The sequence below is a fragment of the Saccoglossus kowalevskii genome, chromosome 4 (genome assembly GCF_978046115.1).
Source record: "Saccoglossus kowalevskii chromosome 4, keSacKowa6.1, whole genome shotgun sequence".
NCBI classification, from domain to species: Eukaryota; Metazoa; Hemichordata; class Enteropneusta; family Harrimaniidae; genus Saccoglossus; species Saccoglossus kowalevskii.
In genome coordinates this window covers 26,362,151-26,572,011 of record NC_140644.1, presented here as the reverse complement: position 1 = coordinate 26,572,011, position 209,861 = coordinate 26,362,151, and the positions used below count along the sequence as shown (strand labels likewise).

Sequence of the window (209,861 nt, the reverse complement as noted above, 5' to 3'; positions counted from 1 at the left end):
GAGTGACCATTTAGATATTTTATTCAGATGGTAATGTCACTGCCATGCATCCCTGGGGTATACTTATTTAAATAGTATTTCATACCGTTAGAAAAAAAGAAGCAAACACTACGCTATGTCTAAAACGATGGGTTAATTAAACATATCATTTAAAGTGTATTGCAATAAGCATTTTTAGTGAAATTTTTGTCAGTAATTAATATTATGTTGTATTTGTGACAAGTTTATTTCAGCTTGCTTTACTACATAAAAACTTTGTAATTGCATATTATGGCCGCAAACCTGAGAGGGACGTGTCTTACCGATAGAGAATATGGGAAGATCTGTGCGCCCAGAAGCAAGTATATTGACCGGTAGATATTTATGTGTCTATAAGTGCTATTGCAGATGTCATTAAAAGTCTTATCATATGATTTTAAAGATATTTTGAAAATGTTGAGAATTCCAACAAGTATATATATATATTATACAAGATGTAATTATGGAAATATGATAAATATATATGCAATTACGAAAAAAATTATTGGCATTTGTGTTTATGAATTTACTTTACCACAATTTAACAGTTGTGCCCGTAACTTATTAAGCAGGTACAATTAGTAATTAGTGCCAACCGCTCGATACAATGTTATACAATCGGCAACCAGGCTCAGTTCGATCTGGTGTCAGTAACGGCTAATTAGCCAATACATTTTTTATACGAAATACTGTTTAAATGAAGAATTTTGTATTAATTACAATTGAAAATTGTCAGACTAGTCCGACATAAAAAATGAATGGCACAGAGAACAGAACAAAAAAAAATAACTCTGTAATTTAACATTAATTTTATCACGTGACCAGGGTAATATATATCAATATATTTGACAAGCAAAATATTATATGATTGAAAACTTGTAAACCAGTAGGGGGAAATTGAGTCTGACGTGCTTTAAATGGAAAGCCGGAAGTCTGCCAATTAAAGCAAATTGGGGTTACGTGATTTTTTGCAACGTGATTCACTCTAGTGCGAGGAGGGTGTTCTAATTCCAATCGAAATCTCAAATATTATTGATAGTGAAACTGAAATGTTCCTGGAAATGTGTACAATATAGAGAAAATGCTACTTCTTGGTTTGTTTTACTCGATCAGAAAGTAGTGATAACGAAATGAGTCAGTGAAAACAAATGTTCACATGACTGGATGTCTGGGTGTAAGCCGACATCAGTCACTCAATATCTGCTATGCTAATAATGTATAGAATTAAAAGAATGTTCTACGTGACCTATAAAAGTCGTAAAGCGATCACATTCTACAGAATAAGCAATGCCCATTTCGTTAACCAATCGATAATACCTGCAATTCAATGCCATACCAAACGGCAGGGAAAAACATCGAAAAAGAAGAAGCATACGAACTGTCGTATACGTACATACGTATATATCACACTACATACATCAGTTACTTTACTAATGGAAAATGATTATTATTAAGATCATGTTGTTTTATGTATCCATGGTAACGTGACTACATACATCAAGTCCGCCTAATGCTAAGTCAACATTCTCTGAATGAGCTTGGGATAAAACACGTACATTTCATTACAGAACGGTCAATGAACAATCTTGAAAAGTTTGCATTTTATTTTCTCATTTATCTCTGATTTCCGCGTATTATGTAGTTGCGACTGTTTGAGGTGTTTTGCTAATAACCATGGAACTCTCATTAGACGGGTAATATTTTCACCATCAAAAAGATATGTACACTCATATAAATTATCTTCACATTGTTGTATCAATTTAATCACATATAACAATAGCAGCATTCCTGAATATTCACAGGTGCTACTAAAAGCCAGGATATATGATCTTGGCCATGTATACCGCCGTGTGTCGTATGACAACGTCTTTATACCAACGTATCTTCACAGGAGATATCATGGTTATATGAGAAGGAAAACACAAAGCAAAATTATACATCTGAATAAAAAAACGAGTCATGATTGCAGCCTGTTAACGAAGCAGGATATTACTTTTATTCAAAACAAGCTGGTACTTATTTTCAAATTACGTTTTCAGGTGTCTTTCAATGAATCAAAATGTGTCATTATCTTTTAAAAAGTAGCAGCTTTCAACTTTCAAGCAAAATTGGTAAGCCGATGACGGATTTAATAAACGTGTGATGCCGCTTGCCACGTACGCAACGTGCACCGAGTGACACATTCATATCAACAGCTGCCAACGTCATTGACGAGACCACATTCGAGGTTTCGTTGAATGTGATGTATTGCCATGTGAGATTGATACATTTCTTATTATGTGATATGGTAAATATGTATGTAAACATTAATAGAGTGGACGGTGAGCACACTTTAGGGCTCGTACAATTATACATGTGTCAGTGGCTAAAGCATTTAATCACGTGATGGCAAGGTGCAGCTGTTCTTTGTATAAATTAAGGTAACATATATCTGATTTTAGTCAATACTTCACCAGGTGCAAAGGCGTGAACCCGTGAGTACCTTACACTGATATTGCTACCGATTGTCCGATGGCATTGGGTGGGGGAATGAAAATGTCACTTTAAAATGCATGCAAAAAATGGCTTAATGCCTTCTGGTATCAATTTGAGTACCGTGGTACATTTCTTGTAACACCTGCCGATATGAGAGGACTGCATGTACACATTGCTACAACGAATAAGAGAGAGCTTGTGGAGAACGATTGTAGTTCAAGAAATATTATCAAACTGGAAATTCATTAAATTGAATATAATTTCCCTCACAAAGCATTGAAACACAAAACATCAATCGTGAAATGCATTCTATTGTAGTTATTTATTCTTGGATGCATCTCTACTTTAACTTTCGACATAGACGAGTTGCGCCAGTTTGAGTGTGTATATTAAAGTATATATTAACATACATTCTGAATTGTTATGATGCTCACGCACTTCGAATTGAAAGCACGTAAAACAATTTTAAATATGCATTTATTTGCGCAGTTTCCTATTTCATTTAAACAACGCATTTAGTTCAGATAATCACAGGCCAGTATAAAACTAAAATAGTAAATTATTTAGAGAACTTCACACACTGTTTGCAATTACCCATCAAGGTTTACACAATAGGAATAATATTTACAACCACATGTATCTAAATAATAGCATGCTTTGATTGTGGGACGCAAACAATAAGAGAACGCGTGAGTCTTCAAGAAAAAAAACTATATGCAATTTACAAGTAGGCGAGAGTGATTTCCATCAAATCAACGAAATGGCAACGAAGAGACATTATGTACATTATCTAGTCCACTAGCCTAATGATGCAATGCTCTATCTTGACGTATCTTAGAGACGTATCTGTAAAGTGATGTCATTTAAAGAGGCATTTTCACCCACAGGAACGCACTCGTGCACTCTATAGAGAAGACAGCGTGCTACAATTGAAAAGGTAGAATAGTGTCCATTCCAATCATATGGGCAGTACGATGAAACGTACATTTGCTGTCTTCAAACATTTCCATAATGTACGACATAGTGCCGAGTGTCACGTGTCGAACACAACACAGATCGGAACACATGAAGACGCTGTAAAATCAATTCAAATTATATGTGACTTAAATAAATGAGGATAAATGTGAATACGATATTTTTTAATTTGCAAACACGACAACCAATAGTGCCAGATTTCTACAGTGCATTATCATAGTCATAGTAAATATCACACATTTTCAGAGTTACCTAACACCATATGTCATCACACAAATCACAACGTTACATTAGTGAATGAAATTCTCTAATATGAGAACCAAAGTCGGTGTTTGTGATATAAATCGTAAATTGCATAAAACACTCAAAATACTTTCTGACCATGGTAAGATACGTGGGACATTGTCTTTTATATAAGAAACCATGGTATATTCATTTATTGTTTAAATGCGACAGGTAGTACGATACGTCATAGGGTCATTTGTAACTAAACTGGTTACAAACTATTTGCACGGCCGTAGATATTGCGAAAATACACTTTTGGTTGGGACGTAGTTTGTGCTAGGATGCACAGCCAAAATCACCATATTCTGATGCAAAGTCTCATATTACAGACAGGTAAAATAATATCAATATTTCACTATTTCCTGTCACCATTTCAAATGAAAAACACATATGAGCAGGAAGTGCGAACCCCGCAATATCATGTTTGTGCACTAAAATCAAACCCTTAGTAAGCACAATAGTATTGAATTACTAGACTCGCATATTTAAAAAAACATTGCGGCTGAAGAACTCGGCATATATAATTCTAGAATATGCAATAATTGTCTGAAAGAAATCATATCAGTGAAATAAATAAATGAATAAATAAATAAATACATTTACACATACTAAAATAAAATGTTTGAATGCGAAAGTATATAGAAAGATTTCCTCCAATCTTCCATTCGGGATTCGATCAAACTATTGCTTTCAATTAGGGTGCATATTATATATAAGGACGATTTGTTGTTTTGATTTGCCTGAAATATAGCCTGTTTCATATCTGCCCTGTTAGTCTATTCGCCTAATCACGGAGTCTGGATTAAAAAAAAACATGTCTTCCACAGTAATAGACAGCGTTATTTCTTAGTTGTTCATCTATACTAACATTTCTCAACGTCACTTCCTGTTACATAAGAGATAAGATAAGTTATCGTAACATGAGCATTACTGTTTATGTGTACTTTGTAATATTAGTAATACTCATGCCAACACGTAACTCACGCTACACGGATATGTTGTTTTACATGGGCATTGTAAACCCTGCTGTACTAAAACTTGAATGAATTGTTGTCAAAATGGCGTAGTTGATTCAGGATGCATTGACGATCTACTTCCAATCTACCTTGCTTTATATCCTACATTTAACTGTCAAAACCAATTCACTAAAAATTGTAAGCGAAAAAAGTCCCTAGTGGCTTCTATATTCATGGTAGTCTCCAGAGGTACAGCCGACAGTAATCAACCTCCTAGTAGCTTCCATTACGTCACATTGTTTTCGTTCTCATGACAACTATACATACTAGGGATGGCCATTCCCATATGGGCATCGAGATTCGTAACACAATAAAAAGGCTTAGGAGAATTTAGCAATCATAGTAAAGGAAATGAATAAAAAGAGAATGGTGAATATGAATTAGTGATTGGAAGGAAAAGGGCTATATACGGATAATCGAATCAGGTGCTTCAGCAACAACATGCATCGCCATCGAACCCTGTGCGCGTCTTTATTTTTAGTGAAACGACACCGCAAACCAAGGTTAACACCATTGCGTCACTGTCGTAATTGTACATGGTACACGTCACGAGCTCCTACCACGTAGCCATTGGCTGATATCAAAAGGTCAATGGTCACTGATCCAATTTATAACTCAACATTATACTCAACAGTCTACTCCTTCGTGGTTGGTGAACCAAGGCACGTGTTAATATCATCATCACCGCACCCACCGACTATAGCCGTGTGCGCATCCGTCAAAGCAAAACTATTAAAAATTTTACGATAAATAGTTCTGAAACAATATTATCGTTCAACGTAAGGAGCCAATCAGTGACAGCATTAAATTTGAACGACAATTTTGGTTTCAAATACCCGGGGAAAGTGTTCTTTAGTTTCAAGTCATATTCAAGATGGCGGCCCCATATGTCATATATCAGTGAATTAATCACATTTATTTTCTCATCCCTTGACTGTGGTTATGACCGACGATAATTCAAGTCATCATTATTTTACCAATGCATTTTGCTCCACGTAAACTAGGCAAGGTAAATTCACCCAATGTAAACGGGCATATGCTTATTGATGATGTACACATTCGTTTGAAGTGCGCATGCGTCTGGGGTAGGATAAAACATTTGTCAAGATAAGGTGACAGGTTTTTGAACCGCATTTTGCACGTCTCTTATCCAGTCACAGAAGTATAAGTCTTTGAATTAATTAAAATTAAAACATACAATAAAAACACAGAAACACAAGAATGCAACTTGATTTCTGCGCATCACTGTAGCTTAAATCGCAATATCCCGCTTTTCAATGTTAATCTAATACTAAAGATAAATAGTTATTGAACTATGCATTCCTTTCCCTAATTTGTTTCATTGTTCAGTGTTGTATAGATTTACGAAATTCAATAAAATGTTTAAATGATGTATGCTAAGTTTGGATTCATTGGTTAGTCAGTGTTTGTTATTGTCCATGTGTGCAGGTTGTAAGTCAATACATCGGCAGTACATGTTTATATCTCTTAGTAATGGGTGTACCGTCATTGTCATTATTATGATGTGTACATGATGTGATTGTTACCGCATCACAAGTGTTAACAGACACGACCATTTTATTCAATGATATCGAAAATAAGATTACATTAACATCCGTACATACTCGTGTATATTAAGATGTTTTAATATGTTTTTTTGAAAACCAGGACAAACAGGAAGAATAGGGGATGACCATTAGAAGGTCTGGGGGAGGCGGGTATAACTACTGCGTTATTTTTTGATGATGATGATGTAATCTTGTTTTCCTTTTTTCTTCAAAATGTGAGTTTTAAAACAAACTATTTTTTCTGCTGCTTCCTCAGCATTTCTTTTTCGATGTTGATTATTGATATTACAATAGTGGATTTTGTTATCAAACATCGATTGATAGACTGTTCTATGTGGACCAAGTACCCAGATGGTTATGCTTTTCACGTATTAACATCAATGTAGGGTTGCTTACAATCTTTTCTGTATTGGGGGGGGGGGATTTTGTTTCAATAAAGTGTGCAATTCGTGAATTTGCGGTAACCTGGCTTTTGCCATTTGTACACTCTTATATTTTATTTTATTGAGATAAACACCAATATAAACACCAAACAAAAATAAACAAGAGACTGTATGCAGATCTAACGTGAATGAACAACGTCTGGTTTATGATGGTGTGTATATATAAATCTATAATGTACGATATCAAGATGAAACCATCCTCAGTGTGGTCAATCACTGTGAATTTCGCAATTAGTGCTATTTGCATTGTACTGAAAAATATGTATACTCGTAATTAGAGTTATTTAATGTATGTATTAATTGAAGTGAACAAAGATAACATTCATCTGGAAGTACATTGAATTACTATAATTCATGTATACGACGCTGCTATCAGGTAGGTTTATCTTTCATTACTACGTTGCAATATGTAATAAATATTTGAATTCTTCCACAATGGTGTAAACTTTACTCAAGTCCAAGTTTACTGTAGCACTTGTTTGTTTTTAATATATAGAAAGTTGATTTAACGACTCTATACAAGGAATTCTTGCAGTTAACATAATAAATGCCACTAAGTCTTCCCACGTTGATTTTATCGAGACAAACGGGTTGACACCACTTTGAAATGTCAGAAATCCGCCATGCAGCAGGTGGACGTGAGACGCCAAAATATTTATAACGGGAATTTTATTTTATTTGAAATATTCTAACAGGCAAATAGCCCAATTAAAGAAACATCGTAGACAATCGAAGGATACATGACAAACAGAATTACTAATTACTAAGTCATAAAATAATCTAGACACAAAATATACTAGTAAAATAAGTTAAACAATTTGTTTTCAAAAGGATATTGGTAAAACCGATGGAATTACAGAAATAATTAATAATGCTAATAAACACACATACACATACAGAAATATGAAAAACAACTTGACTCGTTTATTTTATTTAATAATACATTTACATACAAATATTAAATCTAGAAAATGACTGCGAGATTTGAATGCAAGAATGCTAAAACGTTTAGATATTAGAGTGCAACTTTGAACTTTATAGTATAAGTATGTAATAAAATGAATTTGCACAAGTTCAAGTTTCGCGGTGGTAAGAGCAGTACTCCAGGGCGCCGCGCACAACATGAAGGGTACAGTGACTTACAAATCAAAAAGACCACTTTTAGGGAAATCCATCATTTGTAAAAAATTTGCATACTGAAATTGGGTACTCGGGTCTTTGACAGAGTTGACTCTATCAACGGAAATGCCATTAACAAAGTATTTTATTACAATTAACGATTTCCTATTAGTGGAGTAATTACATTACATTTGTTCATATTAAGTGTCAGTTTCTATTTCTGACACCAATGGCACAATGAATTAAGGTCGGCTTGCATGTGGTTGCAGATAGTCGATATGATTGAATAATTTAAAATTGTCCGCGTGAGATATTTGCGTTCTTAAAACATCTGGTCATGTTATTAATGCTCATAACAAACAGAATAGGGCCTATGAGAGAACTCTATGGCACCCCAGATGTTACATTTACTTATGCCAGACTCGTGGCTACGAGTGACGGTCCATTGCCGGCAGTCAGAGAGTTGTGAACAAAATCAGCTGTTAAGAGAGTCAAATATAGCATAAGTTTCAAATATATTTTCAAACTGTTTATAAAATAAAAGTCAATGACCATCTGAATCAAAAGCTTTACTGAAGTCTGAATATACTGCGTCAAACTAGTGTTCGCATTGATTTTACTTTTGTGTGTGTCTTTTCCAAGGTCACCTGGACAATGACATCACATCCCATCAAAGTAAGTGCATTACCCTTTCATTTGATTGACGTCCTGTGAGATTAAAATTGAACTTGTAAATGTTGGATGCGATGTGTGTATAAACCTGTTCGTGGGTGTATGTGCGAATGTGTGTATCAGCCAGGGGGTTGTTACTCATGCCCGGTTATATGTGTAATACGCACGCGATTTTTACTCGAGAATTCAATTCGAGTTAGTGTTAACGATACATGAACTTCACTGACTCCCAAGTTAATGGTCACTATTAAATACACTGAATGTCTTTATATATAACTTTAAATTGATCAGTTTATTTCAATATTGACGCGCGATCTTGCCTTACTCAAACTGTTAACTTCATGAAGAAGATTTGAGATCTCAGTGAAAAAAAAACACGTTCCTTTACTAAATAGAAATCAATTTCTAATATATTTATTAAAATGTATTTCTATACATTATATACACATCAATAAATAAAGTGCAATAAAGTAAAAAGTATTTAGATGTATCAAGTTTTCGACAATTTAGTTTTGAATTAAACGCCATGTGATGATTGGCGGACAGTACGTTTCCCGGCGGTACTTGTTTGCCAGATCTGACCAGCATCAGCAGAGACAATATGAGAAGTGGGTATGATTTTTTTTTTAATTTTAATTCCGAGAAACATACATCACTGTGTCCACATGCATTCGTAAGAACAATATATATTGATAGCACATTCAGCTTTTACTCATCAGAGTTGGTCACCTGGTCCAGATACTCATTAAAGCAAGACAGGAGAAAATGAGAAACAATACACCGAACCGTAGATTCTTGCACAAAATCGTATATGGGAAATTTACAATTTCAAGAATACAAAAAAACATTACTGACAAAACAAACTACGAGAACTAAGCTTAGTACACTACAATGAAGAAAGCTGTGTATGCCCGATGTACTTGATAGCGCATAAATTGTGAATTTATTGGTAGAAGCATATCCAAAGCAAAAAAATGAATGTTCATTGTTACTCAATTCATCAACAATATCTTTCACTTAGCACATCGCAGATACGATTGGAAACGGTATATCATGCCCGAGCTGCAATCATACAAGTTCATCTTAGAGCAAATCAAGTTTTACACAAACTGCGTCAAGATCATTGGGCTCCGTTTCCAAGCATATACAGATTCTTCAGAAATGGTAGAATCTACCAAGCTACTAGCATATTTCAAACGTGCGCGACGCTTAGCGCTGGATAAAAAAAAGTGGTGAAAAAAATAGTAAAAAATGTACATAATAATAAATTTACATAACAATGACAAAACAATAATGGTGAAAAATGTACATAACAAAGATGAAACAATAATGGTGAAAGACTCACAAAACAATGATAAAACAATAATGGTGAAAAATTTACACGATAATGCTAAAACAACAATGTTGAAAAATTTGCTTAACAATGATAGAACAATAATAGTGAACAAATCACACAACAACGATAAAAAACAATAATGGTGAAAGAATCACATAACAATGATAAAAGAATAATAGTGAAAAATGTACACAATAATGATAAAACAATAATGGTGAAGGAATCACACAATAATGATACAACAATAATAGTGAAAGAATCACACAATGATAAAACAATAATGGTGTAAATGTACACAATAATGATAAAACAATAATGGTTAAAGAATCACACAACAATGATATTACAATAATAGTGAAAAATGCACACAATAATAATAAAACAATAATACTTAAAGAATCACACAACAATGATAAAACAATAATGGTGAAATAATTACTCAATAATGATAAAACAATAATGATGAAAAATGTCCACAATAATGATAAAACAATAACGATGAAAGAATCACACAAAAATGATAAAAAAATAATAGTGAACAATGTACAAAACAACGATAAACATACAGAAAATACATTTTATTTTTCATCCAAGGTTTTTAGTCTAATTAATTAATTCGTCTGTGAATTTAATTTAAATCTGATTTTGTAAGATATCAGGGATAGGCTAATTATAGATAAACAATATCAATATGCAATATCAACATTAAACTAATCACGTCTGTGGACTACCTTAATGAACCAAATGAATCATTATACAAATTCAGCAATTATTATGCATATATTTAGGTCTGTATATTGTTTCAGGGTGCACGTGTACAAAGTTTCATTATAATTTGATGATCAATCGTAACTAAATGAGTGGAAAGCTGAAAAGTAAATTAGTATGTAAATTAAGTAATTATTATAGATGTATATAAACCTAAAACCAATTAGATCATCACATTATGTTAGAGTATATATGTAGTTAAAAATTGGCTAATTATGCAAATTAGGTAATTAATATGCACTGCTTTTAACCCAGAACTAATCAGGTCTGTGCATTGTCCTAGAACATCTATGTATCAAGATTCATTGAAATGGTAATTAGTAATTGCGATATCAGTCCAAAAGCTAAATTATGCAAATTAGTTAGTCTCTTCATTGTTCTAGAAAATATATGTGATAGTATTTGAAATATCAAATGCTGAAAATTTATTAATTATGCAAATTAGGGAATTAATATTTCACATATCTGTCTGTGGATCATTGTTCTATGTATCTATGTAAGTTTCATTGAAATGTGATGATTAATACTTGAGATATCAGTGGAAAAGCCGAAAATTGATTAATCAATAGGTTAATTATATGAATGGATTTTCAAGCAAAACAAAATAAATTTGTGCAGATGCAGGGCATCTATGTAAAAGGTTTCGTCACAATCCAATGAATGGCTCTTTGATATCAGTGGCACAGTCATGAAACAGCTAAAAATTAGCTACTTATCATGCCAATTAGCTTAATTATATGCATGGATGTTTACCCAAAACTAATCAAATTTGTACATTAGTCCAGAGCATCTAAGTATCAAGTTTCATCACAATCCAATGAATGGCTCTTTAGATATCAGTGGCACATTCATGGAACAGTTAAAAATTAGCTAATTATCATGCCAATTAGGTAATTAATATGCATGGATTTCAACCAAAATCTAATCAAATCTGCGAATTAGCCATCTATGCACCAAGTTTCATTAGCAACCAACATACGGTTCTTGAGATATCAGAGGAGATATCCGGACACACACACACAAACATACACACAGGGTAACTGCAAATGCTCCTATTGTGTGCTTCGCACACGGGAGTAAAAAAATAATAGTGAAAATAATGGTGAAAAATGTACACAACAATGATAAAACAATACTAACACATTAATGGTGGAAAGTTGCACAATATTGATAAAAGAAATAGTGAAAAATGTACACAACCATGATAGAAAATAATAGTGAAAAATGTACACAACAATGATAAAACAATACTAAAACAATAATGGTGGAAAGTTACACAATATTGATAAATAAATAGTGAAAAATGTACACAACCATGATAGAAAATTATAGTGAAAAATGTACACAATAATGATAAAACAAACAATAATAGTGAAAAATGTACACAACAATGATAAAACAACAATAAATCAATAATGGTGGAAAACGTACACAACAATGATAAAACAAATAATGGTGACAAGAGTGTCCGTCATTAAATGTAGATGCATATGTACAGTTGTGATCCGGAGACAAGTAAAGAAAAATAATTCATATATTATGATAGATAATATCGTCATGAGATCAATTTTTTTTATAAGAAAGTGAATTGGAGAGACAAGCGTGGTTCCGTCCAATATTGGTAATCTCATCGCATAAAATTCCAGATATGCTGGTGAATAATTAAATAAAACAAAGTCATGATAATACATAGACATTGTTTCAAATTATAAATAGGGATCTGTTATGTATTTTTAAATTAAAGTATAGATGTATAGTATACGTTCAAAGAATTGTAATGTCAAATTATCCATTCTCTTTCTTGCTGTCACAGTAAGCATTACAATGTGTAGTTTTCAAATTAATAGTTGAAGGTAATTCCGAGTTACATTAGCCTATTGTGCGCATGACAGTATCGACCTTGCAAGCAAACGAGGGTCAATATACTCCCGATGATGTTAATGTTCCACCTTCAGTCAAGGATTTTTTTGAAAGTTTTGGAAATATAATGAACGTATTTTTCATTCATGCACACAAGAAGCAGTACAAAATATTAATTTCTGACATCTTGGTTGTCGCATACGACTTATTTACCACTTCCGTGTCACTGAGAATGTTCTAGAACCGTACTGTGTCTGGGTGGAATATTCTATATTTTTAGAAAATGGTTGAATAGGTAATAGAACTCTGTAGGAGGCAATAGAAGGTAATGGAACATTCTAGAAATTTGTAGTAAGTTCCAGACTCATTATGTATGCTGATGTAATGGTCCATTTATAGACAGTGGGGGTATATATAGGGGAGTTGTTCAGCACTGAGTTCAGATCGGCGTTTAAGTATCTAGTTATTGGAGTAGTGGAGTTTTGCCGCGTTATTGTACTTGATGTTTGCAAAGTATAATAATACCAGTACCAGTTGAAACCTCATCTGTTGGCTCCGTGTTCGTATGTTATCATCGTCGCCAGGGAAGTCTTTATGTTACTGTTGCCATTTTGGTATTTGAACCATCACACCTGTACTATACCAATTACGGTAATATTACGTTGCGTGTAACATTGGTATCCAGTCAACGACGTGAAAATAGTACAAGACACCTCTGGTTAGGAGAGAAATAGTCAAGAAAAAATTCAACCTGGCTAACGGCCTCACGAACGACGGGTCATAAAATAGACTCTCCTTTCTATCTATAAATAAATACCACAAACTCTGTAATGTAGGAACTAAAGAACTCGAAGCTTGTCTATTACCATGGCGATACTACCATGGTAATAACACCAATACCCCTTGACTAATTCTAAAAATAATCATTATTACGCAATATATACAGACTGTATTTCTTGATTTTCCATTAGTCCTGTGTCACACAAGTCGTTTTCCTACTAAAATAGCAATTTTATTAAAACTTCAAAAAAAACTTGTTGATGAGTTTTTCATCCAAAATTGTGCTTCGGGTGATAAATACAATCACCTGTTCTACTGAAGGCTGACTAGGTTGAACAGAACGAGACGAATCTCTCACGTAACAGAAAATCTAGTGGTTTTCGTGGGATAACATATTCAGGACGACATAAGTCACCAGAAAATATTTGCAAAGATTGATAAACTAATAATCATAAAACAAGGATGAAAACAATGATAATGGTGAAAACACTAATGGTGAAAAAGTTAAACAACAAGAATTTATATAGCTATATCAATGGCAAATTGGGAACTCATACTGCAATACTTCGTTCCATTTTTTACTGGTGTACCATGAAGCATTACAAAGTGTAGTTGCCATATTATTATTTCAAACGGATTCATAGGTGTCAATATGGCAAGCAAACGAGGGTCAATATAATTCCGATCACCTCGAAAATATTATTAAACGCAGTGATGTTAATGTTCCACCTTCAGTCAAGGAACTCTTTGAAAGTTTTGAAAAAGTTTGTAAAATATTTTAAATAAAATTTGTCAATCATAAACATATGGAGCAGTAGAAAATATTAATTTTCTGATATCTTGATATTCAATGTGAAAGGAGTATATGACCCTCTGGTGAAGGGGAGGGGGTAATCAAGAGATGATGCAATCTGACTAATGGCCTCACGAATGAAGTCATGAAATATACCTCCTTTTCTATCAAAAAATAGATACTGCACACTCTATCACGTAGCAACCAAGGAACTCGAAACTTGTCTATTACCCCCACGATACTACCATGGTAAAGCCATATTAACTTGGCGCCATTACCCCCGGACTAATTCTAACAATAAATAGTATTGCCAAATATATATACCATTATACAGATTGTATTTCTTGATGTTTTATTGGTTCTGTGTCACACGAGCCATTTTCAGCGATTTTAAGAAAGCTTGTTTAGGATTTTTATTTTTGTTAGCTTTTATTGATTTTCATGAATTAGTTTGAGCTCTAGGTGCTGAATATAGACGACTGTTCTACTGAAGGTTGACCAAGTTGAAGTTTCGAGAATATACATATTCGGCGATTCGGTTTACTTTTCCAATATATTATTAAGTGCTTTTCTCAGTGATTGCAATACCTCCCCGATAACTATAAATGGTATCGATGTGAATTGCACACTTCCCTAGTTTCAAACATTAATACATGTCTAAATCGTCAAAGTCATCATGTCGAATCACGTTCAATATTGGTCCTATGCGAAGTACTGGACACGTGTAGAATACATTGTTTGTTTACACGAAATTAGAACACGCCCTCGGCGACTGTGACCATTAAACTTAAAGCCATCATTAACCGGATTAAGCGTTTCAATGTTAATATTAGTCGATTATGTAAATGAGTTAAGCATGCGGCAGCATTATCCATATCAACGGGCCATGCGTACGTTGAAGAGGCATGATCCGAAGGCTTTCAAGGGAGCGGAACATCCTGCAATGCTGTAAGACTGCAATGCACACTTCTAGCAAATAGTATCGCAATAGATGATGTAACATGAGCATAGAAACGCGGAAATATGTAAACTATCCATATTCCCACTTATCAGTGAGGCATTGGTTACCAAATATTATACCACTCATGAACACTAACGGAAAGACTCTAGGTGTGCTCTATAAGACTCGACCCAAAATATGTATACGATCATAACGGTCTGCATTAATGTCTCTATGGTTACTATTTTAAGAATAAAAGTATTGAGTATACCCGACACTTTTAACAGTACGTCTGCGCTACTCTGTCCATTTATCAGTCGATTAACTTCAGACAGAATAGACAGGCGAAGAAAACAAATTGCTGACAGGTGGATGATGGGCTGTAGAGAAGAGAGCTTTACTTCATTAAAATAATATCAATTACACGTCAAAAATGGATTCTGACTTTCAAATGACTGTTTCGTGCGATTGATTTATATATCTCTCTCTTTCGCTGTTTTTCATCCTACTCCTGTTTTGTTAATGAACATATTATTAACATGTAAGATATATATATAATAATACTAGATGATTTTAACGAGATTATGGCGTTATGGAGTTATTATCTCGCGTGGTTCTCCTTAAGGTTCCACTACATCATTGCAAGCAATACGTAATGCACCTACATCTGCCAGGAGAATTGACATGGCTGTCATGTTGTTAGCCTAGTTTTGAAACACGGTCGGGCATCGTTGATGCGCTCACATCGAATTTAGATATCCATGTATATATACTGTTAGTGTGTATATTTAATTGTGTCAAACATGAAAGTATATCGCAGACAAACATGGTTTAATTGCTTCCTCGTTTACTGTGTTATAGTTTTTCAAGACTATTCTTTAGAAGTTTTTAAACAGTTTCCAGAATCAATGCATCTATTCTTGTTTCAATGTCAAAATAATTTCTTTATTGATTTAAATTCAAAAAATAAATAACATAAAACGTTTTCGATCGTTGTTTGCGTGTATTCAACCTATTAAATATAGTCAAAAAAATATCACGTTTATTTGTTTCCAATTTGATATAGACACCAGTCGCCGAAATTTAGGAATGTTCACCCTTGTACAAAATACGGATCGAAGAAAAGTAATCCGATAACATGCAGTAATGAGCCGTTTTAAGCGTTAAACAGTATTCGTCGGAATTTCTTACTAATTTGAGAAAACCTCATAACTACCTTATTATGTTTTCACAATATGTACTCGAATGAAGTTAAGATATGACGTAACTTACCATAGAAACCAATGAGAAATGCAACATTTTGAGCAACGGCATAAAATAAACCATATGTTCGTATGTACGACAAAATAATTCATAGTAATATCAGACCGCCGAACTTGAAATTTCGATAGTTTGTCCAAAAAAATTATTTATTTTTCATTCAGGTATTTCTTTCTACAAAATCTAACCTTGCAAACGCAAACAAGACAGCGTTCGAATTCGACATACAATATTTGTGCTCTATGGAAACTCATTTTCGAATAAATGTTAATAAAACAACTTTCTCGTATCAATTTTGATGTTAGCTATATTAAATCTGCTGATTTTGATAATTGACTGCGTGGAGTCTGAAAGTAGTTCGGTACCACATCACAAACTACACATGTGATAAATTTATGAAATGCATATCACCATGGCGTGACGTTACACATAGATAATAATACGTCTAAGTATATAAAAAACAGGTAATGACCTGTGTATGAAATGGATGGGTACAAAAAGGTACTCTTTCAACAAAACTGTGACCTACACAAAATCAAGGGCACATCATTTGTACGCACACTGTAAATCTTTGGAGCACTTTTTTTCTTTAAAACACACCGCTTTAATCGAAAGCACGCTGTTGTAATTAAAAACATGTGTATTATAATATAAAACATCTGTATTTGATATCAACACAGTAGTGTTTTATGATTTTTGGGGAGTTATTAAAACAATTTTTGATAAAAATTAAACACACATTGTAAACACACACAAATACACTTTTTCAAAATTTTACGGGGGACATAAATGTGTCATTAAAGTGTTAATTGATAGGACATTTATGGATCAATGCATCCAACTTTATGCAAGCAGTATTAACAAAATTGAGTGAAAAGTCTGGGAACTCGTAAGTAAACATTAAGGGATATATGCCAACTAGACAATCACCGAAGGTGACATAATTCAACGCATAATGAGATGGTCATGAAATTACCTTCAGAAAATTGTTTTATGTCAAGCACCACGTTGTGTAAGAATTAATTGTATGTACGTTTATATGGTCCTAACAACCTATTAGTATAACTGGATATCGAGACACGTGGTGAATTACGTACGTTGTGCAAAATGGATTTAAATACTCCGAATTTGGTGAACGGCGGTTGTAGTTCAAATCAGGCTATACATCTTTTGCAAAGTGTTAATCTAAAAGGCACATTTGTGTTCATGGGAGTAACTAAAACTCTTTGCAATGTTACAAGGCAAAACACCTGACTCTGCATGTTTCATAAGTGTTTCTGTATACCACATGTACACGAGTTCATAAGAGTAACTAAATTATTTTTTTCCAAACTGTTTTATTTTCAATCATCTTCTAAATCAAGCACACATGCATTATTTCAACCTAAAACACCCGATTATATAAGTGTTCATATACTGCACACATTTGTATGCCGTCTACGTTATGCATCTATAATATACACAGTAATTATTATCAACTGTATGCAGCATATTTATTGTAAAAAAAAATGCTCACACACGTCACATTTGTCAACAGACACACTGTGCACGAAGCGATACATTTTAGTATTTCCAATAATAAACAGTGTGCATCCCATGTACCTGTTACAAGTTTAATAACCGGTGGAATTAAACATGCACTGTGTTATTATCAATGTTCGAGTTAGTAAGCTGGATGACGCAGCGCTAGGGCTAATCTGCACTGGCTCGGAAGGTTGTAAATGATTAGCTAGTTTGAATTTGCATAACAATACTGACAACGAACGTGCATTCAACGCCACAAGTTTTTTTGTTTTTTTAGCCAATCAGAATTCATCTTCCGAGCCAGTGCAGATCAGCCGCAGCGCTAGACATGCGTTAGTTCCCTCTGTCCCTCTGCTCTAATAATTAGATTCATTTTCTTCATAGCTATTATTCTATTGGCGGAGTCTCAGTGTTGAATTCCATCTAATATGGTGATTACTACACACCTGTGCAAATTTGAGTCTAATTTAAACGAACTATTCTAAGTGTCTTATAATACATAACCATTTAATTGTTATTTAGAAATAAATACAATATGAAAACAAATATTGAACAATAATTTAGTTTGCTACTTCTTTGCAAACATTTTGAGATACCTTTCGTAAACGACGATGTTCACGATGAACACTTAGTCTATTATATGTTTTGTGTTCAAGTAATTAGTAACTTGTGTCGTGTGCACGCTCATTCAATCAGTGAATTATACTATCGAGAGTGTGTGAACTGATGACATATTTGTTAAAGAAGCTACAACAACTTGAACCGAATGATGCCTTTTAGATGCGGAAAGAGGAAAGAAAGGAACCAGAATTATACTAAATAAAGCTGAATGTATGATGACATTGTTATTCCGTCACAAAATGTGTGGAAAGTGTAATTGATAGAGCCAACGTCAGGAAAATGCAGTTCAATTCGAGTTAATTGTGTGGTCACATTTTCGTCTTCACATTACATGTGCGTTACTTTATAACGACATTAATATTATACATCGCATATTTCTGATTTAAAAATAACATTGCTTGTAACAATAATGATAATTAATTAAACATTAAACATGACTTTGATAATATTTTACTTGATTATATTGCTATTATTGGGAATTAATTGTGTCCTTTTATTCAAATACAGAATATTGTTGGAATATTGTTGGCTATTGTGTCCTCGTCTTCTTTTCCGTTTTAGGAAGTGATTTTAAAAGGGATGAAAATAAGCAATCAAACCATTTGCGAAAGATGAATGGAATCAAATAGACCATAGTGCATATACATGTATGCAGATTCGAGGAATGAGTGAGAATAGTATTTATTGCAATAAAGTAAATTTATTTCTAGGAAGCATGTTTCTCTGAAATTAATGATTTTGGATTTGTATTTGAATTTGTTCCAAAGACACTGCATTTGAGACAACAATACTACATGGGCAGAGATTGGGAACTTTCATTTATGTCAATGAAGAATGGACTTAAGGATGTTATTGTTTGTTTAGTTCACTACTCATCTGCTTATTGGGTATTGCATCTACAGTATCACGAAAGGTTTGAATTTCAGTAAACACACTTATTTAGCTGCACATAAGTCGGGGACACTTGTTCATGCGATTGATATTATTAAAATATATATATATATCTGTTTTTTTTAAATATTATACTCAAATTTACCTTAAAATGTTTATATTTGAGAATAAATACTTGATTATGTGATTAGTTTATTATATGTTATGATTACTGTAAAATAGTGCAAAGTGCAAGAAACACATCATGATATATTTTGCTCATTGACACTTTTCAAAATGATAATGTTTTTGTTTACCATGTTATCAATGGCAATACATTTTATAGTGTCACAATCACTTGTCAATATTCAGTTTGTGTTTCTGGTGAAAACACTTTTCAAACTGTGTGTCTAGTGAAATCACTTTTCAAAGAGTTGTGATAGTAAACACTTCATTAAAACATGTCTTCGGTTGAGATTTTTTTCTACGTGTCGTGATCATAATCACTTTACAAAATGTGTATATTAAAAACATTTTTAAAACTGTTGTTATAATAAGCACATTTCAATACGTGTTCCTGGTGGACCCACTTTACAAAATGTGTGTCTAGTAAAAGCACTTTTAAAAAATGTTGTGTTGATAAGCACTTGGTGGAATCATTTTTCACATAATAGGTTATGTGAAAAAACATTCTCGAAAATGTTGCCATAATCACACTGACTGCAAATGTTTTCATCATATGCAATTTTCGTAATCTTGTGGATTATAAATACTTTAAGTGTTTTAAAAGTGGGAGCTTACAAGCTTGTAAACACAAAACAGTGAAACAAATTTATTTTAAAACAGCGGTGTTGTAAAATAACTCATTTGCGATTTTAAGAAAAAAAAACACTGTGTTTAATTATAAAACACTTAAAGTAACTTTAAAGTGTGGGGACATAATGTGTCATACTTTAAAACACTCAGATTTACAGTGTACAAGTATATATACTCACTGACGTATTTCTTGGGTGAAATAAAGCCATGTGATATGTTTTATCTAGTTCTAGCGTATAACTTAATATTTTGACGCCATCGATTGTTTTTTCTCATTGTGCAAAATTTATTTATGTTTTTAATTACTATTTAGAAATATGATTATTTTATATACAAGTATTTGAAAATTTCGCCGTTTCTAATTTTCCCAAAGTTAACTTGTCAACGCTGTGTGACATTTTGTACGAATTGTTTTCTCTGATACACCACTAGTGCTTCCCAATTCTTAGTTTAGTAATACATTGGCAATATTTTGACTTGTTGGCTAGTCCTATTAGTGGTCTTCAAGCATCTCACCAATTGTCGTTACATACATATATGATTGCATAAATAAATGATATATTTAATCTTAGGCGATAAACTGCGCCCACATAAATATAAATTTTGATATTGGAAATTTAACATGTGATAAATAGACTATATTATTCGTTTGATTATATATAGATGATCTAATTCGTGTTATTGATTTTGTCGTACAATTTCTTTTGTTTCTTATCTTATGAAAATGACTACCCTCTTTTAATATGGTATCATGGGTCACTCATTAGATTGCCTCTATATATATAATCGCACGAATAATATATGTGAGATCAATCATTTAATACACACACGTATATATATATATATATATATATATATAAATTTAATGATTTACAAGATAAAGTGAATGAAAGAAGAGTTACATGAGGATTTGTGAGATGTCCACACAATCTCAAGGCAAACTTACATTACCAGAAATACTGAAAATTGCAATTGAGTGGGTATGTGAAAGAACTTGACGGTGTTTTCCCGGGGATGATTTGATAGTGTCCTGGCGTGTATTAGGCTGGCTGTGGATCCATAGAATTTGTGTCTTTAGTCTTTGTGCTAATATGTTAGTCATTTCTCTTTGGAGATTAAGAAATATGGATTGTTCCATATACTTTCGTAACTGTCATGTGTAATGCTATTAGTTGAAGATGATTATCGGATATCACTCTACATAGTTATCGAAGTTGCATACTTTTGTTTTATTTTTTTTATTGATAATCAGTCAAAGACAAAGTTGTCAACATAACACCATAGTCAGTCTTACACTATGACGATACAGTGAAAATTGTTTGTTACCAATAAAGTGAACATTAACGAGTTTTCAAAGTTTTCTTGGATATTTCAAAATTACTTTACTGCTTATAGTAACAATTTTAATTAGTGGGCATTTGTATGCGCACATCTCTGCGTGGCTATATCCGCACTCATGAATCATATGAAATGGTGTTCGTCTAAACTCTAGGCAATCAAAAATTAAATGTTATCCCGCATATATATTTCAGATACATCCAACGCCATACACAATTACTACCGAATTGGCTATAAAGTAACAATTATGAACAATATTACATTATTAATTCCAACTGCATTAAAAAAAACATTCTTTTCGAACTCCCTAGTTATGTATGAATTGGTGAATTGACGGGACGCGTGCTTCCCTAGAATAGCGGCCATTTACTGACATTACAGCAAACAATACAAAGCTATTCCCACCTGTCGCTCGTGACAAGATAGTAGCCAATATTACATTGAATAAATAATTCTGGAAAGTTGTCAACGAAAATGAAAAGGTAGCTAATTACTTCAGATATTAGAAAAACACAAAGGCGTCTATAAATCGGTATTAACTGAAGGTAATATTAGCTTTTTTGTTTTGCTACAGGTTGTCTTTAGAATGTACTTTACTGGAAATGATCTTAATCACATTCGTCTCACTGTCTCAATTACCAAGATATGTACTAGAGTGTAAAGGTTACATCTTTGTTCCAAATGGACGCATCGCCTTTTTCAATCTGAAATCTGAAATGTTATCATTCCTTTTTTCTAGAAACCGTACAGAATCATTATATTTGTGATACGTACGATGTTTACAACCCCTTCCCAGTCCAATTAACGTTATCGCTCAATAATGGGGAAGATATAATACCAGGAAAACGTCGAAAAAACAAACATCACGACGATCAGCATGAGAAAACACGCACATAGGTGTTTTATCCACAACTAGAAGAACAGTCCCAATTTTTACTTGAATCAGTCGTTAGTGAAATAGTTATTTCATATATTCTAATGTCGATCAATGCCTGATCTTAATCGTCAGTAAAGACATCCACGCGGGCGTAGAACACTTAGAATGCCATATGTTGTTAATATTCTGATGACGCAAAGAATTTGACGAAGGTGATAAAGTTTTTTATTATAACACGTGTATACTAATAAATACACGCAATGTACGCACACAAGCACGCATTTGTGCTTATGTATGACGTATTGGTTTTGTCGTCCAATCCCTTTGTCGCTATTAGGGCGCCCTACACTAACGTATGTGTTGCCAATAAGCTACGTTAACATTCTCTTCATAAACTAGTCATTAGAATAACCGGTAGAAGATATTACGAGCTATATTTAACGCTCATAAATTCTCAATAAAATTGGTTTACTTTAATCATAAAGGGCTTGCCATGGGCGAGCAGTTCGGCACACACAGCATAAAGGTAATAGTGCTCGTGTTTAAGATTGCAAATAATAGGTTCTTATGGAAACCAATTAGGATGCTGACATGCCTATTGCTCTCCGCATAGAACACAACGCCAGCGAATGAATGAAATGTTATTGAAAAGTACAGTGTAAATTTAGACGTTCCCCTGGTGATTATACTAAACTGAATAGATCGATAATGAAAAAATATCATAAACTGTGGTAAGTTTTCAAAATTATCAGGCGCGCGTGTGACGTTCTAAGTCAGGTGTATTTGAATAAAAAAATTGTTTTGGGTCCCGGGAAAAGAGTGACTTATAGAGCATCTGTGAGATGGCAGGTCTAACACATGAATCAGGTGTCAGAAATGTTCAACCGTACAACCCTGAATATCTGAATATATATTATTTAGAATTCGTCTAGGTGTGTGCAAGATGCCAAGATGTTAATATATATATGTAATTGGATTCCGTTGTGTTCACCGTGTCATACAATGAATGACGTAGAAGCTGAAAGTAAATGATGCCGTTTTGTATTGGCCAGGTTCGGCAAACTGTGAACTTTGTCGTTCCGGAAGTCAACAATCTCTAAGAAGATTTGTAAAATCCATCAATTCCGCGATTTTTAATCGAATTGTTGAAAGTACACTTGACTTACAGAAACTTGAAGGCAATTTAATAAGCGAAGTGACAAGTACCACGTTTTAATAACCCTCAATTTGATACATTTCGGCCTTGCTTTAGAGTTGATGATATACCGGGTACATTCTATATGTAAAAGGAGCTAATATGATGAATACGTAAGCAATGAAACATAAGTGGGCGCAGTATTGTTAAACCTTTAATATGGTACAAATTTAGGGCGAGTATTAAAACTCAGTGAAATTTATGTTCGCTGGTTCGTTGTAGTAGCGTGTGAACACACAAATGAGAAGCACAACAAGGTTGATAGAAGCGTAGTTTTCACATACATCATTCCCAATGTCGAACACTACTGTACAATTTTGCTTTTCAAAAAAATGTCCAAATTATTTTCTAATGTTTTGTCTCTATGACTGATATATTGAAAGCGCGAAAAAACAGTATTGGTTATTTAGCATTTTGCAGTAGTCAGTGACATTTATGAGGCAAAAGCAAGCTCGGCTAACCATCTGTTTAGGTATGGTTGAGTGGATACGGTACCCTATATCTAGCCTAGCCATACTGTGCCATTGATGGTCATGTATATTTCTGTGCAAATTACCTAATAAAATACAGAAAGGTTTTCAATTTCATACTTGGTAACTTCTTGGACATTTTAGTAATACAGTTCCCCATCACCTGTAAGTCGATTTATTCAGTGTCAAAATACAGTGATACAGTGGAAGAAACTAATATTGATTTACCAGTGCTAAGTGAGTTGACTTATCCTATTCTGTCAATGTGGTCATTGAATTTTTTGGCGGCACATGAAAAAACTTGTATTGTACACTTGTGACGTCTATAATTACTGGCTTGGTCCAGTAGTCGGCCGGCTCGATTCCTTTGTTATAGCGAAAAGTTGGGGAACAATGAAAACCACATTGACATTACTTCCGTAAAATAATACGTCATTTAATTTTTAATTTTTTTAGAGGTAGTTAAAATTATATTTGCCCTTGAATAATATAGACGAGTATTCACATGAAGGTGGAATTAAAGTCATTGACGTAGGTAGTGTCTCGAGGGTGTGGCATGGGATTCCTATAATAGCTTTGGCGTCAAGGACCATTCTAAAACCATCTTGTTGGTTTTACAAATCCTATATTAAATTACAAATTAAATGTTTACTTCACAATCAATACATTTATTTTGTATAGTGTTCGCTTAAGTAAGAAAGTCGTTTAGATACTGTGTTATTAGGATATGGCAAGCGGAAAGAACAACGAAATTTCAATTGACGTCAGATCTTTAGATTGAATTCTTTCTTGATAATGGGTCAAATTTTCTCTTTGTTTGTTGTTGCATTAATGTTGAAATCCGGATCAATTAGTTGGTGTACATTTGCAAGTATGTACGGGTGCATAACGCAACATTTTAGCGACACAAAAACAATTATATAGTTGCTATATACAAACCCATAATTGTTATATTCCCAATAACCGTTTTTTTTTTGTTTTTTTTTCTAATTGGAAAAAAAATATCTCTGCGAGATTTAGTCATGACATTTGAGAACATTCGATATTCCAATAACCCGCGCCCGCGCTATTCGTGACATATACATACACGGTCTTTGAGGAGGGTATATGTGTAGTGAATTGTGAAATACCGTGGGCTATATCCGACTTAGACGAGGCGGTATAATTATATTATATCTGCATTTCCCCGTAGTATATATAGATGAAAACAACGAATCCGTTCAAAATCAAACTGCAACGGCGCGTACGCGTCTGTACTAAAATACAATGGGAGATGGAATTGGTATGTTACTTTTTTAGATACATCTAGTGGCAACGTGGATTCTAACATGCCGTAGCTGAAATTACGTTCGTTTTAAATTGAATTTCTTTTCAGTATCAGTTGCAGAACAGAAACGTACGCACCACTACATCGCACATACACGGCAAATTTGTTGATGGCTGTGTTGTTTCCTCGAGTGAACTAGTGCAAACGGTAGCCTATTGTACTGATCCTGCTTACTCGTTTTCGGTCAATTCGTTTTTCTAGCTTAACACTGCATTAAACCAATTTTCGAAAGAGTTGATCGGTATTTGCTAGTCATATTCTAGGGGTTGAATCGAAACCATATCCAATGAATAACATTGCATTATGCTCGGCTTAACCATGGCTTGCATAAATTAATATTTAGTATCGTCCAATCATATTAATGCACTGATAGCACTGACACACTTGTAAAATATAATGATGTGACATTTTTCTAATAATTCGAGCTTGTCACGCAAACAAATACCTGCATAATGATAGGGATGAATGGAACCGAAGAGCGCTGGCAAACTCAGCAGAACTTGTAATCGAATCGGTACAATAACAGTGACGGCGGCACCGGTGTCGCCCCCCCCCCCAAATCAAGCTGAACCCCTTTGTGTCAGCAAAATTTGCCCCTCAAAACGCAGGAAATGGCGTTCCAGAGGGTCTAGAGTTAAAATAAATTTCCGTGGAGCATGCCCCTGGACCCCCTAGAAAGGTCGCGGCTTAGGCGAGAGGGATAGTAAGCAGATCTCGTCCCCATGAGTGCAAAATTTCGTAGTGTGTCTGGTGTATTACTAATAAAGCTGTTTTATAAAACAAGAATTTACGCAAGTTAATTGCGGTAATTATGACGCGAACACTTCTGCTCAGTATGCAGAGGCGTTGGCACGAAATTGTGTATAGGAGGGGGGCGAAATCTGCTCACCGACCTTACGCTGAAAGCGCGACCATACCCCCTTCAAAAATTGAAATATAGACCCTCTGAAACGCTATTTCCTGCATTTTGAGGGAGGAAATTTTGCTGACACGAAGGTTTTCAGCTTGATTTTAGAGAGGGGACGCCCGAAATTTTTTTTTCGAGGGGCGACGGTTCTATCTGACCCCCCGTTGCGCCGCCACTGGTATGTGGCATTAGTTTGCACTAGTTTAGGCGACACAGCGCCATCAGTGTTGGGAACACGCAATAACAATATACGTGATCAAAGTAGAATCGAAGTAAGATATTAGTCACAGGAATCTACCTATCGCTACACTTACTGGCTTGGTTTTTTGCGGTATATTTGGATCGTAACGTGTTTATATCATGTAGTAGTTTATATATTGTTACAACATTAATTAGAATATTTTAAAGATTATGTATGTTAAATGTTAAGTATAGATATTTGCATGAACAAGAGCGTGAATATTTCGAAGCGGAACAACCCGCGGAAATGAATGCAGTTTTCAATTGGTTATGTAAGGCCAGACAATTTTTTTGACTTACAAGTCGGCGGGCTTGAGAAATTACGCTGAAGTAAAATTTTATTTTTATTTCAGTTTTCGGCTCCTGTTCATTCGGCGGGTTCGCGAAACAAGGGATAATAAAAGTCTGGCCTAAGAGTCTATCATAGCTTTTTTTGACTATATTAGTGTTTGGGGAAAAATATTTGAACCACCAGGAATGCGACTCTCAGTTGACCAATTTATGAATATATTTATGCAATTACAGAAGAATCAAATACACCTATAAGTTATACAATGTTTATCTGAAGTTACATATCTATTGTATATAAAAATGATTTCCGAAAGTACCGTTTCCGTGGCAACTGGATACATTTCAACTATAATATAATTGATTGATCCGTGTGTGAAATTCTTTCTAATAATTTTAAGAGGATCCATTCATACCTTTTTGAGTCAGGGAACTCATCTCCAAAATTGCTGCTTCTATGGCAACAGAATCCACTTGCCAACCATAAATATTTGTGAGAATAATAACTTTTCATAAAAATTAATTTTGGGGGTTATACATAAAAAATCATTCCTAAAATTGATGTCTACACTGATGTAAACTGATGTCTGTACAAGAAATCATGTAGTTTATCGAATTTGGTATTTGCAGAAACAATTCCTAACGTAAAAAGAAATGCACATGCCAACCTTGACGGTAAACATTTGCGGACGGAAAAATGTCTTTTCGTGTGTATGATACATCATATAATACCACGGTTACTAGACAAAATGATTAGGAAACTTTCTCGGTTCTTTTGTTAGAATGCGTGTCTCAGTAAACATTTAAAACAAATAGAATAAGCATACTGCCGACGTTGCGGCGATCACAATTTGCATAAAATTACATATTCGTTCGGAGACGATCAAGCGATTGGGTTTTTCTGTAATGTTTTCCCAATTTATACAGCATTGTCAGGACTTGGTATGAATATAAACACTGAAAGCAAAAAATATATTCAGATTTAAACTGTACTATGAAACAATACAACTTCCTGTGTCACTTACACTGCCAATGGCAGCGATCGGGGAAAAAACAAGATGACCAACATTGCTATTCGAAAGAAATATATCTACAAAATTCAAGAAAATAAAACATTTTTTTAAACTATCATAGTTCTCACATAAATGAATCGCAGATTCTAATTCAATGCACAAAATAAACTTTTAAAACGTTCCGAGATACATTTGAAACGATGAAAATTTGTCTACAACAACTTAGTATTTAATTTACTGAAATTATAACAATGTAAACTATATTTACTGATTTAGCAATGCGTTGTACTAAAATATATTTTCCCGAACTATTATGAAAAACGCAGACAAAATGGCTGAGTTCGCTAACCTTAACACAATAAGCGTTAGTTATGATAATCGCAGTTCCACATTAAAATACCCAAACCTTGACGTAGTAACGAATACTTTAGAACATTAACAGTTTTTGTAGTAAAAAATGCCGTGGTCAATTTCGGTTGACAAACGGCAAATCTATCAACAACAAAAACTATCGGTATTATTCATTTCAACAACAAAACCTCGAATAAGTTCTCGGCCTCACCATGAAACAAGAGGAGGAACTCCTATTCTGGGGTATAACTTTATACAATAATGTCTTAAGAACTACCTATAGAAATGCAAATTTGGGTATGCATTAATTAGCATGTGGTGCCCATTTAAAAACAGCAGGTGAGACGAAAATGGACCAGACAGAAGCTCGTGCTGTGATCAAGTATCTCAATAAAAAGGGGATGATTTCCAAAGATATCCGCAAAGACATGGTCACGACACTTGGTCAGGACTCCCCTTCTTATTCCACTGTGAAGAAGTGGGTTGTTAACTTTAAGTGAGGCAAGGAGACCACGAAAGATGACCCAAGGTCTGGACGCCCAAAATCTGCCACCACGGACAATCAGGTTGAGGCTATCCATTGCATAGTAATGAATGACAGACGTGTCACTATCTGACATATCAGGCATCAGTTATGGCGCAGTTCAAAATGTTTTGTTGAACATCTTGGGGATGAGCAAGCTGTCTGCAAGGTGGGTGCCCCGAATGTTGACTCAACATCAGAAGTTGAACAGGTTGGAAGTTTTAAGGACGCTTTTGGCCAGTTTCCAGTCAAATCCTGGCAACTGCCTCAAGAGATTTGTGACCCAAGATGAGACATGGGTTTACCACTTTGATCCAGAATTAAAAGAGAAAAATAAACAATGGACACACAAGGGTTCACGGCCGCCCAAGAAGTTCAAGCGAGTGGCATCAGTCGGCAAGGTGATGGCCTCTGTGTTCTGGGAGTCATCATGATTGACTAATTGCTTCAGAACAGTTAAGAGCAGCAATCAAAGAGAAAAGAAGAGGAAAGCTTCGAGCTGGAGTGCTGTTTCTCCAGGACAATGCACCTGTCCACACAGCACAGGTGGCTTTGAACCCTTACCTCACCCTTCCTACTCACCTGACCTGGCACCATTGGACTTCTACCTGTTTCCTAAACTGAAGTTCCACTTGCGTGGTCATCGTTTTGAGACTGATGATGACGTCATCCAAGCTGTTGAGGCCTATCTAAGGGATCAAGATGAAACCTTCTTCCAGCGGGGAATAGAAAAACTGGAACATTGATGGACAAAGTGCATTGAACTAAGAGGGGACTATGTTGGACACGCATCAAAGTGAAGTCAATTGATAATTATTAGCATATCTAAAAATAGAGTTTCCTAACAGTTCTTCTAGTAACCATGACAATACAAGTACAGAGTAATTTTACGTATTAATATTACTACAATCAGCGAACACAATTTTGGTTTCAAATACCCCGGGAAAGTGTTCTATGTTCTTCATGTAATTAGCTGTTCGTATGCAAGGAATTTTCCACATGAAAACGACGAATTCAGACGAGTTTTGTTAGCTATTGGCCTTAAGTTGCCCAGACGAATCAATTGGCTCTGAAAGTGTAATACCCCCCCCCCCCGATTTGAATAATTCTGAAAAAACTGTCTCCTAACTTGTCTCTTTATTTAGTTTCAAGCCGTATTCAAGATTGCTGTCCCCATAGTAAATATCGGTAAATATTGATCGCATTTATTTTATTATCACGTGTACTCCAGCTGAGTATGACATAAATGTTTGTCTATAAATTGCATGTGGTACGAGTTTGCTCTGTTTGAGCTGATGATGAACAAACAGCTTTCTGTATAACATGTAAAAAAATGTGTATTTCCAGGAGGTGGCGATCTCTGATTAATTTAGACAAGTTGTGTACAGGAACAATTGTTACTAACTTTTTTAGGGTTTGCCATTAGATACGATGGGCGTTTAATAAGTAATGACTCTGACCCACTTCCAGTTGTCTGATCTAGATGAAATTTTGCCTGTGTAATGATTTACATCTCTATTGGTTATGTTGCGAAAAACAGCTCTGAACTAATTGTGGTTTCTGATTTACATGTGTTTGAACTGAGTCAGGTGTGAAATTGAGCCAGTTGAGTGTCACGCAGTGAACCGTTTTTTGTATGTGAAAGGACGCACACCAAAGGAGACTTTTGATGAAATGAAAGAAACTTATGGTGATGATGCCCCATCATGCTGGCATCGTGAATTCAAGCATGGCCGGAAGTCTGTGGAAACAGCTCCCAGACCTGGTCATCCCTCTTCTGCCATTGATGAGGCATCTGTCCGTCAATTTGAGGCAGCCATTTTGGAAGATCGACGCATTACGGTTCGCCAAATAGCCCAAGTGGTAAAGATTAGTACATGGTCTGTGGAAACTATCATTCGTGACCATTTGCATATGCATAAGGTGTCTGCCAGATGGATTCCCAGGTTGCTCACACCTTTCCAGAAGCAAGAACGTGTTGAGTGCTCGAGGATGAATTTGGAGATGTGCCAAGAAGATGAGTTTTTCAAAAGACTGATTACGCAGGATAAAACTTGGGTCCATCACTATGACCCAGAGACCAAATCCCAATCAATGCAGTGGAAGCACTTGGACTCAACACCACCAAAGAGGCAAGGGTCCAGCCCTCTGCTGGCAAGGCCATGCTCACAGTCTTCTTAGACCAGGACGGAGTAATGATGACAGATTTCCTGGCAAAGGGTAGTCACAATTACAGGAGCCTATTACTCTTCACTTTTGATGAAATTAACAGAAGCTATCAAAATTAAGAGGCGGGGCAAGATAAGCAAAGGTATCCTCCTCCTGCAGAACAACGCTCTGGTCCACAACTCGCATGTTGCCAGATAAGAAACACGGGCGTGTGGCTATGAAATCCTCCCTCATCCCCCTTACTCTCTTGACCTTGCACCCTTTCACACTTTCATTTCTTCCCAGCCATGAAGTTGTTTTAGAAAAGAAAGCGTTTCCCAGATGATGCAGCCTGTTCCAGTTAGGAACCAGATTGCTGTTGCTTTCTTAATGATGTTGCTGTACTTGTTTTGTTGCTTTATGTTAAATGTGTGTAGAATTACTTTTTGTTATTGTTTTTTCGTTTTCAAAAAAATGCCTGCATAAATAACCCGTACCAAAACGTTTCTAATGAGCAACCCCCTTAAATTCAATTAGGAATGAATTTATATATGCATGGTACAAGTATGATTTCAATGACTAAATAAGTAAATGCATTTCGCGAAGTGATTGAGTTCAAAACTAGTAGCGCCACTGTTCAGTCTTTTGATTTCCAACCAAAATTTACAGAGGCGCCTTCAAAAACAAAGCATCTTTGAAATAGATATCTGGAAATGCGTATATTCAATAGTTTATTCAAAATCAATTTTTATCAAACACATACATTACCATACTTCGTGTATTAACACCGGGTCACCTAAATTTTGTCAATAAGTCGCATGGCTACTCAGACTAGTGAAATAAACATATTCAGTCACTCTGCACACTGGATATATTCATTCAATACAGTCAATGTATGCACTAGGGTCGAGTTAGCAAGTAACAGATCCCAAATCACAGTGAAAATCACATTCAATGGTTGTAGCGGCATTCACTGCCGCAAGAGTAAGGATTACATGCGTTCAAGTCCGCTGTAGCTCGATATCAAGATGCCTATGGCATCCATAAATATCTCGGTAAGTGTTCCTTTTGCTTAAACTTAACAAATAGTTGTTTGTGGCTCACCACAGTCACAACCAGTCATCAAGTATATCAAGTATACTGTGATACCAATGAGACTATCGGTATTCCTAATACATGAACTATCAATACAACAAACTTACATTTAATAGTAATCAATAGTACACCATTTCCATGTTCTGTCTCATTATTGGTCAACAAGTGGTCACGTGAGATGTTAAAGAACTCAGCATATGATGAATAAACAACCAAACGTCCTTGTTGTTATTAATCACTAATTTCGTGTAGTCAGAATGTGTGTTTGTTTGTTTCAAATAAAGAACTCATAAGTACGTGATAACGGTGTTCAGATGGGGACGATCGCCTTAATAAAAAGGCCGCGAAGACGTATCGCTCGTTAATGCGCACATCCCCCCGTCTGAACCCTGTTACCAATAGCAGCACGAAGTTCTTTATTTCATTATAATGCCCTGAAATGCAGAAAATTTTAACAGAGTTTCAAAACACTACCCAGTAATGTTATTGCATTCCAGCTTTACTCTTGTTGGTTTTTTGTCGCAAATAATGAATTTAATTTTTAATTAGAAGTGACGTCTAATTTGTCGAACGTTATTTATAAAAACATGAGGTACATCATAATATTGTTTCATCCTGTGTAGTGTATCTGCATTCCCTCAATTGCCAATGACTCTCAAACAAATGATGAAAACAATAAATTGTAACACAATACATAGCACAATGTATTGTCCGTGTTCTAAAATATCATAATTGAAATGTCTATAAACACAATATCCGATTCAATTTGACCTTTTAAAGAACTTGTGTTGTTAGTGAATGCAATTATTAATGTAATACTACCACCAAATGTGGGTGTCATTTCACAGATTTCATGATATATTCCCCCAAAACAAGATGATGATCAGATGAAACCCATCACAGTGGTTAATTGTTCGTATTGTATTACGGATGTACAAAGGAACTTGCACGTAAATCTTCAATGGCCTATCAGAGGTTTACAAAATGTGGATGTGGAAAAGCACTTTTTCCCATTCTAGAAAATCATGGAGTTTATATTTATTTCATTTTATTGTTCACTGTTTGCGTACAGCATATTTATTTGAATGCGAAGGCAAACTATGATTAGAGTCCGACCTCACGACTGTCAATTGCAAGAACGTTTAATTCTCTGCGTTTGAATTAATTCACGATAATTTATTTACAACCTTAAAATTGGTTGCTTCATCAATACAAGGCATGTATCAAAGGCATGTTCTTGGGAATCTACCCATACTACCTTTCTACGCTGCCTTTTTCTGGTCAAATCACTGAGAGAAGCTGCTATTGTAGAAACATTTGATACAAATTTGCGATAGTAACCAGTCATGGCTAAAAATTACCTTACTTGCTTTATTGTTGCACGCTGCGTGACCTCTATTTTATCTAGTAATACTTTCAATGTATCGTCACTTACCTGGTGACCAATAAACTCTAAATTTGTAAAACCAAAGATACACTTTGAAGAGGCTGGTCTTCAGGTGATGGCATTGGTTCTGCATCGAACACTGTAATGCGATTGGGGTTGCGAAAATCAATGCAAACATCCCCTCCTTTCTAGCATAAATACACCACGATTGTCGCTTCATATCAGCTTCATCCTTGCCATCTGATGACACCATGTAGCCTAGGTACTTTTTCACTGAGACGAAAACCAGAGGTTTACCATACAAGTACACGCTTGGGACCCTTGTCTGTCCCCACGTTTTTGAAAAAAATTACATGCATTCTGTCTTAGTAGTGTGGAAAAGAATGTCAAACTCCTCACCATAACACTCGCAGATCTCAACAAGCTTTTTCAATGATTTGACAGAAGGTGAAACTAACAAAATATCATCAGCATAAAAAATATGATTCATTATTTTACCAGCTAAATGACATCCAACACCCGCTTGTTGCAGCCTAGTACTGATATCATTAATATAAATTGAAAATAACGTCGGCGAAAGAATGCTTCCTTGTCAAACTCCATTGGTCACTCTAAAGGACGCAGAAATTTCTGAAGCCCATCGGATACAAAAAGTTTGACATCGACACCAATGCAATAGACAACGCACAATGAATACAGGCATTCCACTATCAAGTATTTTTTTGAATAACTTCCAATGGTTTACCCTGTCAAACGCTTTTGTTGCGTCCATGAAACAAGCAAAACGGGCGAGTTGTGACTTTTTATGCAACACAACAACGAAGAGACACATGCGTATTGCTTGCAGAGGAATGCTGTTATTCTGGAGGGCATCGCTGATAGCAGGAGATCGCAGAGCAGTTCATACAAGTCTCACAGTATTGCAGCAGCAACACACAGGGTACTCAGTTGAAATGATGGACCACAACTGTCCTCAGTCTAGCCAATTTATAGACATTAATGGCCTAGATTTAGGCACACCAGCAGCTGTCTCACGTAGGCAACTCAGTAGATAATAAACATCCTTTGTTATATAAATCATAAGCACTTCTGGTATGTTCCAATTGACCTTCCAGAGTTGTGAACATCCTTTGTTATGTAAATCACAAGCACACCTGGTAGGTTCCAATTGTCCGTTCAGATTTGTAAACATCTTTTGTTATGTAAATCACAAGCACGCCTGGTGATTTCATTACTATAATTAACCATTTGTAGTTAAGCTTTTTCAAATTTATGATGAATGTGTGTAATAACCCCGAATGACCTTGTGTTTTTGTTTAATTTGTTTTTCTTTTTCCCTTTAGTTAGTAATTTCTTGTTTATCTCTGTTTTGTCGTAAATGTCATCCATTATTTATGTGATAAAAAAATAGTAAATGCCATATGAAAATAAAAAAATAAAGGAAGGTTAGATGTAACCATCTTATGGTGAACACTAATAAGACCAATTCCAATAGTAAGAGCACACTGCCGAAATTGAACTGTCTTGAACAGATTATAGATGGTAATGTCAGCAATTATACTACTTTCCTATTGTATAACACATTGTCAAGCTCAGAAATTTAATCCGGATATTGAAAGCGTCACCTGCGCACGCACGGTAATTGAGTCTTAAGCGACATAACAACACATGCTAAAAACGCAAAGGCTCATGAGTAGGCGCTTGTTTGTAAACAGTGACACGCTATGGCCATCTGGCGCATGCACGGGTGACGACTCCCCTGCTTGAATGTATACATGTCTACGACGAGGCCGCCCACTCAAATACCTAATAATATTGTAAATTATTAACCCCGAAACCTTCAACATCAAATAAGACACTATAACCCTAGGAATCACAACAAGCAAACTCAGTTATTTGTTATTTGCGTAACATCCCTGGCAGAGTTGAATATCTCATCATGAGTGATTCACAAACATCTAACATCAGTAAAAACAGACAGACAAAAAATCAAATGGTGCTAACTTATTGAAAAGCATATATTAACACAATAAAGCAAGCTGTCGTTGAAAATGAATTCCAATCATCTTTAAAGAGTATAACCATTAATGTTGGCGGAAATGATGTAGATAATGGGAGAACAGATAAAGAAAGTATGGATAACTACAGAGATATGGTGTTCATCTTACAACTGTCACAGAGGATACCAAACATCAAATTATATCTGTGGGACATCACAATACGGAAAATCTGGGATGACAGTGAACAAGAATCTCACAGAGCAGTTAACAAAACTATCCAAGCTCTCTGTAATAAAACCAGCAACATTGCAGTTGACATGTCAAACATCAATGAGTCTCATCTCAAGATGGTATACATGTTAGTAAAACAGAAAGCACAACCCTCTTCATCAATAATATCAAATCAACAATGATGAAGCACTTCCACCTAGAAGCCCGTACATTAAGGACACCATACCAGCTATCGTATACCACTAGTTCTACCAACAGCACTAACACCAGCTATTCAGATGCAGTCAAGACACCTATGAAAATATACAGCCAACAATTCTCAACTGGAGATTGCAACCCACATAAATTCCAGAAAAGATATGACAGTGGTCATGTCACAACATCTAAAGAAGATATTATTTCCAGAGTCAAACAAATTGAAACAAAACTACAATTACTGCAGCCAAACTTGAATTATGAAAGTTACAACTAATAAAAGTATTCCATATCAGCTATTGAGAATAGGTTACCTGAATGCACAAGGACTTCGTTACAACTATGTACATCATTCTACTCAAGACTTAATATACAAACAACTACCAAGGACTACCACATTGAAACCTGGCTAGATGCTGAATCTGATAATTTAAAACCAACCCATGAGGGCTACTTTGTTTTCCAAAAGTTTAGGAAAAAGCAAATTCGAGCATGGTGTAATTCAGGTGGTGTCAGCATCTAAATAAAACAATCTATTAAGCCTGGTATTACTGTACAACAGTCTAGTGACTTCACATTGTGGTGCAGATTAAATAAGGAATATTTCAATCTTACATTCCACCTTCTAACTCATCATACTATGAAAATATCAATGTTGATCCATACAGTTTACTACAGGACGAAATCAACTTCTACAAACAACAAGGTCATATAATGCTACAAGGTGATTTTAATGCTCGGACTGCTGATCTACAAGACATTATTGAAGATGATGATGACAATCATGTACCAACATCAGATTATTATCTGTGTGATATTGTATCCACCAATGTAAAGAAAAAAAAGCTTATATTTATACTGATAGCCAGTGTAAAGAAAGAGTTACAAGCAATAGCTAAAATCATTCAGCAAAATCCACAAGACGCAGCAATGAGACATATCTACCTTTCAAAGAAAAAAACTTTTAAAAAATATGTCAAGAACTTGCAGAAACAACAAAGGAAAATCTTTCATGAGAATATTGACAAGTTGAATTCCAGGACGAATACCTGGAAAGTGATTAAAAATTACACGAAAATGAATGTTAACCAACTACCAGATATTGCATATGTGGAATGGATAAAACACTATTACTCCAATTCACAAGAAAGATGACCCACTAAATTCAGGAAACTATAGGGGAATTTCAACCAGCAGTGTACTTGGTAAGGTCTTCGCTATGATACTTAATGGAAGAAATAACAAACATCTTGAAGACAACAACATTATCCACAAGAATCAAGCAGGTTTTAGGAAAAAAACACAGGACCATGGGTCATATTCTAACTTTACATACTATGGTGAAAAAGGTGATCCATTTTTTACTTATGGTGACATGACACTAAACCATACCATAGCATTCACATACTTAGGTGTGACATTAAGCAGCAATGGCTCCCTAAACAAAACTATGGAGAGACTCTCAGATAAGGCTAGAAAAGCAGAACGACTGATGGCTATTATTTATGATAACAATTCCAACAATTTTAAACTTAAGACCAAACTTTTTGAAATTACAACTACCTATTTTACTATATGCATCTGAGTTATGGGATATATATATAGAAAAGTGGGACACCACTGTTACTGAAAAATTTCACAGGCACATTTTGAATATTAATAACAAAAGTAGTACAATAGGCTTGAAACTGGCAGGCTACCTTTAATTTCAAAGATTCAAATTCAAGCTGTCATGTACTACCAAAACATTAAAAACAATGGTTCAATTAATTTTAACTTCCATGCAGTTAAAGAACTTGAAAACAACTGCTATAAAAGATCATGGTTGGAAGACATTAACAAAATTGACCTGCATAATATTGATCTCCTGACTGTTTCTAGTAATGTACTCTACCAGAAAACTAAAAACCATTATACTAACATGTGGATTAATAATATCAAGAGACCAGATTCCAAACTCAAATCTTACAATCTACTTAAAGTGATATTAGTCCAGCTAAATACCTACAACTGTTAAATAATGGACAAGATATTAAATTAGGCAGACATACAAGACCTACAATTCCATAAAAAACAGGATTTGTGATAAGTGTAGGAGTGACAGTATTGAAGACGAAGTTCATTTTATTAAAGACTGTAGCTATTATACTGATGAGATGGATATTATGTACGCTGAATTTACTAAGGAAATCCTTTTTTCCAGTCTAAAAACAATATCAACAAGTTTACTATCCTTATCAATACTAACCATCCTAAACTAATTAGACATGTGATACGGCATCTGAAAATGTGTTTTGAAAAACACAAACTACATTAATTTGTTTTACTACCTAAAAATCTCAGATTACAACATACTGTTATAAGCATCTGAACAATAAGGGAAAAGTGGAAAGAAATACTGGCTAGAAAACAATACGTCATTGAACACGCATCGTGATTAATAATACCAAGTCAAACGCGACAATAATGGAAATATGACTGAAAGAAAATACGTTCATGAATACGCAGTTCAGTACATTAATATATCAAGTATACGCAATCAAACACGGACAAACGAATTGATGACGGCAATCCGATACGTAATTAAACACACAGTTCAATACATTAATAAGGAAGTACGCACACTTAGCACCTTGATATCCCCAATTTAACACATTCTCTAATTAATAATACTAAGTCGAGCACGACAACAGCAGGAAAGTGAGATAAAAACAATACGTCATTGAACACGCATAGAGATAGGTTGTCAATAAAGAAGTCACTCACTTGACACCTGACATCTGTCATTGGTCTATTCCCTTATTGGTAATCACAAATTGAACACAAAGAAAAAGGAAAAATGGCTGAAAGAAGTCAATACGTTAATTATTTATCTGTTCATGCAGAACTTACACAGATTTGCTATACCTTCTGAACTTGATAAGATTTCTTATTTCTTCTTCACTTTGTTGACAATGTATCTGACAATAAGACTTACCAAAATTGCACACTCGTGTGCAATTAATTGTGACTGTATTCCATGTTTTTTTTGTATTTAATAACTAGCTACATTTATCTAGGATTTTACTCAAAACTCATTCAAGTCACCATTGTGCATGTGAAATATTCGAAATGTGTCAGAACAGTAATAAGAAAGACAAACATTGCTGAACATTCAGATATCAATGCCATTTCATTAAGAATATAACGCTAAAGTATTTATCGCTGCCATATGTTTATAGAGAGGGGGCAAGGGTTATTTTTGTTCAACGTAATTGCAATATTTTTTTGTTCGTACTACGTAAATTGAAAAAATAAATTCCGTAATTCTGTAATCACAGGCTAGACGTACAACGTAATCGATCAAATATTTTTTTCGTACACTGTAAAAATGTGTCATTTTTCTCGGTACATACAAGAATTTACATCCAAATAAAAAATCGTAAAGAATAATCCAAGAAAATTACATTTTAGAAACTGTAAAACGACTAGATTACAAAATTCACTATAAAATTGAATGTCAAGACGTAAAAGGCCCTCTAACCGAATGAAGAGCAATACGAGGGTAATATGCGCGTGCATCTCTACACACGGCGCAGCAATGGCGGAGAATTTGAGCCGGGGAGCTCTTCGGACCATTCAATGTTCCCTTTTTTAACACAGTAAACTGTAAAAACGTCTTTTTCCTTGTAAATTGTAAAACGCCCTTTTTATTTCCCGTAAAACCGTACCAGCTACCCCCCTTGCCTCCCCTCTTTATATATAATGACACAACTGTCCATTTCTCCATTGGTGTCAGTTTATTTTGAATGTTGTTTCAATTATACAAACAGAACAGAAACTGAATTCAAATACACCAACAACCTGTTATCAATACCAAACACTATTTTCCGATATCTAAACGGTTTTGAAAAAATGGCTAACTACATAAAAAAGAGATAGATTAATGAATCCTAGGGAAGGTGGATTAGTTCATTAGGTTCTTTGTTTTCAATGCTATGGTGGCCCTTAGTGTCAGGACAACTTACCTGATTTCTTGCGACCGAACATTAAATTCACAGGACATAACTCAAAACTCGAAGGACAAAACTTTTAATTCGCAGTACAAAACTTCCAATTCGAAGAAACAACGCTTTAAATTTGCTGGACAAAACTTTAATGGTTTATATTTAGCATTTCATAACCTATTTACACTGAATGAAGTCGGCCATTTGGAGTACTTAAAAAAGTTGGGCAATGTTTTAATTGTTTGATTTTGGTGTCAGATAGTAGTGGTTTTGTTTCGTTAACACTGGTGAGTGTGCCGACAAACAAAGACGTGAAACACCCATCTTGTGTGAAGAATAATTATGTCTAATTCAAATAGAAATACAAGTTGTCGGGACGATTTTATGTCATATTGTGAGATTATCTGACAATTCAGGGTGAACATGGACATTTATTACGTGCTGGCAATTTTAAAAGTGTGAAAGATTAATTTGAGTGTTTATTAAACCTTCGCGTCAGAGGTACCAAGTTCGGGGAATTCTCCACCTTTCTATCGAACAAAGACACACAGAGAATCGAATCGTTTCAACCTCTCATCTCAGCGCCACGTCGGAACTCTCTCAAGACCGCGTCAACACTGCGTCAAGGCTGCCCCAGGACTGCTTGCCTCGGGGTGAGCTTGTCACACTCTCCTAATCAGTGGCCTCCATACCATACAGAATTGCCAAGTTTCAATGAAATTTCGTAAACTGTTCTAAGGATGGAACAGACATACATACACGCACGTTTCTTCGGGGGAGTATAACGTTATCATATTTGGAGGCTACATTGCTTGCAACACAGCTGCATTGTCAGTCTATTAGCTGATAATTCAATCAGGCCCCGCACGTAATAAGCATGTGGCCCTCCATTGGTGACACCTTTGGCTTGACGAGAATACAGTTTTCGTAAATCCCTCTTGTTACTACCCTGTTCAGGTCCTTCTAGCGTCAATTAAGTACAATATGTACGACAATGAATACAATATACGTTTTGTATGTCTGTCCACCTAGAAATTCCCAGATTCAAGGTATAGTTTTGATTAACGCAATGACTCGCCATAATAAAGTAATGTAACAATGAATAAACCATTGTTTTACTAAAAAACAACCAACTTTCTAGACAATATTAGGCCTTCTATTCCCCGGAATTACCCTTTCAAATTCTCAGACCATGTTTTGTATTCACTCATTGCCACTCACAATCACTATCACTGAAGCAACCTATTTCCAGAGATATGCAGACACAGTAAAATCAAAAATACCAATGCATTACAAATATAACTTTTAATTATTCCAGCATTTCAATTGGCCAAATACGTCGTTCTTTTTGTTTGGGAGCGTGTTTTTAATTATGCAAACCGTGATAAAAATACACTGTATACCATGGTTGTTCTTGTTTAGAAATAGGCCTCACACACAAGGGGTAAAACTTGCCCAACTGAAATCTGTTTTCTTTTACATTATGGTACACAGAACATAATGAACTCTTTGGGTAATCGGGGTTCAAAAAAAACAAGCATGAACACATTTTTAGAATTATTACCCAGTTGTGTCTATTGAGCATATACACTATTTGGAGTATGTAATTAAAATTCAGTCAATTGTGACGATTATATAATCAATGTTGCCACCAACAAGAATCAACTTGAATAAACTTTGCAAAACACAGGTAAAAATTTGCTCCACTAATCTGTAATCGTTGTTTGCAAGTAGAAAGTTTCAGGTGAGGTATCACATTTGTAGATGGTTTTTGATGCTTTGAAGTTATTGGGCTCTGTACAATGTATGACAGTCATCTGCATGCTAAGTGTTGAAAGTCGCTTTAAAATAATCGAGCATTGTTTCAATGTTTTGAATTGTTTTATTGGTTATAGTACATTCATTGTATACTAGTATAATAAAAGAAAAATCTGTTATTCAAAAAAAGGGGAGAAACACTAAACACTTGGAGTATGGACCAAGGTCAAGATCCGAGCTAAACTATAACCACAGGATAAGTTGGTGGAAACACAATAGACTATAATATTGGGAGGAGCGGTGATATTTAACTCTCGTAATTTATTCGCTGGTTTCCTGGCATTCTGAAGAGCTATAGAGCGTTTACTTGGCAAAATCACCACCCCCCCCCTCCCCATGCCACATACACAAACAGACAAAATTGGAATATTAGCACACCACCAGAGTGTGTAACGAAGGGAGCTCAAAACATTAATTAAAACTAACGTAATTAGTAATGCAATTCATATAGCATCAATAACGAGGCAGAAATTTACTGGTGCAGTGAAGGAAATAAAAAAAGACTATTATATACGTAGCAGGCTAACGAACATTTATTAAAAACCATTTTCTTATAGCAAATAGACTTATGATCTTAAAATTTACCCAACCTAAAGGGGCATATTGTGCCCTCACGGAGACAAATGTAATTTCACTTGTTTAAACAAAAGAATTTGGCAAGGGGAAAAAAAGTTCCAGATGTACAGGCCGGTTGGCAGAAATGAGTAGAAATAAAATACCAACAATTTCAATATTTAAAAATGATTTTTTTTCAGTATACACAAGTTGAATTCTTGATATCTCTGATATTTAACTGAATTTCACAGAAAAAAAAATGTATTTAACAAGTATCAGAGTGTCATGTGTTTATCTGAACATGAACTTGTGATTGGACATCATTGATTGGTACTCCTATGAACATTTATTACACATAAACTATTATATGCATTTCACAAATGTTCCAAAAAATCAAATATGCCAACACATTTGTCAAATTTGGTATACTCTGTTATCATATTTGGCCTACAAAACCAGACACCTGGACATCTATTCAGCTTTAATTTATACTGCTGTCCAATCTCTGATCAAATCGGCTTTTGTTGTTCTTCACCATGTAAATAAAATAAGTCAGAGTCTCTTTCTCCTGCACAGGTAACGTCTTGAAGTGTCTTGAAATAGTCTGGAAACAAAAAGATTGGAATAAATTCTTAATTAGTTTATTTATTAATATATATATATATGGGGTTTTTTTTCCAGCATAACCATTAATATGCACAATGGGTGACCAGTTTATCGAACAAAAGGCAGCTTGAAAAATTAATGTTTTGTAACTGAAAAAATCTAATGACAATTTACAAATGTTTGACAAAGTACCGGTAGCATAGTTTTGTAATCAGTAATGCAATAATGAAAGATAGCCGTCTCACACCTCAGATTACAGTATCTCACAGTGTATATCTCACACCTCAGATTACAGTATCACACAGTGTATATCTCACACCTCAGATTACAGTATCACACAGTGTATATCTCACACCTCAGATTACAGTATCACACAGTGTATATCTCACACCTCAGATTACAGTATCTCACAGTGTATATCTCACTGATAATTACTGAATCACACAGTGTATATCTCACACCTCAGATTACAGTATCTCACAGTGTATATCTCACACCTCAGATTAAAGTATCTCACAGTGTATATCTCACACCTCAGATTACAGTATCACACAGTGTATATCTCACTGATAATTACTGAATCACACAGCCATGGCAGGCTAAATACTGTGTCACTATTTCAAGTGTTCACACAAAGTAATGAAGTGTGGATGTCTAAATATCTATGTTTATATTGAAACTCACCTCAGCAAGAGACACTTTATTTAGTCCAGGTTTTGTCTGTAGTTTATAATGTCTTTTGTACCTTCTTAAAGTGTTCATCTGTAGTTGAAACAAGTCAACCTGGAAAGTATGAAAATGAAAAGAACTCATTAGCATAAACTAAGACAATATAGTTTTATTTGCTCTATTACAGCTATTCTACATCTACATTAGGACAGGGTGTTCAAGATAGAATTGTTGAATTAAACAGTATTGATATGAAGTGCTAGTGACAAACTGATGTAAGGGAAACATGACACTAATACCAGGGCATGTCACTATAGCAGATCTATTAGTCTGTCATATATCACTTTCAGAAATCATGCAAAAGCTAATATCATTTATACCACTCTTGGTCATGTGACCCACGATTTGAAGTACAATGTACAAGATACAACCATAACCATGGTATCACCCCCCCCCCCCCCTCTAGAGGTTAGTATCTAACACAATGAGATATTACCTCTGGCAGATCATACTCGTACTCCGGGGATGCACCACCACCACCAACACCAACTACAGCATTGTCCTCTTCGCTGCCTTCCTTTCTTTTTTTACGACTCCTTACACTCTGTATAACACCTTTATGGAAGTCACAGATGTAGATATGCCGGACCTAAACAGATTAGAATATTAATAATTAATCAAGCAGGGCTCAAGACAACTTGTGTCAAAGTTCTTTGGTATATTTTTAACAATATCATACTGATATTCACAAAGTTGGAACTCTTTTCATGACATTGAGTTACCGGAACTAGGACCCTTCTTTCTACCTTCACAGTTTAAAAAAGTAGTTAACTGTTCAAAAAACATTTTTTTTTTCTCACCAAAAATCCCAGTACATAATTTTGCAGTATGTATTTACGATCAAATGAGAACCACACAGTGTTCTATTTTCTCTTGTCGATACTTATACTATAAATACCATGGATTAGATGACAAAGAACGTGAACACAATGACAGAAGAGAATGAAACAGAATCTGAAGATCAAAAACAGGTTTTTTCGCTTCTAATGAAATCTTGGCAGCCAAAGTATATTGATAGCTATGATCATTTCAAGTCATGAAGTTGAAGATGTTTCAATAGAAATTACCGGTAGTTCGTTAGGTATTCCAATCTATTAGGCTTGTGGAACAAAATTCACAAAAATGCAAGACATTATAAAACCTTACACTGTGATCTATGTTAAGTTTTAATTTTCTTTGCTGTACTGTCTTTGCAATTCTTTTGCTATAGCTTGCATTACCAGCTGGTCGTGAACATCTCTCTCCATCATCAACTAAACAGCAGATTTGATCATGTCCTCCACGACTATCATCTTCCGTACTGAAACCATTCATCTTGATTCTTCTTTTTACTGTACAATAAAGTATAATAAACAAATCAAGTACGCTTATTACTACAAAGTTGAACCAAATTAAATAATAGCATTTTTGGGGTAGCGGGTATTAGTGTTGTCATAGAACATAGTTGCGTTCACGCACAGCTCCTTAGCACGGGCTAAGAGGTCAAATTCCTTAGCCCGTGCTAAGAAAACGTGCGTGAACGCTTAGCACGGGCTAAGGAATGCTAAGTACGGGTTAAATCTGATCCGAATTTAAGACGCGGTCTAGACCTTAGCACGGGCTAACGAAGTATGCGCGAACGCTTAGCCCAGGGCTAAGCACCCTCTGCGGCGACCTTTGGGTGTGAAAATTGTCCCATGTTCGCATAACGACACTATTCCACCAGTCATTACTCACTGTAGTAGAGCGTACAGCAGCTCCAATCGTAGACAAAATAAATTTGGTTCGCTGTCTACGACATGCATTAATAAAACGCTGTATTCTGTTACACCCGTTGTATACTGTTTATGTGCATCCAAATAAGTGGTCCGTCTTCTCTCGCGTTCCTGTGCACGTCGCTTCAAAATTAGAACGAAACATGCCAGCAGCAGAAATAGAACCTCGCGCGTGTCATCCATTTTTCGTTCGTAAATAGCGGCTTACCAAAGTTCACCAACGAATGGCAGCCCTTAGCCCGTGCTAACGACTGGTCCTCTCTGTGCGTGGACGCAATTGGGTCTAGCCGAAATGCAAATATGCTAGATAAGCCTAAATCAGCTTAAATCTTAGCCCGTACTTCGTGTAACGTGAACACAACTCATGTTGTTCTTATTTTCACAATACAGTTCTGACGATAAAATACACATTGACAAAGGGTTTGCATAGTGTAAATATGGTATGGCATTTCAATATTTAATTAGAAAATCTCCAAAATGGTAGCACAATATCAAGTTATGTAATCCCACTCTACACCAACACGTCACCACAATTTCTATTCTGTATATTAATAAATTGGTTCAATCTGCATTTTCATTATTTAGAATTAAATTAATTAATGCAAGCTTTTCATCACATTATATATTGTACATATATATCTTAAGTTGCATACCCTTATCTTATGGCAGTGGCTAAATAATGAGCAAATTTTTGTTCAGCAAATCAGATAAGAAATCCTTGTTGCAAATGGTGAGCAAACTTTCCTTTTGAAACAGATAATGAGCCAACTTTATGAACTAAATGGAACGAGTTACGAGTATAACAGTCAATTACTATTAGTATATGTATTTAGAATTCAGTGAATTCTTTAAAATGTATCTGTCATGTGCAAATAAATATACCGCTATATTGAAAAAAATGGTCAACCATTTAAAAAGATTCAATACCCGATTTAGAGAGGATGTTTTTTTGACTAATCCAACCACTTATAAATCTGCGATAGTATACATTTATCTATATGCAGTACTGGGACTGTATTTTTAGTATTAGTGAGAAGACCGGTGCAGTCATTCCACAAGCGTATGTCAAATGAGCTTATGCCGGGCACATTGCACAGGTGTTGAGGGACTTTGTACTGAATAGCAAGCGACCACTTCCGGGTACAAATAGACACTCAGCAGTTGTTGTTTTTTAATTTTACTGGTCCTCTACGGTTAGATTTGCATTGTGAATTACAATTTTATTGAATTTCATGTATTGAATTTCATGTATCACAACTCAAAATTATAATTCAACTGAATCGGTAAGTTACAAAATGAATCCTGTGTAAAAACTCTGTGTAGCCGCGTCCCGTCAAACAGTTTGAAAATAAATGAACAATCCCAGTCAATGTCGATACTTACGGGGTCTTTGTTGATCGCTTGTCGCACGTCATACAAACACGAGCCAGCTAGTAGGGATACAGTGACCGACACGTTTTAATACATTTCTTCAGAAACAACCGATTACCAAGAACAATTATTATTAGCAATTTTTCGATCACTTCGTTCAATTGACTTGGGTAATCCTCGTCCACAACAACTCTGCCTTCCCTCCGACCCAGTTTTACATGTCACGTGACTGTTAATGCATTTTTTTGATTGGTTCTGCACGAGCTTGCCTCGCTTCCGGAAGTAGAATTTTTTCCTAAGAGGAATGCTGGGAGGAGTACAATGACATGAAGTTAGAGGAACCTAGCATACAAAAACAGCCCACCTAAACAGCAATATTTTCTCCGAGCATGCGCATGAAACAAGTTCCGATACCGGGTTTTTTGATTTCTGTGAACTATGAAATTTATTTTCCGACAACTACGTGGATTTTAATGTGTTTTTTCGGAGAAGAAGTTCATTACTCAGATATATTCTGATTATGGAAGACATTCGGAAAGGACTTTCCAAGCTTAGTGTGAAAGAACTTCAAGATCAACTTCGACAAAATAGTCTCCCATCTGGCCCGATTACTAACACAACAAGATCCTTATTCGAACGTAAATTAGCCAACTGTTTGCTTCAGTCAAGAGGAGCGATCGAAGACTCGCAGTGTCCGTCATTCGGTGGAGACAGTACTGATAGCGGTTTATTGAACATACAAGTCCAGAGTGAGCATTCTGTGACGGGTAGTTCTGGTGATCAAGAACCCGGAACAAGTTCTGACACCGTTTCGACAACTCAGATCAATTGCGTCAGTGGTGATGATGGGCATCTTTCGGCGACTGACGACTCTACCAATGAGAAACCACCAACTTCGTTTTATGCTGTTTGTTTCCCAAGAGGCTGTGTTGACGAGGTGGATGGTTCTAACGATATAGGTTGGTATTATATCGGAAGTTGTGAAATATAAATGTACAGGAAAGTTCAGATGGAACTATCAAAACAAGGTTTACTACCTATGAGTAGTTTTTCTTTTTATTGGCTTACACGGACATGTAGTATAAAAATTTAGAACACGCATGCCTATTCCTCGACCGACCCTGGAGACTGACCTAATGACCCCCCAAATGAATATTTTGGATGAATAATAATAATAGCATTGAGAGAAGGATCAAGGACCTTGCCTTTATTTAGATTAGATCCTAATGAAAACTTCATTACCAATAATCAAGTATTATGTAGATTTACTGAAATTAAAAAAGTCAAGGAAAAGCAATTCATTTTTCCATGATTTCCTTTGCCCCCTCCCCCCCCCCATAGCTTTAATTCTAACCCTGCCCCTCCAGTGCCTTCCCCATTTTAGGGAGGTGATCACAATCAAGCAAAAGGTTTCTGGTCCGGTATTTGTGGTGCTCTATCGAGCTACTATCTCCTTCAAGGAGCTCTGTGGATTTTACTAATTAGCTTGTAATGAGGTCACCCGGAAACAGCGTTTTTCTGTCCGAATACGAACAGTTTTTCAACTAGTTGATTAGAAAAATTAGCTGCCTAATTATATTCACACAGTTTGATCTTGATTGTTTAATGTAATGGTATTTTACTTAGGAAACTGTGTACTGCCGATCCAGCATTTTATTAATGTTGCGTAGTCACGAAGTTATGAATTACAGCATACGAGTTTTTATTTCAGTGCGATACACTGAAGTTCGTTTTTATTGGGAAATATTTTTTTCACTCAAATCAGAGCAAGATATTATAATTAAAGTCATTTGATGTTTTACGCCAACAATCCTACGTGACACAGCAAATATTTACGGCCCATAATTTGGTGAAATTTACGCATGGAGACGGTATTATTACATGACTTGGAGAAAGTCGCTGACACGTATTTGAACTTCAGACCCAGAATTTGCAAGGAAGCATAGTTTTTATTCAGAAACCTTGCTACAATGTCCTAAAAATGTACAAACATTTAAATGTATTTACGTTTAAGTTGTCCTATTTTTATACAACAGTTGATGTTCTTTTGGAGTTAAACAATGGGTTTTCAATTTGTTCCAGTTTTATCATGGCATAAATATTCTTGCATACATTGTAAATTTGCACGGAGCTCCTCAAAGGACAAAGCAGCTCCTGAGAGCTCAGTGGATACCTGACCAACTCTTTTCTACAATAAATGTAATTGTTCACTTATACATGCTTCTGTTGGAAATGTGCTTCTAATAGAGTGAATACTGTATTAGTAATTCAGATGTTATGTTGATCTCGCACATCATGGGCAATCTTCAAAGGTTATTTCAAGAAGGGATATCAGATTTGGAGAGCACTACTTGATTTAATTATTTAAGAGAATTATTCAAGCAATAATGAATCCCCAAAGCATTGGATGAGGAGAATGGTATATGGCAATAAAATGTGTTGTGTGAAGCTGAACAAATTATCGTAATAATGATATATTAGGATGCTCTTTCGCATAGTGATTCAATAATTCAAGTGATATATTTCTCGCATTTGTGCCATGAACTTCTGAGTCATTTCAGTGCCAGCTACTGTACTAACTAACTATATTTTTATTCCTAGCTGTGGACCATGTTTACACAGACAGAAATGAAGCCTTACAAATTGTCAAGAGAAATAAAGGCTCAAGATTTAAAGTCTTTAAACAGAAAGTAGATGCAGTAGCATTCTGCAAATGTGAAGCAGGAATTCAATCAACGCCAACAAAAGTAATACCTGCAGTAACAAAAGCTTCTGAGAAAGCTAATGAGTTCAAGGTAAGACAACACAGTTGAAATATCACATACTATATTAGAAGCATTGATTTATAATGTCTATTACTATTATTATAATGTCATAGACATTTCACATTTTGTGTATTTGTGAATTCTTATTTCATATAAGAACCTTTTCATACAGGGTGGTGTAGTAATCCATGTTCTTTCACAGATGAATTTCTATTTTGAAAGTAAGCTCCAGTCAACTGGCTGTGATTTGCCACTGTTTACAACAAAGTGCTATGAGGACTGCAACTGCATTATCAAGTTGTTGTCTGTATCTTGGTCTAAACAGTGTTTTAATTTACCCGTGAAAAGTAATTCATGCTGCATTTATTCTTTCTTTGCCAGGGTCCTAAAATGCCAGAGTTGGTGAGTTTGAGAAAGGCAATTGAGCATAACGATAAAGATAAAGTAACCGACTTGATTTGGAAAAATCCTAGGTATCTGATTAGTGCTGGAGACACACCGGTTTTACTACAGGTTTGTTTAGAAATTGTCTACTGTTGCTTGCTTTGTACATGCCTGTATTGAAATAGGTATATTCCTGATATTGCCAGCCACCTCGTGTCACCAGACTGCCCTGCCATTTCAAGTTACCCAACTGCCAACCACCTCACCTTGCCCATGTTTTTTTTTTATCAAAAACTGCAAAATTGAGATTTTGAACTTGATCAGAGGAGGGGAAGGAGTGGATTTATTTTTTGTATTTTTTTTTCTATGGTATGTGGCTGTTAATTAATTAAGCCAAAGTATCATTATACTGCTGGATTCCTTCCATTCTGTAGTAGGTCATCATAAACTGTTTTTCTTTCCAAGTTTTTCAAAAAAGCTTTTCACAAAAAATATATATTTCTTTCACAGCAAGGTTCAGCAGGAACATTGTTTGGACTTGCCCTTTTAATTGAGTGAACACAAGTGAACACACTTCACTGTTAAATGAAATAAAAAAAAAAATCAACTATTCAAACTGCAATACATTGTATACATCAGTGTACCCTCTAAGCCGATATGACTTGTTGACACAATGTTTTATTTTGGGTGTACATGTACTTTGATGTCTATTTGTTTCCACCATTCCCACACATTCATGCATGTGGCTATTTTAATGATAAAAACTATCAATACCACATTTTACCAACTTGTGTGACCGATATGCCATATTTTACCGAATTGACAACAAATTTGCATTCTATAAGTTTCACTTTGCCAGTATGCCTGCCATGTGTCAACTTATACTAGATGGGATTACTCACAGTGTTATTGTATGTCTTTATAGGAGGGATGTCGGTACAATGCATTGCATATAGTAGCCAAGCGTAGCAAGCCTGCCATGTGTCAACTCATACTAGATGGGATTACTCACAGTGTTAATGTATGTCTTTATAGGAGGGATGTCGGTACAATGCATTGCATATAGTAGCCAAGCGTAGCAAGCCTGCCATGTGTCAACTCATACTAGATGGGATTACTCACAGTGTTATTGTATGTCTTTATAGGAGGGATGTCGGTACAATGCATTGCATATAGTAGCCAAGCGTAGCAAGCCTGCCATGTGTCAACTCATACTAGATGGGATTACTCACAGTGTTAATGTATGTCTTTATAGGAGGGATGTCGGTACAATGCATTGCATATAGTAGCCAAGCGTAGCAAGCCTGCCATGTGTCAACTCATACTAGATGGGATTACTCACAGTGTTATTGTATGTCTTTATAGGAGGGATGTCGGTACAATGCATTGCATATAGTAGCCAAGCGTAGCAAGCCTGCCATGTGTCAACTCATACTAGATGGGATTACTCACAGTGTTAATGTATGTCTTTATAGGAGGGATGTCGGTACAATGCATTGCATATAGTAGCCAAGCGTAGCAAGCCTGCCATGTGTCAACTCATACTAGATGGGATTACTCACAGTGTTAATGTATGTCTTTATAGGAGGGATGTCGGTACAATGCATTGCATATAGTAGCCAAGCGTAGCAAGCCTGCCATGTGTCAACTCATACTAGATGGGATTACTCACAGTGTTAATGTATGTCTTTATAGGAGGGATGTCGGTACAATGCATTGCATATAGTAGCCAAGCGTAGCAAGCCTGCCATGTGTCAACTCATACTAGATGGGATTACTCACAGTGTTAATGTATGTCTTTATAGGAGGGATGTCGGTACAATGCATTGCATATAGTAGCCAAGCGTAGCAAGCCTGCCATGTGTCAACTCATACTAGATGGGATTACTCACAGTGTTAATGTATGTCTTTATAGGAGGGATGTCGGTACAATGCATTGCATATAGTAGCCAAGCGTAGCAAGCCTGCCATGTGTCAACTCATACTAGATGGGATTACTCACAGTGTTAATGTATGTCTTTATAGGAGGGATGTCGGTACAATGCATTGCATATAGTAGCCAAGCGTAGCAAGCCTGCCATGTGTCAACTCATACTAGATGGGATTACTCACAGTGTTAATGTATGTCTTTATAGGAGGGATGTCGGTACAATGCATTGCATATAGTAGCCAAGCGTAGCAAGCCTGCCATGTGTCAACTCATACTAGATGGGATTACTCACAGTGTTAATGTATGTCTTTATAGGAGGGATGTCGGTACAATGCATTGCATATAGTAGCCAAGCGTAGCAAGCCTGCCATGTGTCAACTCATACTAGATGGGATTACTCACAGTGTTAATGTATGTCTTTATAGGAGGGATGTCGGTACAATGCATTGCATATAGTAGCCAAGCGTAGCAAGCCTGCCATGTGTCAACTCATACTAGATGGGATTACTCACAGTGTTATTGTATGTCTTTATAGGAGGGATGTCGGTACAATGCATTGCATATAGTAGCCAAGCGTAGCAAGCCTGCCATGTGTCAACTCATACTAGATGGGATTACTCACAGTGTTAATGTATGTCTTTATAGGAGGGATGTCGGTACAATGCATTGCATATAGTAGCCAAGCGTAGCAAGCCTGCCATGTGTCAACTCATACTAGATGGGATTACTCACAGTGTTATTGTATGTCTTTATAGGAGGGATGTCGGTACAATGCATTGCATATAGTAGCCAAGCGTAGCAAGCCTGCCATGTGTCAACTCATACTAGATGGGATTACTCACAGTGTTAATGTATGTCTTTATAGGAGGGATGTCGGTACAATGCATTGCATATAGTAGCCAAGCGTAGCAAGCCTGCCATGTGTCAACTCATACTGGATACACTTATGGATTCCAAGTTTCTATATTTAATGTACCCCGATGATGATGACCTGACACACTGTAAACGAATGGCGTACATCATTGATCTGTATTTGAATATGCCAGAAAAGGGGGTGAGTGTTCTGTGAAATTCTTTATTTTAGCTGGAATTAATTTCGCTAAAAAGATATTTTGGGTGTTTTGTATGGAGTTTAATTTCACTGATTTTCGATGAGTTGAACGTAAAACATAAGAAAAAAAGTTTATTTGCTGGATTTTATTTTCACTGAATCATTCCTTCAGCGAAAATAGTGAAAATAAATTCCAAGTGAAAATTAAGTATTTTATAGTACCGGTACTCAATATTTGATGTGCACATCTCTAATAAAAGTGTACATGATTCAAAAATCATTTTTTGTCATCGTTCATCTGAAGCACCACATTTTATAGACCATTTGGATTGTTTTTCTCATGTTATACAGAACTGTGAAACTCCATTACACTTTGCCAGTAAGTTTGGAAGTGTGGAAGTAGTTGAGATTCTTGTGAGCCATCCTGGTGTAGACAAGACAGTGAAGAATAGAAATGGAGAGACAGCAAGTCAGGTAATAATGTGTGTGCTCAATAAACATTCTACATTTTATTCTACATTTCTGTACAAGTCACACCCCCCCCCCCCCAATGTTGTGAGGCTGAGGCTGAAGTTTCTCACTGACATCTACAACCATGCAAACTGCCATACATTGTACACATCAGTGTGCGGATTAATCAACAGGACTCGCCACTGACACACATTTTTGTGACACAAAGGTGTTCATATCTTGGGTGTCCTTTGATGTGTAATCATTTCCACCATTTCTATTGATTCATGCACGCATGTGTGTTCATTTGATGATGCAATTCAATATGGCCGAATAGTGGCCATTTTAACGATAACTATTCACCAAAATGAAGCATTTCTCTGATGCTGGATTTGGATTTAGGTTGTGCATAGACAGATTTCTTGGTTTGAAAATTATAGATCATGATGCACATTTTGTTTTTTATATCAGATTTCAAATGACTGACTGGTGGCCATTTTGTTTTAATGAATGCAGTTTCTGACTATTCATATTAAAACTTTAAATGAAAGCTGATGATCAGTATTTACAATTTGTTATAATTGTATTCATAAAATAAGGTACAGCTTTCTGCCCTTCACTGTACCATGGATTTATAAGATAAAGGTGTGTGATGTAATGATCAAAAGACAAACCAACATTTCTAGAAATTCAGGCGCCGTCTGTCAAAGAACTGATTAGTGTTCAGCTCAGATTATTTTAGGTAGTGATACATGTAGTGATCATTTTCACACACTTGCAAATCATGAGAGTTCAACGTAACAGTGCTTCAATGTATGGTGCTTGCAGATGCTGTAGGACCATTCAAATTTAAAGGCAGAGCATTTGTTCGAATTGTAAATATAATTGTTGTGATTTCCTGTTCCTATTTTTCATATTACTTTTATCTCTGGCATGATTGAAGCAGTTCTCAGGATATGAACTGTACCATGATTAGACACTGTAACATTGACAGTGTTGTAGCTCAGTTGTGTTTTGGTTTATTTATAGTTTCAACACTGTACTCTCTTTGTAATTATTTCAGATTGCAGGGTCCCGATGTGATGTTGATGGCGTCAAGGAAAAAATTAGAGCTTTACTCAATGGTTTGTTTTTTATTATTACAGTAGTTAGCACCCAATACTTGTATTGTGAACTTCTTCGAAGAAGTTGATTGTGTTCTTCTTAATTAGAAAGTCAAATTGAATTGTATCATTTTATTCCCAGTTCCTTGTCTGATTTGTGTAAAGTAAAAGGACATTTAACTTTTTAGATAATATTTGAATTAAAATTATCGATAATGATTGATTAGAAAATTTAAATTTCACAATTTGTTTTTGTTAAAGAACAATGTTTTGTACCACTGTGGAGATCAGAAGACAATGCAACAGATGCTGTGATTGGTGAGCCCTGGTCACCTGATCCATCTGGACTTGACCAATCAAGCCCTTTGTTGCCTAGAACAACTAGTAGTCCAATTGACCCAGTTGTTACGATGCGAGCATATGCTGGACCCATGCCTTCTAGTCAGGTGAGTGGATGATTTCGACCTGATACTTGCACTTCAGATGCTATGCCAAGTATCGTACAATAGAGAAATGATTTAACTTTTCACTGCCATTCAAAAGCTTCAAATATTTCTATGATTTAAATTCAAAACTGCATGCACATAGTGTAAACAGTATTATTCTGTTCTATTATATAATTCTTCTGCAGCGCCACCATGAGATGCCCTTGTTTTATCAAGTCGTTTCACCTCAAGAGGGCATAACCAACATTGTCAGTAGTATACATTGATACATACATCTTGGCAGCAGTGACTGAATTGTACAAGTCCATGACTACAATACTGCAATATACATAGTTTTACCATTTAATGTGTCTTTTTCAATCGTGACATTTGGAGTTTGGTCTTCCTACATTATTGTCTATTCATTGATAGTACTGATGAAACGAAGGTCTTCTATCAATTAGAATTGATGCAAGAGTGTGTGCCAATGCTAACCTGTAAGAATAAAGTCTATATCACTCAGCCTGTCAATGTTTAATTTCAGGCTAATAATTTTTACAAAAGTTGGATCACTCCCCCCAGAAGTGAAAGACGGAAAGCCATTAACATCAAAAGGAGTGATAGCGATAAAGGGCTTGAAAGATTAGGAAGGTATGTCTTTGTTTTTTCTCCTTTTATCTTTTGACTTTAATCCCAAAAAATATTTTATCAATCAAAATTTATGTTTTTGGTCACATGAATATCACTGCTTAAAGTAAGGATATGTTTGAACTAAGAATGACAAAAGAAATTTAATAACCAGCGGAATATTTCTAAAATGCAACCTATTCAGCAGATTTTCATAATTTATTGACTTCTAAATTTTTTTTTTATCTCCAAAATTTGCCCCAAATTTTTCTTCTTGGTTGTAATTTCAAATTTAGGCGTGTGTGTGACTCAGAAACTGGCTGCCAAAAAATTAAAGCATGATAGTGCAAAAACAGTCATTCTGTTGAAAACGTAACTGGCACAGGGCTATAGGGAGAACAATAGTTCTCAAATAGAGCGAACATCTCACAGAAACAAATCTTACATTAACAGTGTACCTTCGATAAACAGATCAGATGTAACAATCAGTACCATGGTGATACGGGCATATAAACTTTACAAAAGAATTAATATTATGACAGCCAAAAATTGTGAAATTGAGCAGTGGAGATCTCTTTAATCACAGCACAAAATTATGATTGATATAGGATATATATCACAGAATGATTACTTAATTACTGAATGAAATATTCTGCATGGATGCATCAAATAATTCACACTTCATTAAATGGAGCGAGTGTCCTGACTTCACAACTAAAATATATCAACACTGTCTCTCTCTCTATAAAGCCATATAGTCATCAAATATAGCCAGGCACACATTTACACAATGTAGTTATGTTCTGATCAGTCTAGCACGTCATTGTGCATGACTACATCACATAGTGTCCATGGAAACACTGTTTAGCAGGCACCTATCATACATGTACTTATTGAATACAGAACTAAAAAGTCGATCTAACGAAATGATAAAATGTTTGCTGTTTTCAGAGACCTTGCTTCTAGTATGGATGTTCCGTGGGTGGAATTCTGGCCATTTCTGGATTGCTATATCAATCTGTCCTCTCTCGAGGGACTCGGTACTCTAGAGCGTTATCTAGAAAATCGTTCAAGAGAAATGACTCAAGGTATTTATCTATTAAAATGGAAAAGATAGCCTCATTTTATGATACTGTAAACTTGGACTAAAAAAATGATATATAAATTAATATCAATATGTTTATAAAAGTTCATAAAATTATTTATTTTTAACAAACCCATTAAGTTTTTAAATGGATCTAATTATTACATTATTACAAAACCTATACCCAAGGTCCTCAACTCAGAAAATCATGATTTTTAGGGGTGGGCGCTTACCTGAGCACCCCCCTCGGAAAAGAGTGCAAATGACAATTTTAATTCACCATGTGACAGATTGAGGGGGATATTACGTCTTTGAGGGGAAATACAATAACAAAATTAGTTGCATCGTCATTGACTTTTACAATGAAGAAACAAAAATGGTCACAAAAAATATGCACATTTTCAAGGGGTGGGCACTTTGGCGAATTCACAAAAGTGGAGACTTGGGCATTAACGTGGTCGAGTATGGTAAATGCTGTTTTAACTCAGTATCAACTATTTTTCGTTTATGAAAAAATGAATATTATTCATCAGAATTATAATAAATCATGACAAATACTTCAATTTTGTGAACAACAACATAATATACAACCACATGTGTTCCGGGTTATTCACTTCTGGTCAATATGCATGTCCATTCAAAATGGCATGCTCACTATTTTTGTTCTCGTTCCACTGAAAAGTAAGACAACCAGAACAAAATATAAACAAGGCACTCTCTACACCGTTTTTTTACGTCTCAGTTTTTTTTTAGCCCAAGCACAGCTACCCTACAAATTCTTTAATGTTTAAATCTGATTCAGATGCAATGATAACATGAGTGAAAGAATCATACATGTATCCTAGAAATTTTGAAAGGAAAAACCTAATAAATATACATTAAATTTACATGTTTTTTAAACACTATTTCATTTATATTACATTAGAGTTGTCCTTTCAATTAATGAAAAATAATATAACTTATTTTAATTTTAGATGATGATTCATGCATGGTTTCTAATAACAAAGATCTAACACCCAGTCCAGAAATTCTGCATGCTGAAAGCGTGATGAAGTCATTATCAGAAAGTTTGGAACTTATGCAAGTCAGTGAGTCTGACATAGAAAGTAAGCACCTTGAGTACAAACAAACTGCAGAGGTTTCAGACTGTGGTAGTGACAAGGACGCAACTGACAGCAAGTATCATCAGTCAGATTCGAAAACAGATGAACTGAAAGAACCATGTATTGAGTATCCATTTGGTAATGTTATCAATATTGAAAAGTCCTCTACACCTCAATACACTGACGATTTTTTAAAAGCTGACAAATTATGGACCGAGTGGAGAGAAGCTGACGCGTCTATTAATGATAGCACAAGTACAGGGAGTTCTGATACTTTTTTTGATGCTCTGAGCGAATGGACAGGTTTCGATGAGTCCACTGATGACAGTGGTTCAGAAATATATCACGATGCTGTCAGTGACATGGTGTCTCCACAAATGACTGAACGTTATGATGTCTCCGAGCAGTCTCTTGTAGAAGCATTTTCAAAACTCAAACTAGGATCACCCTTTGGTAATAAACTGACTGATTTAGCGCATGTACCCTCGAACAAAGCTGATGCTGTCGATAGGAATACCAGGAATGTGAATGTACCTGGTGATACAGGTAGCGAGATAACCATTGACATTTCCTCCCCCGCAAAGAGATTGATGAAACCTACTAATGGCAATCCCAGTGAAGTTGGGAAAGACACCATGCATGAGAACTCTGATATTCGCTCTGAACGCAAGGAAGTTGCGGAATGTAGTCCACCCCATACTGCTCCAACATTGAATATTGAGGACTTCACTACCCCTCAGTCATCCAGAAGGAATATAACCAGTCACCATGGCAAAACAAAAGTTTTCTTGCAGGGGTAGGTACAAAAGAAGTTGATTATGCTATAAAGATACCACACAGTATGTAACTAGTGGGATATTACATAAGCACAAAATTGCAAGAATAAAGTTCCAGAAATACTTTTGCAAATCTGGCAAAATACAACTGTTAAATAGAGACCCAAACAAACCTACACATCCACACAACAAGTTCATCATAAATGCCTCTACTGTTTTATACAGATTGATCAAGTATCAACCATTACTGTTATTGCCTAGAACACATTGGCCCCTTGGGATATCATGATGTATATTTCCTAGGTTGACTGACTTCAGACTGTGTGCTACTTAATTTGACTATGCAAACCACTGGATAAACTAATGAAATGACTACTGAAACCTTGATTTGTTTGAACATTTTCTTTCTCATTGAAGGAGTAGTCCCAGTAAGTTAGACTTAGATGTATTGAGAGCTATTGAAAAATTGGAAATCACAGATAATTATCCTCTAGTGAAACAGTGGAAACACATGGTGACGTCATTTCCTACAGAAACTCAAAATAGGTGAGTAAATAATATACCAAATACACTGAAGTAAAGATCAAAGCAGTTGAAACATCCACGGATTTCTTTTTAAAATTTCGATTTAATGCTGGTGATGTCCTCAAATGAGGATTTCTTGTTTGATTTGATTGTAACGTTATATGGTTTGTGTAATTTTAAAGATGGTTTCCTAACTTCTCCACCGTTCTTATGCATTGTCACCATTTAACCAGCTGACTGGTGAATCAAGGACAGTTTTGGTGTTGAAAATATTGATCATATATCGGTACCAACTCACACTTCAAAGTATAAATTTAAAATTTTGTTTCTACTTTATCATAGCTGGTCAAGTCCTGCACCCACGAGAGCAGTAAGGTCGTCACGTTCTGTGTCTCAGTCAAAATTTGCTGTTTCTCCAAGGTCATTGCTTAGTCCGATGCGTTACTGGAACAACAGTCCTCTGTCACAGTTCAGGCTGCGTCATTTATCTGATCCAGTGCAAAAAATGGGTTTACAAAGACAACAGAAGTCGGTCCAGACAAATTTAGTTAAGTCATTTGGCGAGTAAACTGTGCTAGCACTCATAGTACATCAGTGTACTAATTACATGTAAACAAGGGTCACATGAATAATTGCTCCTTACGCCATTGTCATCATTATTCCCCAAAACCTGAATTCGATGGAGAATTATGTTCATTGGTAAGAAATTATGAAAAATACATAAAAATGTACAAAATGTGGCTCATAAATATTAATGAGCAATATGAATATTAATGAATATTTATTATTATTTTTTTATTGGAGTCAAAATATTATGTTTCACAATTTAGAAGAGTTCAAATTTAAACCGTTTGAAACATTCTCTAAATGCAAATGCTGCAGACTAAAAACAGCAACAAATTAATGTTGCGATGTCTATTGTAAAAGGTTAAATTACACGCATTACCTTATTAAAACCATACAAACACAACTAGGTAAGGATAGTTGATCTTATGACTACAGGTGATATCAACATGTACTGTATTTATAAATACACCATGATCAGCACATGTTCATACGAGATTACTGTAATATTGTCACATTTAAATTGAGAGACACTGTTTTCATCCATATGCATGTCATGTACGGTATATACCTGTACATTGTACTGCACTTACTGAATAAACAGCAGAAGCTTAATTTTGTAAGTTTTGTTATTTAATGAAGTGCTCATCACGTAGAGTGTAATTCCAGTGAGCATGTTTGGTCTGCATAAGTCTGTTGGTTTTGCTTTTTCAAAATAATAAAGATTCCAGTAGAGTGTCCTGCAATGATTAAAATTTTATGTTGATAAAGGCTCTGTATGTTTTTAATCTGCAATCACTGGTTCATGGCTGCTCTGGTGTATATATACACTTCTAACATCTACAACTACTTATAAAGTGTGTATATTAAAATAATGTTCAAGATCTTTCTTCTAATCGTATTCATCAATAAATGAGAACCCGCCTTACTAAAACAGTCTATGTTTGACTAAAGCGGTCTGTGACAACCTCTGATTGGCTGCAAAACTTAAACACAATTTGCATACATTTGGTCAGATGTAGTTCAAGAGACATGTATACCAACAATCATACAGGTGATCACAACAATAAAAGTAGAACTTCTACTTGAAAGTTATGGTGTTCATGAGCTATATTTACCAAAACTTAGCACATAATGCATTGCTGTTCTATTACTGCTACAGGGACGTGACTAAACATAACTAACCTAGTAAGTGATAACACGAGTTTTATAAATTTAACAAGCAGCCTTTCGGCTGAGATGGCTCCGCTGTTAGCAATGCACATTTCAATTAAAGAACAGAAGATATCATTAGAAAATGAACAATATTCAAAATATCATTTTCACCATAAATGATTGTGGTTTTTAACAAGAAGAAAATATCACTTTTTACCAAAAATGACAAAAATATTCACCAAAATTAGAGAATTGAAGATGTCATTACAAAATGAACAAATCTGAGAGGTCCACATGTAGTACCTATATATGTAATATCAAAGCAATTGGACTTGCGGTTTTCAACAAGAAGTTGAAAATATCACTTTTTTATCAAAAATGACAAAAATATTCACCAAAATTAGAGAATTGAAGATATGATCATGAAATTAACAATTCTGAGAGAGGTCTACCCAAGGTACATATACACCAAGTATCAAACCATTCAGGCTTGTAGTTTTCAAGAAGAAGTCGAAAAAGTAAAACGTTGACACGGACGACGACGGAAAATCACTCATACCGGTATGATAAGCTCCGCTCGACAAAGTCGACAGCGGAGCTAAAAAAGGAGGGGATATCTTGTACTACCAGGGTAGTCTTAATGGAAAATACTTCACATGTTGATTTTGGAATCTAGCTAAATTTTTGTTTGTTGAACAAAGAATCTAGTGTATGATTCAGTAACTTGATGACACCTTAAGATGCTAAAAACTCAATCACTCCAGAACTGCTTGGTGATGTTTGGTGATTGGCAAAGCAGATATCTTGCAAATACTAGTACTGTTTATTATCACTTAACATGGCTTTGAACTCAATTTTACAGTCAATATGACTTTATGTGATACATTTGTTTATGATGTAAACCCACAGATGTTTTCTAGCTTGCATATTATGGTACACTTGCGGTATCCATGGCAATGCATTTATTTTTGAAAAAATCTGCAGAAACAAGTATAGTTGCAAGTGTTTACATGTTTAAGTAGGTCATAACAATTTATTTACTCTGATAAAGAAAGTAACATTTCAAAAGCAATTATGCCAAGAAACATGATTTTATATGTAAATGTCACAAATACAAATAATTGCCTTTTAATATTTACATTGACACATGAACTATTTGAGCTTTTTCCATGAATAACAGTTACTAGCAATCTAGGAAGTATAAGTGTGCATGTCAGTACTTTTACTGTATTGACTCAACTCTGCGATTAATTGTTCATAATTTTTGGAATTCTATACTAATTGCAATCAAATTTATATACAAGAATAATTTGGGTGATAATCTGACGTTCGTGATTTGCACATCATTCTCAAATTTAAGGTTTGGTAAGCGTGGATACACATGTTACTCTAGTGTGCAGGAAGTCAAAATAATAATCTAAAACCATGTGTTTGCAGGTGGGTATTGCATGTTATAACATATATATTAAGAATGCATACAATTATCATATTCTTAGTTTATTTCATGATTCTAAAGATGAAGTTTGGGCTGGAGGCAAAGCAACAGGGTCATCAATGTTTTTTTTAAATTTTCTCCACTGCTCAATCTTTTGCATTTTTTCATTCATTATACGTCTGAACTTGCATAATACTTGCCATTACACGAATCGATCAGATTAGAGTATCATGAGGTGGTTGATATATCAACTTATCTAATCCCAAAGAATCCCTATTTTCAAAATTTGCCACTAAAAAATACAACTTTACACCCATTGCAAATGGTGACAAATAAAAAAGCATCCCACCTCCAAATTTAATAAAAATAAGTTTTTCTTCTGTGAAATAATGATTTTCATAATTGGAAGTTTCAACAACCCAAGGCTTGAAAAGTGATATGATTGCTAACAGATATATAAAAATAAATTGCAAGACTTTAGTGTAAAGAGGGACTTCATTTTCAACAGAAATGTTTGCACTTTTTAAAAAATTATCATTTATAATATCATTCCTGATATTAAAAAAAAAAACACTATACATCTATTCAAAAAAATTTCAACAAATATATTTAGAAATTACATCTATCTTAGAACAATAAAAGTTTGTTTTTTATTTCTTTAAAAATATCTCATTAACGGCTGGAATCAGTCGACCCTTCTGAGGAGTAGTCTTGTCGGTGCTGATAGAAAGATACGGCACTATCGTAATAGTCTTGTGAAAGCCAGAAACATTGCTTCGGGTCCACGTGACTGGAACTGTGAAATGAAAAAAATTGTCAGATAAATGTTGCATCACTGAAAAGATGGTAAATAAATTCATGTCAACTCTTACTTCCAGCAATATAATGCAAACTTAGTTGTAATAATCATTGGATAGAGAGCTCATTGGTCCTTATTTAAATATTGTGTAGAAATTAAGTCTCAGAATGGAAAATAGTTTCCTCCTGTTGGTGGTTGGATTGTAACCTTTTGACGAGGTGTTCCAACCAAGCCAGTAATAATGTATTGAATGTTATACTGACACAATATTTCTCTATATGCTATAACTAGAATGCTCCCAGGACAAAACAAGTCTTTAGGCTTGTATTCACTAGTAAATTATTTATGCACTCAATGTGTTTTGCATACCTTCTTCCATCACAGAATTTCACCACCAGCTCATTGCCGTTGACACTAGTGATAACACCTGGCAGATAGACCAGACTCTGACTGTTGATAATTGCTAGTACTTTGTCTCCCAGTGCCAGACGATGACGTTTGGTGAATGCACCAAATATACACGATGAGTTCTGAATCTGCAGGGAACCATCTGCCCATTCCACGATGTACTGTCTACCATTACCAACTCTCTCTTTTACCTGACCTGTGGATATTCAGAAAAATAATAAGGAAATTATAAAAATTGAAGATACAATGAGTTGTGTCACTGCACGCCTCTCTGACATTTTTAGTATTGTTAAATCTGTGTGTGCTTTACATTATAATAAAGTTGTTGTAAACAATAAATCCTCAATAAGTAGAAATGTCTTGTTTTACATATGTGAACAATGCTTCGAATAAACACCCCTTCTGACTAAAGTCTGTGCATTCAAACATTTGACAAATAGGTGTGGTACATTGAATGATAACAAGATTCACATAACATGAATCATAACTCAACAATATCACAACTTTGAAATTGTTTGGACCAACAGTCATCTGCTTTGTATCACTTACCTAGGTAGTACTTCCCATCAGTATCATTTCTAGCAACCACTGCTTGGCCCACCCAGCTGTCTTCACATTGTAAGATGAATCTGACATCATCCTCAAACTTGTCTGCAGTTGTCTTGTACACTTCCTCCCTGGGTACCTTTGCTTCCTCACCATCATAGTAACGAATGTGTGTCCATAGATCTGGGTAAATGTTTAAGACTACACCAGGGGAGTAACTGAAGGAATAGCTTGGATGCAGGGCTATGACAGGATCATTTGGCTGGTAAAAAGACACACAAAAGAATATTTTTAGTTTTATTGCTATAAATAATCACATAAACGAATGATGGCTTAAGTTTATCTATATTACTTTACTGAGAATAATTCATTATTAGATCAGTTATGAAACTTTGTCTGATCCAAAATGAACTGATATGCTCCAGAAAAAAATGATACAACCCAAAATGAATTGATATGCCCCAGAATAAACTGATATGCTTTTAAATTAGAATAAACTGGTACAATCCAGAATGAACTGATACAGTATGCACAGAATGAACTGATACAAGCCATGCTTGGCACAGTCCCTGTTAGTTATCAAATTTAAAGCGCGGTAGTCGTCGCGCTGCGCATGTGCGAGATATATGGGTCTCATATAAACAAAGATGGCGACTTTGACTTTTGCGCAGATCAATGAGTATGAACTGAGACGTTTCAAAGCTTTAATTAGGCATTCAGTTATCTTGTATCTGATTGCCAAACAAGTACTTGTCTATATTGAAAGATATTCTCTGAAACAGAATTAATTAAAACAAATCGGCACAGAAGTCAATTCATTTTCGAACTGCATCTGAACAGGGACTAAAAACCATAATGAATCTATATTTTCCACAATAAACTGATACATGCCCCTAAATGAAGTGACACAACCCAGAACTGGTATGAATTAGAATTAACAGGCATGGCCCATGTATGAAACAGGTAATGAATGCAAAATACATTTTTTTCAGCTGAAATTAATTTTTGCTGAAATGACATTTTGAGTTTTTTGTAAGGAGTTTATTTTCACTGATATTTGATGAGTTGAATATGAAATATAGAAAAAAGGTATATTCACTGAATCACCCCTTGTGCAAAAATAAAATATGACCCAGAATGAACTGATCATGTCAGAGTGAATCACATCATAGATCATTATAGATTGCATGATAAAAATATGTCATAGACTACACTGGAAGAACAACCTGCACAGAAAGAGTTATTTGTTGTGAACTCACCTGGACCTCAAATTACTTAGATTTTAAAAACATCGACAATTTAATTATACACTGTAATGTATCAGTGTATTTGTTTACATTAATTTACTAAAAAATATTGTTTACCTTTATTATATTATCTGAATCGTCGCCATCTGTGAATATATCATTTCTCTGTATCTGTTCTAGATCACCAACACTATCAGAAATGAGATATGTATTCTCATCCACAATAGAAGCAACAGTGCCTGTAGTGATAATAAAGAAACATAGTCATTGGACAAACTGAGTCACATGATGCGAAGCTAATTTATTAAACTCTTCATGATTGGCTAGCTTGCATATTTATAAACCACATAATAGTTTGCAAGATTTTCAGTCACATGTGCAATGTTGTAAACAAGAGTGGATTTTTTGAATGTGTAAAAACCTCAGTTTAAAAAATGATTTTTTTTTGGGGGGGGGGGGGGGGGGGGGGCTTCTGACTAATGCTAAGCCCTTAACCCAATACTGTAGCTAATTTGCATAATATGCAAATCAGCAATTTAGACATGATGATATGGGGTCATACCTCTATAGTACCATCCGTCATCAGACCATCTGGCTAAAACTTCTTCCCCTTCTTTTAATTTTCTTGATGCTGTGAGAAAAAAAAGAAGAAAATAAATAAATATCCAGATTTATCTTTGATATGTTCATCCCAAGATAATCTTATTATTTTGATCCATGTCTGTCAATCAAATCAAATCACAAACACATGAAAAAAATCCTATGTTTACTTCAAATGAAGCGAATTACGTATTTTTATATTAGTACATACCCCTTGGTGTTGATTTTGGTGATACTTCTCTTCGCTCACCGTCTGTCTCATCTCGTCTAACAAACTGTGAAAAAGTATTAAACAATTTGATAATGACTTAATGGATGTGTTATATTACACATAGTATAGGGATGGTTGTATCGAGGAAATACGTTTTTTTGATAATTGATCAGTTGCTGATTGATTGAATAGACAATAGGGTAGGCATATGATTTCTAGTGTAAACGCACATCGATATATATCTTGTATTTCACTTTCAAATGTCACTTCTGTTCACAGTGTAGTTCATCTCTGTTGCTCTGAGCACATATAATCTCAGACCATATATAGGAATCAAACACGGTTTATACATCTGTGTCTTAATTTATCAACAGCTTTTGGTTGTTAACTTACCGTTGATTCTCTCATCTGCTGTTCTTGTTTCTCAATCAACTCTCTTTGCTGCCGTTGTAATTTCTCCTGTTCATTCAGCAGAGCTGCTTGTGTATTCTGTAACTCTCCAATCTTAGCATCATACAGTTGCCTGGCAGCATCAACCAAGTTTTCTTGTTGAATCCGTAAATCCTTTCAAGTAAAAAAAACACACATTTATGTCCATATTCATGAATAAATTAACTAAGCTTTGAGACTTTGATTGATACCATAGTGTGTTTCTTATACTTTGCCAAATATATGATTATTTTTATTTATTTATATTCTGTATTTATTGTTTGTATCCATGACTTGAGGTCAACAAACAATAGTAGGATAAATATTCCTCTTTTTTGTGCCAGATGATAGTTCGGGAGTCTGGACATTGAATGTCACTGTTGTCTCTTCTGAATTTTTAGGTGCAAATTTGGGGGAGTACTGACATATAGTGCATAGAAATTCTATTTCAGTTTGGGACAATGTGACAGGGCTGTGTGACCCACTATGTCTGTGGCACACTCACCCAGGGGTACAGATCAACCCTTTTTGGTGTTCAACCAATGGTATTTTTAAAATTGGAGGACAGATTTCACCAATGTTCTAATCGGACAGAATTGCAGTACGTGCTCGTCTGTGTCTCCCACTTGCAGCACTAACCAACTCATATTTTTTTTTGGGGGGGGGGGGTTAAACAAAAATGTCATGTTCAAATTTACTCAGAAAAACACACATGTACTATCTTCTTGTCAGTTCATTTTCTCTGCAAAATCTGGTAATCAATTAAGTTTGTCAGCTGTATAGTTCTAGCTGACCCTTTTCATAACAATCTACAATGTCTTCTCAACAATCTTTTAAAAGCTGTTTTAAATGTGTTCCTGTCTTTTTTGGGGGTTGCCTGTCCATTGTTGTTTTGACCCTCAACAATTTCCTGGTGAGTTACACACGCACAAAGATCACGTCTGTGGGTAATGTGGGAATCAGGAATTATTCAAACTCCTGGAATGACGCTAAACTTGCTTCATTCTCAGTGGAAATTTTAATTTTACAGTGTTAATTTGAAAAATAATACAGTGTCCATAATGACTATTGTGTTCACTATATTCAATTATAAAGACCCTCTAGGTTAATGCTCTTGAATTCTAATGTACCATGAATTCAGAAACACTTACTTTCCATATTCAGGCAACATCCAATAAAAAAATTACCTTCAACATATTTCATGTTAAATGTGCATAATAATGCAACTACACCATGCACTAAATATACTATAAACCACACAATATGTATATTAAAAATAGATATAAGTACCTCTTGTGCCTTCAATTGTGATTCTTGCTGTTCTTCCAACTTTCTCTGCAATTCCTCTAACTTTTTGTGATGTTCAGACAAGAATACTTCATCTCTATGAGGACTTTTAGACCTGTCTCTCTTTGGAGGTGATCGGGATCGGGAGGGTGATTGGGATCGGGATCGAGAGGGGGATTTGGATCGGGATCGAGAGGGAGACTTAGATCTTGATCTCGATCTTGAACTTGATTTCCTAAAACTACGTGGTGTTGGTGTCGGTGCTTGAGCTCCTCCCCTTGAGTCTGGAGATCTAGACCTACTTCCTACAAGTACATATTTACAAGACATAAGAAATGATGAAAAAGGAGGGGATACATTATCAACACCGCTTTAAGGTCAAATAAAACACATTTGTAAAGATCAAATAAACACATTTGAAACGTTGCAACCAGGAATATGTATTTTAAGCAGTATAGAATGGTTTGTTACTCTACTCAACAAACACAGGTTCCAATAGAATATTTCCAGATTAACATATTTTAGAAACTGCCTGAGCATGAATAGATTTGCATATAATTAACTTACGGCTAGTGGAACGGCTTCGACTTCGACTCCGACTTCGACTATGACTTCCACCACTTTTGCTCCTACTCCGACTTCTTTCTGAGCTTGAATACCGACCTGTTACCTTCGCGATTTCATCTTCATCTTTGTCACTATCTTCATCTCTTCTTCGTCTTCTGTGTTTATGACGATGTTTTCTGTGTCTACGGTGATGTTTTCTTCCACGTCTGTTCTCATCATAAGAAGCTGTGATAATTTCTCTGTCAATAAAAAAAGTTTACTTTCAACATGAATTCCTTATATGCTCATTCAGTATTGCTCTACAATAGAACGACACAATTGTTTTACGCACATGTGCATTGACTGGTTAGCAAGATGCAGTTGTTCATACTGAAGATAAAATAATGGTACTGTTCGCTGCTATTTTTATGAAATATACATGTGTGACCCAGTTAATAAATCAACTCCCAGCTAGCCGGCAGAACGTATGCAAATGAGGTTTTAATTAGTTTTTATCTTGAATTTAACGGTCGTTACGCAAAAGCCGACTCAACGAAAAAGTGAATTTCAGATCACAATAACTGTATTAATACTTTTCAATCCAATGCAATCCTTATTCCGGTATTGAATATTGAGATCACATGAAACTTTATTCTGACATTTAGGGGGTCTTTGAAAGAGAATGTTTTTTTCTAGTCAAATTGTCGGTACCCTATTCTGCAGATTCTTTCTTTGTTAAAATTGGAACAATAGAGATAAGTTTTCATCACTTTCAATCTTAATCAAAACTTCCGAAAAAATATTAAAAAAAATGGAAAACTGTTATTTAGGTGACAAAAGTGTACTTGTTGTTCAAGGACTTATAAGATAAAACCCATGTTTTGATAAACTGGTAATGTTCTCAGAATCATTAGTCAGTATTTCCCCTGGTCTAACAATCAAGGTGACTGAAACACTACTTACTGAGTGGAGGTACGGAAGATATATACAGTCTTACCTTTGATATTGTTCTTTCTTTAATTCTAAAATGAAACGAAGTGCAAAACTGAACCTTGACTTTGTAATCTTCAAGAGTTCACTGCGAAGAGCCGTGCACTATGTATAAATAACAAACATGATATTAATATGACTGACACCTTTGTTCAATAAAATCAATTTGGCATATTTGTGTCACAAAATCCATCATTTATTTCAAATTTGTTCATCACAAGTTGTGTGAAAAGCAGAATAATTTATTTGATCTATAGAAGTAAATGCATTTGGATAAATTGAGACTGTGGAAATGTTAACATATTATTTTCTACATAGTATACTTTTAATAGTCTGAGGTGACTGCACGAGTTTCAGTCCTGCAACTCAATTCTTTGAGTAAGTTCTACAAAATAAAATTGTTTCCATTTAAATAATATTACCAATTACACATTCCTGTTTTTTAGAATAGAAATGTTGACACATTTAAATGCTCTACATAGTACAATAGCTTTACTAGAAACCCACACTGAAGGCCACTCATGTGACCACGTCTGAGTTCACTGTAACAAAGGTATGTATTCTGTACATTCTCCAATTCATTTATGATAATAGACTTCCTCACAGTCTAGTGAACCACTTCAGCACTATACAGATACAATCAATTGTTGAAACTAACAAAATTCTATACCATGGGAATGAAAACAGAAAATGAATCTAGACTGCAAATTCTTTTTAATTTAAATTTAATCAAGTAATGGTCTAGATAAATAAGATGAGGTATCTAGTGCATGTTTCTATGGCTGTTGAATAGTCAAAAATATATATGGTACCCAAAGTACTGTCTTCACAAATTGTACAAAACGTCTCTATCCAGAACACAGTTTGCTAAGTTTCCATGGTGTCAACATTGTATTAAAGTTACCATAAATACAAGGGTCAATCCAAAATCGTAAATTGTACCTTTCTATTATTGTATTTTAAGACTGTGAAATATTTAGCCTGTCTGTTTCTATCCTCCGGTGTGTGTTGTACAATAGCAGGCACCCAGCATTCTATGTCATCATCAGTAGTCTTTACTAAAACATAATCACCAACCTGTAGAGAAAGAGTCAATATTAACATTGATGGGATATTGTATATAATCATGGTGTTTCCATTTGAACAACTGAAAATACAATACTTATATTTTCTTCTATAGTGTCGTAAAATGGATTTAGTATATCATATTGAAATCAAAATCATTTTGGGTGTACTTTTTAAAATTTCAATTTACAGGTATCATTACTATTAAAATACATATATTGCAAAACTGAAATATTCATAGCCTGATTTGTTAAAAAGATTTATGTAAATGTCAAACCAAAGACACTAAAAAATATCAAAAGGAATAAAGAATTTTCTATATGACGATTCTTGGTACATCACGTTCTATTACATTGTCAGGGTCTGGGTGCATGCACTAAGTTTACTTCTGCCATGTTACACTTTTTCCAGTAGATTATGTAACCAAATTTTTAAAATGCACTGTATCTACCGGTAATGTGTTTATGATAGAATAGTTTAGGTATGGCTGTTTACTGTGGTGTAGATATGTTTTTGTTTGAAAATCCACCAATAATGATATCGTATTATTGTTTAATACATGTATCAGGTCACAATGTAATTGTCCTGCTGACTGTTGATTCTAAGCTGTTTTTGTAACTTGTTTTGGAAAACATGATGTATCAAATTCAGTTCAATTCTACTAGTTTATTTTCTACTAAGTTTGTTTTGGTTTTGAGGTTCTTTGGTTGAACATTGAAGTGACTTACCCGAAGTCCTGGACATGGTTGAGCGCCACCAATTGGTATAACAAACCTTGAGGGGATTATCTCCACGGCTAAATCTCGGAAACTCACTTCAACATGTCTAGCATCGGGACATTGTGTCACAATTCCTGTGTTTTAGAAGTCAGTGCGTATCATAAGAAAATAATCAACTACAATTTATATACCATATTTATTCTATTAGTAGCACATACACTTATGCAAATGACAGCCGTGTGTCTATGCCAAAAGAAGTATTATTTGAATGATTGAGTACTGTAAAAAGGTTAATTATTTACTCAGTTTTAATTTTGCTTATTTCACTGACTGGAAAATGCGCTAAATTAAAACCAAGTGAATATGTAAAATTTAGCATAAAACACATTATCTAAATGATAAAACCGTGAATTTAAGACCTACTGAATTATGCCTGAAATGGTTAATCAGCGAAATTTAAACCCAGTGAAAATCTATCATTTTACAGTATACAATTAATGCAATGTGCTTTTATTGGAACAAAAACGGTATAATATTAATATTAGAGCAAATAACAAAATATTTGATAAATGCAGCAAGGATCTCAAACAATATGACATGGCATAACATACTGTCCTTGATAGGAGGCACACTCACCATTAGACCAAATGCAATGACACCCAGACATGTGTTCACAAAGACTACCTTATTTGCTTTAGTGTCTCTCCAATAAATTGTAAGTACCAAATAAGTACCAAATAAGTACCAAATAAATTGTAAGGTACACCAAATTTACATTGATTTAACGAAATCATTTTCTGATACAGCAAATATGATGAAATATGGAATACACTTGTTACGGTAATACCAGTGACTACTGTAAAAGGGTTAATTATTCACTGAGTTTTAATTTTGTTTATTTCACTGGAATATCCTCAGTCATGCCTGTAACCATACCATACATGTTTGGAGTACAGGGATTACTTTATATGTAATCGACTAATAAAACCGATGATTTCCCACATCAAAGAAATTTTCTCATCATTGGAATTTGTCTTAAAACAAATGATTTTCACTTGTGAAGTTGAGGAGATACATGCAAATGGTAGAACCTGTTTTTTTTTTCAGTCAGATGCTTAATGATTTGTTCGTTCAAAACACCATAGGTCAAAGTGTTGCAGAGATAAGGGCCTTTGTGCTTCTTGATTGACAGGACATAACTGTCACAGCTCCTGTCACTGAATAACAATTATATGGCCTTGGATATTGTAAAAAACTAGAAGGTTATACTACAAAATACAGACTTATGTCTAGTCTGTGTAACAACTATGAACAAAATGTGTCAAAGCATGTCTGAGAAATGGCTTGGAGACATAACAATAAAACCAACAAGACTGTCAGTTGGTTATTTTGAATCGAATCACAAAACAGAAATCCCTGATTCTCAGACTACATTCAATGGTATCTACCGGTAATAACGGTTGAAAACACTTTGGGGAATGGATGTGAGTGGGAATGGAAATCGGGGTTAAAAATGACACGTCATTAGAAGGGAAAAAAATGAATTTATTGCATTTGTGACTTGACATCAGTTAAAATGTATTTCATGAATTAGTTGAAAAATGTAATAATTAATAATATTATTAATTACAATTAGTCATGGTGTATCAAATACTGAATTGATTACTTATCAGATAAGATATGATGATACAGTGCCAACTTGTTAACCTGTTGAATGTCACAAGTTTTGATTCAACATGCATGTTTATATGCATCTATAATTTTGAAACAAATGGACATACTTCCAACAAGCTATGATTCTTTATCAAAATTTTGAAAAAAATATGGAAAACAAATATACAGGTTTATTTTGTGAAAAGTGATATTGACATTCTATAGGTTATTTCAATATTGACACACTCTTACATACGTGTATATGCAGTCAATGAATAGAATGAGGAAGAATTTATCTGTACAACGATATTAATAAAAATCACAATGCATGCTAATATTGAATTAATAACTAGGTATAGGAAAAATATACATGAAATATAATGTTACAAAAACTAGGATTGTTTTGTGTTTTAATTGTAAGTGAGGCATATTTAATGATGCGCAGTTGGAACATTACTACAAAAATGACATTTTATGTGTGTACAACCATATAAGGAGATCATAGCACCTTATATGGGCGAAAATGTTAATAATCTTCACATTTGCATATACATACGGTAGGAAATATTTTGTAAATTTATATTCTCCATACATGTAGTACTTTCAGAATGAAATCAATGACATCAAGACAAACTAACATCATGGTTTGCATAGTGTTGCAACTGATTGCATATATTGTTAGTACTGTAAAATACTTTATTTTCACTTGGAATGAATTTTTGCTATTTTCGCTGAAAGAGTGATTCGGTGAAAATAAAATCTAGGAAATATACATTTTTTCCTATATTTTACATCAGTGAAAATGAATTCCATACAAAATACCCAAAAGGTCTTTTCACCGAAAATTAATTCTAGTGAAAATAAATTATTTCACAGTAAGGAGGGAATAATATTTCACATGTATTTCACACATGTGTTAGTATGTGATTGAATGTACATTCTTTACCTGGATAATAGAGACCATCGGATTCACTTCGACCGACAACACTCATGCCTTTCCTCTTATCTAATATTTTCTGTATTCTTTTCCTGGATGTGGGAGGCTTCTTACTAGAGCTGGTCTCTGATATCGAGCTGCCCAAGCCCTACAGTAAAAGATATAGAAATTTTGCTGTTTTTAGATTTATTGTCAGTTGAAAATTTTGTTTGGGACATACAATAGGTGCGATATCACGAGACCAGTCTAGGAAACCCTAACGCATGCATGGACGAATTGAAATTTTTACTGGGAATGAAAAAGCAACCCAACCAGCAGTATTGCAATATAGCTCACTGTTTTGCTAACAAAGTAGCAATATATATCAGCTTACCATTAAAAACAGTTACACTTCAACTATCATTATTGCTATTTGGTTTGCAAAGCTATATTACAGTACTGATGGTTTGGTTGCTTTTTTCATTCACAGTAACTATCTCAATCATACAATACAAGACAAATGATAGACTTAAACATTTGAACTTTCATCCACTTAACCAATCACCTGCTAAAAGTATCCGCGGATAATAAAAAAAATGAATAGGAGATAAAAATGGCGTCAGTAGGTGATTTCTTAGTGGAAGTATGGATAAGCATGCTTAAAGCGGGGGTGTCGTCACCTGCGCATGCGTCAAATGGCCATAGCATGTCATTGTTTACAAACAAGCGTCTACCCATGAGCCTTTGCATGTTTAGCGTGTGTTGTTACCATCGCTTGGGACTCAATTCCCGTGCGTGCGCAGGTGACGACCCTCCTACTTTGAATAATAAAATAAATTGCTGTTTTGACTGCTAACATCGTAGTATTCATTTGATGCACAAATTAAGATGCTAATATGCAATCCTCAAGATATACTTATTAGTGTTTTCATCCCAGACACTGCTATGTTTGCAGCCAAAACAACACTTTTACGATTATCAGTTGTTTGTGTGATGTTAGATGCATGAATGCATACAAGCAGAAGTATAAGGATTGAAATTCAGCAATAAAGTAAAAATAAATTTCTCACTTCTTCAATTTCTTCAAACCATAGACACCATTAAAAACAAAATGCACAATTACGGCACACATCAAATGAGAGACATTCTGTTGAATCATTAGGCCAAATAAAAACAATGTTTTGGTTTCTGTAATATGCTTTTCAAAAGGTAGGGAAATTTTTTTTTTTTTGATTTTTCTATAAATTTTGTATAAATGATTACCATAAATCATGTTTAAAGTTGTTTAAACTACACAGTTTTACAAGTTTTGAATTTTTTGTAAAATCTCATTCAAAAGCCTGGCACAATTTTGTTACGTTTGCTCAAATATAACTAAAAAAACATTTAGGGTTGGGCAGTAAAAACAGGGTAGGTTGGGTTAGCCCAGTTTCTTTAATGTTCACAGTCATCAAAAATCTAAATTCTTGTTCAAAACTGAAAATATTATCGAGTTGAAATTATTTTCATGAAATTACTGGATTCAACAATATATCATGAATCGTTCTGTTCGCACATCAAGTTTGTTTGTCAAATTAAACTGAATAAACAAAAGAAATTCCCACAGTTGTGCATCCCTGTTTATTTCAGGGTTACGGTCAAACCAGGCCCAATACTTCTGCTTGTGTGTTATTTGAAATAAGTACATATGGTTGTATTCTGGTAAAAAAAAAAACTACAATTGTTACAAACAGAAACAAAATACACTTATTGCCAAAATTCTTCAAAATCTGATTATACAGTTTCATACCTTCATCTTACTACGTTTTTTCTTATTTCAAAAAAAAGAGAAAAATTTGAAATTCAGGTTAGTGTTATATTAAAAAGCAAACTAACTATTACTTTTTGTTCTGCTTCTCCTCGCTAATACAAGGCTTGTAAAAACTGTTTTATTATTTTTTTTTCTAAGATACGTGATTCAGTTAGTATCTTTATGTTTTGATTAATAAGCAGGTTGTATGACCAGCAAACTAGGGCCTCTGAATAAGTACCATTTTGATTGGATAAAACTGACAATGTGATTAGCACCCTTAAGAGAATGGAAACTATTCAGCATTTTGATTGGATGACATTTGGCACATTAAAGGTCATTTGCATAGAGGAGTCAAGCAGAACACTAAGCATCATGAATCAGTAAACCAGTAAACAGCAAAGACTATTTTTTAAAAAATTCTTTCTAAAATGTACATGCAAAGCCACAGAGTAATTACTATTCTCTTTAAAAAAAATCCAAGCAAAAAAAAAAATATCTAGTATAATAAAAGCAACTATTTGCATGCACAGTTGCACCCTGTATAAAATGATTGCACTTGTAGCATTACTTTGCAGAGAAACTCAAAACAAACCAGACTTTCATCTACCGGGGAAAGCATACCCTCAATACTTACCCTAAAAATTAAATCTTAGTTATCAAATGGAATACTGATACACAATTGAAAATATTGCATGAAATACCTATGTATTCCCCCTTCCCTAATTTGACTGAAGCCATTTTGTAATTGACTAATTAGAACTCATTAAGCAGCAACTTTCATGAAAACAATATTATTTAATACTCTGCATAACATAGGTGGGCTTTAAAAATATTATCAACTGGCAAATTTTGCAAAGCGCTTATTTTAGCAAATCTGAATTCTTAGAATTGATTTTATTCATACATCTTCACACTTCCTAAATTTTAATTACTTCCTTCATTCATATCCTAAACAGTTATCATTGAAAAATGATTCCACTCCGTACTTGCCTGTATCTTCAGAAACATTAGAGCTATATACAAATCATGCATACATGATTTACCTGCTTTATTATCATTGAGTCACTTTTTAAAACTTAACTCAATATGATTTTCTTAAATCCTAAATTCCTATTATGATATATACATGTAAATTTTGTGAAAACTACAATCTATCACCATTTCGTTAATAGGCTACCTCATATTCTCTCGCTGTTGACTTTTCATCAAAGACGTCATCCCCATCGTCTCCGTCATCAATTATATCATCTTCAATGTCATCGTAATAATCATCATTCTGAGTATAACGTTTCTTGATCTTCTTTCGTCTTATTTTCTTACCACTCTTCGGTCGATTGTTGTCAGTACCGATGCTTGACAGACTACTTTTACGTTCAGCAGCCCTCCTTAGGTCCTTGCTCTGTTGCAAGTACTTATATGCTTGTTCTATTTCTTCTTGTAGCAATAAGATGTCATCTTCACGTAGTGGCCATCCTAGTCTGTCCAGGGCCTGCATCAGTTCTAGTTTATTGTCCATGAAAGAGACCGGACCACTGTTTTCACTGCCAAATCTAGAACAATAAATAATCACATCAACCTCAGAAACGGCTTCCAAATGCTAAAAGCATTGGTGGCAATGTTCAAAGATTTTTTTATATGATTAAATATGCAAATTATCTCATCGATTTAAACAAATTAGATCTTGCAGTTGTACCACATTATCTGATTGCATTTCACTTGAACTTGATGACTTGTTATTGGTAACTTTAAAATATTGAAATAGGAAATGACTGAATTAATATATCACAAACCAGGCATTTTACGAAATGGCTTCAAGAACTCATGGAGTACTGCCATTAAGTATGGAATAAAATTGGTGTGGTCTCAAAACATGGTAATGTAAATAAAGCCAATTGTTTGGATTTGAATCTACAAAAGGGCAGAAAAAACTAGAAACTGCTGATTTGCTAAAAATACCTTCACTAAAAGTACAGAAATGATGGCAGATATAAAACACCTACTTGTCTCTTTCTTCATCTGTCAAGGCCTTCCATACAATCATATCTAATCTCTTGTTGTAATCATTGATGGCGTCCTGTAATCTTTCTTCATAACCAACTAGATTGACGCCGTGAGGGTTGATTAATTTCACTTCCTTTCTATTAGATCCAGTAGTATGGGCTAGAGGTAATACCTACAAACATTAAATAGTAGTTTAGTTATCACACACATGGTTACAATTCTGTATTTGTTATTTTAGAAATGCATCAGTAATGCATATAGAAGCACGGATGTTCCACAAATTGTATATATTGTACGCTGGATCATTGAAAATATGAATTATTCTGACAATAGATACAACTTGATCTTTCAGGTAACCCACATGCGCTACTACCGGTATATTCAGCTAAAACAGGATCATTTTTGTTCTCGCAGTGATGCAACTTGAATGCCTTTCTGTATTGAGTGCTCGAAAATAACAGCAGCACCTCACTTCTAAGGTTAGTGGTTGCACTGAACTTACCTCGTCAAACACTTTTGACAGCACGTACTTATCAAGTATTGGTACATATTTGGCACGATGTGGAATAGCGGTAGGTGACAAAGCATCCATGATTGTCAGTTTACGAGCTCTTAAACCGTAAATCTTCAACCACCTCCTTGAGGTCATCTCATACGGACTGAAATCAAACATACAATATAATACAATACAAACATGTGAAATGCCTTCAAAATACAGTATAGGTGAATTGTGTGGGTGTGATAAGGTTGCACAGAATATCATCCTACAAAGCAAGGAACTTACTCTTTATCTTTGATTCTTAGAGTTCTCTTTTTCTGTTTTTTTATCTTCTCCAGTCGGTCTATTTTTTCAGTTTCTGTTGAGATTAAAAGAATAGGTAAAGGTATAGAGAATAATACTGAAAACTAGCAAACATGAGATATTCAAAATTTTAGAATGATACAGTAAATGTTGGTGCCATGAAATCTTACCTTCCAATGCTTGTTTAAATTTAGACCACTGTTTTTCAAACAATTCCCTGGTTTCCGGCAACATCCATTGCTTGCTGGGATCAAATGAAGTACTACTCATGGTTCTCATCAGACTGGTTTTAGTATGGCCTGAAAGTAAATACAAAAATCACAATCATATAATCTAACTTTGAATGCTACATGCTGGTTACTTGCCATATTTCTTTGACTGTCTGCCAAATATTAAGTCAACAGGCTGTTTTCAGTAAAGTACGGGATCTAGAGATCACATGTGACAAAACTCTGTCAACACGAACTTCCAAACATCAATACTCATAATGACATATACATTGTATCTGTCTGTGCAAAGTCACTCTTCTAGTAGAGTGACTGTGGTCTGTGTTACATGGCAAGGTTTTGTCATGGTACTCGGATCACACAAAAAAGCCAGTTTAAACACATAGGTATTATTTTCAGTTTATGGTTGTTTCAAGTCTTGCATTGTTCAATTTTGAAATATATTATCATTTCTTAATGTAAGTATACCTAGCGACCATTATTATTTGCACTACATTAAAAATGTACTAGTCATATATTATAATTGAATGAAATCTAAATGAATGTTATAATTTTACATGACACACACATGTTCACTGAATATGAAATGGTCAAGCAATAGCATCATGATAATGCCATAGGAGTTTAACATGATCAATTTAATCACTATGGTAACAGTAGTAATAAATCTAAGGTTGCCAAAGTATTTGAACAACAGTACCAGTGCAGGAGAGAAAATGTTTTACTGCAACAGGCAGCACTATTGAATTCCATTTTTTTTTCTCCAATAATTGGTTTATTTGTTTAATTATTCCATAATTATTACAGCATTACGCACTTGTTCACCATACTGGAACGAGCACATTATTTATCACTACATGACATGAATATATTTACATGAATTTATGCAACATTTGAATATATGCCTTTTCACAGAACACCTGTGCAGGAAAGGGTTGGGACCAGACTACACTGGTAGGAAACTGGAATAAACACTCACCCACCACCTTTTTACCAGAAGCTTTTACAAAACAAATCAAACAAGGGGTAATCACCAAGCAGAATATATAACATAATACATATTTTTAGAAGCAGATTCATAATGGTGAAGCCAAACTTATGCATATTCATGAAATCTGATGAATATTCATGACTAACATATGCATATTCATTAGATCTGATGAATATTGATGACAGCTTATGCATATTCATCAGCTGGTCATGCAATCATCCAATCACTTACGTATGTCATGAACCTCAGTTTTCCGGGCTTCACAAAGAAAAACAGGCCAAAAAAAAGAGCACAAATGATATGTTACATAAATCAAGAAAAAAGTGAAATAAACAGAACAAATAAAATATTTGCAAAGGTTAATAATATTTACAAAATAAAAAGGAATGGCTAATACACAGTATCTCCTACTAACAGTGGTAGCTATTTCCACCTATCAGTTATCAGTGAACACTGACAGATTCACCTACCTGCAACTAGCTTTGGCTTCCCTTTAGTTACAGAGTTTTTTCTAGGGAAAGTCCCAGCTCTGTAGCTGTGGCATTTAATATGTGTGGTCAGTTCAGCTGTACCAAATGCAGACATGGGTCGGGTAGTTCTTGGAGTAATTGGTGGTTTGGGAGAATCCATTCGCATACCTGGTGCCGAAGCTGGACGTGGCCTACAAAGATAGGTGGAAGTATGCTTGTTAGCCAATTTGACAATCAAGGAAATTACTGATTGGAATTCAAATGTTTTCTTCAGAGTGTAGATGACTTACGGTAATCCATGGTCTCTGCTGCAACCAAACTCTACATGTCTATTATTGGTCCAATCTAAGGCTGCACATTCAGCCCTTAATCTTGCTATCTTTGAAAGATCTTCTCGACCTCTGTCCAGTTCTTCTTTCAAAAATCTGATGTCCTCACTCTGAACATTGGAAGACAGGTTGCCATATTAAAAATTTGCATGATTTTCTAATGAACCAATGATGCATCGCCATAGTGGTCACATGATGAAATATGCCACCATTTCCAGAAACAAAGTATTTATAGTGGTGAGCATTTCATAGTTGTTTCAACAAAAAACATTCACTCAATAATTAACTTATATAATGTAGAAAAATGGCAAAATACAAAATGTTTCACCTCAAACGGCATGGGACCACCAGGATCTCTTGTGCCCTGCTCTGAAAAGTAGTGATAGCGCCCTCCTGTGTCAGCAGCTAGTTGTGCTAGGAACTGATTAGCTTCTGTGTCTGCACAATTGAATGAAATTGTATGGATGGGTACTTTCTGTTGTAGTTGAACTTGAGCTAATACAGTCTTCTGTGGCTGTTGACAAAGAATAATATTTTCAGTATTGTTATTTGATAGTACCGTACTGTAAAATACTTTATTTTTGCTTGGAATTAATTTTTGTTATTTTCGCTGAAGGAATGATTCAGTGCAAATAAAATCCAACGAATATACCTTTTTCCCTATATTTTTCATTCAACTTGTCAATAATCAGTGAAAATAAATTCCATACAAAACACCCAAAAAATCTTTTCAGCAAAAATTCATTCCAGCTCAAATATTTTACAGTAATCCAAACTTCTTGTCACCTTATTATAAGTGTGAATCAAAATTTGAAGGTTTTTAGTTGACCTTCATTTATAAACAATACCATATTCTGTTATTTTTATTATTTGGTGGGAGGGTTGCTAGTATTAGTGAATATACCCAAAAATCCAAATGTAATCGATAAGTCTGAGAATTGCCGAAAAAAACAGCGTCAATGAGACGATAATGGTGACATACATGTACCAGTAAGTCTTGTATCTCCTCAATATTTTGTTAGTTTTCACCGACCTTGAAGAACACATATGTATGTATGTAAAGGTTTATCAATATCAAATGAACGGTCTATAATTGATGTTCAATGGCACAGTTGCAAATGGATTTACAATTAAACCCTAGGCAAGGTAATTCTATCCTTATATATCAAAAACTTTGAGCAAATACAGAATATCATTCATAACATGTAAGATTCCATGAATCATAAGGAAAGATTACCAAATCAGTACAGATGAGCTTACCATATCAGGCCTCCCATCAGTAAGGAGATAGACTGCCTGTGTGTTGGGATCTGATAATGCCAGCTTCAATGCAGATAATGTATTAGTTGATCCGGTTACTGTCAATCCGCGAACCCAGCTCCAAGCACTATGCAAATTAGCTTCATTGACGTCGACCATTCTGTCCCGCCATGTCATTGCACGTGTCCCAAACTTAATGAGGTTGAATTTCATTTTGTGGCGTAGTTGTTCCTGTGAAAAAATAGATTTGTGTGTTCAAAAACTAAGTAGCGTCACTTAGTAACAGAATGCTGTAGTATCATTAAGATTGAAAAGATTGCAGTTCACACCATTGATATTATAATTTCTAAATGACAAGTGACTGCAAACAAAACACAGTTGTCTAATATACTTTACTGGAAATGATTGTAACAAACTAGAATACAGATTAAAATGAATATTGGTTGCCACCTCTTACCTCCATTAACCGGATGAGTTTCTCTTTGACCAGATCCAAATGAGGTTCCATGGAATTTGAGACATCAATCAGAATGTAGACCTGATCTTCAATAATTGTACCGAACAACTCTCGACTTCCCTGCTGTAACCAGTCAATTCTGTGTACATTACAAGCATGTATGTATTATATATACCGATAATACATTTATTACCTCTATTTATCATCTCTTCCTTTACTGTCATCGCTGTATTGTTCCGAACACCAAAGCAGCAATGCCAGTTGATTTTACATGTCTCAAGATTGTTACATGACTAGAACCGGTTAGTTCAAACCAATGCACAAATTTACGAACATTATGACACAGCCCAGACACACCAGCGACTGTGTCATGACATTTCATATTGTGTCAGTATGTACTTTTTGTACAAACCAGTCAGCAACTTACAATGTAGTTGGCAATGTTGCTGTTTTGGTGTTTGGAAAAAAATTGCACTGGTAGTAACCATAGATGGGATAACATATATGCTCTATACCTCATCAATACAAAGCAAAATGATTAATGTGTGTGTGAAAAATATTAAATTTGTTTTCACTAACACATATCCTGTAACTCGTAAAAAGAAAATGCAAGTCATCAGTTGTGGTCACATGATGAAAAGGAACAGCACTGATTGGTTGTACTCACCTTTTCTGTAGAGCATCCAATGCCACTGCCATTCGTCTTTCATAGTTTCTATGTACATCAGCTGTTACATGCACATGTTTCACTGTTCCGTCTTTCCACAGTACATGGCAGAATTTATCACAGTATTGTGCATTTATTAGCTTGTTACGTGAAGACTGAAAAAATAAAACAAAACAAAAACAATTGTTAATGTACTGTATTGTATCAAACGGCTAAAATAGAAATGTTCATGATTTAATCCTCTGAAGATTTCTACAGGAAATAATATTCCTGAAAATCACTAACATTTTTCCTGCACCTGAATTTTATAGATTTTCCTTAAGGTAGCGAGAAGGGTTTTGTGACGTTTTCGAATAAATCATTCTCTGTCTGTTGTCTTGTTCAGAAGAGCAATTTAGCTTATATATTTCAAAAGACAAAGTATAGAGGTACAAGTTCGCACAAACTGGACAGTCATTGTTTACATAATTATCACGTGACATCAAAAATGGCGAATCTTGTAAAAATGACTAAGTCCTCGATTGCGAGAGCACACTGCGGAATTTCCTGGTGAAATTTACGTCATGCATTGTCTGTAATCAAGTCCATTGAAATGCGTCTCCGATAATCAAAAGACCTATTATTCCGATTTCTATGAAGGTTTGGTTTTTTGTCCTCAAATTATTTCATACTTGGCACCTTTAACAGACTATTATTCTGTGACAAAGCATTTTCTTTAAAAACCCAGACATATTTCGCACCATTATTATCTTTTGAACGATAACTGCGAGTTTGAATGTCCTAGTCCGAACGCACTTGATTTGGCGGCGGTCCCAATGAGTCGTACTCAATCGAAACTTCAATTCGAGAAAAACGCGAAAAACAGTCTTGGTTAATAAAACACTGTAGATTTGCTGCATTATTATAAATAGACACTAAAAATGGCCAAACAAATTAACCACTGATATCATAGAGCTCATAAAGAGTGTCAGATAATGAATAATTTCAAGCTCGAGCGTGAAAAATGAAGAAAACTGCTGGCATTTGAGTCCCCACTCCAGGAACGTTCGGGTTTCCATTGTTATGCAAACGAACAACGATGGATAATCCTCTGACAAACATTACTGTCCCACTGTACACGCTGACAGTTTACAAACAAGCTAATCCTTCAAGTGTCTCTGATAAGTGATCTAATAAAATGGTTTTCATGGTGAAACAAAATGGCCGATGTTTGAAAAAAAAAATTGCTGTGTCAGTGTGCGACACTGAGTGGCAGATTTGTCTTTGCCTCATCTGTCAACGCTTTCTTTCTTTTCTTTGCCAATGCGTTAGAAAACATGGTATTAGTAAAATAGAATATTGACTTGGAAAATAACACGATTTAAAAGAAAGTTGCGCAAATTTACAGTACTCATTTCGCACTACCTCCCGCCCGCTCCCGCTTTCCAATCACCTTTTTTCTCGCTTGTTGAATTTGACAATTTCCGCTTTATTTTCGACCGCGCAAACCCCGAAATATCACCGCTCGCTCGCACGCATTTAAAATTCGGACTAACAGAAAAATTTCCGAGGTTCACATTGTCTTATAATTGTCTTTCTGGTTTTTATAGATGTTGAACAGCTGACAAAAGTTCAAATACTTTTTGTTTTAACTATCTATAATTATATGCACGCAACCTGACCCTTTGGCCTCGATTTGGCTTGGACTGAATATTTTATTTTAAACAATATTCTGACGTGAAATACAAAATGTATTTCAACACAAGTACGACATGGTTGTCTGGGTTTTCTTTCCTGATTATTGAGTCTTCGCGATGTGTTCCGAGGCGAAGACAAGCTGAAGGACCATGAAGCTAAATGGCAGTTCCATTTATGGGCTGACGGAAAGAAAATATTTCTAGGCCTAAAATAAAACCTCGTCTTTCGTTGATAATTTCGATTGTTTGGAATGTCTGTACACCGTGTCCCAATAATTTGTTTGGAATGTCGATCCCCGTTGGTTTCTCCCACAGTCAGCTGGCATCGGTGTCGCTGGGTGTAAATGATAGAGCACAGTCCCTCCACTGTGAATAGAGGGAAGTTGTGCAACCAAATTTGCCGAGTTCGCAGTTTTTCGCCGATAAAAAATAACTAAGGCAAAAACTCACGGCATTTTTGTAATAAAGACATTATTTTCTATCAATAATCCGCCCAAAATAGGAACATTTCTACTAATTCTTGTGTTTTTTCGACGTTTTTCGAAAAACCTGCGATTAGACTGCGAAAGTAGAACATTCCGGAGGGAGTGAAGAGCATCGCCAGGCGATGGACGCGGGGTTCTTTGGCAACGACCGCAAACGTTTTCGTATCCAGCCATTGGTTGGCCACACAGAGGTCAAAATACGCGTTCTATTTTTATGCGTTAAGTTTGGCTCTTCAGTTTCACCGCCTCCGGAATGTTCTACTTTCGCAGCCGTGTGAATCTTGAGTTTCGAAATTGTTCATCGACAGGCCACCAAATATTTATGGCTATAACAAAACTTTTAAGCCCAATAAATTATTCATACATGTCAAGCTCTGTTCGAATTTTTCAGGGCATGTGGCCGTTTTTAGTCGAAAATATTTTTGTGGGAACAATTTTACGTATACGTATACGGTTTGGACCGAAGTCATTCAATGATCGTGACTTAATTTTAAAAATTGAATGTCAAATTTTACCAGACATGGACCGACGTGGATTCGGTATCGTTATTTTTGGAATTAATCATTAACATTTCCTCGTTTCTCTGCTCTGTCAAAATGAGTTACCTATGTTTTTTTCACGTAACTGTCTCATTTACGATACAAGTGTCATACAACTATTAGATTTGAAGTGCCGTTCAGAATATAATAATAGTTAATACTAGTTACTAGTTGTATGTTCACACTTTACTATCAAAACCACCATTTCGACCACTCCTGCGCCAGTGATCAGTGTTTGGACGAGCGGTCAGTGTTTTCAATGAGCGAGCGAGCCCCCCCCCCAAAAAAAAACGCGATTAAAATGCGGTCGGTTTCCGGTCGGACAAGACCGCATGCTCGGAAATTAAACGGTCGATGTAAAAGCGGAAGGTTGGGCGAAATGGGTACTGTATGACCATGTTTCTCCGACGAAGTCTCGACTGACAATAATGCTGATAATGAACGTTAGATAAACACGCATTGTTTGCGACTGGAAGCTTATCACCCGTTATATCAGAATCGTCAACAACAGAGTTAGTATACAGATAAGATGTTATCATTTAAACCCTTCCAAAGATAAACAATATGCAAATATCCACGAAACAGCAGTTGTAGTCTTTTCTGCTAGTGTTTTAAAACACTGATTTGAGCGACGTTATTTCGCAATTTCGATCTTTTGTAAACCTGGGATGATGTATCAAGGTCTAAAGTGAACGTTTTATCAATTTTTGAAAAATCAAGAAACCTTAAATTTGCAAAAAATTATCTTTCGTGAAAAATAATATGAATCATTGAAACCATGCAAACTAAACCCAAAAAACGTATGCAACCAAAGCTTTCAATTTTTAGATTGACAGATTTTTCTCTCTGAATTTGTTGAGACAGTTTTCAATCATTTTCATGAAATATGTAGAATTATTGTAATTTGACATCATATAAGCCGATGACGTAATGTACACTGATTAACAATAACAGTTAAATGTTACATCACATCAAGAAAACATTAAACTTACGGCATCTGTGACTTCCTCATCTGGTGGTCTCTTGACGTCTACTACGCCATCGCAGTGTTTGAATGCAACACCCGCTAGGACATCAAAAAATCCCAGTTTCTTTGCATCCAGGCCATGCTTAGACAACCACTCCTTGGATGTCAAGTATTGGTCACCTCTAAACACATCTCTGGTTTCTGAATCATTCATTCCTGAAAAGAGTAGGCATAATAATAATAAACTATTTTTTCTAAGGATAACACCACAAAGTTTTATCATACATCACATGAAAACATCAATATATGCAGTATGACTTTTTAAGAGGGCCAAGAGACAGTATAATAACTTCAATGACAAACTGAAAACAAAAATGACAAGCCATGCATGGCACAGTTCCTGTTAGTTATCAAATTTAAGATATATAGTTTTGTTTATAGTAATATAGCTGGAATATAACCATGTCAGAAATATGATTTTTTTAACATTAAAATGATTGACATTTGTATCTGATCGTCAAACAAGTACTTGTCCATATTGAGAGATATTGCTCTGGAACAGCATTCAAAATCAACCATTTTGAATACATGTATATATATAACATGATTTATAATGAATATATAAAATTTGAACATAATCAGTCAAAGCATTTAAGAGACATAGCTCTAGAAGCCCAATCATTAAAACAAAATGGCCGCCAGTCAGCCATTTTGAATCCAATCTGACAAATAAAAAGATGTGCATCAGGAACCAGTAATGTCTAATATATGTACCAAGTTTGACTGAAATCCATCCATAAATGCCAGAAATGCTTGATATTTGATGATTTTTTTAGCACAAAAATGACCACCATTCGGCCATTTTGAATATGATCGTCGAACCAATATATCTGTTTATCTATGACATGATGTATAATGAATATTTAAAATTTGAACTTAATCAGTCAAAACAAGTCAGAGATATGGCACGAGAACCACATTCATTAAAACAAAATGGCCGCCAGCCGGCCATTTTGAATCTTATCTGAAAAACAAAATTATATGCATGAAGGGCCCATAATGTCTATTTAAAATGTATATACAAAGTTTGAACAAAATCCATCTGTAAACAGCCAAGAAATGCTGGATTTTTAGAATTTTTCAGCACAAAAATGGACGCCATTCGGCCATCTTAAATCAGATCGTAAAACAACATGTTGTGCATCAAGGTCCTATAATGTCCAACGTATATACAAGGTTTGAACAAAATCCATCTATAAACAGCTGGGAAATGCTTGATTTTGATGATTTTTAGCACAAAATGGCCACCATTCGGCCATCTTAAATCAGATCGTGAAACAAATTGACGTGCATATGTATAATATCATGTGTGATGTATGTGTGAAGTTTGATTGTGATTGGTCCAGGCATTTCTAAGATACAGGTCCGGACGCACGCACAGATGTACAGACGCACGCACACACGCACGGACACACGGAGGTCAAAACATAAGTCCCCATTTTCGGACTGCGTCCGAACGAGGACTAAAAACTACAAAGAAAGATTATTTCAAGGTGAAAAAAGAAATGATTTCCACTGGCAGCACTGTGCATGGCTGATGGGCTGATGGCATTGTGAAAACTGTATGGAGGGGGGGGGGGCAAGGGTTATTTTCGTTCGAAGTACTGTGGAATACTTTATTTTCGCTGGAATTAATTTTCGCTGAAAAGGCTTTTTGGGCGTTTGGCTTGGAATTTATTTTCACTGATTTCTGATGAGTTTAATGTGAAATATAGGAAAAAAAGTACATTCGCTGGATTTTATTTTCACGGAATCACCCCTTCAGCGAAAATAGCGAAAATAAAGTATTCTACAGTAATTGCAATATTTTTGGGTTCATACAACGTAAATTGAAAAAATAAATTCCATAATTCTGTAATCACAGGCTAGACGTACAACGAAATCAATCAAATATTTTTTTCGTACACTGTAAAAATGTGTCATTTTTCTCGGTACGTACAAGGATTTACATCCAAATACAAAAAGTCGTAAAGAATAATCCAGGGTAATTACATTTTCGAAACTGTAAAACGACTAGATGACACAATTCACTGCTAACTGTAAAAACGTCTTTTTTTCCTTGTGAATTGTAAAAAGCCCTTTTTATTTCCTGTAAAACTGTACAGCTACCCCCCTTGCCCCCCCCCCTCCCTGTATGTAAAGGTGCAACTATAACATACCTGCACTTTCACCTTTGCCCTCTACAGCATCCTCACTCAGGAGCTGTATCTCTGATAATGTATTTCTAGCTTCTTCAAGTTCTTCCCACAGTTTGACCACATCGTCTCTCATTCCAGCACCCGGTGGCACTCCCCCATGTAGAAGTTTTTGATCTGAGTTGTAGGCACTGGTGCCATACACGTCAGAGTCTAGCTTGGTGAAGGCGAAGGCATGAAATCTGTTGAAACAAGATATCATTTACAGTATAGGCAATAAGTGATATGATATGTATATTATAAGCATGACTTCAGTCAGTAGAGACATACATGCACTAGTGTCTTCTCAAAAGCATAATCATTGCAAATATTAAAGCTTGTATGACATAAGGAAGGGAGATAACCTTTTCACCACCAGACATTCCTGTCAAAATTTGTCTGCACCTTTTTCTTATATACCTCAATTTCCTGAGAATGAACCCTAATTTTAGAGCCAAGAGACAAAATTTCAGTCAATTTTCATTTTTTACTCAAAAAAATTAGCTATTTTTGTCCCAATCTTCTGAAGGCAAGTGCAGACTATAAACATGACTACCGGGTATTTGTGAATTTGGGATGAAAAGAGGGAACTGGTGGTGAAAAGGTTAATGGCTTAGGTTCTACTAATTGTATGTGCACAATGTACAAGCATGGACCCCAGGTCTCTGAATACAGTTACCTATATATGATAACACCCACCTTAGGCTAAGCTGAACTATGACACAGTATGGTATACAAATGAAATCTATCGGTTTATGCATTATATACTGATAGAGCTTAAAGTCCATGGTTGACATCAGCAAATATTTGCTAACTTTTCAAAGCCTTCTAAAACATCATGCACAGTGCTAAGTATCAATTACCATGGCAATTAGAGTGTTTTAGGCTATCTGGTTAACTGATCAATATATATATATGCCATAAAAGAAGGCAAGTGTTTATATAAGAAAAACAGGTAGTCGCTGGAACCTTTAGTTATTATAGATATTATGTATTAATCCACTGATAGGGGTTGATTTACAGGGGTTGATTTACAGGCATGAGTGACATTGACAAGTAACAGGTGTTGACATGACAACTGTCAATAACAGTAGAGTGTCTCAATTTTTCCAGCATTCACTATTAAATTTTGGTCATTACCATGGCGACTTATGTATACAAAGCAACTTCTCACATGAAAACAAATAAAACATGATTCTTTACATAGTATTTTCTGTTTACGTTCCTGAAAATCCTTGTCCAGAGTGGTAAATTAATGATAATAATTTTGTTGACGTCTTTTATTCAATTATCAGCAAAAGAAATATGAGCTTCACGTATCGGTTTGTTTGCACTCACCTTCCTCCAGTAATTCTGGAAACATCTTTCAAAAACTGAATAGTGACGGAATCAGTACTGTTGAAAGCCACTGTATTGACAGGCATTGAACCATTTTTTACTTTTTCTTTGAGTAACTCCCTTGCACTCTCTGTTGAACCACCTTCAGAAAATAAGTACACGGCTTCAATCTAAACCACCACAAAAAAATAAATAGAAAGATTACAGTTACAATTTGGAATCAGATTGTGAGGTTTTAATATTGGTTGATGAAAGGCGAGCAACTATATACTGTAGAATATTTTATTTTCGCTTGGAATTTATTTTCCCCATTTTTGCTGAAGGGATGATTCCGTGAAAATAAAATCCAGCGAATATACTTTTTTCCCCTATATTTCACATTAAACTCATAAAAAATCAGTGAAAATAAATTCCATACAAAACGCCCAAAAAACCTTTTCAGCGAAAATTAATTCCAGCAAAAATAAAGTATTCCACAGTAGTTGTACTTGCTAGGTTTTATGTTCATGGTTTCCTCACTGAACCAACAAGACATATGCTTAATTTAATCTATTTTTCAACCAGCAAAATAATGTTATTAAAATCTAGTGAATAGTCATGCGCTTCACAGTAATTGTGCTTTGTTGCAGCTGAACATCTCTATTAATCATCAGTGCTGGGGGAAATCACCCAAACACACACACACACACGCACACACAGACACTCTCCAATACACACAGACACACACACAAACACTCTCCAATACACACAGACATGTGCTATAAACAACATTTACTGCCATATTCCGCAAAAAATAAAAAAGAACAAAAATTGAATTCTTACATTTTTGTCCGACATTGCTTTGAAAACAGCTTCTGTGGCACAAGTTTTGGTGGAGGCAGCGGCATGGTCCAGTGAGAATATCCAGTTAATTGCCTTATCCAGACTCTCTCGACAGACTGGTACTGCAGCATCCTGGAACATAACCATGTCTTGTCCAGCTCTAAAATAAAAAAATATTCAAAAACATAAATTGTCTAATTTGAAATTCATAAAATAGTAAAGAGTTATCTCCAAATAAACAAAAAATAGATAATAAGAAAATAAAAAAATTAGTCAAAAATATATTGTTTTTCAGAAATCACACCTTCATTATTAGGCAAGATGCATTCATATTATGTGTAAAAAGCAATGTATTTGACAAACACTATAAATGTCCAATATCAAACATAACATGGCACTTTAATTTATATGAAAGTAATATAGTCTTTATCCAGATGTATTACTGTACCTAGATTCACACCGAACTTGCATTATATCCCATGAATATTTATTATAAAAAACTGACTCAAAAATAGAAAGTAGGGTACCAGTCTACATTAGCATCACATAATAGTATTTGACGGCAATAATATCATGTAATTCTAGACACCAATATATGGTCTACGATCTTAAAACTACACTAGAATATGCTACACATTGTTTTCATTTTAGTACGAGCACATCTCCAATAGAAAGCGCTTGTAAACCAACAATAGCATTTATTGTACGGTAGATTATTAAAATTCATAGACACACGTAAGTCATTTACTTAAGCGTATGTGTTACGACTAGAACAAACATGGTACTAAGCAGAGCATACTGTCAGTGGACTGTTCCATTCACTCTACAGAGAGACACTTCAACATACCTAATAAGATTGAATTTTGCAATCTGTCCAATCTGTTCATCCAGAAGTCTGACCATAGCATTCCTACAATGATCAAACATGCTTGGGTTGTTTGTTTTGATGTCCAGCACTATGGTGATGCAATGCTCTTCAATAACGCCAAACAAACGCCGACTCTCAGTCGTCAGCCATTCCAGTCGTCGCTTGTATAATACAATTGCCTGCAAAAGGCTATTTTCAATCTGTTTCAGTCGTTCTTTACTCACTGTTATCTGTAAATCAAGAAAAAAAAGAAATTAAATTTCATAAATGTTTGAATCCTCCTGAGTGAGTTATAAATGCATTAAACTACACTATGTTTTAATTTAATTATGTGTAATTGTATAACCAAATTACCAGTACATCATGTCTCTATTCTGTACCTGCCGTTGCTATGCATACTCATTAAAGAAATTAATTTCATGATGATTAAAATTCTGACTAATTTAAATGTCTGTTCATGACTGGTGATCTTTTAATTCACTTGCCAGCCTGTTCAAAAGACATGTGGCTCACTTGAGGTGATGAATGATAAACAAACACACAGAACCATTATAAACCTTTTAGCGTGAGAATTGTGTTTGCACTCAAGAATAATGATTCCTGTTTCTATATTTTTTGCTATTATCCAATGAAATACTAAAATGGTTTGATATAACATTTTCTTAAAAATAAATTAGTTGAATATTCTAGCTAGCAATAAAAAAAGAATGGCCGCACAACCACTAATGTAACAACAACACATAGTCACCTAATTGACAGGAAGCCAACCATTTACAAAAAGTGGATGACTGATAAACATTTTGACATGGACAATTTTAGTGAAGCCTGAATTAGTAGACCATTGAATTTAGCTGAAATGGCAACAAAGACAAGGTTTTCCATGGCCCAAAATATCAGCACATTTTATAGTAAAAATCCACTTGTTGAATCTGCTGCATCTTTACCGGTAATATAAAATATTGAGAATTTTATAGAATGTCTGTCTTTTAGCAATTCATTCTAGAGTTAAATTTTCTCATAATGTTGGAATTTTTTTAAAATTCTGTTTAAATTTCAATACAAATTCCTGTGATTTTTGTTTTTTTACTCTTCGAATACCATACTTGCCCTACCAAAATTTGGGGGGGGGGGGCAACCTTTTTTTTTTTTTCAGTTTTGATATTTATTTTGACACAATTTTATTTACTTACATTGTAAACTTTGCCGTCTTTCTTGGGATAACGAGAAAACATGCCTTCACCATAGCGAGAACAAATCGGTTTCTTTAGTGATCTGTCAAAATCTATGTAGGGGAGGAAAAAACGTAAGTATTAAAATAAATGTGTTGCCATAGTAATGAAAAAAGAAATTATGTATGTTTCTAAGCACCTATTGAAATGATGTGACCCAAACATGAGAAAAATTAACATATGTAGGTTGCCACGGTGATAGAGAAGCCAGAGTATGCATTGGCAGAATACTATACTGGGTGTTGCTATAGAGATATAATTTGACCCATGACCTCCATGGAGTACCTACTGAAAATTCTTTGATGAATGAATACATTTTAGTAACAGACACACATTGATACTTGGCACATGTAACAATTGAACTCCAATGGATGGACATGTAATGCATAATAAATTAAATAAATGCCACAGAAATTGATAAAAGCTATTTGGAATCATGCTGGCTAAAATTGATACAATGCTGGCTATATGTGCTATAATACATAATAATATATAACTATAAAATATATTATATTGATAAAAAGACATTTTTCAGATTACTTGGATTTATTATATTTTAGCTACTGATACTTTTTATTATTATGCGTTGTTTGTTCTATTTTTAAACCTTATCACATTCCCCCAATACACCACACCAAATACTCCCTCTATATCAATGTATTCAGCCCCTCCTCAAAAGTTGACCCGACCCACCCACCCATAATTACATTAAAAAAACTTTTTTATAATGCTTGTAAAACAAAACATGTTTAACAACAAATAATTTGTCATTCTTTGATGTTGGATGTTATAAAAAAAAACAGTATACGAGGTATACAAGTGTTAACTACACACTGTTATCTACAAAATAGTTGTTAAAATGATTTTTACAATCACAAACCCCCACCACAAATAATAAACTGTATGTCTGATCACATGCTATGATAAAATTGTGGACTTCATACATTTCATTGCCCGACTATGACCTCTCATGTGACTGTTGCTAAGTAACAATGCACAACACAACGTTATTTGCCTGACAGATAATCGATGCAGTTTATGCATACAAGAACCTTAAACTACCGCTATATCTAAATTTGGCATCCTAACAATTCTTACAAATATTTATACAAATAATATATTTTATCAAATCTTTAAAAGTGTTTTTTTCATACACATGCACATCAGTTTATTTAAAATGGTTTTTGGAGAACAACTATTTTTATCTTTAAATGATTTAATATTAAAGCAAATCACAATCAATTGAGAAAACTAAACACAAACAAACATACCTTCTTCAAACACACCTCCAACTGAATTTTACTACTAAAATAATTTCTTATCAATCCACATTTATGTTTTAGGTGCAGAAAAAGAATTTTATTCTCTTAAAAAGAACATTTTTTGTTCTAAATTGATGTGGGTGTGTGGTCTTTTTCTCAGAATTGTGCTTTTATATTTTTATTTTTAAAACAACAATACAACAATCATTGTTACTACAGACTATAAAACACTGTGGCCATTCAACCACTCAACAAATATAATTTGAAATTTACTTCAACAATTCAGCCAGATCTAAAAATGACTTTAATTTGTTCATGATCCATTTATTGAAAGGATTATAGTAATTATCTTAAAATATGGTATTTTAATAAATATAAAGTGGCTACTACTTTAATAGAAGTAATACATACAAAGCGCACTAGATCATATTGCAATAGAATAAGCACAGCCTAATGAATAATCTATGCAACAGGTGTCAATGGAAATACTGAGTAAAATGTAAAAATGTGTACTAGCATGTAATATGATCATTTATGATTATTTTGAAAGGCATCAAAGCAATCAGGACTGGGGTATCCTTTGCAAATTTATCGTCCTGCGAAAGCCAAAAATGACCAAAAATACAACATAATATATGTAGCAACAACCCAGTGTTTTTTTCTGTTGTAATTATCTTAAAATATGGTATTTTAATAAATATAAAGTGGCTACTACTTTAATAGAAGTAATACATACAAAGCGCACTAGATCATATTGCAATAGAATAAGCACAGCCTAATGAATAATCTATGCAACAGGTGTCAATGGAAATACTGAGTAAAATGTAAAAATGTGTACTAGCATGTAATATGATCATTTATGATTATTTTGAAAGGCATCAAAGCAATCAGGACTGGGGTATCCTTTGCAAATTTATCGTCCTGCGAAAGCCAAAAATGACCAAAAATACAACATAATATATGTAGCAACAACCCAGTGTTTTTTTCTGTTGTAGCTATGTACTCAATCACTGTAAACTAAATGTAATATACTGTTCTTCTTCTTTAAACTCAACTACATGCAAGTCAGTGACAGAAAAAGTGTTTACAAACAAGAGAGCTAAGAAAATGCAAACTCTGAATTCTACTAAATAAGCATTATTATTATAATTCCATATTCCTGTTGAAACAGATGAAACAGATTTTGCACAAAATACGCAGTATTTTAATACCTAAATAGAGTTGCTAAGATGGCAATTAAATGACAGCGCCATAAATAATCCTTTCAGTGACCTCTTTTAGTGTGGTATGTGTGTAACAATAAAAACTAAACTAAATGACAGACAGACGTAACATGTGTACCATACAACAACAAATTTTGAAAATTGTTCTGTTTTAAAAAGTAGCGTTAACCATGCAGCTAAATTATGGCATGAACTTAAAAGTATTGTTTGCGGCATCTTTCACTTTGAACACACAAACCAGATTGAACAATTACTCTTAGTAACCAAATATAGAGAGAACAATAGAACTTATTGGTTGGGTGTGGGGGATATCTAACAATGAAGGGTGAATTCATTGTTCTGAGAGTCAGATGTAGAGAGGTCGTGGGGTCAGTAGGGGTTAGTATGTGAGTGTAAACACAAAGGTGACATGACGTGAATAGTGATGGTAACTAGGGCAAACAATCACAGAAAAATATAATCATTTAATTGCTGCATGTCAAATTTGCAAAGAACCAAGTCACAAAATGCAATATTATTATTTTCTACAAGGATGAGGCTTTGAAGGCACTTCAATAAAACAAAGTAGCCCCTAATTACGTCTCTCGTGGGTAATTTAATATCAACAACGAAATCTCCCATTTTGGAAATATACAAATAGTCAACGTACACATGAATAGTATAGCACAGTGTCATAGTCATCTGTACAAAGACTTCTTCAAATAGAACTTGAAAACAATGATTGTCCTGAATTGTTTTCCTCACTAGAATGGGCATGCAGCGCTGTTTTCATTTTAAATAAAGGCATTGTCACCGTTGGGTATTTTGAAAACTGGGTCCAATCTCGAATAATCCCTATTGTTCAGTAGAACCACTTTATATAAAACCTTGGGTAGAGCGAATTGAACTGCGTACATGCATCCCTCTATAAGGGATGGTGACTATTCCATCGAGATTTCATAATTGAATATTATTATTAATGTTGTTCACAGTATTATTCAATCTCTCTCTATTCAGTATAAAAATATAGCAACCTGTTGAATTAATTATAGGTCTGGTTAACACAAATTTGACAAAAATATATCATAAAATTATTTCCTGCATCTGTCAGGAAATAAGACTAGTAGGCATTTCAAAATGGCTACCAAAGTACATATATGGCTATAGGGAAATCATGAAGTTAGTTCGCAAAAAACAACAACATGTTTTCAATTGCATGCCTTGTACATGTACATGTGTGTGTTTGGTTTATTTAATGTAACATTTTACGCAGTAAAATACTAAGACCTGGTAACTGGTAATGCATTTAAATTTTTTATAATATGCTAAAGTAATAGTGGTACTACAGGTTAAAACCTTACAGAGATTTTATAGAAGTTATATTATTTTACTGCTCAACGAGATAAGTACAGTCATGCAACATTGTAATGTAGTAAAGAAATGAAAAACATCTTCTATTTCTTGATCAAAGGTGCAACTTAAATAACTAGAGTGTTCCTCTTCAATGTTAGAAGTTCATGAAGTAGGATTTTTAGTTAAAAGCATTCACTTAGTACTAATTCTTAGCTTTTATTCTATTAAAGTAACAACTGTCAATAAATTTTGCCAAGTATCCATTCTTAATATTCTGGGTGTGTGCTTTATTGGCTCCCAACACAAACAATGTGAATAAAGAAAAAAAACAAGGAATAACTATATTTTTTTAAATAACATAAATTATAAACTGCAAAATACTAAATTAATCCCTAAACATTTGAATAGATGAGAAATGAATGACCAATTTGTCGGGGTATAACTTCCATATATTAAAAAAATACTGTGTAGTGTATTGTTGCATTCTATTGCATACAATGTCTGTTGCAGAGAATACAATACCATAACAATTAACTTATACACATTTATGATATACATTAATATAATTTATTTAATATTTTTTTTTTTATATACATTTATTGCAACATACTTCCTCTATTCTACTATTTTACAATGCTCAATAACAAAAACTGCTACTTGCTTGGTGTGTACATGTAAGACTTAGTAAGTAAAATATGAAGGAGTGGACCATCTACATATATGTGTTGTACAGATGCATTACAGTAAATACTAAAAATAGTTGAATACCTAATTACCCCTATACACGAAGAAATCAATCTGTTTTACCTCGCAATAATGTTTCAGTTAAATACTTTAAAACCAACCAACCGTCAGATGTTCTGGTGATTATTTTCTTTTTCATTTGCTTTTTTGACAATAATGACTTGAAATACAGTATTATAATGTATTTTACACTGTATGTAATTCAAATATTAGGCATTTGTTTGATTGATTCTTTTGTCTGGAGGGAGGGGGTACAATTTCTGTAACTGGCAAAAACCTCAGCTAGCAGCATGCATGAAAGCATAACCGCATAGTAATACATGTATAAAGAAAGAAATCTAGAATCACATTTCTAACTGAAAGAACTTTTATAAAAACAAAAATTGCATTTTTGATTTAATCATTGAAATATACTTTATTATGTCCATAGAATCACCTCTGTTAATTACCTAAAAAGGCAAATAGTAAATGTACAGCCTAACACATTATAGATACATGTAGTATATATACCGTATATGAGTATAGTTGGTCAAACATTTATATTAAATAGGGTGATGTATCAAGCGTAAGAATTAAAGTGCCTTAGTCGAAAGATGACAGCCTTGTGTTTGACATGATCGCCGTCTGTACATACATGTATACATCATTGCACGACTACTGTACCACTTTGAAGCACTCATACTTCACATTCATAGTTACTCATATTATAATTGCTAGGCGTAAATCACAGTTGCAAAGAAAGAAGATGGAGCAAACATAATATGAAAAATCCAATAATCAGTATGTACATTACAAGCTAATGTTTAACTGAAGCTCATAGTTACAGTGGCAACACGCTGGAAATAATGTGAAACTAATTTGGATCTCTGCAGTGGAAAAAATTGAACTTTTGTTCACACAGAGATTAGATTTTTTACTGCCAACGCCATGTGTTATTATTTTATATTATATTTATCATGGAATTAAAATCTGAAATGTATCATATTAGACCTCAGTACAACAGATGTATAGTACCCAATGACTTTTGTTGAAAACATTCATGACAATTGAAGCCATATAGTGCATGCATATAACCTATGTATGGGGTAAAATGTGTGAAGAACAGTCACACAACAGCATATTAAATGTATGTGAAAGACATAATTTGTTATCATATGGCTGTTGTATTTTTGAATTATGTCATTTTTATCAAATCTTTACCGTAATTATGTCATTGACATTGGTATAATATTATTTTAGTTTCATGGTGAAATCATTATTACTTTGGAATTTTACATGCTGTGCTGTGATGTCAAAAGTTCATTCATTAATTACATATACAGGAATCTATGAATACAATAAATGTACTAGTCAGATCTTAGCAATCTCTCAATTGGACATTTGTTTATTAAACTTTTCTCAAATAATTGATTTTAAGAAATTTAATGTCTGTTTTTCATATTTTAGGAATGTTTTATTATTATAATAAATTCTGTTATTCACATAACTTCACAAAACCCGCTCTGGATTAAGACCAATTATGAATATATGACCCAGATACCATATAACATTGGAATTTTACCATTTCTCAAATATCCAGGCTCTATACATATACTGAACTAGATTTCAGACATCACATAAAATACAGGACTACTATATAATAATAGGGATTAGACACTTATACACATATGCACTTACCATCAGAGTGTTTAAAGCCAATCGCTGGCAGTATCTGATTTAGTGATAGTCTATTGCGTTTCAATCCATGTGTACCCAACCATTTCTTGGTGGAGATCATTGCCTTGACATCCGGTTCCCAGGTTTTCTTTGGCGGTGGCTTTAATTTGATTACGGACTGTAAATCCTCTAAGTCTACTTGTTCTACTCGTCTGCCGTTGTATGTGCCATTCTTGGTGTGCTTTAAATCCCATTTTGGATCTGGGAAAGACAGAAACATTGTATAACTGTGAGACTTGTAGCAAGTGAGCCGTCTTTGTATTATACACAGTGTACCCGGTATGCTATGGCAAATAATTGGTTGGTAGATTAGATTAGATATGAACTACTGTAAAATACTTTATTTTCGCTTGAAATTAATTTTCGCTGAAAGAGTGATTCAGTGAAAATAAAATTCAGTGAATATACTTTTTTCCCTATATTTTGCATTCAACTCGCCAAAAATCAGTGAAAATAAATTCCATACAAAACACCCAAAAAGTCTTTTCAGCAAAATTTAATTCCAGCTAAAATAAAATATTTTACAGTAGTCTGCTGTTCAGGTGTATAGTTAACTCAATGATATGTTAAAAACATATTGAATAAAATTATAAACCAATTATTAACTACATGTACATGTATTGGGATTCCTAACAGTCTGTGATTGCTTCATCACCAAATATGGTCTTTACAAATCATGATGTGGCAAAGAAACTGTGCTGAACTATTAGGTCAGACACAATGAGTCAACATTCATGGATTATTGGTTAAATAAGCTAAATTTTATAAATAACTTCATGTATTCCTATTTATTCCTTATTATTTTTTTTGTACGAAACATCTCTGTGTTTTCACATAGACCGTCTAACTTTTAGTGGGTCTATGGTTTTCATGTACATTACAATCATACTGAGTTTTTATTTAATTAGTAATAATAAATCGTGATATCATAAAGAAGCATACAAATACAATGGGGAAATCCTTGCATGATCTTCAAATTCTGTACAGCATCAGAAAGCCACATTTTTCTCCACTGAAATTTTCATGCACCATTTTACACATATTTAAATAATTTTCTGTAATTGCTTTTTTACTTTTGGACCAAATGGACATAGCTTTCCATTGCCAAAAGTTTTGAAAAAAAATATGAAATAAATTAGACAGGTTTATTATGTGAAAAATTTTAAATTCGGTGTTGAAAAAAAAAATGGACGATTTTACAAATGTAAAGGTAGAGCAGAAATACAGCATATAAGCTAAGCCACTACTATTACAGAAATGGGTACAATTATCCAAGCTCTTTGCTACCACCTCAGAAGACCTTTATACTGCCACCCTTGTTACTGTGTTTTTATCACAATGGTTGGTATTGTACAATGTTTCCACTTATTCAACATTACAAAGGTACCCCCCATTCATGTTTAACAATGCCCACATTGCAATTAAACTGGCCTCCCCACATTGTTAGGTTAATTGTTTAATCGTAATGATATATAACTGTCAAAACAAAACATAACTGACATTTCAGGTAATTTCTCGTGTTTCAATAAAAAGTTCAACAACACAAGTTACAAACTTGTAAGGGGGGAAATATTCAGATTTGATGGCTGAGTTTTATGCACTACTGTAAGACAATGAATGGTTGACACTAGGGCTAGTCCTATAGCCTATGACAAGTAAAATTGCCATTTGAACAACTACATTGAAATTCACTTGCTTGTTACTGTGGCCCTGAATATAGTAGAGTATACCGGTAGTATAGTATATTTTATTTGACTCAAATTAATGAATTGGAAATACATTAACCATGGTCAATAATCATACACACACAAAAAAACAAAAAAACAACAACAACACAATAACAAGAAATACAGATATTAAAAATACAATAAAATGTTAAAACAGATAACACTAACAACTATTAGGTATTACATTGTAAAATTGTGTTAATAAACTTTCCTAGACTATTGGCAATGAAACTGTCTTTTATTCCCATAATATGCACAAACATATCTTCTTTTGGTAATTTTAAAATATTATCATTGTATAATGATAGAGTATTCCAAAAGTAGCTACGTGCCTTTACAATTTCATCCAGTTTGCAGTCAAAAAGAGCATGCATTTCATCACCAACAGACTGATCAGAACACAGTGTGCAAAATCTTTGCTCTGAGGGTATTTTTTGGTATCTTAATTTTTCAATTGGTAATTTATATTCTGAAATTCTAAATTTGGTTACACTTACTCTGTGATTTAAATTACTAATTTTATTCAGATATGGTTCAAATTCATAATCTGATTTGTATTTAATGTAAATACGTAGTTTATTATGTTCCTTTTTGGATAGAGTTGGCAACCAAATTTGTTCATAGTAAATTCTTTTGAGATTATTTCTAAAAATGTTAGCATTATGATCTGTTTCATTTAATGTTGTACGTCTAGTAAGCACTATCATCAGCTAATTTGCTAACAAAACAGCAGTGTTGCAAGCAAAGTTGATTTCAGAAAGCCAATAGATTGGTATCACTGTAGTTTCAGCCAATTAATAGATGATATTATTGGCTATGTGTACGAAACATATTTGCAGCCACAGTAAACAGACCATAGTAATATAATAGGCAACGTACATTTCAGACACATGAGTTTAAAAAGTCAAGCCCTGAAATAAATTCACAATAATTTTTGTAGTTAACTCAATAGATTCACTACTCGTAGATTTTATTTGAAAACATTTAGCATCCAGCAAAATGTGCAAATATAAATCCCAGCTAATAAATGTAGATTAATATTACTAAAAAAAAGTTACATTATGTTTGTTTTATAATATATATATATATAATATAGTGTATGTACTAAGTTTATTAAAATAGGACGACAGCTGGTCACAGTCAATTGAGCGAATTAAATGTTACGAAACATGCTAACATGTATCACATCAACATCTTGCAAATGCCAGGGAGCACTAAAACACAAATTGACAGGTACAGTATAAGAGTGAGAAAACCTCCACATATCACCATCTACATATCCCCGTATACATACCGTATTGACTTTTAGAGACTGTACATCTCTCATAGAAAACGAAATATAGAATCTATACAGACAATTTAGAAAGACAGATAAACTTACTTTCTAATGGTGATCGAACTCTAGACGTATCTATCTCGTACATTTTGCTAAGTTTAGTGTCAACAGTTGCTTGGAACTAGCCACATACGTCGAGCACGCCCGTCTCAGTCTGCGACCAAGGATAGCGTAACCAGGTAGAAGTCTATCTATTTACAGCAACTTTGTCGCTCCCAAAGAGCAGATCGCGGACTTCACAAACGTTGTAATATAAGGCGACCTTTTCCGCGATGGTGGTTTATGCCAATCGTGTGGATGAAAGCGAAGGTAAGCGGCAAAACTCAGCCTGTTTCAGCCATGTCTGATGGACACTCATTTGTTTTGATGTAGATAGGTTGCTGGGTTCTCCAATTACAAAAGCAGCCAATCAGAACACTGCACTTATTTAACCTCGAACCAGAGTAAATATTTTTTGAACGAAAGCGCAAAATAAATTGTCCATATTCTATTTTAGTAATAGAATATTTAAATCTGACATTATTGTTAGCTATTTAATAATAATTTTAAACAGGATTTTTGTCAAATTTTGTGTTTTGTAAAATTGCCTCAGAAAGCATATCATCGGAAAAAATAATTATCTAGTTATCGTTCGAGCCATTAAAACAGCACACTTTGTGACGTCATGAAATTTGTGTAGTTTGCTTAATGTCAAAATATTTCTTTTACTTCGTACTTTTTTAATGAGAACATGCCTGACCTTACTACATTGTGACTTTCTTTGACAAAAAATACCGCCGACATAATCGCATAGTAACTACTCCCTTATATTATTCGCCTTCTAGCCAAGTCGAGCTTTAGAGGGCGCTTGTAACACGTATGTTTCGATGACGTAGAAGGAACTGATTTTGGGTTTGGTGAAAAAGAAAATATTATCACCGGACAAGAAATCATGGGGATTTTGAGGGCTTGTGCGAGGGTTTTTAAATGGCTTCCGGTAGTATTTATCACAGCAATAATTGCTTGGTCATATTATGCGTATGTCATCCAGCTGTGTATATGTAAGTATACATTTGCTCTTCCGTAAATGACGTTCGGAAATCGTTTAATTGTGTTGTGTTAGTCGCCATTGCATTTACTCACTCGACCCGGTAAACACTGACACAATATATAGGCTAGCGACGGTCACCTTGTCCCGTGATTATTGAATTTTACAAATAGCGATTTATTTTTGCTGTCATTTTTTACACAACACGAAACAATGTCGTTAAGTTTTCATATATTTTTTTTATTTAAAACTTGGGTGAAATAGTCGCGACAACTTTTGTTGTCCCTGTCATTTTCGGCGAATCGTCTCTTGTTACAACACTTGATGGACACCTCGATATTCGTTCCATTTATTGCTTTGAAAACACGAGGAAAGCACGAACGGATGAGTCAGCTCTGTGTTTTTGTGTGTAAAGTAATACAGTATTCATATCGCCCAGTTTTTGTTTCTAGACGGATGTGAACATTAATTAAATACAAAGAAAACAAAGCAAAAATTAAAAAAATAAATGTTTTCCAATTACTGTATTTTATCAAGGATTCTGATATACGGGGTCACAACTCGCGTGATAAATAATGAAGGAACCAATTTAAAGGCGTGAGAATTATGGGATTAATTATCAAAATAGCACTTGAAGCCTACATTTCTAAAAATACTAATGCAAATATGCCAAGTCTATGCATGAAATTGACCTGGCATGAATTTGTTTAGAAAAATAATGTTGTATCTAATAGGACATTTCTCTTTCTCTCCTTACAGTTACTGTTGATAATATTTTAGAGAAAGGTGAGTTGTTACTGTGTAGTCTTGATAATACAATGTGTATACATAAGCTATGGTCACTCTCTAGTACGTCCATGCTCTAGTTGACCCATTACTATTTTGTACATGTATGGCTACAAGTGTCTTCATGGCAGTCATTGTTTACACCAACAGAAATGCAAGGTCAGATGTAGTATACAACTACAAACTGACTCTAGGCATTGCTGACACAATACATTTGAGTGAAAACTTGACCAGGTCATAACAGTCGAACTCGGCTAAATCATAGAGGGACTGTGGCCAGATGTGAAATGGTTGGCTGATGGGAAATGGGTCAATAATTATCACCCTCTTTCATTTTCAGACACCACTTTACTGATATGCTGTTGATTTCAATAATTCAATAACTGCTGTTGATTGTTGATGTTGTTGATTGTTTAAAAAAACACAGACGTCGCATTGGAGACATCTGGCTCTGCTATGGAAAAACAAATTGAACAATGTTTCAATTTGTTAGAAATTGTCACAGCGTCACTGTGTTACAGAAATCAATAATACTCATCTTTTGTGTGTCCGTGTATAGTCCTATAGTACAGTAGTTTATTTTACCGTGATATGACTCTGGCTGTCTGTACAAAAACAAATGACTACAGATAAAATGATCTGTTAGAAATTGTTACATTAGCACCTAACCCACTGGCCGGCTTCAACCACTGGCCAAGTTCTACCACTGTCCGAGTTCAAATCTGCCTGAGTTCGGTTGTCACCATTAGAGTTAGATATGGTCTTGTATGGAATAACAGGTGATCTCATACAATGCATAAAAGGCATGGATCGAATGTCTGCTGCAAAAATCAAATGATTTTATTTTATTTAAACTTTAATCTCTCATGTTTATAGTTCAATGTCGAAATGCCTATTATTTAGGGATACCCTTACCTCATCTAAATTGACCATCATCAAATGTGTAAAGTACATTATTAAACGTGAAAATGTCCCAAAAATAGTTTTGTGATTGTCAATTCTCTCTGTTTGTCTTGTTATTATGTTCAATTTTACACACTCACTGCTACACGGAAAATGGTCTACGGTATTCCCCCTTTTACTGACTGGGGACAATACATTAACTTGTACATGTACCATTCTGTCTAGTTGATCATAGCATTTCTTCACACATTTGTGTTCAAGAATTTGTTTTTGCATGCTGTGTATTAAATATTCACATCTTCTTGGAATGTCCAAAAAGAAGTTTCATTTTAATGTTTTATTTCCAAAAAAAGAAACCAACGCTAAACTTGAGTGAGACATTCATTTATTCAATGAAAAGTAATGACAAAATACAATTAAGCTATTGGGTAATTTTATTCACAGAAATGAAGATTCTCTTGATTTGTAATATTAAAATTCTGTTTTTTTTTTCTAACCTTTTCATTTATTATCACTTGTATTCCTAAGGATGCAATAAAGATTAAATCATTATTATGTTGTCTATCAGTTCTTTATCCTATGGGCTGCAAACATACAAATGCCAGTCCTCAGGATACATATCAATTACCATGCATGCGGCTTTTCACTTTCTGTTGCAAATAACCTTTTGTTGGTTTAAAGGGTTTTTACAGTGATTAAACTTGTAATCCAAATGTATTATTAAATTCTCATCAATTTTGTGTTAGATCGCTTTAGCTAATCAATAAACTGGTACATGTGATATGTTGAATGTTTCCTATGTACATGCATCTTCAATAACCCAGTTAGCTTTCAAAACTGCTTTGTAAATATCAAAAATGTTGTTCAAGATGATTATTCCAGAAGATGTTTGGCTCTATCTTATTAAAAGGGGTGCATTGTCCTCCACAGAAGGATTCATTGCCAGAGTGTTTTAAATTATTCCTCTCCCCCAAGTCAGTAATTTTGGATGACATATAAAAAATTAATTAATTTACTGATAACATGCTGTGGAGATTTATTGTTACTGAGGTAAAATTTTAAAACAAGCCAATGTCTAACACTAACCAAGAAATCAAGTCAAATTTGGAACCATTGCAGAATTGTAAAAGTTGATCTTCTAGTTTCATCTCATCTTCTATTGTGAAATTACTGGAATGGAAAACATTCATTGAGTAGTGTTTCAATCTCACAGGGTGTAACGAGATATGGCTCTGACAACATCAAGTTCATCTCTACAAAATATTAGCAGTAACCAGCCTTGATTTCAAACTGGCTTCCCAATTTAGAAGTTTTTCTGATGGGTGTGGGTTATCTTTGTTTTCATGAAAACGAGAGCCAATGGAGATTATGTTATTTATTTCTAATGTCACAAAATGCATTTTTATGCAAGTTAACCTCAATGCTTGGGTACCTAGGAAGAACAATAAAACAAGCTTTGTGTTTGTTTTCACATCTGGAATTGAATTGCGGTATTACTAATTATTTGTCTTATTTTTCCTTTCAGTTGTATACATGGTCTTTTATCACCTTTTCCTCTTCCTTTTTTTATGGGCGTATTACAAGACGATATGGGTATCAATTGCAACAATACCAAAAGAGGTAAGATGTTTTATTTTGCTTGTTCGTGATGATGTGCAATGGAAATTACTTTTCCTTTGAATGACATGTTCTGCTTCACTTGTGATAAGTAGACAGGCAATTTGTTTTGTTTCCTTGAACTGCAATAAAATTTAAGTGTTTAAGTAATGTGCCAGTGGGCTTAGCAATACACTGCATTTCCCAGTAATGTGCCAGTGGGCTTAGCAATACACTGCATGCCCCAGTAATGTGCCAGTGGGCTTAGCAATACACTGCATGCCCCAGTAATGTGCCAGTGGGCTTAGCAATACACTGCATGTCCCAGTAATGTGCCAGTGGACTTAGCAATACACTGCATGTCCCAGTAATGTGCCAGTGTGCTTAGCAATACACTGCATGTCCCAGTAATGTGCCAGTGGGTTTAGCAATACACTGCATGTCCCAGTAATGTGCCAGTGGGCTTAGCAATACACTGCATGTCCCAGTAATGTGCCAGTGGGCTTAGCAATACACTGCATGCCCCAGTAATGTGCCAGTGGGCTTAGCAATACACTGCATGCCCCAGTAATGTGCCAGTGGGCTTAGCAATACACTGCATGTCCCAGTAATGTGCCAGTGGGCTTAGCAATACACTGCATATCCCAGTAATGTGCCAGTAGGCTTAGCAATACGCTGCATGTCCCAGTAATGTGCCAGTGGGCTTAGCAATACACTGCATGTCCCAGTAATGTGCCAGTGGGCTTAGCAATACACTACATTTCCCAGTAATGTGCCAGTGGGCTTAGCAATACACTACATTTCCCAGTAATGTGCCAGTGGGCTTAGCAATACACCGCATGTCCCAGTAATGTGCCAGTAGGCTTAGCAATACACTGCATGTCCCAGTAATGTGCCAGTAGGCTTAGCAATACACTGCATGTCCCAGTAATGTGCCAGTGGGCTTAGCAATACACTGCATGTCCCAAGCTATCAGAACTTTGAAATCATGTCTGGAATTTAGTAGTGGTTATTCAAATGGTCATATGGAGCACTTAGCCCCATCTTTTATAACATGTTGTCACTTTTGCTCTAGTAGTACCAGTAATGCATGTGCTCAAGTGAGTATTCAAGGTCTCATCTTTGTAGTTGGCATTTTAATTTATTCAGCTTATATATTCAGATTTACATAGCAAAATTAGCAAAAAATGTTCTTGAGGGATTCTTGTATATTTTAGTTAAATTAAGTTGCCACTAATTTGTGTGTTTGCCCATATATGATATTATACATGTAGTTAACTAAATATATGACTATTTGCTTTTGAATTCCTATAGTATCAGTATGTAATTACAAAAAGTAAAGGGTTTTGCTTCTTGTCCAAGGAAAAATGAAAGAATGATACAGTGACATGGTTTTTAATTTTATACCACAACAAGATATATGTTCAATGTTTATCATTTATTAAATAATATTTTCAAATGTGTGCAATAAAGGTATATTTTTAATGACAATTCTCTGAAACAAACATTTCCACATTCTACCATATGCGCTTCATCGGTGTGCAAAATTTCACACTGATGTGTGCGGTGACAAAAAGCAAAACCTTTTCGTTTTGTTTCGTCTTAAGGCAACACAAACAAGAATAATGGTGAAGATTAATTTTACACAGATGTTTCTGCAATACATTTTATTACTGATTGATTTGTCACTTCAAAAAATAACTCTTATTTTTGTTTCTTTATACAGTTTTATTTAACAGATGCAGACATTGATAGGTTAGAAAATGAAGAACGAGGTGACAGACAGGATGCCATTCTCAAACAGATTGCAAAGAATTTACCAGTTAGTACAAGAACATTAGCAGGCGGTATGTTCATTAACACTGATTTATATTATATTCTGTTATACTTGATGTAATATACCTTGATGTCACATGTTGGAATGTATTGTCGTGATTGGTCACAACCATGGACACACAAGGCATATTTGTAATGTACCACTTTAGAGTTATCAGAATTTCAAAGTAGCATATACACATTGGAAAAGATGTTTTTCTCTCAATATATAGCGTTTAAAAAATCTCAGAAAAATAGTGAGTATAATATTACATAGAAATATATTGTTGTTAATTTGAGTATACTGCAGGATATAACCTTATAAATATAGATATGTTTAGGTGCAATATCTTGTGACATATTTGACCATACATTTATTATTCAAAAAATTCAAATTATACCTCGGTACACACTGGTACTTGAGGTCTGCTTAAATGTTATGTGCACATTGCACTGAAATGTTGAGAATGTTTGTTATAGTTTCTTCGCCATAGCTTGGCAATGTTTTTCTTTTTTATACAAATTGACCCAAGTAATCCAGATGTGACACGTGGTACCACAAGTAATTTGCATTTATCACACAGTGAGCACTGCTTGTGATAAGCTGTGCAATTCATGCAAGCTTGTATACTACTACAACTACCGGATTCTGCCGTAAATTCGCCCATCCGAAAAATCGCCCTGGGCAGTTTCACGGCTGGTGGGGCCTTATTTGGGGTTCAAATTTTCAAAAAATTATCATCAAATATTTTTAGGGGGGCTTATATTTTTATTGAAAAATTCACCTACGCCGATTTTCAATGCCGGAAGTTGGACCACCCAAAACGAAAGAAACTATTGAAGAAGCTAATCTTAAATTTTATACATTTTTTTTCTTGCTGGATTAAGAAGTAGGCAGCGCAATTTTCTCCAAAAAAATAACATTAACTAACCTCGTGCGCCAAATACAATTATTTTGTTCCATTTTATTAGTAACGAAAGTATATTCTAAAAGAAGTTTCAAATAAAAACGAACCCAACTGCATTGCTTAGTAGCAAATGACCGCGATATCGCAATCCGGCCATGCTGCGTTGTTGATTATTACCTACTAATAATTATAATAACGTGCAAAAAATAAATTCGTTGAATTGTTATGAGATGGAAATAAATTTCAAATTATTTCATCGTAAGCGAATGATTCTGATCGCACTTTCAGCGCTCGATGCTGTGGAAATGAATATCTGCCTTGTTTGACCTGAGACAGTGTTCTTTGACCTGACAGTTTAAATCGATAATTAATTAACCAATGAAAACGATGGAGGATGCCAACGTGTTCAAAATACCATAGCTCATTTAAATATGTTAATGTTATTGAACGCAGTACGGAAAAAATTTGCCAATGTTGTACGATCTTTTGGCTTAGATTTTGACAGGAAAGCGGCACGATTTGTTCTTAAATAAAAAAAATTGTTGTTTTCAAAAGATAAACTGAGCATTTGAAGAATAATTTAACATTATTTACAGCGATAACAGCTCATTGTCGAAACGAAGCTTACCCATTCACGCTAGTCATAATAAACATCAATACTCTTGAATAGGTGTCAATGACTACGGCGAAACTTGTAGGCATCAGAAAAGATTAAAATAACACCTTAAACGATTATTTGGTCCCATTCATTTTTTTGAAAACCCGAACTGCCGTTTAACGGCCCTGGGTGAATTTACGGCAGAATCCGGTATATACTTTATGAATTATGAATCCTCCCGATATGTTGTATATTTGCCCTCTCATGCTCACTTGAACTACCCTTAATTTAGGTGATCTGTCTTTAAATTATTATAAATATATAATTTATGAATACAAAATGTTGCAATATTCTGAATACTTGTGTGGTGTACTTCTTTTGAGTGTCTGTATAAAAAACACACACTTTATGATATATCTTTGCTTTCATTATTAGGTATACGGTACTGTGATATTTGCAGAGCAATCAAACCAGATAGGTGTCATCATTGTTCAGTCTGTGAAACGTAAGTTCATACAGAATGAATAATCTTAGTATAATATTTTAGTTAAGCATCCCTCAAAAAATTTGTGCAAGTTTATAGTGAATATTGTGTACCTGCGATTAAACATTGTCTCAACACTGGTATCCACGTAGACCTAACACTTTTGCAATGAATAAATACAATGTTCAAATTTAGGAAATTTTGAAAGGGGTTGGCTCTGAGTTGAACTTGACTCCTAAAAATAAAAATCCCTCAAAAGTGTGGAGGGGTGTTAGCATGAACATCAGTGAAGTATAATCAATCTTGTGACCCTGTTTTATTTCTCAAAATTTCACACGACTGTCTTTATTTTTTGCTCACTGGTCCAGGTGAATGGATTCTTGTAAAAAAAGAATTTTATTGCTTCATCCCTTAAGTCGTCAAGTCAGTGTAAAAGTACTTGGGGCTGACAGGATTAGGGTTAATCAACAGGTTGTCAGTGCGAATGTGCACTCGGGCATCACAATCTCAATTGAGCATGTCCCATCTCCTGCATTTTAGTGCCTACAATTCACTTCATTATACCTTTAGGTAATATTACACATTTTACAATATAATTTACCTGCTATGCTCCAGTTGATCTGTATTTGTCTCAACATGTCATGCTCATTAAAGCGACCACTTAGGTAAATATTGTTATAAACATATAAATAAATGCCTCTTTTACTTTGGTTATGTACTTAACATGAACATAAATGGTTATAACATTAATTAATCATATGTGTTAAATGTGCAGTCTACTCAATGCAGGTCGGATGTGTGTAAAGAGATTGGATAAAAAGGTTGTATCCATGAAGTAGGTCATTAGCAGTAGGCATTTGTTTGAAAATCTTTGCCAGACATTTTCAGCTTTTGTCTTGTATAGAATAAAATTGTCAAATAAAAAATTCAAATCGTCATGATTCATCTTGTCAAGTCCAAAATAATTCATTGTACGTCTAGCTTATCAGTGTAGTATCCTGAAAAAAAAAAATCAGTGAAAACAAAAGCCATTGTACACATCAACATGAATAACTAAATAGCTACTAAAAATGTCATTAAAATTAAAATTGCAAACATGATAATAGAATGTATTGTTTTTTTCACAAACTGGTGAATTTAAAACTCCCTGCAACATCAGTTCCACTGTATTAGCGATGGTAAACCCGGTGAATATTTCCCTCTCTGCAGTAGCAAAACTTGTTATACACTCACATTAGAATGCGTGTGATGAACACATCGTTGATTCACCATACTGTATTAAATTAGAAGTGCATGCCATAACCAACAGTTGCATGTATTTGTATACTGGGTCATTAAAATATCACTTATTTTGACCATAGACAGCTTGCATTACTATTGTAGTATAATAAATATGTGTGATCCATAATGAAAAGAGATTTACCTCCATAGTATGACCAATTTTCCTGTTATTTCTCCAGTAATCCCTAATTTATCAAATTAATATCATTAATTTTAGTTCAGTCCCTGTTATTAACACTTGATCTGAAGAAAGCCTCTATAGATAGCTGAAATGAATGGGAAAAAACAGGAAATGTTGAATCAAATGATATTAATAAATCCCATTTACATATACACTTGGTCATTTTTTGACACAGATCTATAATCTCAATTTGTTCTTTTTTAGATGTGTTCTGAAAATGGATCACCATTGTCCATGGGTGAATAACTGCGTTGGATTTTCAAATTACAAATTCTTCATCTTGTTCTTGATGTATGGTCTACTCTACTGTCTTTATGTGGCTGCCACAGTCCTTCAGTACTTCATAGAATTCTGGAGTGTAAGTATACAAAGACTACATTTACATATCATTGCTTTAACACTTTAAAAGCCAAGTCAATTTTATCACCTTTCACAATATAATCCTGCATTTTTTTCTCCGTTTTTTGACAATTATCAAATAATACAACAATGCTGCACCAAAATGTGTGCATGAAATATAATAACCTTGAAAACTTTAACAGTACTATACAAGTCATTAATATCATGGTTCACAGCTGACCATTCCTTGCCTCAGAACGTGTTTGTGGTCGTTACATTTTACAAAGTTTTGGAGTAGGCTCAGGGTATGAAATAATGAGAATTGGGACACTTCTGGATACTTTTGTATTTTACTAGATTCTACGTTGGTAATATGCTATTATTATTTTTTTGTATATTGAATTTGTCTGTTGCTGGCACTCGAATGAGTACATTTTAACAGTTGTACATGTGATTGCATTTTGAAAGAAAAAAAAAGTTTTAAGAATAAATCAATACAGTGATTACAGATATGGTTATATGCATGATGGTCCTCCCATGGTGCATCTTTTTCTAAGAAATAAAATCAAGACAAATTGAACAAGGACGTATATATTTCAATCAGTACACTTGAATATTCGTGATAAAAAAAGTGATAAGCCAACAAACATGTCTTGCTAGACGCTTACAATGTCATGAGTATTCAACCATTTCCTAACCATAAATACATGTACCTAATTTTTAAAGGCACTTGAAATTGTCTAATCTGTTCATGTTTTCTCTCATTTGCAGAACACATTGGGCAGTACCCCTGGAAAATTCCATATACTCTTCTTGTTCTTTGCTGCCGCTATGTTTGCGCTCAGTTTGATATCCTTATTTGGATATCATTGTTATCTTGTCTCTGTCAATAAAACAACATTAGGTAAGTACATTCCATACAATGTGATATGAGTGTACATGTATGTACATGTGGCTATAAATTCTCAACACACGGGGATTTAGAGCTAGCGATATTCATATATGCCTTGGATTTAACATGACCACCTTTAAGTACAAGCCAGTTTTTAGCATTTTACTGAGCAGATGCATCATGAGATATAAATTCCATAAATATACTTACTGTAAATAGCTGCATACAAATTTAAAAGCAAAAGTTAAAAAATCTAGTTTTGTTTCACCACTGACAATTTAATTAATAATTAAATTTTGATGGATTCATAATTATTCTAAAATTGAAGCTCATAAACCTTTAACAATTTTTTGAATTCTTGATTAATTGTGTTGATATTAGAGCAAATAATAATGTGTTAAATGTGCATCTTTCTGAATGAACAGAGTCTTTCAGGACACCAGTATTCAGCAGCGGTCCTGACAAAGATGGTTTTAGCATGAATACCAAACTGGAAAATATAAAACAAGTGTTTGGTGAAGACATAAAACAATGGTGGATGCCTGTGTTTGCAAGGTGAGCTCTATTAATATGTTCTCCTCGCCAATAAGTGCTTTTTTGTCTTCGTTAACTCATTAGTCATATTGATCAGAAAACTTAACACATCACCTGCTAAAAGCCTCCATGAATGAATGGGAAAAACGATGTCATCTGGCAATACATTAACGAAAGTTTTGATGTAATTTTACTAATGACTTAAATAGTCTGAATGCAGTTTGGAATAACAAAATTACATGTTTATATTGGAAACATATGGAAACGCAAAAAATAACTACAGTCAGAACTAGGAATCTCACTCAAAACATGTACATGTACAGAAAGTGTTGAAATTTGGAATTGGGTGGGAATCAAAAAGGTGATTACAAATTACAACTTGTGTCCCTTACATGTGCCCTAACCGACACTGCCATTATTGTCTATCAGTGACATAATTGGTACTATTTTTAGAAACAACTGTACTGTATTTGCTCTATTAGTAACACTTGCACAGATGTAAATAACAGAGGTATGGTTAAAACAAATATTATTTTTTACTTATTCATTATACAGTAAACAAGTTTTTTAGTTTATGAGCGTGTCTATCAAAGGTTGTCTTCTAATAGAGCAAATACTGTATTTGCATGATGTGCATATGACATTTGACAGAAAAAAAAAACTATCATCTGCTTTGTTATTGTATTTCAATTGCATTCCCAATGGCTTTAGATGATTGTATTGAAATAGCATGGATTTGACTGTTTCATTGCTCAGTTTGTTATGGATGCCTACTACAGTACAAGTGTATTTGTGTGTGCACAACATTCCATTTACTACTACTACGCACATTTTCAATTCATTAATATTAATAGCGACTCAAACTTTGCAGGGGACACAAGTTGTTAGTTTTTTCATGCTTAAAACGAGAGGGTTGTCACCTGTGCACATGTGGGAATTGAGTCCCGAGCGATAACAACACGCGTTAAAACGCAAAGGCTCATGGGTAGACGCATGTTTGTAAACAATGACGTGCTATGGCCATCTGACGGATGCGCAGGTGACTACTCCCCGCTTTAACTCTTCCATTTCCCAAACACTGCAATGTTTTGTATTTTAACCATTTTTATCACATTTTTTTATTTTTGATCTGTATTCATGTCAACTGTATGGAACAAGCTATTAGCCTCACTGATTAAGTATGCTTCCTTACTACATAGTGATCAGAATCCTAATGAGGGTCACTGCTTGGCTTTGTTTATAGTATATCTTTTCAAATGTTTTCGCAAAAATTGCATGAGCTTGTTTTTGAACCATTTTTCAAGAAAACTCTAGTTTTTACAGTGTTTTTTCACCTGGTGAAAAATACAGCTCTTGAAGACTGTATGAACACAGCCTTACACCCAATCTATAGTAAGATATTGGTTGAATCTCTTGGACATCATCCAATCATGTCTCAAATTTAGAAAATGTAAGCATTCCCTAATTCATTGCTTTGATTGGCTATTTCACTATGCCCTATTGTTCTGTCTACTATTTTCCTGCTAATGAAAGGTTGTTCCCAAAACTTTTCACTATTTTCACTATCCCTGGTGGTTTTTATATCCCTGCTGGTTGTTTTTGACTCCCATGTGCGAAGCACATAATGGGAGTCTTTGCAGTTAGTGTGTCTGTGTGTGTGTGTGTGTGTGTGTGTGTGTGTATGTGTGTCCGTGTGTCCGACTGTTCCACTGCTATCTCAAGAACCATACATCGGTTTTTGATTAGATTTGATTAGGTTTTGGTGAAAATCCATGCTCGTTAATTACCTAATTTGCATGATAATTAGCTAATTTTTAGCTGTTCTATGACTGTTCCACTGATATCTAAAGAACCACTCATTGGATTTTGATGAAACTTGGTACATAGATGCTCTGAACTAATGCTAGGTTTTGATTAGTTTTTGGTAATAATTCGTGGATACTAATTACCTAATTTGCATAATGATTAGTCAATTTTCGGTTTTTCCACTGATATCTCAAGTACTAATCATCACATTTCAATGAAACTTGGTACATAGATGTCATATGACACTGCACAGACCTGATAGTCTTTATAGTAATATCAGTACATATTAATTACCTAATTTGCATAATTAATTAATTTTCAGCATTTGATATAAGTAGTGAGCATTACATTTCAATGAAACTTGGTACTTACATACTCAAGGAGTATGCAGAGATAGATTGTTTCCGATAAATATTTGTGCTTACTAATCACCTAATTTGCATAATTAGTTAATTTTCAGCTTTTCCACGGGTATCTCAAGTACTAATCATCGCATTTCAATGAAACTTGGTACATAGATCCTTTAGGACTATGCAGAGACCTGATTAGTTTTAGGGTAAATAATTGTGCATATTAATTACCTAATTTGCATAATTAATTTTCCGCTTTTCTACTGATATCTAAAGTACTAATCATCACATTTCAATGAATCTAGAATTATGCAGAGACCCAATTAGTTTTTGGTAAATATTTGTGCATATTAATCACCTAATTTGCATAATTAACCAATTTCCAACTTTCACACTGATATCTCAAGTACTAAACATCACATATCAATGAATGTTTGTACATGGATGCTGTAGGACAATAAACAGACCTGGATAATTGTGGGTTAAAATCTGTACATATCAATTACCTAATTTGCATAATTAACCAATTTTAAGCTTTCACACTGATATCTAAAGTACTAATTATTCCATTTCAATGAAACTTAGTACAAAGATGCTCTAGGACAATGTACAAACCTAATTAGTTTGGGGTAAAAATCTGTTCATATTAATTCCCCAATAAGCATAATAATTCATAATTTTTTGGTTCTAATCACATTTCAATTAAACTTGGAAACATAGATTTTCTGTTACATTGCGCAGACCTCATTAGTTTTACACCCAAATCTGTTCATATTAATTTTCTGATTTGCATAATTAGTTTTCAGCTAAGTAATTTCAAATTATATTTAATGTGTCTCCAATACTCTCAGCACATGGGAGTTCTTTCTAAGCTTTCTTTGATTTTATCCTTAGTACATAGTGCTGGTGAGGGAATAGTGATCAGTTCATTCATACATTCATATCAGGAGCAACGTTGCAGTTATTCACACATTGTTATATTGAAGACATTTCACACAAGATCTGATCAACATACTTAATGACCATATATGGTCATGTGGGCTCATTAAAAATGCATAACTATCATATCTGGAGCATTGTTGAAGATGTAGATGTTCAACCAACACTTGTTTTATCTGCTATCCATGATGGCTTCATTGTTCTTCCATATATTTTATCAGACATTATAAATTGAATTTGTTACTTATGGTTGATTATATATTTGCTGGATATAATGGGTTCAAACACTGTTTATCATTAGTTCAGTAGACATGCTTGTATGTTTTTTTACTATTCTGTTGTCCGGAAGTGGATTGCATATTTTTAGCCATAATAATGCATGAAAATCAAGCATTAGTACCATTATCAAGTGATGCATGTTCAGACTAATTACTTTTAATTTTTATGCGTATACATTTACTGATATGCATCATGTGCCTTATTAACATTTCATTTCAAGGTGGCTGACTGGCAGCTATTTTAATTATAATAACATACGAAAGTCATGCATTTCTACCATTCAGATGTCAAGCATGCTTAGATGGATTTTGTTTATCTTTACATAGCCTCATCTGCAACATGCCTGGAGAGATTTGCATAAATTTATACCTTCTACTTTTATAGTGCGTCATGAACAGATGTGAACATGCATCCCTTTTGTAGCATTCTAGACTATTTACTGTTGTAAAAATACGCAAGAATCAAATAGTTCTACCATTCCTAAAATGAATGTTGGATTGGATTTTGTTCCATTTTGGATGTGCATAGTAGATTTTCCAACATGTGACTGGACCAATTGCATTCATATATGGTCCTTCATGGTACAGATCTGCACACATACATTTCTGTTGGGATAATCTTGCACGATTATGTCATCATTGGTGATAATTGGTGATTATCTACCATAACATTTTATTTATCAGTTGTGAATACTGATTCTATGACACTAGTCTCTATTGCTTTATTTAAAACACTAAATAGAATGTAGTCATAAGACGACAGACCGAGAAAACCAATTAGTCAAAAATAACATTGTTAAAAAGGGGCGCCAATCATCAATGAAATAATGGAGGTAGATTTGTTATTGTCTGGCATCTAATGAATTCCTACCGTTCTCATCTCTCTAATAAGAACTTGGTCATCCTTTGTATTTTAACTTTTTTCTTGGATTTTCAGTGTTGGCAACGGTGCCATGTTCCCAACTAGACAACCCAGAGACACTGACTATTTACTTGCCAATGCCTCTGATAAGAAACTTGAATCATGTGAGGAGACAACTGATCAACACAGGTAGACGACAGTCCTACTTGTCATGCTCTCTCCTTCCTTTATGTAGATTATCTTTTGATAATCTTCACAACTCATAATTATCTCATTGTTTTCTGGGTCTTCTCATCTTGGTTCTTATCAGTTATGTTATATTTCATGTGACTGGTGTTTCATTGCTGGATCAGACCAGCTAGCATGTTGTTTTTCAGTTAGTAATTTACATCTGTATATAGCTTCTGGATTTATCATCATTTATATCTTCTTCCATGGCCATAATATTGCAGGCCAATCAGAGAATGTGTTACTTCCTAGACAAGTCAGAAATGTCATGCTAGAATCCCACTGATTGGTCACCCATTTTAATTCATACATTGTAACTAGCACATAATTATCAGTTTAATGACCTATTGATTTCTGACTAAAACCATGCTACTTCTGATACTTTGTATGGTACCCAAAATGCCCTCAATTTAGTGACACTTTTCACACTTTTATTGTAGGGCAATGCTTATTTGAGGTAACATTTTGACAACTTTGTGGTCAGTTGCTCATAGATATTAAACATAGTGCATTTGTCAAAAACACACAAAAACCCAAACTAGTGAGAACAAAATCGAATAATATTGACTCATTGTAACTGCATTATATATGGCTGAATAGTTGTACTGAATAATAGTATAAAGATTGTATCATGTACACAGAAATGCATAATATATTATATGCATCAGAGGAAATAAGTAAGGAAAAATACTTTCTTAAATACTGCAATGTGAACTAGAATATTCTTATTTTTATTTCGGAAACAAATGCCAATATTTAATCATCTCATGATATCATTGTGACATTTGGAGCAAGATTTAGTAAGTGTTTGGAATTATATAATTCTACATCCCAGCTTTCAGAGTATGTATACATTGTCATAGAACATGTGTTGATTTCTGTGCCCGCTATCTTAACACTCTGCCATCCATTCAGTAATGTTTTAGCATACTTCTATGCTGAGCTGCTTATATCTAGTCAACACATAATCATACTAATAAGGAAAGTATGAATGCACAAATGCATGTATGTACCAGTGTTGTGTTTACACCAGGGTAGAGTCTAAGGTTTGGATGTATGACACTTCATATAGAGCGCATGTTGTCTTAAAATTTGTCTTCTTGTATGTACTACGGTAATACGGTACTACTTTCATTCCTTCTAGAATACTGTGGTGGTATAAAAGAATGAACACTTTCCACTAAAAATATATTTTTTTTTTTATTTTCTATGCAGTTATGGGGATGGTCGATGCTTCCCGACAAGAACAGAAAGTGAAGATTCGGATCACTTACTTGCCGAGCGGCAGCGCTGGGCAGAGGAAGGTATGGAGAGTGATACTACAAACACTGAGGACAATATCAAAATTGATATTTGTAACTCAGGTAGGGAAGATCAGATGCAGTCAGTCATTGCTCTGTTAATATAAATCAGTTGTATTTTGGTGTTCATAGTTACCATAAAAACTCAGGGGCTCAAAATTTGCATGATTTGTTTTAATTACTTAAGAGTGCCCATTATGTAAATAATGCATCTTGTGGTGACTAATCCTCCTTAGTGTTTGAAAAGAATTGTTTTTCATACGACTAATTTTAATTATTTTTGCAACTCAAGGTAAATCTAAAAAGTTTTTGGCAGTGAGTTACATGAAATTTGTTTTAACCAAAATGGTTCAAGTTGTATTGTAATTGGTAATTGCTTTTGGTGTGAGGATTTGCTACAATGTTGTCTAAAATTTACAAGTATGTGTTTTTATGGGTCTGAAGTCTGGTAAATGCGAAATGTGGTTGAAAATACTAATCAACTATGTCAAATCATCTGGAGATTACATCGATTGGGGAATTCTTCTATGTTATGCAATGTTTGAATAATGCAATGTTTGCATGGCTAATAAGTTACCGTAAATAGACCATCCATCCAAGGCATTGTATGAAAGGTCTTTTAGATCTGAAAGTGCGTGCATGTGGAGTTATATTGCATAGAAATTGATTTGTGTATATTTCTTACTCGTAGGGAGATCAGCCCATTATGCGACTTCTGAGCAACAATGTCCACAACCGAGTTTAGAACCGAATGGTCTGACGGCCGTTACTATTGATCCAGAAGCTGGCTATGACAACAAGTCAAACAGCATTGATCATCATCATATGTGATTCCAGCTTTCTCTTTTTGTGGGTATTTCTTTTTATGACTTGTAATGTATGAAACTAATCTATCCTTGCCCCATGAACCTTCCCATACTGGTCATTAATGCATGTTTCATTTTCCATCTGTGTTTCATTTAACTCTTTATGTGGAAATGCATGAAAATCATCGATAATATTAATTGTCTGATTTGTCTGAATGACCATTGGGGTGCTATAGTGCTGCCAGGGGGCTGTCTTGTTGGTGTGCAGGTTCATCCTAGATTTAATATGCCATCGTTAAGCCCAACTTGGTGCTGATTTTCATGTTTCAGATAGATTGGTTTCGCTCTGTTACATATTTGTAATTTAGTTCTTCCTCTATCATTTATAGCACTCATGACTTGTTGTCTGCCAGCTTCTTGGCCTTACTTCATTTTTCACAATTTGGTCAGCGTCTGTCCATTTTGACTGATGTCGTTGACAGCATCAGTGACATGTATCTTACTTTCTGAATTTATCTTGCATAATCTTCAGACATTCATGTCCACAGAAAATAAACACAATAATATTTTGACTGTTGGCTCTGTGTTTATTAGTCCCCGTTCGGACGCAGTCCGAAAACGGGGACTTGTGTTTTGCCCTGTGTGCGTCCGTCCGTCCGTGCGTCCGTGATCACTTGTATCTCGAACATGCATGGACCGATTAAGTTCAAACTTCACTCATACATCACACATTATATGGGACATATGCACATGCATTTTTTTCATGATCCGATTAACGATAGCCGACTAGCGGCCATTTTAAGGCCGAAAATGCATCAAAATCGCACATTTTCACCATTCCGGACCCGGATCTCAGTTATGCATGGACGGATTTTGTTCAAATTTGGTACATACATTAAACATAATAGGACCTTGATGCACGTCTTTTTTTTTTTCGGATCAAGTTCGAAATGGCCGACTGGCGGCCATTTTGTTGAGAATTCAGTTCTGGATCCGTATCCAAGACATGTCTGGATTGATCAAGTTCAAACTTCACACACACATGGTACATCATGTCACAAATAGATATGTGCATTTGTTTCATGATCTGCTTAACAATAGTGGAATGATGGCCATTTTAAGGCCGAAAATGCATCAAAATCACGTATTTTCCCAATTCCAGAACCGGATCTCAGTCATGCATGGATGGATTTTGTTCAGATTTAGCACAATGTGTTGTACATATGCAGGTGCATTTCGGTCATGATCTGCTTTGAATGTATATGTCACTCAAATATGAACGGAACGGGGACGTGTCATTGACAATGACTTGTTAATCATAAATCTATTGTGCAAATTCCTTCTCAACTTAAATTTTCAAAAATGTGATTAAATTCTCTCACAGGAACAGTGGACACGTATGGATCAGTGAATAGTGAAACAGAAGATGAGTACCCTACATTGCAAACTAATGGAGTAGCTTAGTTCATCACCCATCCAGTCTCCATGCCGAATAAAAGAACAGCTCATTAATGGAATGCTCCTTTCCTTCCTCTGTGTGTGTGTGCCTGACTTAAGTGCATTACTATGCATTTGACATTTAATCAAGGTTTTGTTTGCATTAGAGGAATGCCAGTTATTAAAAGAATTTTAAAAATTGCTGTATAATAATGTATACTATAATTGATTTTGTGTATTGTAAGGCTAAAAAGTGTTTTTGTTTTTGATTAGCCAGCAACTTTTTTTTTCAGTGTTTTGGCAGAACAATGAAATAAGTAGTTTTGAACAACCCCTTCCAAATTGCTGTGCACATTGACCAGAAACAATCATTTTTTTTGCTAATATTTAAAGTAGTTTTTGTCATATATTTTATAGAGCACACAATCAATAGTTTGGAACCAGTGATTTATTTTTGTCAAAAACAGAGGGGGACCAATTTTTGAAATTGTATGTATTGTGCTCAATATACTAGTTGAAGGATGTCATTATCTATTGATTTCTTTGGTGCAAAACAGTCGTAAGACATTTTACAGTCTGAGACATCTAGGGGTTGCCCACTATAGTAGACTGATAATGTTCGTTTTGATGAATGACAATGCCTGCTATGAGTTCAATATTACATGGCTGATGTGCATCAGGTGATTAAACACAAGTCGTTCCAAATCTGTAATTCTTAAATGTTAACAATTTGGCATTAAATCCACGTTTTCCTAAAAAATTCTCAAGAATTCTCACCAATCACTTTGCCTATCCCTGAAAGTGTGATTCAATTTACACTATTACAAAGCCATGTGACAGATGTTTACTGTGACCACAAGAATAAATTGGAACAGCAATATTGCAGCATTGCATGAGACACTATTATGCTAATGATATAGCTACCATATATTGCTCACAATGTAGCCATTGCTTCCTGTGTGATGTAACTTTGTCAGCAAAACAGTGTGTTTCATACTGCAATATTGCCATTCCATTCTTTCTTGCCATCACAGTAATACATTAAACAGTCTGCCACGAATGGTGGACTGTTTCAGTGGCTGTTGTAAAAGGTTCTTTATGATTTATACTGAAGTCCATTCATGCACTCTTCTTCTGACAGAAGCACTGCTGTTTTACTGCTCAAACATTTTTACTGTTGAAATGAAGACTTGACTACCCTCCACTGCCGTATTACTTTGTTTGATGTACTTGTTTTTTATTTTCTTGATGTGTATAAATGTACCTATAATTACTGAATAATTTGTAGGATGAGAACACTTTCTATAGTAATAGCCAATAATAATATAAAGTTCTATGTACCAGCTAGTACCAGCTTTGTTGATTTGTTATTGTAGTGAATCAACTTTTATTTGTGTTACAGAAAATGTTTGTAAAATATGAAAACTACTTCTTTCAATAATCAAAACAAAATATTAATTGTGGCTAATTCTTAAGAGGAAAACTGCAATGAAAATGTATTTAAAGTTCTGAAAAGTGGCCAATTGGGTAATCATAAAATCAACCCCAATCGACAAGTATGCCCTGCAGTGTAGAAAAAACGGAGAACTTGAAAATCTTTTCAGTGTTTGATTCTATCAGATTCTCTTAAATATATCCTGCTTTATATCCCAACATGGTAGTTAAATTGCATATGAATGATAGCTTATCAGCACATGAAAATATTCTCATTGAAACATATCCTCATTAGCATATCACTTGTATTGTAAGGCTTAAATCCAAGCATAGAAGTAAAAGACAGTTGCCTCCGTGATCCAAGCATGTTGGTACTCTCATGCTTAAAATGCCATTTGGTAGTTCACTGACAGTACTGTCCACCCACCCCTACATCTGTGATTAAGAGCGACTTTTATCTCTTGTGCTACATGCCAGAAATCATGGGCTCTTTTACTTAGTGTACCAGCAGTAGTTCCTTTGATCTATATAATCATATCATGTCAATATCTGAAGAGAACTTTTTTACATCAAAATTGTACAGAATTTACTGATAACAGAAAACTTACTCTGCACTAACTTGGCTACTTTGACTAAAAGAAAAGATGTCTTGTTATTTGTATACACTTTCTCTCAAGCTGATACTATAATTATTATAGAATGATATATTATTTCACCCAAATATTATTCCTCTTCAGTAATTCGTTAGATACATGGTACATATAGTTTCTTGCACTTGATTAATATAATTTAACTTAAGATGCCATATAAAACCATATTTATAGTGATAATGTTCTGTGAATTTACCTGCATGTACCATCATCATCCTGTGATGTAATCAAAAATGGCTCTCTGTTTTAATGTCTGCTCGAATCTTCTTTTGGTTGATCATATATTTGCATATACCGGTATTTCAGTAATGTTGGATTGGAACATGAATGTGAGCACAACTAAAATTAGTTTATTCAGATTTTTGCATTCTTAGTTTTCAATGAAAGATGTAATATATTTTACAGATGAAAAAAAAAAGTGAACTCACAGCTGTAAAACAATGTTTCATGTATTATATTTACTGGATTTTTTTTTTAAAAAAAAAAAGCAGCTCCTTTCTTCAACAATGGGAGTCCAAGTTCTGTTGTCAGAATTTACATTTCAGTATAGAACCAACCGTAAATTCAAATTTATGCATTGCCAAGGTAACATGGAAGTTGGTAGGGTATGCTGTGTTCGATCCAGGTTTGAAACCAGATGCCTATTTGGGGCACTCCAAAACTGATGAAGGAGATATAGAGACATACTCTTTGACTGTTGTATTTCAGTTTGTTTACATGTCTTAAATTAAACAATAATTGAGTCTTCTCTCTACTGACTGAATCTTTCAATGATATCTGACAACTGTAGCTAAAAAGAACTTTTTGATGTGCTATCACAATCTGGCCCTTTATCAGTCAGTAAGATGAACTGCACATTACTGATAAATAATATATTTATGTGTAAAACTATCAGTTTTTCTTTTCTAGCCTATCTTTTTTTTATATTGAACTTTTATGTTAATCTAAATAAGAAAATTGTAATTGATAATGTAAAATATTTACTGAAAGACAATATAAATACATGCTTCATTTAGAATATCTATTGCATTTCTGAGTTTTTTTGTTTTGTTTTTAAGCGGGGTGTGATTTTATATGCAAGTGTGTAGACTATTGTATCGAGGGGGGCAACAAATTAACCCTTTACCTATTGCTAATATTATGATTGAGTAAACAAGTTAACTCTATATCATCACTGTGATTGAATATGAAGGCGCTCATGGATTGACCTCTGTCAGATTTGTTCATTTCGTGAAAATATCTTTGTTTTTAGCAAATATTTTTGTATTCCAGTTATATACCGGTAATATCACAAAATGAATGTACAGTGAGCAATGTAAAGTTGGTGAACACTTTTTGATGGCATGAGTACAAGTTCATTATCCGTCCAGCTTTCAGTATTGAAGACGACTACAATAATGCATTCATGTTGTTTGCCAGAATGCCATGGGTGTGACAATGTCAAGGACAAAACTTATAGGGTTTCAATACGAAATATCCAAATAAATTTCAATTTGCCTTCAGTGACGTAAATGGATGAAAGGAAATTGGTTCATATTGTAAAAATGTGTTTGATCTGCATTCGTCAGTCGATACATTCACTATAAATGGAAATGGAAAACGACAATGCAACCAAAGAATTTATACTTTGAACGACAATGCTGTTGGGCATCTATAATGTCACTGAAGCACTTTGTCACTAGAGGGCTACTTATAGACGCTACTTGCAGTGTATTTGTCTTAGATTTCCAAAATAAAGTTACTAGTATCATACATTCAAAGTGCGCCCTCTTTGGTTGACTTTCGTGCGAAAGCAAAACATAAGTTTTGAATCATAATGTGGAGTAACACAATTATATTGATATGTGTTCAAGTTGTTGAATTGGTAATGAATTAGCCTGTGTAACACAAACAAAAATTACAGTTTGTATTCTGGTAGTATTTGCAGAGAAGGGGGCTGTAATCCTTCACCTCGCATCCGAGTCTGGCATCATACAAAGGAACTAATCATTGAAACGTATTTCATGTACAATTATACCAGACTTTAGAAAAAAAATCATGTATCTTGTCATAATAATTGTCGTTTTAGAATTTCGGAAAGTGACACTAAACATTAATGGATGGGACAACGAAAATGTTTATTTTATATAACTTCTAAAAAGAGTTATTTTCTCGTATTTAATATTTGAATGAAATATAAACTTAATAGGAAATCTTTTTCATGTGATTCGCAATAAGCCATTAAATGATTTCCCTTGTTGCCAAGATACTGAGCGCATTCGTGACAGAAAGTGTACAACTCGCCACTGGGTGCAGTGTGAATACAAGCTTTATACCGCTTTTGGTCATGTTACCTTATAATCTGGTCGCTGGTGTATTAATGGAAACACCACGAGAAAGTGTGGGTTGTCAGTTATAACACACTGGCAAGGCAACAGGTTGCTGAATCTTTCAATTTAGTTGGTAAGGGATTCCATGTTTTACAAGCATGCAATCTATTATTTGTTTTAGCCACAATTCAACTTCATCATGCAGACTTACATTTATTTTGTTGTACGCTTTTAAACAATTTATATGCCTTTGTTAGGAATTACACGTCTTAGCTTTTCTGCACAACCACCTGGCTTAACATTTATGTTAATATCATGTACACATGTTCGGCATGAAGCAAACAACCACAAGCTTGTTGATTTCAAGCACAGTGTTAATGTTATTAGTCCCCGTTCGGACGTAGTCCGAAAACGGGGACTTATGTTTTGCCCTGTGTGCGTCCGTGCGTGCGTGCGTGCGTCCGTGATCACCTGTATCTCAAACATGCATGGACCGATTAAGTTCAAACTTCACTCATACATCACACAGTATATGGGTTATATGCACATGCATTTTTTTCATGATCCGATTAACGATAGCCGAATAGCGGCCGCTTTAAGGCCGAAAATGCATTGAAATCGCACATTTTCACCATTCCGGACCCGGATCTCAGTCATGCATGGACGGATTTTGTTCAAATGTGGTACATACATTAAACATAATAGGACCTTGATGCACGTCATTTTTTTTTCGATCAAGTTCGAAATGGCCGACTGGCGGCCATTTTGTTTTAAACAATTCAGTTCTTGATCCGTATCTGAGACATGCCTGGATTGATCGAGTTCAAACTTCACACACACACAAGGTACATCATGTCACAAATATGTATGTGCATTTGTTTCATGATCCGCTTAACAATAGCTGAATGATGGCCATTTTAAGGCCGAAAATGCATTAAAATCACGTATTTTCACAATTCCGGAACCGGATCTCAGTCATGCATGGATGGATTTTGTACACATTTAGTACAATGTGTTGTACATATGCAGGTGCATAACAAAACCGTGCATTTCGAATCAGACCACTGAGATTTCGGTCATGATCTGTTTTGAATGTATATGTCACTCAAATATGAACGGAACAGGGACGTGTCATTGACAATGACTTGTTTCATTATAATTTAAACATTGTATAATCTATATATATTTTTATATATGTATTTATATTTTTGAAATGTTCGGTTCTTTTAAACACATATTTTAAATATTAATATTAAGCGCTTTTCGTTATCGTGACATGTTAGCTATTTTAATTGTTGTATTTTTATTTTACCATTTGTCTTTTCGCTATTTTTACACAACCACCCACAATCGAGATTAACATGAGTCCTTCAGTTGTTTTATTATAAGGACTTTATTAATATCAATTTGTTGATATTCAATGTATTCTGATATTGGACTTCATGTCTATTATAATACATTATGGTATGGTATAGCATGGTAAGTATATCATGATGTTAGTTTGAACTATTAAATACTGCAATCAGCAGAGACCTATTATAGTTTTAACACTTCATCCAAATAGAATCACTGCCAAAGTGACATTTGCTCCGGTTTCAATCAATGCAAGGATGAGATCCATCTATGTGTCCGATGTGTTTAACGCGTTTGCATGACGACTATAGTGATAAAAAAACACATTCCCATCTAATGGTCACCCCTGTTATTTCAAATGGTACGACCCAGTGCATTGTATAAGCAGGTCTGAAACCAGTTTAAGATAGAGATGCAGGTTTGTGGGCACCTGGGAGCGAATGTTTTTTTTTTTTTTTGCTTTTTCTTTTTCAAACAGTCTTGGCTGTGAATAGTGGAACATACTCAAAAAACGATTTTAAAATATAGATAACATTCTCTCGTTTGAATGCTTAGCAAGATTTAGCAAGGCTGTACATAAATAATAAAAAAGACATATTATGCACTATATTTAACTTTTAACAAATCGATAATACATTTAAATTTTTAACTTCTTACTGAGTGAATTGTTATGCAAATTAGCAATTATCTCAGCTTCTTTTTAGTGCACATCCCGGAAAAAATAGCTCCTTGACGCTTTGACCTTTTGTTTTGAAATGTTACCAAATGATTAACAATGCCGTCGGGCGTCATTTTTGGTTGAACAGTGTTACAACAATCGTACAGACAACTAGCCTGGGTGTTAATTTATGCATAAACTTGAAGTAGTGAAATTTGAGCTACTGGTAGACAGTTTTCAAGACGGCACTTTCTTCAGAGTAAACAGATGTACCCATAAACCAATTTTTACAGGAAACAGAATCATGGTTTAGAAACTAATTTTTTTTTAAATCACTTTTGACCAAAAAAGCACATTTTTGTGTATATTTCAAACTACACTGCCCATAAAAAAATACTGACAAAATTTTAAAAATCCATACAATAGGCTTTCTGAAAATATATAGTTTTGTAGAAAAGGGAGGCCATCTTGGTTTCCTAATTAACTAATTAAAATATCTGTCAGGTAAACTGCATCTCTACCTTAACCAGCGATTCCAATGTAGATTTGTTTCATACGACAAAGGTAAGAGTTAACTAATTATCTTCCAGCTTTAGGGCGTTTAATATAATAACAATATACTAGCATAACACGAACACATTCATCAACCAGTGTAAATAAAATACATTTTACGCACCTTCCTAGATTAAGATATTAAGCTACATGATACCACATGCGAATAGGATGTCAACTGACCATTATACCGTTTGTTCTCAATGAACACACATAAGTTCAGGTATAGATGTGATGTGTTTTTCTTCGCCATCACTAAACTGGTGATTTGATGGAAACAATATATTTTCAAAGAAAGTTAGTAAGCTGAAAAGATGAAATTTGGGAATTGCATTCCTCAATACTTAAATTTCGGATTGGTCAGTTGTTTACTGCAGGTACACCATTAGTACTCTCAAATGTATACAATTAAAGCGGGGGTTGTCATCAGTGTGTGTGGAAGACGGCCACATCATCGACCCATGAGACTTTAGACACACTTTCCGCGCTGTGCAGGTGCAGAATTGTATACTGGTGTGTTTGCCACTGAATTGTATACATGTGTGTTTGCCACTGAATTGTATACTGGTGTGTTTGCAACTGAATTGTATACTGGTGTGTTTGCCACTGAATTGTATACATGTGTGTTTGCAACTGAATTGTATACTGGTGTGTTTGCCACTGAATTGTATACTGGTGTGTTTGCCACTGAATTGTATACTTGTGTGTTTGCCACTGAATTGTATACTGGTGTGTTTGCCACTGAATTGTATACTGGTGTGTTTGCAACTGAATTGTATACTGGTGTGTTTGCCACTGAATTGTATACTGGCATGTTTGCCACTGAATTGTATACATGTGTGTTTGCCACTGAATTGTATACTGGCGTGTTTGCCACTGAATTGTATACTGGTGTGTTTGCCACCGAATTGTATACTGGTGTGTTTGCCACTGAATTGTATACTGGTGTGTTTTCCATTGAATTGTATACTGGCGTGTTTACCACTGAATTGTATACTGGAGTGTTTACCACTGAATTGTATACTGGCGTGTTTACCACTGAATTGTATACTGGCGTGTTTACTACTGAATTGTATACTGGTGTGTTTACCACTGAATTGTATACTGGCGTGTTTACCACTGAATTGTATACTGGCGTGTTTACCACTGAATTGTATACTGGCGTGTTTACCACTGAATTGTATACTGGCGTGTTTACCACTGAATTGTATACTGGCGTGTTTACCACTGAATTGTATACTGGTGTGTTTACCACTGAATTGTATACTGGCGTGTTTACCACTGAATTGTATACTGGCGTGTTTTACACTGAATTGTATACTAGCATATTTACCACTGAATTGTATACTGGCGTGTTTTACACTGAATTGTATACTAGCATGTTTACCACTGAATTGTATACTGGTGTGTTTACCACTGAATTGTATACTGGCGTGTTTTACACTGAATTGTATACTAGCATGTTTACCACTGAATTGTATACTGGTGTGTTTGCCACTGAATTGTATACTGGCATGTTTGCCACTGAATTGTATACATGTGTGTTTGCCACTGAATTGTATACTGGCGTGTTTGCCACTGAATTGTATACTGGTGTGTTTGCCACCGAATTGTATACTGGTGTGTTTGCCACTGAATTGTATACTGGTGTGTTTTCCATTGAATTGTATACTGGCGTGTTTACCACTGAATTGTATACTGGAGTGTTTACCACTGAATTGTATACTGGCGTGTTTACCACTGAATTGTATACTGGCGTGTTTACTACTGAATTGTATACTGGTGTGTTTACCACTGAATTGTATACTGGCGTGTTTACCACTGAATTGTATACTGGCGTGTTTACCACTGAATTGTATACTGGCGTGTTTACCACTGAATTGTATACTGGCGTGTTTACCACTGAATTGTATACTGGTGTGTTTACCACTGAATTGTATACTGGCGTGTTTACCACTGAATTGTATACTGGCGTGTTTTACACTGAATTGTATACTAGCATATTTACCACTGAATTGTATACTGGCGTGTGTTACACTGAATTGTATACTAGCATGTTTACCACTGAATTGTATACTGGTGTGTTTACCACTGAATTGTATACTGGCGTGTTTTACACTGAATTGTATACTAGCATGTTTACCACTGAATTGTATACTGGTGTGTTTACCACTGAATTGTATACTGGTGTGTTTTACACTGAATTGTCTACTAGCATGTTTACCACTGAATTGTATACTGGTGTGTTTACCATTGAATTGTATATACTGGCGTGTTTTACACTGAATTGTATACTAGCATGTTTACCACTGAATTGTATACTGGTGTGTTTACCACTGAATTGTATACTGGCGTGTTTACCACTGAATTGTATACTGGTGTGTTTACCACTGAATTGTATACTGGCGTGTTTTACACTGAATTGTATACTGGCGTGTTTACCACTGAATTGTATACTGGTGTGTTTTCCATTGAATTGTATACTAGCATGTTTACCACTGAATTGTATACTGGTGTGTTTCCATTGAATTGTATACTGGCGTGTTTACCACTGAATTGTATACTGGCGTGTTTATCACTGAATTGTATACTGGTGTGTTTGCCATTGAATTGTATACTAGCATGTTTACCAGTGAATTGTATCCTGGCGTGTTTACCACTGAATTGTATACTGGTGTGTTTGCCACTGAATTGTATACTAGCATGTTTACCACTGAAGTGTATACTGGTGTGTTTACCACTGAATTGTATACTGCCGTGTTTTACACTGAATTGTATACTGGTGTGTTTACCACTGAATTGTATACTGGTGTGTTTGCCACTGAATTGTATACTGGTGTGTTTACCACTGAATTGTATACTGGTGTGTTTGCCACTGAATTGTATACTGGTGTGTTTACCACTGAATTGTATACTGGTGTGTTTACCACTGAATTGTATACTGGCGTGTTTACCACTGAATTGTATACTGCCGTGTTTTACACTGAATTGTATACTGGTGTGTTTACCACCGAATTGTATACTGGTGTGTTTGCCACTGAATTGTATACTGGTGTGTTTTCCATTGAATTGTATACTGGCGTGTTTACCACTGAATTGTATACTGGAGTGTTTACCACTGAATTGTATACTGGCGTGTTTACCACTGAATTGTATACTGGCGTGTTTACTACTGAATTGTATACTGGTGTGTTTACCACTGAATTGTATACTGGCGTGTTTACCACTGAATTGTATACTGGCGTGTTTACCACTGAATTGTATACTGGCGTGTTTACCACTGAATTGTATACTGGCGTGTTTACCACTGAATTGTATACTGGCGTGTTTACCACTGAATTGTATACTGGTGTGTTTACCACTGAATTGTATACTGGCGTGTTTACCACTGAATTGTATACTGGCGTGTTTTACACTGAATTGTATACTAGCATATTTACCACTGAATTGTATACTGGCGTGTTTTACACTGAATTGTATACTAGCATGTTTACCACTGAATTGTATACTGGTGTGTTTACCACTGAATTGTATACTGGTGTGTTTGCCACTGAATTGTATACTGGCATGTTTGCCACTGAATTGTATACATGTGTGTTTGCCACTGAATTGTATACTGGCGTGTTTGCCACTGAATTGTATACTGGTGTGTTTGCCACCGAATTGTATACTGGTGTGTTTGCCACTGAATTGTATACTGGTGTGTTTTCCATTGAATTGTATACTGGCGTGTTTACCACTGAATTGTATACTGGAGTGTTTACCACTGAATTGTATACTGGCGTGTTTACCACTGAATTGTATACTGGCGTGTTTACTACTGAATTGTATACTGGTGTGTTTACCACTGAATTGTATACTGGCGTGTTTACCACTGAATTGTATACTGGCGTGTTTACCACTGAATTGTATACTGGCGTGTTTACCACTGAATTGTATACTGGCGTGTTTACCACTGAATTGTATACTGGTGTGTTTACCACTGAATTGTATACTGGCGTGTTTACCACTGAATTGTATACTGGCGTGTTTTACACTGAATTGTATACTAGCATATTTACCACTGAATTGTATACTGGCGTGTGTTACACTGAATTGTATACTAGCATGTTTACCACTGAATTGTATACTGGTGTGTTTACCACTGAATTGTATACTGGCGTGTTTTACACTGAATTGTATACTAGCATGTTTACCACTGAATTGTATACTGGTGTGTTTACCACTGAATTGTATACTGGTGTGTTTTACACTGAATTGTCTACTAGCATGTTTACCACTGAATTGTATACTGGTGTGTTTACCACTGAATTGTATATACTGGCGTGTTTTACACTGAATTGTATACTAGCATGTTTACCACTGAATTGTATACTGGTGTGTTTACCACTGAATTGTATACTGGCGTGTTTACCACTGAATTGTATACTGGTGTGTTTACCACTGAATTGTATACTGGCGTGTTTTACACTGAATTGTATACTGGCGTGTTTACCACTGAATTGTATACTGGTGTGTTTTCCATTGAATTGTATACTAGCATGTTTACCACTGAATTGTATACTGGTGTGTTTCCATTGAATTGTATACTGGCGTGTTTACCACTGAATTGTATACTGGCGTGTTTATCACTGAATTGTATACTGGTGTGTTTGCCATTGAATTGTATACTAGCATGTTTACCAGTGAATTGTATCCTGGCGTGTTTACCACTGAATTGTATACTGGTGTGTTTGCCACTGAATTGTATACTAGCATGTTTACCACTGAAGTGTATACTGGTGTGTTTACCACTGAATTGTATACTGCCGTGTTTTACACTGAATTGTATACTGGTGTGTTTACCACTGAATTGTATACTGGTGTGTTTGCCACTGAATTGTATACTGGTGTGTTTACCACTGAATTGTATACTGGTGTGTTTGCCACTGAATTGTATACTGGTGTGTTTACCACTGAATTGTATACTGGTGTGTTTACCACTGAATTGTATACTGGCGTGTTTACCACTGAATTGTATACTGCCGTGTTTTACACTGAATTGTATACTGGTGTGTTTACCACTGAATTGTATACTGGCGTGTTTACCACTGAATTGTATACTGGTGTGTTTGCCACTGAATTGTATACTGGTGTGTTTGCCACTGAATTGTATACTGGCGTGTTTACCACTGAATTGTATACTGGTGTGTTTGCCACTGAATTGTATACTGGCGTGTTTGCCACTGAAATGTATACTGGCGTGTTTTACACTGAATTGTATACTGGTGTGTTTGCCACTGAATTGTATACTGGCGTGTTTACCACTGAATTGTATACTGGAGTGTTTACCACTGAATTGTATACTGGCGTGTTTACCACTGAATTGTATACTGGCGTGTTTACTACTGAATTGTATACTGGTGTGTTTACCACTGAATTGTATACTGGCGTGTTTACCACTGAATTGTATACTGGCGTGTTTACCACTGAATTGTATACTGGCGTGTTTACCACTGAATTGTATACTGGCGTGTTTACCACTGAATTGTATACTGGCGTGTTTACTACTGAATTGTATACTGGTGTGTTTACCACTGAATTGTATACTGGCGTGTTTACCACTGAATTGTATACTGGCGTGTTTACCACTGAATTGTATACTGGCGTGTTTTACACTGAATTGTATACTAGCATGTTTACCACTGAATTGTATACTGGTGTGTTTACCACTGAATTGTATACTGGCGTGTTTACCACTGAATTGTATACTGGTGTGTTTACCACTGAATTGTATACTGGCGTGTTTTACACTGAATTGTATACTGGCGTGTTTACCACTGAATTGTATACTGGTGTGTTTTCCATTGAATTGTATACTAGCATGTTTACCACTGAATTGTATACTGGTGTGTTTCCATTGAATTGTATACTGGCGTGTTTACCACTGAATTGTATACTGGCGTGTTTATCACTGAATTGTATACTGGTGTGTTTGCCATTGAATTGTATACTAGCATGTTTACCAGTGAATTGTATCCTGGCGTGTTTACCACTGAATTGTATACTGGTGTGTTTGCCACTGAATTGTATACTAGCATGTTTACCACTGAAGTGTATACTGGTGTGTTTACCACTGAATTGTATACTGCCGTGTTTTACACTGAATTGTATACTGGTGTGTTTACCACTGAATTGTATACTGGTGTGTTTGCCACTGAATTGTATACTGGTGTGTTTACCACTGAATTGTATACTGGTGTGTTTGCCACTGAATTGTATACTGGTGTGTTTACCACTGAATTGTATACTGGTGTGTTTACCACTGAATTGTATACTGGCGTGTTTACCACTGAATTGTATACTGCCGTGTTTTACACTGAATTGTATACTGGTGTGTTTACCACTGAATTGTATACTGGCGTGTTTACCACTGAATTGTATACTGGTGTGTTTGCCACTGAATTGTATACTGGTGTGTTTGCCACTGAATTGTATACTGGCGTGTTTACCACTGAATTGTATACTGGTGTGTTTGCCACTGAATTGTATACTGGCGTGTTTGCCACTGAAATGTATACTGGCGTGTTTTACACTGAATTGTATACTGGTGTGTTTGCCACTGAATTGTATACTGGCGTGTTTACCACTGAATTGTATACTGGAGTGTTTACCACTGAATTGTATACTGGCGTGTTTACCACTGAATTGTATACTGGCGTGTTTACTACTGAATTGTATACTGGTGTGTTTACCACTGAATTGTATACTGGCGTGTTTACCACTGAATTGTATACTGGCGTGTTTACCACTGAATTGTATACTGGCGTGTTTACCACTGAATTGTATACTGGCGTGTTTACCACTGAATTGTATACTGGCGTGTTTACCACTGAATTGTATACTGGTGTGTTTACCACTGAATTGTATACTGGCGTGTTTACCACTGAATTGTATACTGGCGTGTTTTACACTGAATTGTATACTAGCATATTTACCACTGAATTGTATACTGGCGTGTTTTACACTGAATTGTATACTAGCATGTTTACCACTGAATTGTATACTGGTGTGTTTACCACTGAATTGTATACTGGCGTGTTTTACACTGAATTGTATACTAGCATGTTTACCACTGAATTGTATACTGGTGTGTTTGCCACTGAATTGTATACTGGCATGTTTGCCACTGAATTGTATACATGTGTGTTTGCCACTGAATTGTATACTGGCGTGTTTGCCACTGAATTGTATACTGGTGTGTTTGCCACCGAATTGTATACTGGTGTGTTTGCCACTGAATTGTATACTGGTGTGTTTTCCATTGAATTGTATACTGGCGTGTTTACTACTGAATTGTATACTGGTGTGTTTGCCACTGAATTGTATACTGGCGTGTTTACCACTGAATTGTATACTGGCGTGTTTACCTCTGAATTGTATACTGGCGTGTTTACCACTAAATTGTATACTGGCGTGTTTACCACTGAATTGTATACTGGTGTGTTTACCACTGAATTGTATACTGGCGTGTTTACCACTGAATTGTATACTGGCGTGTTTTACACTGAATTGTATACTAGCATATTTACCACTGAATTGTATACTGGCGTGTGTTACACTGAATTGTATACTAGCATGTTTACCACTGAATTGTATACTGGTGTGTTTACCACTGAATTGTATACTGGCGTGTTTTACACTGAATTGTATACTAGCATGTTTACCACTGAATTGTATACTGGTGTGTTTACCACTGAATTGTATACTGGTGTGTTTTACACTGAATTGTCTACTAGCATGTTTACCACTGAATTGTATACTGGTGTGTTTACCACTGAATTGTATATACTGCTGTGTTTTACACTGAATTGTATACTAGCATGTTTACCACTGAATTGTATACTGGTGTGTTTACCACTGAATTGTATACTGGCGTGTTTACCACTGAATTGTATACTGGTGTGTTTACCACTGAATTGTATACTGGCGTGTTTTACACTGAATTGTATACTGGCGTGTTTACCACTGAATTGTATACTGGTGTGTTTTCCATTGAATTGTATACTAGCATGTTTACCACTGAATTGTATACTGGTGTGTTTCCATTGAATTGTATACTGGCGTGTTTACCACTGAATTGTATACTGGCGTGTTTATCACTGAATTGTATACTGGTGTGTTTGCCATTGAATTGTATACTAGCATGTTTACCAGTGAATTGTGTCCTGGCGTGTTTACCACTGAATTGTATACTGGTGTGTTTGCCACTGAATTGTATACTAGCATGTTTACCACTGAAGTGTATACTGGTGTGTTTACCACTGAATTGTATACTGCCGTGTTTTACACTGAATTGTATACTGGTGTGTTTACCACTGAATTGTATACTGGTGTGTTTGCCACTGAATTGTATACTGGTGTGTTTACCACTGAATTGTATACTGGTGTGTTTGCCACTGAATTGTATACTGGTGTGTTTACCACTGAATTGTATACTGGTGTGTTTACCACTGAATTGTATACTGGCGTGTTTACCACTGAATTGTATACTGCCGTGTTTTACACTGAATTGTATACTGGTGTGTTTTACACTGAATTGTATACTGGTGTGTTTACCACTGAATTGTATACTGGCGTGTTTACCACTGAATTGTATACTGGTGTGTTTGCCACTGAATTGTATACTGGTGTGTTTGCCACTGAATTGTATACTGGCGTGTTTACCACTGAATTGTATACTGGTGTGTTTGCCACTGAATTGTATACTGGCGTGTTTGCCACTGAAATGTATACTGGCGTGTTTTACACTGAATTGTATACTGGTGTGTTTGCCACTGAATTGTATACTGGCGTGATTACCACTGAATTGTATACTGGCGTGTTTACCACTGAATTGTATACTGTGTGTTTGCCACTGAATTGTATACTGGCGTCTTTACCACTGAATTGTATACTGGTGTGTTTGTCACTGAATTGTATACTGGTGTGTTTACCACTGAATTGTATACTGCCGTGTTTTACACTGAATTGTATACTGGTGTGTTTACCACTGAATTGTATACTGGTGTGTTTGCCACTGAATTGTATACTGGTGTGTTTGCCGCTGAATTGTATACTGGTGTGTTTGCCACTGAATTGTATATACTGCCGTGTTTTACACTGAATTGTATACTGGCGTGTTTACCACTGAAATGTATACTGGTGTGTTTACCACTGAATTGTATACTGGCGTGTTTACCACTGAATTGTATACTGGTGTGTTTACCACTGAATTGTATACTGGCGTGTTTACCACTGAAATGTATACTGGCGTGTTTTACACTGAATTGTATACTGGCGTGTTTACCTCTGAATTGTATACTGGCGTGTTTACCACTGAATTGGATACTGGTGTGTTTGCCACTGAATTGTATACTGGTGTGTTTGCCACTGAATTGTATACTGGCGTGTTTACCACTGAATTGTATACTGGCGTGTTTACCACTGAATTGTATACTGGCGTGTTTACCACTGAATTGTATACTGGTGTGTTTACCACAGAATTGTATACTGGCGTGTTTACCACTGAATTGTATACTGGTGTGTTTACCACTGAATTGTATACTGGTGTGTTTACCACTGAATTGTATACTAGCGTGTTTACTACTGAATTGTATACTGGTGTGTTTGCCACTGAATTGTATACTGGTGTGTTTGCCACTGAATTGTATACTGGTGTTTGCCACTGAATTGTATACTTGTGTGTTTTCCATTGAATTGTATACTGGCGTGTTTACCACTGAATTGTATTCTGGCGTGTTTATTGGTTCACATCAGTACATGGCTGTTGTAATTTTTTACTCCGATAAGAGTTACTCTGCACTAACTTGGCTACTTTGACTTTATTTGTATACACTTTGTCTCAAGCTGTGATACTATAATTATTATAGAATGATATATCATTTCACCCAAATATTATTCCTCTTCAGTAATTCGTTAGATACTTGGTACATATAGATTCTTGCACTTGATTAATATAATTTAACTTAAGATGCCATATAAAACCATATTTATAGTGATAATGTTCTGTGAATTTACATGCATGTACCGTCATCATCCTGTGATGTAATCAAAAATGGCTCTCTGTTTTAATGTCTGCTCGAATCTTCTTTTGGGTGATCATATATTTGCATACACCGGTATTTCAGTAATGTTGGATTGGAACATGAATGTGAGCACAACTAAAATTAGTTTATTCAGATTTTTGCATTCTTAGTTTTCAATGAAAGATATAATATATTTTACAGATGAAAAAAAAAAGTGAACTCACAGCTGTAAAACAATGTTTCATGTATTATATTTACTGGATTTTTTTTTTTTAAAAAGCAGCTCCTTTCTTCAACAATGGGAGTCCAAGTTCTGTTGTCAGAATTTACATTTCAGTATACCGTAGAACCAACCGTAAATTCAAATTTATGCATTGCCAAGGTAACATGGAAGTTGGTAGGGTATGCTGTGTTCGATCCAGGTTTGAAACCAGATGCCTATTTGGGGCACTCCAAAACTGATGAAGGAGATATAGAGACATACTCTTTGACTGTTGTATTTCAGTTTGTTTACATGTCTTAAATTAAACAATAATTGAATCTTTCAATAATATCTGACAACTGTAGCTAAAAAGAACTTTTTGATGTGCTATCACAATTTGGCCCTTTATCAGTCAGTAAGATGAACTGCACATTACTGATAAATAATATATTTGTGTAAAACTATCAGTTTTTCTTTTCTAGGCTATCATTTTTTTATATTGAACTTTTATGTTAATCTAAATAAGAAAATTGCAATTGATAATGTAAAATATTTACTGAAAGACAATATAAATACATGCTTCATTTAGAATATCTATTGCATTTCTGAGTTGTTGTTTTTTTAGGTGGTGTGTGATTTTATATGCAAGTGTGTTTTGAGACTCCTTTTAAACCCAAAGTAATTCTATTGACTATTGTATCGCGCGGCGGGGGGGGGCAACAAATTAACCCATTACCTATTGCTGATTTAATGATTGAGTAAACAAGTTAACTCTATATCATCATTGTGATTGAATATGAAGGCGCTCATGGATTGACCTCTGTCAGATTTGTTCATTTCGTGAAAATATTTTTCTTTTTAGCAAATATTTTTGTATTCCAGTTGTATACCGGTAATATCACAAAATGAATGTACAGTGAGCAACGTAAAGTTGGTGAACACTTTTTGATGGCATGGGTACAAGTTTATTACCCGTCCAGCTTTCAGTATTGAAGACCTACATGAAGACGACTACAATAATGCATTCATGTTGTTTGCCAGAATGCCATGGGTGTGACAATGTCAAGGACAAAACTTATAGGGTTTCAATACGAAATATACAAATAAATTTCAATTTGCCTTCAGTGACGTAAATGGATGAAAGGAAATCAGTTCATATTGTAAAAATGTGTTTGATCTGCATTCGTCAGTCGATACATTTACTATAAATGGAAATGGAAAACGACAATGCAACCAAAGAATTTATACTTTGAACGACAATGCTGTCGGGCATCTATAATGTCACTGAAGCACTTTGTCACTAGAGGGCTACTTATAGACACTACTTGCAGTGTATTTGTCTTAGATTTCCAAAATAAAGTTACTAGTATCATACATTCAAAGTGCGCCCTCTTTGGTTGACTTTCGTGCGAAAGCAAAAAATAAGTTTTGAATCATAATGTGGAGTAACACAATTATATTGATATGTGTTCAAGTTGTTGAATTGGTAATGAATTAGCCTGTGTAACACAAACAAAAATTACAGTTTGTATTCTGGTAGTATTTGCAGAGAAGGGGGCTGTAATCCTTCACCTCGCATCCGAGTCTGGCATCATACAAAGGAACTAATCATTGAAACGTATTTCATGTACAATTATACCAGACTTTAGAAAAAAAAATCATGTATCTTGTCATAATAATTGTCGTTTTAGAATTTCGGAAAGTGACACTAAACATTAATGGATGGGACAACGAAAATGTTTATTTTATATAACTTCTAAAAAGAGTTATTTTCTCGTATTTAATATTTGAATGAAATATAAACTTAATAGGAAATCTTTTTCATGTGATTCGCAATAAGCCATTAAATGATTTCCCTTGTTGCCAAGATACTGAGCGCATTCGTGACAGAAAGTGTACAACTCGCCACTGGGTGCAGTGTGAATACAAGCTTTATACCTCTTTTGGTCATGTTACCTTTTAATCTGGTCGCTGGTGTATTAATGGAAACACCACGAGAAAGTGTGGGTTATCAGTTATAACACACTGGCAAGGCAACAGGTTGCTGAATCTTTCAATTTGGTTGGTAAGGGATTCCATGTTTTACAAGCATGCAATCTATTATTTGTTTTAGCCACAATTCAACTTCATCATGCAGACTTACATTTATTTTGTTGTACGCTTTTAAACAATTTATATACGTTTGTTAGGAATTACACGTCTTAGCTCTTCTGCACAACCACCTGGCTTAACATTTATGTTAATATCATGTACACATGTTCGGTATGAAGCAAACAACCACAAGCTTGTCGAACATGCATGGACCAATTAAGTTCAAACTTAACTCATACATCACACAGTATATGGGTTATATGCACATGCATTTTTTTCATGATCCGAATAACGATAGCCGAATAGCGGCCGCTTTAAGGCCGAAAATGCATTGAAATCGCACATTTTCACCATTCCGGACCCGGATCTCAGTTATGCATGGACTTATTTTGTTCAAATTTGGTACATACATTAAACATAATAGGACCTTGATGCACGTCAATTTTTTTTGGATCAAGTTCGAAATGGCCGACTGGCGGCCATTTTGTTTTAAACAATTCAGTTCTTGATCCGTATCTGAGACATGCCTGGATTGATCGAGTTCAAACTTCACACACACAAGGTACATCATGTCACAAATATGTATGTGCATTTGTTTTATGATCCGCTTAACAATAGCTGAATGATGGCCATTTTAAGGCCGAAAATGCATTAAAATCACGTATTTTCACAATTCCGGAACCGGATCTCAGTCATGCATGGATGGATTTTGTTCACATTTAGTACAATGTGTTGTACATATGCAGGTGCATAACAAAACCGTGCATTTCGAATCAGACCACTGAGATTTCGGTCATGATCTGTTTTGAATGTATATGTCACTCAAATATGAACGGAACAGGGACGTGTCATTGACAATGACTTGTTTCATTATAATTTAAACATTGTATAATCTATATATATTTTTATATTTGTATTTATATTTTTGAAATGTTCGGTTCTTTTAAACACATATTTTAAATATTAATATTAAGCGCTTTTCGTTATCGTGACATGTTAGCTATTTTAATTGTTGTATTTTTATTTTACCATTTGTCTTTTCGCTATTTTACACAACCACCCACAATCGAGATTAACATGAGCTCTTCAGTTGTTTTATTATAAGGACTTTTTAATATCAATGTGTTGGTATTCAATGTATTCTGATATTGGACCTCATGTCTATTATAATACATTATGGTATGGTATAGCATGGTAAGTATATCATGATGTTAGTTTGAACTATTAAATACTGCAATCAGCAGAGACCTATTATAGTTTTAACACTTCATGCAAATAGAATCACTGCCAAAGTGACATTTGCTCCGGTTTCATTCAATGCAAGGATGAGATCCATCTATGTGTCCGATGTGTTTAACGCGTTTGCGTGACGACTATAGTGATAATAAAACACATTCCCATCTAATGGTCACCCCTGTTATTTCAAATGGTACGACCCAGTGCATTGTATAAGCAGGTCTGAAACCAGTTTAAGATAGAGATGCAGGATTGTGGGCACCTGGGAGTGAATTTTTTTTTTTTTTTTTTGCTTTTTATTTTTCAAACAGTCTTGGCTGTGAATAGTGGAACATACTCAAAAAACGATTTTAAAATATAGATAACATTCTCTCATTTGAATGCTTAGCAAGATTTGGCAAGGCGGTACATAAATAATAAAAAAGAAACATGGCGAAAAAAAGAAATGACGGGATCTCCATATTATCCACTACCTTTAACTTTTAACAAATCGATAATACTTTTAAATTTTTAACTTCTTACTGAGTGAATTGTTATGCAAATTAGCAATTATCTCAGCTTCTTTTTAGTGCACATCCCGGAAAAAAATAGCTCCTAGACGCTTTGACCTTTTGTTTTGAAATGTTACCAAATGATTAACAATGCCGTCGGGCGTCATTTTTGGTTGAACAGTGTTACAACAATCGTACAGACAACTAGCCTGGGTGTTAATTTATGCATAAACTTGAAGTAGTGAAATTTGAGCTACTGGTAGACAGTTTTCAAGACGGCACTTTCTTCAGAGTAAACAGATGTACCCATAAACCAATTTTGACAGGAAACAGAATCATGGTTTAGAAACTAATTTTTTTTAAATCACTTTTGACCAAAAAAGCACATTTTTGTGTATATTTCAAACTACAGTGCCCATAAAAAAATACTGACAAAATTTTAAAATCCATACAATAGGCTTTCTGAAAACATATAGTTTTGTAGAAAAGGGAGGCCATCTTGGTTTCCTAATTAACTAATTAAAATATCTGTCAGGTAAACTGCATCTCTACCTTAACCAGCGATTCCAATGTAGATTTGTTTCATACGACAAAGGTAAGAGTTAACTAATTATCTTCCAGCTTTAGGGCGTTTAATATAATAACAATATACTAGCATAACACGAACACATTCATCAACCAGTGTAAATAAAATACATTTTACGCACCTTCCTAGATTAAGATATTAAGCTACATGATACCACATGCGAATAGGATGTCAACTGACCATTATACCCTTTGTTCTCAATGAACACACATAAGTTCAGGTATAGATGTGATATTAAGCTACATGATACCACATGCGAATAGGATGTCAACTTACCATTATACCCTTTGTTCTCAATGAACACACATAAGTTCAGGTATAGATGTGATATTAAGCTACATGATACCACATGCGAATAGGATGTCAACTGACCATTATACCCTTTGTTCTCAATGAACACACATAAGTTCAGGTATAGATGTGATATTAAGCTACATGATACCACATGCGAATAGGATGTCAACTGACCATTATACCCTTTGTTCTCAATGAACACACATAAGTTCAGGTATAGATGTGATATTAAGCTACATGATACCACATGCGAATAGGATGTCAACTTACCATTATACCCTTTGTTCTCAATGAACACACATAAGTTCAGGTATAGATGTGATGCGTTTTTCTTCGCCATCACTAAACTGGTGATTTGATGGAAATAATATATTTTCAAAGAAAGTTAGTAAGTGAAAAGATGAAATTTGGGAATTGCATTCCTCAATACTTAAATTTCGGATTGGTCAGTTGTTTACTGTAGGTACACCCTTAGTACTCTCAAATGTAAACAATTAAAGCGGGGTTGTCATCAGCGTGTGTGAAAGACGACCACATCATCGACCCATGAGACTTTGGACACACCACAGTCCCTCTATCCCGAGACTGTGGACACACTTTCCGCGCTGTGCAGGTGACAACCCTTCCGCATTAATATCAACTGATGCTGTACAACTTATACTTTTATCTTGGAGTGAAATAAGATATATATTACATATGTATATTTTGTTTTTTTGTCATTTCTAAACCACAATTTTTTTAACAGTACGCCAATCACATTATTTTACAGATTTGAACATCAAATTTAATAACAATATGACGTCAAATATGCGCAGTATATACGAAGATGTAAACTACTATTTTAAAAGTCTTGGTTTGTTTTTATCGAGAGCAAAGACATGTATCAATGACTTGGGCAACAGGCAATGGTTAGAGCTTTTAACAGACCTTTCTTTCGATGCTGATAAAGAAATTCGACTGCTAACAATTGGAACTGGTAAAGGTAAACTTGTCCAATAAAATAGACAATGAGTAAACTTTATTTTACTTTCGATCCCATAGTTCAACCAACAGTGATTGTTTCCATTCTCTAGGTGACAGAGACTGCCTGTTAATCCAACATCTCTCAAAAAGATATAATAAGTTGCATGTCACTGTAGTTGAGCCAGCAAAGAGACAGCTCGATGAGTTTAAGAACAAGGCGGCAAAGATCACAGAAGATTTCCCTGGCGTAAGTTTTGAGTGGCATGTTAAAATGTTTGAAGATTATCAGAATGATCATAAGAAACCAGATGGAACCTTCCATATCGTCTTTGCTGGACATAGTTTGATATACATGAAGAACTGGGAAAGCGCTTTAGATGGAATGTACAATCACGTACAGCCTGGAGGGATGCTTGCAGTTACTGTTGTTCATGGACAGGGTAAGTGATTTATTTCGTACAAAAAATGTATCTTCAGCCTTCAGCATTTTACAACACAAACACGGACAAGTGTTATTGACCAAAGTGAGGATATCTAGTTTAATTACAAAATATGACTTGTCTGTCAAGCAAGCATTTCTAATTGTCAAGATTATATCCTTATTACTTGAAGTGTAGTACAATATGAGATCAATTATACTCATTGCGGACACCAGTTACCATCGCTGAGACGTCAGTAATTTATGTAAACCGGCTCTTTATCTTGTTTAACAGTGATCTATGATTCATTGACCTAGCAACTTTACATTTCCTTGTAAGACATCGAACACTTCTCCTATTGCGACATTCCTATTAACCAATAGGTGATTTTCCGTACAATTGCCAGATCTCGCGAGATGCATGAAAGACGCGCGTCGAACGTCTGCCGCAAAAATCCAACGATTTGATTTTGAACTAGAATTTCTTTATTTCGTAGCTTACATTGACCGGCCGATCTTCGACAAAGGAATATTGCTTCCGAATACCCTTACTTAATCGAAATTGCCTATCATCAAATGTGGACAGCACATTATTAAGCATGGAAATGTCCCCAAAATACTTTCGCGTTTGTCGAATCCCACGCGATGTTTGACGCGACTACGACGCTATGACCTTTGTTTGTCCTGTTTTTACGTTCGATTTCAGGCATAACGCGTGATTCTCGCAGTGTACGGAAAATGGTCTATTACCTTCTTCATAATAACTAATAATAGTTTATGTCATGCAAATAGGTTTCCAGGGAAGATTACGAAAGATGTATCGAGACTTAGAAGGTTGTAGTTTGCATCTTCAGACTTCTGATGATGTGAAACGTCATCTAAAGACGAAGAATATTGAGCATTTGAATGAAAAAGAATTGAGCCGAGAAGTTGATTTCGACATATCAGATGTATTTGACGAATCATCTGATGATGGTAATGTATTGCTCGATTTCCTTGTACTCAGAAGTCAGTTTCGGAAAACTGCTCCACCAGACCACCAAGCGAAAGTGTTAAAGTTCCTGAGAGACAACTCAGTTAAAGAAAATGGAAGACACTGGTTGCATTCTGGTGAAGAACATGTCGCGGCCAGAAGATTGTAGTTAGTAATAAGTGGTCTGATCTGCCAAACGCAAAACGTGCACGTTTATTACGAAGTGCATTTCGGACTTAAAAAATAAAAATTAAAAATACATAAATACTTTTAATCGTTTATTCTGAATTACTTGAGTCATGGTATGTCGTCCCATGTGTTTGGTAAGTTTATATAGCCAGGAAAAACAAAAATAATAACAATAATAACAAGTGAAGATATTAGCAGTAACCAAATTCAGATGAATTTTGTCAGATTCATTTTTATTGATATTAAACATAGTTTAATGTAATTGACATAGTATTTGATATTTGTATATGTACACTACATACATACTACACTGAAACAATAAATGAACTTATTTCATGTTTTCTTCAAGTTCATAGATCATTTCGAAATGTAGATTAAGTGTGTGACAATAAATTGAATTTGATTGGTAAGGGATCTCTTGTAATATCTAAATTATTTAAGTTAAGTACTGTACACCGAATAATTAAAACTATTAAGAACAATTACATGTATTTAACAATTTTGGAAAATAATTTTAATTTGGTTAGTAAGAAGTCTTGTGTTATCTAAATTATTTAAGTTAACCATAGTATAGACGAGGCGCGGGATATAAATTTATTATTTTGTGTATACTAGAATAATTAAAAATTACGTACGTATTGAAGGCCGTAGCGTGTGTGTTTTAAAATGATGTGTGCATTTTGAAAGTTTGTAATTTGTAATTTATTCATTTAGAACAGTGCATCCATAAATAGTTGTTCATGCACAGCATATAGATGTAAAAATTAAAGTGTAACTGAATTGGGACAATTGACTTTTTTTGTGTGCAAAATTTATTTATAAACAACATTATGAAAAAAAATCAAGTGAAAAGGGTATATAAATTGGGTAAACAGTCAATGATATTCCGAAATCGCGCCACTCCCCCCTCTCCCATCACCTTCGAGTTTTTTTCGGCATTACGAGTGTAACCGAAATGGCGCCACCAACGGGAGCATAAAGCATGAGCTAGCTAGCAGACAGGATTGTTTATCATTTTCCATACGCACGCGTTTCGTAAACATATACAACGAGTTACCAAGATCGAGAATTCTTACGAGTTACCATCATATACAACGAGTTACCACGATCGTTTTCATGGGGAAACGCTGTGTTGTTGGCGGGTGTAGTAACACACACGGCGATCGCGTAAGTCTTTATGGGTTCCCAAAAGATTCGAATTTATGACATCAGTGGACCAAAGCCGTCAAGAACACCAGGAAACATTGGGATGGACCTTCTCCATATACCGTTATTTGCAGTGTCCATTTTACGCCCGAATCATTTGTTGATCCACCATCTGGATTCGTTATGAATTATTTGGGTTTCGGGAATAACTGTGTAAATAACCAGAAGAATAATATTTTCCATGTAGAATTCGAATATTAATTTGCTTGAAAAGTTTAGAATGTATTCATGTTATTATGCCAGAGTCGAAATAACTAGATCGATCGTGGAACAACAACAACAAAACACAAAATGGCGATTGCAAAATGTAAGCACTGGACGCATTCACCGTTCACGTACTTTGTGTCTTTACATGATTTCTTCAGAAGATCAAGAAACTGAAAATTGCACACTGATATGTGTTTAGAATTTGGATGAACAAAAGACAGAAACTGGAAACCAAGCCGGTCACGATGTTCAAACTCTGTGTCACGGTCATTTTGGGAATGTACACGATCACCCACATCGCGTACCTTTCTTGCAGGTTCAAACCTGTATGGGCCAATTTGTCCCTGGCACTCTAAAACAAAATCGTGACATCTCTCATTGTCATCATACTCTTCGATTTCATAACTCTCGTCAGACGATAACATAGATTCCGTGTCGCTTTCCGAGCACTGCATACGTATAGCGGCCATTGTGAGACGATGACAAGTTCCCCCCGTGACGTCACAAAGTACCCTTGTATGCTAATTAGGTACTCTAGTTGGAGCCTCGCTCTGAGTCGACCAAGAAACTGAACGTGGGCGTGTCCTCATCCAGAACATTATTATTGATCGTTTACTTAATTTATGTACATTTTTCACTTGATTTTTTTTCATAATGTTTTTATAAATAAATTTTGCACACAAAAAAAGTCAATTGTCCCAATTCAGTTACACTTTAACATAGAATTAAACAAACCACTGCACAATAAAGAAAAGCATGACTACGAAATAATATGATAAAATTACAATAAAAAAATGACAATAACTTAGTAAATGAATAAAATGTTCCTGCTGGACAAGTTCCTTTTTACGTATCTTATTGACGTTATAGAAATCCACAAACGAAAATGGCTACCACTTGAGACGACGCCTCCACAGGCGTGAATAGGTTATCTTTGAATGATTTTTGTTTCGTGTGTGTTAAAAAATCGTGTGCATTAACCTATTCATGTAACCGTTTATTCTGAATTACTTGTCGTCCCATGTGTTTTGTAAGTTTATATAGCCAGGAAAAACAATAATAATAATAATAACAATAATAACAAGTGAAGATGTTAGCAGTAAGCAAATTCAAATGAGTGTTGTCAGATTCATTTTTATTTATATTAAACATAGTTTATTGTAATTGAAATAGTATTTGATATTTGTATATGTACACTACCAACACTGAAACCATAAATGAACTTATTTCATTTTTTCTTCATAGATCATTTCGAAATGTAGATTAAGTGTGTGACAATAAATTTAATTTGATTGGCCGGGTAACGGATCTGCTTGTAATATCTGATATTATAATAAGTATAATGTACACCGAATAATTAAAACTAATAAGAATAAATGTATTTAACTATTTTGCAAAATAATTTTAATTTGGTTGGTAAGAGATGTCTTGTGTTATCTAAATTATTCTATTAAGAATACATGTATTTAACTTGTTTGAAAAATCATTTTTACGGAAAGCAATCATTGTAGTGGCGGGATGGTGGCATGGCAGACCGGGCGAACCAGGTTGAGATTTTTGGCCGGCGTAGCAACAACCATGTTATGCTGATAGAAGTGTCCACTGAGAACACATTAAGAGTGGACGTGGTCATTAAAAGTAACAGCAACGGGTCACAGGAATAGTAAAATTGTTATTCACGTCAAAACTCCTTTTATGAAAGTCACAATTTTGCCAAAAACTGCATTCTAACAGACGAAAGTAGAATTCGGTCTTGAATCCGGTAAACACAAGTCTTGTCATATGCTGATTTTGAATATAATGTTGGTTGCCAAGACCAACGCGGCTGTTGCCACCATGGCAACGTAAAACATTTATGAGGAGATGCTTTAATGAGAGCAGGTAGAAAGAAAATGATTCATAAAACATACTGTCCAATTAAGCGAAGAATCTTGAATGGGCATTCGATTCAGGTTATTGGTATAAGTATTATTAATCGGCAGCATATACACCTTCCCAAAATAATATTGGCAGATGCAATTGTGGTCTTTTCATTGAGATTTCTCCACTCCAATTATACCTTTACGTTTTATATACAATCAATCACCGTGTTTTGGGATATCTCTATTGAAGTCATGCTGGATGATTATGTTGGCTATGATAAATTTCAAGTTCACCGCTGTTATTTGTTTAATTGCACCATGAAATTTGTTTAGTTCCATGGCTGCCCGAACAAGTATCGTCTTTGATAACATAGAGAATCAAACAATTAGACTGAATGTAGTTTATACAATGGGTATAAACTTGATATGTGACTGATTTACTAGGCCGCTTATTGGAGCATCGACCTCATCCGGCTGATCTGCACTGGCTCGGAAGATGAATTCTGATTGGCTAAAAAAACAAAAAAACTTGTGGTGTTGAATGCACGTTCATTGTCAGTATTGTTATGCAAATTCAAACTAGCTAATCATTTACAACCTTCCGAGCCAGTGCAGATTAGCCCACCCATGGAGCTCCATGGCCCACCTCAGCTTACAACAGCGGTCAGAGACATTGATGGCGGTCGAGTGCATGTCATTAATGGTCTCATGCCACTAATCAACCAATGGCTGCTCGTATTTAAATGCCTAGCAAGAACCAATGAAATTTTTTAAATATTTTTTTTCTCAGGTGCTCCCTGTTTGAGGGCGTAATCACCTGGGTCAGAGGTGAGACCAACTTGTGGTCTTTTGTTTACTACTTAGCGGCTGTGTACCTGTGGGTTTATTCTGTGTGTATTCGCATGTTCTAATCTTGGTGTTTTTCCAGTGATTTCTCTTGGTGCAATCCAAATACAGTAGATGTGTCTTGTTTACCTGAGATTTGCAAGAGTTTGAGCTGGCCAACATGTTAGTTTTTTTCATATGGTTGATTACTGGCATGTTGATTTCCCATTTTTGAGCCATATTTTCAACTTTCTTCGTCATTTTCATATAGCAATCTCGTCATATGTTAACATTGTCGTCTATGGAAATTCAATTAGTGGTATGAGCCCTGGACTTATGGGACATCGCCCACTCTACGCCCTCAGTGCTCTATTGGTTGATTTAATGACCACGCCTCCTCATTTTGATAAAATCTATTCCCAGGTTCGTTTTTACATGGTTTATATATTGATAAATTGCCGTTTTAAAAGTGTAATCACATGAATACGAGTATTGCCATTTAAACATGCTTGATAAGTAATAACATAATAAATGTATGTAGTGTTGTTTCTACCATTATTATTATGCCAGTGTCGACGTGCATTTTGACACGCGTCTGCATTACAATAGTCCTGGCGAACTTGTTTATCCGGGTACTTAGTGTCGCAAAATGATGATTTAGATATGCATAAAACCAGCATACTTGGTAAAAAGGGAATATTTTTTCGTTGGATAATAATTATTGAAATAGTTAATGATTACTATCTGACGTTATTCTGAATGGCTGATATATAGATATTATGTTAGGTCGTGACCTGCCGCAAATAGGTATGTCATAAAGCACAGCCAAAACACTTGTTCAAAGATGGCGGCACTTCTAAAACATCCTTGCAGATCCGGTAAATATTGTTGTTTTCAATGAATGTTTGTAAATATTTTGTTCTGTTGAGGGGGGGGGGGAGGTTATATATATGAACATTTGTACGTGCGCGTGCAATCGCGCGACATGCAATCCCGATGCATTATCGGTCCTGGAAAGTGCCGGTTCGTTTACTCGCTCATTTACACTGTCAGACCGATTCAGTTTATTTTGCCTTTACAATGTACATCACCGCCGGCCTTGACGTCGGTGCTGCACGTAGGCATTTGGCATAGTCGAGTTCATTGTAATACAATCTCGGCCTTGAAAGCAATTAATTCACAATCCAGTTATCAGACTGCTTGTTGGATGGGGAATTTATAGGACACATCGTTTTGTTTTAGTTACACTATACCGTGCACGTACAAGGTTTTTTTATTGGAGGTAATTATTTACCCAATGAGTTATCTAATTACTTTATCACTGCACTTTTGTTTCCAAATATTTTACCTCAACTTTATAATGACCCTGTTGTTGAATAATTAGAGAACATTACAACGGTCTGGTCACAGTTATGTTGTTGAATCGTGTTTTAAATATTGAAATGAGACTCATTATTCATTAATTTCATTACTTCTTAGTTAAAAATTGACTAGTGATTCAATATTACTATGCATGTTGCCCATCTAACAAACATTGGTATGACACAGGCACTACCATATTCCCTATATCTAAGCTTTCAGATGATGTTCAGGTTGCGATTGTAGCATGCTTGGTAACATTTAGTAAATGTGTGAATTACAGATCAATTTTTAACTAGTTTTTCTCCTGTTGCTACCTTAATTGAAGTATCAAAATAAATATATTCATTATTTTAATTTTTTTTTTCGTTATTTGAATAATCAATTACTTCACTGTGATCAACAGCATTCCAGACTCTTCGGACGTCGAGTAGGTGGATATCGAGTGATGGTGCTACACCAAGAATAACAACCCACTACACCGTAGTACCAAGGGAGAATGATGCAAGGTGGAAAGGTCAGGGGTAATTTTATGTACATGTATAATATATCTTTGTATTCACTACAACAATAAACCAAAGTAGATAATAAAATTGAACTTCATTGAAGTTCATTTTACATGAATAATTTAATTGTCTTTTGCAGCTGTGCAAAATCCCTCTCTGTAAATATAGTTGACCTTGGTCAATTCAGTGAATAAACTAAACATACTGCAGTGAAATAAAACCAATTATATTACCATATTGCTATTGCTATTTTGATGAATAGACAGTGATTATGACTCACTGCTTGTTGACATTTCTCTCAAAATAAAAAAAAAATGTTTCCAGATTTTGCAGTGACACAATGTTTGGATTATGAATCAAGAAAAAAATATAGTAAATATGTATTGCTGGCTACACTTTGGTACATTGTACCAGGATGCTTGTTATGAGGTGAAACAACACTTGTAATTTCTCAACATTATAATGGTACTTGCTCTATCGTATTTCTTAAATGAAAGATGGGTATCTGGGCAAGGTCAAACTACATTATATTTTAATGATCCAGTCTTAGTTAGAATGAATGCAATTTTTTTTGTTTTTATGCACTTCTAATGGAGATGCACTTCTAATAGAGCAACTACAGTGTTGTCAGTTTGATTACTGTAGCATTGAATGAATGCTTTTGCTGTAAAGGTGTTTTGGACTTTGGTGGTATGACCCCTGGTTGACCTCAAGTGTCAATCTTGTTGTAGACTTTGATATAGTGTGTATGTAAGACGTAGTGATAAATTCTGATCAGATACTATTAAGATTTCTGTCTCAAAACATCGTGTTATCTTCTCTAACCAAATAGTAATATGTGGTTGTAGGGACTGTATGCATATTGCACAACATAGACATGGTAGTGGGACTCTCAAATGGTTCTGGAGAACCCTTCAAGTTCTATTTTATTGTCTATTGCCTTTAAAATAATTTAAATTAAACTTGTATTTTTTTTTTATTCTCTTAATTCTTGTTGCTCCCACCGGAACATAAGGTTAATACAAGATCCCTCCACTTAACACGGTTTTTAGCCTTGGTTTCTGCCTCTCCCCATGTTAAACTCATTTCCCTGAGTTCTTGCTCAATGGTTCTCTGCCAGGTGTTCTTCGGCCTGCCCTTCGGTCGTTTTCCTTGTGGTGTCCAGCGGAGAGCTATCTTGGTGTTGTATGAATCAGGCATTCTGAGAACATGGCCAAGCCATCTGAGTCTTCTAAGCCTTATTTGTGCAATGATTCAGATGGCTCCAGTTCTGTTGAGTAGGTCCAAGGTGGATATTCGGCAGGGTCAGAAAACTTTGCAGATGCGCCTGAAGCAGTTATGGTGGAAACTTGATAGCTTTTTCATGTCAACCTTGGTGCCCCTCCAGCTTTCACTCCCATACAGTAAAATGGATTTTATATTGCTGTTATGAATTTTGATTTTAGTGCTGATGTTATACTAGTACTAGCTAGATTTCCATATGGGCCACAACCTTTGAAATGCAGATCTTGCTTTGGCTAGTCTGCTTTTAATGTCCTTTTGTGTGGGGTCCTCATTGCTCACGACTGCACCTAAGTAAGTAAATTGGTCCACCTGCTCAATTTCTGCTCCATCAATGACCAGTCTACTGTTGCATATGGTGTTGAGCCTCATTTCCTGGGTCTTCTTTGTGTTAATTTGGAGCCCAATTTGTTTGGCATAGTAGCTGAGTCGTTTTTTTATTACACAGCATTATATTAGTACAGTTAACAACTTGATTTATTTATGGGACTTTGGACCCATTTCTTGTATATTAATTTTGTGACCTGTCATCGTGGCATATAAATCAAAATTCAAATCATCTATGGCAAGGGAAATAGAAGAAGAAAAACTTTTAAAAAATGTTTGATTCATGTTGATTCAGTACAAATTGTCTGGTGGTAATACAGGTACTAATACATGTATGCATTTAATAGACTCATAAAGATTCCACCAAAATCTATCATTTGGTAATTTTTTGCTACCCAGGAAGTATATTTATATTATCACAGGATATGTAAACCTATATCGGCAACTAATTTCATGTTATCTAAAAGCCTCAAAACTTAATTAAATTTTAATTTTGATATTTTGATGGTGGTGATTTATAATAACAATAATTAATTCCCCACAGCTTCATATTGGGTTTAGAGAAGGGTTTAGATGCGCTAATGTGTGTGACGAAACCATAGACTCTTTTTCTCATCCAATATAGCACTGTGGTTCAATTGGGATATTTGCTTAATTAATGGCTTGACTTCATCCCACCCATTATTTTATTATCACACAGTAGTAGGTAGTGTGTCTTTTATTATTCTCTAAATATTTGCATTACATTAAATCATGGCATTGCTGTGTTCTAGTATTGAATTGTGACAGCAAAACAAAAATAGATTATAAACAGTACTGATACATCCAGGTTGTAATAGATTAGGCAGCAGCTGTCCATACTTTGAGATAGGATATCACAGTATAATTAATCTCCTCTAACAAAAGATGGTATCCACAAATAATAAATACAGTGGTCAAACAATGTTCATTATCAATAAATGAAATTCATTTAAATCTGTGTGTGGTATGGTCAGTACATGTACTGTAAAGGGTTAATTATTCACTGGGTTTTAATTTGGCTTATTTCGCAAACTGGAAAATGCGCTAAATTTATCTAAATGATAAAACTGTGAATTTAAAACCCACTGAATATGCCTGAATTGCTAAATCAGTGAAATTTAAACACAGTGAAAATTAGTCATTTTACAGTATGCCTATTTGCTACAGGTTTATATAGATCAAAATTTTGGAAATAATATAAACAAAATTAGGTGGGTTGAAAATTTGTTGACCTTGGCGCTTAAAGAGTATAAAGAATGACAGTTTTATCGCATATTTTAAAATTTTCTTTCAATAAACAATGATTCTCTTCAGATTTTTTTTTACGGGATCCTTGTAAAATATGCATCATTTGACAACTGCTCATTCATGATAGTTGAAAACTGGTATAAAAACAGAATTCATTAGGATTCAATTTGGTGAAAAAACATCTGCCCTGAAAATGATGTACATGTAGATCGCAGGAGGAAATAACATCACTACATAACAAATTTAATCTAATTTAACAACAGAAGTATTTTGTATTTCTTGTTAATGAATAATATTTGTTTTGGTTTAAATTCATGGCTTTGTTAATGTGCTTGTGTTAACCCGTGATGGTACAACAAAAATATGTCAACTGTCTGCCCTGCACTCTCCAACAACATTGTTGTTGGGTTTTTTCAAGTATGTGTTCCCTTGGTGGACAAACCGTTCACAAACTATTTATTTGTGTAGTCTTTGTAAGTATTTATATGCACACCTGTTTATTTCATAGATGTTGAAATGGAAAGATATGGAGATGAAGCGGATGTTGTCATCGTTGGTGGTGGTCCATCTGGTCTGTCAACAGCAATACGACTTAAACAACTGAGTCAGGAAAAAGGTCATGAACTCCGTGTGTGTGTTGTTGAGAAAGCATCTGAGATAGGTAAGGATTTTCACAATCTTGGATAATCGTACAGTGAATTGATCTTCAATTAAATAAGTCTTGATCTGTGACCTATAGTAATGAAACGATGGAAATTTTGTAACTGTTCTTGAACCGATTATGTGACTAAGAATTATTGAAAGTTTAATATTTCACTTTCACTTATTTCTTTTTCATGGAACTTGACGCACTGTCTGTTCTAAGTGAATAATGTTAATGCATCGTTTTCTTTTGTGATGTGTGCAATGAGGGTTGATAATAAGGTTATCACTATTACCATATCACAACATACAGCCATATATGTATATACACTGTATATATAGCTGTAGAGGTATGTAAATGTATGATAAAACAGCCATTGCGAGCGTCGCTGCGAGTTCGCAATGGCGAAAAAACAGGCGATTGCGAGTTCGCAATGGCAAAAAAACTGACGATTGAGAGTTCGCAATGCCACAAAAACAGTCGACTGAGAGTTCACAGTAACACATAAAACAAAAGGCTGATTTATATTGTTGAGCGTTGCTGCAGTGAAAAATAGAAAACAGTTATGAAATGTCATGTGAACCATCAAAGGTATGCCGACAGTCAACCAATGGTAGATGTGGATTCATGCAACCCTGCTGTTACATTGTACCAAACATGAAGCGGAGAGATTTGACACAGCGTAATAAAATTCTCTTGCGAGGACGTTTCATTTGGTGAATTATTTGAGGGAAAAAACGTTGCGACAGGATGTAATTCACAGCGTTTCGCAGAGCAAAAACCTGGGCGTCATTTTATTTTTGTTAGAAATAAATAATTTGTACATATTTCCCAGATAACGAAATGTTTGTTTCATCAGGAAGGGACGGTATTATATTCCTGAGATCACACGTAATTTTAATGAGCGGCCCTACTAAGTACTCCAATATACGACATTCATCTCCGTCTTTTTTACGAAATTGATAATTTCAAGCAGTCTCGAGCTTGATGCAGAAATGGGATTTCCCAAGCAGTTCAATTCATTTGCGAACACAAGCGGAAACATGATGTCGCCATTTGTCTCCGCAAATTTACCCTCTGGTCAGTTTTGATACAATGTACATGTACTACAAAAGAATTGAACCATAATAATAGTATCTAATAAAAAATGCACAACAAAAATAAAGGCACGACAAATCGTAATTTTTGCATGAAATATGTAAACGGTTTGGATGTTTACAAGACATGTAAGTCAGTAACTTGTTTTTTTTTTTTCTTCAGTTGATAACTTTACCGGCATTCGATGATTAGCACCAGCCAAGTACAACACCCGTAATGGGCTGTAATTAGTGGTACACGTTAACTAGTCCACATGAGCTCATTTCAGCTACATGAACTAGCTACAGCCCCTTTCACTTGAGCCTGCAGTTTGTATTGTAATAGAAGTCAAAATAAATGGGTCAGGCAACAATGTTCCAGTTCACAATAATACAAATAAACCAATAAACCACAAACATACTCACACGATTTTAACATTGCCGAAAATGCATTTGAGCATTTGTAAAAATATGTTCAAGCAGCCATTTTATAGCTCAGTAGAGATGATAAAACTCTATTTTGAAATGCAGAGGGAGAATTTTCACCTGCTTACTCAGAGAGTATCTAATCCGTATAAAATTTTAACCTTTATCTTAAAAAGTTACTGCCATGACCGTAGACTACATCGTTTTGTAATTTGGAAGACCATGTTTCAATGTGTGTCAATTCTGTGGTAATTATTCTTTTGAAAATGCCTGTTGTCACAAATAGAAACTTTGTTGCCTGGCCCATTTATTTTTATGTTACCCATGATACAAACTGCAAGCTCGAACGAACTGTAATGAACTACTGTAAATATTAAGGCAACTATTAGGAGAGTACAGAGAATACAGCAGCGTAGACCACGTCACTCTAGATGGAACTGTGAATATACCCGACTTGAATTCGGATTCTCACAAGTTGCCTTGTTGCCAGAAATGACTTGTTTATTTTACTTTACACAGTTTACACACATAAACAATAAGCGCGCATACTGACATTAATTGCGTTCACGCACAGCTCTTTAGCACGGGCTAAGAGGTTAAATTCCTTAGCCCGTGCTAAGAAAACATGCGTGAACGCTTAGCACGGGCTAAGGAATGCTAAAGTACGGGTTAAATCTGATCCTAATTTAAGACGCGGTAGACCCTTAGCACGGGCTAACGAAGTGTGCGCGAATGCTTAGCCCAGGGCTAAGCGCCCTCTGCGGCGACCTTTTGGTTCGCTGTCTACGACATGCATTAATAAATTTCTGTATTCTGTTACGCTGTTGTATACTGTTTCTGTGCATCCAAATAAGTTGGGTCCGTTCTCTCTCTCGTTCCTGTGCACGTCGCTTCAAAATTAGAACGAAACATGTCAGCAGCAGAAATAGAACCTCGCACTTGTCGTTCATTTTTCGTTCGTAAATCGCGGCTTGCCAAAGATCACCGACTGATGGCGCCCCTTAGCCCGTGCTAACGACTGGCCCTCCCTGTGCGTGGTCTAGCCGAAATGCAAATATGCTAGATAAGCCTAAATCAGCTCAAATCTTAGCCCGTACTTCGTGTAACATGAAAACAACTCATCTGTGCACATAGAACGTTTGCTGTACTTGAATAATCTGTCGAATTATAAAAACTAAACTCCTCCCATACCACCGGAGGTAAATGTAGCCAAAGGTAGCTTCGATGTTTCCTGTTCAGTTTTTGTGTCACGACGAATGCACATAGTCCTATCTGATCTGTTTCTGAAACTTGAAGTATGTAGTTACCGTAGTAAACACCCACAACTATCTCATCGTAAAAAGATCGATTGCGGGCCATATGCAGAAAACAATCGTTGGAAAAAAACTATATGCTAAAAACAAAACTTATCAACTGGGCATGGGATCTCACCAACGCGTCAAGTGATTATCCAATCACAGACGTGAATTCACGTAGCAGGCGATGAACTCAACTTGATCGTTAGCTTTCTAACCGTATTTCTCACGAAACATCGTCTCAAATATATTTTCTTTACTATTTCTACGCATCAGTAGTAGCATTTATGTCGCCAGTCAGTAATGTTACAATTTCGCTGCGACCAAGAGTGAAGAGTTTGCTTATTGTTTACCGTAGCCTCAGACTAGTCTGAGTCGTAGCGAACACACCAGCGCCATATAGAGCATGCATGCACATATTATCGGTCATCGCCGTGGCATCGTAGTTCAACGATACGAGGATGGCAAATATATATGATACGTAACAGGATACGTATCAGCTCCGTTATAAGTTCTGTCGTTACGGAGTGTTCGCATAGCTCTGATCAATATTCTATTGAAGCATCCCTGACTGGACCACTATACAAGTTGACGCTTGTAGCTTGTGTTAGCCTGTAAATAAATAAACTACGAGGGTTTCTGCAACATATGCAAGTGATTAGTAATACCTCAAATAAACAACTACCCCGGGAACTGAATTGACTCCATTTTTCGCGACAATCGTAGGTTAGAGCAACGGACAACAAAAATAAAATCCTGCCCATTTGTAATGATTCAGATTGCAGTGCAGTTTGCCGGTGAAATGTACCGCTGTCTGCAGACTGCACGCCATGTTCGGGGTCATTTTGTAATTCGAACTATGAATACAATGGCTCTGCGGAACGCTGTGAATTACATCTTGTCACAACGTTTTTTCCTCAAATAATTCACCAAATGAAATGTCCTCACAAGAGAGTTTGACTTTTATTATGCTGTGTCAAATCTCTCCGCTTCATGTTTGGTACAATGTAACAACAGGGTTGCGTGAATCCACATCTACCATTGGTTGACTGTCGGCATACCTTTGATGGTTAACGCGACGTTTCAAAACTGTTTTCTATTTTCCACCACAGCAATGCTCAACAATATAAATCAGTCTTTTGTTTTATGCGTTACTCGAACTCTCAGTCGACTGTTTTTTTGCCATTGCTAACTCTCAATCGTCAGTTTTTTTGCCATTGCGAACTCGCAGCGACGCTCGTAATGGCTGTTTTTCCATACATTTACATACCTCTGTATGAGAAATATGTTGTTTTTTTTCATACTCATTCCTTGACCACTCACATGGTGTTTGAACTTTTTCAAGGTGGTGAAAATGTTTTTGCTGTGAACTTCATTTTGAAACATGGCTAATATTTTGGAAATATCACATCTTTGTTCAATATTTGGAATTTGCATATGCAGATAAGGTAGGCTGCTGATAACCTGTGCATTACTGCACCAGATATATGTAGAAATATTCCTTTTAATCTGTGCCCAACCTTAGGTGGCCATACATTATCCGGTGCTTGTCTGGAACCTGTAGCTTTGAATGAACTCATACCGGACTGGAAAGAGAAAGGTGCACCTTTACATACACAAGTCAAAGATGACAGATTTGGTTTATTAACAGAGAAGAGACGGATACCAATACCGATATTACCAGGTATTAACTCTATTTTACTTCATATCGGTACAAACATTTATTCTTAAATGGTAAAAATAAATAAACTTGCTAAATCCTGCTATGAAATAGTTTTGTATCCTTTTCATTCTTTTTAATTTCCTCTGCTCACCCCTCCCTTTTACTGGTATGTAAAGGATATGTGAAGGGGTTACATCAGTCGCTGCATTGTTGACTTTTCTGTATACATATCTTAACAGACTTTCATCAAATGTTATATTCTATATTTCAAATCAGGAATTTTGGGTCATGTTAATACCGTGTGTTTCAGTCTGTTCAAAATAATAGTCTTATTGCTACATAGATGCAGTCAAATCTCATTAAAACGCAAACTTGTAATAAAGAAACAAATAGTCTTTTTTGCTTTGTGGTAAAATTCTTTTTAGTATGGACACCTAGATGAATTATTCAAATTTAACATTGTGATTGAACTTGTTTTGATAATTTAATCTTCTCAAGATTAGCAACATTTTAAAACAACAAATTCATGGTCATTTTAATGTTAAAATCCATCAAAATCAAGCCTTTCTGCCTTTCATGGGCAGCTATTGTCCATATTGAAACATACATTATATATGTATATATTGCCTGATTGCAATTAAACTTTATTATTATCGGTATATTATTATACATTATGTAATATGTTTCATGTTGTGATTCAAAATGACTCATTTCAGTTTACAGTGACTTTGTTATGACTTGTTACATGTAGATATATATTGGTTTGACTAAATGTAAATTATGCTCCTGCTTTATATGCAATCATATTTGTATCATGGTTATGTTATTCATGATTATATATTACTTAATTACATTTGAAATTGCAAGATATGTATATTAAAGTTAAAAGACACCATTTATAACTTTTTGCACTCCATGCAAGAAGTGTCATTAGCGAGTAAATTCTATATCCTAAAGTTGAAAGTTAAAATGTCGGAACATGTACCAATATATGATATATTACATGAATGCAACCTTGCAATGCTTTGCACAGTAAAAGTGTGTTCACTTTGGCACATATTGATATGACTGTGCATTGTTCACTGAACATGTATGTGTTTTCTGTTAATACGTGCAATAACACTGCCAGCATTGAAACTATTTTTTGTATTCTAACGCACTGATGTTCTCATTTATGTTGTATCGTGTACTGTGTAGTGTGAAGCTTTTTTTGCAGAAAAAAATAGGCAAGCACGTCTGCATGAGAGATGGAAGTCATGCAGCCCTGAAGCAGAATGTTTTTTTAAAGGTTTGGGAATTGTTTGCCCCCCCAATGGTAGTGCTTAATGTAAGTAGTAAGTGTGGGTGACACCTCCCGGAATGAGCTTACCCATAGTATGCTAAGTTTGAAAAGTAGTTATAACTGGTGTACTGGTTGGGATGGTTGGAGTACAGGGTGCTTAATATTATTGGTGATTGGGAAAAAAGGTTTTGAAATCAATATATTTGTGGTATTCATAGTGAATAGAATTTGATGTGATATAGTTCAATTAGTTAAGCATGTGATGTTTTATACCTGGAATTATTGTCTGTTACTTTGCACCGACTAACACAGTACCCTTCTCCAGTCTTCCATCCAGGGCACTAGTTATGAAACCCATCATTAACACTGTAGTAGGTCTTCCATCCTTTCTGCCAATAGGTCTGCCCATGAATAATCATGGCAACTACATTGTTAGGCTCGGTAATGTTGTCAAGTGGCTTGGAGAACAAGCTGAAGAATTGGGTGTAGAGATCTACCCTGGCTATCCAGCTAGTGAGGTGAGTTTTTAGCTCCACTGTCGACTTTGTCGAGCGGAGCTTATCATATGAGTGATTGTCCGTTGTCGTCGTCCGTGTCAATGTTTTACTTTTTCGACTTCTTCTTGAAAACTACAAGCCTGAATGCTTTGATACTTGGTGTATATGTACCTTGGGTAGACCTCTCTTAGGTTTGTTCATTTCATGTTGATATCTTCAATTCTCTGATTTTGGTAATTTTTGGTGAAAAGTGATATTTTCGACTTCTTGTTAAAAACCGCAAGTGCAATTGCTTTGATATTACATATATAGGTACTACATGTGGACCTCTCTCAGATTTGTTCATTTTGTAATGATACCTTTAATTCTCTAATTTTGGTGAATATTTTTGTAATTTTTGGTAAAAAGTGATATTTTCGACTTCTTGTTAAAAACCGCAAGTCCAATTGCTTTGATACTACATATATAGGTACTACATGTGGACCTCTCTCAGATTTGTTCATTTCGTGATGATATCTTCAATTCTCTAATTTTGGTGAATATTTTTGTAATTTTTGGTAAAAAGTGATATTTTCGACTTCTTGTTAAAAACCGCAAGTCCAATTGCTTTGATACTACATATATAGGTACTACATGTGGACCTCTCTCAGATTTGTTCATTTTGTGATGATATCTTCAATTCTCTAATTTTTAGTGAATATTTTTGTCATTTTTGGTAAAAAGTGATATTTTCGACTTCTTGTTAAAAACTGCAAGTCCAATTGCTTTGATACTACATATATAGGTACTACATGTGGACCTCTCTCAGATTTATTCATTTCGTGATGATATCTTCAATTCTCTAATTTTTGGTTAATATTTTTGTCATTTTTGGTAAAAAGTGATATTTTCGACTTCTTGTTAAAAACCGCAAGTCCGATTGCTTTGATATTACATATATAGGTACTACATGTGGACCTCTCTCAGATTTGTTCATTTTGTGATGATGTCTTCAATTCTCTAATTTTGGTGAATATTTTTGTAATTTTTGGTAAAAAGTGATATTTTCACCTTCTTGTTAAAAACCAATAGTTCAATATAGATACTACATGTAGACCTTTCTCAGATTTGTTCATTTCGTGGTGATATCTTCGATTCTTTAATTTTGGTGAATATTTTTGTCATTTTTGGTAGAAAGTGATATTTTCGACTTCTTGTTAAAAACTGTAAGTCCGATTGCTTTGATACTATACATATTGTTCATTTTCTAATGATGTCTTCAGTTCTTTAATTGAAATGTGCATTGCTAACAGCGGAGCTACAAAAAAATGTATCTCAGCCGCTAGGCTGCTTGTTTTAAGAATCAGTCATTTTTAGCATGAAATTATTTATAAGTGCTAAAAACTAGAATTGCTTGTGCATTTTGTAATAAAAAAAACTCTTCGCTCTTTGGTGCCCGCATTTAAACAAAAATGTTACTTGATTTTCTCTAAAAAATCAACTGAGCAATTTATATTTTTTGTTCTGGCTTTATATATAAAGTTACCATAAGAATGTCACAAAGGTATGCACTAAGGCAGTACAGGAATGCATCAACTTCCACTATTGTGATATTTTCATAATAACTTATTATATAGCCTGGCTATGTTCACACAGTCTCAGACCTTGTAGCTCAGTTTAAATGCTTGACAGTAGTATTGATATGAAATGTTCTCATGTGACTTCCAAAATAACATGCTCTAGTAGATAACAGTCAGTTGCGCATGTTTGTATTCTAGGTACTCTTTCATGAAGATGGCAGTGTGAAAGGAGTAGCCACCACTGATGTTGGCATTGCTAAGGATGGGTCTCCTAAGGTAGGAAGAGAAACGACTATTTGCCATGTGTACATGTACCATGTCTTTTTATTACGGCTGGAAATAGCAATAAACAATGCTTGATTAGAGGTGCTTCTACGGTGTAGTCTTCACAAAAGATTTTGCACAGACATGAACAATCCTAATCATCCAGTGGCGATGTGTTAGTGCTAAAAGGGAATGTAAATTTGTTACATTGTGCTTGTACTCTACACACAGGCGACCTTCGAACGTGGTATGGAGCTTCATGCCAAGGTAACAGTATTTGGTGAAGGTTGTCATGGTCATCTTGCAAAACAGCTTTTTAAGAAGTTTGATTTACGGAAATACTGCCAACCACAGACTTATGCGATTGGACTTAAGGAGGTGAGTTATTGATTGTGAAGGATGAAAAATTATCTTTTTTTATTTTATGTATGAAACACTGGACTAACTGTTTCCAAATCTGTATTATAGTTATGCCATCTGACTGGTTCAATTAATGACATTAATAATCCATATATAAAATGACTGCCATTACTACTGATTAAACTTAAACTTATTGTACATATACATTCTGTTTACATATTTATGATACTGTCACTAAAAACCAAATCGCTATGTTGGTGATGTCTTGTCATGCATTCCTGACGGTGTATTGTCACCAGTCCTCTTATGAAAATGAGACTAATAACAGCAAATGTTCTATTAAAAACAAAAATCAGAGAATATAGATTGATAGTTACAGCTATTGTCACTTTAACTGATTTTGTTATTTTTGGGACGCAACATGAAATGTGATGACTCCACTGATTGACCCATTGTTACAGCAATAACTGTGTTATAATATGACCTATACTTTCATATTTCAGATATGGGAAGTTGATCCAGCTAGACATAAACCAGGTTGTATAGAGCACACAGTAGGATGGCCTTTAGTAAGTACACATTCACATACATGTTCTTGTATTACTCATACTGGCACACTATCTTTGTTTGACATTTGTCTGCAGTTAAGGAACTATATACACAGTATATGCCTTATGTCACCAATTTATGCTGCTATCACTAACTGTCATACCTTCATATGAGTTATGATTGCTAAAGAAATTAGATTTGTTTCACTGGGGGCATTCTAGTCTCAGAGGACAGTCCAGTATCCTACACTGCCTTAGGTCAGTTTTGTATTGCTCTTTTCTGGTAATCCAAGCTTGTTTTCAGCTGATTAATATACCAAAAGCATTGCAGCTTTTCAAATATTGTATGTCATCATGTGACCTTATTAATATGCATAAAAGTAATTTGAAGCAAGCTATCACAAATACAGTAATTGTTATACATGTACGACTGTCAATAACATTGATTTGGGTTGTTGTGGGTGTGTCCCATGCAAACCATGACAACACACATTGCAACCAGTCAAAAGCATTATATTGCATTTCATTTTTAGCTCCATGAAAGATGACAGTAAAACTATTTGTATAGGTGATTGTTCACCATTCATCCCAGATTTGCTTTTACAACAACATAAAAATGGCTTCTGTCTCTTGTGAAGTTAGATTAATGTTCATGAACTGAAAATGTTAATTTCATGTGGCTTGGTAGATTTGAAGGCACAACCAAACATGCCCAATGAACCGGGAAATGAACCCGTCTCTGATAGCCGTGGAGTCCTGTATCGCCTCAATTTTCAATGCTAACCCAATAACATAGTCATGCTAGAACATCCTAAAATTTTGAAGAAAATAAGTATGAACAAAAAATAATAGCAAAGCCAACAATAATTTTCTTTCTGTCAGATATCATCTGCATTTTACCCAAATATATTAGTTTCTGATTAGTGTAATCTGGTTGTTCCAGAAATAAATCTAACTACATCGCCAAGTAGAAATTGCACCTGTGTCTGTGACAGCACATTCAGGGAATAGAAGTTTTTTTGGGTTTTTTTCATGATTTTTTAAGGCAAAATTATGTGCCTCAAATATAAACCAAGGATATATCCATTCCTTAAATAATTGCATTTTAAACTTGAATTTGAAATAAAACGCTAGACAAATTGCTTTGATACCTATTATGTAGTATCTATGGGTACACATCTGTCTGATTTGGTCATTTCATAATAATATCTTGAATTTTCTTTTAATATACTATTAAACTCTAGTCAGCTACTAGTAATCTATTTACATTCCATTTACCCTTCTAATAGATGTACAATTGTTGCGTATCTTGTTCGTTGTTCATCTCTGAATATAGATGTATTTCTAGCAGTTCACTCTAAGTACAAGAACCTTCCCAAGAGAGACCCTCACCTTCAGCACATTTAGGTAGTGTGCTGTGTTACCTGTAGTAGAAATGATGGATGTTAAAATTCTGATAGGCAATGCTAATGATGTTTATAACTTCCACATTAATTGAACCATTCCATGAAGCCATTTCATTTCAGATTTCACCACTAAAGGTGTATGTTTATGAAATGTTTCATGCAGAGACCTAAACTTGATAACTCACAGAGACAGTGTAATACAATTATTTGTTTCTTTTTATCTACAGGATTATAAATCTTATGGTGGTTCTTTTATATATCATCTAGATGAATCTGCACCACTTGTGTCTGTTGGATTTGCCCTTGGATTAGATTATCAAAATCCTTATGTTAATCCTTTCAAAACTTTCCAAAAGTTTAAACACCATCCATCTGTCAGCGGGTTATTTGAAGGCGGTAAGCGGATATCGTACGGTGCTAGAGCTCTCAATGAAGGCGGTTTCCAGGTAAGATTGGCCGTACTTCAAATTAACATCACTAGCAGCAGTAGTCTAACTTACAGAAAATTTGTTACATCATTTTGCATATTTTTTTTGTATTTTTCTAAAATGCTTTACTTAAATTTTAGACCAAATGTACGTAAGACTTTTTATTCCAGTGTGTTAATTGAGTCATTGTATATTTCAGTGTATTCCACAATTAGCCTTCCCAGGTGGACTCTTGGTAGGGTGTAGTCCTGGTTTTATGAATGTCCCCAAAATTAAAGGTACACACACTGCTATGAAGAGTGGTATTGTTGCTGCGGAAGCCATCTTTGATAAACTGACCAATGAGAATCTTTCATCTCATACAGAAGGCAAGTTTGTCAATATCCTTGTTATTTTTTTTCTATTTATTTAAGTATAATACACACCCAAAAATCTGTTATTCAAAATCCTTGTCTTAAGGTAGAACCCTACTCGTAATTTTTGAGAAAGTCATAAATCGTATGACAATGTTCATTGGTTTATTACTGGGTATGTAAAATCGTGGAGCTATATTCCCATGACACCATGAAATAGCATTACTGTGTGTTTCAGTGATGTATTTTGAGAAACTTGTTCTAATATCTTTCAAAAATCACTATTTTTGGAACAATTTCATAGAACACAATGTGAAGAAAAATTGCATTCTTTTACAATTTTTAAAACCCAGATTTTTGAAATAATTTAGGAAAACAAAAAGTACTCCATCAGTCACAATATATGTCACTAGCCTACAATTTGGATATTAAATGTATATTATCTCTGCCATAGAAACCTATTGTAAAAGCATTATAAACCTGACGATTTGGCCACTATTTTCTAAAATGCAACCATCATTTTCTCAAACATTTCAATATCATTATATTGTCCGTGAGCACAATTTATTGCAAAATGAATAAATTCTGAGTATCTGCATTTATGAGTTAGGGTTCTACTTTTAAAATGTCTGTGATTTAGACATAAGAGCATCAGATAAGCAAGGACGAATGAACAAAGAATGGGAACATGATTGACTAAAGGCTAAAGTGATATCACCATGCTTCATTTATTCTCTAGGAATATTTGTGGATGATTATGAGGAAAGGATACGAAACAGTTGGATCTGGAACGAGCTGAAGCAGGTTCGGAACGTACGGCCATCATTCCACGGTCCATTTGGACTTTATGGTACCATGATGTACACTGGTTTGTTTGTGTATCTAATGAGGGGACGGGAACCATGGACGATGAAACACAAATGTAAGGAATTTTTACTTTGTTTTATTTTGTGTTTTTCGTTTCCTGCTACCAGTCGCATGTTAGTGGTCGATTCGATTTCCAGATGTATGTTGATTGAGATAGCTCTAAAATTGGAGTTTGATTATTATATTTTTGTCAATGCATACATAAAATTAGAAATTAGGCTAATTTACATTGATTTTGAGTTACCTTATTGTTAATGATGCAACCATGTATCTGAAACCTGCCTTTATATTTCATATGATAATACATCACATTTTTTTACATCACACTTTGAGTATCATAATTTTTCCTGGCAAAATTTTTTGGTGCAACATTTTGCCTGTTTTTTTATGTAATTTTCTTTTTTGAACATAACATACTGGTTACAAGTCATTATCAAAATTTTAGAAAAATTATAAAAAATGTGGGTTTCAAATTTGTTTATAGTTACATTAGTTTACTTTGGTCGCCAAAGGGTTAAGAAGATCGTCATAAATCAGCAATATACATTATCTTCACATTTGTCACTTAACTCAACAAGAATATTACTAATACATCAATTACTACATCAGGCAAGGATAGTGATTCACTGAAACCAGCAGCAGAGTGTAAACCAATAGAGTATCCTAAACCAGATGGCAAGATCAGTTTTGACCTTCTGAGTTCAGTGGCATTAAGTGGAACCAATCATGAACATGACCAACCTGCACATCTTACATTAAAGGATGATAGCATTCCAGTTAAGAATAATCTTGGTGTATATGATGGACCAGAGGAAAGGTTCTGTCCAGCAGGTGAGTGCTCTCTGTCCACCTTTTAGTAAATGGCAACTATCCATCCACATACATGTATTTTAGATAACAGCCTTCAGAATACTTTTGTATTCATACTGCATGAATTTGGTTTCATCACTATGTGATGAATTCAGATGAGATGGAACAAGTTTGACACCTGATTAGTTTTTGCTTCAACTGCGCATATTAATTAGCCTGATTTACATATTGATCAACTATATTATATTTCACTAGAATCTTGATATTTGCAATGTGTGGCCATGGTCGTAACACATCGTGTTTGATATAGGTTCCATGTGATGTACATGTATACAACATCACATACTTTTTAGGGCATATACAAATTAGTTCATTATAGTGAAGTGTTCACTACTGTATAATGAAACACATACTATACATGTGTTCATCATATCAGGAAATTTATTAAAAAAGGTGTTCATTATAACATGGTTTAATACATTGTATAGACAAATAAAAGACATGATAAGAATTCTGATTACTTTGGAATTTTGAACCAGTAGATGTGGAGTAGAGATTACTGTGCACATATTAATTAGCTTCATTTGCATATCAACTGTTTTATCAATATCTTTCACCTTTACAATAATAGGGATGGGTCAACTTACCAAATATATCACACTCTGTTCAGCATTTTATATTTGTAACCAATTATCATGTGTCTTTTCTTTAGGTGTTTACGAATATGTTCCCACTGAAGATGGCGAGGCGAAAAGACTGCAGATAAATGCACAAAATTGTGTACACTGTAAAACATGTGATATTAAAGATCCAAGTCAGAATATTAACTGGGTTGTTCCTGAGGCCGGTGGTGGGCCTGCATACAGTGGAATGTAATATTAATACACGCTGTAAATAAGAATTAGATATTTAAAATATGGAAATAGAACCACTTTTACAGGAATTGTGCTTAGCATTTTGAGAAGTGAGGCCTGGGTGTAGGGTCTTTAGGAAGTGAAAATGCATTCTGTGGAGTCTTTATCATACACAAGAAGAGAAAATGTATTTGGCAACTATTGTAAAACAAATACAAGTTTGAGAAGTTAAATTGGGGTTGATGCAATTCATGTGTTCTTTTTAGACTTCAGTGCTTTCTTAAAATTATGAAGAAGTTGGATCCAGAGAATCAATTTCCAAATTAATTTTTCAATTCATGACGAATTGGATTTGTATTTGTTCGTCTACTGTACAACACAGTTGCACCTTGGTTGTTATACCACTAAGATCCACGATTTGCATTAATATATTTTAATATATTAATATATATTAATATATTTTAATATATTTTAATATATTTGGTATGTGCAGTGTAATTAAGAGGGAATATGGAGATCAAAAACAAAACTTATTGTGCTCAAAAATTTGTACCTGTTAAAAATGGTTGTGGTCAGTTTAGACACAGCCCTGTTACATATACATAATACTATAATAGTCGAGGGTGGATTCCTAAGTCAATTTCCAAATGAGCGACAACTTAATTTTAGATGTATAGACTATAATTTAGGGTTTTACTTTTTAAACAAAAACAATGCAATTTTTACACAGTAAACTTAAGTAATATTGCTGGTTTTATGCCAGTGGCAGGTTGGCAAAGTATCGTATTGTATTTCTGTACATCTTTGATGCAATGTAATGTTTAATTTATCATATGTGGTCTGAGCAAACTACTGAGATTTGCACTGTTGGGAGATGTGACTGTTATCTTAGATTTGGCAGGACAGTCTATGTACCTGTAACAGTAAAATCTTGCTTATTTACACCAAAATCTGTGCCTTTTTAATAGCTACCTATATGTTGTATTTTGGTGGTTAAATAACAGTATTTGTCAATAAGATGTTTATTCCATTACACTGACGTCAAACAAACCCCCTGTACTGATACTGATAATAAATCAATCTGATTAAAATAAGATCCTAGTTTTGGCTTTTTTTTTTGTATATTTATTTTATTTTATTTTATTTTTATCTAGTATTTATTTTATGAAGTTTTGGTAATTGCGAAAGCCAATAGGGCGGAATTAAAAAAAAATCTCAAAATCAAAGTAAAATAATAAAATGAAAAGGCATAAGTAATAAAATTAAAATAAGTTTATAGCCAAAATAATTAAATCCCGTACACTACATCAGATTTTAATCAGATTGATAATAAATATACGATACATATCGATAAATAGTTGTAAACCAAACTGTGGTTTATTGAAATCCAAACAAGATGATTGGCTTGGTTTTGATTGGCTAGGCAAGCACCTCCCTCTATTTGGTAGAATGCTTGCATCAATCAGACAGGCTATGATGATTTATGATTGGATGACACTTTCCTACCTCGCCATTATCTACTGTATTTATTTGCCGAACCTATGACATAACATGATCTCATACAATGTGTAACTGAATGTGTTTGAATTTATAAATATTCAGGTTTATTGATAAAATAAATGGCTTTGGTGATTCCAGTGAATTTGTTTAATGTTTAAATAAATGCTGGGTTGTATATGTTGTTTAAAAGTCACTTTTTTTTACCACCAACTATGTCTACTATGTTATGACTTGCACAGAGAACCACTTGTGTATCTATTACTGTGACCATATAAATTTGTTTTGTACACGTAACCAGCATTAGTTTCAGCTAAGTAGTTGAATGACGCAATCAATGTTGTCTCCAAATCTGATAATGATCTACTGGCTCCTTGCTTGCAATGCTGCTGTATGTATTACCCCCTAGTGTTCAATTGCTGTGTACTTGCAACAACATGAGCTGTCTGTCACACAAGGGTTTTTCTAAATGTGACTGGTTAATTTACCCCACTCTTCCATGCCAACTTTGTACAAAGTGTATGTACATGTTAATTGCATCACAATTTACCATAATCAATTGTGTATACACATGGAAGTAACCAAAAAAACATTCATGTTTGTTGAATCTCGTGTAATGTTTTGATGTCCTTTGTTTTTCCCTATTCAATTTCAAACATGCAGGATCTCAAAGTGAACAGAAAATGCTCTATTTGGACCAAATGAACTTATTAAAAGCTAATAAAATTACAAATTTCAAGAGAAAGTTGTGATTTCCCCTAGCTATTGAGTGTGAAAGGCAAATTTTGTCAATTTTACCGGGGTCATTTTTGGTAAAAAGTGATATTTTCGACTTCTTGTTAAAAACTGCAAGTCCAATTCCTTTGATAATACATATATAGGTACTACATGTGGATCTCTCTCAGATTTGTTCATTTTGTAATGATATCTTCAATTCTCTAATTTTGGTGAATATTTTTGTCATTTTTGATAAAAAGTGATATTTTCGACTTATTGTTAAAAACCACAATCATTTATAGTGAAAAATGATATTTTCTGTTCTTTAATTGAAATGTGCAGTGCTAACAGTTGAGCTATCTCAGCCGATAGGCTGCTTGTTTTTGTTACTTTGACTTTTTATCGCAAAAAACACCAACAATTAATATGAGATTAGATCATTTTTAAGGCATGCCTTATGCTGTGTTACTGAAGCAAGTCATTCTGTCTTTTATTCAAAATTGTCAACTGGCTGCCATTTTGTTACAAGTGTCCTACATTTTTCTCAGGTAAACGTTCACTAATTAGTGGTCCAAGGCTTTAGGACTTGGAGGTATATTGTTATCAGATTGTTCTTCCACTCCTGTCAAATTTTTTAGTTCATCTATCCAAAGCAGGCCCGTAGCTAGCACTTTTGAATAGGGGGGTTCGAAAACAACAATAAATGATATATTTGATGTGAAACGTGTGAATTTTATAATATTCAAAAAGTTTGTTTGAGCTCTGTTACATACATTTTTAGCTCCGCTGTCGACTTTGTCCGTGTCAATGTTTTACTTTTTCGACTTCTTCTTGAAAACTACAAGCCTGAATGCTTTGATACTTGGTGTATATGTTGTATACCTTGGGTAGACCTCTCTTAGGTGTGTTCATTTCATGTTGATATCTTCAATTCTCTGATTTTGGTAATTTTTGGTGAAAAGTGATATTTTCGACTTCTTGTTAAAAACCGCAAGTGCAATTGCTTTGATATTACATATATAGGTACTACATGTGGACCTCTCTCAGATTTGTTCATTTTGTAATGATATCTTTAATTCTCTAATTTTGGTGAATATTTTTGTAATTTTTGGTAAAAACTGATACTTTCGACTTCTTGTTAAAAACCGCAAGTCCAATTGCTTTGATATTACATATATAGGTACTACATGTAGTCCTCTCTCAGATTTGTTCATTTCGTGATGATATCTTCAATTCTCTAATTTTGGTGATTATTTTTATCATTTTTGGTAGAAAGTGATATTTTCGACTTCTTGTTAAAAACTGTAAGTTTGATTGCTTTGATACTATACATATTGTTCATTTTTAGTGCCCGTTCGGACGTAGTCCGAAAACGGGGACTTATGTTTTGTCCTGTGTGCGTCCGTGCGTACCTGTATCTCGAACATGCATGGACCGATTAAGTTCAAACTTCACTCATACATCACACATTATATGGGACATATGCCATGCATTTTTTTCATGATCCGATTAACAATAGCCGAATAGCGGCCATTTTAAGGCCGAAAATGCATCAAAATCGCACATTTTCACCATTCCGGACCCGGATCTCAGTTATGCATGGACGGATTTCGTTCAAATTTGGTACATACATTAAACATAATAGGACCTTGATGCACGTCATTTTTTTTTTTCGGATCAAGTTCGAAATGGCCGACTGGCGGCCATTTTGTTTTAAAGAATTCAGTTCTGGATCCGTATCCGAGACATGTCTGGATTGATCAAGTTCAAACTTCACACACACAAGGTACATCATGTCACAAATATGTATGTGCATTTGTTTCATGATCCCATTAACGATAGCCAAATGGCGGCCGCTTTAAGGCCGAAAATGCATTGAAATCGCACATTTTCACCATTCCGGACCCAGATCTCAGTTATGCATGGACGGATTTCATTCAAATTTGGTACATACATTAAACATAATAGGACCTTGATGCACGTCATTTTTTTTTCGGATCAAGTTCGAAATGGCCGACTGGCGGCCATTTTGTTTTAAAGAATTCAGTTCTGGATCCGTATCCGAGACGTGTCTGGATTGATCAAGTTCAAACTTCACACACACAAGGTACATCATGTCACAAATATGTATGTGCATTTGTTTCATGATCCCATTAACAATAGCTGAATGATGGCCATTTTAAGACCGAAAATGCATTAAAATCACGTATTTTCACAATTCCGGAACCAGATCTCAGTCATGCATGGATGGATTTTGTTCAGATTTAGTACAATGTGTTGTACAAACGCAGGTGCATTTCGGTCATGATCTGCTTTGAATGTATATGTCACTCAAATATGAACGGAACGGGGACGTGTCATTGACAATGACTTGTCTAATGATGTCTTCAGTTCTTTAATTGAAATGTGCATTGATAACAGCAAAGCTATCGTCCACACCCTTGATCCATTACGGAAAATGTACACAAAAAAGACAAGACTGTACGTATCTTGGCATTATTGTCCAAGCATTTTAAGGTAGAATGCTACTCACGAGCTTTTTTGCTCTTCACAGATGTTATCGCACATAAAAATGACACAATTTCATGTCGAAATCTGTCTACAATTATTCATTTTAGTATTAGTCAATTATGTAATTTTATTTCTGTACAGGGCCTCACCACATCGTACAAAATGTAATGGGTAGAAAAGTGCATATCACGTTTTAAAAACAATACAACATCCATGTAAACATATGGTACTAAGTTAAGCTGGATTCATATTTATCTCGTCGCTTGAAAACTTTTAAAAGATACATAGCTATATGATATATGGTGTGGCAGTTTGTGTAGCGACGAAGCAAGCCCAGACTGTCAGTATAGCATAATTGCAAAAAATTATTGACAAAAGATCAGCCCTTAGATCATTATAAAATGGACATATAAAAACAAAGTGAATTTCAATTGTCTACCATGCTAAATTCAAACGTATCTCTGCAAAAACTAAAAATTTATTGATCTAACTGTATTTTTGTGTGTCTGCCTAATTCAACATTATGTTATAGTTATATATATATTTTAGTCTATAATTGCTTGCCAATAAATCTCCCAGGTTATAATACTACATTGATTTTTCCGAAAGTACACAGCCTGAATGAATGTGAAATTGGGGCATGCCATTCTTGCTGACAACAATTTTTTTATTCTTTGAAATTCTTCCCTAAGAAATTTGCAGTATCTGCAACTTGTTTTTCAAACCAGACAATGCCGAAATCATATTTGAACAGGCAATTTTTATGTGGGTTTTCCAAGTAAGTCTGCGGGTCTTGTCTAATCGTTTAAGCATGATATAACATGTTTTGGGGTTCCAGCTATTTATTATTTAATTTTAACCAATATAAGATACAACACTTGAAATAACCACAGCATAATGGCATCCTTCCACATTCGTCCAACATCGCTACATTGTTTGTACAACTAGTAATGCTAAGTAGATATATATGCAAAATGTTGTCTGTACCCTCTCGATTTCCAAATTTTGGTACCCCCATATGGCTACCATAAGAAATAGCTGGCACAATGATTACATCAAACAAATTAAATGCACTAACCAATGGCATACTACCAAGTTTCTTGCAGTACGTAAATTTGTTGGTTCACTGTAAATCTGTTTTTAGAGGGCGGTAAAATAATATGCATATACCGGTAGTAGCAGTTTAGCAGCGGTCTCAATACACTTCAATGACTACATCTCCTTTTTATGAATCCACTAAAATTTTCTAAAACATCAACAACAAAAAACGTGTAAAAAATATGTTTGAAAAATATAATTTATCGCATAGTTTCGGTGCTGAAGCAACACTGTGGGATAAATTTTTGGCTGCAAGAAGCTCTTCGACTTATACAACTCGTGATGATAAATCTTCGTCAATGTTTTAATGATGTTTTCAACCCTTAGCTGTACACTATGTCCAATGACACAGGCTACACGTACTAATACAATAAGTTGACTACATTTGGATGATACACTTAAAATAAAACAGTATTTATGCCATAATTAACTTGAAGAATACAAAACTAATGAACCAATATGAAAGTACAGTGTGGTGTTGCCGTCTCAATCCCGTTCGAACCCCACACTTTACTAACTGAGCGAACACTAGCACAAGACAAACGGCCCTATTCAGGACCACCACATCCTTCAGAGAGTGACTACCATTACATTATTGTTTCAATGTTGCTTTAATATTTAACATCAGCTGCTTGAACGCGATCTTCATTACACCATCGCGGAATCACCGAATAAAAGCTTGCCCATTTATAACAACCTGTTTTGATTGGCTGCTGTTGAGCTGAGACGGCATAACTTCACGATTGACATTTAAAGCTCGTTGCCACCTAAATGCTCATTACTATGCAATTTCAACCGAGTCAAGTGATTTAAACGATGATAATTATTTTAATTAATACTGTTCGTTTTATTATTTTCTAATCTACGATCATACATCTAATATTCACTTCCAAAATTTAGGGGGTTCGTCCGAACCCCCCCCCCCCCCCCAAAAAAAAAAAAACTACGGGCCTGCAAAGGACTGCTATAGAGATCATGAAGCGACTTCTCCAAAACCACTGGACCTTTAGTTCTGATTTTTGGTATGAAGATTCCTTATTGGTTGAAGATGGTAATTTGTTCAAGAGAATTGGATCAACAAATCTGGAAATTGGGTCAAAAAAGCTGAAAATTGATATTTTTGTCAGTTTCTTAAAAATGTCACTCTGATTGACTTGCTATTTAGCATGTTGGTACCATGGCTCGTCCTCTGTGTGGTCTGTTGATGTGGTAGTATTATTTTTAAATTTGTGAATCTTTTTCATGATTATTTTTTTATATTTTTAGCCAAAAGTGTTATTTTCGACTTCTTCTCCAAAACCGTCAGTCAAATTGCTTTCATATTTAGTATGTAGGGATCTGGGGCAGACCTATCTCAAGGTTGTCCATTTTGTAATGATATCTTCATTTTTGTGCAATTTATGAATTTTTTTCTGATTTTTTATTTTTTTTTATTTTTGACTCCCTTATAGGTAAACGAGACTTTTCTAGGGAAAAAAAATAAAATACAGCGTGATCATGTATTTGAGGTTGCTAGACAAACTATTAAAGTAAACAATTAGAAAATTAAATCAATAAGTAAAACAGAACAAAAATAAACAAATATACAAGAAATGTAAAATTAAATGATTATTTTGGGGCAGCTAGTGGTTTTTTCATGGCAATATCTCTGCAGTTAAAGCAGTTGAAAATGTAAGATACTATGCAGTTCTAATACTTAGCTATTCTCTACTTTCAACAAATAATGAAATTATACTTCTGTTTAATTTATTTGTATTCTATTTTAATATATTTTATTGTTCTTTATATTGATAAGAATATTCATGATTACACATTTCATTTAATATTAGCAAATCAAATCACCACTAACACCCACCAACGTAACCAATTCCACGAATTTCAGTGGATTTCCACGCACTAGTCAGTTTCAGTAGACACTATGACCACTTAGCTTTCTGCATTCGAGCACATAATGATTTCGTATCAGCGAGCGATTGTCGGCGTAATTACGTCAACAAAACTGCTGAACTAGCTACCCAGTTTTACTACAATGAGCCTTCAAATGGTTCGACAGTATGTGATAAATCAAAACGATTAAATTGTTTAGCTTGTACATAGCGATAATTGTTATGGTCTTAAAGGGTCCGTCACGCTACTCAGCGCGACTATCTATCACCTGTACCAGGTCATCACAACTACGACAGCAATGGCGACTGCTGGGTTAAAACTACTAGAAGAAATCGACGAGAACTTTCTCATCTGTGCCGTTTGCTCTGAGCGGTACAGAGATGCGAGAATTCTACCGTGTTTGCACAGCTTCTGTGAACAGTGTATCGATAAGCTCGTTGAGAAAGCCGGTGGAAAGACGGTATTATGTCCCATTTGCAGACGAGGTCATGACCTGCCTGAAGGACTGGCAAGTATTCCCAACAACTTTTTTCTGAATGAACTCGTTGTTTTATTCGCTGACAGAAAAAGGGAAGATAAACATGCCACAGAGGAGATACAGTGTGGAAGTTGTGAGAAAAGAACAGCAAAGAGTAGATGTCTGGACTGCGCAATTGGGCTTTGTGATGACTGCACCCATGGGCATAAACAGATTTATTGTTTAAAGTCTCACCGTCTGATGTCGCTTGAAACATTCAATAATATACGATCCACTGACCCAGCTAAAGTACAGCCCCCACTTTACTGTACCAATCACCATGACAACCAGGTGAAGTTTTACTGTGATTCGTGTGACGTTCTAATATGTTTGGAGTGCACTGCCCTGGATCACGTACGAACTGAACATAACTACCGATACCTGAGCGATGCAGCCTCAGAATATAAAGGGTATCTAGTTGAGATGGTGGAGAAGTTGAAAGAAAAAGAAACGCAAGCAACTGGCAGTAAACAGGAAGTTAAACGTACAGCAGAATCTTTAGAGAATCAATTCGAAACAGAGAAAAAGAAATTAAATCAGCACATTGAAAAGACAATTGAAGTGATCACAGTCAAGATCCGTAAAAATGGAAATAAACTGATGGAGGAAATGAAACACGAATATGAATCCCGGAAGGAGAACTTAAAAGCACAAATTAAAGAGCTTGAAATTGCAGAGAATGACATGAAGCATGCAAGTGACTTGGGAGAGAAACTGATGCATTATGGGAATGCTTCACAGATGATGTCAGCCAGGAAGAGAATGACGTCACAGATTAATCCTGAACCTCCCAAATGTGCTTCAATTGTCATGTCAGAAAAAAAAATATGTGTTACCCTTTTTTAGCCAACTGTGTTTCAGTGCTCTTTTCTATGCTAGGGTATAAGCCCCAGATGTTTTTCACTGTGTCTGAAAAATGTGAAACTTGATCTGGCCTGGTATCACATATCAGGTCGGCCTTGAGTACTACTGCTAGTGCGTGTGAAGAGCTATAAATAGGCAGTTAAATCTACAGTGGCATACTTCACATCGTCTTCAAAAAGTGGGAAAATCGGCAGAATTTTTGCAGTCCTTTACATGGTTTTCAGTAATTTTGCAGGCACAATAGGACTCAATTGCACTATGGATAAGAACAGTAAGTAACAGTTGGCTATATCAGTGGAAATACTAGGAAATAATTGGCCAGTGTTTTGAACACATTAGAACACAATTGGCCTGCCTTGCATGCACATTGAGAAACAACTGCACTATGGATACGGATGGAAGGCAACACATTAGAACACAATTGGCAGTATATGTATACACACAAGTATACAACTGGCCTGATTTGAAGGTACATTGAAACACAATTGGCACTATGGATAAAAACAGTGAGTAGCAACTAGACATTGTACTGGGCCCACTGAGGTACAATTGGGTAGTGTTTTAAACAAATGTAGATGTAACTGGCAATGCTTCTAACTATTCATGACATAGTTAGCCTGGACTAATAGGAACATTTAGTCACAATTGGCTGTGTTTCTGATGCATGGGGAAATAACTGGCATGTAGTTAAAGTATATTGAATCCCATATGGTTGATGTATTTTTGATACACAAAATTGACCTTGGGCTAAATACTTTATACTTACAAGTTTTTCTCTTTTTTTGCATAAGTGTGTGAGGAGCTGGAAATGTCACTTAGAGAGGTGGCTGCCTTGCAACTCAGCAATGAGGAGTCACGTATAATGAATTCTGGTGGCAGGACAAGGAGAGGCAGCAGGTTACAATTTACAGATAGAACCACCCCTTCTAGTGGTGAATCTACACCTAGTGAACCACCAGAAGAAATGCCAGTGGTTCGCAATCCTGAACATGCCAGTGAACCCCCGCAGGACATGGCAATGGATGTCAGTGACAGTGACCCACTGCAAGACAGGGTACATTTAAGATATACAGATAGTGGTAGAGCCACTCCTTTTAGTGGTACATCTACACCACAGGAAATTGAACCATTGCAGGACATGGCAGTAGTTGGCAGTGAACCACCACAGGACATGGCAGTAGTTGGCAATGAACCACTACAGGACATGGCAGTAGTTGGCACTAGTGAAGGTGGCAGTGAACCACCCCAGGACATGGCAGTAGTTGACACGAGTGAAGGTGGCAGTGAACCACCTCAGGACATGGCAGTAATTGGCATTAGTGAAGGTGGCACTGGCAGTGAACCACCCCAGGACATGGCAGTAGTTGGCAATGAACCACCGCAAGACATGGCAGTAGTTGACACGAGTGAAGGTAACAGTGAACCACCCCAGTACGTGGCAGTAGTTGGCACTAGTGAAGGTGGCAATGAACCACCACAGGACATGGCAGTAATTGGCAATGAACCACCACAGGACATGGCAGTAGTTAGCAATGAACCACCACAGGACATGGCAGTAGTTGGCAATGAACCACTACAGGACATGGCAGTAGTTGGCAATGAACCACCACAGGACATGGCCAGTATTGGGGGAGATGAGAGAAGCAATGAACAGACCAATGATGAGAGACATGATAGGGTGATTGCCGTCAGTGAAGAAAATGACCTGTCAGATGATTGCCTGGAGTCAGGGGAAGATATGGAAGTCAGTAGTGACCATTGTTTCCCCTCATCTTCTGGGGAAGATGTAGTGTCAGATGAAGACCCGCATGAAGGGCTTACCTTGAGATCACGTAGGAGAATAAGACAAAATGTAAATGTCAGAAGAATTGAAGACACATGGAAAAGAGGCCACAGGTATGAGGAGCCAACTGAATACATGCACCTTGGTTCTGATGACAGTTCTGAAAGTGAGGATGATGAAGGGTGGTCATCACACCTGAAACGTCACACTGGTTCAATGGAATTTACAGGTGACCCACCTGGCCCCAATGTTCCTTTGGATGAGAATGCAAGTGTCCTGGAAGCATTTCATACCATTTTTCCTACATATCTGATTAAAAAACTGCGCCGTGAGACAAACAAATATGCTCAATGGAGCCAGCTCAGAAAACGCAAGAGAGATAAATTTTGGCATGAAGTCAAAGATGATGAAATTAGAGCATTTCTTGGAATCCTTATCTTGATGGGTGTTGATCCAAAGATGGAAATTGGGGACTACTGGTCTAACCAGACTGCTCTTAGGAATGAATTTATAGCAGGAACAATGAGTAGAAATCGATTTCAAAAAATACTTCAGTATTTTCACTGCAATGATGCTGACAAAGATCCAGCAAATATTAGTGATCCTGAGAGACGTAGAATTGAGAAAAGTCGGGAACCAATGTATAAAGTACTTCCAGTCCTAAACAAAATTATGGAGTCTTCCCAAAATTCTTATAATCTCCACCAAGAGATAGTAATAGATGAAGCTATCATAGGTTATAAGGGGAGTAAAGCAGGTATCCCAACCGTATTTATTCATAGCAAACCAAGATCCAAGGGATTTAAAGTTTATGTACTTGCAGATGCAGTCTCTAATTACATAAGCTGTATCAGATTCATGACAGTATCTGCCATTACTGATAGAAAAGGGGATAGAAAAACCCATGATCTGTGTGTTGATATGATCAGCCATGTACAAGGATTCAATCATATTTTATATACAGACAGTTTTTACACTAGTCCTGACTTGGCAATGACTCTGCTAAACAATCATCACACATTCCTTATTGGCAGTACTCGGCCAACCAGGAAGGGAATGCCAACTTGTCTAAAGGCAAGTGATAAGAATCCTGACAGTAAAAGGATAAAACGGCTTGAGAGGGGTCAATTTGTCTCAAGACAGAAAGGAGACTTGGTTGTAGTCGTATGGAAAGACTCAAAATTATTCACTGCTCTGACAACATGCAAGGAAGGTTTCAGGACCAGGGGAGAGAGACTTGTAAGATATGTAAAAAACAAAGAATCGCATAAAAGAGTGACCTACACAGTGCCAGCACCTGAGGTTATAGAAAATTATAACCAGTTTATGGGTGGTGTAGACAGAGCAAACCAGTTGAGGGCATATTACACCTCACAACGCCAAACCCACAAGTGGTGGAAATATGTATTTTTCTATTTGTTGGACACTGCCTTGACCAACAGTTGGATAATTTATCAAACCATAACCAATGCCAATCTGACACACAAATCTTATCAATTAAAGATTGGTATAGCTCTGGTTGGTGGTTTCTCTTCACGTAAGAAAGAGCTTGTCACTGCACAGCCATCAATTGACAGCTACAAGGGGCACACACTGGTGCGTGAGGCAGGACGTGGACATTGTTGTAGGCTGTGTATCAAACTAAATAGAAAGACAAGGAGTGGAGGCTACCACCTGAGCAGCTACAAGTGCAACCGATGCAGTATTCACCTTTGCAGGGACTGCTTCCTGCCCTATCACCATATTTCTACAGGGAAGTCAACTGTGTACAAAGAGACCCAGTATAATGAAGAGGATCAGGCAGAAGCCAGACTAAGGTGGGATGGCAGAGATCCTAGAAATCAAGAAAGACCAAGAGTGGGAAGACCAAGAAGAAGACAGCTTAGAAATTAGTGCTGGAACTTTTTGTTAGGATGGGCCCAAGGGTGGTGGGTGGTGTTGGGTAGGGTGATATTTATGCAATTGTAAACTGACCATGTATGCTTTATTTTGCAGGACTAATGAATCAGTGCAGTGTGAATATTATATATATATACCTACTAATCAGTGTATTTTTAGGTAATTAGATATTTCTGAAAACCAGACCAAATAGGACTCAATAAATAATACTCCATGCCAGTTTTTTTAAATGCACAGAACAACGCCTCAGTTGTCAATAACTGTGTGTGTGTGCTGTCCAATTGTTCATGAATGTGCTCAGCAAGACACACCATAGATTACTATGTGTGCCTACAAGCCTATCCAATTGTTCATGACTGTGCCTCTGTACTATGTAATTGTACTTAGGTTGTCAGCAAACCACTCCATATCAGTTGTTATCTGTTGTGTACTTGGCCCAGTTATATTTGAGTAGGCAAGTGTAACCTGATCCAGTTGTGTATGAGTTTGTCAGTTAAAGTGGAAGTTAACGCAAAGTATCAGGGCTCTACCAAAACTATACACAATTGGCCAGAAAGGTCATACTCCCTTTGGGAGATAGAGAATTAATTAAAGAACTGCTGAGAATTACAACTCAACAACAGCCTATAGCAGATGAATACAATGAATTTCAAACATGTGATTACTGTGAATTACATACACTTGGAAACTTAATCTATAATCGATTCAACTTGAAATTTGAAAGTGTTCCAGAATATGCAAGGGTTGATGAAGAAATAACTGTTCCCTTGACAACCACTGATGATCACATAAAACAACCCATGTTCGATACAATGGATATCAGAGCTAACATAAAGTTATGTGATAAGACTAAACAAAAAGTAAAAGTGATGGGAAACCAAGACGGTACAATATCTCTGAAATACCAATGTAAAGTATTAGGAAAACATGAATTATCAGTTTGTATAGGTAACAAGTCTATTGAAGGCTCACCAGCTGTAATTAATGTCATTCTTAATAAGGGTTTATTATGTAAATATGGTATGCCTGGTTCTGGGAGGGGTCAGTTCAGTACACCAGAAGGTGTTTGTGTGGGTAAGAATGGGGTAACTGCTGTATGTGATAAAGGTAACAGTAGAGTTCAACTGTTTTCTTTAAATGACAGTCAACATCAATGTGTATTACAATTCACTGATTTCACATCCCAGTTTTACCCAAGGTATGTAGCTATATCAAAAGAAGGTTATTACTTCATAGCAGATAATAGAAACAAACAGGTTGTTGTATGTGATGAAAACAGTAAGATAATTAGATGCTTTGGGGATCAGGAATTGACATCCCCTATGGGTATTGCTATTAGTCCTGTGAATGACAGAGTGTATGTAAGTGATCACTCCTCCTATTGTATTAGAATATACACTCTAGATGGAGAGTATATCAAATCATTTGGTACTTACGGTAGTGGGAAATGTGAGTTTAACTTTCCACTGGGAATCACAGTTGATAACAAGGGCAATGTCATAGTGGCTGAACACAGCAACCACCGTATCCAGGTGTGTAATCCCGATGGTGTCTTCTTATTCAGTTTTGGCAGTCGGGGGAGTGGTAATAATCAGTTTTCAAACCCGCGTGATGTTGCTTGTGATGATGATTGCAATATATACGTTTGTGATTATAATAATAACAGAGTTATGAAGTATGATTCACATGGTGTATTTGTATCACGTATTGATAGTGTCCAGGATGGACTGACACAACCTGCAGGTATCTATGTCACTGATGATAAGCCATTTGGTAAGATTGTGGTAGCTGATCAGGGAAATAACTGTATTAAAGTATTTGCACAATGAAGAAAGTACAACTGATTATGATTTATTAACGAGTGTTAAAGATTAGTGTAATGGAATTTGTTGTGCAATATATATGAGAGATTAGGGGTAAACTGTTGTAATAAAAATTGTAGAAGTACGCTTATAAGTTTATTACTTACTATCATTTGTATATAATGATCTTTCAGTCAGTGTACTCAACAACAAAGATATGAGCTTCAGTGATTAGTGACTTCAAAGCATAATGCACTACAATATATAACACATTTATATTAATTTGTATATTTAGTTTCTGTGTTTAAAATTATTACTATATTATTATTGTACTTAAAAAGATATATTTTATTACATTTTGATATGTACATATTAAGTTAGAATAAACAAATCACAATTTTTGAAAGTTTTATTTTTCAATACATAACAAATTATGTCATGTGATCAACAAACTAGATCTTGACATGTCTAGTATAATATTTCATTTTCTGTGTGATTTGATTCAATGTAAAATTACATTACACATTTTTATTATGAATCGTGCTTTGTATAACAAGGTGAATGAAAATTTGTCGATTTGAATACTGAGTAGATATCAAATAATTTTTATCGACTGTCATCAAAATAAAAAATTTTTTTTAGAAAACGTGTATGGTCACAAGAAATGGACAACTAAAAATATGCCCATTTATAGAACCTAGCATAACTGGAACACTTGCCAATATGTGATCATTTAAAATTGAGACAACTGGAAGAAATGTGGAAGATGTATGGTATATGGTTATCGTACCTTGTGACATTTCTTGCTCATGCGCAATATACATTAGTTTGTATCATGTTTGAAATATAATAATAATAATCTTTATTGCATCCTTAGAAATACAATCTTTCTATCAGTCTACAGCAATAAAGTAATACAAGAAAGTTGAGTTAGTTAATAATAAGATAAAAGTAATAGTAAATGAAAGTACCTATAGTAATGATTTTATCAGGAATTTTCATTTCTGATTTCAAAAGATCTGTAAATATTCTTCCCTACTTGTTTAATTATATGTTGGTTATTATTGCTCATCAGATATGTAAATGTTTTTTGTTATCTATTTGTTTAGGGAGTTCAATATTTTCCTTCATGTCATCTCAATAATTGTTGTAGAGATGACAATCCATGAAGAAATGTAATTCAACTTCAGTTTCATTTTGAGAACAGTTTATGTAAGTTCACGTTTTGGGTTGAGTGTGTCTACCTGTTTCAATAGCAAGGTTATGGTCACTGGTTCTAAATTTACATAAAGTGATTCTTTCTTTGAGGGGAAGTAGCAATAAATAGTGTTCATAAGTATATTTAAACATTACATATGTTCTAAGCTTTGTTTTTTCTTTAAGGCATTTTTTCCAGAATTCAATGTAATCCTTTTTTAGCACATTCATAATTTGTTTTGAATCCTTTATTAAATTGTCGCAACAATATCAACAAGTAATGGAAATTCCCCCAGCTCTGCTCTACATGCAATATTTGTGGAAAATTTGTTTAGATTCAATAGTTTTATTTTAGATGTTTTATCCAATTTATTGTTATCTAAGATTTCCATTCCCCAAATGTCTGCACAATATAATAAGACAGGTTTTACACATGACTTAAAAATATGAATAGCTGTTTTGCAGTCAGTTTCTTTTGGCAAGTATTTTGACATAGCATATAAATCCCTGGGTGCTTTATCTGCCATATTTTTCCTTGCTTCATTGAATTTACCATTTGCCTGTATTGTGACTTCCAGATATGTATATGAATTAACACAAGTAATATTTTTATCTTGATAGTAGAACATCTCTCTAGTCTTTAATAATTTTTTATTGAAAATTAAAATTTTTGTTTTGTTTAAATTAATTTGTGGTTTCCATTTAGTGCAGTAATCATTCAAAATATTTAGAGACTTTTGCAGACCGCCATTTGTTGTTGATATTACTTGAATAAATTAAATAACAATGGGTTGCTGCCACCATGTTCAGCGTTTTAATGATTGATTTTTTTTATATGTACGTGATTATAGTGTCGAAGGTTAAAACAATGTTAGACTGGTACACAAATATCAACACAATGTTGGTTGTTGTATTATTGTCGCCGATTTTCGTAACCCCGTAAAAACAAAGTATTGTACATACGTGTTGTTTATCTCTTGGTGGCGCTGTTTAATAAATCAGGTGTATAACGAATTTCAAGTATAAAAACAATTGCAATTTACACTTGACGCGTGCTGTTTTATCTTTCTCAATCAAGTTATTCATTGGTGTTCATCTATTAACACAATCATGATAATATCTCCGATGGACTGGACTGTAAACCTTTCAAAACACTTTTTCGAAAAAGTGGCGTTCGTAGTGCATCCATAACCATACAACATCCGGGTATTGTATGTCGATGATGAGATTAATTGACGTCATAGACCCGGATATTACGCCAGAATGAAAACAAATCTGTAATATACTAACTATGTCCGCAATATATTAATTCAAGTTGGTCGTGATATAGACTGTATTGTGTGCAGATTTGTTATGTTGTTACTCCACGATTCACATATAGAAATTATTTTTCTATGGTGAGGAGAAATTAAATTGAATTGCTAGTAATAAGCTGCCGGTACATGTTGATGATGAAATATATATCTGACAGACACCCAACGCAACAGCTGTAAACTAGGTGACATCAACCAAACACGCTGCCTCGACAGTGTCAACTTTTCAGTGGCCAGTGTGATAGACAGCGCCACCAGCGATAATAGTACGAATCTAGTTTTTAATATAGCTACGGTGTAATGTCTGGAAATTTGAATATGTGTACTGTAAACTCACTTGTAATGTATTTTTGCTGAAGGAATGAATCAGTGAAAACACCGTTTTCTTGTATTTTACATTCAAATCATGAACAATCGATGAACTTCACACATAACAGTGACAATATCTTTCAAGCGAAAACTAATTCTAGCTAAAATAAAGTCTTTTACAGTCATTCATCATGGGTGGTACTTGTTTTAAAAAAAATATGGTGTAACGAGCGTGGTACAAATTCAACGAAACAATTATTTACTTTTGGTTAATGTTGTAACACAAGATTTAAGGTGAACTGTCACTGCTATTGTTACGTAAAACAATGCCTTAACAATGCAATTACCACACAATGGCAATGACGTTGAAATTCTAATGCAGTATGTAGATCGATTTAATTAATCACGTACCAATTCAGTGTAATCAATGACTGGTGACAATGTCGTCTTCGTCCTTCAGACCAAATAAATTATGGTTTGAATTGAATTACCCACAAGTTATATAACGTTTTATGTTAGTACCGATATTACTTGTATTATATTACTTGAATTAGAATTATGGACACTTCTTACGAAAGTGTGTGTATAATAGCTATGCGTGTGTGGGGTTACCGTTCTGGTATTTTAATGCAGATCTTTCTTAAATTCCTTTATTTTCAATGATTATGCATGGACATAAACTATTCAATGAGTTGATGTTAAAATCGAACAAAACTCTGCCATTGTCCTACTTTTTAGCGCACTTCATGTTAACATACTAGTGTGCCATACACTAGTGACACAGAGCCGTTGTTCTAAGCCCGGACGGCGACACATAGTGGATGATTTCTATGTTACTTAGTATTCCATTGGTTTTCGATCCAGGGTCCGACTGTGGAAATGATGTCCTGTGTATATCGAAATGTGGATTTACAGAAATAACGGCTCGGGGTGAGAGTTGAAGCGTCTGAACATCATAGTTGAGGTCGATACAGTCCTTGGATGTGAACACAATTGCGAATTGTTTAAAGTGATAATTTTCATTGTCAAAATGTTTTGAAAATCCAATCCATTTTCCTGTTTTAAAACTGTATCCGCATAGTAGAACAGACAAACAAACAAACAAACAAACACACCCATTCTATAAAAGGTTGAAGTGAAAGAAGACACAATATGTGCATGTGCATCACATGATACTCCTCAATATTTTAGTGATTCGTATCAGCATTAGTGTTATTTCATTTTGAAGTTATTCTTGTATGCATCCGTTTAGCTGTATATGCACTGTACATTGGCGTCATTTCATTCGCATATGATTTATACCACGTGGCCTTTGACATTTTTACTTTTGTTTATTCATTTTTATTTTTTTTACAGTTTATATATATATTATTATTATTATTATTATTTTTCTTGCACACCGTATAATTATTCCATACTGTTTCCATGTGTGATTGTCACACGCAACGTAATATTACCGTAATAGGTATAGTACAGGTGTGATGGTTCAAATACCAAAATGGCAACAGTAACAGAAAGACTTCCCTGGCGGCGATGATAAAATACGAACACGGAGCCAACAGATGAGGTTTCAACTGGTACTGGTATTATTATACTCTGCAAACACCAAGTACAATAACGCGGTAAAACTCCAAACCTCCAATAACTAGATACTTAAACTCCAATACAATTCAACGAGATCTCCGATCTGAACTCAGTGCTGAACAACTCCCCTATATATACCCCCACTGTCTATAAATAGACCATTACATCAGCAAACATAATGAGTCTGGAACTTACTACCAATTTCTAAAATGTTCCATTACCTTCTATTGCCTCCTACAGTGTTCTATTACCTATTCAACCATTTCCTAAAAAAAAATCTAGAATATTCCACCCAGACACAGTACGGTTCTAGAACATTCTCAGTGACACGGAAGTGGTAAATAAGTCGTATGCGACAGTGATAGGTAAAGACCTGCCCGTGGAAGCCACCCTTGTAGTGGTGAAACGGCGATCGTAAACAGCAATCTATGAAACTATTGTTGGTTGTAGCACCTCATGCATTTATTAATTTTCCATACAATCTTCCACATGTTCTGAATCTTTCATTGAACACAACAGTTTTCAATGTTCAGTTTTAGCTGGGAACACCAACATTTATACTTGTTGAATACCCGTACACTACCAGAGAACTGAAACAGCATGTCCACTATTATTTGTCCTGGGAGTCTTTTTCTGAGTCTGTTCTGTTATGGGATGGGATCGAATGTTACAGCGTGTTTGATCTTGTCTTTTCACGTCGACGTACCGGATATGAAATAAGGAATACCGTATTTGGCCATGACATTCAAGTGCAATATCTTATTTAGGGGCCAAACTTTGGAACAGCATATCAATTTCTTTAAGGTCTAAACAAAAACTTATATTCAAAAATACTATACGAGAAAATTTAATGTCAGAGTATTTAGAATAGAACAAATATTTATTATAAATGTATGTATATACATATATATATTATTATATTATCATATTTGTGTTTTTGAAATATATTGATGTGTAACCTACTGTCAGTCTTAACTTAAGTCATTAAATTCAAGTTATGTCAGGAATCTGACTCGACTAGCTTTTAGGCTATTTCAGATTTCATTTTACCTAGACTGCATGTACAATTTTGTGTATTGTATGAAATATTTTCTAGGTAAATAAATTATTATTATATCGCTGTTACTTGATTCTATCACGCCGATAAGAAGTTGTTGGCATGGTTACTGAATAATGTATAATTTTCATTTGGTGAAAGAGTCGTACCGTTAGCAGAAGTCAAATATGAATACAATATCACTGATGGCGCTCACTACCGTCACCATCGACCCACCCTTTAACAATATCACAGATGGCGTTCACTACCGTCACCATCGACCCACCCTTTAACAATATCACTGATGGCGTCCACTACCGTCACCATCGACCCACCCTTTAACAATATCACTGATAGCGTCCACTACCGCCACCATCGACCCACCTTTTAACAATATCACTGATGGCGTTCACTGCCATCACCATCGACCCACCCTTTAACAATATCACAGATGGCGTTCACTACCATCACCATCGACCCACCCTTTAACAATATCACTGATGGCGTCCACTACCGTCACCATCGACCCACCCTTTAACAATATCACAGATGGCGTTCACTACCGTCACCATCGACCCACCCTTTAACAATATCACTGATGGCGTCCACTACCGTCACCATCGACCCACCCTTTAACAATATCACTGATGGCGCCCACTACCGTCACCATCGACCCACCCTTTAACAATATCACTGATGGCGTCCACTACCGTCACCATCGACCCACCCTTTAACAATATCACTGATGGCGTCCACTACCGTCACCATCGACCCATCCTTTAACAATATCACTGATGGCGTCCACTACCGTCACCATCGACCCACCCTTTAACAATATCACTGATGGCGTCCACTACCGTCACCATCGACCCACCCTTTAACAATATCACTGATGGCGTTCACTACCGTCACCATCGACCCACCCTTTAACAATATCACTGATGGCGTTCACTACCGTCACCATCGACCCACCCTTTAACAATATCACTGATGGCGTCCACTACCGTCACCATCGACCCACCCTTTAACAATATCACAGATGGTCGCGTTCACGACCGTCACCATCGACCCACCCTTTAACAATATCATTGATGGCGTCCACTACCGTCACCATCGACCCACCCTTTAACAATATCACTGATGGCGTTCACTACCGTCACCATCGACCCACCCTTTAACAATATCACTGATGGCGTTCACTACCGTCACCATCGACCCACCCTTTAACAATATCACTGATGGCGTCCACTACCGTCACCATCGACCCACCCTTTAACAATATCACTGATGGCGTTCACTACCGTCACCATCGACCCACCCTTTAACAATATCACTGATGGCGTCCACTACCGTCACCATCGACCCACCCTTTAACAATATCACAGATGGTCGCGTTCACGACCGTCACCATCGACCCACCCTTTAGCAATATCACAGATGGCGTTCACTACCGTCACAATCGACCCACCCTTTAACAATATCACTGATGGCGTCCACTACCGTCACCATCGACCCACCCTTTAACAATATCACTGATGGCGTCCACTACCGTCACCATCGACCCACCCTTTAACAATATCACTGATGGCGTCCACTACCGTCACCATCGACCCACCCTTTAACAATATCACTGATGGCGTCCACTACCGTCACCATCGACCCACCCTTTAACAATATCACTGATGGCGTCCACTACTAGCACCATCGACCCACCCTTTAACAATATCACTGATGGCGTCCACTACCGTCACCATCGACCCACCCTTTAACAATATCACTGATGGCGTCCACTACCGCCACCATCGACCCACCCTTTAACAATATCACTGATGGCGTCCACTACCGTCACCATCGACCCACCCTTTAACAATATCACTGATGGCGTCCACTACCGTCACCATCGACCCACCTCTTAACAATATCACTGATGGCGTCCACTACTAGCACCATCGACCCACCCTTTAACAATATCACTGATGGCGTCCACTACCGTCACCATCGACCCACCCTTTAACAATATCACTGATGGCGTCCACTACCGCCACCATTGACCCACCCTTTAACAATATCACTGATAGCGTCCACTACCGCCACCATCGACCCACCTTTTAACAATATCACTGACAGCGTTCACTGCCATCACCATCGACCCACCCTTTAACAATATCACAGATGGCGTTCACTACCATCACCATCGACCCACCCTTTAACAATATCACTGATGGCGTCCACTACCGTCACCATCGACCCACCGTCACCATCGACCCACCCTTTAACATTATCACAGATGGCGTTCACTACCGTCACCATCGACCCACTCTTTAACAATATCACTGATGGCGTTCACTACCGTCACCATCGACCCACTCTTACAACAATATCACTTATGGCGCTCACTGCCGTAACCATCGACCCACCCTTTAACAATATCACAGATGGTCGCGTTCACTACCGTCACCATCGACCCACCCTTTAACAATATCACTGATGGCGTTCACTACCGCCACCATCGACCCACCCTTTAACAATATCACTGATGGCGTTCACTACTAGCACCATCGACCCACCCTTTAACAATATCACTGATGGCGTTCACTACTAGCACCATCGACCCACCCTTTAACAATATCACTGATGGCGTTCACTACCGTCACCATCGACCCACCCTTTAACAATATCACTGATGGCGTTCACTACTAGCACCATCGACCCACCCTTTAACAATATCACTGATGGCGTCCACTACCGTCACCATCGACCCACCCTTTAACAATATCACTGATGGCGTCCACTACCGTCACCATCGACCCACCCTTTAACAATATCACTGATAGCGTCCACTACTAGCATCATCGACCCACCCTTTAACAATATCACTGATGGCGTTCACTACCGTCACCATCGACCCACCCTTTAACAATATCACTGATGGCGTCCACTACCGTCACCATCGACCCACCCTTTAACAATATCACTGATGGCGTTCACTACCGTCACCATCGACCCACCCTTTAACAATATCACTGATGGCGTCCACTACCGTCACCATCGACCCACCCTTTAACAATATCACTGATGGCGTTCACTACCGTCACCATCGACCCACCCTTTAACAATATCATTGATGGCGTCCACTACCGTCACCATCGACCCACCCTTTAACAATATCACTGATGGCGTTCACTACCGTCACCATCGACCCACCCTTTAACAATATCACTGATGGCGTTCACTACTAGCACCATCGACCCACCCTTTAACAATATCACTGATGGCGTCCACTATCGTCACCATCGACCCACCCTTTAACAATATCACTGATGGCGTCCACTACCGTCACCATCGACCCACCCTTTAACAATATCACTGATGGCGTCCACTACTAGCACCATCGACCCACCCTTTAACAATATCACTGATGGCGTCCACTACCGTCACCATCGACCCACCCTTTAACAATATCACTGATGGCGTCCACTACCGTCACCATCGACCCACCCTTTAACAATATCACTGATGGCGTTCACTACCGTCACCATCGACCCACCCTTTAACAATATCACTGATGGCGTCCACTACCGTCACCATCGACCCACCCTTTAACAATATCACAGATGGTCGCGTTCACGACCGTCACCATCGACCCACCCTTTAACAATATCATTGATGGCGTCCACTACCGTCACCATCGACCCACCCTTTAACAATATCACTGATGGCGTTCACTGCTGCCACCATCGACCCATCCTTTAACAATATCACTGATGGCGTTCACCACCGTCACTATTGACCCACCATTTAACAATATCATTGATGGCGTTCACTACCGCCACCATCGACCCACCCTTTAACAATATCACTGATGGCGTTCACCACCGTCACTATTGACCCACCATTTAACAATATCATTGATGGCGTTCACTACCGCCACCATCGACCCACCCTTTAACAATATCACTGATGGCGTTCACCACCGTCACTATTGACCCACCCTTTAACAATATCATTGATGGCGTTCACTACTAGCACCAGCGAACCATCTTTGAACAATACGACGCCGTTCACTACTGGCACTATCGACCCATTATTGAACAATACGACGCCGTTCACTACTGGCACCATCAGCCCACCATTGAACAATACTGTGAACATATTTCTGTAATTTGGTATGCCTCGCAATGTGTATTGACAATAGGCTGACCTTTCAGGTAAATCCACGAACAATTGTGAATCATTTGACGCCAATTGAAAACACGGACAATAATAACTCGTCAGGATGGCCAGTTTAATTCTGGTTTACGATCGTAGTGGAGTTTCCTCGGATCTGCTTTCGCGCGCATCACTGCCACTTTCAAACTCACTAGATATGTAATTCCACTTATAATTAAACTACCACCGTGTTCCACTGCCTAGGGCTATTTGCTCGATATCACGGATGAGCACTTTTCAATTCGCAGTTAAACAAGTTAATTTAATTTAGTGATTTAATTTCTCAGAGTTGGTGTATATGACATTGCTCACGTTATACAATTGTAGCGCTCTGACTTCACCATTCCCTACTTGGTATGTGGCATTGTGTGTGGACAAGTTATCCGTTGCCTAACTGTCTTCTTGTCAATAAAAGCACCATTCGACATTAAAAATCTCAAATTTGTCTTATAATTAAAGTAGCGATTCTGTGACCATGGCGTTCAATAGCTAGGTGACTAGCACCGGCCTGATAACGATAGTCAATTTGCTATGACAGAAGGTACATGCTCGTTCATCCGATAATAAACAACACCCGCGGAATTCGTCTTTTATTCCACGATTCACTGTATATTCCCTTCAGGTCGACTGCCTTAAATAGAATTCTTTCTTCCTAGTCACAATAGACTATAAGAGAACATTCGCATAATAATGCCACCTTCACGACCGACACGTACAAATGCCGTAGCATTCACATTGGGTCTCGAAATTTAGACTGGTGAAGGGGCTTTATATTTTTTTAATTAACGCACATTTCACCCGGAAATGGAGCGTGCGACGCAGTAACATTGAAAAAGAACTTACGACACTCCTCGGCAACTTTGTCAGTTTTATAATTGGCTTTTCTGAATCTATTACGGCGTGCTTACCATGCCGGAAAATTGGACGCACAACTGCGAAATCAAGTTGACTGGTCGCAAAACTGTGAAATCGTTTTGCTTCAAGAGATTTTTTACCACTGCTGTCAAGTGCAGCCAAGCGATATACGGCGATAGTTCGAAAAGATTATAGCACTGCCATAGAATTATCGTTGTTAAGCCCGCCCCATGGGAGAAAAAATACTTTAGTATTTGACGTCACCCAATAGACGGACGGTAAACACGTATAAATGACACACTAACAATTAAATTGACAGGTGATGTTTATTTCCAAACTAAGCCAACGCGTTCCACCCAATACGTTCCCACTGAGTACCAATGTACTCTATCTCATTAATGCACCATGTCCTGCATGTTCTACTTGTTCGTCATTATTACCGAGTAATTCAACATTTCAAACGATTCAAACGTTGACAATCGAATAATAATGAGCCAACACACCAGCGATGAACCCAACGAACACACACTCTTGTAAAAAATGCATGTCATTTAGAGCATCGAATTGATTGGTGTGGTAAATCGACATGATTGTAGTATCGCGGTGATGTTTGGGGCGTCGACGGCGTTCGTAATCTGAACTTGACAATCAGCGACGTTTTCGGAAGACAGACGTTGTAAGTGTCCAGCGTGTACACGCCATGTCTCTGGAATGCAGCACGGACGCGAAATGTTGAGTTAGATAAGTACACTGCCATGTTTCAAAACGGGTCACTTTTAGTGTTTATCTAAATTTGTACTGTCATAATGAGTTTGTTTTCTCTTTCTTGTCAAAAATGTCAATGTCACAGTGTAGGCTGTCGTTGTCATTGCTGTTTGGTCTACATTGAACTTCGATATAACAACCACCTGTTGAATCGCGTCATAATGATGGCGGTGTGACCCCGCTAAAACCAAAACATATCATCATGTGTTAATCCTAGTCCGTATTAAATATTATAGTGTGAACTTTCTGTTGTACCATATACCTTAGAAAATGTTTACAGATGTAACTAATGTATTTTATACGCGTTGTATGCGTCGTATGGGACCCGCATCGAACACGTCACGATTGTGGTGCGTTAAATACGTGCTATACGTGCCCCCGCCCTCTAGTTGCCGAGGACTGTAACATAATCGTTATAAATCTCTACGTACGGGCCATTTTAAACGGTCGGTGTGCCATAGACTGTTCAGTTCAGGGTATACACCGCTGTTACAGATACAATGTACATAGATTAAGTTTATTTGAACACACTTAAAAAGAGCTTGAATCGTATAACAGGAAAATGAAATAATTGTGAGATACTACAAATCACTACGTGAGTGTGCATTAACAGCGTTAAGGCACGTAACAACAATCCCACGAGACAGTAATTTATCCTTGAGACGAACATGAAAACAAAATCGGTGACGTCATGCGTTTGACTCCGGGTTAGTTTGTTTATTACTTCATGAAAATAAAACTGAATTGTTGCTTAATGGTCTCCATTAAAAACCGGGCACACTAAATTGAACTCTTTCAAGAAGAAATTAAAACGTGGTGTTCATAATGCTTGAATCACTCAGTTTGATTTGTTTACCAACCTTCCGGGCACTGACGCAGGTTGCAAAGATCAGGCACACCTTATTATCGTCGTCGAAAGCATTGTCCGGTTGCTGTTATCCCCCACAATAGCTCACCGGGATGGTAATTGGTCTTCTGCGTTCCGTGAAATATCACTGCATTTCGAAAAATGATGATTAAGATTTTAAAGTGAGGGTGATTAAGTGCAAGTCAGCCACGCTATTTCGGGTCACCGCACGATATTCGGCGACATGGTATATGCTTTTACGTCAAACGCCAAGGGCTCTACTTTTAAAACGTACCTCGCGTGACCTCAGATTGACCCTTACTGTGTGCACGATTTGTCCTGTTTGAGTGACCGCCTTTGGTTGCTGAATTAGACGTGGGTGAAATATTATTCATATATAAAATTAGATGTGTATGCACCGTACAGAATCGAATTAAATTAATATTTCTTGTGTGTGCCGAAATTAAACTTCGATGTTGTGTTAGCATAAACGAACCGTATTGATTTTTTTGTTTTCGATGATTTAAAACGATAAATGAGTTCGTGCGTGGAATACGGAGTGAGTATATATGAGGCCCAGGGTAAACAATGCGTGAAATGGCATAAGATATTATTAAGCTGGAATTTTCAATTTTATGGAGTTAATATTTGTTCAAAATAAAAGCATTAACCAATTTCCTGTCGTGAATGCTAGAACGATATATATAGGTAATAATTCTGTAAGACACGTTACAACGGCAACTCGAATAATTGGACAGAAATGTTTGAGTTTTATTAATGGGATATTCAGTGACGTATGGGGTATAGTGCCGATGCACTGAACCCTGGACGTATCGTCGCGTTACTATTCTACGCACTTTCTGTTACGACACGCCCCCTCAACTGAGCGTAAATCACCCCTTCAATTGGTTTATGGGGGGCTATTCTTCCCTCGGTATTTTTTCAAACTGTTAATAAGTCTTCAAATCGATATGGGTTATCTCACTCCTGGCAAAAGCAAAGTCGTGAGCTTACTGTACGATTTGTGAAATGTAGTTTCTACACAATTTGAGGTTAATGACTAACAATGGGTTTTCATAAGAAATTTCGACTCGTTTCTCAATCTAAAGTGTAGAAGTCGTCACATCCTCGTAGTCCAAATTATGCGTAAATAAACAACGTTTTTGACTGTTATGCGCATATGTCTCTTTTCGTAATATAGGACCCATATCGAACGTACGTTGAGAAAAGCCCCACACCATACCTCCATGCCCACACAGACACCAAAATAATGCGGAGATTGATGATAATTGTTACGACTCGCAAGGGAAAGTCTTATTCCAGCTGTACAAACAAAACAAGACGAGGTTCAGTTTATGGTGGGTTTTAAACATGGCATTCGCATTCGTTTCCGCGTAACAAGACCGATAGTTGACAGCTTAGCGGCGTGATGGACATCGCGTGTAACATTCTACATCAACATTACGGCAATATTGTGTCGACAATCCATTTCAAGTATGTAGACTCCACCGATGGGCAAATACTAGTTCATCTCAAGCCTTTCTGTAAATACTGAAGTTTACATGGTTCGTGTATGTATATTCGCTAACTGTCACTGTTCCATGTTCAAAACACACACGCCGGCGTTGCCATGTATATGTAACAGAAACGTTCATATGAACATTTATAATGACAGTTGTTAAACTTTAGGGCCATCGTGCTGGATTTATTATCGGATTTTATCGAGAATTTATAGACTACTAGCTCTACCATTTAATAAAACAATATTTACTTTGAGTCCGTGCTCGGGCTGAGTGTTGCAATACGTAAAAGACGCCTTAGCGTGACGTGTAAGAACAACTTTAACATTCGTTGTTTTCACGTTTTAACGCCGGTATAATTCACGGTGTTTTAAACGTTACGCACTACATGATGGGGCTAAAATATGGGACCGGCGACAATCGGGCGTTGTGAGGGCATTCAAGTTGATGTCCTAAACAGTATTTGAGTGTCACGGTCAACTGGAGTAGATACTCGCAATATGTGTCGAATTTTATATTGACCTGTTTAAGCTGCTAAACTCAAAATATGCTGATTTGTTTCAATTAGTTATTATGATGACATTCTACATGTCAACTATTATTGTTCGATTGAAAAAAAAATGGTCAATCAAAACTGTGGTTATCTACTAGTACGTATCAGTGCATTATCTAGTGGCCTCCATATTTACTAAATGATCGTATTTAGAATATTGTCGGTTTTCAGTTGCATATGATCCAATTTCTATGTTCAAAATAATGATCAAACGGTATTAACCGTTTGACAATTTAAGCTGTATCGTTTTTTCCCAAATTTCTTTTCGATAGACCTACAGTCAATAGGGAATCATGTCTATTTGGCCCAACAAGAAAAAAAATGTACAAAAAGTGTTAGCGTTCTTGATGGCTTAAATTTGGAAAAATCTAATCGTTCCATCTGAAATAATATTCATGTCGCACATGGACATGTCTGCATATAGTTTGCTGAAAACGTCATCATCAGATAGACAGTATGATTCTAGATACTGAACATACACAGAAATACTCGAAATGCTCCTCGCCGGGCTCTCCTTGATATTTACTTAGACAGATACGGTTTTCAATTTTGCGACGTTATTCGAAAAGTGTTCAAAAACTACGATTATCCGAATTCTGAATAATCGGGCGCTCTTGCAAAAACGATATTTAGCGCGAACGGTCCTTTCTATTGGAAGCCGGGGTGTTAAATGTTGCGTAAAATCTTCATAGGACCTCGGAACTTGAAAATCTGGAGAAAAAAATCGTATTTTGAAATTTAAAAATTTACAGAGAGACTTCATACGGGGAATGTAGCTATAAAAACCTGCACAAACAAGATTATAATTGGGTCCAAACTTAACTTTACACAACGTGTGCGGGATTTCCAAACTCCCATAATCAAGTTTAAAAGCACGGCAACTCCCCTGGGTGTATCGAATACTTAATCGGCTTGAAAAACATGGATGCCTAAAAAACACAGGTAATTCTTAGTAACGAGCATACAAACTGTTGCACACAGCAGGTGTGTTCGGGGATCAACAGTACTTAAAAATCCAATCAATGCAGTTAATAATAAGATTTGAAATCGTCGATAGATTCTCGCTTTGTATGTCGAGATTAAAGACCCACGTATAATGACGTTCATATAGACCGATGTCGGCTTTAATGAGCTCGAACCCATGCTGTTGTGTACCGCCACTGCAGAACGTTGTCAAATGTGTTTTGTGAATAATCCCGATTATCTGCTGTTGTTGTTGTTTTTTTAGATCCAAGGGTGTTATTGTCATTGTAGTAGTATGAACCATAGACCTTAAAATACATGGTCTATGTATGAACTACCAACATCGAGAAAGCGTGAGGTCGGTTTAATTGTGTTGTATCCTCGTTCGCTTGAAATGTTTAGTTCGTCATTTCGCGACATAACGTTATTGGATAATCACCAAATTTAAAGCGATCATGATTGCAACAATATCTCGATAATTGCAACGCTGGTTCCGTATCACGTCAGGAAACAGAACACATCGGTTTTATTACTTTCATAGAAGCGTTCTGGGACATTTCTCACACGCCCGCGCCCACTCACTCAATCACCTACCGTATCATGGACGTGTTTACGACTCAAATACCGTTAAGTTGAATAGAAAAAAGTAGAACACCGTGTTTCTCTGAGCGTGAAGTATGCAACGGTGCTGCTGAGGTCAACCAATACAAAAACATAGTGAAGAGACTTTGACGACTGAAAAGCCGTTTTCATTTATTGCTATTCTGTATACAGTTGCTGAGTCTCGATTGTAAGGACAACAAAGCAGAGTGCAGGGCTTGAACTTCAGCTCTGTAGCGAACAGAACCTCCATATAACAGTCCAGTACTGCAATAAGCGCACACGCGCGAGTCTGAAAAGCCATCGCACCCACCACAGAAAAAATCACGACACGGCTACTGTTTTAATAACATAAATCTGACAAAATAAACCGGGTTGCGGGTTTACTGGGGTGCGCGAGCCACGTTTCTAGGAAACCATGACAACTGTTTGTTTTATAAATCCGTTCTTCACGAGTACAAGATTACAGAGTGTGAAGTTCCTGTTGCTTTATCGCTTTACTGATACCTGGTGATATTACCGGCACGCTCACCGAACAACGAAGTCACGATAAATGAGGAACAAGTAGTAAGTGCAAATAGGGATTAATATTGTAATACTATTTTTATTTTGAAAATACAGTCTATGAACACGACGATCTTCCATACAACAAACTCACTTAAAGGGCGGCAGTCGTCGTGCCGCGTCATGTTCGATATGGGACTCGTAGTGACGTATACAACGCGCGTAAAATCGAACGGCGCTGCGCGACGACCACCGCGCTTTAACTTTTCTAAAAAAAGTTAATCGCTACAAACTAAACGGTCATATTCACGCAGGATTATCTGGCACAAACACATTTATTAAAATAATCATTCTGATAGCTTAGTGGAGTCAGCTGCGTGCTGAGTGACCGACACGATCGGAGGGCGGTATTTAGAAATGACGTTACTAGATAGTATGAGATGGCAGAAAACTAAAATTGCGGTGTATTTTTAATAATTAAAAATGATGGACCGAGGTGAGTGTACAGACGATATGACAGTTTTCGTTTTAAGTTCGGTTTTCATGGAAACAATAAGATATTCATCTTATTATCTTATCTTACTTGACCCAAAAAGTTACATACTTGAGAAAACATCTTGTTATACCTTTGTATTATTTAATTGCCCTCTCCATGGTGAAACGAAGAAAAAACGAATTCGGTGGAACTGATAAATGTCAGTTAGTTTACCAACAAATAATCACATGATCGAATTGAATCAATTTTAATCATAACGCAATTATATACAAATTAATGTGTGTTAGTTTCGAATTGTTTTCATATATATATATGAAACCCATATGAGCGAAGTTGTGAATAAAACTTGACAACACTATGGTTGGTATCAATTACCGTATTCTGTATAGTAACCAGTGTATGGGACCGGGTACTCGGGCTCGTTAAAGGTGAAGTTACTCGTCGACCGCTGCCCCTGTATAATTTGGCCCTTAGCTGTAAATATATCCTGTAAGAAATATGACAACGTTTGTATTTGCAAAGAGAACTAGACTCCCATAGAATGCGTTACTCCTTGTGAATAGTAAACAGACTAGTACCCCCGGTGTCTAACCATAACGCACCACCAGCCTTCTCTAACAAGTGGTTGTCCGGTAAAGCGTATTTAACATTTTACCACTGTGTCCGCTAACAATAGCCATACACGAACCGCCGCCAATGTATACGTTTCAATCTCACCAAACTACGTGCACCACCTTTCTACTGTTCGTTGAAATCTTCCATTTCCACGTCGTTTGTGTTACATTCTTCAGAAAGTTCTCCGTCCATGTCAATACGGTGGAGCATGTGATCGTGTTGTTCGTACTCCATACTCACAGTTCGCATAGTCAAATTTCGGGCATTTAAATCGCCAGTGCTGCGCAAAGCGTCTCGCTTTTCTGCTACGCTCTCAACACAGTCAACGCTAAGTTTATTTTTACTTCCACGGTCGGCATTTTCCACCAGCCGTAATGTGTAATAATCAACGGCGTCCCCAGTCACTAGATATTTTACCGATCGAATAAATGTGTCCACTTTCCGTGGAAAATTTGCGGCTTTTACTTTCGCGTAATGGACTTCCAACAACGTCGGCGGCTTTTCGTCGTCAAAAAGTCCGCCAGATACTTTAGTTTTAGTTATTGAGTTCGTTGTTTTGGGTCTGTGTATTGGGTGACTGTTCTTAGTAACAAACCCGACGGCGGTTTTAGGCCGTGGTTCCATTTTACTTACGCTGAATCGCGTACGTTTCGCGGTAGATTTTTTCCGTCCCCTCTGGCCATGGTTGTGGTCGTCGTCGGATTCTTCGTCGCCGTCATCAGAGTCGCTGTCAGTTTCGTCTATCGTCATGTCCAGATCATCCTCTTCCTCCAACATGCGTCCGTTTCTCGTCTTTTCCGGCACCGCTGCGGTTAATGGGCGAGGGGCCACAGATCTGGATGCGATAGATACACAACTTCTTGGCCTACGGTCTCTTGAACCTAAGTTGTCAACACCAAGAGTCTTTGAATGTGGATTACTGATGGCCGTTGTCGCTGGTCTCTCGGGAAATTGGTTGCCGAACCTCTTTGACCGCATCGTCGGGGCACTCGACGCCCTCGGCAATTTCAGGGTGAACTCGTCGTCCCCACTGACGTTGGTGTTGAACCGGTAACCGTCTTTCTGCAGTAATTCCTTCAGCTTCTCTCGGTTACCGGTCATGCGAGCGTACGCCAAACGTGATCGGTACAGCTTCTGTTGAAATTTCTTGTTGACAACTCTTTGATCAATCTCGATGCCGTGAATCACCTTTTTCTCAGAGCTGTCAAGTTCTTTCAGTTTCCTCTGTAGCAGACAATCTTCTTTCCAGTTAGCCGAGTAGACCGATTGCGACCTCTCCTTGGCCGCCGCCTTTCGGTCGCCCATACTATAGACTATTATTATACAAACTCGCACTCAAAGAACCATATTAACAACTGGGTTACAGCAACCAGTGAATTCGACCGGCAAATGTTCTATCCTTCGCCAATAAGTATCTACGCTCAATATAATCCTACACGGAGACGGAGGAATCTAAAATGTCCGACAGACATGTCCAGTTTTGCCAACCATTTGTGCAGTGATTGTGACCAGCTACTCAGTTCCATTCAGTGTGTTTGGTTGCGTTGCATTATAAACTTTACATACCGGCACATCTAACGATAGCTGGGGGCTCCGATTATAATACGCAGGCGTTAATGGACGCCTTAGGCGGGCGATAATTATTCAAATCGGAGTGGACAATACCCATCTGGTTTATAATTGCCTAGGGATTCTAAATACCTTTCTTTCGGCAGGGCAGTAAACAGTTCTTTTGGTGACAGAGTCAGGCGTCCATGAGAGAACATTTTCGAGCAAGCAAACGAGGCTGGGTGCAAAGACACAATGGCTTCCGTGGAAACCCAACGTGGGTATATACTATGCCACTGTATACCTGTATAAGAGGGACTGTTCTATTGACTTAATCACAGGCACTGAATGCAAGCTCGATATGTCTTGAGTTAACATTCTCCGACCAAATTTAGACAGTGGGTTGTTTGTCCGAGTATTGATTGTCCCCGTATTTCAATCTGCCGTGGCGTTGTACACTTTGTGACGGTTAACGCGTCATTACCTCAAACTTAACGACAATTATTTGGATCTAGTTACGATTTATCAAAACATAATTTTGTACGCGTATGAGATCCTATTCGGATACATTTTCCTGATACGTCAGTCTGATTCCACAATGCCCCCATTTAAAACCCATTTATTGATCGCTTTCTTTGTACATCACAAAATGGGTTATTCGTTTTGTTTTTTTCAACAACTGCCCCAAGCTGCCCTCTCATTTTCCCCCACACAAAGACCCCCATAACAACAACCGACACGATAATGTTTGATCGATCATGTTGTCAACTTGCTACGCCAATAACTATTTACCTCATTACGCAATTAATCTAGCCTCTTTTAGCTGGCCGATCATGCGTTCGCGATTTCAAAATACCCTAAGCTTCTTTTAGCGGACCGATCAGGCGTTCGTGATTGTGAGGATTTCAGTGACTAAATCACCATGGTAACAATAAACTAATCGCAGTATTCCGTGACAACTAGCGGGCGAAGTAGCGCAGTTACAAATATTAAATACTATTAAAATAAAAAAAAAAATGTGCATATTATATTCACGAGGTTGCTCGCACAGAGTAGTGATTGTTCTCAGTATCAATTGATGTACTCATATAAATCAATAGCCCTAATGATATTTGGACACCCCCGTCTTACGTGGTTCAATGAACGCTGCGTAACCTCGGTGGCGAGAAAAGACTAGATTCAATGTGAAAGAACAAATGGCGTGTGGACACCTGTAGATTCAATCTGATTAAAATAAGATCCTAGTTTGGGCTTTTTTTTTTGTTTTTTTTTTTGTTAAAATAATATCATTAATATTTTTTTCATATATTCTATTAGTTTTTTAATATATGATAAAATATGAATGATATTATTTAAAAAAAAAAAAAAACAAAAAAAAAACAGAATCTTATTTTAATCAGATTGCCTGTAGATTCTGATTGTATGTATATTTAACTGTAACGCCCATTTAGCGGCGGCCAGTGTATTGTAATTAACACAACGACACAGTGACCGGAGTGTAAACAACATTTATTTGATTCGCTGTCAAATAGAAATAAAATGAATAAAACACAAAAACAAAATGTTTCTATAACTTGCGTATCAGAATTAAAAAAATAACGCCGACAACAAACAACAAACCGGCGACCTTCGCTAAGGTGTGTTGGCCGGGGAAATATTACATATGACAGCAGAATATTAGTTTAATTTTAATATTCCATTGTCATCCAGCTTGCGTCATTGGGCGTATGTTTTCTTGAAAGCAGGCATCTATGTTCCGATTTTATGTAATATCGTACGAAGTCACGGTGTATAGCCCAGACAAACAACATAATACGTTAGTTATCTTGGGTTTTACAAAAAAATAAATAAATAAGTTAGGCGAGAGCGTCATAGTTTAAATCACCAAGCCATAAGTCTTTTCGCCGCCTATTCAAACGCACAGTTCGTTTATCACAGTGACTCGCATAACGCCGGTCAATTGTTGTAATTGGCGGAGTACATACTATTTCAAAGTTGCGTATCGGGATTCTTGATTTCAAGACACACAGCGAGAGAGTGTCTCAATTCATCGGGGACAATACACCGGACAAGTGAAGCACTCACGCGAATGAAACATAAATGACGCAAACTCGAGTTGAATTCCCCGTAATTGGTATATCTGATTTATTTTTAGACTGTAGTTATAACTACGAGTAAACACTATCATAAACTTCTGACTCGTTTAATGCTCGATTTTCCGATGCGTCAATTCAGTTGATTGGCTTCGATCGTATAGTTTTAATGTGTCGGAAATAATTATATCACTTTTAAAGGGCGACAGTCGTCGTGCCGCGTCCTCTTCGATATGGGACTCATAGCGACGTATACAACGCGTGTAAAATACATTGTTTATTTACATGAAATTCGAACACGCGCCGCGCGACGACCACCGCGCTTTAACTATTAGCGGAACTGTCGATTTCGAAAAAAAAAATGCTTTCCACTGCATAGATGTTTATTTTTTCAGTTCCATTTAAAACTATGATCGACGTCCATTGAAACCGTTTTTTTTTTTTTTTTTTTTTTTTTTTTTTTTCAGTCAAGACAATTTTGTCATTAACACTGTTTTATTTCATTTCCTTCAGAGCTAACTACATTTTCCAATATTAAAGAACGTTTTCGCTTCGTTTGTACGTCCATTCGTGTATTCATCTTTGATGTCACCGGTCTGTCATTTACAGAAATAACCCATTCGTAAATGCGAGTGGATAATGACTTGAAATCAGTTCCATAATGCGTCTATAGGTACGTTCCACACAAGATATTGCTTCTCTCGCCGGGCTTATTATAAGCAATATCGTGGATGCTAATCTGGTTCAAAGAGAAAATTTTGTTTATCCACGACGCGACAGACTCATTCAATGTTTGAACGTTCAGTTTTATAGAATTTATATATTTTTATTCATAGAAATTGTTATACAGTGGGTGGACATTGAAATAATACTAATCGTAAAATAGCGGAAATACCACCAAAATGTGACGAACAGTGTCACTGCTTCTGGTTATGAATAGAAAAGATGACACCTTTGTCCAGGCATTGTCTCTGATAAGAAATACAAGTAAGGTAGGCAAAAATGAAAATCAAAGTGTGACCCACCACAAACAAATCAACAAGATATACAGATTCGAAACAACGCAACGCGCCCCAGCCGTCACGCAGTGCGCGTTCAAGTCCATGTAAACAAATAACGTAATAAACACGGGTTGTTTACGTCGCAAAAGACTCATATGCCGTGTTCACACGTGTGCCACAGAGCCGGCTTGACTAACTTGGACCTGAGAGCGAGGCTGACATTGAGGGCGTGCTTTTAAGACGGCGTTATTGTTCCGACGTGCTAAAACCGTTTCTGTAAATACGGGTCGAAACTTGCCACTTTAGGCCGTCTTAAACTAAATCGACGTGGCGCCGGCTTATCTTGTTCACACGTGTTTCAACGACGGCTTAACTATAAAGCTGTCTCCAACCCGGTTTTGGGCACACGTGTATGCATCGTGTGAGTTGCTCATAATGCGAAGACATCTCCAACTTGTTTGGGTCTTGTTCGATCAAATGTCGAGCATATCAATATCATATCCCTCGCAATCACGTGATATTACACCCAGCGTCACTTGCTAACTTGTTTATGAGGCACAGACGGATTGTTGAGCATGTTGTGTCCGAATATTGTAGCCCTATAGTATAATGTTATTATGTTCAATGAAACTGCTAAGAAGAAACGGGCGTATTCATAAAAACAAAATGGCAGCCATTATCCATGTCAAACTCAAGTCATGTTTAAGAATCAGACACGTGACCTACTTGCGGAGCCAGATTCACCGCGCAATGTCTTCCACGTCGATCGCAAATTTGAACTGCAGCCAGGGCACTGATTCCTTGTACAATTATTGACTTGTATGGTTCAATGAAGCGTTATTGCAACTTAGTAATGCACTTTTACTGATATCCAAATTGATTTAGTTGTGAGATCACGTGACTAATATCTGCACAATAAATTGTGTAGATTGTTGAGTTAGATTTGTGAACAATGCGAACACTGGGTATCCTATCAGAGCTCAATCCCGAGAGTTTATTGGAGCCGAACTTGGCTCGAGCCGAACGCGTATACACGGTCATTTTTGCTGGTTAGAGCCGTGGGGCTCCGATAAAATGCTGTCGTGTAAACGCAGTATATGAGGCTGTGTTCGCCCACGAAGATCGATCACATTGTAGATAAGCTTGCCGAACAGATAAAAACCTTCAGTACTCTAAAAATAAAATACGCTGAAAGGTTAGAGCAGGTTATCTACTCAACCAAAACAACATCATTTTTACACATTTTATTTTATGCTTTAGCTTGTCCTGGTAGTGATGTTTGCGAAGTGGGATCTAAATGCATCTTCAAATGGTTGTTGGTCTTAATTCTATAGTGTAACAAATTGTTTTGTTGACGGTTTAGAAGCCGAGGTTGTCACCCGGGAACGTGTGTACTATTAAAAAATAAAGGGGAGTGAGTGAGAGAGGTGGCAAATGAACGACTGCCTATATGTGTTTTCTTTTTTTTAGTGGGGGTGGGGGGTGGGTGGGTTACAATATAGTCGTGTAGATACCACTGCTGGCGCTATTTAAATAAAAAACAACTCTAAATCGCGTATAATTATTACCTCATATTACAAGATATATCAACATGAAGAGTGTCAATGAATCAAATATTGAAGTAGTGGATTATTATATTATCTCCGTAATAACTGCTGCCTAGCAACAACATTAACTGCCAATCGATGGTAGCGAGTACAGCGTTGGTGCAGTTCCAGTGGCAGATTATACACAATACAGACAATACATAACGGGAAGTGGACTCTGTCTTGAAAGTACCAGTCATATAAAATTCATTCAAAATAACCGTCCAAATTTAGGGGTCTATTCCGGGCTGTGACTTTGTAGATATTATGTCAGAATTCCGCCGAGGCCCAGATTTAACGATGACGAGCCATAAAACGGATGGGTATGTCAGAGTTACAATACTCGGTATACCGACTAGTTAAAGCGACGCGCTTCAAGCGGGGAAGCCCGGGGGGGTCACTCTATATGCCGTTACTACACCATGTGCGTTCCAAATTTAGCGGGAAAGGGCGGTGTTTTTCACCTTCTAAAGCGGGCCCGCACGGGAGGCAAATAGGCCCCTTTAAAATGCTAATATCTGCAATAGGCCGCCAGGAATAAACCCACAGGGCTGCTGCGCCCGCAGTAGATCTCTTGCAACAACCACTCCCATACACCGCCCTAGGAGTTGCAATAGGGGTGTTTTTTCTTCAATATGCTCTGGGGGGGTTACTAAATTTACATTGCGCCCATAATAGGGGTATACTAGTAGTTTGCCAATGTGCTGCCAGCCCTAGGTGCCTATTATTTTTTTTAGCAAGAATGCCCATGGTGTAAGGTTTTAATATACAGTGACCCCCCGGGCGGGGAAGTCGTCACCTGCGCACGCGTCAGATGGTCATAGCGTGTCATTTTTTTACAAACAAGTGTCTACCCTTGAGTCTTTGCGTTTTAGCGTGTGTTGTTATCGTCGCTTGGGACTCAATTCCCGCGCGTGCGCAGGTGACGACCCTCCTGCTTTAAAGCGCGGTGGTCGTCGCGCAGCGCGTGTTCGAATTTCATGTAAATAGACAATGTATTTTGCACGCGTTGTATACGTCGCTATGAGTCTCACATCGAACAGGACGACTGCCGCCCTTTAAACTAAATAGATTGGCGACACACGTCTTATATACAACAAGCAATCGTTTCAGTTCACCTCTTCAGCGCATCAATAATTCAATTATTATATGAACCTGCCCGCTGGCCTGTCACGAAATCGGTTACGGAGTATACAGCTGATACAAGGCTGTCTGGCAACAAACAAACATGCCGTCTCATAGTGTGAGATAATGTAGTGTTATACATTCAGAGTTCAGAGTAATGCGTAATCACATAATGGATATTTTTAGATGACATTCAGAATTTTATTGAAGACAACACTGATATAACGTGACAGACGTGTACAATGTATATTTGTTCCAGTTTATATCACAGTCATTGATATACATGCGCTTCACTGATACCTGTCATCTCAATTTTCTGTAATTTTCTTGTCAATTTAGTCCAGTCGCTAAATGTTATTATTGTTATTCGAAAGCAAATATTATAACAATTTATTTTTGTGTTGATATCATAGTTTCACGCGTTGGTTAGAAACAATTAATGTACATGTGTATGACGATCGTCTGCATAAGTTAACTAAACATGGTTTACTTTCTCTCACCAACTAGAGAGCGCGATTCAACTAAATATACCACTTTCCCGGAAGTTGCGAGACTGGGGTGGTGCAAACGTACTCCTGCTGTGTCATAACTGAAAATACAAACGTGAAAGTTTGCTGATAGTCGATAGAAGGAAATTTTTTTTTGTGACAACGATTGGTGCACCTAGAAGCATAATATCACGCATGCAAGTTTACACCCCCAAAACGACATGCGCGCGCATGCGAAACGTATCTTAAACTTCCGGGAGAGTTGTCTGTCAGAAGGGGCGACACGACTAAGCACAGTTTGCTTTTGTACGTCACTGAAGCTATTCATCGGTGGACAACATGGCCTGTACGGTCACATTAAAGCGGGGGAGTCGTCGCCTGCTCATGCGTCAGATGGCCTTAGCGTGTCATTATTTACAAACAGCCTTTGCGTTTTTAGCATGTGTTGTTATCGTCACTTGGGTCTCAATTCCCGCGCGTGCGCAGGTGACGACCCCTCCGCTTTAAACATACATATTTTATTAGTATATTTCCTGGTTGTGTTACTTTAGTGTAGTATACGGTTTGGTTGTTTCACATTTATAAAATAAATAAAAATACCGAATTCTTGACCGAAGAGGACAAATTTATAATGATAAAAGAAAATAAAAACATTGCAATGAATATTGCATTGGCCACATTTATATAAACTACTTGAGACAGCAATACCTCTTCCTGGCTTAGCATAACCGCAATCTTTTTAAACATTGTATTTAAATAAGACCACCGCACCCCATAATATAACTATAGGTGTATTGTAATGTTTTTTTCGCATGTTAATGGACAGTGAATCTTGTAATTTGTAAATGTACTTTTATTATTTGTTTCCACTTTACTGTTAATCATTTTTTTATTGCCTTGTAGTTTTTTATTGACTGCCGTACTTGCCAAAGTCTGTGTTGTGTCAAGGAAAAGATGAACTTAGTACTAGTATCTGTTTCATTTGAATAGCACCATCTAGTGGCATATTGACAGTTATTTACTTTACTTTGTTTTCACAAAGTGATTCACGACTCAAGTGATTACCGCCAGAGTGTTGTATCAATCCAAGCTGCAGATAAGGAATGATGCTACTCTGGCGATAATCTTGAATTAGCGAAATTACAGATTAGCTAAATTAGCTAAAACTAACATCCTAGCTAAAAAGACATGTTTTACAGTATAACACTATAATTGTCACTAAGCAAACAAAAGCGTAAACAAGAATTAGATTGCAAGTT

General features: G+C 35.6%; 6 protein-coding genes across 13 annotated transcripts; 4 read left to right on the top strand and 2 right to left on the bottom strand.

The window, feature by feature from the left end:
* Positions 1-42,034: 42,034 nt before the first annotated feature.
* On the bottom strand, positions 42,035-46,796 carry LOC100366711 (histone deacetylase complex subunit SAP30L-like). The gene is made up of 5 exons (XM_002736135.4): positions 46,556-46,796; positions 44,565-44,749; positions 43,855-44,007; positions 43,374-43,472; positions 42,035-42,687 (listed from the first exon to the last, which is right to left on the bottom strand). The coding sequence occupies exons 2-5, from the start codon at positions 44,730-44,732 to the stop codon at positions 42,565-42,567; spliced, it is 543 nt and encodes a 180-aa protein (XP_002736181.1). The 5' UTR covers positions 44,733-44,749; positions 46,556-46,796; the 3' UTR covers positions 42,035-42,564.
* A 267-nt stretch (positions 46,797-47,063) lies between these two features.
* On the top strand, positions 47,064-59,945 carry LOC100367770 (ankyrin repeat and LEM domain-containing protein 2-like). Its single transcript, XM_085498355.1, has 12 exons — positions 47,064-47,502; positions 49,145-49,338; positions 49,690-49,821; positions 52,488-52,676; positions 53,025-53,147; positions 54,187-54,247; positions 54,488-54,672; positions 55,196-55,302; positions 56,230-56,366; positions 57,337-58,261; positions 58,659-58,787; positions 59,109-59,945. Exons 1-12 carry the CDS (start codon positions 47,064-47,066, stop codon positions 59,332-59,334), a joined length of 2,847 nt encoding a protein of 948 aa, XP_085354481.1. The 3' UTR covers positions 59,335-59,945.
* Positions 59,946-61,490: 1,545 nt separating this feature from the next.
* LOC100367621 (von Willebrand factor A domain-containing protein 3B-like) lies at positions 61,491-102,220 on the bottom strand. 3 transcript variants are annotated; one of them, XM_078010492.2, is made up of 34 exons: positions 101,876-102,220; positions 98,729-98,968; positions 92,452-92,543; positions 91,241-91,491; positions 90,394-90,553; positions 89,572-89,741; positions 88,219-88,436; positions 86,025-86,215; positions 82,333-82,487; positions 81,666-81,804; positions 81,209-81,439; positions 80,277-80,462; positions 79,910-80,058; positions 79,620-79,810; positions 79,381-79,407; positions 78,102-78,230; positions 77,914-77,986; positions 77,632-77,788; positions 77,129-77,301; positions 76,306-76,678; positions 75,126-75,146; positions 73,367-73,505; positions 70,777-70,901; positions 69,926-70,060; positions 68,991-69,088; positions 68,015-68,253; positions 67,451-67,752; positions 66,125-66,295; positions 65,732-65,795; positions 65,483-65,551; positions 65,038-65,159; positions 63,677-63,935; positions 63,089-63,323; positions 61,491-62,716 (listed from the first exon to the last, which is right to left on the bottom strand). In XM_078010492.2, exons 1-34 carry the CDS (start codon positions 101,916-101,918, stop codon positions 62,593-62,595), a joined length of 5,451 nt encoding a protein of 1,816 aa, XP_077866618.1. In that variant the 5' UTR covers positions 101,919-102,220; the 3' UTR covers positions 61,491-62,592. The 3 variants fall into 3 exon arrangements, with proteins under 3 accessions (XP_077866618.1, XP_085354151.1, XP_085354152.1); XM_085498025.1 differs by lacking the exon at positions 75,126-75,146; XM_085498026.1 differs by lacking the exon at positions 79,381-79,407.
* Positions 102,221-102,713: 493 nt separating this feature from the next.
* On the top strand, positions 102,714-125,025 carry LOC100367468 (palmitoyltransferase ZDHHC15B-like). 5 transcript variants are annotated; one of them, XM_085498022.1, is made up of 12 exons: positions 102,714-102,870; positions 103,617-103,643; positions 106,072-106,166; positions 107,869-107,989; positions 109,899-109,968; positions 111,614-111,767; positions 112,520-112,652; positions 113,066-113,195; positions 117,485-117,598; positions 118,853-118,941; positions 119,630-119,787; positions 121,129-125,025. In XM_085498022.1, the coding sequence occupies exons 1-11, from the start codon at positions 102,762-102,764 to the stop codon at positions 119,767-119,769; spliced, it is 1,182 nt and encodes a 393-aa protein (XP_085354148.1). In that variant the 5' UTR covers positions 102,714-102,761; the 3' UTR covers positions 119,770-119,787; positions 121,129-125,025. The 5 variants fall into 5 exon arrangements, with proteins under 5 accessions (XP_085354148.1, XP_085354147.1, XP_085354150.1 ...); XM_085498021.1 differs by having other exon boundaries at positions 118,853-119,001; XM_085498024.1 differs by lacking the exon at positions 117,485-117,598.
* A 646-nt stretch (positions 125,026-125,671) lies between these two features.
* Positions 125,672-148,462, top strand: LOC102807875 (histamine N-methyltransferase-like). The gene is made up of 4 exons (XM_006818253.3): positions 125,672-125,707; positions 143,874-144,086; positions 144,178-144,507; positions 145,278-148,462. The coding sequence occupies exons 2-4, from the start codon at positions 143,900-143,902 to the stop codon at positions 145,625-145,627; spliced, it is 867 nt and encodes a 288-aa protein (XP_006818316.1). The 5' UTR covers positions 125,672-125,707; positions 143,874-143,899; the 3' UTR covers positions 145,628-148,462.
* A 2,080-nt stretch (positions 148,463-150,542) lies between these two features.
* Positions 150,543-169,006, top strand: LOC100367315 (electron transfer flavoprotein-ubiquinone oxidoreductase, mitochondrial-like). Of its 2 annotated transcripts, none has more exons than XM_002736138.4 (13): positions 150,543-150,625; positions 151,513-151,623; positions 154,998-155,150; positions 159,455-159,613; positions 161,274-161,392; positions 163,129-163,206; positions 163,426-163,572; positions 164,058-164,123; positions 165,736-165,954; positions 166,136-166,304; positions 167,029-167,211; positions 167,766-167,987; positions 168,679-169,006. In XM_002736138.4, exons 1-13 carry the CDS (start codon positions 150,592-150,594, stop codon positions 168,840-168,842), a joined length of 1,824 nt encoding a protein of 607 aa, XP_002736184.1. In that variant the 5' UTR covers positions 150,543-150,591; the 3' UTR covers positions 168,843-169,006. The 2 variants fall into 2 exon arrangements, with proteins under 2 accessions (XP_002736184.1, XP_085354146.1); XM_085498020.1 differs by having other exon boundaries at positions 161,250-161,392.
* The last annotated feature ends 40,855 nt before the right edge of the window (positions 169,007-209,861 follow it).

Excerpts from the sequence above, each read along its gene's own strand:
- LOC100366711 (XM_002736135.4), bottom strand. The coding sequence starts at position 44,732 with ATGAATGGTTTCAGTACGGAAGATGATAGTCGTGGAGGACATGATCAA. Across the intron at positions 44,008-44,564 it reads AACTTAACATAGATCACAGT|GTCCGGCATATCTACATCTG; the intron begins GTAAGGTTTTAT and ends TAATCTGTTTAG. Across the intron at positions 42,688-43,373 it reads ATAAAGTGTCTCTTGCTGAG|ACTATTTCAAGACACTTCAA; the intron begins GTGAGTTTCAAT and ends TTTTGTTTCCAG.
- LOC100367770 (XM_085498355.1), top strand. The coding sequence starts at position 47,064 with ATGGAAGACATTCGGAAAGGACTTTCCAAGCTTAGTGTGAAAGAACTT. Across the intron at positions 49,822-52,487 it reads ACACACCGGTTTTACTACAG|GAGGGATGTCGGTACAATGC; the intron begins GTTTGTTTAGAA and ends ATGTCTTTATAG. Across the intron at positions 54,673-55,195 it reads GACCCATGCCTTCTAGTCAG|GCTAATAATTTTTACAAAAG; the intron begins GTGAGTGGATGA and ends GTTTAATTTCAG.
- LOC100367621 (XM_078010492.2), bottom strand. The coding sequence starts at position 101,918 with ATGTACGAGATAGATACGTCTAGAGTTCGATCACCATTAGAAA. Across the intron at positions 77,987-78,101 it reads ATTTAAACAAGCATTGGAAG|AAACTGAAAAAATAGACCGA; the intron begins GTAAGATTTCAT and ends TAATCTCAACAG. Across the intron at positions 65,160-65,482 it reads TGACGGATGGTACTATAGAG|GCACTGTTGCTTCTATTGTG; the intron begins GTATGACCCCAT and ends TTATCACTACAG.
- LOC100367468 (XM_085498021.1), top strand. The coding sequence starts at position 102,762 with ATGGGGATTTTGAGGGCTTGTGCGAGGGTTTTTAAATGGCTTCCGGTA. Across the intron at positions 102,871-103,616 it reads TGTCATCCAGCTGTGTATAT|TTACTGTTGATAATATTTTA; the intron begins GTAAGTATACAT and ends CTCTCCTTACAG. Across the intron at positions 119,002-119,629 it reads AATTGATATTTGTAACTCAG|GGAGATCAGCCCATTATGCG; the intron begins GTAGGGAAGATC and ends TCTTACTCGTAG.
- LOC102807875 (XM_006818253.3), top strand. The coding sequence starts at position 143,900 with ATGACGTCAAATATGCGCAGTATATACGAAGATGTAAACTACTATTTT. Across the intron at positions 144,087-144,177 it reads AACAATTGGAACTGGTAAAG|GTGACAGAGACTGCCTGTTA; the intron begins GTAAACTTGTCC and ends TCCATTCTCTAG. Across the intron at positions 144,508-145,277 it reads TACTGTTGTTCATGGACAGG|GTTTCCAGGGAAGATTACGA; the intron begins GTAAGTGATTTA and ends TCATGCAAATAG.
- LOC100367315 (XM_085498020.1), top strand. The coding sequence starts at position 150,592 with ATGGCGGCACTTCTAAAACATCCTTGCAGATCCG. Across the intron at positions 159,614-161,249 it reads ACCAATACCGATATTACCAG|GTCTTCCATCCTTTCTGCCA; the intron begins GTATTAACTCTA and ends ACACTGTAGTAG. Across the intron at positions 163,573-164,057 it reads ATGCGATTGGACTTAAGGAG|ATATGGGAAGTTGATCCAGC; the intron begins GTGAGTTATTGA and ends TTCATATTTCAG.